General features: G+C 40.4%; 3 protein-coding genes, 1 long non-coding RNA gene and 1 pseudogene across 5 annotated transcripts in view; 4 read left to right on the forward strand and 1 right to left on the reverse strand.

Moving 5' to 3' along the window:
- Positions 1-7,891, forward strand: part of LOC119002035 (uncharacterized) — a 15,673-nt gene extending 7,782 nt beyond the window's left edge. The window contains exons 2-3 of one of the 2 annotated variants that reach the window (XR_005069666.1): positions 710-822; positions 6,838-7,891. This is a non-coding gene — a long non-coding RNA (uncharacterized LOC119002035). The remainder of the gene's footprint in view (positions 1-709; positions 823-6,837) is intronic. The other variant, XR_005069667.1, reaches the window with a different exon arrangement.
- Positions 7,892-24,048: 16,157 nt separating this feature from the next.
- Positions 24,049-128,637, forward strand: SMG1 (SMG1 nonsense mediated mRNA decay associated PI3K related kinase). Its single transcript, XM_037067723.1, has 63 exons — positions 24,049-24,447; positions 53,554-53,717; positions 54,591-54,746; positions 56,347-56,483; positions 57,437-57,495; positions 58,513-58,726; positions 60,718-60,843; positions 61,249-61,321; positions 62,243-62,340; positions 64,083-64,256; positions 66,110-66,334; positions 67,520-67,621; positions 68,282-68,551; positions 70,112-70,242; positions 70,623-70,784; positions 71,730-71,848; positions 72,273-72,360; positions 72,456-72,557; positions 72,965-73,105; positions 73,647-73,846; positions 74,240-74,436; positions 74,597-74,758; positions 75,543-75,697; positions 77,453-77,595; positions 77,744-77,945; positions 81,717-81,826; positions 82,585-82,732; positions 83,107-83,266; positions 83,884-84,004; positions 87,333-87,581; positions 87,910-88,194; positions 89,430-89,574; positions 89,719-89,857; positions 90,784-91,014; positions 91,137-91,314; positions 92,652-92,813; positions 93,372-93,589; positions 93,857-94,011; positions 99,336-99,558; positions 102,070-102,316; positions 102,747-102,976; positions 104,082-104,330; positions 105,389-105,527; positions 105,613-105,722; positions 105,827-106,045; positions 106,610-106,800; positions 107,513-107,685; positions 107,833-108,112; positions 108,575-108,847; positions 109,073-109,307; positions 109,568-109,794; positions 111,388-111,538; positions 111,649-111,838; positions 113,851-114,320; positions 115,949-116,086; positions 117,879-118,031; positions 119,154-119,333; positions 120,237-120,464; positions 121,113-121,324; positions 121,482-121,588; positions 122,372-122,551; positions 122,632-122,738; positions 127,481-128,637. Exons 1-63 carry the CDS (start codon positions 24,362-24,364, stop codon positions 127,556-127,558), a joined length of 10,977 nt encoding a protein of 3,658 aa, XP_036923618.1. The 5' UTR covers positions 24,049-24,361; the 3' UTR covers positions 127,559-128,637.
- Positions 128,638-135,182: 6,545 nt separating this feature from the next.
- On the forward strand, positions 135,183-143,357 carry ARL6IP1 (ARL6 interacting reticulophagy regulator 1). The gene is made up of 6 exons (XM_037067775.1): positions 135,183-135,329; positions 137,427-137,560; positions 138,045-138,164; positions 140,451-140,568; positions 141,156-141,240; positions 141,659-143,357. The coding sequence occupies exons 1-6, from the start codon at positions 135,291-135,293 to the stop codon at positions 141,775-141,777; spliced, it is 615 nt and encodes a 204-aa protein (XP_036923670.1). The 5' UTR covers positions 135,183-135,290; the 3' UTR covers positions 141,778-143,357.
- A 3,163-nt stretch (positions 143,358-146,520) lies between these two features.
- RPS15A (ribosomal protein S15a) lies at positions 146,521-152,882 on the forward strand. Its single transcript, XM_037067776.1, has 5 exons — positions 146,521-146,626; positions 147,626-147,763; positions 148,380-148,459; positions 151,522-151,607; positions 152,749-152,882. The coding sequence occupies exons 2-5, from the start codon at positions 147,631-147,633 to the stop codon at positions 152,840-152,842; spliced, it is 393 nt and encodes a 130-aa protein (XP_036923671.1). The 5' UTR covers positions 146,521-146,626; positions 147,626-147,630; the 3' UTR covers positions 152,843-152,882.
- A 99,028-nt stretch (positions 152,883-251,910) lies between these two features.
- LOC119002002 (40S ribosomal protein S8-like) lies at positions 251,911-252,584 on the reverse strand (annotated as a pseudogene).
- Positions 252,585-288,358: the final 35,774 nt, after the last annotated feature.

The following is a 288,358-nucleotide window of genomic DNA, read 5'->3' on the forward strand; positions in this document are numbered from 1 at the left end:
ATCCAATCCCTTTCCTAGGTTCTTCTCCTCTGCTTCATGGTCACCATTTTTGCTCCTACTGCACACACACTCATAGTAAATAGACCTCCTCCTGTGCCATCCTGGGTTCTACTGCACATGCCTCAGCAGGGGAATTTCTCCCTCACTGCTTATTTCTCTCCCTGTTAATGGGGGGAGCTGGCTGGTTGTTCCCTAGGGAAATTGGGAAACTGGTCTTTCATGCCCACTTGGACGTTAATCCATTTGGCAGGGCAATTTCAACTATTCCCTGGAGTTTCTGTGAAACTATAGTCTCCCAACATAATCAGGCTTAGCCAGCTTTCTGGCTTCTCTTTTGATAATACCTAACCAGCTATCTACCCATCATAACACAGGGGCCTGTGGATGTCCAGGTAGAGATGGTGAGTTGTTCACTGTGCGGGCAGGTCTGGAGTTAGAGAGAGGATGGGGCTGCAGTCAGGCCAAGGAGTGTGCTGTGGGCTTGAGTGTCCCAGCAGGGGAATGAAAAGATGGCACTGACCCCTCCTCGGCCATGCATGTTCACATCATGGACAGTGACGGTCCAGATACCCTCTGTGTGCAAGGCCTGTCCAGGTGATGGAGGTTGTGGACATCGATAAAGACTATCTATCCAAAGGAGAACAAACAGAGGTATTTATTCAGAAGTTGTTATAGCAAGGGCTCACCCACCATATTTGTGTTTTGGCAGACTCCAAAGTCAGCAGAAGGGTGGGGAAACTTCGTATTGGAAGTAAGGAGGGCTCCATATGTGCCCACATTGAAGGCTGTCAGCATGGGGAAGCTGGAGACACCCACCTATAGGTAGGTGTCCACCTATCCTAGGTGATCGGCTTGGAGTGCACATTTGGCTTCCTCTGGTTGGTCCAGAGAAAGGCAAAATTTAGGGAAGTTGTCAGTTATTAGTCAATTTCTGGCCATTTGAAGCCGATTGTTACAGGGGTAATTGTTTGGCTCCTCAGGCTGGTTGTTGGAGATAGTGGTCTGACTTCCTCCAAGTCTGACTTTGAGATAGCAGGCTGGCTCCCTGGGCTGGTTACTGTAGCTAGTGGGACAGTTTCCCGGACTGGTTGATGCAGATTGTGGGTCAGATGTTTATTTTTATATGTGGTCAGGCCATTGTCTATGTATTCAGGCTCTCAAGGTGCAGCAGTGAACATACCAGACACAATCCTGGCCCTCACAGTGCTTGCATTCAAGGAGGTGAGACAGGCACTAAGCAAGCAACCAAATGTGTTCCCAAGACCTTTCCTCTGGCCTCAGTTGATCAGAGCACCCTCCTGATACACCCAGGTTGTGGGTTTGATCCCCAGGCAGGCACACACAAAAGCCAACCAGTGAAGGCGTAAACAAGTAGGACAACAAATCGATGTTTCTCTCCCTTCTCTCTCTCTCAAATCAATTTAAAACAAGAAAAGACCCTTTCGTTGAGGTCTCAGTGTTTTTTTAATCCCCACACAAGGATATGTTTTTTGATTGTTGCTGTTGTTTCATTGATTTTAGACAGAGAGGATGGGGGGAGAGAGAGAGAGACATCAATCGGTTGCCTCCTGCATGAGCCCCAACTGGAGATCAGAGCCGCAACCTTTTGGTGTACTGGACTGCGTTCCAGCCAACTGAGCCCCGCAGCCACGGCGAGGCCTCAGTCTTTCACTGTCCTATCAACTAGCTCATATTTTCCAAAGACACTTAGCACTCACTTAAAGGGGCTTGAGACTGGAATTCTGACAGGTTTTCAGACAAGGACATGTACCTGAATGTCCATGTAGCATTAACCACAATAGCCCCAAATGTCTATCAATAGATAAGTGAAAAAAACAAAGCATGGGATATCCATAGAGTGAAATACTATCCAGCCACAAAAAGGAAGGAAGTACTGATACTGCAGCAACAGAAACGGAATCCTGGGAACCAGGTGCTTAGTGAAGGACACCAGGCGCACAAGGTCCCCAAATACATGATTCCACTGAAGTGAAACATCCAGAATAGGCAAATGCTCAGAGAGAGAAAGCATATTAGTGGTTCTCAGGGACTCAGGAGAAAGGAAATAGACAGCGACTGCTTAGTGGGCACCAGCTTTCCTCTGGGAGTGATGAAGGAAGTCTGGAACTCGGCTGCCCAGCACCGTGGACGCACTTAGTGCCGCACAATCGTGCACTTTAAAATGGCCCATTTTATGTTATGTGTGTTTCACGTGCGTGATCAGTTCTGATGATTTAATTGGATTAAAAATATTTATATCCAAGTCTTCCATTTGGCTAACTTTGATCAAACAGAGGAATATTCATTTTTTTATTGAGAATATCAGCTCCTGGGTAATTAATAAACTTCAGGTGTACAATATAATATATATCATAGAAAAGACAGCTTGCACTCAACATGGACTGTTCCTTTTTAAATTACTATTCATGCAAAAGACAATAATAACGATGAGTAAAAAGGTGATTTTCTATATGGTAAATATCACAGTTTTTACATTTAAAAGATATGTAGAATGATAACTCAATTTCAATTATTTCAGAGAGACTTTAATGATATAACACTGGGACCTCTTAAAGGGAATAGCAATGAACATTTTTTTCCTACAGTTAAAGAACCCTGGTTCTTTTACGCTATTCATTGAAAACCACCATCAGTTTCAAAAAGGATAATTTTTAGTCTCATTCTTCCGTTAGATGCAATTTATTCAGCACTTCCGAGGCACTAAAGCTGTGGGACATACGCAGCCACCTAATTCACACCATCACGGTCCCCTGTGTTTTGCAGAGAGGTGACATAATGTGCCTAAGTTCTCTCAGGTGCTTAGTAATGGATCTGGGGTTCAGAGCTTGCTTTCTCCAATTCCAAATCCTATTGCCTCAGCTGACAAACTTGCTCTGCGCAGGGCCAGATAGCAAATACTTGAGGCTTTGCTGGCCATGCAGTCTCTGTTGCAACGACTTAACTTTGCCCTTGTGGCATGAAAGCATCACAGACAGTTCACAAACAAGCAAGCATGCTCATGACCTCTGTTTCAATAAGGGCATGAATTTAAATTTACCTAATCTTTCATGTATCACAATCATTCTTTCCTCCCAGCAATTTCAAAATGTAAACGCGATTCTTAGCTTGCAGGCCACACAAAAACAGGCAGTGAGCCAGGTTTGGGCCAAGGGCTATAGTTCGCCGACCCCTCCTCTTGATCCCTGGGAGGGCCCCAAATCCCACGTCTACAGGGGACAGGAGCTTAATAAAATGAGTGAAACAGGCTGAGCAAACATTAGAGGTCAGGGGAGACTGTAGCTACTAGAAGAACCCACAGCTTCCTCAGGGAAGCTCTTCACTGTTGCTGTCACACGGGAACGTGGGCCCGATATCGCCAATCCTTGCAGGTTCTCCAAGGAGAGAAGCTGGAAGTTCAGGTTTGTCCTTTACAATCTTTCTGTTTCAATATCAGCAGTAAATTCAAATTTCTGGAAGAAAACACTGTCTAGGAAAACCCAACCTAGATCAGATATGGCCCATGGGTGCCGCTGTGTGCAACCTCTTCATTAAGGTCGCACCGGTTCTCAACCCTGGCTGTTTCAGGGGATCATTTTGGGCGCTGACAAAAAGTGGAGATGCCTGGGCCTCACCCCTAGAAATGGGATGGAAATGGTCTGCAATGGAGCGACGGTGCATGTTTAAAGCTCCCTGCTGACTCTGCAGTGTAGCCACCCAGCCTCTGTCTGCCAATTACACGGGCTTGCCTCTGGAGCTGAGCACATGGGAACCGAGGGAGGGCAGATTTCCAGCTGTTCTCGGTCCAAAAGTCAACTCATTTAACCTGTTCCTCTGCCTGCGCCACAGCTGTTGCCTATAAACACCACCACAAAGGATTGCAGTTTTTTACTCATTAATCCCACTTGTTGGAAATTAACAACAACTGAGGAGCAAACTCATGGTGATCACTTGCCAGTGAGGTCTGAACACACAGGGAACCAGCTGTGGGGCAGATCTGGATGGCATTTTTTTCCTGCCCAATGCCCTGCCTTATTCAAAATATTGAGGGGGGAGGCGGTGGTGGGAAGCGGGGGCTTGAACACTGGCTGTAGACAAAAGGAGCCCCACCCATAGACATAGGCCAAATGCCCGGTTCAGAGCCTTCAGTAGCTTCCCTTAGCCTTTACCTTGGCCTGTGTGGTGTGGCCCATTGTGGCAGTCAGGTTCAGTGAAGAAACACTATAGATTGTAGGATAAGAGATTCATTCTAGGAATTAGATCCTGCAGAGCTGTAGGAAGAGCCGAGGAGTGGACAGTCTGAGAGGGAAACTAGAAGATCAAAGAAGGCACTAACCAGTCCCTCTGACCAGCCAAGCACATTTGGCCACCAAAATCAAATTTGGCCAAGGAAAGCCTCTATGGCAAGCTGTGCCTCCATGTCATTACTGCCACAAAGCATCTGGTGGTAGACCAGGGGCCACTGCTGGTCAACAGGGTCAGCAGCCAGGAAAAGAGCTGGATGCAGAGCTGAGGAGAGCAAGGGCAGGTGAAACCCACAGGTGTCTCTGCATCTGTGCACCACCGTGTCTGACCACGGTGACCCTTGGTGCTGGCTGCTGCTGCACTTGCCTCGCCCGGCTAACCGAACAGGGAAGAGAATTCTAGGAAACATTTCCAATTCAACCAAGTGGACACAGTACACACCACACATCCTTGCCCACCTCTTTGGCCTCTTTTAACGGTCATCCTCTGTGATGGTTAATTTTATATGGCAGCTTGGCTGGGCCACAGGATGCCCAGGTATCTAAATGTGATCCTGGGAGTCTGAGTCAGCAGGCTGAGTAAGGTAGATGGCCCGCCCTGATATGCGTGGGCCTCGTCTGTTCAGTTGAAGGCATGGGTAAAACAAACAAAAAAGGGGGGAGGGGAGGGAGAATTCTCACTTTCTGCCTGACTGCTGAGCTGGGACAGCAATCTCCTCCTGCCTTTGGATGGAAATTGACACTGTTGCCTCTGCTGGCTCTCAGGCCTTCACACTTGAGGTGGAATTGCACCACCGGCGTTCCTGGGCTCCCAGCAGACTGCGAGACCCTGCCTCCAGCGTCCAACCAACGCCTCATAACACCTTTCTCTCTCTCCGTATATATCCTGTTGGTTCTCTTTGGAGAACTGTTACTAATCCACCCTCTTTCTTCCATGGTTCTTCTTTCAGTTCCTGGAGGCTGCCAAGTTCTTTCCCACCCCAAGGGCGCTCCACTTCTAGCTGAAATGTTCTTCCCCTCACCAACTGCTCACCTACCTCCTGTCCCTCACCTTCTGGGGTCCAGGTAACAGCATGTTCTCTGGACTTCCAATACCAATGATCTCCTCATTCTTTTTCTCTTATAGGTACAACTAGGGGCTGTTTCTCTACGATAGAATGACAAGTCTCAATACACAGCACTGGGTTGTATGTTTACTCATATCTCTTCTGCAGGCTCTGAAGCTCTTTGAGGGCAGGGATTGTATCTATTATGTTCACCGCTGTAAACGCAGTGCCTACCATGTAGTAGGTTCCAAGACACACCTGTTAGATGAATGAGCACAGTCATTTTGAAGGCCAATGTTTGATACAGTCCTTAGGAGGGAAAAAATTAGTCCCTTGCCTCATTCATGGCTTCATTTCACTATATAATTTATGGTTTACACGTAACAAAACAAAACAAAACAATACTGAAAGTCTCTGCCAGCAGGCGAAAATTGGCCTTACCACGCCCAACCCATCCTGGGTCCCCTGTAGGCGTGCAAAACCATTGAAAGCAATCACTAAAACTTTGTTGTGTCGTCACATAACCAGCTCTCAGCAAGAGTTTTCATGGCTACCATGTGAGGTCCAGAAAATTTCTACGGCTTCATGGCCCACGCACGTCCCCAGCCCTACATGTTTAATGAGTGCATCACTCGCTCTGTGAGAATGTTTCGTCTAAGTAGGCGACTTTGCATAAAACATTTTTTCGAAAAAGTTCCAGACAGTCATCTTTTCAGTGATAACAGAGCTTTCTACTGCAATTTGTGAGCTAATCAAGACATAGCAGTTTGTGGCATCCTTAAGACATAGTAGGTGCTTAATAAATGTCACTTTCCTTCCCACACCCTTGGGGTTATTTTCTTCTAAGGATTAAACAAACTTGCAACAAGCAGAAAGTAAGTCCTAGAGTTCTAATGCACACTATAGTGACTACAGACAACAATATTGTATTATAGTTATCAAACCTGCTAAGAGACTAGGTCTGAATTATTCTACTGGGGACCTGGCCCACAACCCAAGCATGTGCCCTGACTGGGAATTGAACTGGTGACCCGTTAGTTCACAGGCCTTGCTCAATCCACTGAGCCGCACCAGCCAGGGCTAGATCTGAATTATTTTAATCACTAAAAGGAAGTGATAATTATGTGACATAACAGAGGTGCTAATTATCACTACAATGGCCATCAGATCACAGAATATAAATATACTAAATTAGCCTGTTATACACCCCAAATTTATATGTTATATATTAAATATATTTAAATTTTTAAAAAGATTAGTTAAACTCAGACTACTGATTATGAAAATGTCCCTGAAAGAAAACAAATAGGTAAATAAAGAAATATTCTTTGGGGAAGATTTTTTAAAAAGATATTTTAAAAGATCTGCTGGCCCTCACCTCTGCCCCATCTCAGTTGTATATGTATGGGATGCTTTTTTTCTTGTTTTTGATGTAAAAAAATGAATTAAAAGTTGAAGGAACGTTTGCACTTAATCAGAAAAATAACCCTTTGGAGTAAAGAGCTCAGTGTTTTTTTAGGGCTAATCCTGATTCTTCCATCATATCTCAGTGTCCTTGTGGTTACAGTGAAGCTCTTCTGCCCTTCGCGGAAGAACCAGGGTCACAAACCATCTCTGTGGACGGCCTCACAGGCTCCTAATGAAACTGGGGTGGATAGATGTTCTATCGGCACCTGCACTTAGTGGAAAGTCTCCAGCTCGTCAGAGGCGGACAGTCACCCTCCCCGTGAGCACCACCTCTCCAAAGGCAAGGCCCCCACCCTGTGTTGTAGAGGAGCTATAACTGGCCTGAACTATGGCGAAGGGGGTTGTCCACATGGAGTGGACAGGTTGCAATGCCAGCAAGTCATGTGGCATAAAGCAGGGGCCATAGGCTGCCTGTCGTTGGTGGACAGTCCTCTCCAGGTAGCAGGACAGTCAACATAGCTTCTTTACGTGAAGATCAGTGCCTCCCTGTGGTGACACAGCTGTGGTTTGTGTGGTCTCTCTCCTCTTCCCCAGCCTACCTGCAGGGGGTCTCGAAACACGACCCCCAGACCAGCAGCAGCAGCAGCTGCAGCAGCACCTCCTTGGACTACAAATTCTCAGGCCCCAGCAGGACCAGTAGAGACCCTGCGAGGTGGGGCACAGCAATCTGTTTGAGCAGAGCCCCCAGGTGACTCCAGTGTGCACCACGGTGTGAGAGCTACGGCTCTAGTGCTTCTCTGACTGTGCTTCATACTGGCATTTCCTGGCAAACTTTGAAAAAGCCAAAAAGCCCAGGCTTCATCCACACTTACTAAATCAGAGTATGGCAGAGAGAGCCAGGTGTCAGTAGTTCTTAAAGGTCCTGCAGGTAATTCAGAGGGGCAGGCAAGTTTGAGAACCAGTGATTTGCTCTGGGGCCTGGGTACTCTGAAGTGTGGTCCCCGGACAAGACTGGGGGCTTGTTAGAAATGCAGAATCTCGGGTCCAAGCCCAAACCTGCTGAATCAGCCTGCACTTCAGCAAGATCCCAAGAGACTGGCAAACACAATAAAATGTGACGAGCCCTGGCCTAGGGTACAAAAAGTGCAATCTGAAGCATGTGCCTGAAACTTTCTGACTTACAGATCAATGATTCACAGAATCGGGTTCAGAGGTCGCTGCTTTTGTTTTTCTGGTTTTCTGGTGATTCCGCGCCCCAGCCCCTCCACCCCGTGAATGGATGCTCTGGCTGGGGGAAGGGAGGATGATGACCGGGAGAGGAATTAAATTCAGTAAGCAACTCTAGAGGGGCCTACAGAGTGAGTAAAGCAGGAGGAAACACTTTAATTCACATTTGGACATATTCTAGACAATCTGTTCACCATATTATTAATTACCACATCGTCTAATAGCTGCTCCCAGGAGGCCTCCTCCTAAACCAGCTGTTTCTTCTTCTCCGTCCACCCCATCCTCCACTTTCTTCTTTTGCTCGTTTCTCACTGGATCACTACCCAGTGATTCAGAAAGTGAAACCAAGGCTGTCTCAGAATTGGAATAAATATTAACTTGGACTTACTGGTTTTTTTTTTAAGGAAGTGAAAAGAGCCTCAGATTAGAATAAGCCAACCTGTGATAAAAGACAGTAGAAATTCTGTTGCCCTGCAATTGTTTTAACTGACAAGATCTTTTTTTATTAACCCTACCCCCATAGTTAGTCTTTTTCCTCATACTGAGAGAAAGATGTGGCTGTGTACCCGTCTCGGTATATGTGTAGTCAGGGCAAATCGTTTTTCAAGGTGCCCATGTACCTTGTGCAGGGGGCGCTGTGGGATGGGGCCACTGCGGGGAGTGAGAACACCTGGACCCCTGGTAGCAGGTCACAGTGCTGTGCTGGGCCTCAGCTTTCTCGCTTCTCTAATAAATAAGGGAGTTTGATGGTTCAGGTTGCAGATTCGAATGCCTACAGGAGCTGGGGTGGAAATCCAAATGGGACTAAGGGCAGCCCCTATTCTGCCTCTCTCTCTCCCTGGTTACCTTGGGGATGTGGGACCAGTGTTATCAGAGGTCAAGGGAAGCCAAAAAAATCTGAATTTTTGTTTGCAACTTTCCAACTTTTGAATGCTCAGAGCTAATAGGACCTTTCATTTTTCAGAATTTGAAAACCACCCAATACATTCCTGAGGCTACAGTCCACCTGGGGCCAGCCAGGTAATGACCTCTCGACTAAGTGATATTTCAGGAGGTTTTCTGAATTCTACATCCTGTTTTTTTTTTAATTATTGGTTTGAGAGAGTAAGGAAGGGAGAGAGGATGAGAGAGAGAGAGAGAAACATTGATGTGTTGTTCCATTGAAGTTGTGAATTCAGTGGTTGCTTCTTGTATGTGCCCTGACCGGGGATTGAACCTGAAACCTTGGCATATCAGGACAACTCTAACTAACTGAGTTATTCGGCCAGGGCCCCAGTTCTACCCCTTTAATAAATCTGGGTGTTTTTTTATGCATGTTGTCATATCTGTGTCTCTAGTTTATTGTTTAATAAATATTTGAGTACCCATTATGGGCTAGAAGCTGTACTTGATTTTAAAAAGAATGACATGAGGTTTCTACTTGGGTGAGCACAAAAGAGAGCTAAGTGAGATGCCCCAATAAATAATAATAAGGCTTCCTGAAAAAACTAGGCTTGCAGAAAAGTCTAAGGAAAGGCAGATCTGCTTCTTAAATAAGACACAGTCTTGAGTCTTGGTAGTTTCATCTGCGAAATGGGGAAAATAATACCTCCCCATCAAGTCTGTGTGAAGACTAGAATTGTGTCTGTAAAGTGCCAGGCACATAGTAAATGCTTAATAAATAATGCTGTCTAGTGCTACTACTTTTATTATTATATTATAAATTCCTTAGAGTTAGGGATGGGTCTGATTATAGTCATGCAATGGCAGTTGGTAACCTGTAAGTGGCAAGCAGGTTGTGTTCCCACATTGAAGGCCTCAGAGCTCATTTCCCATGGAGACAACATCCATTTGTTGTGTCCCCAAGGCAAATCTGGGAAAAAGTGTAATTTAACTATACTGTGGCCTAAATATTGCCCAATTGCAATTTTTTAAAAATCAAAAAGCAGTGCTGATGGGAGGCACATACAACCGAAAAAGCTCTTTCAGGTTCTTCTTCTTATTTCAAACAAATGATGTCACAGGGCTTTTTGCTTGTTGAGAGTGGTGCTTGCAGATCTAAGGCAGGTGTACTTAGAAGATAACGCAAGAGTTGCACACTTGATGATCCTGAGAGGCTTTGAGGGATGCTTGGAGCACTTTAAGATAGAGCATTCCAGGTTTTTAAAATTTGTGTAATTGCACTTAAAAACGCACAACTTTCCTTTTCTTTGAGCCAGTGATCTCTGACATTGTTTTTATGCGTACCCTTAAAGTATTATCTTTAGGTTAATGACTCTCAAATTTACACCTTCAGGCCACACTCTGACATAGTCAGCTCTTAGCTTGGAATTTTTACTCAGAGGTCTCATCCACATCTTGGATTTAGCATGGTCAAAACAGAACTCTTGACCCAAATTTGCCTCCTTTCAAGCCTTTCCTATATCAATAAATGGCATTGACATGTACTGGTTGCTCAGGTCAAACCCTGGAAAATATTCTTATTTTCTCTTATTCCCATCATGCCCCACATCCAATCCCTCAGGTAGTTGTGTACACTTAGGCACCAGTATCCCATGGCATTATATGCAAAATGTATGTAATTGGTTCTCACCATGTACACACTCTCTTTGACACAGACTTCTAGTTCTCCCTCAATTTCTACTCTTCTCCTTTTCCCTGAGAATGGAACCTCCTATTGTTAGCTAAGTTTGAAATAGGCCAGTTCCCCTTAAACTGTTCATGGCTACATGACTAAGTCTGGCCAATGCAATATAAATAAAAAAATAATGCAGTAGCTTTTAGGAACCATCCTTAAAAGATCGTTGACATATACACTTTGCCTGCCCCTGCCCCTTTTATTTATTCTGCTGGCTGGAATGTGATGTGATGCCTGGAGCTCGAGCAGCTATATAGACCATGAGGTAGCCTTGGAAATGCACAGCAGAGCAACAAAATAGAAGGAGCCTCAATTGCTGAGGACTTCATGGAGCAGAATGGTCATAGCCAATGTGGATTACTTGCTTCTGGACTTCTACTTGTGAGAGAAATAAACTTTTGTCTTGTTTAAACCACTGTTATTTTAGATCCTGTTACCAACTTAACGCTAACTAATAGACTATTCTAGCTAAAGCAGCCCTCTTTCATATTTATCTGTATTTTTTCTTCAAAGCACTTAGCAACTGAAATTACCCTACATATTTACTTATGCTTTTATTTATGTTTTTATTACATGTCTTCCCCTCTCTGAAATGTAAACTTCTCGAGGCCAGAGATTATCTGATGTTCAGTGCTGTATCCCTATTCCCTGGAGTTGTGCCTAGCACATATTAGATACTTAATAAATGTTTGTGAAATGAATTGGTGAATGAATACCTACTACCAGGGAGGGAAGATACAAAGATGATAAGCACATGTTTCCTGTGTCCCTTGCTTGAGGAGCTCACTGTCTAGTGGGAGCTGACCCTAGTGTGAATGGCAGTCATCATTGAATTCATCTATTGTAAAACAGTGATTCTCAGCCAGGGGCAGTTTTGCTCCCCGGGAGGCATTTGTCAATGTCTAGAAACATTTTGACTGTTGAAATTTGGGGGATGCTACTGGCATCCAGTGAGTAGAGGCCAGGGATGCTGCTGAACATTCTACAAGGCACAAGACAGGTCCCACAACAGAGAATTAATTATCCAGGCTGAAATGCCATAGTGCGGAGGTTGAGAAACTCTGACCCAGTAAAGGTCGGTGCCAATTAGCTTTGCCAGAGGGAAAGCTGCTTGGGCTGTAGGAAAGTAAGAGCCATGGAACGTGGGGACACTTGCCATTTGGTAAGTTCTCTATAATGGTATTAGCGAGAACGTGAGATGAAGCTCCAAGCAGAGGTCTGCTGAATTGTCAAATTCTGCAAAGCTGTCCATTAGGAGGCCAACTGCAACCGTTAACCTTTACCTGTCACAGGTCCCATGTTTTAAAGACAATGTGATCTAAGAACAGGTAAAATCACGTCTGGAACTCTAGAAACCAAGCCAGAGAAGCTCTTTGAATGGTCTATCATCATTAATATAAAGAGCTCCAACATGAATTTTCACTTCGCCTGGTTTCCATGGGAAGGCTGAGAGAACTCTGAGGCTTTGAGGCTGTAATAAATTTCTTCCCTAGATTCACAGCACTCCTGAAAAATGCAATTTTCTCTTTTGCAGGTAAACCAATGATTGATGAAGATAGTTTAAGGGCCAGGAGATTATGGAGGTGATAGTTCTGAGCCACTTCATGTACATGTTTTTAACTTTCCAGTATGTTAGACATTGATGCTCTTGGTGACCTAGGGCAGGAAGCTTAATCTCCCCAAGCCTCAGTTTCCCCATCAGCAAACTCAAGGGGTTGGATCAGGCCATGACCTGTTTGCCTTCCACTTTAAATGAAGGATTCATCTCTTACCTGTTACCATGAGGTAATTGACAGCAATAAATGCCTGGGCTTAAATAAATAAATTTGAAAATAAAGGGAAGACTACAGTGACTTCTACCATCAATGTAAAGCACCCCCCCATTTTTAAAAAATAAAAAAGCATTAATTTTTGGAAAGTATTTCCTAAAATATATTTCTTAGAATATAGCTCCTTAAGATATGAAAATGGGACTCTATGTAAAAACAAAACAATGGGGAGGATACCAGATCCCCTTCTTGGAGAAGTAATAATAAATCATTTTAACTTTGTATAAACCCAACATTTCTCACTTATTTGAGTAGATAATCCATTTTTAATTGAATATTTATTAATACCCTATAGCACCAGTATTCTTTGAAACTCATTTTTGGACACCCTGCCTTGGTATACAATGACATTACCCTTTGCTCTGCACCTGTTAGGAGAAGGAGTGATGGGACCCGCTAGAAAGAATCCCAAAGAAGACAGGCAGCATGCTTCCCAACATCCCTGGTCTTCTTTAGAAACATTGGAATTACCCGCATACCTGATATCAGGCAATAATAGCATACTTGGACACACTATTAATAAAATCTAATTATTGAACTCATTTTGTTGTTATATAAACCTGTGATGCAAAGAGAGAAAAGTTAGAACTTGTGCTTCTTTGCAGAATTTACTCTGTCGATCCTATTCACTAAGTGTCTCTATTACATGGATGGCAAATAGGTTTTTTTCTTTCATGACAAGTTTGATCAATGGGTAGTAGCTGCCTGGAGCTCTGAATTGAAACCAATATTAGACCTTCAGTGGGCTTGAAGGGAAAAATATGCTGTGATTGATTCCTAATGTCTGTCACAGGTATAGTGCTGTGATTGATTACTGATGTCTGTTGTGGGTGTAGACTAGATAGAATGAATAGGATGCTTATTGTGTGTTTCCTCACCAAAAATCAGAGGCTTCTTATAAACTACCCACACTGGTTTGGTTGGGGAATTAAGACAGTATACTGTAAGGCCTTAGATGAGTAGCTAAGATAATTCTATAGGGTCAGAAAAGGGGGAGTTCCTTTAGGTATTAAGCTGAAGATAAGTTTTATGGAAGAGTTGACTCGTGCCTTGAAGGATAGGAAGGTTAGGTCTTGTAAAGAGACCTCGGGACATAGTTCCCAGCAGGGACTGCTGATGAGCTGCTGATGCCCCAGGAATTTCTCGTATCTCTAGAGCTGCCCACACACAATGTAGGCATCACTTACACATACAGAAACAGGTGACATTAGTTTTAATAATATATTTTATTTAACACAGTATATCCCAAATATTATCATTTCATGTAGTCAGCATAATTTACTAATGAGATATTTTGCACTTTATTTTGGGTAGTAAGTCTTTGAAAGTTGGTGTATATTTTACTTACAGCATGTTTCAGTGGGAACCAGCCACACTTCAAGTGTTCAGTCACTGCAGGTGGCTAGCAGCTATCATATTGAATAATGTCACACTAAACTACAATCCTTATTCATGAAATTGGAATACAGTTAATGAGGTTTCCTGCGGTTTTCCCAAACTCTATTCTGAAGAACAAATTGGTACCAGAAATATTTTTTGATTTAAAAATGACTTCTATAAATAACATACAAAAATCTGTTAATTCATTATTTTATAAAGTAATTTAAATAATGATTTTTTGAATGAAAAAGACTTAGTTTTGTTTACGGTTAGCATTAGGAAGACAAAGTTATTAAGTAGAGAATAGTCATGGTTCCTGGGACTTGTTTTCTCTCTCTCTCCATTTTTTTCATTGTGGTAAAATATACATAACATAAAACATACCATTTGTGTGCACAGCTTACTGGCATTAAGTACATTCCCACTGTTGTGTTACCATCACCACCACCCATCTCCAGAATCTTGTCCTCTTCCCAAACTGAAAAATCTATACAGGTTAAATAATTACTCCCCATTTTCCTTCCCTCCAACCCCTGGCACCCACCATTCTACTTTGTCTCTGTGAATGTGACTACTCTGGGTTCCTCATACAGTAGAATCATACAGTATTTGTCCCTTTGTATATGGCGTATTTCACTTAGCATAATGTCCTCAAGGTTCATTTATGTTATATTATATCTCAGAGTTCCCGTCCTTTTTAAGGTGGAACAATATTCCATTGTATGGACAAGCCACATTTTGTTTATCCGTTCCCCCATCACTGGACACGCAGGTTGCTTCCATCTTTAGGCTATTGTGAATCATGCCATTATGGACATGGGTATAAATATCTTTTTGAGCCCCTGCTTTCAATTCTTTGGGGGTATACACTCAGAAATAAAATGCTAAATCATACGGTAATTCTATTTTTTTAACTTTTTGAGGAACTTCCATAGTGTCTACATTATTTTACATGCCCATCAACCATCTACAAAGGTTCTAATTTCTTTACAAGCTCATCAACGCTTATTTTCTGTTTGTTTGTTTATAATAGCCATTCTAATGGATATAAAGTGACATTGTGATTTGCATTTTCCTTATGATTGGTGATATTGAGCATCTTTTTGTGTGTGCTTCTTGTGCCCTTGTATATTTTCTTTGGAGAAATGCTTATTTGAGTCCATTGCCCATTTTTTAGCTGAGCTGTTTGTTTTGTTGTTGTGGAATTGTAAGGGTTTTTTGTATATTCTGGATATGAACCCCTTTTCAAATATATGATTTGCAAATATTTTCTCTCTTCCGTGGGTTGTTGCCTTTTCACTTGGTGATAGTTTCCTTTGATGTTCGTGTCAGTTTGGCACTTTATAGGATGGTCAGAAAAATGCTCCTCCTCATATGCCCCTCACGACATTTTCAGGCAGGGGGATATCTTTGATACAGGAAGCCCAGGGTTCAAAACCAGTCCTTGCCACTTTCTAGCTGGGTGGCCTGGGGCAAGTTACTCAGTAAACTTTCTGAGTCCAGTTTCTTCCTACGTGAAAGTGAGTATTTGATGATATTTACCTCCCAGAGTTTAAGGAAATAAATATAATGAAAATTCTCTGTAAGTAGTCATTACTTTAACAAAATGGGTGGTATCTGCTTTTCAGTTGGGAGCACAGGGCCAGGCTTTGTCATTTACTAGCTTTCTTCCATCCAGGCATTTGCTGGGAGTAAACACTTCCCAAACATTTACTGATGATTTGGAGATTAGGCTATTCTTTTTCCACAATTCTATTATTTTCATATTTCTGTTTCCCTTACCTCAGGTGATGTCATTCATACTCTGCCATCTGCTTCCCCTGCTTCCAAAAGGCACATCAAGTGTTTTTCTTAGGCGCTTCTTCCAGGGCCCAGCAGGTAGGGCCCCTGAGAGGTGGCATGCCTGGGGGGTAGTCCAAACGCCATGCCAAGCATTGTGACCTTCAAAGCGTTTCAGCACCAAAGACCTTCCAGAATAAACCTTTATTTGCCTCCTTAGCATGGTACAAAGGGATTGTTTTAGTCATGACCCATATAGCAGACCACCAAAGAAGTTGAATATTTCTAAAGTTTTAGCAGGAAGCTTTGGAGGAAAATATTTGTTCTTCCCTTACTTGGTAGGCTCTTTAACTTTTAATCACAATGAATTAAACTTGTGACACTTGGTTGCTTTTAAGACAATGGGCTACTCATACAATTTGATAGCTACAGTTGATTGTTAGCTGAAGTAAACTATAGGAGCAGCATGCAGACAGGAAAGGCAACTGCATGTGGTTTTAAACTCCAGCTGTGCTATTTACTGGCTGCGCCACCTTGGGCAAGTTGTACCCTCTGTAAGCCTCTGCTTCATCATCTGTAAAGTAGGAGTAAGAGGAGCAACCAACTTTATGTGGTCATCTTGAGGATTCAATTAACAACGAGCTAGTTATATAAAGACTGGCAGGTAATAAGAACCCAGTAAATGTTAGCTATTATTAATATAAATTGTATCATCATCATCATCAACAAATTTTGGTGACTCCCAAGCGGTGACAGCAAATATGGAATGCACCACTCTCCTTAACCCTGGCTTTAACTTCCATCTGCACACTTCCTCTTCCCGCCCACACCACACATTAATATCTTTTCCCTTTGGCTCAATCCTAACGGGCCCTGACCTTTGCCAAGGTGTTTAAGAAGGCTGGAGTTGGGCAAGAACCCAAGGAAAGACACTAGAAGCCATCACTTAAAGAATAAGTCATGGGAATATAAAGTACAGCACAGGGAATGTAGTTAATGCTATTGTAATAACTACATTTGGTGCCAGATGGTTACTGGAAATAATGGGGGGGCACTTTGTCAAGTGTGATTATCTAACCACTATGCTGTACACCTGAAACTAATACAAAATGCTACTGAGTGTAAACTGTAATTGAAAAATAAAATTGCCCTGGCTGGTGTGGCTCAGTGGATTAAATGCCAGCCTGCAAATCCAAAGGTTGCCCTTTCAATTCCCAGTCGGGGCACATGCCTGGGTTGTGGGCCAGGTCCCCAGTTGGGGGCATGTGAGAGACAACAGATCGATATTTCAATGTTTTCCTCCTCTCTCTATTCCTTCCCCCTCTCTACAAATAAATAAAGTCTTTTTAAAAATGAGTAAAAAACCAAAGGCTACATTGCTGCAAGCGCCTTCTGCTGAAAGCCAGAGAGAAAGGGAGATGCACCGTTTCTGGCCAAACAGTGCTTGTCAGTTAGCATTCAAAGGAAAAAGTCTGGCTTCCATAGAATCCAATTCTTCATAAACACATTTACTACAATATGCATATTAAATGATAACTGTATAAACAATAGATGCAATGACTCGCTGCTGGAGATTTTATTTACATAATCTGCGTTTTATTTACAGAAGTCTCTGATAATGCTTTAATCTTAAGAAGCAAAGGAGGTGGCTCTTTTAGAATCCCCACACAAACCCCTGGGCCTCACTGGGCCGAGCATGGAGTAATCTCACCCTCTCATTTTCTCCACATCATAAGTCTCAAATAGCTTTGGCTGGGCATCATTGCCCTCCTGTTTTATTGTTTGGAGAGTGCATGAGCCACTGGGCAGCACATCTTGTGTCCTGATTCATAGAAGCTTGGCCCTCGCCTCAAGCTGAGGCAGCCTGCGTGGAGGTTTCAAATGTGTCATGAGGTTTTCCAGCCAAATTTCTCCAGCACCAGCTTGAAAACTGGCTATAAAAATAGCCCCAGCTAAGGGAGCCTGACCTGTGACGATTTCCTATCTGGGAGCAGGAATAAGAGGACTGCTATTTTTCTTTTCCTTTCTTTTTTTAATCTTCTGTAATATCTCTCTGATAATGAATTTGCTTTTAAGATTGTGTTTTAAAATCCTCCTTGTACTCAAGTCTCCTGTTTGGGAATGAACTTCCTACATGCTTGGTGACTAATTGGGGGTTATAACACAGTGTCATATCTGGGGATTAAAAAGAACAAAAAAGAGAACCGTATTTTTTGTTCATCAGAATATAAATTTGAGTATTTACCTAGGACATTTGGAAGATCTGTTGAGGAAAATCCTGGTGGCCAGGGACTCTGGGGTGCAGCGTCGTTCAGAAGTTAAGAAAGGCTCAGGTCGACTTGCAGTGTTTGAGGCTCTAAGTAGGCTAAAAATTTAAGAAATAGCAAGCAGGACACACAAAATTTATGGCACATTTTAAAGTTTTCCTTTGTACAACTGAATGCTTTTAACACAAGAGGGGAACACTACAATACAATATAACGACCTATAGAGACCCTAGAAGTATGTGGGCCAGGAAAAGGACACAAGTTTTAAAATCCAGACTTCTTTCCTGTCACTATGCCTCTGGCACTTGGTATAACCCCAACAGGCCACAATGTCAAGGTACAAATCTGAGGCCTCTGACAAATATGAGGTTTGGATCAGATGTATCTTCCATCCCCTCCTGGGACAGTTCCTACCTACCACCAGCAGATGACCTTGGACAGGCCACTCAGTTCCTCTTGGCCTCACTCAGCAATGCCTACCTCATAGAGTGGTTTTGGAGAATTCCACAAAGTAGCCCACACAGAGGATTTGGCTCAGCGCTTGGCATTAGTAAATGCTCAATAAACACTAGCTAGAGTGGGCTATGTGGGTCAGCTCCACACCCTATGAGTATTCATTCTTTGTCCATTCATTCAACACATAGTCACTGAATGCTTAATTTCAGTTTTTAAAATTTTTGTTTTATAACTACCACTTCTGTATTAAGAAACTACCAATAATCAGGGGAAAAATCACCCATGATCTCACTTATCATAGGACATTAGTATTAGGTAAATTTAATATTTTAATACATTTTCTTCTAATCTTTTTTCTGTGAAACATCCCCTCCCTTTTTTTTTCTATCCTCACCATGGACAATTTTTTTCCTTTCTCTGTGAGAGAGAGAGAGCGAGTGAGTGAGAAAGAGAGAGAGAGAGAGAGAAACATCGATGTGAATGAAAACACATTGATTGGTTGCCTTCTCATATGTGCTTGAACCAGAAATCGAACCCGCAACCTGGGTGTGTGCCCTGACTGGGAATCAAACTCTTCCGTTAGTTGGATGAGGCTCCAACTAACAGAGCCACATTCAGGGCTCCCTCTCCCCTTTTTAACTGAGTTGAGGTCCTAGCATATGTTTACTTCTAAATCTCGCTTTTTTTGTCTCTATAAGGTATAGACTTTCTTTTTTTAAAAAAAAATTTTATTTACTTATCTTTAGAGAGGAAGGGAAGGAGAGAAGAAGAGAAATATCAATGTATGGTTGCTTCTCGTGAGTCCCCCACTGGGAACTGGCCCGCAACCCAGGCATGTTCCCTGACTGGGAATCGAACCGCGATCTTGTGGTTTGCACTCAATCCACTGAGCTCCACCAGCCAGGGCTAAATCTCACTTTAAAAAAAAACAAACAAATTCACATATTTTCCTGATTTTATTAAAAATTCTTCATAAATAGCCTGGCTGGTGTAGCTTAGTGGATTGAGTGCAGGCTGGGAACCACAGGGTCACCAGTTCGATTCCCAGTGAGGGCACATGCCTGGGTTGCAGGCCAGATCCCCAGTGGGGGGCACATGAGAGGCAACCACACATTGATGTTTCTCTCCCTCTCTTTCTCCTTCCCTTCCCTCTAAAAATAAATAATAAAATTTAAAAAATTCTTCACAAATATAATTTAAATGGCTGCAGAGAATTCTAACTATGAATATACTGTCTCCTAATCAGTTCCTTATTGTTGGACATTTTTTATTGCTATTAATGAGTAAAAGTGAGATGAACACTTTTGTTTTAATTTTAGTTCATCTTTTAGTTAATGTCTATTCCATCCCTCCCATTAACAGGTATTTCTGAGTGCTTATTCTGGGTCAGGTGCTGTGCTATGTACTGGGGATCAAAAGGGTAGAGGTGGGATAGGTGTAGACTTTGCTTCCATAGGCAGAGTTCACATCCTAAGGGTGTGACAGATGAAAAATCTTTCAATTTGCAGACGGTGGTGGATGCTACCAAGGAAAGAAGTAGGATGTGTATCAGATTACCTGGAAAGGGGACTGGCCAGCTTTTGGGGGCTGGGAGGTCAGGGAAAACCTCTTAGAAAAATTGGGATGTGCCATGGAAAGCTGCCAGGACTAGGGTGAGGCAGGGTTGGCACTTGCACAACCCTGAGAATGAGTGCTTCCTGGAAATTGGCACCATAAACAATTCACTGTCATCCTAACTAGAGGAGGAGCTGTCACACCCACGATGGTTTCAAAAGCCCTACAGGAAGAACTAACTCTATGGTTATAACAGCACCCCCACCTGCAACTTCCTCTTCCCCTCTATAAAAGAACTTCTCTCCTTTGATTTCCCCCAACTTGAACATGGCTTGCCATAGCTAAATGTGCTGGCTTGCAATCTTTCCCCACCCCCATACCTACCCCTGTGCCCACCCCCAACTCCCCACACCAAATAAATCCTTTTTGCTGAAGGATATCTTGGCTGCCTTTATGGTGGTCAACACAACTCTGATGGCAATCATGTAGGAGAAGCATTCCAGGGAGAGGGAACAGCAAGTGCAAAAGCCCAGAGGCTAGAGAGGCTTGCTGTGTTTCGGGAACAAAAATTGGTCCTTATGACTAGAGTGAAGTAGAGAAGTGCTAATGGAACCACTGACATAGAACTATCAAAAGACATGAAAAAAATGTTTGAAAGTTTTGAGACTGATCATTTTTGATATATATATTTTAAAGTATTCAAGTAGTTGTTGTGGGAAAAACTGGAATTTCAATTCTTCCCAGTGGTTTAGAATTGTCTTTATAACCCACATATGTTGGGAAGTGAGGTTAGGGGAGGCACTGATAACATTTTCAGTGCTGGTGTTTCTAAACTTTGGCTGCATATTAGAATTCCCTGTGGAAATCTTAAAAAATATTGATGCCTGGGCCTACCCTGAGAGATTTGGATTTAATCGGTCTGGGGTACAGCCTAGGTGTAGGAATTTCATCTTGAAGACAAAATTGAGACCTATCTTTAGTGTCCTGATCTGGGTATGAGCTGCTGTGGGATATTTGCAGTGTAGGAGAAACCAGCTTTTATAGGCTCTTGTGACAAGTCTGGATTTTATTCTAAGAAGAATGGGAAGCCCTTGATGTGTCTTAAGTAGGATGATGACATGATCGGATTTTAGGATATGTGCTGCTGAAGCAAGCACGATCTGATTTTTATTTTAAGGAAATCACTTTGGCTGCAGTGTGGCAAATTTTTCTAGGGTAGATTCCCAGAAGTGGAATTACTGGAGGAAATGGTATTAACAATTTTAAGTCTTTGGATACGCACTGTTAAATTGCTTTCCAGGAAGTTGCTGCCTAATTACACCTAACTTCTGTGTCCTTATACCACCCCTTTGCCAACACTGAGTGTATTTCATGATTTCTATGTGAGAAGTACAAAAAGCAATGATAAATAATGCTCTGGCTGGTGTGGCTCAGTGGATTGAGCCCTGGCCTGTGAACCAAAGGGTCACTGGTTCGATTCCCAGTCAGACCACATGCCTTGGGTTGCAGGCCAGGTCCCTAGTTGGAGGCATGTGATAGGCAACCACACATTGATGTTTCTCTCCCTCTGTTTCTCCCTCCCTTCCCCTCTGTCTAAAAGAAATAAATAAAATCTTTAAAAAATGATATTTTTAAAAAAGATTAATAAGAAGCGTTTGAGCAACTGGGTACAACCCCTGCCAATTATTATTTTTTCTCCTTCATTGAAAAAATATTGTCCAAATAACTATGGATTTCAGTAAAGTTGTAGATCTGATTTTTAGTGATCATTTATTGATTACTGTTTGGCAGACACTGTGTGAATTATCAATACTTTACATGCAATATTTCTATTAATCCTCTCAACATCCTTAGGGAGTTCACACTGCTGTTATCATCTCCATTTTAAAACATTTTTATTTTAGTAATTGAGTTTTAGAGAGAGAGAGGAAGAAATTGAGAAATATCTATTCATCATTCCACTTATTTATGTATTCATTGGTTGATTCTTACGTGTGCCCTGACCAGAGATTGAATCTGCAACTTTGTCATTTCTGGATGCTGTTCTAGCCATCTGAGCTACTCGGCCAGGATATTATCATTTCCATTTTACAGATGAAAAACTGGGGCACTGTGAAAGTCAGGAGGTTGCCAATACTCCCTCAGTTTTTGAGTGGAGAACTTAGAATGTGAACCTAGAGTCCTTCCTCAAATCACTCTGCTGTTGTTCTGTAATTTGGAAAGGTTAGAAGACTCCTGTAATTTTTCTCAGGGGTCTAAGGTTCTGGTAATATTCTGCTGCAAATTATTTTGGAATATGAATAATGGACATGATTTGGTCACTGAATCATTATTGCAATCAACTATTTAAAAAATAAAAATGATTTCTCAGCCACTTCAGCCATTTGCTCATGGGTCTGAAGGTCTCAAACAAGAGGGGAACATCAAAAGGAAAGGATCTGAGGAAAATATCAAGGACATTTGGAACTTAAAATTAAGAAAAGGCTTTGGGAGAAGGGAACCTTATAGTCAGATAGCAAGACAGGCTTGCATGGTGGTGGAGAGAGGGCAAACCTAAATATTTAAGTTATTTCTTATAATAAATCTATCTTTCTGAGCCCTGCTTCCAGAGTTACTTGAGAACAGGAATTGAGTCTTGACCAGTGTCCCTGTCCCCAGCTGCTTGATTAACAGATGCTCAAAATAATTCACTGAATGTTGAATGAAAGAATAAATCATGATTAGGCTGTACATTAAAACCATGTATGAGGATAATGTATTCATTATTGCTTATGTAATTAAACATTAACTACAACCATACAAAACCAAAATACCCTTGTGGCAAGAATAACAGTCTTCCAGAGAGGACCATATTAGTGAGGGGACCCTAATCTTGGGGATTTGATTGAAGAGGGACTTTTTCTCTTCCCAGAAGAAGAGGAAATGATAAACAGAAGAAAGGACACTTTTTTTAAAAATCGATGGGACCCTTCCTCATATCCTCCCATCAGCAAGAGAAAGGTGGGAAAGTATGGAAATATTAGGGCAAATTTCAGGATAGAGTATGTACTCGGTGTATCATTATTTTTTTACACATGTGGGTGACCTTGCTTTGGTCTGACCTAGTGGGAATTTCTTCATTGAGTTAGATACCAGCTCCATTTCAGAGCAGAAGTTCCTTTTCTCCTGAAATGGGGAGATGGGAAGGGCTCATTTGAAAATCTAACTTCCCATCCTTTACAATTGGCAGGATCCCAGACAGAGAGCTGTTGGTAGGGAGCCAAAGGGTGACAGGTATGTGTGTGGAGATACCAACTTTTGTCATAATCTTCAAATACTTTTGGTAATAATTTTAAATTACACAAAGACTCTTTCTTGCAACGAAAACAATAGGTTAAAACCCTCTGGACAGGTAAGGTTAAAATTCTATTCTCCCAGAGTTAACTCCGGTTACCCGTTTGATACGAATCTTACCCACCTTTTCTTTCCGTGTCTGCATCCACAGTATATATTAGGTGCTTTTGTAAAGAAAATCTTCTAAGGAGACTGTGTGTTTGTTGGGGTGTGAGTTTGGAGACTGCTCACGTTCGCCCCCCTCTAGCCAACCTCTTTCTGGTGGGGAAGATGGATAAGTACTAGGGTGAGATGATTTCAAAGTACAATTCATGTTGTGCAGATGGATTGGTGATCACTTTCTTCTCCCTCCACTTAGTGTAGTTTTTCACATTTGTGAAGAAATGGTCAAAGTATTAGGACTCCAGGGCACACTACGGGTGGTGGCCGGGTAGGTCGAGGTCGATATCCACTCCCTTTTTTAATTATTATTTTTATTTTTCCCCATACATGGTGGGGACGGTGGGCGCATGTGAACCCTGAGAGCGCGCACGCACACCCCAAGTCCTTGATTGGATGCCTGTTTACCCCTGACTGCCCGGCCCTCCAGGGTCAGGTGGTCTCCGAGGCGTACTGGGACGGCGTGCATGTTGGGATGGTAGTAGAGATCCCCCTCTCCCATGAGCCCCCGCGGCGGGCCCCGGACTTTCGCGCGTTCTGCGGGGAATGCTGGCGAGCCCTGGGCAGGGAAGGGCTGTTCGCTCGCCACGCCCTCGGGTCCCGCCCCCTAGCCCCGCCCCGCTCCGCCCCTGTGTCCTAGCCGGTCGGGCGCCGGCTTCGCTTCTCGCTCCCAGCATGCCGTGCGGCAGCGGCGGCGCGGCGGGCGGAGTCGAGAGGCGGGGAAGCTGTAGCTGTACGAGCGTAAGGAGGTTCTGCCACCGCTTCCTCCTCGCTGTCCTCCTTCTGGGCCCCGGCGTCGTGGGTCGCGCACGGGCCTGGAAGAGACATCGATTCTCCTTCTTCCACCTCCCTTTCGCCGCGCCGCTCCCGCATTCTCGTCCTGCGCTGCGGGCTCAGGCGGAACCCGGAACGGCCGTCTGCCTCCCCCGCCCTCCGCCGCCTCCTCTTCCTTCTCGGTTTCCTCTTCATCCCCGGGCCGGAGTGGAGTCTGGGCGGCGATCGGTTCGGGCGGTGACTCGCGCTTCTTCGGGCGGCGGCGCTTGGCCATGTCGTGTCGGGGAAGGTAATGAGCCGCAGAGCCCCGGGGTCTCGGCTGAACAGCGGCGGCGGCGGCACCAAGTACCCGCGGAGCTGGAATGACTGGCAACCCAGGTGGGTGAGCCGGAGCCCAGTCCGCTGCCCCGAATCCCTCGGCCCCGCCTCAGGCGGGCCCAGGCCTAAGGCCGCTTGGCTGGAAGGCGCGGCCTAGGCCCTTTACCCCCCCGGGAACCGGGCGCGGCTTCCTGGGTCTCCTCCCGCCCCGGCTCGGGGAGGGCGGCCACTGGGAGGCTAGGCCTAGACGTTTCCTCTACACCGGGGGCTGGAACCGAGACCCTGAGCGCCCGGCGGAGACACTGGCCTAGGAGTTGGATCTAGGGTGGTGAAGAAAAGGGCCTGATGATGGGGACACTTTCTAGTTATCATCTTCCCCCTTGTTTGGGATAAGAGTTGGGGGACCCTGATAGTCTAGGACCCTCTCTGTTACCCTTTCACTTCCTTGGTCTCTCGCCCTCTCAGCTCCCATGTGAAAGACTTTAACTGTGATCCTCTTCTCTGACCTCTTCCCCACGTGTTAATACTTAAAAAAAACACACAAAACACCCAACTCATTTGACTTTAGGCAGGATAGTTGTGGGGCACGAGATTGGATTGGGAGTGCGGTAATGGGCTGACCCACTGTGGTCCTAGGAAATGAAGTTTTCACAAGTGCAGGGGCAGTTACCCTGGTGGAGAGCAGTTCATACCTGGCCATTCACTTTAGAGTAGTACAGAATTTCCTCTAGTATGAAGGATTTGCTTTCAGATCGGTTTGGGGCCTAGTTGATATGGATATAATAAGTAGGAGCATCAACTTAAAAAAATGTGATGGTGTCTTTCTGATTAATCATGGGGCAGTTGTGCATAATTCAGTACTTATTTATTTTTACCTCTCTTATTAAGTGCTTGTAATATTCAGAGATTATTTAAAATTTAGCGTGGTGCCTAGAACTCCCTAAATGTATATATTTTAGGATTACTTGATTCATGGAGCATTCTTACTTTGAAGCATATTTGCATTATGATTGTCCAGGAACTGACCAAATAAATAACATGTAAGACACACAGGTAGTTGGGATAACTTTTTCTTCCTGATGTTATTTCCAGCAGTGTTTGGAAAGAAATAATTTGGTAAAATGTTAGTGCTTAACATTTTAAGACTTGATAAAAAAATCAAACTCTCTTAGCTAATTGGTGGTATGCATCGTGTTCAATTTAATGCCTTGCCAAATCCAGTGTCTGTTGAGAACTGATGTATGTAACTAGATGACTTTAAAGTTGATGTCTAAATCTAGAATGAAGATGTTATCTAGTTTTTAAAAAATTGTTTGAAAATGTATAGTCAGGTAGGGTTTGTGAGTGCTTTAAATAAAATTAGTTGACCAGCTCAAATTTTTACCTGTAATTCACATTCTTCATTGTTTTGTACTTTGGTTGAAATGTGTAATTTTTTGCACCTAAGGAATTAGGTGATAAATGGATGTGAATCTGAGATTTGAGAGCTCTTCTTTGACAATGGGTTTTTCATTATTTTTCAATATTGTGGTCAGCATATATAAAATAATTTAATATCCTTTTAGAGTACTATATAAAGTGCCCTTCTCAAAGATCCTAGAGCTTTTGGAAAAGAATAAATTGTAGCTTGTAATTCTAATGGAGTAGTTGGGGTCACCTGCTGGGATCGCCTGACTTTTATTTGGCAGCTATGAAGCAAAATAGTTATGGATATGTATGTGCATTATTAATATTATCCATGTTTCCCTTTTAAAAATATTTTTTATTGATTTCAGAGAGAGAGAGGAAAGGAGAATCATTGATTTGTTGTTCCACTTTATTCATTTATTGGTTGACGTATGCGCACGCGCGCGCATATGCTTACTGGGAATCGAACCAGCAACCATGGTGTATTATGATCTACTTCAACCAACTGAGCTCCTGGGGCCCCTTGTTAATTCTTATGTTTTTCTTTTTGTTGTTGTTTGTTTGTTTTAGGATCTTATTATTTTTAAAGATTGGGGAAGGGAGGGAGAAAAAGGGAGAGCAATATCAATGTCGAGTGAAAGAAACATCACTTGGTTGTTTGACCCACACTCCCCGTTGGGGCGAAACCCAGTCATGTGCCCTGACTGACTGGGAATTGAACCATTGACCTTTTGGTGTGCAGGATAGGGCCCAACCTTCTGAGTTACACTCGTCAGGGTCCCATAGTCTCTTTTTAAAAGTGCTTTATTTCTTGACTGTGGGGTGGGGTGGGGTGAGCCAGAGTTGGGGGGAATGTAGCTTTCTTTGAAGCTATGCTCTGTCTCAGAACTTAGGCCCAGGTAGACAGATACTCTGAGATATACTTGGTTGCATGGAGTAACACTTGGTTAGGATGTTGAAGTACTTGACTTTTTTTTTTTTGTAGAAGAGGTAGCAGAGAAGTATAGACAGTACCCCATAACTTTACTTGCATGATCACCTCAGTTGTTTTGTTTTGATTAAAAAACCTCAGTTGTTAGCCAGATCATAGACTTTTTAAGTTAAAATTTGAGGTTGTTCTGTTCCCACTTCACTTCAGGAAAGGTGACAGTCTCCAGTTGACTGACAGAGTGGAGCTTGATCTTCCCCCTTGTTTAAATGTGTTTTATTTTTTTAAACATCGTCAAATGCAGGCAGATTCCTGTGGTTCATCTGAACCATTTTGGTTTTTTAAAAAGATTTTTTGCCTTTCTGTACCATTCCTCTTTTTGCTTTCTTTGGTTCTATTTCCTAAATATAGGCATTTGAAAAAAGTAAAATTTAAAAAAGTGTTATTTGTTGGTTTCTTTTAGTCAGTCTGGAAACCTACTGTTGAATCAGTCATGGCCACACATGATGCTTCACACATATTGACCGGAAGTGTTCCAGGTGGCTAAATATACTAGTGTCTTGTGGGATCAGAGCAAGCCCACATTCCCTAGAAGCATACCTTAGCAGAAAGCATTTATCTAATACTGGACTTAGTCTAATAGTCTATAGTCTTCCTTTCTGTTACTGTACTCTCAAAATTTAAGAGTGATTATGCAGGTTGTTTTTTTAAAAATCATTGCTACTAGCCAAAGTATTTCCTTCTTTTCACTTTATTTTGGGAAGTAATCAGTTGTACCAATCAAGATAGAGATCAGAATGATTTGTTTTAAAATTAAATGTGTAATTAGTTATTGTGCACTTTAGTGTTCAAAATGACATGATGAATTTGACATTGAAATCAAATAAAGATTAGTTCAACAAGAGGAAGCATTCAGGTCAACAGAAAATAAATAGATTTTACTTATACACTTAGGAGTCTTAGGACTTTATTCGTTTAACAGATATATACTAGGTATCTTACAGTACCCAGTATAGGATCTTTCTACAATTCTGAAAGGATGAAAATGTGTGTTGAAACCAGCTTCTACTTTTATGGTAAAATCTACACAGATTAAAGGTCTCAAAAGTACAGATACCTTTATTCTCTACTGGCATAGACCAAAGGACAAGGGCGAGTGCTATGAGATCATGTAGAAAAGCCAGAAACTAATGTCTGACATTGTGAGAAACTGGATTTTTGAAGTCAGGGCCTTTTATGTCTGTTGAGCCTTTTATGAGTCTACTGTGTAATGTTCATAGATACATAATACAGTAAACTGCATAGGAATTACATATTTTATAACTGTAAGTAGAGCTTTAAATAGAATTTAATGATTGCCAGTTTTGTATCACAGATTTCCAAGCACACTAAGGTTCTTCAGATAGAATGTGTATGGGTGTTTAATTTGGGGGAGAAAGTTTATATTTTCTATTATAAAATAGATGTGTTATTTGTGGAACAATTGGCAATTGTATCTTTAAATTGAACCTTTTTCCCCCTTCTGTTTTGGTTCCTTTTTAGATTGGGAGTATAACTGAAGTTTGGTTGTGTGTGTGTGTGTGTGTGTGTGTTTTGGTAATAGATTATGAAATACTCTAATTCATTGAAAATATTCCAGTTCAGGAAATACTGATGCTTTAGGGATTTTTATGACTAATAGAGAAGGTTATAGTTAGTTTGGCAGATAAGAAAGGACTTTGTAAAAGTTAAAGCATTATATGGATATTAATTGTGATGTAATTCTCGGTAGTTTAAAACCTGGAAAGTCAGCCCTGGCTGGTGTGGCTCAGTGGATTGAGTGCTGACGAGGTAACCAAAGGGTTGCTGGTTTGATTCCTAGTTAGGGCACATGCCTGGGTTTCAGGCCATGTCCCCAGTAGGGGGTGTGCAAGAGGCAAGCCCACATTGATGTTTCTCTCCCTCTCTTTCTCCCTTCCTTCTCCTCTTTCTAAAAATAAATACAATCTTTTAAAAAATCCTTGGAAAGTCAGGAGGAATAACTGTGGTTGAGTTGGGGGGATCAGTAAGCCATGAAATTGAGTTCTATTTTGACAGTGAATGGTGTGTGTATGGGGAGTGGTGAATCTTTAAAACAACAAAACAAAACAAAAAACCCAGAAGAAGGTAGGGGGATGACAAAATTTAAGTTGTTCATATTTCTAGTTCGTTCAGAAGGAAGGGGTGCGTCTGAGGAGTGAACAAATAAGAGCTAAGGCTCCAGAGTTGGATTGGAGCTGGATGGTAGACCTTGAATCATAGTTTAAATGTATGTATTTGGAATGACTTTAGGGACCCATTGACATTTTACCAGCAGGAAAGTGGCATAATTTAGGAAGATTAAAATTAGTTGGTGTGTGTGTGTGTGAGAGAGAGAGAGCGAGGGAGAGCACGAGCGAGTGATACCACAGTAGGAGGCAATTGGCAAATAGTCTAAACAAGAGACTGCTAAGACCTGAATATTCTGTTCATAATTCATGATTTTAATTCAGACAAAAGTATTCAGCCCAATATATGGGAATTTTCATAAGCAGAAGTTGGTCATTAGTTCTCTGGTTTTGATTTTGAGTATGATCACTAAAGTACTTTTCTGCTCACACTTTAGTTCAGGTTAGGACACTTGGAATTATATGGACTACTCATACACATACAGTGGAGTGGGGTCCATGGTGTCTTTTGGGAACATTGAATTCTCAGAACTTTTTAATTTAGGATTTCCTTCCTTCGCTGCCTGGTGTATAGTAGCACTTGCTCCCATGCTTATCTTTCCCTATTCTAATCACCTAAAATAAATCCTTAGGGCTCATTTTAGAGGACTTCGTTCGATTCACACAAGCTGTTATTTGTTTGGTTTCTCCTCATATTGCTGTTATTTTGGTTACTTGTCTTTGGCTGTCTTAACGTTTTCTCTGAACCCATTTTATTTTGAGAACTACAAAATAAAACACCCCCACCCCTAGTATAAAGTGCTAATATTAAAATGTAGAGTGTTAACTGAAATTCCTATAGTTTTTTTATGTAGAGATGTTTGTGTTTGTAAAATAGATCTACTCCATCTTGCATTATCAGTTTTCTTCTTAGTTGAATTCTTTTTTGAATTCCATTGTGTTACTTTTTTGGCATAAAATTTACACATGTTTAGTTCTTAAATTCAGCATAACCATGACTCTAATTAAGGTACAGATACACAATGACTTTTTAGTTTGGTTACACTTCCATCCCCCGCACAGCTCCCAAAAAACCATCAGTGGAGCACACAGGTAGATTTTGCCTTAATTTGTTTTTTTGTAGAAAGAAAATCTTTGAATATTATCTATAATTTATTACCAACTTAATGGTTTCTGAGGATTGATAACCTCATCATCTTCAACATATTTCTTTTATTCCTCTTTTTCTATAAACATACTTAATTGGGTTATTTGAAGAGCCCTGTGAAATCAGTTTCAAATGATGGATCCTCTGTTAACCTTTGTAGGCATTCATGTCCTGGAACACAGAAGTGCTCCTCTGCTTGGCTAAGTTTGTTTCTATGAGCTACAAGTTCATGTATTAGTATCTTTCTCCACTCTCTTCTGCCCCCTTTTGCTTAGCTATTGTTTTTCATACACTCAGCAATATAACCCTTGTGCTTTTCTTAAGACTCCTACCATGCTACCTCTGCCCTCAGTTATCTCCATCCTTTCCGAATCTTGCAGCAGATCTACAATAAAAGCTAACTGTGCTTATCCCTTCAATGATTGATTGATCTCTTGTTCCCCAATTAGTGTAAGTCCCTAAAGCCTGAGACAGAGCCATATTCTCCCCTGCTTCTTTGTTTTTTTCTTGCCCCAAAGCACCACTCAAGCTCCTTTCTGTCTTAGGGAGTTTCCATGTCCTGTTCTTGCCGCATGCTATTGCACAGCTTGCTTATCTTGGAGTATTTGACCTGGGGTACTCGCATGCTGTCTCAACCTAAATGTTACTCCTTAGGGAGAAGAAGCAGCGTTCTCTTAACACTTCACTGTGGGTTTTTAAAAAAACATTTTTATTGTATTGATTTTAGAGAGAGTAAGGGAGGGGGAGGGGAGGAGGGAGACAGACATCGATTTGTTGTTCCACTTATTTATGTATTCATTGGTTGCTTCTTCTATGTGCCCTGACTGAAGACAGAGCCTGCAACCTTGGCATATTGGTACAATGCTCTAACCAACTGAGCTACCTGGCCAGGGCTGGGTTTTCTTCCATAGCACTTACCACCACCTGAAATTTTCATTTATCTTCCCCAGTAAAACATAACCTTCTTATGTGCCCCCACTCCCTACTCTAGTGCGTCAAATAATGTACATTCTATTGTGTGTATTTCTATTTTCCTTAAGTCGATACATGAAAATGGAATTCTGCAAGTTTGTTTCTGCATTTAGAGTTAACTTCAAAGTTTACCAGACTTTTACTGTAGGAGGCATTTTGAGAGGAACTGTTCATTGGACAGCAGCCTGGTTAGCCTGAGACAGCAACTTAAATAAGCTGATTGAATAGGTTCAAAGGGACAGTGTTCTGGTGGACTGAGGTGGCCAGATCTTTTATAGGAGAGAGAATATGGTCATTGAAGAGTCGGAAGTTTTGTCCGTTTGAAAAAGTGCCTTGCTGTCATATTTACAATTCTTTTATACATTATCTTATTCTATATCTATTGCATCTACTTGTACATTCTTTAAATAATCTAAAATCACTTAAAAGTTAAGTACAGGGTTGAACTTTCTGGCATTCCATCAGGTGACCGGAGGAAACAAACTTCTTGCCAGTTGTATGCGTGCTGATTAGGCAGTGACAGAAATCCAAAATTGTCAGATTCAACAGATTTCTAGACAGTGAATTACTTACCAAGTTAATCTTTATGTCCTTCCAAAAAAAGAAAATTGTATTCCTGTTACAAATGATTGCTTTGTAGGTTAATGTTACTTATATTGTTATTCACAGTATGTCTAGGACCTCATATTTATTACTTAAAAACCATTTACAGACGTTCTGTATTAATTATTTAAAAAAACTTTTCTTCAGAGGGGTTTCTGGTATCCGAATTGTAGGTGTGGTTTTTTGGCATGGAACTTACTAAATTATGCTATTTCTTTAATTATAAAAAAGAGGCACTACTTTTTTTCTTTTATCTTATTTTTTATCATAATAAAGAATTTCAGCAGCATTCTTATAGGCCCGGTAGGTCAGCAAGAAAATTATTAATGGCTCTGCAGTGGCCTGAGGTAATTGTATACTCATATATACCGAGGCCTGTCCAGAAAGTATCCAGCTGCATACAGTGAAAAATTAGAGACATTTATTAAAGAAGATGCAAGAAACATTGTACATAGGACAGTGATGCCTCAGTCCCCTTCAACGTGTAGTTACTTTGGGACCTCAGAGTTCTCTCGTCGTCTCTCTCACTGTTCAAAACACTGTGCCAAATCCTTTGTTGGAATCACCATTAGTTGCCCCATTGTATTTTCCTGCCTGTCATTGATGGTCTGAAATCTCTTCCATTTGAAAGGTGATTTTAGTTTTGGGAAAAGCCAGTCAATTCAGGGCACCGAATCTGGGCTGTAGGGGGGCTGAGCCACCAGGGTGATTTGATATTTTGTCAAAAACTCTGCATGAGATGTGATGCACAAGAGAGCATGTTGTGATGAAGCTGCCAATCACCAGTTGCCCATACCTGCTGTCATTTTCATCATATTGCATCTCTGAACTGATGAGGAACATTGCAGTAGTATTCCATTTTAGTTGGTTGGCCTGGACAACACCTTCCCAGTCAAAAAACACAGTTAACATGGTTTTGATCTGTGGCTTTGCTGCACCTTCTTTGAATGTGGAGAACCAGATGACTTCCATTGGGACAACGGGCCTTCGTTTCTGGGTCATAGCTGTAGTCTGGTTATGACCTTCTTGAGGAAATCTGGTTCATTGGTCGTGGTTTGAATCAAGTCATTAGCAACTGCAGCATGATGTTGCTTCTGCTCTGGTAGGAGAAGCCATGGAATGAATTTTGCCACTACACATTTCAGGCCAAAAGTTTATGTCAAAATCCTGGACTCAGTTCTTCTTGGAATCCCCAGATCAGCTTCTAGTTCTCACACTGTCAGTCGCTGGTCTTTGTTGATTGCCACGCATACACATTCAAACATTCTCAGGTGTTGTGCTTGTTGCAGCACTTGCGGAAAGTGGATCACTTACTCTCTACCATCTTTGAAGTGTTTGTGCCACACTTTTATTTGGGCTTCACTTACTGCATTGTCCCCAGAAGCCTTCCAATTCATCTAAATAGTTTCTGCGAAGGAATGTTTAGGTTTAACAAATTTTTCTTCTTTTTTCCTATTTTTTAAAAAGTATATTTTATTAATTATGCTATTACCATTGTTCCCATTTTTTCTTCCCTTTATATGCCTTTGCCCAGTACCCCCATTCCCTCTAGCATTCCCTCTTAGTTCATATCCATGGTTCATACATATAAGTTCTTTGGCTTCTCCTTTTCCTATCTTCTTCTTAACCTCTTCATTTCTGTTTTGTACCTACCAATTATGGCTTCTTATTTCCTGTACCTTTCCCTCAGTCTCTCCCTTCATTCTCCCCACTGATAACCCTCAAAGTGATCTCCATTTCTGTGATTCTGTTCCTGTTCTAGTTTGCTTAGTTTTTGTTTTTATTTTTTAGGTTCAGTTGTTGATAGTTGTGAGTTTTTTTGTCATTTTATTGTCTATAATTTTGACCTTTTTTCTTAGATGTGTCTCTTTAACACTTCAGATAATAAGGGCTTGGTGATGATGTGAACTCCTTACCTTATCTGGGAGGCACTTTATCTGCCCTTCTATTCTAAATGATAGCTTTGCTAGGTAGAGCAATCTAGGTTGTAGGTCCTTGCATTTCATGCATTTGAATACTTCTTTCCAGCCCCTTCTTGCCTGCAAGGATTCTTTTGAGATATCAGCCATTAGTCTTATGGAAACTCCTTTGTAGGTAACCGTCTCCTTTTCTCTTGCTGCTTTTAAGATTCTCCCTTATCTTTAATCTTGTGTAATTTAAATGTCATATGTCTTGGTATATGTCTTATTGGATCCAACTTCTTGGGACTCTTTGAGCATCCTGGACTTGCATATATCGTTTCTTTGCCAGATTGGGGAACTTTTCCCTCATTATTTTTTCAAATAAGTTTTCAGTTTCTTGTTCTTTCTCTACTCCTGGCATCCTTGTGATTCTGGTGTTGGAATGTTTAAAGTTGTCCCTGAGGTACCTAAGCTTCCCCTCATCTTTTTGAATTCTTGTTTCTTCATTCTGTTCCGGTTGAATGTTTTACTTCTTCCTTCTGTTCCAAACCATTGATTTGAGTCCTGGTTTGCTTCCCTTCGCTGTTGGTTCCCTGTATAGTTTCTTTATTTTTTTCATAGCCTTCACTTCCTCCTTTTTTTTTTTTTTTTGGCCTTACTCAATCATTTCTGTGAGCATCCTGATTACCAGTGCTTTGAACTCTGCATCCGGTAGGTTGTCTATCTTCTCGTTGTGTAGTCCTTTCTCTGGAGTTTTGATCTGTTCTTTCATTTGAGTCATACTTCTTTGTCTTTGTACGCCTGTTACATTGTAAGGGGCAGATCCTTGGGTATTTGCCAGGGCAGGGCAACCCACTTCCCTGTGTTGTGGCATTGTGTGGGGGATAGGTGTCAGAGAGGGTACAATGCCACTTGCTTGGCTCTTGCCCTGCTTTCAGTTTCTTCACCTGCTTCCCACAAGTGAATCGTGCCCTTTTTGGTGCTGCCCTTGTTCTGATTCCCAGGTGGGTGGGCTTGTGTGTGTTCTGGGACCCTGTGGGTTCCTCCAATAGACTTTCCTGTGAGACTGGCAGTTTTTCCTGTGATCACATCCCCCACAGATTTTTACAGCTAGAGGTTTCAATGCTTTATTCCCCCCGCACTGGAACCCTGGGTCACATGGTCTATCTCACTTCCCAGTTGTTCCCAGTTTATCCAAACATGAATGTGGACTTCTTGGTCTGCTAGCCACCGCCTTGCTCTGCATGCTCTCCTCCCTGGCTGCCAGTCTCTGCTCCTCCTCTGATCAGTCTGGATGAATGCTTCTTTAACTCCTTGGTTGTTGGACTTATATACAGTTCTGTTCTGTAGAAGTTCTGATTGTGTTTGTTTTTAAATTGGTTGTTATCCTTCTTTTGGTTGTGCAAGGAAGCGAAGCATACCAATCTATGCCTCCATTTGGCTGAACTTAATGCAGAAGTTGATGCAGATTCATTGCTCCATTTGCCCAGTTGTTTTGAATGCAACGGCCACACAGTACACATGATCTGTTAGCAGCATCTACCGTAGCCACTGACTGGTACAGTGGAGTCATCACTGTTCTCTCATGTGCATTCCAGCCCACTCTCTGGCTGCCAGGTTCCATCGATGTCGTGCAAATGGTTCTTGTTATATTAATGGTGGGCTTTTTCTAGACAGATCTAGTTTGTCCACAGATTTTTAAAAAATGTTAAACTAAATATTTATAAGATCTTTGTTTTTGGGTGGCATCCAGTATACAGTGGGGGACCCAAGGAAAACGAGAATTATCTTTTGGAGAGTGGGCCTCTTGTAGTACAGGCCTTCTCTGCTAGATGAGTGTTCTCGGAACCCAGCTGTATCAATGTGCCAGCTGGCATTTTTATATAAGAGGCTGCATTTGGCTTCAGGGAATTTTTTTTTTTCAAGATTCCTTCAACACCTTTGTCCAGTTCATGATGGGTGATTTATGAGTGCGTCTGCCCACACAGTGGTATGTGTTCAGTTTTTGACCAAAAGGCATGACCCCTATGCCCCACCATCCCCGTTCACCTGATCTTGTCCCGAACAACTTTTGTTTCCCTGATGAAAAAAGTCCTCAAAGGGAAACATTTTGCTGATGTGGAAGAGGTAGAAAACCAAAAAGAAAAAACGGCAGAAGTGCCAAAAGTCATCAAAATAGACAAGTTCAAAAACTTACGAGCAGTGGAAAAGTCTCAATAGGTGCATTGCATCAAATGGAGCATATTTTGAAGGTGACTGAAGTTTAAACATTAAGAATAAATACACATTTTTTTCTAAAATAAATTCAGGTTTTTTTTTTGGTCCCCTCTCATATTAATACCTTTTCTTGTTGATTAGGGGAAAGGCTACACTAATAACTATGCCTTGGGCTTTAAGTGACATAGATTGCTTTTTCCTCCATATTTGACAGCATTGGCAACATTTCTTTTTTTTTACTGAAGTTCTTTGAATATAAACATTATCTCATTTAAATTTATTAAAACTTGTCTTTATTCTCTTCTCTTTAACATTTTAATCTGATTTTAAAAGAGGCGTGTTGTGTGTTTGAAATTTTTAACTTTCATCTTGAAATATTTAGTTCTTTGAAACAATCCATTACTCCTATTCAGTTTCTTGAGGGTCTCCTTGGTTTATATTCCTGATATGAACCCTTTCTTGTCTGAAAGGTAGCACTTTATTTCCAGATTCTTTGTTTTGGGTCTAACCCTGGAAATCCAGATCCACTGCCTTAATGACAGATTCTGTGTTGGTGTGGGGGCTAAAATAAAAAAAACCTTTTTCTCCCACAGTCTAAATTCTTCTAGCTGGACTAATAGTCACTGTAACAGAGACAGATTAACAGGAGAAAAATCAAATTTTAATATGTGCACAAGGGGAATTCACTTAAGTATGAAAATTCTAAAGACAGGCAAAATTGGGTATATATGTCTTTTTGGACAAAGGAGAAAGAGTGAGTAGTGATGGGATTTTAAAGGAACTAGGCAATTTACAGGAAGTTGAGGAAGACTGAAAATGCTTCAGGTAAATTCTTGTTTCCGTGGACTACAAGGGGTGATCTAGCTAACCAGGCTCCTGCTTGAAACCTTCCTATCTACCATACTTGATTTAAATTAAGCCAAGGTGAGTAAGCTGAGATTTGTATCCTGTANATGTGCACAAGGGGAATTCACTTAAGTATGAAAATTCTAAAGACAGGCAAAATTGGGTATATATGTCTTTTTGGACAAAGGAGAAAGAGTGAGTAGTGATGGGATTTTAAAGGAACTAGGCAATTTACAGGAAGTTGAGGAAGACTGAAAATGCTTCAGGTAAATTCTTGTTTCCGTGGACCACAAGGGGTGATCTAGCTAACCAGGCTCCTGCTTGAAACCTTCCTATCTACCATACTTGATTTAAATTAAGTCAAGGTGAGTAAGCTGAGATTTGTATCCTGTAGCAGGTCTTACGCCTGAATCTTCTGGGCAGGAAAGTGGGAGAGTCTTTTGTTTCTTAATAACCACCTTAAAATCAGCATCTCAAAGGGCAGAACTTTGGTCCCCTTCAGTGACCTCTGAGACTTGCCCGAATTTAGACAGAAAATCCTATTAATTTGAGGAAAGACATCAAACTTTCCGTTGCCTTTGTAGAATTGGACTGTTTCCCAATTAGATTAAAAAGATCCAAAGAGGATCCCTATCACATAGTATGGCACCGTTGAATTAATATATATTTAATTAGAAAGAAAACACATCCTGGATTTTCTTTCCTAAAACTGTGGTTGTTTTTCTTGCTCGACTTACATTCTTTGGATAAACCTGAAGAAAAATAAAAGTGTAGTAGGCCCAGCAGCAGGACGGAAAAACTTGAGATTTAGTGTTTATTTTTTAGTTGGGTTTAAAGGAATATAAAGACAGTTTGTATTGTTTTTGAATGACTTGAGTTAGTATTCTGTTAAAAGTGATTAATTCTGTCATTATTTGAAATACTGATAGCATTTTAATAAGTGGAATCTTGTCCCCTTTTGGAAAATATTTTGAAATTAAAGATTAATTTAGGTTGTGTGTGAGGAATTACTGATTGACTATAAAACAAAGTTTTATAAAAACAAAAAAAAGCCTTTTATTTAAAGTTGCCTATCTTGTATAGTTACTATAATGCTAATATTGTCAGAGTTTTTATTGTAATGTTATTGAGGTTGTAAAAATTATACCAATAGTGCTCTTCTCCCCTTAGTTCATTTAAAAGTTTTCTTTATTTCTTAGTATAATTGCATTGGAGAAGATAGAAATAGAACCCCACAGTGTTTTAGATTCTTCTCTAAGGTGTATTTATTTTTAAGAATGTGTGCATTTTTAGTATTGGTCGTTTACAAATATTTATCTTAGGAAAGGCTGGTGTCATCAAAATAGCAGTGGACTAAGAATGGGAAGACAAAGGGCTTTTGTATTGGCATTACCAGCTGTCCCCTAAGCAGGTCATTCTTGCCTTCCTAAGATGTAGGGTTAGAGTTGGTTAAAGATAAAGTTGAGAAAGTTACTTTCAAAAGTGTTAAAGGGCAACGCAAATGCTAATGTTGCCATGCCTGACCAAATGTGGAATTTCATCTCTCTTTCTCAAAAAGTTTTAGAATTTATTATAATTTACATACACTTGAGTTCAAATTTCATTTGTCTCTTCTAGAGTGAGTGTGTGTGCGTAATAACTTCTAAAAATTTTATAATGTCTATTTATATCGAATCTTAGAGTGTACAAGAGTGATGTGAATGGAAGCTCATAATTTTTAAATTTCTGTTAAGTATGACATATGACATTTGTGTTATATGCATACTTGAAAAATATTTGGTGGAGATGCAGTTAATTGCCCTCTAGTATAGTAGTGGTTTTCTTTCTACATTTTCTGCTCCATTAGACATAAACCTGTTTCAAGTTGGCGTATGAAGAATTTGACTGTAGATCTGCATCATTTTTTATTTTTTCTTTATTTTTTTCTTCACATTTTTAAAACTTGATACCAGTTGAAATCCTGATCCAGCAAAAATATCTTTGTGACTGCATATATTGGAGGGCAGGAACAAATAAAATTAAATAGCGAAAAGGGGTAGGTTGAAAGATAGCTTGTAACTTTCTTAATTTTTATTATTTCTTTGAAATTTAAGAACTAATCCTTATAAAAACATTACTTACATGCTTCTTTGCTTTGTCCCAGCCCCAGGCTGGGGATGTGTATGTATGTTTGTGTTTTAAAGGCAGTAGGGAAATGGATCCATGGAATCATGGAAAAGATAATTCTCTGCCAGTCTCCTTTAAGCAAAGATAGGAATTAGTGAAATTTCATACCATTATACCAGTATATATACAGTATTAAGCTATCATGAGATTTTGGTACTATTTTAAATTATGGCATTATAAATTTACTCAAAATGAGTAAATGATGTTTCCTAAGGAACTTGACATCTAGTTTTCTTTTGTTGCAAAAGGGAATTATAAAAGGTTGTTATTTTTAAACCATTTAAATCAATCTTATTAAACCATTTCCTATACAATATCATAAAAGAAAAGAGGGTTTATATAGACCTTGTGGGTTTAAAATGGCTTAAGTGATGATTTTGAACTGTTCCATAGCTTTCTCAGACTTAAGGCTACTTTAAGAACCTCAAAATGTTATTTCTGCCTACTGATGAGCCCAGTGGGAACATTGTTTCCTGGTTCTTGGTGCCTCTTGTATGTTTCAGTAACTATAAAAACTATCTTCATTTAATAAATTTCTATAGGTAGAATAGTATGATTATTCTGCAAAGTTTCTTTCCCAACTATTTGATATAGGAGATCATATCTTTTGAGATTTTTCTGTGAGGCCCTTTTATTTCTTTATATTTTAGTGGTAGGAAGTGGCTATTTCAGGATGGCTCCTAAAAGATATTCTAGTGCTTAGGTAGGAGGGTCCACCATACATACTTTACCTCTGAGTACAGATAGTATGTTTTATTACCAGTTTGTTGTTTTAGAGCCCGTTTCCTACCTCAGGGTACCTGAGGAGATAGGTCCTGTAGGAATGATTGACGATGTCGAAAGGAATCAGTGTCCATTTGAAAATCCACTTGCTCTCTTAGTATAAATACATTAGTAAAGTTAGAAGTAGAGCCCCAGGGCATTTCAGATTTCTTCCTAAGGTACATTTGTTTTTTAAGAAGGTTGGAGTGGAAGTCATGTGTATAATTTGAGAATTCCCTAAAGATATTTCTAGTAATGTCCTCATCTTTGTTGAGAATTACTGGTGTGGAATATGAAATTCAGTTAAATGTCTTCTTTATATTTGTCATCATTTAACACATGTTAGATGTTCAAGGATGCATGGTAGAATATTGATTGTTCTTTTGATGCCCCAAAGCCTTGACTGTGCCCAAGATTCGTAGGGTGTGCTATATACCATTGTGCCAATGTAGTGCCTAACTTGCTATTCATTTTCTTTAAAAGTACCTATATCTGAATTGCATACTTGTTTTTTCATAATGTGTTTATGAGTGATTTTTGGAACCATATTTTTTTGACCAATCTCACCTGTTAAAAAAAAAGTGGTGGTAATGTTATCTGTTACACAGTACACTTATTTTTAAAGGCGACCATAGTACTTTTTATTTTTAGAGATAAGATTTAAACTATGTAATTGTTAGAGAATCGCACATGCATGTCAGCCCCTTGAGGATATGCTTGAGTCTGTTAGCTGGAGGAAGTTTATCAGATTAACTCTACAGTCGTTATTTGCCTGTTTTCAGGACTTTATAAAGGTGGTTGTACACATTTCTTATATTAATAAAATACTCCACCTTTTCCTTGATTATGGAGTCCTGGTCTGATTTTAAGATTCTTTCTTTTAGGATTCCTGTAGTATGTAGTTCTTAGTGATTCTTGATCTCTTCTGTCCTTATGGTGCTATATGCTTGGCTTTTAACTGAAGAGCCTGGGGATGGGACATGTTTCTTTGTAGACTGTCTTTTTGTTCTTCCGCTAGGGAGGTCCTGGAGTAAGAGATTTCCTTTCAACTTTGGCCGTTTCCCAGGCTGAAATGGATGTTTCTAAAGTACTTCCAGGACTTGCTGACAAAAGAGGAAGAAGCGATGCAAATTGGACCTGAAGCAAGAGTTTCTTTTTAAAGTCTGTCAGCTAGCTTGGGTTAAAAATAAAGGCCAAGAGAAAGTCAAATTAACAATGCCTTAGATTCAGGAACCTTTAGGTGAATGATTCTTTAGTATAAACAAAATTGTTTTTGTTAAATACTGAATGTTGAATTCACATTTGTATTGGAGATTAAAAGAAGACAAGATTTTGTAACTACCAATATTCTTGATCCTAGTAAGATACTAATTTATGCCAGTTGAGGTACAGGCCCTTAGAATACTTAAATTAGCAGTGGCTTTCATGTCTCTGCTTCAGCCAGTGATTTTTCTGATTTTATCAGTCGTAGTACTTTGACTCTAAATTTTTTGTATTGTCTCAGTGGTTGGTTAGTAAGAACTAAGCCACAATTTTGAAAGCTTACTAAAATGGGTAAGCAGTAAAATACTAAGAACTTATAGTGTATTTCTTTTTTAAAAATTAAGTTCTGAAGGACTGATAGGTATTTCTTGGCTATTAATAGAGTAAAATTTCTCTTTTGCTGTAGATTTAGAACTTACTATTATTAGTATAGGTAAGAGTTATCTTTTACTGGTGTAAATTACTGGTTTGTTTCTTTCTGTATCTTGGCTAAGTTAATCTTTTTTTAAGTTGTCAATTCCAGCTCTCCTCATACTTGACTGATTAATTCAGACAGTGACCATTCTTGGTTTCATTGGAAAGCAGTGATTTTAAGCCAGTTCTATGTTACCTTTTTGTGTTTCCATTTAGAATGGCTAAATATGGTAGGTAATACAAGACAGGAAATACTGAATTATTGAAAGTAAATCAAGTCTTTTATAACTTTACTGTAAAGAAATACATTGTCTTTAAAGTGAGGTTTATGGAAGTATAATTTGCATGCTGTGTAGTTTGAGTTTTGACAAATGCATATATAGTATTGTAACCATGACCACCACAATCATGCCTATAGCACTGATTTTCAACTGGTGCCGCAAGAATTTTTAAAAGATGCAATACCTGACTGTTTAGTCAGGGACACTGATCTCCTACCCCTTAGAGTGTCAAATAAAAAAATGACAACAGCCAACACAACAATAGCCATCTGTTGTGAATGAATCAAAATTGTACCTTTTTTTGTTAGATTGGCAAAAAATGCATTTTTGGTGTTGCAGATTTTTAGTCATTAGTTTATGTGTGCCATGAGATGCAAAAGGTTGAAAATCACTGAGTTGTAGAGTACTTCCATCATCCCCCTAAATTTCCTTGTGCCTCTTTGTAGTCAACTTATACTCCTGGCCCTTGGTAAACACTAGTCTTTTACTCCCTGTAGTTTTATCTTTTCAAGAATATTGTAAGTAGGGGTGGAGGTTGAGGTGGAGGGATTAAGCAAAAAAAGAAGAAGAAAAAAAGTGAAGTTCTTTAAATTGTGGTAAAATGAATATAAAATGTATTACTCAGAATTTAGTGTTATTAAGTACATTTACAAATGTCGTGCTTCCATCATCACTATCTAGTTCCAGAACTTTTAATTATTCTAAATGGGGAGCCTGTACCCAGGAGGCAGCCACTCTGCATTCTCCCCTTTTCCCAGCCTTTGGCAACCACAAGCCTTCTTTCTGTATGGATTTGCCCGTTGTGCATATTGCATATACATGGGATCATACAATATAGCATTTTGTTTGTGGCCTCCCATTTAGCATAATCTTTTCGAGGTTTATCCATATTGTAGCAGGTATCAGTACTTCATTCCTTTTTATGGTTGAATAATATTGCATTGCATAGGTATACCACTTTTGTTCATCCATGCCATCCTTTGATGGGCATTTGGATTTCTGCCTTTTGGCTATTGTGAATAGTGTTGTGGTATCCTTTGCATACAAGTTTTTGTTTGACTACCAGTTTTCAGTTCTTTTAGGCATGTACCTAAGGAGTGGATTTGCTGGGTCATATGGTAATTCTGTGTTCAGCTTTTTGAGGAACTGCCAAACTTTATTGTAGAGTGCTTGTATCAGTTTACATTCCTACCAGTAATGTATAAGGGTTTCATTTTCTCCATATCCTTACGGCACTAGTTATTTTTCATTTTTAAAGAAAATTATGGCTATTAATTATGGTAGTGGGCATGGCTTGTCATTGTGGTTTTGATTTGCATTTCTCTACTCACTGATAAATCTCAGCAACTTCTCGTGTGCTTATTGGCCTTTTGTATATCTTTGGAGAAGTATTTCTGTTCAAGTCTCTTGCCCATTTTTTAGTTTGGATTGCTAGTCTTTTTTGTTGAATTGTAGGGGTTCTTTATATATTTCAGATATTATATTCTTTTTTAAAAAACAAGTTTTTTGCCCTGGCTGGTGCAGCTCAGTGAGTTGCGTGCCAGCCTGAGAACCAAAGGATTGCTGGTTCAATTCCCAGTCAGGACATATGTCTGGGTTGCTGGCCAGGTCCCCAATAGGGGGCATGTGAGAAGCCACCTTCTGGTGGCTTTTCTCTCCCTCTCTCCCTCCCCTTGGACTACAAATAAATAAATCTTAAAAAAAAACTTTTTATTGATTGATTTGAGGGTGGGGGAGAGAAAGGGACTTTTTTTTATTGTTTCACTTATTTATGCATTTGTTGGTTGCTTGTTATATGTGTCCTGACTGGAGATCGAACCCACAACTTTGGTGTTTCGGGATGATGCTCTAACCAACTGAGCTATCTGTCCAGGGTTTATACTAGATTCTTATGAGATACATGATTTGTAAATATTTTCTCTGAAAGATTTTATTTATTTATTTTTACAGATTAGGAAGGGAGGGAAAAAGAGAAGGAGAGGAACATTGATGTATGAGAGAAATTTTGATTGGTTGCCTGTTGCGCACACCCCAACTGGTACCAAGACCAGGCCTGCAACCCAGGCATGTGCCCTGACTGGGAATAGAACCAGCAACTTTTTGCTTTGCAGGATGAGGCTCAACCAACTTTGCCATGTTGGTCAGGGCAGAAAAGTTACTCATAAAATCATATGCATAGACCAAATTTTAGTTATGGAAGTCTTAACTTAGAAGACAAAATTTTTGCTTAATTTAAACAATGATAATAGCCATTTTCTAATCCATTGCTGCCCCCTCTGCCCAGCAACCATTTATTTGTTCTGTTCTTCCTGTAAAAGATGTGTGATATAAGTTGGTTACCCCTGACTTTGATACTAACATCTTAAACAAATTAAAAAAATTAAAGCTAGTATATAACTAGTCAAGTATAGACTAGTGTTGTACATGTTTTTTGAGTGATATAAGAGTTTGAAGGATGAGATGAATGATGGGCTTTTTTTCCTTCAAAATCACAGCTTTTAAAAATATATATATATTTACTCAGTGGATTGAGTGCGGGCCTGCGACTCAGACGATCGCGGTTCGATTCCCAGTCAGGGCACATGCCTGGGTTGCAGGCCAGTTCCCTGCAGGCCAACTCCCAGCAGGGGATGCGTGAAAGGCAACCATACATTGATGTTTCTCTCCCTCTCTCCTTCCCTTCCCCTCTAAAGATAAATAAATAAAATCTTAAAAAATATATATTTAAACAATTTTTCATTTATTTTTTTGGCGGGGGGAAGAAAGGGAGAGAAACATCAATGTATGGTTGCCTCTCACACGGCCCCAATTGAGGCCTGGCCCACAACCTTGGCATGTGCCTTGACTGGGAATCATATCAGTGACTGTTCAGTTCACAGGCCAGCACTTAATCCACTGAGCCACACCAGCCAGGGCAAATCACAGCATTTTATACTCTTTTTAAAAGATTTTACTTATTTATTTTTAGAGAGAAAGTAAGGGAAGGAGAAAGAGAGGGAGAGAGAAAAACATAAATATGTGGTTGCCTCTCACATGGCACCTCCCACTGGGGACCTGGCCAGCAACCTAGGCATGTGCCTGATGTAGAATTGAACCGGTGACCCCTTTTTGTTCACAGGCTGGCGCTCAGTCCACTCAGCCACACCAGCTAGGGCAGCAATTTGTATTCCTCACTGCAATTTGTACTGACAGTTCTTTTCTTTTTAGGTTGTAAATTCATAGAGGGTAGGAACCATCTTAGTTAACCTTTTGGAGTTAACTCCTAATTAATACCTTTTTTTAGTAAATGATCAAGAAAATATTGCTGATTTTAATAAAACATTTTGGAGAAGAAATATGGGTTGCAGGTGAATCTTGAAGAAAAGTATTCTTCAAGAATACTTTTGGAATGCAGGGGACTGCATTCCAGGGTCAAGAGAAAGGCCTCAGTTGTGAAAATAGGCAATCATTTAGTCAACAAGGAATTCATATGCCATCTAGGCAACAGAGATACAGTGATAAGCAAAACTGACAGGCCCCTGCCCTTTTGGTATTTATAATCTCCTGGCTGAAGACAGTTTAAATAAACTTTTCAAATGGCCTAAGAGCTGAGGAATCTATTAGGTTCTCTAGTAGCACATGTATATGTGAAGGACTTCTAGCCATTTTCAGGGGCATCAGAAACTTTCCCAAAGATAGCTGAAGCTTGAAGGATAAAGAGAAATTGGCTAGGGTTGGCAAGGGTCAAGGACAGGCTGTTCCAGGCAGATGGGCTGAGCAAGGTGGTTCTTTCCATGGCATTGAAAGATTAGGATGGGGTATGGGGTGTAGGAGGGGTGGTTGGTTGACTTAGCTGAAAGGGAAGTGAGCTACATACGCAGGATAAGGGCAGTGGGAGGACATCATATTTGTGTTTTACAAGAATTATTTTTGTTGAAATGTGAAGAAGAGATGGGATAGAGATGAGGATTGGAGATGGGACACATGTCTGACTGATCAAATAGTGCCATTTATTAGAAAGTAGCTGATGATTGTACTGTTTATTAAAATGGGGATTCTGGGAGCAAAGGAGCCAGTTGTTTTTGAGGCATTAGAACGCTGAGATCTTTTTAAAAAACAGTTGGTATATAGCACAGGTCCGGACCTCAGAGTAGACCTCTATGATGGCGCCCTAGATTTAGGAGTCAGTGGAATAAAGGTAGGTGATAAATACTGCCATCAGCGCATGTTGAGGGAAGAGTACAAAGGAGGAGATGAGAGGGCCAACACTTTGAGAAGCTCCAAGATTAGTGGTTTGGTACAGGAGACTGAGCAAACCTTCAAAGGCTCCTGAGAAAATAGAACAAGAGGAGTGGGACGAAATGCGAAGTGTAACATCTCATAAGCTGAAGGAAGGGAAGAGTCCAGTTACTTTAAATTCTCAGGATCTGTGCACAGTGGGTTATTGTAAGAATTTTTAAAAGCGGTTTTCATTCAGCCCACCTCATCCCTTCCTCCACAAGGCTTCTCTGGTGCAGGCCATACTCCCATACTCAGCCACGCTGCGAAAGCTGCTGGGGATTGTAGTTGGTTTGGCCAGAAGTGATGCAGTAGGAGTTGGATCCGTGTGGATTGAAGAGCTGGTAGAGGTGAAGAAGTGGGAGTGGAGAGTAGAGATGACTCCGAGTTTGACTGCAGGGAGCAAAGGTAGATTGTTTGGTGGAAGGGCATGTGAGATTGATGGAGTTTTTATGGTTTAAAAAAAATACACATTTTTGTATTTTGAAAGGGAGAGACCTTAGAAATTTTTACATATTTAAGGAGAGGATTCAGTTTGGTGGGAAAGGTAGACTCCACAGGACAAAGAGTATTTGAAAAGAGATAAAAGTAGATGAAATTTCAATCAAGGCCTCTGGAATTGGGTGCAGATATGTTATGGTATCTTTTTTTTGTGTGACTACAGATAGTATGAGAAAGTTTAAGAGTGTGAGAGTGTTCAAGAGAGTGTAAGGTGGCAGTTAATTTCGGGATCCAAAGACACTGGGGAAGGTCTGCATAATATGCATGTATTGAATGGGAGGTGGAACATCGGAGGACCTGGGAAGTGGTGCTTACTGATGGATAATGTGTAATTGATAGCTGGGTTTATCCATGGTTGGATTTTGTCAGATTGGTGTGAGTAAAATATTGAGGGAGATTTCGAGGGTTGGCAAGAGTGTTACTGAAATAATAGAACATGAAATCTAATTAAGCTGGTTAAAGAAGGGGGAAAAAGTACTTGAACTGGGAAACAAGTAGAGTTGTTGGAATTTGAGTTACTAAAAAAGCTTTAGTGGTGGGGGGAGGGGAGTATAGGAGGTTAAATGGTAATGGAAAAAATACAATAAAAAAGAGGTGTACAGATATAAAGAAACTTTAGACTGGTGTTGAAAAAAATGTGACTAGATCATTGTCAAAAGCAAGTCACTGGGGCGTTGAGCAAGGTGAACTGAAAAGGGTGCATGGAATTTGAGAGACAGTAGGCCGTGAGTGGAAGTTTCTGCTTTGGCAGGAAAGTTTCAGGGGAATGCTGACGGTGGGACCCAGATTACAGTTAGTTGAAAAGTGAGTGAAGGCAGGGCAGATCAGGTTTCCTCAAGAAGTTCTCTATGACGTGTACACACACTTAGAATTAGGAGAAGGAGAATTAAGAGCTAAGACTTTTTTTTTAAGGAAAGACTTGAGAGTGCTTATATGTTGATGATGTGATGAGCAATAGGAAAGTGGGAGATTACCTCCGAAGTTGTGGGGGAGGGGGTCTGGGTCCACAGGGTTACCGTGGGTACAAGGTTTACTTGTTCCATTATGTGATGGAAAGGTTGTGTGTGCAGATGTGGGTGAATTTGTGGAAAGAAGTTGGTAGGCAGTGGTGGAGTGCTGAAGGACTCAAGTTTGAACTGAGTTTGAGTTTTTGCTCTGGTATGTTAAGATACCATAACATATCTGCACCCAATTCCAGAGGCCTTGATTGAAATTTCATCTACTTTTACCTCTTTTCAAATACTCTTTGTCCCTTTTACAAGCTATGCAACTTAAGGTCAGTTATGGAACCTTAGTTACCTCATCTTTAAGGTGGTCACCAGTAAGATTATGTGAGGGATCAGATGACATAATAAATGTATGTTAACTGCTTGGGTAAGTTGTGTACCATACTTGGTAGGAGCTCAAAATTATTAGCTCTAATTGAGGGTGCTATAGAAGGAATGAATGGCTTCTTCACCAGGGGTTTTCTCCTGAAGTGCAGGGATCTTAGTAAGGTCATCCACAGGTAGTGCTGGGGAAAGGAAGAAGGTACAGAAACTTTGAAAGCTGTTTGGGAAAGGTGACAGCCCTAACCAGGAAAACATGGGCAGCATCGAAGTCCTAGTTGTCAGAACTACGTGGGAGTGGTGTCTTCATCGTCCTTTTCAATGGCAATAATTGTGCACGTGAAGCAAAGGTTAGGATCTGACATTGTGTCCTCCTAGAGTTACTTGCTTTGTTATTCCTTTCTTGTTAATTAGAGTTTTGTCAGTAGAGGGTTTATGAGATTCCTTGGAAGAGAAATAAACTATAGCAGGTCTTAAAATAATACTGTTTTATTACAATGTTCATAAGATGTAATAGGATCTTATCTCCTATTTATATCAATTTGATAATACTGGTTTTGTCATATGTTGTTTCACTTAAAAGTTGCAGAACCTATTGATAATGTTAAGTGGTGACTTACTGTACTGAAAGTTAGTTCTTTATTATGTTTGCTAAAGATGTTATTAAAAAACACAATTTACAGTCTTTTAAATTGTGGGTTAGAGTTTGCTCGGTAATTTTTAAATGTAGATGCAGAATTAAAGGGGGTATGATTGATTCATAAGACCACCTTTACTTCTTACACCAGTTCCAACTTTGGAGGCCCCCAAGACTATTCTTAGGATAATTCACCAGAAGGACTTACAGAACTTGTTGAAAGCTGTTATACTCATGGTCACAGTTTATTACAGCTAAAGGATATTGATTAAAATCAGCCAAAGGTGAAGGTGCATAGGGCAGAGGCCAGGAAAGTTCCAGATGTGGAGCTTCCAGCTGTTCTTTCCCTGTGGAGTTGTGAACAGTATTAGTTTCCTAGTGTTGATGTGTGACGTGTGCATGGAGTGTTAACACCCAAGGAAAGCTCACCCCAGCTTCGGTATCCAGAATTTCTGTTGGGGCTCCACGATTGACTGCCACATGGCTGAACTGAGTTTCCAGTCCTTCTGGAGATCGAGGTGATTCATCTGACTAAAATCTCTCGCCATAAATCACATGGTGAATAAGAACACTGTTATTAGGCATGACATTCCAAAAGTTTAGAGATTACTTTCCAGAAGCTCAGGGCTTGGGAAAGGTAAAGTTCTTACAATTTTACAGTATTTAAATACCTTTTTTATATTTTGAGTCTACAGTGGCTCTTTAGTTGAGAGCTTAAGTAATGATTGAAAATTGGTAACAAAGAATCCATAAATAGGTTGGTATTATAGATTCTTCAGGAGCTAAGGAAGCGTCAGCAAGAAATTATATAAACTTAATATTTTAATATTGCAAAACTGATGTAAACTCATTTATAACTTTGACATGATGGTTCAATTCTTTCATTAAATTTGCATTTAACTATTTTCTCCTGAGAAGAGTTTCATGTAATGAAGTCTCTGAGTCTCCCAAATGAAATTTTTAGCTGTGGACTCATTTTAGAGCAGTGTTTGTGATGTCAAAGTGATGTATATACAAAAGGCCCAAGGTTACACAGTTTCACTTTTTTTTTTATCCCCCATGAAAGCATGTCTGAATCCAGGTGAGTAAAGAACACCACAGGGATAACCTTGAATTTATTTCTAAAAAAGATAAACCACTTTCAAGTGGTTTTAACTGGTAGTAGGAAAAACTTGGCATATCCTGCACCTGCTTTGTGACAGTGATACTGCAGTGTCTTTGAGTGCCACTGTTGGAGAGTGAATGTATCCCTGCCTCACTGGCTTTAGTGCAGATCTCATTTCCTGGGGGTACCCATAACAAATTAGATCCCACCAAGAGGGCAAAATCTCTGAGTAAACCTACTTAAAAATAACTTGAAGCAATATGATGCTTATTCCTGTGGCACCACCGGGTGTGGTGTTTGCATCAAGTCATTTCGGGGTGCTTTATTTCTGGGTGCTTTATGGAAATGTTCCTTATAGGGAATCCCCTGACTTCATAGTTCCAGAGTGGCTCTTTTTCTTCTTTTTTCTTTTTGTTATTCTTTATAATGCTTATAAGAACTGGACCACATTCAGCCAGGAGATACTGTCCTCTAACACATGGTAGATTGTTGATGTGAGATCTGAGGATTTGGGTCATGCAAAAATGAATGACCTCTCAGATTTGTTACATTTTCTGTATATTGAGAATAAGTCACTAAAATAGTGTAACTGTATTTGCATGTGATTTGAATGTTACAATGGACATTTAAATTCTTCTTTGTACTAAATTATTATTATTATTTTTTGGTTGCCACCTTACGCCTCTCCCCTAAGGCACAGAGTGGCTTTCCATTTAAATTTTTGCTTCAACATATGAAACCTAGAAGGCCATAGTTGGACTAAAAGCACCTAACCCATGGATGGTATTTGCTACATGTTTGAACAACAAATGTTTTAACCCACTGCCTGCACTAATATTGTAACTACTGTCTTACAGATTGACTTGATGCAAAACATCACAAAGGCTCCATATTATACAGTATGCGATTTTTGAGGTATGAGCTTTAGAAACTTACCTCGCGTGTGGCATGTACATCAGGCTTTAACTTCAGTTTAATCATTTTGGGGAAATTTATGCATTTTTTTCTCTCTCTCCATAACATTTTTAGAATATTAAAGGGGTTAAGGAGGTATTTTGGGATCCTTGCTCTAGGATTCTTAGTCTTAACAGATACACTTTCTTTTATCACTAAATTGAGACACCAATTCTGTCAGATAATGGCTTTTTCAGCCCCTGTAAAGTAGTTGAACATTTTTGCCTGCCTCTTTGAGTTCAAATCCGCATTTCTGTTTAGTGCCTTTGATTGCCTCATTTTAAGTGCTCATTTCTCTTCTTTAACAGTTTTCTCTTTATTGGACTATGTGATCTTGGGGATTACAGCCTCATACTGACAGTCTTTTGAGACCTAAGCAGTCTAGATATTAGAAAATAGAGATTTTTTGTACATGCTGAACCATATTGTGCTTTTGGGTTCAGAATACCAGTAGATTGAATTGGGAAGTTGCTCCTGTTTTTCTTTTTTCCAGTTTAATTTGAAATCAGTACTTGCTAGTTAGAAATGTATTTGTTGGTAGCAGTAGATCACTTAATTTCTTCAGTGAAGAACTAAAATTAACTGCAATATATAGAGCATAAGAATTTACTTTGATTGTCTTTGTATTTTCATGAACTACTTATACATTATTTGTTAAACTGGGAATCTTGAGTTTATTTAGTAATATGGCCATAGTCATTGAGTGTACACTGAAAGCACTTGATCTTAGCCAAGAGGCTGAGAAGTGATAGCATAGTAGTCCTAAAGAATTCATTATCTTATTTTAAGCCTCACAATGGCCTTCCATATTAGATAGGTATAATCTCTATTTTATATAAGAGATAACTAAGGCTTAGTAAGTACCTTTTGCAGAGTCACACATACCTTTTTGGTACTGGAGCTGGGATTTGAGCCCAGATCTTTTTTTAAACCTGTATTCTCTGCTGCCTTATGTTTACTACTATGCCACCAGAAAACAATACAAATATTTAACTCTTAATATTAAGGGAAATAAATATATGTGATACAGAAGTGTAATGAAAATAGGAAATTCAGACATTTCGAATATTGGTAGACTTCGGTTATCTAGGTGCTTCAGAACGATGTTATTCATTCATTTCCTAACAGGTCGCTTTCCCTGATTGTGTCAGATGCCATACATACAGGAAAGTTCAGAACCTGTCAGGGAAGGGCTCATGCTCTCTTTAACTTTCAGTTCCCTTTCAGAAAGTATGTTACAGTATATTACGGATTATTATAGGTGAACATTTAATGTGCTATTTTTAGATATGTGGGGAACGTTTTTACGTTAGTTTTTAAAAGTTCTCAAGTTCCATTTAGTGTTAAAGGTATTTAAACTTTTCAAGACTTAGTATACTTTGAAAATATCTTCATACATTTTTCTTGAAATTCCAGAGATTTTATTTTCCCATATATTGAAAGTACTGATCTTTGTTTATTAATCAGTGAACCCTGTTTGTCTGAAGAAGATACACTATTATGAAGTCTTAGTTGTTTAGTATGCTAAGGTACGGAATTTCCTCAAGGTTCAAATTGAGAGCCTTTAGGAATAATTTACACTTGTGCTACTTAAGTATCCAAGTTTAATTGGACCTATTGTTTGTATTCTATATTAACAGTGGTTGGTTACAGTAAGTACAGATCAGGGTGTCTGATTGAGCCTATGCAGAGTTTCACGTTTAGTGTTTTTGTGGGCCAGGGCAATGAAAAGCTAACAAACTAGATGAAATATATTTACAAATAATGCAGTGATTCTTATACATGGGGTAGAGGCACAGGGATTGAGGAATAGAGTAGTTTCCGCTCCTGCCAGTGTCCTTAAATTTTTCCAAGTAATTATCAGTTCAGAGGGTATTTTCAGTAAGTAACATAAAACTGATCTATATTTCAAAAGGTTGTTCCTCTCAGAAGAAATATCAGTAGAACTTTTTATGCTGCCTCGTAGTATGTAGTATTGTCTTATTCTTGATGCTGTATGATTGATGGTTGGAAGAATAAGGTTCATGAGAAATTATGAAGTTCAGCTCTGTATTTTAATGATGAGGACATTGAGGCATAGAGCTGGCCCTTGGAGAAGGGCACTGATTTTACCCTGGAATTGTACCTATTGTTTATTAATATCCAAGTATCCAGGGTTAATTTGGATAATACTTGATTTTTATATATATTATGAACTGCAGGCTTCAAATTTAGCTTTATTAGATTCCTGATATCTTTCATTTTCTTCACTTTTTAGAATTTTAATAGATATTCTTTATAGTTAAGAAGTCTTCAGTGAAGTCTTTAGTATTGCAGTTCATTAAAATAATCTTATTTTGTAACTAATGTGTTCTAATACCCCACCGAGCTTCCTTTCAAATATCATTCCACAATTTACTTTCCATCAAATAATCAAGTTACAAACTTACGTGAGAGAGAAGGAATGCTTTATTGCCATGAGGCAGTACTTTAAAAATAATTTGGTTACACATCGCCTCTGCCTGATATGTTGCCAGTGTTTTTAGGATTGGGAAGCTTAATCTGTCCAGTGATTAAAGCTGTTCTGGGAGGAAGAACTACTTCTTTTTTCGAGTCAGATGAAGAGAATCCCGGACCAGGTGACTGAGTGCCCCAGTCTGTGGAGGGCTGAGGGGTCACTAGGGCACAGGGTGTCCACTGCTAAACCCAGTGAAGTCTTGAGCAAAGCAGGATGAGTGGGAGCCTTAATCCTTATGGTTATTCATATTTCTAAGTGGGTCCTTGGAATAGTAGCAGAAAGGGCTCAAAAACAGGCATTTCATCCATTGACAGTCCCTTCCCAGTTGAGACTTATTAGACACAGGAGTACTTATTTATAATTGTAATGATTTAAATAATTAAAATGGTAGAGAGAGGAGAGAGGCTTGTACAAAAGAAAGGTTTCTAATTTGGGCCAGTGAGTTTCAACCTTTTTCATCTCATGGTGCACATAAACTAATTACTAAAATTCTGTGACACACCAAGAAATACGTTTTTTTGTTGTTGTTGATCTGACAGAAAAAGATCTGACAAAAAGAAAAAAAACTGGTATAATTTTGATTCATTAACACTGGACAGCTATTGTTGTGTTGGCTGTGTCTTTTTTTTCTTTTTTAACTTGACAATCTACAGGAAAAGAGGTCAGTGCCCCTAACTAAATAGTCAAGTATTGCATGTTTTTAAAAGTCTTGTGGCACATCTGTTGGCAATTGCTGATTTAGCTATTACAATATTTGTTTAAAATTCTAATCTTATACTCTTCTCTCTTTACAGAACTGATAGTGCATCAGCCGACCCAGATAATTTAAAATATTCTTCATCCAGAGATAGGGGTGGGTCGTCTTCTTATGGACTGCAACCTTCCAATTCAGCTGTGGTGTCTCGGCAAAGGCACGATGATACCAGAGTCCACGCCGACATACAGAATGATGAAAAGGGTATATATGTTTTCTTATTGGTAGAGGCATGTTTTCGCAGTTTTTTTTTTCCCCTCTACCCATCCCTCCACCCCTTTCTCCCCCTTCCTCACCCCTCTCTTCTAATAGCTTGAAATATAGCTATTTTATACTTATATAAAATGTTAAAGTAAAAAGCTCTTGATTCTAGGCAACACAATGTGGTGTGGAGGAAAGAAACCCTGGACTTAGAGCTATATGGCTGGCCAGGCACACACACACACCCCACTCCACCCCCACCCACCACATACACAGAGTGAGATTTTTGAAACTTCATTAAGTTTACTTCCTTAATTTTTTAAAATTACATGCATGTAAATTTTTTACATACATGTAACACGTAAGTGAAGTTTCCTCGCTAGAAAAGAAAAATACATATACTTACTTCTAAGTCTCTCCTCTAGACTTCCCAAAAGTTTTGAGAGAGCAAATCTGACTTTACTTTCATTTCTCTTACCTTCCATTGATGATACTAAAGTGAAATCAAACCCTGACTGGTACGGCTCAGTTGGTTGGGCATTGGCTTACAAAGTGACGGGCGGCCAGTTCAGTTCCTGGTCAAGGCACATGCGTAGGTTGCGGGCCCCATCCCTGGTCCCCTGTCGGGTTGCTTGGGAAAGGATCAGTGTTTCTCACATCAATGTTTCTCTCCCTCCTGCCCTCTAAAAGCAAATAAATAAATAGACGAAATCTTTAAAATGAAATGAAAATATGATTTCAAGGCAGGCAGCACAGGAACAGGTAGAAGCAAAGGCTGGTTGAGCTGTAGAGTTGGTAGTTAAGATTCAGAACTCTCAGGAATTCATTGAGTGAAACAGAGCCTTGTTAAAATAATGTGAATGTTGCTCTTTTCAGGTGGTTACAGTGTCAATGGAGGATCTGGGGAAAATACTTATGGTCGGAAGTCGTTGGGGCAAGAGCTGAGGGTTAACAATGTGACCAGCCCTGAGTTCACCAGTGTTCAGCATGGCAGTCGTGCATTAGCCATCAAAGACATGAGGAAATCACAGGGTAAGGCTGGGCAAATTGGGGACCAAGCACATGCGCCCCCACATAGAACTGCATCTTCTCTTCTACTGGACACTTTATTTCTTACTAATGTTTTTGCACATGTGTGTGTTGATTAGTTTACTCTGCATTGAAAAACACTTGCAATTTTTTGCATTTCTTTTCCTGTGAACTGTTTCTTAAGAGTAAGTTCCTATGAGAAAGGTTTTAATATTTTTTAGAAGAGAATTCTGTTAAAATAAGAAGACTGGATAAACTTTTAAAGAAAGGATTTTCCTGATTATTGTGGCTACCGAATGTATAGTGGGCTCTTACTGTAGCAGGTCCTCGAACCCTGATGCCTGTGGGGGGTATGGGAGTGTGTGGAGTGGATCCTTTCTGAAGTTACACGGATGCCACTTTCTGCCTTATAACGGCAGCCTCAGTGTAGAGGTAAAGTGCCCTGAAAATTCGGAGGATTAGAGGTAATGATTTTTTTTTTCTAGAAGAGGAATTAATTTAATTGGTGAAGCTGAGTATGAAATGAACACTTCCTGTTTATCCACTTTGTTGGATATAGTTACTGTGGACTTTTAGTTTATGAACTTTTTCCCTTTAAGTGTGTGTATGTCTGTGTTGTATAGATCTTGGTGAACATCTTTGTGCATATAGGTCTTTTTTTGGTATATAGCTTTTAAAAAATACTTCTTTTGAATAAATTTTCAGAGGTAGAAAGCTAGATCAGAGGCTGTACTGTTTCTAAATAGTGTTTGAAGTAGACTTATGTGTGATAAAGCTTGAAAGTGACTCTATGCTAATTTAGTCCAATTCTTCATCCTCATAGGCTCGGAATTATGTTGTTTGCTAGTGGCAGAGTTGTAAATAGAGCCTACGTTTCCAGTCTGGTATCCTAATGACATTTTCCATATTCATCCTTACTGAAATACTCAAAAATTCCTATTCCTTCTCTCTCATGTTGTACTTTCTTCTATTGTTAGTATTCCTTTCATGCCTTGGAAAGAAACAAAACTGTCAGACTCTTTGATGTGGTTTATCAAATTTCTGTTGGTTAATTATGATAAATAGCAGTCGAAAATTTACAAAGAGAACTTTTATACTTAAATGCATTTTTATGTATTGTCAAGCATTGTTTGAGCATTCCTGCTTAAAAAAACAAAGGTCTGATCTGCCACTTTCTTAGTGGCTGCGTACCTTGCACATGGTAGGTTGTAGTGAAACCTGATTTCAGTTGACCAAAGTTTTGTGCTTGGAAAATGATAATGTGATGATAATCTGGAAGGCTTTGAGCCTTCCAGTGGAATACCTAGATGAGAAATAGAGGCAAATAGCCTATTTCTCCTGATGATGCTTTACCCGCAACCTGAAGAAAATAATTTCTAAGCTTTTTTTTGTCTCAACTGACCCTGTGGAATGAGGTATTTACTTGGGCTTACTTTTTCTGAGGGTCTATAATATGCCCAGCAGTTTGCTCAGGCTTGTTTGTAGTGATGAACAAAAATGTGATGGGACCTGCATTCGTTGAGCTTTTATCATCTAGTAGACTCTGGTTTTTGATTTACTTTGAAATATTTGGGATGTAAGGCTCCTGTGTTTATATTCACAGAGAGATTGATGTCTTACTCTGATGAGTCTCGACTGTCAAATCTTCTTCGGAGGATCACCCGGGAAGACGACAGAGACCGAAGACTGGCTACTGTAAAGCAGTTGAAGGAATTTATTCAGCAACCAGAAAATAAACTGGTGAGTGTAGTATGTTGGGGATGTTGATAGTTTTTGTGTTTCCATAACAAACTAGGTGATACTGTCCAGAGTGGTTTAAGAAGGGAAAAGGTTTACTTCTAAGCAAAAATAATAGGATTCCTTGTTCCGGATTAATTTGGCCTGTGTTATGATGGTTTAGAATTTGATGCCCCTGATGTGTAATTTATCTACCATTGTTGGACCCACATTGGTTGCTTTCTGCAGTAAAGTGCCTTAACATATGTGTTGTGTTGTCCTCAGAATTTTTTTCTATATTCCAGGACAGAATATCTGTTGTTTTTCAAATGTGAAATTGGGGGGTACATACATAACTCATTAAAGGGTAAGTTTGGTCTAGTGTCCAGGGCCAAATAAGTGGAAGAACTTAAAGGACAAAGTGCAGGAGCAGTTACAGATTTGTCTCTACCCCCAAGTAATTCTCCTAATGTGAAATTAGGAACTTGATATAAAGTTGGAGAAAATTAATGAGAAATGGTATGGTGAGTCACATAATATTTGATTCAAAACAAGCTTCTTGCCCTTCCCCCCAATCTTATAAAAATTACAAATATACAGAAAATTGAAAGTATTTCACAGTGAACATAATATGCCCATTGTCTAAATTGTCATTAACATTTTACCATATTGCTTCATCACATAGTCATCTCTTCATCCATGAATCTGCTTTTTAAAAAATGCATTTCAGAGTAAATTAAACAAGTCTCTTGAGTTTATTCTTTTTTATTGATGATCATGGCTCCATGATTTATATGGATAAATTTTTTTCATGGTCTGAAAGAAAACTTATAACACTCCTGATATATGTTAATTGGGGGCTGAAATAAGGAAAGTAAAGTGTTGCCCAGTTATAATTTGGAAGGGGACATAAGAAAAGTACAGAATGTTATTCTTAAAAGTTAATGAATTTGAAACTTATATGTGTTTTTTTAAAGGTACTAGTTAAACAGTTGGATAATATCTTGACTGCTGTACATGATGTGCTTAATGAAAGGTAAGTTACTAATAATGGCTAAATTTTAAAAACTGATATATTTTTTAAAAATGTTAAAAATAAGGTAAACCCATTGGTTTCATTTATGAACATCTAATGTTTCACTGGGCTCTCTTGTCATCTTTATCTGTGTTAAAGTATTTATGTGGTAATAAACATTGAATACAAATAGAATCATTGAAAGGGAATACCTTTTTTGGGGGGAATACCATTTTAAAAAAATTTGTCAACATTACTGAATAATTGAGCATTGACATGTAAAGTAACAAACTCTTAATGCGGGCGTGAATGAATCAATGAACACAGTTAACATTTGTAAACTAGAGAGTTTTGAAATTGCTTAGAGAGTAGAGGTGAAAGGACAACAGTGCATTGAGACGATACAATCCTTTGTTGGGCAACAGTAGATTGAGACCACATAGTCTAGGGGACTGCTGGCATTTGCTAAAGGTATGCAGTCATTGTATGTTGATTCCTGAAAAATTGCAGTATTGGAAAGCACCCAAAAACTCATCTCAGCAGGTCATAACGTTACTGCTTTGTGATGGTTTTATTTTATGTAGTTACCTATTATACTTAAATGAGTGTTCTTCCTTTAAGTTTATTATATTTAACTATTACAATTTCCTATTTTTATAGCCCCTGTATATTGAAATTATACAGTATATATTTATAGTGTGCTTTATCTAATCATTTGTTGCTGCTCTTCTCTGTGAATCATGTAATGCAGCTTGAGATGGAGCATGGATTTTAGTATTTCTTAGGCTTCCCTTATTGTTTACAAGTAATTGATTCTGTAAAAGAAAGCCCAGTGTCTTACAAAGTTACTTTTGGGCACTGCAGGATAGAGAGAATAGGAAATACCTAACTTAAAATGACTAAAATCTCAACCTTTTAGGTAGGTTGAATAGAAAATTTTAAAATAAATTGTTTAAGACATTTTGTAAGATGTCATTCTTGTCATCTTTGAAAGCTTACGCTTTCGTGTTTTGTTTTATTTTCATTAAAAAAACACAGTAGCAAATTGCTTCAGGAGTTGAGACAGGAAGGAGCTTGCTGTCTTGGCCTTCTTTGTGCTTCTTTGAGCTACGAGGCCGAGAAGATCTTCAAATGGATTTTCAGCAAATTTAGCTCATCTGCAAAAGATGAAGTTAAACTCCTCTACTTATGTGCCACCTACAAAGCACTAGAGACTGTAGGAGAAAAGAAAGCCTTTTCATCTGTTATGCAGGTAAGAATGGAGGTGGGGGGCTGTTGATGACATGCTTGGAAAGAAAATTGTCCTTAACACATGTCCTTGGAGGGGGCTTGAAGAAAGGACATTTAGAATAGAGCTGTCTACTGGTAGTTAATATGATGTAAGTAAAATTCCTCTTTCTGACTTTGAGTAAAGGACACACATTAAAGGTAGACTTAAAATGTTAGGTGTCATCTCCCCTCTCCCCAAATTGCTTTCTAGAAGCTTTCCTTTCAATTTGCTTAGTATTAGAATCATTTGCTGGTTTGAAAATAGGAACTGTGTGAGGAGAGCTGGATTAGGAGAGGCTTCTCATTTTTTGAGGTAGGCAAAAACTGAACATCACAACTCATACTAGGCTTTTTTAGGTTTGATAATGCGTCAAAAATTCTGATTCCAAGTGATTTAAATAATTGTGTGTGAATAAATATTCACTGCTACTTAATTCTATTTTGCCTTTTTGAAAGATGCATTTTTCTTTGATTATAGAGGTTATGAAAAAAAATTTTGGAAAAGATTCAGAAAATTAGCTGTAACTGAATAGCATAACTACAAAGTGGGCTTATCCTCTATAGTTGTTGTATTAATATTCCAAACATTAATACAAAATATTTAGTTTTGTATGTTAATACTTCTCTCCAAATATTTACTTTGAAACATTTCAAATCCACAGGAAAACAGATTAGTACAATAAGCACCATATATCGTTTACCTAGATTTATCACTAACATTTTGCTACAGTTGTTTTATTTTTACACGTACACTTTTTTGTTGAATCATTAGAAAATAAATTATACACATTGTGACAGTTTATCCTGTAATGCGTTGACATGCATCGCCGAAGAATAAGGCTGTTCTCCTATATAACAACAATATTATAATCATACCTAAGAAAATTATTTTTATTACATAATACAGTCTATATTTAGATTTCTGCAGTTAGCTTGAAGATGTCTTTTATATATTTTGTCTTACCTGACCCAGGATTTTGTCAGGATTCATGCATTATGTTAGGTGGTGTGTCTCTTTATCTCTCTCAGAACAGTTCTCTGTCCCTTTTTGTTCCCCATATTTTGTGTAATGTTCCACTTTGTGGGCTTTTCGAATTGTTTCTTCCTGATTAGATTTTGTTTAGACTTCAGGTCTTACTCTGTGAGATGAAGAGTTTGATTGCCTGGTTGAGGTGATGACCACCAGATCTTTCCATTTTGAAGGCTGATTTTTCTCTCTTTATAATTTAGTGGGTAATCAGGCATGATGCCATGAGATTTTGTGAGCATTCCGTTTTTTTAATAATATTGCTGTCAGAGATCTTAGCATCCATTCATAGGCTGTGCCTGTGTGTATTATAATTTTGGCTGTTGTGAAATGTTGGTTTTCTAATTCTGGTATTTCTTCTATGTTTATAACATTCTTTTGTAAAGAGGAGCTTTCCTTTTTGGGGGGGAGGTGGTTTTTAACAGCTACAAAATATTCTATTAGTGTTACACCATTATTTATTTTAAAATTATATGTAGTGGTGATGTGGGCCTGTGGGTCGTTCATGAATTGGGGCCATGTTAATCTTCCTTAAGTCATTTGAGTTTGAAGCACGTAGTAATAGTTTAAAGCATAAACTGTACAAAATTTGCTCTATATTTTGAATTAGAAAGTAATTGTGGTATTTAAAAAATGTTTCTAAGCACATTAGATTTTTTACTTGAAATTTAATTACATCAATGGTATTAAAGAGTGTGCTTAGGGATAATGTAAGTAGACATTACATAAAAATAATTTTAACAGACATCAGATAAGAGAAAACAGTGTTTGGTTTTAGCTTAATATCTTAGTGGAATAAAAAGTTTTCAACTTCTTTTTTGTGCTAAAAGTAGATTTTTCTTTGGGATCATAAATTTGGATGTAGTTACTATCAAATAATGAGTCTAAATTTGCTTGTTTTTTTCCTTTTTTGTTGAATGTTCATGGTTTGTAATTTTATTTTATAGCTTGTAATGACCAGCCTGCAGTCCATTCTTGAAAATGTGGATACACCGGAATTACTTTGCAAATGTGTTAAGTGCATTCTTTTGGTAGCTCGGTGCTACCCTCATATTTTCAGCACTAACTTTAGGGTGAGTCCCCCAATCCCCTCTTTTCAAATGATAGATTAAGAGATTTGGTTGCATATATGAGGACCTTGGAACTCAGAAAACAAATCCTCTGCTACTTTGAGTATAATCAGTGATGTTTGCGGGTCCATGATTGAACAGTGCAACAATAATGCTTTTATAGAAAATACTATCTGCATTTTCTGACACTAATGCCTTAAGATATTTAAAGAAAAATATATCATTTTATCAGTATCATGAATTAAATTCATTATTCTCTTGGTTGCCTTTCTCCTTTTTCACTTTGTATGATGTCACATAGGTAGAACATAGATGACCTTTCTAGGGCCTCTTCCTCTGAAATCACCCATAGGTGGAATAGCAGTTAAGACCTTAAAATGCTTAGTGCCCTTCTCTGTTTCCATCCAGGATACGGTTGATATACTAGTTGGATGGCATATAGATCATACTCAGAAACCTTCGCTCACACAGCAGGTATCTGGTAAGTGGTTCAGTATATACCAGTTACATAAATATTGTGGGAAGGATCATTGGTGCCTCAAAGACCAGCTGTTAGTATTTGAAAGTGCAAGGAAAATATTGTTTAACAGAAATAGTTGGGTTATTATAAATGAGCATTACTTGTTAGCTAAATTTATCTTTTCAAAAGAAAATTGTGCACTTTCAAGTACAGATTATAATGCTCCAGTGAGAAATTGAAAGGACATAACTAAGTCATCTGTGACTTGTGCTGGTAGGAGGAGATACTATAGTGGTCATATCCTGAAGTTTAAAATGGAGGATCCTAGATATTTGTGGCTTGTGTTGTTGTTGTTATTTTTTAAACTAAACAACAAGCAAATGGTTTAATTTAGAAAATAGTCATAAATGATAAAGCAAAATATTTTTTGAGTTAAGCGAATAACTAGCATGACTCACTTGGATATTTTAGCCTGTTTCAAGTGCTATAGTTTCTCTTAGCATATTTGGGGCAATAAACTTCTGAAAGTATGTTGTGCAGTTGAGACTGGTACTGTGTCATTTCTACTGGGGTGATGAGTACACACCTTTGGTGGCTAACTGTGGCCGTAGAGTGGATAACCAGCCTGGTGGTTGATAGGTTGTGGCATTTTAATCTAAGCTATGTGTTTAGTGACAATATAGTTATTAAATCTGTTGGGAAAAAAAGGATGTGAGATACACATTTTAATTTCTGGAGATCATTTTTGCAGTATTTAAAAGACACTGGATAATCATGGTCAGCATGCTTAGCAGTTAATAGTCCTAGTTTTATGGTATAGGTTGTGTTTTAAGAGTTGGCAACTTGAAAACCAGATGTCTTTTAAAATAAGTCTCTTAAATATATTTTTATTTGGATATCTTATTTTTTATACTGTTTCAAAATTTCTTATATGGTTCCTAGGGTGGTTACAGAGCCTGGAACCGTTCTGGGTAGCTGATCTTGCCTTTTCCACTACGCTCCTGGGTCAGTTTCTCGAGGACATGGAGGCATATGCTGAGGTGAGTGTAGAGAAAGCCAAGCTGTTAAAAAAAAATAAATAAATCTTAAACCGTGCTAGATTTATTTATTTATTTATTTATTTATTTATTTATTAAAATATTTTATTTATTTATCTTTAGAGGAGAGAGGAAGGAAACATCAATGTATGGTTGCTTCTCGTGCATCCCCTGCAGGGAACTGGCCCCTGCCGGAAACTGGCCTGCAACCCAAACATGTGCCCTGACTGGGAATCGAACCGCGATCGTGTGGTTCACAGGCCCGCGCTCGATCCACTGAGCTACACCAGCCAGGGCTCTTATTTTTAAATAATTTAGATCACCTGACATTTGAGCAGAAATTGTAAGACTATTGCCAACATTTTATTTTATTTTTTAGATGTTATTTTTGAGTTAGCAGAATAATCAGAAAGACTCAAAGAAAATTTGTAGGTCTAATTTTGCAAAGCTTAGAATGGTTGGTAGCTGGTAGTTTTATGAAGACATTTCTGTAGTTTGTCCTTATTTTTTGTTACTGAATGAGTCTGGTGGCTCTGTTGGGTGCAGCAGCATCTGGTGCCCTGAAGTTTGATTCCCTGGTAGGGGCATGTATGGGAGGCAACTAATATTCTTTCTCTCTCATTAATAAATAAATATTCTTGGGTGAGGATTAAAAAAAGAATCTTAAAAAAGTGAGATGAATTGTTACTGTATAAAAGCACCTAAAGACTTTCTTCCTCTTCCGTGTATGGAGATCTTGGAACATACTTTGGAGGACAAGACTTGGTTTCTGCCAACTTTTACAGCTGTACAAGCACACATGGTAGCTTTAAGGATCCTGCTGAAGTTTCTGGTACTGGTTCTTGGTTTTCCTGGCCTATTGTCATGGCTTAAACATGCCATTTTTTGTCAGAATCTTTCTGGGTTTCTTCTTTACTCAGATCTATCATGATTCTTGTTTGGTGTTCAAGGCTCCCATTAAGATTTAGCTTCATCTTTTCTTTATAACCATGGCTACTTCTGGCCAGTAAGAATGCACTACTTTTAAGTGTACCAGTCTGCCTGCTACCTTTCGAAGAAAAGGGAGGGAATATTTTGCTTCCACATGTTTCTTCACTTCCACAATTAGAATGTTGTTCTTCCCAGCCAGCCCACCTTTGAAGTTGATCTGCCCTTCTGAAGCTAGCTGTTGTAGGTTGTGGAGACTCTTCGTCCCCTGGCTATCCATAAAATCTAACTCTCTTTTGTTATTTGGTTGTTTAAGTATAGGTAGTAACATAGTAATTCTAGTATCCTATTTTTTGCTAATCTTTTCTTTTTTTTCTGTAACTAGATTATAAAACCACGATTCAGATCTTATAATTCTCTCCTGTTGATCCTCCCTCCCCACATACACCCTCTGTGTGTACATGATGTTGGTGTGTAGTACTTATTAGTGAGTCAAGTAGCTCTGATATTTGGAATGAGAGTTCAGCAAACAATTCAGGAATGGCAAAGTTTCTGGCTCCATTTATACCTATATAAAACTATAGTGTATGTACCGGAATGAATTCTTCCCAGTACCTATCTGAGTTAGTACAAGACGTTACTTCCTTAATCTACTCAGATTGATACTGACTTATTTAATTGGAAAGTAAAACCTACTTTTACCTTAGATTCATGTTTCCTTTTCTCATAGGCCAAAGTACCTTTTTGTTTGTAAAAATCAATTATAAAGTTAATTGAAGTGTTTTACATAAATAAGAATGCTGTAAATTCACTTCTAGGACCTCAGCCATGTGGCCTCTGGAGAGTCAGTGGATGAAGATGTACCTCCTCCTTCAGTGTCTTTACCAAAGCTGGCAGCTCTTCTCAGGGTATTCAGTACTGTAGTGAGGAGCATCGGGGAGCGCTTCAGCCCAATTCGGGGTCCTCCGATTACTGAGGCGTATGTGACAGATGTAAGTGTATTTAGGAGTTCGGAGTATTATTCAAAAATAAAATTGTTTTGTGTTGTAAATGCTTCTGTTTATCTGGTATACTGCTATTAACCTTTCATTTGTCTAGCATGTATGTATCTGGCCACTTTCTTGAATAGGAAAATTTGGGAATTTCTATATCCCATCCTATTTCTACTTATTCCTTTTCCCCCCATAAAGAAAAGGCCACTGTGAATTTTTAAATGCCTGTGAACATTTGTATTAGATCCTTTATAGATCCCATTTATTCTTTTTTAAACATATAATAAAAATCTTTTGCTCTTTAATAATTATTTTGCTTTTAAATTTGAGTCTTCTTTTAGTTTTTCAGCGTATTAAGAATAACAGTGTAGAGAAAGCCTCAAAAAGTACTTTTATGTGAACATGACAGGACGAAATAACTGGATAGCCAGACATCAAAGGATATAAAGCTATAAGGACTTAAAATGTATAGTAACATGAGTCCAATGATAAGATAGCCAACCTGCTTCTGGCTGGGCAGCTCAGTTGGTTGAATCATTGTCCTCTGCACCAAAAGGTTGCCAGATCGATTCCAGTCAGGGCCGATACCTAGGTTGCGGATTCGATCCCTGGTCAGGGTATATTATAGGAGGCAGCCAGTCAATGGTTTTCTCTCTTCCTTCCTCTGACTCTAAAATAAATATGTCCTCAGGTGAGGATTTAAAAAAACACAGCCCCCCTTCTGTTGCCCCCAGCATCAGCTGCACTGTATTATAGTGTGGTGAGTGGTTCCCAATAGACACCAGAAATGAACCTCCATCATTACATTCTGCTTGAAGAAGAATGGAGAAATGTGTGATGCAGTCAACAAACTTAATCTAAATGCTTAAAATTTTACTGTGAGGACAAAACTTTAGCTTTTGTGAGTATTTGCTTTGGTTAAACACATTGCTAGATAAAATGGTATGCTAATTGTGTATTAGAGCTGAAATGTTTGATCTTGAAGATAATTAAAATTAGCATGTTGATAGTTTTAATCTTATCAAAATGGTTTAAAATCCTTCTTTTTTACCATCTCAGAGGTGGTTATTTGATGACTATGTCATTGTCGAAATAAAGGCCAGTTAACTCAGATATAAGATGAAAGGAACATAAGAGTTTTCCAGGATAGTTACATATGAAATGTATTCTTTCATGAAGTTCTTTTAGGCCTTTTAAACCTATATATAGGTTTAAAAAATCTGTGTGTAGTGGTTGTTGACTGTTACAGAAATATTTTAGAGATATCTTTTTGTCAATTTGGTTTTTTTACCCCCAAGTTTTTATTAGAAATTTAATACATTAATATTGATTATTATACTTTAGTGGAAGTTTTAGTTGGAAATTACATGATTTTTATAATCCTCATATAGATATCATATGTCAGGACTGAGAATACTGTTAGTTTTAAAAGATTGGTTGTCCAAAGCCCAAGTGCTAGATTATAGAAAGTTATCCTTTTGACAGGTAATTCCCATGCTGTTAATACTATTACAGTTCTAAGTTCTGGCATATTTCACAATTATAAAGATTAAGAGCTTCAGACCTTTAGTGACATTAAGAGCATAGGAAGTGGGTACAATGGAAATAGAGGACTGCAAATTCCATTTCCTGAAACAGTTGTACTTTAGAATTTTTCGACCAAGATCATTTTTGTGTAGTGTACTAAAGTTACCCTTATTATTACTCACCCTCTGAGAACTAGTATATTAAGAGACTACTGACAGAACAGGCAGTTAATTTTCAGTTGAAACTGCATTACATAGAAAAGAACATTTTGCTCTGTGAAAGCATGTGAATTTTTTTAAAAAGCTGCTTGTTTTCCCCATTTGCAGGTTCTGTACAGAGTAATGAGATGTGTGACGGCTGCAAATCAAGTGTTTTTTTCTGAGGCTGTGTTGACAGCTGCTAATGAGTGTGTTGGTGTTTTGCTCGGCAGCTTGGATCCTAGCATGACTATACATTGTGACATGGTCATTACATATGGATTAGATCAGCTGGAGAATTGCCAGACTTGTGGTACAGATTATATCATCTCAGTCTTGAATTTACTCACATTGGTATGTGAATTTTTTGTTGTTGTTGCTTTTTAATATGTTGGTTTATTCAGGCCCTTAAATTTGCTTATGGATGAAATTAAGGCCTTGGTTGTTTGGGGGCTTTTTTGGACTCGTTAGTCTTATTTATATAATCTAGTTTGCTTTTGCCCTGGTATCTATTTACTTTTAGTGTTTGAAGGCTTATCTCAGTGTAGATGTACTAGGTGTTTTTTTTGTTTGTTTGTTTTTTGATGAAACACTGTCTCGTACATGAGACTACCCAATACCGCTGACAAATACCGTATAAGAGAAGGTACTTGATAACGATTTTGAAAGATCCTGTTATGTTTTGTTTCCCATATGAAACTTCTGTTATAATTTTTATCTTAAACCATAAATATTCCCCCTCAGCCTTTTATTATAGACACTTTTATGCATATTTGAAGAATAGAATAGTATAAGGAATCTCTGCATACTTGATACATTTGACCCATCTAGTCCTCTGGCCCACCCACGCCCTCTTGCTGTTCCTCCATCTCCATTTGGATTGTTTTAAAACAAATTCTGGATGGTACTCTGCTGAACATTTCTACCAAAGTCGTACTTCCCTTTGCCAATGTAAAACAAATGCCTGTGTGTTTAAGTTTAAATTTAAAGTATATTATGTAAACATACAGCTTCTTTTTTTTTAATTAATGGACTTTTTTCAGAGGAGTTTTGGTTTACAGAAAAATTGAGCACAAAAAATTGAGCAGGGTTCTCATATATCCTCTTCTCCCAATAGTTTTCCCTGTTACTAACATCTTGTTTTAGTATAGTATTCATTACAATTGATGAGCCAAACTGACACATGATTGTTAATTAAAACTCATAGTTTACTTCAGGGTTCATTCTTTGTACAATATATGGGTTTTGACAAATGTACGGTGCCATGTATTTACCATTACAGTATCATACAGAATAGTTTCACTGCTTTAAAAATCTCATGTGCCCCACCTACTTGTCTCTTCCTCCTTCCCCTTGAGTCTCTGGCAACCACCAATATTTTTACTGTCTCCATAGTTTTGTATTTTCCAGAACATCATAGTTGCAATCATAATATGAAGCCTTTTCACATTGGCTCTTTCACTTAAGAATATGCATTTTAGATTATTTCATGTCATTTTGTGACTCGATAGCTCATTTCTTTTTATTTTATTCTCTTAGATTGTTGAACAGATAAATACAAAATTGCCATCATCATTTGTAGAAAAACTGTTTATACCATCATCTAAACTGCTGTTTTTGCGTTACCATAAAGAAAAAGAGGTAAGTGATAGATCCATTCATAAATACTCTTGATAACTTAGGTCATTGAAGTTTGACATTGTTTAGTAGACAACATAAATGCAATGATAAATACTTGATTTAGAATGTGGTAATTATAATGATTGTTTTAACTTGATATTCCTTTTGTATACCTTGATGAATGAATGCCAAATATTCTTTTCAGATTTTCCTTATTTGTCTTTATTAAATTTGTTCAGAACTAATATATATAAGTAAAACTTTATTATTAGTTTTTCAACTGACTCCATGTCTGAACTACTAGAGATTTTCTAAATAGATGTAGGGAAATCACTAAACTGTTGTTTATATGTGTGTTTTGACACTGGCTTTTTTTTTAATGTCCTTTTAAGAAATTTCATATGGTCAGGTTTTAATTTAGAGTTTCCTTTCTCTAGGAATGGTTTGTAGATTTTAAAAAGCTTACTGATATGTGTAGGTTCCCAAAAGGTTGGGTTTTTAGAAATGAAAATTTTTAGTGTTCTGTAGTGATTTTTATCCATCTTAAATGTTCTATACAGTGATTTTATCAATCTTAAATTGATTCGCATCATCACCATATGTAGATACTAATGTATTTTTCATGTAATTGTAAAGATTCGTTTTCCACTGACTTACTACTTTCCTGATTCTCTGTTTAAGGTTGTTGCTGCAGCCCATGCTGTTTATCAAGCAGTACTGAGCCTGAAGAATATTCCTGTTTTGGAGACTGCCTATAAATTAATTTTGGGGGAAATGACTTGTGCCCTAAACAGCCTGCTACATAGTCTACAACTTCCTGATGCCTGTTCTGAAATAAAACATGATGCTTTTAAGAATCATGTATTCAATGTAGATAATGCAAAATTTGTAGTTATATTTGACCTCAGTGCCCTGACTACAATTGGAAATGCCAAAAACTCACTAATTGGGGTGAGTCTTTACATGTAATCACTTTGTTTTATCCACATTGAAGCCTCTTCTCACTGCATGTGTATGAGTGTTTCATTTACCGCCATGCGAGTGCATCTGCAGAGTCCCTGTGGAACAAATGGCCGTGTTTAGGGAGGCGGCTGTGCTCACCACTGTGCCACCAATGCCAACCAAGTGGCCACATTTAGGACGTGCCTGAATAATTTGACAGTAATATTGTGTTACCATTATGTTTAGCTTTCTCCTTCCTTGACTTTTATCCTTTGATAAGATTTAAAAAATATTTGCCTTATTAAAAACATTTTAATGAATTTCTCCTATTTACTTTAATATGCTTATAGAAAATTTCTCAACATTTTCCACTGTTCAAATCTGTATAGTTCTTTTAATTGCAGCCCCTTCTTTCCCTGGTACTCCCTCTCCTCGCTTTACTAAAATTAGTGCTTATATATGGTCTAACTTTTTGACTGCTCACTTTTCTAGGAACATTCGTATGTGATAGCTTTAGAGAAAGAATAATGATTTCTTTCCTCTAAGAAATTTGAAGTGACCCTTTTTAAAATTTATAATTATTGCTAGGGTTTGTATATTTCTTTCTCCTAGTAGACCTTGCAGGATTGAGAAAACATTATTTCTAATATAGAATAATGACATATAACTAAGAGATTACGTTTTCTAAGAGAAAATGGAGGGGAAAATCAAGATTTGATTTGTACTTCGTATTGTTAGATCAGATTGCCTTATAACACTCAAAAGCTGTTCATTCCCTCACTGCTAGTTACAGCTTCAGTAGACTCTTTCTTTACGGTCTAAAATTTGATTGCTGAGGAGTTCACATTGTGTACAGATTTGAGGAGGTTTATGTCCTGTGCTCTGGAAATAGGAGGGGGGGATGTGTCAGGGAGGGCTGGGGCCCTCAGGTGGAATGGAGTATTTTAGCATGTAAAAGGAAAAGGGAAGGGTGGAAAAGGCTTAGAGTGGCAGGATTTTTCTTTCTCACTGGACAGGGCACTTTGTCATTTGCAGTATATGAAAAATTGAGGAAATAACTACACTAAAGGGTAGAAAGGGCTATGTTTAGGCCAGGGGTCTGTAATCTGCAGCCCAGGGGCCACATTCAGCCCACTGCCTATTGTGATTGCTAAAAAAAAAACTCCTTTATCAAGGTATAATTTACATACCATACAGTTTCCATTAATGTATACACGTAAGTGATTTATAGTATATTCACAAAATGTAACCATCACCAGTCACCTGTTTTTGTCAGGAAAGTTCTGTTGGAACATAGCTGCTCATCTGTGTTGTCTGTGGCTGTGCTCTTACTGTAGTAGCAAAGTTGAGGACATCACAACAGATATGTCATATGGCACACAGTCTAAGATACTGCCTCTTCTCAAAAAGTGCTTGCTAACTTCTTGTTCAGTGTACTAGATTGTTTCCAAATAAATGTCATTTTAATTTTATAAAATGTATAGATACTTATTTTGAAGGATAAACTTTTTGTGTGCTCATGTACATGTTAGGAGAGCCAAACATTTACTTTCTCTTGTTCATCATCAGATGTGGGCACTGTCTCCAACTGTCTTTGCACTCCTGAGTAAGAATCTGATGATTGTGCATGGTGACCTGGCTGCTCACTTCCCTGCCATTCAGTATGCAGTGCTTTACACTTTGTATTCTCATTGTACCAGGTACTGTATTCACAAATATTCCTTAAACAAATTAAAAAAATGTAAAGGTATTATAAAAATCTGTGTGATGAGCCCTGACCAGTGTGGCTCAGCTGGTTGGAGCATTGTCTCGTAAACGGAACTGCTGCAGGTTTGTTTCCCAGGCAGCCACATGCCTAGGTTGAGGGTTTGGTCCTGGTTGGGGAGCATGTGAGAGGCAACGGATCGATGTTTTCTCTCTCATGTTGATGTTTCTCTCTCTTCCTTTCCCTTCCCCTCTCTAAAATCAATAAGCGTGTCCTTGGGCGAGGACTTAAAAATATATACATGTTGATTTAACTTTGGAAATGCTTTTTTTGAAAAATTAGAGATGAAAAGATGATCTGAACTTTGTCTTCCAGGCATGATCACTTTATATCTAGTAGTCTTAGTTCATCGTCCCCGTCTTTGTTTGATGGAGCCGTGATTAGCACTGTCACTACAGCTACAAAAAAACATTTTTCAATTATATTAAATCTCCTGGGAATATTGCTTAAGAAAGATAATCTTAACCAGGACACAAGGTAATTGAGTAATATTGTATATTAACACTTAACTTTTTTTAATTTGACTTTATGATTTGAAATAAGCAATGAACATTATTGAGTTGAGGTAGAGCAATGTCTTCATTATGAAACACTTTAAAATTTGGTTTTATTGTTTAGTCTAAGATTTCTTACTCTTTTTCAGAAGAATTATATGAATCACCCTCCGCCCCCAATGTTTTATGGGAGAATGTATTGGGTTGGCCAAAAACTCCATTTAATTTTTTCTTTTATTTTTTAAAAAAAAACATGTTTTTCATTTTCACCAGTAACTATTGATTTGGACACTTTGAGTATGTTGACTGTCTCCTGCTTTTAGCTTCCAGTGGGCAGAGGCCAGGGGTGCTCCTAACCATCTTCCAATGCATCAGACAGCCCCATAGCAAAGAGTTGTTTGGCCAAAATGTCAGTAGTACCACGAAACTTCACAGACCACTTTTGACATGTTCAGTCAGCCACAGCACCTTCTCCACATACTGCACAAATCTTTTTTTTTTTTTTGCATTTCAGTTGAGTTTTTACCTTTCTTAAAATAAGCATAATACACCAAAAACATTATATATCTATATATCTTCTTCCATCTTCAGTACTAAAATGGCTGCACAAATATTCACCAGTTTCATGGATTTTTTAAATGCATGCTAATATTGATACCTGTCACAATACAATCTAACAAAATTGTCTCTAATGAAGTTAAAGACAACTAAGCACAACCAGAGCCATTATGGAGGGGGGAACTAAACAAACTTTTTAGCCAACCTAATACTTAGATTTTCAAAAGACATACAATTTTTGACAAGGGGATTTCTGTAATTTCAATTTTTGTTTCTTACTGCTTAAGATATTTAAAAAAAACAAAACTAAGAAGAGATTTTTAAAATTGATTTTGTTTTTTGGATGTAAAATCACTATTTTATGTTTCAGGAAACTGTTAATGACTTGGGCTTTGGAAGTGGCTGTTTTAATGAAGAAGTCTGAAACCTATGCACCTTTATTCTCTCTTCCATCTTTCCATAAATTTTGCAAAGGCCTTTTAGCCAACAGTAAGTTTGTGATTATTTCATTTTGTTAACTCTTAGAAAAGGGATCATTGGTAGTAGGAGAAAGTCACTTGAGTAAATAATTCCCATTTTGATGAGAGAGATGCATAATCTGTCTTAATTTTTATTCTTAATATATTAGAAATAAGTAGTTTTAAGTGACTGTCACATTTTAAAACTTACGTGAATGTGACATGTTTGACGCACCTTTAAAATTCCCTCAGAAAAAGTTTTGGGTGAAGACTAGCCACTTTAAGTGGATTTTGTTGACTGTGTCATTTTCCCAAATGTTAGTGTCGGAATCCCTGGCCAGGGGCAGAGCCTGCTCCGTAGTAGGTGCTCACTGTTTGTTGACTGTCAGAAAATTATTACATACTGATATGTAAATTACTTTGGCAAGCTGAAAATAACTCTTAATTTTTAATAGCTCTTGTCGAAGATGTAAATATCTGTCTGCAAGCATGCAGCAGTCTACACACGTTGTCCTCTTCCTTGCCAGATGATCTTTTACAGAGGTATGGACTGTGGACTAAAGATCCCGTCTTTTGAGTCTAGCTCTAAAAACTTGGAAATGCTACCACACCCATGTTACCCATTTCATTTTCTGTAGGTGTGTTGATGTTTGCCGTGTTCAACTCGTTCACAGTGGGACTCGTATTCGACAGGCATTTGGAAAGCTGTTGAAGTCAATTCCTTTAGATGTTGTCCTGAGGTATAACAGTTGTGTTGGGGCAAAAACATTCCACTATGTTTTCACTGCCTAGTTTAGGAAAAGACAGATCACCTAGTAATGGATTAATGTCACATCTTGTATGGCGCTTCTCAGTGATTGAAGAGAGAGAAGCTTATGGTAATTAGTATAATTCATGAAGTGCCAAAATGTGTTTCCTTAGTTCAATTATTTGAAAAACTAAACTCTGATCATTTATTTGATTTAAGTTAATTTGGGGGCTTTAAGAACCTGAAATTTCAAAGTTGAAATAACATTCTGTCTGTTTTAAAGCCTTAATTTTATTTTTTTTCTTCCAAATTTTGTTAGCAGGAAAGTAGTCTATTTATAGTATGTACTAACGTTTTAACCACAACATTTGCATGACAGTAACTATTTTCTCTCTACAGCAATAACAATCACACAGAAATTCAAGAAATTTCTTTAGCATTGAGGAGTCATATGAGTAAAGCACCAAGTAACACATTCCACCCGCAAGATTTCTCTGATGTTATTAGTTTTATTTTATATGGGAACTCTCATAGAACAGGGTAAGACATTTCTTTGACTCTTTAATTGGGAAAAGTAACATATACTCGAATATATTGGCCCTATACCTGCTTTTGAGGAGTGATGGGTAGAAAGTAATATTTTTCTTAAATAGGTAGTTTTCGGTAGGAACCATTGCTTTGAAGATAACATCTAAGAACAGAAAAATGGCCTTTGGAAGTGAGTGATGAAATGTGGTTGGCAGTTAACTGATCCGACCTTGTCATCAATACTTTGGGGAAGGGTCTGTGGCATAGATATCCTGGAGATGCTTAGTTGGAGTCAATGTTTTAGTCTGATCGCCCGATTATCCTGAGCCATTTACCTTAGTAATTTGTCCATACCATACCCCATCTGGTTTTAACTCTAATAGACCTCCTCAGAATAAGAGGTGGGGGGTTAATGCTTTTCTTAGATTTACAGCTTTTGCCTTTTTGGTGTAGGAACAATTATAGTTCCCTACTCCCATTCCCCTTGCAATTTTTATTATTTTACTAAAATGAGGTCATTATTGTCTGTTAAATATGAAACTGCTTTTCCCAGGAAAGACAATTGGTTAGAAAGATTGTTCTATAGCTGCCAGAGACTGGATAAGCGTGACCAAACAGCAATTCCCCGCAATCTTCTAAAGACAGACGCCATCCTTTGGCAGTGGGCTATTTGGGAAGCAGCTCAGTTCACTGTCCTTTCTAAGTTGAGAACTCCACTGGGCAGAGCTCAAGATACCTTCCAGACCATTGAAGGTAATCAATTCTGGTGCTTTTCCAAACATTGTGATGTAAATACTTTCAAGCCTTATATTAATAAATTTGTCTGTTAAACAAAAGTTCGAAAGCATAATTTTTCCCTGAATACTTTACCATTTAATCTTTTAGATACAGTTAGAGTAAGCTTTCATTGAATAATTGTGTTGGTAACAACGTAGCTGTTTCTTTTCGTTTAAAAATGTAAGGGATTTGTATGGAGAAAACATTTTTTGCCCCTGAAATAAAAAATCTTTATGTTGAGAGTTTTGTTTTTAAATGATGGCTGTACAGAAGAAGCTTGATAAATGTGAAATTTGTGAAATTATCTCTGAGTAATTCTGCATTTTTTAAAGATTTCTTTTAAATTTGGAATGTTCTCTTTGCTTTTAGGTATCATTAGAAGTCTCGCAGCTCACACATTAAACCCTGATCAAGATGTTAGTCAGTGGACAACTGCAGACAACGATGAAGGCCACAGTAGCAACCAGCTTAGACTTGTTCTTCTTCTGCAGTATCTGGAAAATCTGGAGAAGTTGATGTATAACGCATATGAGGGATGTGCCAATGCATTAACATCCCCTCCAAAGGTTGGTTTCAGTGGGCTCAGTGTTGCTCTGGGGCAGTGTTTTATGGTAAAGTTGGTGGTGTATGTAGAGTTGGCATCACAGTAGACGTGTGTGTTTGTTGTATGTGTATTTGAGTCATCAGCACCTATAATTTGAATCTGCCTTTTTCTTTATTCTAAAGGTCATTAGAACTTTTTTCTATACCAATCGCCAAACTTGTCAAGACTGGCTGACTCGGATTCGACTCTCCATCATGCGGGTTGGATTGTTGGCAGGCCAGCCTGCTGTGACAGTGAGACATGGCTTTGACTTGCTTACAGAAATGAAGACAAATCTATCTCAGGTACAGTGGTGTGTTTGCAGTTACTTTTAAATCTGTCGATTAGTAAAACTGGGATTTAATATCCTTGCTATTATTTAATCTCTGGGTAAAATAAGTGAAAATTTTAATTCATTTTCAAAGCTTTTGATCCATTATTTTATAAAAGCAAAAACTTTCAAAGCCACTTACTCATATTTTGTATTTAGAACATGTCAAAATATGTATTACTTATACTTAAGGTTGGAACATTAAAGGTAATTCTAGGAAATTTGTAGAAGAGATTTTTGTAATTTGTAATGACAGTTGTAAAATGCTTAGGGAAATAGATGTAAATTATAATGAGAGCAGAAGTATATATAATAATGTTGTAACAAATGAGAAAAGTGCTAGCTCATAAGTGGGCTCAATAAGTGGGATCAAAAAATAGCAGATGTTTGCTAATTATAGTAATACCAGGCAATATTTAGAGATAAGACATTAATCATCTTTTTATCCGTGTTTATTTATATTTAATTTTGCCTTGTATTTACTTTATGTGTTACTCCTATAGATGTCACAGTTGAAATGTTGGAGAACTTTTTATTTTGTAAAGAGTAACACCCATGAGCTGTTACTGTTAGGGTTCTGTCAGTCAGACTTTGTAGCTACATTATATATGACATTTTAAGAATTCTAAGGGAAATAATATTATTGTTGCAAAAATAATTGTTAAGTACATTTGACTTTAAATAGGCTTTTACATGATCAGTAGTTGAATTTTAATGGTATGATGTCTGAGGTTAATATTTCTGAGGTCCATTTTCAGGGGAATGAATTGGAAGTAACCATCATGATGGTGGTAGAAGCACTGTGTGAACTGCATTGTCCTGAAGCTATACAGGGAATTGCTGTCTGGTCATCTTCCATTGTTGGGAAAAATCTTCTCTGGATTAACTCAGTGGCCCAACAAGCTGAGGGGAGGTAAGTCGGAAGGAAGGAAATGGGTGATAGGATTTCTTTACGTTTACATCATTTTTACTATCGGCTAACATTGTATTTAAATGCTAGAACAGTTTTGTTCCATTTTAGTAATTGGAGCTTGCTATGTATTATTTTACTAGTACACATCTTCAGTCTCTTGTTTAGTAGCAAAACTTGGGTATCTTTCTTATTTATGAATTAGTAGGAAATCTTCCTTAACAGAAGATCTGCCAATTATTTGATTTAAAAATGCATTTAAACTTGATCCTTAATTGATAACCTTTCAAATCAGAGTCTGGTACAAATTACCCTCTTTGGCAAGAGTAATTGCTCATTAGCCCCATATACTCAACATTCAGACTCATTTGATTCCTCAGAAATGAGCATGTACCATAATAGTCTCTGCACATTGATGTAAGTTTTATCAAATCTGTAAAATGTAGAGAAAGATGGGAGAACTGGTCATAATTCCATCTCCTAGTTGTAACTGTTGTTGTGGTATATATGCTTTTCTAGTTCTATTGTCTTCTCATATAAGTGTTTGTATTAGCCAAGATTTGCTTTTTTCCACTGAGATATAGATAGATACACTTTTTTCTTTTCTTTCTTTTTTTCTTTCTTCTCACCTTAGGATATGTTTTAATTGATTTTAGAGAGAGAGGAAGTGGGAGAGAAACATTGATGTGTGAGAGAGAAACAGCAATCAGTTGCCTCTTGGACACGCTCTGAGTGGGGATCGAACCCACGATGTTCTTGGTGTATGGGATGACGCTCCAACCAACTGAGCCAAATGTTCAGGGCCCACTGAGCAATATTTAAACAAATACATTGCCATGTTAAATATTTTACAGTGTGATTTTTTTAGTGGCACAATTGTATTTATTTGTGATTGTACCCAAATTTAACATACCTATTTGTTGGGCAATAAAGTTGTTTCTAATTTTTTTTTTGACTAATCTTAATGCAGCATGGCACTTAGCTTTTTGCTCATAGTTGTGATTATTTTCTTTGGATTCATTCTACAAGCTGATTGACTAGAAGAAATGCTTCAGATCATAAGGCTTATGATACATACTGTTGCTAAGTTACCCTATAGATAAGATGGTGCCAATTTAAATCACTAACGATAGATAGAGTAACCCCTTCTGTTCACCTTTGTGAATACTGAAGGTCACCCAGAAACAGCCCTACCACCATCATCAGTGAAGTATCAGATTTGTTTTATTTTATTTTGCCTAATTAATGAAAAATAGTAGAAGTTTGTGGGTGTCTTATGTTGACCATTTGTGTTTTTCATAGAGATAAATCGTTATGGCCTTTTGTTGCTTTTCTTTATTGATCTGTGAAATTTTAATATACACCAAACTGTTGATGCTATTTAATTTTTTATTTGTGATTTATTTTAAATGTGTATGGTATTTTTGATGCCCAAAAGTTTCAAGTTATTGTGCCATTAAATCTGTTACTTTTTATGGGTTCTTGTATTTATTCTTTTATTTAACTTTTGCACATGTTTGAGATCAGATGCTTATTACCCCACTATTTTCCATTAGTTATTTTAGGCTGTCTTTATTTTCAACATTTAACAATGTTGCTTATTTTCATTTGTTATGAAGAAGAGATCTCATTTTGTGTATGCCCAACCCCATGCAAAATAATTGTCTAGCTTAGTTTATTAATTCATTTTTTTTCAAGTTTTTTATGGAAGTGAATATATGGATAATTAAAAACTAGGACTTTCAATTTGTGTTGAAGGTTTGAAAAGGCGTCTATGGAGTACCAGGAGCATCTGTGTGCCATGACAGGCGTTGATTGCTGCATCTCTGGTTTCGACAAATCTGTTCTTATGTTGGCCAATGTTGGGCGAAATAGTGCCAGTCCCAAACATTCTCTGAATGGTGAGCAATCAGCATTTAAATAAAAAGTAGTGATCAAATAGTTTGTACTAATGGACTTACTGTGTATTTTTAGAGTTCTGTGCTCTTTGAAATATTTATAACTGCTTTGCATATCTCCCTCTGTATTTTATAAAATACTTGCACTCAGGTGACTCCAGAAAGACGGCGTTGTCCAAACCAACTGACTCTTCCCCTGAGGTGATAAATTATTTGGGAAATAAAGCATGTGAGTGCTACATTTCAATTGCTGACTGGGCTGCTGTGCAGGAGTGGCAGAATGCTGTCCACGACTTGAAGAAGAGTACCGGCAGTACTTCTCTCAACCTGAAAGCTGATTTCAACTACATAAAGTAAGGGGTTTTTTGTAGTTATAAATCGTGATACTTAATTTCATTAAACAAATTTTTAGTAACTTTAAAGGCTTCTTTTGTGGCTGAAAAATACCAAAAGATGGTCCTAATACTGCATTCTAAAAATGACTATAGTGAGAAAGCAACCTTGGATATGATAAGTGTATTCATTCTGTGTGAAAACAGACTCCATAATTGTTGAAGTAGTTATTTGGTATGATTATCAGAACCTATTCTAAAACATACAGTAGTCCCCCGTTATCCACAGGGAATATGTCCAAGAATCCCAGTGGGGGCCTGAAACTGCAGATACTACCAAACCTTGTATATACTATGTGTTTCATGTACACACCCACAATAAAGATAAATTAGGCATAGTAAGAGATTAACAACAATAATAAAATTCAACAGTTATAATAACATACTACAATGAAAGTTATGTGAATGTAGTGTGACCCTGTCACTCATAACCAGTCTGATAACCTACCGGTAACCGAGATGGCTACTAAGTGCAAATCAGCAGGTGTTGTGTGCAGTATGAATATCTGGAAAAGGGGTGGCTCTCATCCTGAGTGGGATGGCATGAGATTTCATCATACTGCTGTGAACAGTGTACAATTTAAAACTTAAGAGTTTTTTATTTCTGGAATTTTTCATGTAGCATTTTTGGATTACTGTTGACCGTGGGTAAATGAAATCATATAAAGTGAAATGGCGAATAGTGGGGGGACTACTAGAATGGTAAATTTGTTGCACTTTAGAAAGGATCACATTTATGGTGTTTCTGAGTTAGATTTGAATACAGTAAGTTCTCATTTAACATCATTGATAGGTTCTTAGAAACTGCGACTTTTAAGTGAAACACCATATACCATTAATAAAATATTAATTTTATCATATGCTAATTGATATAAACAAGAGTTAAGTTTCTGTGGTGTATATTCTTGCTCACAAAACCATCAAACTACTAAATAAAGACCCCTAAATAAATGTTCAATATTCAACATTGAAATAGATGTGAGCTATAAATACATTCATGAAAGGTTAATGAAGACAAGTAAAAACAAGTAATAAAAAGAAGCGTGAAAAGGACTGTGACCCCTAATAAGATAGAAAATCTAAGGTAGAATTTGAACAGGAGGAGCATATTGCTCTGTCTTGGTTGTGAAGAGACTGGAGTTATGGAGGGCAAGGGTGGAAGCATATAGACTCTTAATTTGTGGGGACACAGGCAGAGGGGGGGAGGAAGCATACTATTGAAGTAGGAACACACAGAACAATGAAACATGTTTAAGGTGCTTGTGAAACATGCAGATGAGAGACTCTTTAGCATGTATTTGGGTTGGCCAGAAAGTCTGTATGTTTTTTTCTGTAAAATAAAAGACACATTTTTTTTCATTTTCACCAATAATTTTATTGATTTGGATATTTTGAGTATGTCAGCTGTTTCCCACATAATACATCATTGATTGTCCTCAATGTCTCAATTCAATCACCTTCAACTTTAGTGGGTCTACCCAACCGTGGAGCATTGTCCTGAGAGAAATCAGCGTGAAACTTTGCAAACTACTTTTGACACCTTCAATCGTTCACAGCACCTTCTCCATACACTGCACAAATATTTTTTTGTGTTTCAGCTGAGTTTTTACCTTTCTTGAAATAATAAAGCGTAATATGCTGAAAATTTTTTGTTTTATTCCACTTTCAATATTAAAATGGCTGCACAAAAACTCATCAGTTTTGATAAGTTTATTTTTTAATGCACACTGGTATGACAGCTTTCACAATAGAATCTAACAAAATTGTCTCAAGGGGTGGAGGGATTGAGCAAAAAGGAAAAAGGACTCAGACAATAGTGGTGGTGGTTGCGGGGGCGGGGGGGAGGGGTGTATAAGGGGACTAAATGGTACTGGAAAAATTTTTAAAAATTGTTTTGAATGAAGTTAAAGACAACTAAGCACTACTAGAGCCATCTTACGGAGAAAAAACAAACGAACCTTTTGGTCAACCCAATAATTAAGAATTGGATTTGAAGCTAGGGAAGGAAGTGTAAGTTAGAGATTTGGGGATCATTACTATATAGGCAATAATTAAATGCTTGATTCTATACCCTCAAGCCTTGTAAGCCATCAACCACAGATAAGGCTCTGGAGAAGAGTGAGTGAAAAGGAAAGAGGGGCAAGGTCAGAATCCTTTTGTGCATCTGTTAAGGAATAGGAGAAGGAGTCATTGAAGAAGACACAAGGACATTGAGAAGGGAAGCGTCGGAGATGTTGGAGAGCCAGACTGGAGTAGCCAGCCTTGTCTGGAGCCCCAGACCAAGCAAGGAGAGCTTTGTAGAGAGAGGAGCAGCCAGGTCAAATACTGTTGAGTGTTAGAAAAATTTGAAAATTAAAAGTTTTAGTTAGGTTAGTTGGGTTTCTTGAAGTCAAGGGGAAGAATCTGGGCTGAGAGTTATTGTGTGTTCAAAAATTGGTGAGATCAGGTGTTTTTTCAGACAAAGTGGGAGGAGCCACTAGAAAGCAGTTGAAGAAATAGGATAAGACCACTGATTGAAGGATGAACTAAATCCCACCTTTTCTCTGCCTCAAGGAAAGCAGTTAAAGTTAGATGTAGATGCTCTTGGGAGTGGATAGTGGGTTAGGGTAAGGGTGGAGGAAACTAAAGCCTGGTATTTTTGTCCTTTTCTGTCCTGTCATGTCCTGTCAGTTACTAGCAGGAAGCATGAGGGCATTGTAGAGTGTAGTGGGCACAGAGGGAACCTGCCACTGGAGAAAATTGACCCTCCAGTGCCAGAATTGGTAAGTGTTTTAGTCTATAAACCATGACAGTTCATCAGCCATACAGCTCACATAAGAGGTTGGTGGTTGCATTGAACAAGGCATGGGGCTTATAAATGCGGAAACGGGTACAGTCAAGTAATATCCATTTACATTGTTGGATTCAGTCAGGTATAGTCAAGTAATGTCCACTTACATTGCTAGATTCAGGCTGGCATGTTAGGGAGATGATGCAGTGGGGGGGACAGGAGAAGATGAGAGATTAATGGAAAAGAGAGATGGAGAAACTTTACTAAAGTCGTTACTCTGTCTGAGAATAGCTATAATGGGAATGGGAACAGGGTCAGGGATCTGAAAGTAGTGAGGAGCTAGGAGAATGAGGCCCCTCATCTTGGCATTGATGATCCAGGATTATAGGAGGGAGTTTCAGAAGTGTTACCATTTTCAGATGAGGTGAGGAAGTACAAAAGAATTTATTGAAAGAAAAGAAACAGGTTCCATGAAATGTAGTGGAAAAGGTAGAGAGGAAGAGGGTCAGCAGTGAATGAAGGCAGGACTATTAGAGTATAAGAATGAGATGACACCATAGACCTACAGGATCTTAGGCTTTTAGGGGTCTTGTAGGGGTTTGGGTGGTAACTTGGGGGGAACAAGATGTTGAAGTTGTCCTGCAGAAGTCTGTTTTCAGTTTGTTGGAGGGGTCCCAAGGAAAATAGGCTGCAAAAAGACAAAGGAGACATTGAGGGGTGAGTATGCTAAACTGATGTCTAAAGCTGTGACTGTTAGGTTTGCTACTCCAATTTTAGTGCCAATTAAGGTGGTGGTCACATCTTCAAAATAAAAATAAAATGGTGGGCTATGTTGAAAGAACTTCATTAAAAGAATCCTGTATAATTGTGCTGCCTTTTTCTAGAATTTGTTCTTTTTTTTTTTTAATGGTTCCACAGGCTGGATAGGGTGTAATACAAATTAACCAATATTTTAATTACAGATCACTAAGCAGTTTTGAGTCTGGAGAATTTGTTGAATGTACTGAGCAATTAGAATTGTTGCCAGGAGAAAATATCAATCTACTTGCTGGAGGATCAAAAGAAAAAATAGGTATTTGAGATCATTTTAAAATTAAATACTTTTGTGAACTAGTTGCTCAAAATGTTTGGCTTAGTATATTTTACTAGGAAATCTGGAAAGTTACTGTACATTTATTTTGGGGCAGAGTCCCATGTGAATCAACAAATTTAGGAGTGTTCTATTTATATTTAATTTGGCAAGTAACGGTTTAATTAAAATTAAGCCAACAAAAAAAAGACTACACTAATACTTTGAAATTTATCTAGCCTTTTGCTTGAAAAGGTATAAGTAGTATTTAAGCTGAATATTTTTTGTGCTTGATACCTTTTTTAAAAATTATTTTTTAATATTTGAATACAGTTGCCTCCATTTTCACACCACCACTTTCCCCCATTGCTTGACATCTTGATATGGGTCATTAATTCTTTATCACAACTGAAACATTTTGTATGCTATACTAAAGTGAGTGTTCCGTAATCTGTGTGCTAGTATTGATTTGCTAGATTCAGTGACATTTGCCAAAGTAGGTCTAGTTTAGGCCCTATAAATAGTAGGTTACTAACTGATTTTTGAGCCTTGAAATTAACTGACTTGGGAGAGGTCTGAAGTATAACTATGTAGAGTATAATTTTTATATAGGTATCAGAAATTTAATTATTGCGTTTAGCTGGCTGAACCTAATATGAAAGGAGGTATTCACTGGTGATTATTTTCAGCATTGTCAAAGTATATTATCACCTGTACATTAAAAGCAGATTAACTGAATGGAATCTGTTTAACTTTTGTAGATATGAAAAAATTACTTCCTAACATGTTAAGTCCAGATCCAAAGGAACTTCAGAAATCCATTGAAGTTCAGTTATTGAGAAGCTCTGTTTGTTTGGCAACTGCTTTAAGCCATCTAGAACAAGATCAGAAGTGGCAGTCTGTCACCGAGTAAGTTGAATTCTAAGCAGGTGAATGTATGCTATGTATACCTTACGACAAATGTTTGCACTCTGGTAGGGGTGAGGCAGTTTCCAGAGCACTACAGAGCTAGTCATGGTAGCTTCATTTTAATTGTAGAGGTCATGTGATACGTGGATGCCACTCACTTACATACTGAGGTTGAAAGTAAATAAAATATTAACATCTCCCCAAACAAATGCTCTGACTTGCTTATACAGTTTTACTAAGGAGGAGGCCTGCCCCTCTTCTTCCTCCAGTTTGGGTGCCGATATGGAAGCATCTTATCAAACTGCTTTATACCCTTTAGTGGTTACAAGTTGAGAAATCTCATTTATGAATTAATAATAAACATCTTGTTTCAGAAATGTGGTAAAGTACTTGAAGCAAACCTCCCGCATAGCTATCGGACCACTCAGACTTTCTACTTTGACGGTTTCCCAGTCTCTGCCAGTCCTGAGTACCTTACAGCTGTATTGCTCTTTTGCTTTGGAGAACACAGTTTCTAACAGACTTTCAACAGAGGTGTGTATAGGTATATTTTTACCAGGATAGTCTTCTGAATGTCAGTAGGCACTAGTGTAGAACAAAGACTATTTTTCAAGTTTTTAAAATAGCATCTGTAACTTTGTTGGACAAGCTAGCAAATCCAGAAATCTAAAATGCCATTTCAGGCAGATTGTCATGTGAGAAATGTGTAAGGCAGATGGAAGAACTTAAGGTACAGAATCTTGAGGATGCTAATTGCTTAATTTTGTTTTCTTTTTTTCTTTTTGGAAAAGGGGTTAGTATACATAAATATATTTCTGGACACCCCCTACTCTTCCCAGGTAGGGTAAAGTTTAACTAAAGATAAGCTCTTCCAAAGAGAATTATAATAAGATGTGCATACTTTTTGATAAGTACATTGGTAAGTTGGACTTACATTCTGAAAAACAGTTTTTTTGGGTGGGTGAAAGTGTTCTCTCTTAGAGTGTCTTTTCCTCTTATGATTAGAAGATGCAGTGAAGAAAGTGGAGAGTTTAATACAAATAAACCTGGACTAGAGCTGACAGTCAACTTATGGAGATGTAACTGAACTCAGTCTACAAGCATGTAGGGGATCCTGTTTCCACTAAGGCATTTTGGTTTTACCCTGGCAGGACTGTCTGATTCCACTGTTCAGTGAAGCTTTGCGTTCGTGTAAACAGCACGATGTGAGACCGTGGATGCAGGCATTAAGATATACCATGTACCAGAGTCAGTTGTTGGAGAGAATAAAAGGTAACTAAGTTTAAAAAAAATAGATCTGTTGAGAAATAATTTACATTTGATAGATGAATGCTTCTGTTTTAACACATCCTCACCTATGTAACTACTAATAAAATCAATATAGACTATCTCTCTACCCTGAAAAGTTTCCTTATGCCTTTTCAATGATCTCTTTCATCTGCCTATCCCAGGCATCCACTCATTGGCTTTTTATCACTATAGATTTGTCCTGTCTTTACTAAAATGTTATATAAATGTAATCATAAAGTATGCTCTTCTGTGTCTAACTTCTCTTGTTTAGCATTTTATTTTTAAGGGTTACCCATGGTACAAGTACCAGTGTGGTCTTTTATATTGTTGAGTACTATTCATTGAATGGATACACCACAATTTATTTTTATCTCTTGACCCTTTGATGGATATTTGAATTGTTTTTGAATTTGGGCTCTTGTATGTAAAGCTGCTGTGGAATACATGTGCAAGTTTTTTGGTGGACATGTACTTGTATTTCTCTTTTAAATGCCTAGGAGTGGAGCCCTGACTGGTGAGGCTCAGTTGGTCGGGTGTCCTGCAAAGTGAAAGGTCACTGGCTCAGTTTCCCATCAGGATACATGCCAGGGTTGTGGGTCCAATCTCTGGTTGGAGCGTGTGCGAGAGGCAGCTGATCAATGTTTCTCTCTGGCGTTGGTGTTTCTGTTCCTCTCTTTCTCTCTCCCTTCCCCATCTCTAAAAATACATAAACGAATGAATGAGTGAACGAACGAATAAATAAATAATTAAAATTTAAATGTCTAGGAGGGGAGATGTTGGGTCATGTGGTTTAACTTTCAAAATAATTTCGCAGTGTCTTATAAACTGATTATATATACAACATTCTTTCTGGCATGTACATTGTTGGTATTGATAGTCTTTAATTCTAGTCACTGGAGTGTGTATGTGGTACCATCTCATTGTTTTATGTACATCTTCCTGATGATTAATGTTGTTGAGCATCCTTTCATTTGCATAATGGCCATTGTATATCTTATATTCCTTCTTTATTTAAAAAAATACCTATTTATTTTTAGAGAGGGGAAGGGAGAGAGAAAGAGGGAGAGAAACCTCAGTGTGTGGTCATCTCTTGTGCACCCCATACTGGGGATCTGGCCCACAACTTGGGCGTGTGCTCTAGCCGGGAATTGAATCAATGACCCAATTCACAGGCTGTCCACTGAGCCACATCTTCCAGGGCTATATTTGATGTTCTTTAAAATGTCTGTTTCAATCTGGCTTATTTTTAATGAAGTCATAAGACTTGTTTACGTCTTTGTCAGCCACACCAAATGAACAGTTTGAAAATTAGCATTTGTAAAAATATTTGTTTCATTTTTAAGAAATGTCTTGTTAAAGGGATGCTAGCAATTTACTTTTACTGCTCTAAAGTGGAAAACTTGCCAGAATTCTGTAGAATTTTATTTGAAAATGTGGTAGCTGGGCTTACTGAGTAAATTTGAATGTTAAATTTTGACTGAGCTAATACTGGGAGATGGACTTGCATTGCAGGGTGTCTTTTGGCTCACACCCTTAATGTCACATGTCTGGGTTTGGGTCTTTAGCCCAACATTTGCAAATTGAGGCACCTTAGGGCAAGTCATTAAACTTCTGAGTCACTCTTTTTTGATCAGGGAGATTGCTCCACTGATATGATTCTTGTAAGGATTTATAGGACAAGGTATATAAAAGCCTTTGCACACAATGTAGCATGCAGTAGGACTAAAAATATCATCCCCTTTTCCATCCTCTTATTGAACATGTTTTAAAATTGAAAAGAAAAAGTCAGTAATCCATACGTTATATTTAGAGACAGAACTTCACTCCTCCTCACTTTTCTTTTATTCATCAAGTGTTTATCAATTGTGTGCTTTGTGCCAGGTACTGTGCTTCAATTTGGGATATAATGATGAAAAGACAAGCCTGTTTTCTGTATTCCTAGGACCAAAGGGATTCTAGAATCTAGCAGGGAAAAGTGACATTAAATAAGAAACAGCAGTATGGTGTAATGCACGGAAGTGCACATGCAAGTTGCTAAAAGAACATGCAACAAGGGCAACTGCTTAATCCTAGGACTTGAAAAGGGCTTCAGAGGAAGTACCATTTAAGATGAGACCTGAGGGAGGTAGAGGTGAGGAAGAAGGCAGACTGATTTAAATTAAACAAGCATCGTATGTGAAGGACAGTGGCAGTGGTGAAAGATGCTTAGATGACTCAGTTTGCTTAAGGGAGAGTGGGAAGAGATGAAGCTGAATGAGTTTGAGATTGTAATGGAATGTAAAGCATCAGTGCCTCACAAGCCACATTCAGGAGTTTGGGCTTTGTCAGAAGGGCAGTGGGAAGCCATCAAAAGGAAGTTAAGTGTTGAGACTTCTGTCTGTGTAAGATTGCCTCAGTTACAGGTTAGACAATGGGCTAGAAGAAGGGGAGACTGGGGACAAAGGTACCAGTCAGGCTGAAGTCCCTGCTAAAGGTAACCAAGGTAGTGGCATTCGGGACAGAAAAGAGCACGTGATACAAGGGTTGAAAATAAAGTCTAAGATGACTGCTGGGACTTGCTCAAGTCAAGCCAGATTGAGAAAGGAGTAATAGGAGAAGGAAGTAAAAGGTTTGAAGATGGAAAATGGATTTCAGTTGACACAGATTAAAGTGCCTTTAAAAATCCTGAGTATAGGCGATTAGTAAGTGGTAGAACTCACATGTATGGTCTGGGCTAGAGATAACGATTCAAGAATCACCAGCATTTGTATGGCAGTCGAAGCCACAGGAACAGGTAATATTATTGTCCAGAATAATATTATGGAAATTATGCAGAATGAGAAGAGTAGAAAGCCTTAGGACTGACCTGAAGAACACCAGTTTTAATGGATTAATGGATGGGTCGAGGAGGAGAAGGAAATGGAGAAGGATACTTCAGAAAGGTAGGGGTAAACCAGGAGGGCATAGCATGGTAGAATGGTAGGGGTACTTGTATGGGAAAGGGGGGTGGTCCAGCCTTACCCTCATTCCCTACCCTTTGGCCTAGGCTCTTTGCTTAAAAAGGTTCAGAAACTAGACTTTGAATTTCTTTTAGTGAGTGTTTTTTACTTTTGTCTGTTTTGTTGTATATGTTTATTTCAACAAACATTTATTGTTTATTGTATGGCAAGCAGTATGCTAACTGCAAGGGATTTAAAGATGGTGAAAAATGACCCTTTATTTAGGGAGGTGGTAGGGAAGGCAAGAATTGGGGAGGAATTTTTTGGTTGTGTTTCTGTGCAATCTGGGATTAGACCAATCAAGGACTAATAAAATGTTTTCTTTTCTCCAGAGCAAACAGTTCCAATTAAGAGCCATCTCATGGAGTTAGGTCTAACAGCAGCAAAATTTGCTAGAAAACGGGGGAATGTGTCACTTGCAACAAGACTTCTGGCACAGTGTAGTGAGGTTCAGCTGGGAAAGACCACCACTGCACAGGATTTAGTCCAGCATTTTAAAAAACTCTCAACTCAAGGTCAAGTGGATGAAAAATGGGGGCCTGAACTTGACATTGAAAAAACCAAATTGCTACATACAGCAGGTTAGTAAAATGAATTATGGTTAATACACAACTATGATGATAATCATGTGTATGAACGTTATGGTGTGAGGCAGCAGTAGAAATGTTGAGTTTTTTTTTTCAGCTGTTGCAGAACATTTGAGTCCTGAGTAAGAATTTTATGTGTTGACTTATCTCTGTAATTTAATACTTCTAAAAGAATTTTGTTACTGGTTATTAAATAAAGACATGCTTTAAGAGGTCATTGGTTATCACTGAATTTGCATGTTTTTAGAAGTTTATTTCACCCTGAAAGTACGTCCATTGTCTGCTTTGAAGGCTTCTAAGGGTTGTTTTTCGTTTTCTGTAGGCCAGTCAACACATGCAATGGAAATGCTGAGTTCCTGTGCCATCTCTTTTTGTCAGTCTGCCAAAGCTGAATATGCAGTTGCCAAGTCAATTCTGACACTGGCTAAATGGATCCAGGCAGAATGGAAAGAAATTTCAGGGCAGCTAAAACAGGTTTACAGAGCTCAGCAACAGCAGAACTTCACAGGTCTTTCTACTTTGTCTAAAAACATACTTACTTTAATAGAACTGCCATCAGTTAATACAACAGATGAAGAGTATCCTCGCATCGAGAGTGAATCTACGGGTAGGATTTCTTTCTCTTACCAGCTTTAAAATAATTAATTTTAGAAGTAATTTTGTTCCCTGATTTAAAGTTTACAGTGTCATGCTGGCTGTAGTGGCCACACAAAAGTGTCTCTATAGAAATTTATATTGCCTGGAAGTGCCGTAACTAAAACACGTTTCTTTAGTGTCTCTGCCTCATGGGCCATACTTCCCACCTTCCCAGTTCACTGAGCTTTTATGGACCTAAACATTTGTGCATGCAGTAAGGTCCTGCCCCAGATAGCTAAACTTTCACGGCACACTAGAAGGAGCAACAAAGATAACAGTTTGCAGTCCCCTTGACTGGTGGAGCACAGAAGTTCTAGAAATGGCCTGGCCGGCTAGCTGGCCAGGGGCCGGCTATGATGAGAACATTGTCCTGATATGTCAGAGTTGAGCATTCAGTCCCTGGTCAAGGCACATACAAGAATTCGATAAATTTATTTTAAAAAGAAAAATTACAGAAAGATTTGTTTCATATCTTGGCACTAGTGTCAGTAATAGAAAGGTACCCAACAAATAAGGCAGTTAATTCATTCAGTATTTGAGTGCCTGTTATGGTAGTTATCATTGTTCAGATGTTACAGATTGGGGGGTAATTAACCTCTGCTGAAACATGAGAATGTTGCCTCATTTTACTGTTGTGAAGCCTAGGGTCTTAATTACTTACATTGGTCTTATGTTTCTAATGTGCATTATTATAGGGCCTTAATGTTCATGAGGGGTAAACCTTCATACCGACAAATGACACTAGAGCAGGTGATTTTTTTTTTTACTTTTAAACTGGGAATAATGTTATTTGCTTCCTGAATCTTTGAATGAGATTGTGTACTCATCACCTTTATATTCATTTTGCCAAAATGTTTAAGCTAAATATAATCATAAGGAAATAGTCATTCAAATTTAAAATGCAAGACATTCTACAATGAATCTGACACCTGAACTCTTTCTAAAGTTCAGGATCATGGAAGACATGGACTTATTTACAGGGTTATAATTTAAGCTTTCTTGGGAAGCTGAGTGATTCATCTCAACATATTAGACTTTTAGAAAAGCATAACACAAATGAAAGTGTTATCAAATTATGAACTATAGTATTGTGGAACTTACTGTTTCCAGATAGCAAAATCCTAAAATGTTCATGGGAATTCCATTAGAAATTTATGAAGGTAACATTGCTGATTGCTTTCATTCTTCTTTTCTTCATCCTGGCAGTGCATATTGGAGTTGGAGAACCTGACTTCATTTTGGGACAGTTGTATCATCTATCTTCAGTACAGGCACCGGAAGTAGCCAAATCTTGGGCAGCCTTGGCTAGTTGGGCTTACAGGTGGGGCAGAAAGGTGGTCGACAATGCCAGGTATGTGTATGTTGAAATGTGTGATTTATTTAATGCATTGTATTAATTGCACATTAGTAATATTGCAAAATAGAGATTTAAAATGTCTGTTGACATGGTAAAGGTTTGGTAGCTGAAATACTGATGACTTGTTTATTTTTATAGTCAGGGAGAAGGCGTTCGTCTGCTTCCTAAAGAAAAATCTGAAGTTCAAAATCTGCTTCCAGACACTATAACTGAAGAAGAAAAAGAGAGAATATATGGTATCCTTGGTCAGGCTGTGTGTCGGCCAGCGGGGATTCAGGCAAGGAAAACATGATACAGTGTTTGGGGGGAATAGTGTCAAGGTCACTTGTTCTAATTCATTCATTTTGAGGAAATTGATCACTTATACTTGATTAAGTGTTCTGTTTCAAATAAAAACTTTGGTTCTTAAGAAGAAAGTGAGTTGATATTTTTCTGATTTCTTGAGATCAAGTCATTTCCTTAGGCTCCTGTTAAAAAAACGATGAAGTTCACTTTATGTAAAGTCGATTACTCTTTAAATGCCCTTCTGATCAGAAATTAGGTTTTTAACACTGGCTTGGGCCTGAGCCCCACCCCAGATATTCTGGGTCGAAGGTATGTGTGCATGCCACCATGTGTGCATGTGTTTAAACTTAGTAGGTGATTCTAATACATAGTTGGAGTTGAAAAACAGGGACTAGATGATTGGCAGGATGTATTCTCTCCACTCTCAAAGTTCCTACAATTCTACAGTGTTCTGACTATTAGGTATTTAGTTGCAGGCTTTAAAAGTTTGGATTTTATTGATTCAGCTTTTACTCTAGACTTTAACATATATCGCTGTCTGCCAAGCCTGTGTTATGTGCACACACAGCACTGTACAGAGAGTAAAGTCTGTTTTGACTGTATTCTGTGTACCTCCCATGTCAGACTTTTGAACAGATTATGTTTTCTGCAGGCAGAATATTTTATTGTAATGTAGATTATTGAAAGTCCAAAAATCAGCCTTTAATCTTTGTGAGCTGCTTATATCTTCTTAAATACATTAGTAATTATACCATAAGGAGAAGCATATTGGTAGTGATTTAGCATGTATAAAGCTAAATATGAGTAGTTTGGTTTTTCATAATGAGAAAAGTACTTTCATTTGGTAGGAAAACCAGGCACCTTTCTCCCTTTTCAATTTGTATTAAAAATGGTATTTTTTGCCCAATTTTCCGTTAGGATGAAGATATAACACTTCAGATAACAGAAAATGAAGATAATGAAGAAGATGACATGGTTGATGTTATCTGGCGTCAGTTAATATCCAGCTGCCCGTGGCTGTCAGAACTTGATGAAAGTGCAACAGAAGGAGTTATTAAAGTGTGGAGGAAGGTTGTGGATAGAATCTTCAGCCTGTACAAATTGTCTTGCAGCGCGTATTTTACTTTCCTTAAACTCAATGCTGGTCAGGTAGGTCATGCCGTGTTCTCTTTTAGCAAAGTTTATTTGAAATTTCTTTCCTGGTAGACAAAAACAGTATTTTAAATTCTTCTATCTCTTTTTTTATTTTTATTTTTGGTCTTTGACCCTAGATTCCTTTAGATGAAGATGACCCAAGGCTACATTTAAGTCATAGAGCAGAGCAGAGCACTGATGATGTAATCGTGATGGCCACCTTGCGATTGCTCAGGCTGCTTGTGAAGCATGCTGGCGAGCTGAGGCAGTATCTGGAACACGGTTTGGAAACAACACCTACTGCTCCATGGAGAGGTGAGGATCTGAAAAATGTCCAATGAAAAATTCTTTCCGGGTAGGATATCTAAGGCAATAAAAAATAGTAGTAGTTCCTTTATGTTTATTATTTAAACGTGTTACAGAATAGCTACATTAGTTAATATGACTCTTTGATCTGCTGTTACACCACTTCCGTCTCACCTTTCAGAAGAATGGAGAGCTGAGAGGCAGAAGCTTTTTAAATACAAAATAAATCTTGGGGAAAGTGATTAAAATAAATTTCAAAAATCTTCATGTACCTTGTGAATCCAAAGAACAAAATAAACAAACAAAATTGAAATAGACTCATAGAGACAGAGCGGACTGCTGGTTGCCATAGAGGAGAGGTGAAGGAGGACTGGGTGAAAAACATAAAAAGATTAAGAAGTACAAATTGGTAGTTACAAGATAATCCCAGGGATGTAAAGCACAGCACAGGGAATATAGTCAATAGTATTGTGATAACTGGGTGGTGCCAGGTGTGTACTGGAAATCCCAGGGGGCACTACATTTGTAGAGTACATCATTAAGTAAACCACTATGGGTTATATCTGAAATTAATACAAAATAATATTGAGCCCTGGCTGGTGTAGCTTAGTGGAATGAGCGCGGGCCTGCGAACCACACTATTGCAGTTCGATTCCCAGTCAGGGCACATACCTGGGTTGCAGGCCAGTTCTCAGCAGGGGACTCACAAGAGGCAACCGTACATTGATATTTCTCTCCTTCTCTCCTTCCCTTCCCCTCTAAAGATAAATAAATAAAATCTTAAAAAAAAACAACAAGATAATATTGGAAGGAAACTGTAATTGAAAAATTTTTTCATATACCCTTTGTAAACATTGTCTTTGTCTACTTTTACAGTCATTCACAGAAAGTACATTGCTCTAGAACATTTTTGAATTGCTCTAGTTTATTTTTATTTTTTTTTAATTTTTTAAAACAGATTTTATTTATTTATCTTTAGAGGGGAAGGGAAGGAGAGGGAGAGAAACAGCAATGTATGCTTGCCTCTTGTGCATCCCCTGCTGGGAACTGGCCTGCAACCCATGCATGTGCCCTGACTGGGAATCGAACCGCGATCGTGTGGTTCGCAGGCCCACGCTCAATCCACTGAGCTACGCCAGCGAGGGCGAATTGCTGTAGATTTTGATTATAGCTCTAGACTCTAACCAGACTTGTAAAGCAAGACTGTTGTGTATGGTTCTTGGTATCACAGGGAGAAATGTGAGGCCCTTAGAAGTGATGCTGGTAAACATCAAGTTGTGTTCTTTTGCATCCACTATGTTGATCCCTTTTAATAATTCTAACGTATGTTTCTTCTTATCCTGAAGGAATCATTCCACAACTTTTCTCACGCTTAAACCACCCTGAGGTGTATGTGCGCCAAAGTATTTGTAACCTTCTCTGCCGTGTGGCTCAAGATTCCCCACATCTCATACTGTATCCTGCAATAGTGGGTACCATATCGCTTAGTAGCGAATCACAGGCTTCAGGTATGGAATATTAAAATACTGCTACTTTGACTATAACTTATTTTGCAAATAATGTTTTAGGTAAATATTTTTGAGGTTTATATTGCAGAGTTGATAGAGTTAGTAAGTTTTTTAAAATACTGATTTAATAATTGCCGTTTATTGAGAGAGTAACTGCTCTGTGTCTGGTACCTAGCCCATGTACTTTATGTGTTATCTTCAATCTTCCAGTAATCCACCAAGCAGGGGAAGTTGAGTCACTCTCATGTTCACTGAGCTGCGTAACTGGTGGATAAGGATTGAAACCAAGTTCAGGACTCTGGCTGGGAGAACTCTTTATTGAGACTTACTTCTTTTCTTCCATTTACCTTCTATTAGCTTATAATATTAATAAATATAAAAGCTCAATTTGTAAAATGGCAGAATATTCATGATCTTTGTTCAGTTTAGTGCACAGAATTATTTAATTACTTAAACGAGTGCTCTGGAGTTGAAGAGCTCATCAGTGTTTTCCCTAATGTGATACATACCCACGGGAGAAACATACAAAGTCTACCTTATTCTCCCATTTTATTATAGGAAATAAGTTTTCCTCTGCAATTCCAACTCTGCTTGGCAATATTCAAGGAGAAGAATTGCTGGTTTCTGAATGTGAGGGAGGAAGTCCTCCTGCTTCTCAAGATAGCAGTAAGGAGGAACCTAAAAGTGGATTAAATGAAGACCAAGCCATGATGCAGGATTGCTACAGCAAAATTGTAGACAAGCTATCATCTGCAAATCCAACTATGGTGTTACAGGTACAGAGAACCAACTGAAAGGTTTTAAGCCAACTGTTAGAACCATTCTCCCCCCAAAAAACAACCTATAAGCAAAGCCCATTACAGACTGTGTGGAAATATTTGAGGAACAAAGCTTTTAGAGTAATTCAAAATTGGTTTTACAAATCTGTATTGACAGGCAGACTCACTAAGATGCACACGTTTAACCAGCAGCTTCCAGAGTTTGCAGAGTTGTGCTGTTTGTGTACTCCTGGATGACCCTGTCTGTTTGTGCTGTGTCTGCAGGTTCAGATGCTTGTGGCCGAGCTCCGCAGGGTCACTGTTCTTTGGGATGAACTCTGGTTGGGAGTACTGTTACAGCAACACATGTACGTTCTGAGACGAATTCAGCAGCTTGAAGATGAGGTGAAGAGAGTCCAGAACAACAACACCTTACGCAAGTATGTTTGTTTGTTTTAAAGATTTCATTTATTTTTAGAGAAAGAGAAACGGAGGGAGAAAGGGAAATAAACATTGATGTGAGAGAGAAACACCGATTGGCTGCCCTTTGCACATGCCCCATCTGGGGACTGAACCTGCAACCCAGGGATGTGCCCAGAGTAGGAATTAAATTAGCTACCTTTTGCCTTGCAGAATGACACCCAACTGAGCCCTGCCAGTCAGGACACGCAAGGATGTTTTATACTCTGAAAAATGAAGCTGCCTTTCTTTTATTTTTCTTTTTATTTATTTATTTTCTATCCACCCATATCTTTTTTTACTTATATTTTATTGATTATGCTATTATAGTTGTCCTGAGTTTTTCCCCCTTTGCCCCCCTCCACCAAGCACCCCTTAGTCAGTTAGGCAATCCTCCCACCATTGCTCATGTCCATGGGTCACGGTGTGTAAGTTCTTTGGCTACTCCATTCCCTTTACTGAACTTTATACCTCCATGGCTACTCTGTAACTACCTATTTGTACTTCTTAATCCCTCACCTCTTCACCCATTCCCCCCACGTACCCCTCCCATCCGACAGCCATCAGAAGGCTCTCTGTATCTGTGATTCTGTCTCTGTTATTGTTTGCTAGTTTGTTTTTTCAATTCAATTGTTGATAGATTTATATATTTTTGCCATTTTATTATTCATAGTTTTTATCTTTTTTGTCAAATAAGTCCCTTTAATAATTCATATAATAATGGTTTGGTGATGATGAACTAACTCCTTTAGTTTTTTCTTGTCTGAGAAGCTCTTTATCTGCCGTTTGATTCTATGATATTTTTACTGGATAGAGAAATCTTGGTTGTAGGTCCTTGCTTTTCATGACTTTGAATATTTCTTGCCAATCCCTTCTAGCCTGCAAAGTTTTTTTAGAGAAATCAGCTGACAGTCTTACAGGAGCTCCCCTGTAGGTAACTAACTTCTTTTCTCTTGTTGCCTTTAGGATTCTCAATTTATCTTTAACCTTTGGCACTTTAATTATGATGTATCTTGGAGTGGGTCTTCTTGAATCCACCCAAATCTTGTTTGGGATTCCCTGTGCTTTCTGGACTTGTGTGTCTATTTCCTTCATCAAATTAGGGACGGTTTCTTTTATTGTTTTTTCAAATAGATTTTCAATTTCTTGTCTTCTCCTCCTGGCATCCCTATAATGCAGATGTTGGACTGCTTGAAGTTGTCCAAGAGGCTGCTTATACTATCCTCATTTTTTTGGATTCTTTTTCTTCTGGTTGTTCTTATTGGTTGTTTTTTGCTTCTTTTGTTCTAAATCATTCATCTGATTCTCGTCCTCATCCGTTCCACTGTTGTTTCTCTGTAAATTGTTCTTTTTTTTAAATATAATTTTTTAATTTAATTCTTGTTCAAGTACAGGTTTCTGTCTTATGTTCCCAACCCTGCCCGCCCCCCACCCCATGTTCCCTGCCTCCCTCCCCTTTCTGCCCCACACCCTTAGTTATTGTCCATGTATCCTTTATACTTGTTCAGGTGAGTCCATTCCCTTTTCCCCTATGATTCTCTCCCCTCTCCCCTCTGGACCCTGTCAGCCTGTTCCATATTTGAGTGTCATTGGTCATATTTTGCTTGCTTGTTTGGTTTGTTTAGATTCCTGTTAACGGTGAGATCATATGATATTTGTCTTTCACCGCCTGGCTTATTTCGCTCAGCATAATGCTTTCCAGTTCCATCCATGATGTTGCAAAAGGTAGTAGTTCCTTCTTCCTTTCTGCAGCATAGAATTCCATTGTGTAAATGTACCATAGTTTTTTGATCCAGTCATTTACTGATGGGCATCTAGGTTGCTTCCAACTCTTGGCTATCGTGAATTGTGCTGCTATGAACATCGGGGTGCATAGGTTCTTTTGGATTGGTGTTTCAGGGTTCTTAGGATATACTCCCAAGAGTGGAATTGCTGGGTCAAAAGGCACGTTCATTTTTAGTTTTCTTAGAAAATTCCATACTATTTTCCATAGTGGCTGTACCAGTCTGCAATCCCACCAACAGTGAACTAGAGTCCCCTTTTCCCCACAACCTCTCCAGCACTTGTTGTTTGTTTCTTTGTTTATGATAGCCATTCTGACTGGTGTTAAGTGGTATCTCATTGTGGTTTTAATTTGTATCTCTCTGATAGCTAGCGATATTGAGCATCTTTTCATGTGTCTCTGGATCCTCAGTATGTCCTCCTTGGAGAAATGTCTGTTCAAGTCCTCTTCCCATTTTTTAATCGGGTTGCTTGTCTTCTTTGAGTGGAGTCGAGTGAGTTCTTTGTATATTTTGGAGATTAAAACCTTATCTGAGGTATCATTGGCAAATATGTTTTCCCAAGCTGTTGCTTCTCTTTGTATCTTGATACTGTTTTCCTTAGCCATGCAGAAGCTTTTAATTTTGATGAGATCCCATTTGTTTATTCTTTCCTTTATATCCCTTGCTCTAGGGGATTGTAAATTGTTCTTTATTTCAATTAGTGAATCCTTCATTTCTGACTGGACTTTTTTATGCTCCTGAGGTCCACGCTAAGTTTTTTGAGCATCCTAATAACTAGTGTTTTGAAATCTGCATTTGATAGATTGCTTATCTCCATTAACATTAGCTCTTTTCCAGGAGTTTTGATCTGTTCTTTTATTTGTGCAATGTTTCTTTGTCTCCTCTTTTCAGCAGCTTCCCTATGTTTGTTTCTCTGTGTTAGAGCTGCTGTGACTCCTTGTCTTGGTAGTGTGACCTAATGTAGTAGGTGTCCTGTAGGGTCCAGTGACACAGCCTTCCTGTCCCCCAAGCTGGGTACTCAAGGTGCGCCCTTTGGGTTGGCTAAGTACACCCTCTTCTTGTAGTTGAGCCTTGATTCTTGTTGGCAGATGAATGGAAGGGATTTGCCCTGGCCAGTCAGCTTCAAGGATTGGCTGTGACCACTGACCACCAACCTCCACTCTCCATGGAGGGTCAGCTGTGCAGGGGCAGGGTGGTGGTGCTCCAACCTGTCTGTAGCTGTCCACTGGGTACATTGGCCCTGGGGTTTCCCTGGTGGTTCAGGTCGAGGTCAGCCCCCACCTGTGTTTTGCCCAGGGCTACCCTTCCTGAGCTAGAAAGCAATCTGAGATGGCTGCTACTTATGCTGGGCTTATAGATTCCTAGGTGAAGCCAAGCTGTGAATCTAGGTTGGCTGCTGATAGTGCTATGCAGGGAGCTCACTGAGGCCAACTATTGCTTGTTTGAGGGGATTTAGGAGGTTGTATAGCATGAGTCAAGATCAGTCATTCATATGGAAAAGCAACTTGGGTGGGCCCATAAGTTGGGTGGGACAGAGTCTCTGGGGATCTCCAAGGTGTTAGGGTCAAACAGTGTTAGCCAGGTTGATGGATTGTCAGATATGGCACTAGCTTGCCGGTCCTTTGGGGGGAGGCTTTCAAAAAGGACCATGGCCTCTGCTTGCCTTGTTGCCAGACACATCTGTTCTTCCCTTTCTATCACTGGTACCTTTCAAGCTGCTTCCCTGGTGCTGGAGCTCAGAGGGAGTGATTCTGAGTAGGTAAGTTTGTGTGTGGGTTCTTTAAGAGGAACTGCTTGGGACTCCAGAAATTTCTTCCAGTGACTCAATCCCTGCTGGTTTTTGTAGCCAGAAGTTGTGGAGACTTATTTTCCTGGTGCTGGAGCCCTGGGCTGGGGGGCTTGATGTGGGGCTAGGATGTCTCACTCCCAGGGTGTCCCTCCCGAATTTTTATCCACCTCATGTGGGTGAGGGACCAACCCATTCTGGGTCTGCGCCCCCTCCTATCAATCTGGGTGGATATGGTTTCCTTAATTCTGTAGTTGTCAGACTGCCGTTCAGTTTGATTTCTGACAGTTCTCGGTGATGGTGGTTCTGTATTTTAGTTGTAATTTTGATGTGGTTGTGCCAAGGTAAGCCATGTCTGTCTTTGCTACCATCTTGACAGGAGGAAAGCTGTCTTTTAAAAAAATACAAAATATACATAACATAAAATTTGCCCTTTAACTAGTTTTAAGTATATAATTCAGTGACATTAATTAAGTACATTCACAGTGTTGTGCATCCATCACCACTACTCATTTCCAGAACTTACTCCTCATCCCTAACAGTATCTCTGTAGCCACTGAACAGTACCTCTCAATCCTCCTGTAACTCCATCCTCTGGATATTGCTGGTCTACGTCCTGTCTCTGAATTTGACTCCTCTAAGTCCTCTTGTGTCTCTTATTTCCTTGAGCATAATGTTTTGAAGTTTCATTTACATTGTAGTATTAGAATTTCCTTCTTTTTATGGCTGATTATTTCATTTAATGGACATGACACATTTCGTTTATGTGCTTATCTGTCAGTGGACACTTGGGTTGCTTCTCTTTTGGATTTGGATATTACAGTGTTTTTGTGAACATCAGTGTACAGACGATTTTGTGTATGAATCAGTGCATTTGCGGATTGTATGGTAAATCTGTGTTTAACTTTTTTAGGAACTGACAAACTTTTCCACTGTGGGTGCACCATTTTGTATTTCCACCAAAAGTGCATATAAATTCCAGTTTCTCCATTTTCTCAGCAGTACTTGTTATTCGCTTTTCTTTTTTGATGGTAGTTATCCTAATGGGTGTGAAATGTTATCTGGCTGTGCTTTGATTTGCTTTTCCCAGTGACTAATAATGTTGAGCATCTTTTTGTGTGCCTATTGACCATTTGTGTATCTTCTTTGGGGAAATGTCTTAGATCCTTTGCCTATTTTTGAATTGGGTTGTTTATTGTTGTTGAGTGTAAGGGGCTCATTATATATTCTGGATATTAATCCATCAGATACATGATTTGCAGAAAATAAGTTTTCCCACCTTGTGTGTTGTCTTTTCATTCTCTTGGTAGTTAGTGCCTATTGGTGTATATATATATGTTTTAAATTTTGATGTAGCTCAATTTACCTATCTTTTTTTTTGTTGTCTGCGCTTGTGCCATATCTAAGAAATCATTGTTAAATCCAGTGTCAAGAAGACTTTGCCCTGTGTTTTCTTCTCAGAGTCGAGTTTTAAAGATATTTGATCCAGTTTGAGGTTTTCTTTGCATGTAGTGTAAGGTAAGGGTCCAGCTTCATTCTTGGGCACGTGAATAGCCAGTTTCCTAGCACCGTTTGTTGCAAAGGGAGGCTGCCTCTTTTATGTGCTGGATTTATGACAATGCCATGTTGTAAGTTACTTTGCTAGTATTTATTTTTTCTTATTCTTTTACATTTTTATACTTGATACATTTAAATTGTTCCTTATTTGTATAAAACTTTGTGTCCTCCCGGTCAGAGAAGAGAAAATTGCCATCATGCGGGAGAAGCACACGGCTTTGATGAAGCCCATCGTGTTTGCTTTGGAGCACGTGAGGAGCATCACGGCAGCCCCCGCGGAGACGCCGCATGAAAAGTGGTTCCAGGACAACTACGGTGCAGCGATTGGAAACGCCCTAGAGAGGCTGAAGACCCCGTCCAACCCTGCAAAGCCTGGAAGCAGCTGGATTCCATTTAAAGAGGTACAGAAACACCTCAGGAGCGCTTCTAAAATGGGAACACTTCTGTGAGATAGGAAATTGGAATAAAGGGCACCTCCTTACTTGGAACATGAGAAGATTTTGAAAGCCCATGGAAATCAGCTTCAAAGAAATATAGAGAAAGGTGTTTTCTTCATTTTGAGAATTTGGGGCTGAGTGTGACCTTAGGGTCACAAACTTCCATCTACAGTGGGTTTGCACCAAGGAAGTGTGTACTCTTAAGAAGTTAGTCAGTGATGGGCCTCTGGCCTTGAGCTGAGTATTGATTGCCTGCTATATTCTCATGAAAGGTTAAGAAATTTAATCTTGTGCCTCTATAGCTTTTCTGATTTATTATTTTGAAGTGAATTCTGCATAGGCTTTTTGGAGATGATTATATTTAAATATTTGAGAATCTTTATTTTTTCAGTTTTGATCTTCTTAAGAAGTTCTATATTTTCTTTGGTTTTTATTTGTTATACCAGTAGCACTAGGAGTTGGTGGAGCCTGTTTATTACCTTGTAGCTTTTCCTTATCCCTTCTTTCTCTGGTTTACCTTTATGTTTCCTAACTGCTTTCCTTACTTCGGTAATGAGAAAAAGCACACTTTACTATAACTGATTAATACAGAGAAAATAGCTGGAAGCACAAAACAACACCAACGTGAATGATAAAGCTTATTTTGTGTCTCCTAGCCAAAACTTATTTCCTTGCATTCCAACAATAGTTTCTTACTTCTCTGTTGTCTTCTCAGTAAATTCACCAAGGAACCCAGAAGGGAGACACGAGGAATACTTTTTAAAACCAAGTAGGGGGAGGGGTGTGTGTGTGAGAAATAAGTCAGAAAAATGTGTGATGGGTGTGATCATTTAAAAAGTTTTAAAATTAAGAAGAATACCCGTCTCCCTTTTTTTCTGTAATGAAGCTAGAAAAACAGAATTAGTTAAAGAAATACATTTTCAAGTCTCACATGTCCCTCCCTATTTCTCTCTTCCTTTCTGTAACCTCTCTTCTGAGTTTTTACCTAATCATCACGTACTAAAAAATCGTTCTTGTTTATGGATGTCTTTCTGAATGGCATATTGTTTCATTTTTGCTTGTTTTTTAACTTCATAAAAATGAGATCATATTGTATATATGTGTCTGTGCTTATTACTACTTCCATTATTTATGAATTAGCCTTAGGGGTTTGTTTTGTTTTTTTATTTTTTGATTCATATTTTCCGTGCAGCTGAACATCAATCTATTATGGGAAAATACCACAGTTTACCTGTTCTGTCAGTGGATACTGGGGTTTTTTCCAGGTGTCTTTTTCCTTTTATGAACAAAGTGTGCTAAGGATTGATTTAAACTTCCTTTCACTTGAAAGCAAAGTCCACAGTTCATTAATTCAGGTGCAGATTTTTGAGTTAGCTGCAAATAGGAACACAGGTATACATGTGACCTATTCCTTGTTAGTTATTAGAAGGGATTATGGTGTTTTTCTGCATACTTCAAATGGTCAGAGCTCTGGGACCCACTTTTTAAGCTGCTTCCTAAGGATGTTTCTACCTGAAAACCAACACTGGCTATATCTTTTGCTATATTGCAAGGGATGAATTAATTTGATTTGGCATTGATTATGAATAGCTTAACAGTGGAGAATTTATATGCAGGCCCTGAATTTTGTGATCACAGAGTGATTTCTATTCATCTGCTGTGATTTTATTGCTAGTTTGGACAGAGGAGGAGGAAGGAACCTGAACGAAGTAAACAGCCACTTAGAGCACACCAGTGTTTCCCCTCCCAGGAATACCCAAATACGAGTGGGGGGGGCCCAGAAATGGAATTATTTTCTGGAGGGTGGGCCTCTTGTAGTTCAGGCTTCCCCCGCTAGATGTAATATTCTAGGACTCTATCAATGTACCAGCTGGCATTGTTGTGAGAGGCTGCATTCAGCTTTGGTGAATTTTTTTTTGAAGACTCAACACATTTGTCCATTTCATGATGGGTGATTTATAAGTGCATTTGACCAAAAAATGGCATGATCTGGGGATCCTCCCTACCCTCTTTTACTCACCTGATCTTGCCCCAAGCAACCGACTTTTTGTTTGTTTTCCTTGGATGTAAAAAGTCCTCAGAGAAATGTTTTGCCCATTTCTTTGAAGAGGTGAAACAAAAAATGTCAGAAACACTAAAAGGCATCAAAATGGACGAGTTCCACAACTGTTTTAAGCAGTGGAAAAGAAGTCTCAGTAGCTGTATTGCATCAAATGGAGATTATTTTGAAGGTGACTGCAGTTTAAACATTAAGAATAAATACACAATTTTGTATAAATAAATTCTGGGTTTTTTTGGGTCCCCCCCTCATACATGACCACAAATAATGACACATACATGTATGACCATGTATGTGGTTATGACCAACACATTATTAAATGTGTTGGTATTTCAAGGTTACTTTGATACCAGATTGAATATGGAAGAAAGTAAGTGTTGTAATGATAATATAAGCTTGTTTTACCCATCTAACAGATAATGCTGAGTTTGCAACAGAGAGCACAAAAACGTGCAAGTTACATCTTACGCCTTGAAGAAATCAGCCCCTGGCTGGCCGCCATGACTAACACTGAAATTGCTCTTCCTGGAGAAGTTTCAGCCAGAGACACTGTCACCATCCACAGTGTGGGTGGAACCATCACAATCTTACCTACCAAAACCAAGCCAAAGAAACTTCTTTTTCTGGGATCAGATGGGAAGAGCTATCCTTATCTTTTCAAAGGTTAGATTTAAAATAGCATTTAGTTTGATTATTAATGTATGTGTGTGTGTGTGTGTGTATGTGTGTGTGTGTTAAGAGAGAGTTGCTTCAGGTGAATTTTTATGTGCCATGAATAGCTGGGAGTATCCTGTATCTTATGTGATTTTGAATGGAAGTGTTTGGATGCTTTGGAGTAAAATTTCCCATTCCCACTCTCTCTGCTTATGAATTTGTGCCAGCAGAATAACTGAGATACAGCTAATAATGCCAAATATCTTGTGACTGAATTGAATATTCTCTAAAGCTCTAAGTGTACCAACTTGGCTGTCATTTCTTGACTTGCTGTTGCCAATTGAGAAGGACACAAAATGTGGTATGTTTCCAACCTTGTCCCCTTGTACTTCATCCCATTTGGTCACCTGCACTAGCTACTTTAATGTTGTTTCCATAGGATTGGAGGATTTACATCTGGATGAGAGAATAATGCAGTTCCTGTCTATCGTGAATACTATGTTTGCTACAATCAATCGCCAGGAAACACCTCGTTTCCATGCTCGACACTATTCTGTAACACCACTAGGAACACGGTCGGGGCTAATCCAGTGGGTGGATGGAGCCACACCCTTGTTTGGTCTCTACAAGCGATGGCAACAACGGGAAGCTGCCTTACAAGCACAAAAGGTTAGTAAAAATTCAAGTATACATATACTTCTATTTGTGTCTAACAATTATGTATATTAGTCTCCATTGTTATATGTGAAATATTTGTAAGTTTACTGCACTGGAGCATTTTTTTTAACTTTGTAAGTTAGAGAAGAAACAGACTTGAGGTACTTAAGAAAGTGTTTTTGAGGGACATTTTATAAAAATAAACTTTTAATAGGCAGAAATAATGACATTGGGTTAACTTTCTAAGCCAATACTGGGGGGCTAGGGTCGTGGTGTGGTTAATACTCAGATAATTCACATCTTAATGCTTTCTGTTTGCCTTAATGCTTTTAAATTTGTAAATACAAGATAGCTTTGACCCAGGTTCTTTTAAATTATGTAAGAAGAAACTTTAGCGTTAGTCACTGTTTTATACCTGTGAAATTTATACTTTGATGTAGACTAGGAGTTTTATTTAGGATTTATTTTAGTTAAGTATCTGAGTGCTTAATATCTGCCAGGAACAGTAATATTAAGTGCTGTCGATATAAAGATAAATTTTATATAGTCTCAACCTCCTGATGTTACATTATCCTGAGAAAATGATTCTAATCAGGCAAGGTATGGGAAGGGGCAAGATTTTGAAAGGAATCAAGTTATAAAAGTAGGTGTAGGAGACTGCAGAATCATTATTGAAGGGTAAATTAGAGATGGGCTATCTAAATTTTTATCTAAATATCTATTTAGTATTGATGAAGTCATTGATGAAGTCATATTGATGAAGAATGAAATATGTGTGTAAATGATAAGTTTAAACTGAATTATACATTACAAAAAAGAATGTACTTGGATGATGAGTTTGAATTGAACTTCAAGAAAATATAACACTAGACCAAGTTTTTAATAAAGTAGTAATAGTGCTTAATTACGAGAAAGACATAGATTGTAAGAAAGATGCATAGTCCAGAAGATTGGCTTTTTGGTGCATGAAGTGATGGAGAATCCCACTGGGGGGGAAAACAGTTTTAAAGGTACTATTTTGCATTCTAAGTACTATTTATAGTACTTTGCATTCAAAGTAATCTTTATACTTATTTAAATAAAGTTGATCTCTTTTTTAAAAAATAATTTTTTATAGGCCCAAGATTCCTACCAAACTCCTCAGAATCCTGGAATTGTGCCCCGTCCTAGTGAACTTTATTACAGTAAAATTGGCCCTGCTTTAAAAGCGGTTGGACTTAGTCTGGATGTGTCCCGACGGGATTGGCCCCTTCATGTAATGAAGGCAGTGTTAGAAGAGTTGATGGAAGCCACCCCGCCAAACCTCCTTGCTAAAGAGCTTTGGTCATCTTGCACCACACCCGACGAATGGTGGAGAGTCACACAGGTATGTTTTTTTACTGTAACCAGTATTGTTTCTCGTGCCTGCTTCCTGTCTTGTCTGTCTGGATCACCCTTCTTCCTCCCTGCATTCCTCCATACTTAGTGGTTTGAGACCTATATTTGAATCTTATATTACACTAATTTTTGTAAGACATGACTGTGTAAGGGCAGAACAGAGGGGATTATGGATGAAATGAAAAAAAGAATCAAAACTTTCGAAAGGGGAAAACTAGGGAGGCTGAAGAATACTTTTGCCTTTTAAACCCAGCATTCTGATAATATTGGGTTGGCTAAAAAGTTTGTTCTTTCTTTCCCCCATAAGATGGCTCTAGTAGCATTAGTTGTCTTTAACTTCATTTGAAACAATTTTGTTAGACTATATTGTGACAGCTGTCATATCAGTGTGCATTTTAAAAAAACAATCAAAATGGATGAATTTTTGTGTAGCCATTTTAATATTGAAGATAGAAGAAAATATTTTTTAGCATATTATACTTTATTATTTCAAGAAAGGTAAAAATGCAACTGAAATGCAAAAAAAGGTTTGTGCAGTGTATGAAGAAGATGCTGTGACTGACTGAATGTGTCAAAAGTGCTTTGCGAAGTTTTGTGCTGATTTCACTCTGGATGATGCTCCATAGTTGGGTAGACCCATTGAAGTTCATAGTGATCAAAGTGAGACATAGATTGAAAACAATCATTGTTGTACCCTGTGGAACATAGCTGTCTACTCAGAATTTCCAAATCATTAAAGTTAGTGGTGAAAACGAAAAATGTGTCTTTTATTTTGCAGAAAAAAACCATATAGACTTTTGGCCAACCTAGTAACTTAAGCAGACCAATGAGGACCATGGTGTTGTGTGCCGCTGCTCAGTGCAAAGCCTCTGCCACCCTGTGTTGCAGCCCTCAGCAGTGCCAGCTCTTTATTTAGAAACAAAAGAGAGGAGGGTTATGGGATTTTTTTAAGTTTTAGAGCATCAGTGCATGTTGGAAAGAAATTTGCTGATGAATTTGCTAAAGGAATTTGCCAATCTAACTTGTTCCCCACCCCTTCCTTTTCAGTCTTATGCCAGATCTACTGCCGTCATGTCTATGGTTGGGTACATAATTGGCCTTGGAGATAGACACTTGGATAATGTTCTCATAGATATGACAACTGGAGAGGTTGTTCACATAGATTACAATGTTTGCTTTGAAAAAGGTAAAAATAACTTAGATTTTATATTTAGTATAAGCGTCACTTTTTTTGTTGAAAAGACAAAAATACTGTGATTTGTCTTTTCAAGGTAAAAGCCTTCGTGTTCCCGAGAAAGTGCCTTTTCGAATGACACAGAACATTGAGACAGCACTGGGTGTAACTGGAGTAGAAGGTGTTTTTAGGCTTTCGTGTGAGCAGGTATGCTGTTTTATTTTACACCTCTTAAAGTAAATCCTGTGGCATGAAAAACTACATTTTCATGAGGAAACTTGTGGCCAAACTTAAAATTCTTTTAAAAACAGGTTCTACACATTATGCGGCGTGGCAGAGAGACTCTGCTGACATTGCTGGAGGCCTTTGTGTATGACCCCCTGGTGGACTGGACGGCGGGGGGCGAGGCTGGGTTTGCTGGTGCTGTCTATGGTGGAGGCGGCCAGCAGGCTGAGAGCAAGCAGAGCAAGAGAGAGATGGAACGGGAGATTACCCGCAGCCTCTTTTCTTCCAGAGTAGCTGAAATTAAGGTGAAGTCAATGATAAGTCATTGCTGTCTTTTTGTTAATAGAGTTAATGTGTCCATTAAAAAAGTTGAGTGAAACTTTTAATTTAATTTTATTTTATTTTATTTTCTGTTATTTTATTTTCAAGACTTTAATGTATAATGTTGAAATGGTAGTAAACAGGGTAATTGATGTCTTTTTATTAGGAAACACTTCCATACAAAGATGCCTTTTTTTAATAGATTGAAATGTGTTTGCCAATGACTATTTTAACTTCTTTAATTGGATGGCCTCCCTCAGTCTTGTTTTTAATAGCCCGGTAGCCGGTGATGCTAATCTTGTTTTGTGTGCTATGGTGGTAACTGTATAATATTGTGGAATTGAGTCTCACTTTGTGGTTTTGTGAACTTGAATGCTGGTGTTATCTTTGTAAAATGTGGGTTTTGGCATTACCTCCTCAGGGCTTTGTTAAGACTTAAATACAATAACATGTGCAGGGCAGACTCCTAGCATGATCCTTCTGAGAGATGTCTTAATTTCTTGTAGTTGATCCTGTAAGAATCTTCCTAACCATAGTATCTTTCACAGGTTAACTGGTTTAAAAATAGGGATGAGATGCTGGTTGTGCTTCCCAAGCTGGACAGCAGCTTAGACGAATACCTAAGCTTGCAAGAGCAATTGACAGATGTGGAAAAACTGCAGGGCAAACTTTTGGAAGAAATAGAGTTTCTGGAAGGAGCTGAAGGAGTGGATCATCCTTCTCACACTCTGCAACACAGGTTTGAAACAGTGTTGGAATAATTTCTAAATATATGCAGTTAAGGAGAATTTGCATATTTGTGTAATAAATATTGTCAACTTGAATTAGAATTATTGCAGCAACTCACACAAATGACAAAAGCTCTCCCAGGAACTGCAGTTTCAAAGTGTTAATAAGAATTCACTTAAATATTCTGCTTTGTTACATTGAATTTAAATGTTTGAGTAATTATTAAGGGTATGTGAGTGTAATGGTTATGACACTGAATGGGGCTTCAGGAAAATCTGGATTTTGGTTTTCTCTGTACACTTTCTGTCTGAATTCTTATTCATTTGTACATTGGCAGTTATTTTGTTTACTTCTCTTGAGTTCTTAGGCATTAAATTAGAATGACCTAAGTGAATGAACCTGGCACACAGAGCGGATGCTCAGTAAAGGTAGTTGAATTATGCAAGTTCCAAACACCACATGAAGCTCTAAGACTATAAAGATCTATCGGCATCAGTCTTTTTTTACCTTTAACTCAGAACATGGCTGGTGTGGTAGACTTTCACTTAAAATGTTGTGAGTATAGTTGAAGGAACTGTTGAGTCAGGATAAACCAGAGAAGTAGGGGACATTTGTCTAGTGTCCTCAAGATTGAAAAGGATCTTACCAGGCATTCTAAGTATGAGCAAGTCAGGGTCATGAAAGGACAGAAAACAATTTAAATTTTTCTTCTCCTCTATTAGGTATTCTGAACACACCCAATTACAGACTCAGCAAAGGGCTGTTCAGGAAGCAATCCAGGTGAAGCTGAATGAATTTGAACAGTGGATAACACATTATCAGGCTGCATTCAGTAATTTAGAGGCCACACAGCTTGCAAGTTTGCTTCAGGAGATAAGCACACAAATGGACCTTGGTATGGGTTGACTTATTTTAGATAACACACATGAGCATGTGTTTTGTAATTGTGTCTTTATGTGTGGGGTTCTGGTTTGTGCCGTCTTGCAGTGACTGCTGATTTGAAATGGTTTTGTCATGATTAATAATTATCTTTTACTCCAAGGTCCTCCAAGCTATGTGCCAGCAACAGCCTTTCTGCAGAATGCTGGGCAGGCCCATCTGATCAGCCAGTGTGAGCAGCTAGAGGGAGAGGTTGGGGCTCTGCTGCAGCAGAGGCGTTCCGTGCTCCGGGGCTGTCTGGAACAGCTGCATCACTATGCAACCGTGGCTCTGCAGTATCCTAAGGCCATATTTCAGAAACATCGAATTGAACAGTGGAAGGCCTGGATGGAAGAGCTCATCTGCAACACCACAGTAGAGCGCTGTCAAGAAGTCTACAGGAAGTAAGTTTATAGTACTTTATTTACTTTACTTCCCGTTGGGGTTAGATGCAAAATTGTGTTCGGTTGTTGAATTGTCTAGTATTTAATTTTTCTTGAACAAAATAGTTGGTAGGTGGAATTTGTCTGGAGTCACTTTTGTCTTGGTTTTAAGAGGATGTTTTCCTCGTATAAGTAATGGATTTTTTCTGATTTATTAAAATGTATCCCTGTGTAAGAGGAGTGGGACCAGGGTAAAGAGCTAACTCAAACATTGATTCTGTCACTAACCAACAAGTCATCTTCAGATGTTACTTTGGCTTTTAAGACTTTTCCATCTGTAAAGTGGAAATGATAATTCCCACTCTTCAAGGTTTGAGCATCAAATGCAGTATTCAACATGTAGTACTTTGTAAACCATGAACTTTATTTATGAGCAGGGAGTGGTTATATTATAAACAAGTACCTCTTTCTATTTTTATGTAGATATGAAATGCAGTATGCTCCCCAGCCACCCCCAACAGTGTGTCAGTTCATCACTGCCACTGAAATGACCCTGCAGCGGTATGCAGCAGACATAAACAGCAGACTTATTAGACAGGTGGAACGCTTGAAACAGGAAGCTGTCACTGTGCCTGTTTGTGAAGATCAGTTGAAAGAAATTGAACGTTGCATTAAAGTTTTCCTTCATGAAAATGGGGAAGAAGGATCTTTAAGTCTAGCAAGTGTTATTATTTCTGCCCTTTGCACCCTTACAAGGTGAGTTAGCTAACCTCATGTTGAGACTGTTTATTGTCTTGGAAACATTGATGCCTATTGAGATTTCATGAGTCTTTTGTTTAATCCCAAACTTGAGGTATTTTACTATCATTAGTCTTGCCCAGTGTTACAGCTGCATTACTTCTTTTCATATTTTGAGGTATCCTCATTTGTATGCAAGTTTAGCTAAGTCAGTTTAACTGCACAAATATTTATCACATGTAGGCGTAACCTGATGATGGAAGGTGCTGCTTCTAGTGCTGGAGAGCAGCTGGTTGATCTGACTTCTCGGGATGGAGCCTGGTTCTTAGAGGAGCTCTGCAGTATGAGCGGAAACGTCACTTGTCTGGTTCAGTTACTGAAGCAGTGCCACTTGGTGCCACAGGACTTAGACATTCCGAACCCCATGGAAGCATCTGAGGCGGTTCACTTAGCTAATGGAGTATACACCTCACTTCAGGTGAACACTTTTAAATTGGCTTAAGTTTTCTAAGTTTGTTTTAGATATTGAACATCGTACTTCTCACCTCTTTAATTCAGAAAAGCAGTTTGACTTCCTCCCTTTTAATGTTGCTCAGGCAGTCACTTAAAATAAAGATCATGTCCACAACTGGTTACAATCGCATCAATTTTGTTCTTAAATTTTGGCATTAAGTCTCTAAAATGTGTAACTTATCTAAACTCAGAAAATGTTTAATTATATTTCTTACATATTTATAGGAATTAAATTCAAATTTCCGGCAAATCATATTTCCAGAAGCACTGAGATGTTTAATGAAAGGAGAATACACACTAGAAAGTATGCTTCATGAGTTGGACAGTCTTATTGAGCAGACAACGGATGGCGTTCCCCTGCAGACTCTAGTCGAATCTCTTCAAGCCTATTTAAGAAATGCAGCTATGGGACTCGAGGAGGAAACACATGCTCATTACATTGATGTTGCCAGGCAGGTGCTCTCTTCTTTCATGAAACAGATGGGGAAGCCACATATGGGTTCTGAGCTTTTATTTTATTAAGTTTACTTTTAATTTAGGGGGCAGATATAATTACTTATAAATGGTTATACATATATGTGTGTGTGTGTGTGTGTGTGTCTTTTTAAAAACCTTGTATTTAAAAATAATTACAGATTCATAAGAAGTTGTAAAAAAGCGGGCAGAAAGGTTTTGTGCACGTTCATCCCTTCTCCAGTGTTAGTGTCTTGCACACCTATAGTACAATAGCAACACTGTGCAAATGACATTGGTACAGAGCTTACTAAGATTTCACCAATAACACAAACATTCATTTTTGTGTGTGTGTAGTTCTATGTGGTTTTATCACATACATTCATATATTATTTCAGTGCTGTAATTTCACCATATGTGCACACAGTATGGAGTGGAGTGCGCTGTTTTTTAAGTTAGCCCTTAGAACTCTGTGGAAGTATCTGAGCCAGTTTAGTTAGCTAATGGACTATATACCTCAATTCATGATAACATTTTAAAATTAGCTTAAATGTTATAAGGTTTATTTTTATGGATATTGAACACTATACGCCTCAGCTTTTGAATCCAGAAAAATAGATCTTGGAACCTGTAGAGATTGGGCATTTCCTCTAGCCATGCACTATACCTATAGCTAAGCCCTAAGTCCTTTTGCCCCTGGTGACTCAAGACCTCATTCTTTGACATTCTTATGTCCAGTTCACTCCAGAAAGTATAATTGAGGGACTGGAAATAAATTGTCCCATCAAACTTCTTCCCATGGGGAAATTCAAATATAAACTCAGTAGAGAGAATAGTACAATGAACTCCCATATTACTGCTGTCAGTAATTACCTGTATATGGTCATTCTTATTTAAATTGTATTTGCCCCAGTTCTTTGAAGCAAATATTATTCTTAAATACTGTAGGAAATATGTATATATGTAGAATATAAATTTATTTTTCTTAGTCATGGTAACATTATTTCATCAAAAGAGGTAATAATAATTCCTTAATGTTTTCTGTTATCCTACAGTCATAATTTTCTTATTTTCACATGTTTATTTGTAGTTGTTGTATTATACAATAAAAAAGTGAGTTTAATTACTACAGCACAGCATGCCAGCTAAATGGTGATAAATGGCAGGTATTTCAGTTTACTATCAATTTAGTTGGCTCTACCACTTGACAGTGATGTGAATATACTTGACAATTAAATCTACCAGCTTTAGAATTGTGGGATTCTTGACTTCTTTTTTTTGATATTGAGGTTTGTTCTATTCAAATTCTGTGTATGAAATAAGACTAATATTTTACATAGTTTTAAAAATTGTCATAATTCAAGTTTACATAAAATTTATGTGAATAATTGCTAATACTGAATTGAAACCATTGACGTCCCATTTTGATTGACAGTAGATGCCATTTTATCATAACATTCCTTCCTTAATGCCAAAAGACTTTTTGCTAGACTTTGTGTACTGTGAGACTTTCTGGTCACTTGTGTTTTCCCCAAATTTGTTGCCTTCTAGTGAGGGTTTTAATTCCCTGTTTTATTTATTTTTTCTTCTAGAATACTTCATGCTCAGTATGGTGAATTAATCCAACCAAGAAATGGTTCAGTTGATGAGACACCAAAGATGTCAGCTGGCCAGATGCTTTTGGTGGCATTTGATGGCATGTTTGCCCAAGTTGAGACTGCTTTTGGCTTATTAGTTGAAAAGGTAAATACTGATTGACTTGGTTTTATGAGCAGTTTTATGAATGTACAAAAGTAGTTGTTCATTGTGTGAAGAGTAAAAATGAACTCTTTTTTTTTTTTTCATTTACATAGTTAAACAAGATGGAAATCCCTATAGCTTGGCGGAAGATTGACATCATAAGGGAAGCACGGAGTACCCAAGTGAACTTTTTTGATGATGATAACCACCGTCAGGTGCTAGAAGAGATTTTCTTTCTCAAAAGACTACAGACAATTAAGGAGTTTTTCAGGCTCTGTGGTACCTTTTCTAAAACTTTGTCAGGTAATATTTCATATTTATTTATTTATTTTAATGTATACTTTATTGATTATGGTATTACAGTTTTCCCAGTTTTTTCCTTTATACCCCCTCTGCCCTGTACCCCCCAGTCCTGCAACATTCCTCCCCTTAGTTCATGTCCATGGGTTGACATGAGTCCATAAGTTCTGTGAATTCTGTTTCCTACACTAGTCTTAATCTCTCTGTGTCTATTTTATGCCTATCAATTATGCTTCTTATTCCCTGTACCTTAACCCCCCATCCTTGGGGGGGTGCCGCCCACCCCTTTCCCCCTCATGAAAACCCTCCATGTGATCTCTATTTCTCTGATTCTGTTCCTGTTCCAGTTGTTTGCTTAGTTTTTGTTTTTGTTGTTTTTCTTCTTTTTAGGTTTAGTTGTTGATAGTTGTGAGTTTGTTCTTTTTTTGCTGTTCATAGTTTTTGATCTTCTTCAATTTCTTAGATAAGTCCTTTTAACATTTCATATAATAAGAGCTTGGTGATGATGAACTCCTTTAACATTACCTTGACTGGGAAGCACTGTATTTGCCCTTCCATTCTAAATGATAGCTTTGCTGGATAGAGTCATCTTGGATGTAAGTTTTCTCCTTTCATGACTTCAAATACTTCTTTCCAGCCCCTTCTTGCCTGTAAGGTTTCTTTTGTAAAATAAGGTTTCTTTTGTAAAATAAGCTGATAGTCTTATGGGCACTCCTTTATAGGTAACTCTCCTTTCCTCTTACTGCTTTTAAGATTCTTTCTTTATCTTTAATCTTGGCTAACTTAATGTGCTTTGGTGTGTTCCTCTTTGGGTCCAACTTCTTTGGGACTCTGTGGGGTTCCTGGACTTCCTGGAAGTCTGTTTCTTTCGCCAGACTGGGGAAGTTTTCCTTCTGTATTTGTTAAAGTAAGTTTTCAATTTCTTGCTCTTGTTCTCCTTCTGGAACCCCCCTATAATTAGGATATTGGAATGTTTAAAGTTGTCCCAGAGGTTCCTAAGCCTCTCTTCATGTTTTTGAATTCTTGTTTCTTCATTCTGTTCTGGTCGGATGTTTATTTCTTCCTTTTGTTCCAAATGTTGATCTCAATCCGGTTTCCTTCCCATCACTGTTGGTTCCCTGAATATTTTGCTTTATTTCACTTTGAGTATCCTTCATTTGTTCTTTCGTTTTGCAACCAAGCTCAATCAGTTCTGTGAGTATTTTGATTACCAGGGTTTTGGACTATCAGATAGGTTGGCTGTGTCATCCCTTAACTCTCTGGAGTTTTGCTCTGTTCTTTCATTTGGGGCATATTTTCTTGTCTTAGCACACCTCTGTTACATTGTAAGAAGGTGGGGCTTTAGGTATTCACCAGGGCAGGGCAACCCTCTTTGCTGCGTTGTGGTGCTGTCTGTGGCGAAGGGATCAAGGGGGAACAATGTGGCTCACTAGCTAGCCTCTAGTCCTACTTTCCAACGAACTCTCCTGTGTGACTGGGAGTTTCTCCCACTGTGGCCACACATGCTGTAATCCACAGTCAGCTCTGAGTCTCAGTTTTCCATTCAGTCAGCCCCGCCCCCTCAGTCTGTCATCTCAGGTCCTTTCAGTGGGCCTGGCCCACGTGGTCCACTGCATTGCAGGGGGTCTTCTCTGCCTACCAGGCTGCCTGGCTCCTTCCTACCTGTCTGGTTGAGTGTTTAATTCCTTTGATGTCGGAGTTCCATGCAGTTTGATTTCTCTGGCACTTCTGGTTTTTTATTGTTTTTAGATTGGTTGTTATCCTCCTTTTGGTTGTGTGAGCAAGCAAAGGGTTTCTACCTAAACCTCCATCTTGGCTCTCAGGACTCTCCAGAATAATCACTGTTTTATACTTAGACATGCTAAATTTAGTTGCACAGTGCTTTGGAAGGGGGCAGGATTGAGTAAGCTTAATTTAATTTGTATGTTCATAAAATCTTCAGTTTTTAAATAAGCAGCATTATTAGCTTATTTTAGTTTTGCATGAAATACTTTAAAACACTTTTTTTTTTTTAGGGTCAAGTTCACTGGAAGATCAGAATACTGTAAATGGGCCTGTACAAATTGTTAATGTAAAAACCCTTTTTAGAAACTCTTGTTTCAGTGAAGACCAGATGGCCAAACCTATAAAGGCATTCACAGCCGACTTTGTGAGGCAGCTCTTGATTGGACTGCCGAACCAAGCTCTGGGACTCACGCTTTGCAGTTTCATCAGCGCGCTCGGTGTAGACATCATTGCTCAAGTAGAGGCAAAGGATTTTGGTGCTGAAAGCAAAGTTTCCATTGATGATCTGTGTAAGAAAGCTGTGGAGCACAACATCCAGATTGGGAAGTTCTCTCAGTTGGTCATGAACAGGGCAACCGTGTTAGCAAGTTCCTACGACACTGCCTGGAAGAAGCATGACTTGGTGCGCAGGTTGGAAACCAGTATTTCCTCTTGTAAGACAAGCCTGCAGCGAGTTCAGCTACATATTGCCATGTTTCAGGTAAGTAGTTTTTTAATATGTTTTTCCCTGATGTGGGAATTGAAAAACTGGAGGAATTTAATATAAACAGAGAACTTTTTAAATTTCCTGAACCTGTGCCAGCCAAGAGCAAACCCAGCTTTGATATTTGGTGCTTTCCCATTATTCCTGTTTATCTTTCGTGCAGTTGATAATTTTGCATTTGTAGTTTGTGTCTTTTGAATTGGTTTTTCATCAGTGTTGTAATGGTTAGTATTTGTGTCATTATTGCTTGTAAATATAGTTTCTGATGATTGCATGTATTTATTACGTGCATTTGTCTCCTGTATTGTTTGACATATAATTAAGATTCTTTCTAAAGTGACTTTGGTTTCCTTGATGCTCTAATGATGTGACAACAGCTCTGCGTAAATTTGTCTTGTCTGGGGATTGTATTTAGGAGCCTGTTATTGTCTGCATGTTTAGGGGGCAGTATGACAATACAGGCTTTGTAGGTGAGGTGGATTTGGATTCAGGTGTATGAACTTGAATTCCCTTGAGTCTGATTTCCTCACCTGTAGAATGGTTAATAACAGAGGGTAAAAATGATGATCTGTGTAAGACAGGAAACATAGTGAAAATTGTAGCTACTTTTTAAATTTTTTCAAATACTGGATAGTCTTCAGTATTGTCAATAGCTTCAAATAAGTTGTAGCATGGAGTAATATTTTGGGACTGCATTTTCCTAGCATCCGTTTTGCACAAATCAAGGTTCCTTTGTGCCATTTGTATTGAAGGTGCCTCCCAGTAGTGGAATTGGTGGTTTCAGCTCCATGCATGGAACCCAGCCTGTTTCCTTCCCTTTGCACTTTTATTGTTGGCTATTTTCTTAGTTCACAAGTTAGTAAAAGTAATTTATTCAAATCACGAAATTGCATTTATTGTATAGTAACAGTCTCTCTAGCACATTGGAATGTTTTTTACTTCTAAAAAATATAATCCTGAAAAGTTTTATTATTTTATACGTTTGGAATTTATTCTCTCAAAAAATTGACAACTGTAGGGGAAATCTTGTGAAAATCCTTTCAGTTTTACCTGAACACCTTTTAAACTCTAAGCACAATGTGCAACTTTTAAATTGTTGTCCAGATATCCCCTTTGGCCCTCTGGAACCTTCCTTACAACACAAAATAGCTTGATACTCTCTTAATAGTTGCCTACCCCTTTCTGTCACTTCTAGGTTCCCTGTTTTGAGAATTCTATCTTTTGTGATTGCTGCCATTAATTCTTTCGGTCACTTGGCTAGCTTCCATGCTGGACAATCTTCCCCACTACCACACCTGTTTCAGCCTCTTAACTGGAGATTATCTTTGGGTAGGAGGAGTGTGTACTACTAGGCTTTTACATGGACTAGGAAATGTCTTCAGAGTTACTGTTTTAGTCTTGCGTGTCACTGAGCTAGGAAAATTATCACCCATTCTCTGCCTCAGAATTTTCACCTGGTTGTGATTCTTTTGTAACAGTTCCTGCTGTTATTGTTCCTGCCCACCCCACTTTGCTGCACCTGGGTTTCTTTGTCTTCACACTCGTCTGAGCTCACAGCTCCCCTTACTTGTTTATCTAAAGGTTTTTTCCTCCTGATTTTATTACATTTATTTTTGTTTGAACAGTGGCAGCATGAAGATATCCTTATCAACAGACCACAAGCCATGTCAGTCACACCTCCCCCTCGGTCTGCCATCTTAACCAGCATGAAAAAGAAACTCCATACTCTGAGCCAAATTGAAACTTCAATTGCAACAGTTCAGGTCTGTTTTGTCAGGTCTTCCTTCCAGCACGTCTTAATAGGAATAACTTTTTTTAGGAAAAACTTACTCTGGTGAAATGAAGTGCCCATCCTTGGCATTTATAGGAACATAACCCCCTTCTCACTTTTATTTTTAACTTATATCTTTTTTTCTTACCTTTCAAGGTAATTGAATCTTATAGAAGCAGTATATTTTGAACCAAAAGTATAGACATAATAAATATTTTAGGTTTTTAATGAATTTGATAATTACCATGCATTTATACATTAAGAGAACCTTAGTAATTGGAAAACTTGGATACTGTATTATGCTGTGTATAATGCACACTTTTTGTCCAAATTTTTGAGGGAGAAGTAAGGATGTGTATTATACATGGTAGTACTAATTCTGTGTCTACCTAAATGTTTTTAATTCTTTATTTATATTTATGTGTTAAAAGCATAACTCTAGAAAGCAATAATGATATCTGTATGGAAAATAATACCCTGGAATACAGTGATTGGTTTTAATTTCTAAATATAAATAAATAAATAATTGAATTACAAATTAAAACGAGAGGTTTTTTAATTTTTCCGGAAAGTTTGGGCCAAAAACATGGGTGTGCCTATACATGAGAGCACATTATGTATGACAAAGTGCGGTGGTTTTTCCCTGAAATGTACATAAGCAATTACATCCAGCTTATTATATCTAGCAGAACATTTTTACAAACTACTATTATTGATTGTATCTCTTTGTCCTTTTAGCTAATAATCTCTCCTCTCTTTTAAATAAAGAAACTGGTCTTGATGATAGTTACATAGTTATATATATCTTATGTATCCTTGTATCTGTGTACTTAGTAATAACTGATATTTTTCTTTTTTTGTAAGTTAATATTAGTGTAAAACAAGTATAATCACTTATGTAATATTTTTAAAATTTTTAATGAACATTTTCTGGAGCTCACTTCTTTGAAGATTGAAATATCTCTTCTATACAGCTATTAGTCCTAGCTTTTACTTACGAAAATGAACTCTTGCTCTCCTTTTTTTCTGATTTGAGGGCATGTGAAAGGGAGAGAAGCAGGGGAAAGAAAGAATGAATTCTTCTACCTGAAAAGTTGGATAAATAATGAAATATCTTCACTATATAAAACCATCCATGCTAAGAGCCCTGGCTGGTGTAGCTCAGTGGATTGAGCACAGGCCTGCGAACCAGATGATCACAGTTTGATTCCCAGTCAGGGCACATGCCTGGGTTGCAGGCCAGTTCCCTGCAGGGGCCAGTTCCCAGCAAGGGATGCACGAGAAGCAACCATACGTTGATGTTTCTCTTCCTCTCTCCTTCCCTTCCCCTCTAAAGATAAATAATAAAATTTAAAAAAAAAATCATCCATGCTAAGATAATCTGGATGAGTTTTTACCATTAAAATATTTTGAATTTCTGGGAGTCTGATTTTTATCTTTCACAATCAAAAGTATAACGGATTTTCTTATAAATAGCACATATGGTACAGGAGGTAGCAAGTGTTTTGTTTTAGACTCTTTAAAAATGAAGATGAAACTTCCTTCTGCAGATTTTAAGATAGGAAACTAAAAGCCAGTTCTTAACCGCCCCCCCAGACTTGTTTAGCTTTAAACATTCAAAGTGAAATCAAGATGAATTCCAAAAGGTGACTGTTAAAGATGTTTTCCAAATTACATATGCCCCATCCTGCTTGTTTTGAATCTGTCATATTTATACAAAATGCTCCATAGACAGAAAGTGAAGAGTGTCAAATATTCACTGGCATTTGCCTGGCTTTTTATAGGAGAAATTAGCAGCACTTGAAGCAAGTATTGAACAGCGACTCAAGTGGGCGGGTGGTGCCAACCCTGCATTGGCACCCGTACTACAAGATTTTGAAGCAACAATAGCTGAAAGAAGAAATCTTGTCCTTAAAGAGAGCCAAAGAGCGAGTCAGGTATTGTGGCCCTTATACACCATCTTTGTTTTGAGTTGCAAGATGATATAACTGAGTGGAAGCTATGTTTTGGATGACTAGGGCAGCTTGAGAGCCTGCCTGCTATCTAGATCACATGGCTCTGGGAAGAGGGGCCAGTGAAGGCTATGAGTGGGGGCAACATCCCTTAGGCTGAACTACAACCAGTTATTTCCCCGGGTCCTTGCTCCCTCCCAGTTAAAGATAAAGTGGACTCAGTCTCTTTTGGAAGATAAAGGGTTTAATTCCATAGTTATATCAGGTTTTCTTTATATGTAATTTCAGGTGATCTAAAGATTTGAGTTTTTTTTTTCCACATGGCAATAAGATATTGTATGACCTAGTGCTCTGCCAGGGGTGGTGGGTTAACTTTGTTATGACGGAGGGGGTCAGGGAGGACGGAAGCAAAAAATTTAATGTAACTTTCAACTGGGTGTAACATTAAACTAATATGATTTTCATATTCCATATACCCATGACCAAAATTTTAAACTTACCAACTTAGGTCCTAGTTGATTTTCTCTGTATTTCCTACTCCTCCTTTCCATCCCATTGTAAGTGGAAATACCCCATATTAAATAAGTTTATCTGTAAATATGTCAGTATGTGATTGTAAAGATAAGAACTATTTAAGAACATAATCACAATTCTGTTATCTACCTTTAAAGATCTGCTTAATATTTTCAAATATCTAGTTAGCATTCTGTGATCTTTATTGTAAAGATAGGCAGGAGTGGAACCAGAAAGGGAACCTTCCAGATTGAAATGTGGACATAGCACAAGTTGCAGCTGAAGATGATAACACTTTTCTCTTGGAATAAAAATTTTTTTGTGTTGTATAAAAAGAGTCATGTAGGAGATACATATACCTAATTATACCTAGGTGCTTTTGGCCATCTCATACTTAACTGCATTAACAGCCAAAAATGTGCATTTGTTTACAGGCCATAATTTATAAGGATTAGGTTTCAGAAGAGTCATGAGCATTCTCAGGACCTGTTGTGGTCCTGAATTCTGGAAATGAATGGGTAGTATTATTTTGTGTCATTAATTGCATTTTTCCCTCTTCTGGGATGGTCCCATTCCTCTTTTGCCTTTTCACAGGTCACCTTCCTCTGCAGCAATATCATTCATTTTGAGAGTTTACGAACTAGAACTGCAGAAGCCTTAAACCTGGACGCTGCATTATTTGAGCTAATCAAGCGGTGTCAGCAAATGTGCTCATTTGCATCACAGTTCAACAGTTCGGTTTCTGAGTTAGAGCTCCGTTTATTACAGAGAGTGGTGAGTTTTGATTCTTGGTGGGAGTAGAGAGAGACTTGGTGATAAAATGATAAGACCAGCGTATCCCCTCAAAATCAATATATTTGGTCAACTTACATTTATTGAATGTGTACTGTATGTAAAATATTCTGAGGGATACAATGATGATTAAATCTTTTCTTAGCCCAAACAAATAGTACAATGAATGAAAAAATGGAAGGTGTTCTTGGAGTACTGTGAATTTCAGGCGGGAGGAGCGGTGTCTGTACAGGAAAAGACTCGGATGCACTGAAAGTAGGGTAGCAAGTGCAGAGAGGGCTGGTGAAAGGTGAATGCTGACCGAACAAGTGAATTGGGTCCAAAAACACCAAGTGATGTATTTAGTGTTTATATTTTGTGGGCAGGCTGTAGGATGCATATCAGGAAATTCCAGTTTCATTTTAAAGAGTGATTTAGGGCCCTGGCTGGTGTGGCTCAGTGGGCTGAGCACCCGCCTGTGAACCTAAAGGTTACCAGTTTGATTCCTGGTCAGGACACGTACCCGGATTGCATGTTGGGGGCATGCGAGAGGCAACTGATTAATGTTTCTCTCCCTCTTTGTCTTCTTCCTGTCCCCTCTCTCTAAAAATAAATAATTTTTAAAGAGTGATTTAGGGTCCTGGATGTAGGTCATCTTTGTTATTTCATATACTTCTTAGATCTTAAACTTTAAGTGTTTATTTTGTGTATGATTAATTATGCAGAAAAGTTAAAAATCTTAGCTTGTACTTCATATATTGTTTAAATTAGTGTTTTGTGGGTAATTCATGACTTGGCAGTGGAGGTTCTTTGTGTCAACCTAAGTACTGATGCCTTTTAAAGATGATAAAGAATCATATTATTCCAACTGACACTTAAAATCAAACAAATGCTTGTTCTGTTTAGGACACTAGTCTCGAACATCCTATTGGCAGCTCTGAGTGGCTTTTGTCAGCACATAAACAACTGACCCAGGATATGTCTGCTCAGAGAGCAATTCAGACAGAGAAAGAGCAACAGATAGAAACAGTCTGTGAAACAATTCAGAACCTGGTTGATAATATAAAGACTGTGCTCACTGGTCATAACCGTCCACTTGGAGATGTCAAACACCTCCTGAAAGCAATGGCTAAGGTAAGGCTAAAAAAATAGATACAGAGTTACTTCCCCCTTTTATAAAATTACAAATAGTTGTATTTATATGACCTAAAAAACCCCAATTTTCTCAGGTCACATCTTCCAATTTGTAACTGAGTTAATGTGTGTTTTCATCAACTATTTTTTTAAGCAGGTAGTAGTATTTGAATTTTGTACACAGAGAAAGCGAGGCTTAAGAAAATTGATTCACCAGAGTCACACATCATTTATAATGGAGCTGAAACTTGAACTTAGTCTCAGAGTGTTTAGATCTCCAAACTCTCTTCCTTCTCCTCACCATTGCCCCCCATACTCGTAGATTTTGTCTCCAGAATGACTGAAATGTTGTCTCTCTTTTCTAGTATCCTACATAATCTAGATAATAAGGAAACAGTTCCCCAAACAGGCTAAATTATTTATTATTACAAAACAGTAAATCATTTAATTTTAGGATTTATTTTACTTGGAATTTTTATTTTGTGTTGGAAACAAGATCCTAACAGAAAAGGATTTTAATGGTAATAAATAGATTAAATGCATTGGTATTTGAAAAGCACTTATTACTTGTTATTTAGAAAGTGACCATTTTAAGAGTAATTACTAACACAAATACTCTTTTCTTAATCATTAATATGTGGGTTCTAGGATGAAGAAGCTGCTCTGGCAGATGGTGAAGATGTTCCCTATGAGAACAGTGTTCGGCAGTTCTTGGGTGAATATAAATCATGGCAGGACAACATTCAGACAGTGTTGTTTACGTTAGTCCAAGCTATGGGTCAGGTTCGAAGTCAAGAACATGTTGAAATGCTCCAGGAAATAACTCCCACCTTGAAAGAACTGAAAACACAAAGTCAGAGGTAAGAACACCTTTTGGCCTAAGTTTAAAATGTAAATTAAAAACTTCTGGTGTAATTAAGTTTTGTTTATTTCTCTAATTTTTCTTTAATCTTCATATTTGTAAGTAGTAATTTGATAAAGCATTTTATAAGTAAACCGTTTTATTTTGTATTTCAGTATCTATAATAATTTAGTGAGTTTTGCATCACCCTTAATCACCGATGCAACAAATGAATGTTCAAGTCCAACGTCATCTGCTACATATCAGCCTTCCTTTGCTGCAGGTAGGACTTCCCTGCTTGAAAAGACCTGAATCTCGATCTGTTCATCTGTACATAGAAGCTGAGATGTTTATCTATACTATTAGCATCTAATGTATTTATAGTCATCACCTGTTGAAAGAATTTCCCTGAATTTTGTCATATCCAAAACTGAGCAAATTTTGGCTTAATTTTAAAAGTACCTAATGAGATAATAAAAATATCTTGTGTTCAAATACTCTTTAAATTGTATATGAAATATATAAGGAAATTTTAAAAAATAATTGATAGAAAATTTTGTGTTTCTGTACTAATGAGAGGCAAAACTACTTTATGTTTGTTGACTGACTTCTTTATGTATGCACGCACATACTCACAAATTGGTATTCTGTGAATGTGATTTTTGTTGCCTTTTGCCACTTAATGTTGATAATTCCTCTGTCATTAAAAAATCTTTAAAATGACTTAGTGGCCAGATTTGTTTATTTTTATTGGCCAAATATAATATGCCATTCTGTGTTAATCTTGTATTTTTGGATAGTTGAGATATTTATAGTTTTTTGATGCCACAGCAAGCTAGGAAGCCCCATTGTACAAATGTGTACCTCAGTGTCTAGCTCTTTAGGTTGTATTTTTAGGAAGACAATTTCTATTTCAAGGAATAAGAACTTTAAGTTAGTAAAATCATCTGTCTTCAAGGCTGTACATTGTAGTTGGTGATTGAGAGCGTCGCTCTGCTGTCTCTTCTGTATGTCCCTCCATTTTTCTGTTTACCTGTAAATTGAGCCACCCCCCCTTTCTCTACAGCAGTCCGAAGCAACACTGGCCAGAAGACTCAGCCTGATGTCATGTCACAAAACGCTAGGAAGCTAATTCAGAAAAATCTTGCTACTTCGGCAGATACTCCACCAAGCACAGTTCCTGGAACTGGCAAGAGTGTTGCTTGTAGTCCTAAAAAGGCTGTCAGAGACCCTAAAACTGGGAAAGGTAATTTGTTTGAATAAGGATGCCTTAAATATTTATACAGAGTGGTGGTTTGACTTGGATGTGTTTCCATTGCTTCATAGCTGTGCAAGAGAGAAACTCGTATGCAGTGAGTGTGTGGAAGAGAGTGAAAGCCAAGTTAGAGGGCCGAGATGTTGATCCAAATAGGAGGATGTCAGTTGCTGAGCAGGTAGGTAATCATTTTTTTAAACCTGAAGCACACATTATAATGCTGAAACTATAGGTTTAAAGATCCCCTCATCCATATCCTTGGTGTTTCATCAAAAAATGAGAAACTTGCCCTGGCTGATGTGACTCAGTTGATTGAGCACTGGTCTGCAAACCAAAGGGTCGTGGGTTCAATTCCCAGTCAGGGCACATGCCTGGGTTGTGGGCCAGGCCCCCAATAGGGGGTGCATGAGAAGCAACCACACATTGATGTTTCTCTCCCTCCCTCCCTTCTCCTTTCTAAAAATAAATATTAAAAAAAAAAAGAAATGAGAGACTTTAGGGTTCAGAAGATTTTGAGTAACAGCTCTATAATCATCAAATATTCATCATTTTACTCTGACCCTGTTAACACTTTATTTTCTCCCTAGCCCTCTTTTAATAGAAATTTAAAGTGTGACTTGATCTTCTAATTTGTATTTTTTAATGAGGATTATCTGAAGGTTTCAAGTACACTGAGGCTGACATTTTAGGTGAAGGAGTAGTATCTGTAAGTGTTCTTGGCCGTGAATTTGTCCGAAGTCATTACTGTGGAATTTTCTCATTACTTTTATTAAAATTGTACATATAAAATATGAAAATGAAATATTTCCCCCCTCATCTTTTCTTTTGAAAATTTTCCAATCTACGGAAGTAAAGGAACTCGAGTGTACTCTACTTAGAATTGGGAAACAGGTTGTTAATGTTTCGTTCGTCTGTTTCACTTTGTGTGTATGCTGCAGTTTTTCAGAACCATTTGATAGTTGTAGACATTATAACACTTCATGTCTAATATTTCAGCACATGTCTCCTAAACAAAACATTGTGAAATATAGCCACAATATAATTATATAACTATCAACTCAGGAAACATCAGCTTTCTGTTGTTATGACAACAACAAAGTGATGTTATAATATTTTGTTATTTCATCTTGGTATCATTGGCTTTTATGCAACCTTCAGGCAATATTCTGATTTTTCCAGTTATCCTAAAATGTCCTCCAATTAAACTATCCCTGCCCTCCCATACAAAAACTAATCAAGTTCATCCTGCATTTTATGCACTTGCTCTATTTTTAGTCTCCTTTAATGTCTAGAACAGTTCTCCAGCCTTTTTTTTCCTTTTGACATTGAGTTTTTTGATGTGTCCAGACGTTGATTTGCAGAATATGCCGGTTTGTATTTGTCTGATACTTTCTTTTTTTAAGATTTTACTTATTTATTTTTAGAAGGAAGAGAGGGAGAGAAACATGGATGTGTGAGAGAAAGATCGATCTGTTGCCTCTCGCATGTCCGCACCTGGGGAACTGGCCCTCAGCCCAGCCCTGTACCCTGACTAGGAATTGAACTGGTCACCCTTCGGTTCACAGGCCAGCACTCAGTCCACTGAGCCACACCAACCAGGGCTGATAGTATTTTTCTTATAATTAGATTCAGAATCAGCATTTTTGGAAGGAATTTGTGTCCTCAGAATTTTATATAAGTGACACATGTTCATGCTATCTTTGACACAAGTTAGATCACTTGGTCAAAGGTGGTGTCTTCCTGAATTCTCCATTACAAATGTAATTTTTTTCTGTAAAAATTTGAGACGTGAATATCTTACTTTCAAATACTTTGGTATTCACAATTCAATTTAAACATCAGCAAGAGAGGTGTATTTTTTAAAAAATTTAAACGCTGTTAAATTACTGCATAGGACCCGAGCTTACACTTTTCTTGGTCAAGAGTCACTCTTAAGAAACAGTTTGTCGTGTTTGTCAAAATCTTGCACAATGCTTTCAGTCAGTATCTTTAGTTCAGAAACTTTCTCATAGGTTATTGGGTTGTATGCTTTCATGACTGTCCATTATTATTTTTTTAAATCCTTACCCATGGGTATTTTTATTATTGATTTTAAAAATGAGGAAGAGGAAGAGAGGGAGGGGCAGTGGGGGGTGGCTAGAGAGAAAAGAAACATCTATCGCTGTCTCCCATATGCGTCCTGACCAGGGATTGCACCCACAACCTTTTGATGTATGTAACAGTGTGCCAACCAGTTGAAGCCACCCAGTCCGGTCTTTGTTCATCTTTTTAAAGGAGGCTTGGCTGTTGTACTTTTTATTCTGATAATTATTTTATTTTATGTGAAACTAAAGGGGCATAGGAGTAGGGTTAAGGATAGAGTTCTTTGCACACAATTTTTAGTATAGGTTATAATTAAGCCATATCATGCACATTTGTTATATAATTGGACCCTGATGAATGCTCTGGATTTAGAGAGATGATCATATCTCTTACAATAAAAGACAATTTAGCTGAGTCAGAATCAGTGGACATTTGTTGAGCACCCACCTCTGTTCCAGAATCTGTTAGGCACTTTTCTTTCTTTTTTTAAAAATATATTTTATTGATTATGCCATTACAGTTGTCCTATTTTCCCACTTCATTCCCCTCCACCCTGCACAACCCCTCCTCTACCATCCCCCCCTTTAGTTTATGTCCATGTGTCTCAAGTTCTTTAGATTCTATATCTCCCCTATTATTCTTGCCACCCCCCCTGTCTATTTTCTACCTACCCTCTATGCTACTTATTCTCTGTACCTTCTACCCCCTTCTCCTCCTCCCACTCCCCTGTTTCTGTCCCTCCATGTGATCTTCATTTCTCTGGTTCCGCTCCTCATGTAGCTGTCCTCTTAGTTTGCTTTTGTTTTAGGTGTGGTTGTTTTTTGGTGTTTTTTTTTTTAAGATTTTATTTATTTATCTTTAGAGGGGAAGGGAAGGAGAGAGGGAGAGAAATATCAGTGTATGGTTGCCTCTCGTTCGCCCCCTGCCGGGAACTGCATCCCCTGCTGGGAACTGGCCTGCAACCCAGGCATGTGCCCTGACTGGGAATTGATCCGAGATCGTCTGGTTTGCAGGCCCGCGCTCAATCCACTGGGCTACACCAGCCAGGGCTTTTAGGTGTGGTTGTTAATAACTGTGAGTTTGCTGTCCTTTCACTATTCATATTTTTTATCTTCTTTTTTTAAATAAGTCCCTTTAATATTTCATATAATAAGGGCTTGGTGATGATGAACTCCTTGAATTTGATCTTATCTGAGAAGCACTTTATCTGCCCTTCCATTCTAAATGAAAGCTTTGCTGGATAGAGCAATCTTGGATGTAGGTCTTTGGATTTCATGACTTGGAATACTTCTTTCCAGCCCCTTCTTGCCTGCAAGGTCTCTTTTGAGAAATCAGCTGACAGTCTGATGAGCACTCCTTTGTAGGTGACTGTCCCCTTATCTCTTGCTGTTTCTAGGATTCTCTCCTTCATTTTAATTTTGGCTAATGTAATTATGATGTGCCTTGGTGTGTTTCTTCTTGGGTCCACCTTCTTTGGCACTCTCTGAGTGTCCTGGATTTCCTGGAAGTCTATTTCCTTTGCCAGACTGGGGAAGTTGTTCTCCTTTATTATTTGTTCAAATAAGTTTCCCCCTTGTTGCTCTTCCTCTTCCCCTTCCCTTTCTGGTACCCCTATAATTCAGATGTTGGAGCATTTCAAGATGTCCTGAAGGTTCCTAAGCCTCTCCGCATTTTTTTTAATTCTTCTTTCTTCATTCTTTTCTGGTTGGATGTTTCTTCCTTCCTTCTGGTTCACTCCACTGATTTGAGTCCCAGTTTTCTTCCCATCACTATTGTTTTCCTGTGCATTTCCCTTCATTTCAATTAGTTTAGCTTTCATTTGTTCCTCTAATTTGTGTCTAAAATCAACCAGTTCTGTGAGCATCCTGATCACCAGTATTTTGAACTGTGTATCTGATAACTGTGTATCTGATAGGTTGGCTATTTCTTGGTTGCTTAGAGTTATTGGCTCTGGGGCTTTGAGTTCTTGAGCCATGATGCTTTGGTCTGTTTGGGCCTGTTACGTATGAGGGCTAGAGCCCCAGGTGTTCCCCAGGGAGGGGCAATCCACATTGTTGGGTTGTGATGCTATATGTGGAGGCGGGGTCAGAGAGGGGCAATGGTGGTCCCCTCTGCTGCTTTCCACCGCTGGGGCCTGCGTGGTGTGTCTCACTGCTCGCTCCTTCACCTGGTTTATCTGTGTGGGAATGTGTGACCGAGATCAGCCTGCCACCTTGCACCCTCACTGGGTCTGCCCGTTGCAACCCCAGGCCTGGGATCTGCCAACCGCCGCCGGGGCCTGGTTTGGTCTGGCTGAGTTTTCCTGCATGACCTCGTTCCAACCCAGCTCTGCCAGTCATCACTGGCTCTGCCTCTCTTACCGGTCTGACTGAATGGTTCGTGTTGTCGGACTTATGTATAGTTCAATTTTCTGTGTTTTGGTTGCATTACTAAAACTTTGTTGTCTTTAAACTTGGTTGTGTGAGGAGGCACAGTGTTTCCACCTACGCCTCCATCTTGGCCGGAAGTCCGTAGGCACTTTTCTTTATACACTACCTAAGCATTTACCCAGTGACTGTAAATGCTAACCTCAGGAGCAGCTGTGGGGTCAGTGGGGTTCTTGCTTCATCTAAGGATCTCTGAGGCTCAGAGGGTTTGTGGCTTTCTAGAAGTCCATCTTCTAAGCTGTGCAATTAGGAGGGAAGCTCAGCTTACTTAACCTTTCCACCACAGCAACTATACTTTTGAGTAATTAATTTGGGTGATTATAAACTTATTCTAAAATTATTTGTATTCCTCATATATGAACTGTGTCAAGTTTTAAATGTTTTTGAATAACTGTACTGCCTGTTTTCACAGGTTGACTATGTCATTAAGGAAGCAACTAATCTAGATAACTTGGCTCAGCTATATGAAGGTTGGACAGCCTGGGTGTGAATGGCAAGACAGTAGATGAGTCTGGTTAAGCGAGGTCAGACATCCACCAGAATCAACTCAGCCTCAGGCATCCAAAGCCACACCACAGTCGGTGGTGATGCAACTGGGGGCTTACTCTGAGGAAACCTAGGAAATCTCGGTGCGCTAGGAAGTGAATCCTGCAGGGCAGCTGCACTCAGGGATACGCCCAATACCATGGCCTGCAACCCCAGGGTCAAAGGTAAAAGAAAGAAAGCTCACCGCCTGAACACGGAGATTGTCTTTCTGCCTCAGAACAGCTGCAAACATGTCAGGAGGTTAGCTGCAGAAAGGAATCGGGATGCCGCGGAGCACAGAGTGATTTGGAACTCCATTCCACCTGACCCTGTGTGTACAATCCAGGAAAAAACAAACCCCGCTCAGAAGCAGAGAAAACTGGGGCCGCGAAGAAATCACAGCCAAGGAAGATTTGATGCATTCAGATTCTCGTGTAACACTTGTTGCCTGGCAACAGTGCTGGTTGGGTTGACCAGTAAGTACAAAAAGGCTATGTGATATGAATTTCAGAAATGGACTGAAAATGGAGAGCTATGTAACAGATACACTACATGGGAAGAACTTACTTCTGAAATAAAGGGAAAAAAACCCACTCATGATCCTTCTTCCCAGATCCTGCCACTTACCCTTCCCCTTTTACCTGATGTAGATTAGCCATCTTTCAGATTCACTTTTAGTTCAATCCTTATATTTCATATACTTCTGTCTCAGTGCTGTTGCATAACATATTTGGAGTGATAAACAGAAATTTCTCCAAAACTACTGATAACATGGAAAATTCAAGGATTGTTTGAAGGCCGGATGATCACATACAAAATGTAACTCTGGTTAAGTCATTTCTGTGATTCTATCATGTACAGTTTGCAGAATTGTCACTGTGCATTCAAAAGTAATGAATCTAACACATTTGATTTCATGTACACTCCCCTTTGCTTATAGTGTGCATTTTTGGGAGGTCATTCAAATTTCCCCTCTTCTGTGATTGCTGTCATTTCTTTCATAAAGTAGCTAATCCAATGTAATCTTTTTACCTTTTTAAAAAACAGAATAGAGTACCTATTACGAGTTTTACATTGTTGATGACAGATTAAAAATAAAGTGATGTGTTCTTGGAGGTAGAGTGAAATGTTTTTTTAATTCAGTTTTCTCATTTGATACTTTTAATTTACAAGGTGTAAATTAGAAGGGCTTTAGTTTACATTTTAGGATATGTACATGAAACATCAGCAAAAGTAAGAGCCACCAATATTTTTTATTAAGTTCAATTAGTCTGTGAAAGTGCTTTTCTTTTTACATGATTTTAATAGTTTGCTATTTAGTAATACATTATAGTGAATTCATGATCAAGTTTTTCTTAAATTTTAGCATTGCATTTCTATGCTGACTGTGTAAACTCAATTGCTGATCCAAAATAAAATCCAGATTAGGATTCTACAAATCACTCACTAACACAAAGTAGACTACAGTGAAAATCTTGATTGAGATCATTTTTCCTGCATCTTAGAGATTAGGACTGTGATCAATTTCTAGTTGCCAATCTTCACAAACTTGAAAGGTATTAAGGAAAATTTCCACATAGCTCTCGCCTTTTCTGTATTCTTATTGCCACATTAATCTGCAATCTTTAAATCCCCATCGAAGAATGCATTTCAGTATCAGTGCTTTTTTGGTACTTTGACAGATGTTGCAAGAAAGGTGGTATATTTTTTAATACCCATGTGTGTCTAATATCAAGATAAAGAACCTAGTGCATCAAATTTTACTCATTCATTTTGAACCTTATTTTCACAATCAAAACAACCTATCTGGAAAAATAATGCCATATTGTGTTTTGCAAGCTGCTTTATTTCCTAGAGGCTGTGGGAGCTATTGCATTCATCACTTGATTACCTCTGCTCCTCAAGATTAAAGTGTTTTCAGCAACATTGCCACAAGGAAAAACTTCCATCAAAATAAAAACCAGTTCATACTAGTTTGTCCCTGTAAGTAGTACTCAGAAATTGCTTCCTCTTTGGTAAAGAGAATAAATGAAATAGGTGGATTTTACTGCCTGTGAATTTCAGGCATCAGAGGGACCTGAAGCAAAACCAAAATAGCTTTATATCAAAAACTTGTGCATCTGGTAAATTATCCATCACTTTTATTTTAAAATGGTCCCTCAGAGAATAGTGTGGCACATACACGTTTGGTTGTGGGGCAGATATGAATAACTGATGGCGTCAAAACTGCTCTTTACAAAGTTGCACTCTACTGCATCCTGGTCATCTGCGAGTAGCCTTGCCATTTTAAACTGTTGTAAGAGAACTCAACAGAGAGTTAATCAAGGGTAAAAAGTCCTGGTGATAAAGCAGACTGAGAAGTCAGGGCTGTATTTGGGGGATTATCTTTTAAAATAATGTAAAGCTTAGAGTGTTGTGGTTATGAAGTCATACATTTAAATTTTTTTATTTAATTAGAGTAATAAACATAGATCTGCTTCACCCATTTATGCACTCACTGGTTGGTTCTCAAATGTGCCCTGACCACGGGATCAAACCCTCAACCTTGATGTATTGGGACAATGCTCCAACCAACAGAGTCGCAGAGCCAGGGTCTCTGAAGTCATACATTTTTAATGATACAAAATACCTGTGGAAAACCAGGGGTTGGCTCTCCTCCCTCTTTCTCTAAGATTCAGAGGGTACAGGATAATGCAATTTCTAATTCAATATACCCTTGGAAATTGAAGTTTATCTTAAGCGTTTTATTGCCTTTAATTTTCTAGAAATGCCTGAATATTAGTTGATTTCTCTGCAGAGCTGTGGAGTTTAATGGTTTATGGCGCTGTCTGTATTTCTTTGGTATGTCTTAACATTATTTCTGGTCATGAGTTCTTACATAGTTTGCTAGATGATTATTCAGATTCTTTTGTGTCTGACACTTGTGGTGAGTTGTTTTTGAGATATGTAAGATTTCTTACATATGAGAACTGGTAATCAAGCTCTTGATCTGCTTCCCTAAATTGTTTTTTAAGAGCCCAAACCCCAGGTTCAGGGTGAGGGTTAAAGAAGAACTTCCATCATTTCTGCCCTTAACACTTGCCTCTATTAACTAAGCTTAGTGTGTAGTTTTAAAATATTGTCCCATTTTTTTTTTTGCATTGTTTGTGGTTGTTCTGATGTGTGAAATTTAAGGAAAGAGCCATTTAAAGAAAATACCACGCAGGGCAATGCAGGTACAGCCAAATATTAGAGTTGATGTGCAATCTTAGGTTCTTTTAAGTCTGGGGTATTATAGGCAGTACTTTAAACTGAAAAGTCTTCCTGGCCTATTTTCCTCCACGTGTTTGTAATTATTCTGGGCTTGTTTTGGCAGTAAGGAGCTGGTTCTTCTTTTCTTCCAATTCCTTTCGTATTAAAGAAAACACCTACCGTTAGCCTGTTGGTTCTTAGTCATCAACATCAAAAATCAGTGAATGCTTTACTATTAGCACATTAAATACCTTTGTTTTACGTAAAATTAGATAAATATGAAAACAGTCACCTTCAGTTCTCTTCTTGAGCTTGTAAAATGCCAGTAATTTAAAGCTAGAACTCCCCTCCCGCCCCAAATCAAGGAGGTAGAAGATACTAATGTACAGGTCACTTGAAGAATGTAGATGTTTCCAGTATTTGGGTTGTATCAGAAAGATTTCTCCTATGGGGAAAAAGTAGCATTACAAAATTTTCCAAACATTGGTCAAGGGGACATTCACTGTATTATAACCCCTAAGGGTTTGTGCACTTTTCCTCCTTTTGAGGCCTGGGTAACAATATCGCTATCCCTTCTTTACAAATGGGCAAGTGGGCTCTTAGAGCAGCTTTACAGGTCCAAGGGTTAAGTTGTATAGCGTGAACTGCTTAGAGTCTTTTGCTTTTTATGGGACTTGACTGGGCTTATTAGGGCAAAGGTGTTGGTTGTGCTAATGTAAAAATGTCATACAATTAGCTTAAGTTTTGAAGATGGTAAACTTAAGGAATTGCATGTTCTGAAATGCAGACTTGTAGAATGTTTTTTTTCTTTCAAAACAGGCTGATAATTTTTCTTGACAGTCCCACTTTCAGCTCCTATTTAAGTTCTTGTGTCAGTTACTTTTCTGTTTTAAATTCCCCTTATTTCCACCTGTAATGTCAGTGGCCACATCATACTTCATTTGTTAATTTACTTTACCCTTATTATAAAAGAGCAAATTGAGTTGAATTGAATCTTCCTTGTTCTAGTAAACATTGTATAAATTAAAGTGGCTTCTCTGTACAAAAGGTTGTCATGCCTTCTGATGGATATAATTTTGTGATTGTATTTAAGATTAAAAGTTGAATAAATCACACCAGCTTCCTGAAAATGTTCATAAATGCATTGTTTGGAAAACAAAAATACATGCCTACTTTGTGCATATTTGCATTAACATGGCAAAGATTGTATGAAATACCTGTTTTTCAGAAAAATAAAGTCTTAAAAGACATATAGCATTTAAGCTCTGAATTTATTGGTCAAAGTAGTTGCCAGAAAATGTAATTTTGCAATATAGATAGCTTTTTTAAAGCATCAATACCTCCAGAAATGTTTAAAATAATTTTTTCTACCTTCAAAGTTCTAAAGTATTTTTGAACAGCAGTAGAAATTTTACTTCAGTGAGAGTTAACATAAAATTATGCTTAATTTTGTCAGTATTTAAAACTATAGAACATTATTCACATGTACATTTCCTGGGGTATAAAAGCCGGAAGAAAATTAAAATATCCAGTTTGCTTTACTGTGTAAAAGTCAGATTGCATTTGTTGCTGTCTTAGGAAACATCACATCCTGTTTTTGTAGCGTAAAAACAAAGCTCAAAGCTACACTAAGGGTAGGTTTTCTTTCTTTTTTTTAATTAGGCCAATTGTAAAGTATCTCAGAAACCTTGTAGCAGTGCCCGTGGGCTGTGAAGTTGAAGAAGCTCTGGGAACACCTTTCTTAAACAAAAGTACTCTTTGGAGAACCTGCTGCTTGAGCTGCTTCCATTTTTTTTTTTTTTTTAACCTACCTCAATTTCACAAGTTGGTGTTCAAAAGTCTTCCTTCTTAAATTGTACATAGGGGAACTTGGGTGATAACTAGAAGTACTTCCCAAAATAGAAATGTAAGGGTTTTTTTTTGTTTGTTTTTAGAAAGGCCATTTTTTTGAAGCCTAACAACTATAGCCTCTTATTTGAAAGTAAGAGGATGGTATTACTGTGCCAATAGCAAAATTTTGCGCTCAGTGCTCAGTATATTCACTAATTATGTAGCTATTGATTATTTGGGACCTTTTTGTTTTTAAAACAGGAAAGGACCTGGCCCTCAAACTTCATAGCCTTAATATCTCCCAAAGTGGGGTCTGTAGATCAGCTTGCTGCATCTTACCTGCATAACCTATTTTCCACCCAATAATCCCCAAAGGGAGGACTTCATTGAAGGGTCCCTTCCCCTTGCAAAGGCTTCCCCCCCATCAAGTGTTTATATGTCATCCAGGTGTTTTATTTTTCAAAGATCCTTCTGAGGCAAGGAGATAACATAGGAAGAACTCATACTGTGCTGCCGTTACTTGCCAGCATCTATCATCCTGGGTGCCAGGGATGCCTTTTGGCATTTAGGTAAGATGAATAGCAAACCAAGGCAGGGAGGAGGGAGTCCTGTCTCACCTACTAACAGTCCTGAGCCTTGTCTGGTAATATTGCCAGATGTTCCACCATCACAACAAACACAGTGTTAGCACACAAGGAGGGAAGTCCTTGAAATTCTATGTATTGTTTCCACTATCTGGGAAGGAAAGCCTTTGAAATTGTATTCATCCCAAGGCCTGAAAGCCGGGAAGAAGGTCCATAGTGCCCAAAGAAGCCCATAAAACAACTTTGGTAAATTGCCTGCCTTTGGTCACTATATGTTTTACAAGGGAGTCCTTCGTGCTTAGAGAAAGAGCCCATAAAAACCTTTGGGTAACTACCCCAACTTTAACTGCCTATGTCACTTGTATATGTTTTACAAGATGAACAAATGGAGTCTGAAGTAGGAAGGATTGGGCTAAGGGAGCCCCACACATATACCTAAGTTTGGGTAGTCAGGTCCCTTCCCTCCCCCTGAAAGATGACACCACATTTACCCTCCCCTCCCTGGGGAAGCTGACACCACATTAACCTGTCAATTAATATGTAACTTTTTTAATGTTCATCGTGCCAACTAGGTAAGTCCTCAGAACAAACGACTCTTGGCTCTCTGGCTGCCTGGCCTCAGGCCTCTCTGGAGGCTTGCCACCCTGGCCAGCTGCCCTTAACTTTCGCTGCCCTGTTGTGCCCTGAACCTACTGCCTTTCACCCTGTCTCCCACCTTACCTAGATCCGTTCTCTTCCATGGGAACCGATCACCAATAAACCCTAATTGCAGCCTAATAGATGTACTGATCTGTAACTCTTTACATGAATGGGCAAGAAGAACCAGGTCTCTCCTTTCAGCACTACCCTTTGACATAATGCTCCTACACCCCTGGCTTTCTGTGTTCTGTAGCTCACACTTCTTTATGGCCTTCTTTGAACTCTTAAGAAGCCGGTAGTTCTCTAAGGAATGATTTCAAAACAAATTTACATCCTATGGTGTAATATAGATGAGTATAAAAGGATAAAAAGCTGTAGGTTAAAAGCTTGGTAAGTTTTCGTAAAACAGACATCTGACCAGGTGAACATTTGGCATGATTTTGTTTTGAATAATGAAAAGCAAAGCACTCGTTAATAACGAAGAGAAAGACCTAGAAGTGCCTCGACACAGTTCACCTAGATCCTAAATTGCTCATACTTCCACAGCTCATAAAAGGGTTTACATCTTTCCTTAGCATGATCCCTAATGTCAAAACCAGCACTTCTGGAGAGGGAGCTCCTAGCTTCCTAACTCAAGTGCCCCAGAAAGAAAGACCCTCGTATAAGCCAGCTTTATAAATCGGTGCATTTTTCACGAGCTCTCAAACTAAGCCCAGACCCCCCGCCCCGCCCTTATCCCCACCCCCCGCAATCGAGCAAAGGCCTTTTTCTAATGGGAAGAGAAAAACATGCAGAAAACCCACATAAATAGCTCAAAATGTAAGGAGGTGGGCACCAGTCGCAGTCACAAATCTGGGCTGACCCGGGCGCCAGAGCAGGCTTTAGAAGGTAGGGCCACCTAGGGGAACAGCAAGGTTAGGGAAACAAGCCCATCTCTGCCTGATACTGCATGGCTTAGTTCTTCGAGAACTAAAGTTCAAAGTCTCCTTAGCTGCTTTGAGATTCAGCAGAAGATCCCAGAGATAACCTGGCGCCCAGTGCTAGGGATACTAAAGTCCGACCAAACGAGGAGCTGCGGCTGTTCAACCGCTGTCCAAAGGCCGGAGCAGGGCCGCGCACATCTCCTGGCCGCTGATTGGCCATTTCCTGTCCCCGCCCCCTCAGCCCAGTGCGGCCTCTCTCTCCTTTGACCTCGATTTCAAGCCCTGCGCCGGGCAGCGGTTGGTCCCACTCCCCTAATGCTTGGGTTCGAGGTGCCCAATGACGAACGGACTTCGCGGGGGCTGTCGGGAAAGGCGGCCGGCTTATATAAGCGGTTTGCTGGGTGTGTCGTCGCATTGGAGATACTGTGCCGATCTCCGAGGAGGGCTGTGGAGGAGGCTGGCTTACGCTCAGTGAGGCGGCACCTTGGGGATGATGGCAGAGGGAGATAATCGTAGCACCAACTTGCTGGTGAGTGCCGGCGCCGCGTCACGAGAGAACCCGGCGGGGCCTCTGTGCTTCTGGGGGCTCCCCCGAGCGGAGCTGCGGCCTCGTGTCTGGAGCCCGCGGCGGCCCCGGCCCTCCTCTCCGGGTTTCCAGGCGCCGGCGACAATCCCTGCCCCTCGGGCTGCTCGGGTAGCTTCTGCTTGGAGGTCTCTAGCCGAGCCTACCCCTAACATTCCCTGGGAAAAGGGCGAGGGGGGCGCGTGATCAGTTGTGAATACCGGTTGAGGAGGAAGTGAGAAAAGGGGGACTGTGACAAGTCTTGGGTGTAGCCTGGGGCAGAGGACCGCGAGGTGACTGCCGAGCGCATTTGGGGCCTAGGCCCCATCGTATCCGGATTTCCCCGTTTTGGTCTTAACCGGGGTGCCCTTCGTTCTTGGTCCCCGTACTTGGGCAGGTGTGGAGGATTAAAGGGGATTGCCGAGGATTTCTGTAAGAGCTGGCACAGCTTAAAACGGCACAGAGGCAGCGAGTTCGCCGTAGAGAACTGGGAGTGGGGTCTAGTTGGAAGGACAATGGGAGGTCCAGGCGTTCGTCTGGAATTTGTAAGTCTAGGAGTCCAGGACGACTTAGGATAAGCAGGAGTCCAAAGGAACTGAAATGCGGTTGTATCACAGGTGTACAAATTTAACCTCATTACGAATTTCACAGCACGCTCTAGGCAAAACCAATAAAAATCCGTTCATTTTCTCCATTGCCTCTCCGCAGGAAAAGGCAGGTCACACACCACAACCATCGTGGATAGAAGGAGCAAAGAATTTAACTTTTGATTTTTGATTTCCAATACCCAGGTGCAAGGAATTCGGGAACTTTGCAGGGCAGTTTTGTTGTGTGTGCATTCGTTTTTGGAAATGCATGACCTGCCACACACACACACACACACACACACACACCCACCCCCNCACACCCCCCCCCCCCCCCCCCCCCCCCCCCCCCCCCCCGTACAGCCAGGATCTTTTAAGAGCACAAAGAAGTTGCCAGAGTTCCCACAGGTATTGAAATGACAGGTCCTGGACTGGAGCTCAAATACTCTTTCCAGCATAGCGGTGTAACTTTAAGGAGAACAAGGCCCTTGGTTTGGATTTCCTTTATTCAGATCTTTCACCTCCGTGTATCTCAGTTTCCTCATCTGTAAGATGAGGATAGTAACAACACCTTTTATCTTGTTGAGAGGATTAAAGTATAAGCATATAAAATCCTTAGATAGTCTTTCACATAGGAATCTTTTATTTAACTTTTTAAGTATGGTATATAAAGTCAGGAATATTGAGGTCACCTGGGTGATCAGCGTGGCACAGATAGCACTGTCCCCTGTCATTTGCATGTTTTCCTGCAACATTTATAAGGACATGTGGACTTTTTGTTCCAATTTTTTTCCCTCTACCAAAATTGGCTGAGGGGCTTTATGCTACATTAGCTCATCCTGGAATTCAAATTGCCAGCTTTTTAGAAGAATTTGAAGTCTAATCATAATGGCCTGATAAGTGTAAGAAGCACTGTAGAGGAGATATATATTGAGCTTAAAATGCCTCATATAATTTGATGAAAGTAGTTTTCCTTAATTGTGCAAGTGATGTCAACATCTAAATGATTCCATTACACAAAGAGCTATTTTAGAAATTGAGTGCCTTTCAGGGAGAGGCTTACCTAATGGACTTAGGAGTGGGGATTTAAATCAATGACAAGACAAAACAACAGATCAATTCCAACCACCTGAAGTGAGTGAATATAAAGTGATCTGGGTACTGTGCTTAGTAGTACATAACTTTAGGAAAGTTGGTTTTAACCACTCTAGTTGTAAAATGAGTTTTAATTATCCCTATCTTACATAAAGAGTGTCCGGTTCTTAGTCGTGGAAGGTGACCGTTAAATAATAGGGTTTTTTTTCTTTCATTGATTATGTCATTGGTACCAAAAATGTAGTTTTTAGAAACTAATGTTTAAAATAGTGATTTGGTTAACAGCTATTTTATATACTTGGTGGCGTAGGAGAATTTTAACTCTGGGAACCACAGAAATGTTGAGAGTAGTAAAATGATGGTTTTAAATGTTGGCCATATGTAGGCTGCAGAGACTGCAAGTCTGGAAGAGCAGCTGCAAGGATGGGGAGAGGTGATGCTGATGGCTGATAAAATCCTCCGATGGGAAAGACCCTGGTTTCCACCTGCCATCATCGGTGTGGTTTCTTTGGTGTTTCTGTAAGTGAGCTATTCAGTTACTTAAGATTGTGCTTATTAATAAGGGCTCAAGTAACACACAGCCTCCATTTATGGAAGTGTCTTAAGTCTTTTGCAAAGTATAATCTGTAAAGAATGCCTTTTCTTAGAGCAGTTTGCCTAGTTTTCAGAATTTGTAGTACTTGTGTGAACTTGGTAACATAATGCAGTTGAATAATCAGTGACTCTTAAACCTTTTGGCCTTAGAGGCCTTATGAACTAGCCTTAGAACACTTCACAATCCTAAAAAGTATTGAAGACCCCAAAGAGCTTTTTTTCTCTTGTTATTTACATTACAGCTATGATGTTGTCATGTCATGAAGCTTCCAGAAAACCACTTGTAAGAAAATTAGATTGAAAAGGGCAAGTAACATCTATGAGAACCAGAGAACTAAGTGAATAAACATCGTCACTTAGGAAAAATGGCTATGTTTTTTTAACCTTTATCAATTTTTTTTTTTAACAGGACCATCTACGGTCTAGATCCATCTGTTCTTTCCGGTGTTTCCTGTTTTGTTATGTTTTTATGCTTGGCTGACTACTTTGTTCCCATTCTAGCGCCTAGAATTTTTGGCTCTAATAAATGGTAGGTGGCATAATGATTTGACATTCTAATTTCTGAAAAATTACCCTGTTGGCTGTGATTAGTATTCAGTAATTATCAGAGAGATCTGTCTAACCATCAGCGACCTTCGGGTTAGAGTTACTGTTTTTATATGAAGAGTATTTTAGCCATTTCTCATATAAATCATGAATTTTCAATACTTATGTATCTCCATAGGTCTTTTATAGTGTTTTATTTGGACTTTCTTTTTTTTTCCTTTTTAGATCTTTTTATTGAAGTGAAGTTTCCTTTTAGGTAATGTTTTATCAAAGATTGTAGAACTCATGAGCTTTCTATAAGAGTACCTTTACATTTTGTATTTTATTAATATTTAAGATAGTATATTACTTTTACAAGTTATTCTTTTTTAAAAGATTTTATTTATTTATTTATCTTTAGAGGGGAAGGAGAGAGGGAGCGAAACTACTTTTACAAGTTATTCTTGAATGGATATGAAAACAGTAACTGGTCGATTTTTGTCCATTTATTTAGCAGCTATTTATTGAATGCCTACTTTTATGTTCAGCACTGTTCTGGGTGCTGTGAATTATTTTGATTTTTAGGATTGGTCTTGGTTTAAGGTTGAGAACATTGAGGCAGTACAGTGGTAGTGGAATGCATAGCAAGTGCTTCAGAATAGGTTCATGTTGTGTATATACAAGTGGGTTGATTTCATTTATACCATTCTTTGAATTAGTTACTTACTGAGTTCCCAAGGTATAGTTAAGTGGCTATGGATCATATTAAAGTATTTTAACTTCTCCATAATGTTGCCTTTCTCACTTTTCATCCAAATGAGCAGAACTGGGGATCAGAATAGATTTTTTTCCTCCCATCTTCTATTCTCCCTTAGTTGTTTCTTTTAATTTGATTAGTCTACTTGTGCCTTTAGCTTTTTATTCCCCTGATAATAGCAAATTATAAAATAATTCATAAAGGGAAGAATTTCAAGTTTAAGTCCTTGGATCTTTGAGAAAAATTCAGATGTTTTGGTGGAGTTTGCTTAAGTTATGCGATAATTAGTTGTACTTATTTAAAGATGTTTCCCCCATAGCAGAATGGGTAAGTATTAGAAAATGTCCTTTGAACTGATTGTTTTTCCCATGCAGTAATGAATTATGCTGCTTTTGGGAGGACAAGTTTGTCATCACATAGTATAAAAATATAACAAAGGGAATCAACTTCTGGCCTTGACTTTATTAGCCAGCTGGCATTCTAATCTGCTAATTTATAATTTCTGGAGAAAAGTTTTCAGAAGCAAACACTGTTTCTGAGTGTTTGTTTCAAAAACAAACACTTTCTGAAATCAGAGTTTCGTGGTAATCAGTACGTGGCTTGGTCTTATCGACAGAGCAGTTTTACTCTGTGATCTTCATGGGGAAGGAAGAACACTGCTGTTGATAGCTATAATCAGCCTTGACTACAGGCAACATAGAAGGTTGAATCTTTTGCAAGAAGTTCCAGGGCTCAGTAGAAACCCTCCTGTTGTGTCTTACTGCAGTTTCACAGGGATGAGAACTGGAAAAGAGAAGACAATATATCCCCCAGTGCAAGGCCTGATTTATAATAGCAGCCATTACAGCCACACAGCAAAGACAGTACAATGGCAATTTCTATCAGACAACCCCCCCCCCCCAAATTATAAGCAGAAAAGGGCTTTCTTGGAGGATCTTGTTGTAGTTTTACTGCTGTTTGGTTTGTGATTATAGTATTTCTCAGTGGGACTAAACTTAGATTGGGGTTGTGTTGCTGCTGCCTTGGCATCAAATGTATGAAGCCCAGTTGAGGGTATTAATGCTATGAATGCTGATAGTTTCTGTCTTACTGAGAAGTGCTCAAATAGAGCTGTTTGAAGAAACTTCATGTCTTCCTCAAAATAGTGGGACTCTGGTGGGCTACAACCCAGGATTCACTAGAATCTGAAAAATAATATAGCAGTAGAGAAATTAATTTATACTGATTTCTGCGCAGCCCATAGTTGTATGAGTCTTTTGTTTCTGTCATTAACAAAATGTGGCTTGAGCACCATAGAGTACCATTACTTTGTACACGTGCACACTCACACATATGTTTATGTAAAAACTTATTTCTCTGCCATCTGGGGTGTCTTAATGGTACAAGAACTTTTTCACCTCTGTAAGATAATGATGAATCGTTATTTTTTATTTAGGTTTTCTTTAGAAGATAGCTTTTTAAATATGAGAGGATGGTGTATTTCTGTTTACTATAGAGATTTGCTTATAGTTAAGGGGGAAATTACTTTTCTAGGACCACTGAGCAGCAGCAAAGGTTCCATGAAATTTGCAGCAGTCTGGTAAAAACTCGACGCAGAGCTGTGGGCTGGTGGAAACGCCTCTTCACACTAAAGGAAGAAAAGCCAAAAATGGTACTTTTTTGTTTTGACTTATTCAAGTACAGCAACATTTTAAGATTGATTCAGTCAGTTTTTCTTCATTGTAATATAATGATAGCCTTTTTGTGTGAAGTTATATTTTGATACCATTCATTCAGTTCCTCTTGAGCACATTCATAATGCATAACTGCGTTAGACAGAGTCACTAGAAGTTAAAATTACATTTTACATTTAATTTATATTCTAGTGGAGTGAGATATTTCTTTTTTCTTACAGAAATATAGTAAAAGACATATACTTAGAAAGTGTTTTCTTAATTCAGCTTCACATGAAGTTACTATATGGCATTATTAATTATAAAAGTAGTATGATTTCTGTTATAAACTATTTAACCTAAATGTAGAATTACAGTAGTTCTAGGAGGGTGTGTATCCAAATTCTATAAAGCAGGTCTAATAGAGATTTCTATGGGTTTTATATAGTATATAGATACTAAGTATTTTTAAAGAAAAGTGGTAATAAAAACTGAATCATTTGCCAATCTTTGAAACAGCCTTCTAAAGTTATGCTTCTTAGCTTGTTTCTAGGAGTTGATGCATTCTTATTATTTTTATTACTAGTACTTCATGACCATGATCATTTCTCTTGCTGCGGTTGCTTGGGTGGGACAGCAGGTCCACAACCTTCTTCTGACCTACCTGATAGGTAAGTCTTTGAGGACACAGGCACATCCTGGGCAGTGAAGTCTAACTGGAACTTAGTTAAATAAATACGTGCAGGCTTACCAAGTTTAGGGCACTGAACAAGGAACTGGGAGTCTAAAAGGATTAATAAAACTCAGGTCCTTGTTTGCCAGGAAGCTTATGGTCTTGCAGGAAGCTAAGCCAGAGAACATAATAACCAGGGTAGAAATGTGCAGGAGGTAAAAATGAGCAGTGTGTGTCAGCTGAGGTTGGGCGCTACAGCTGAAGTTTCTAGAGGTAAATATCAACAGAAGTAATGGATTTCATAGTTCTTCCTTCCATTAGAATGCCTAATAGTCTGGGGAACCACCTTCTCCAGCAGGTAATAACATTTAAGAAGTGAATGGCTGCCTCCTTAATTTTGTTTGTTTATTTTTAAGTGACTTTCTTACTGATGCTTCCTGGACTAAACCAACATGGAGTCATTTCGAAGTACACTGGGATGGCCAAAAGGGAGATGAACAAGCTTCTTAAGCAAAAAGAAAAGAAAAATGAGTAACACCTTCTTCATTCAGTGTGATTCATGGTGTGTATATTGATTGTCCTTGGGAACAGTTTCTATTATCTGGATACTGAAGTGTTACAGAAGTAGCTCCTTGCTCTCAGTCCTTCCGCCCTTAGTTACTAGAAAATCAGACTTGCCGCAAAAGGCTTTTTTATACATAGTATCTTTGTGTCAGGTGTATCTGGGTACATTGTCATCAGTTGGCCTTATATGGACAACTCACTCATGAATACAACTTGTTTTGATTTTTCTTACCCAGGGTTAATTGAATTCTTGTAGGCAGCTTCCTTTAAAATAAAATAGTGGTGAATTTCACCTTTTAGTACAGTTAACAGTAACTTTGGATAATTGTTCGAGTTGATCTTTGCTTGCTAGATACGAGGTGTAGCGGTCTGTGGTTACAAAAAACTGGTTCTACTGCTTCCTTCCACAGTCTGCTTAAAAAACTGTCTGGCTTCATGAACATGGAGACCAAGTTTACCACTTCAATGAAGAAACCAGTGAAGATTCATTCCTCATTCTGTTTGTATGCCATGGGAGAAGAATCCCATAGAATAAAATGAAACTAATACATGCCCTAGTATATGTTGGTTTCTCCCTTGTGCAAAACTTAGCAATTTGTAGAAAATACTGATTCTTTCTCTGAAATGGGGAATATGACAGGCTTAGAACTCTTGTCCCCTCGCACTTAGCATTCAAGTTAGTAGGTCCTTAAAAGCTTTTTAATAGCAAGCTTATAAAAGCTTGCATTTGGGATTTTTAGCATACTTTTAATTTCAGATTTCAGCTGTCTAAAATTAAAGTACATAAGAGATGAAGACTCGTGCCTACGACTTTTACTCCAAGACCAGCTAATCAAGGACAAAAGTCTTACTGTGTTCTATCAGGATTCAGGAGAAAATAATCTTATCCTACAAATTTTCAGTTCTCATTTTATGGTCATGTTGGCTGCTTTGGTCACCATAGATCTGGCCTAGGAGGTGGTGACTACGCTGGCATCTGACTTTTTCCCTGAATATTTCTCTGAAGAATAGGAGGGCTGTTGGTGAGAGCAGACTTTGGGAGGTGATGGATGGCCTTGAGTCTGTAGAGATTCTGGAACTCTTGGAAAGCATCTTAGAGTCATTCTTCCTCTCAGCTACAAGTTTAGAGTAGTTGAAGTCTGTGGAATGAACCTCTAAGGGCCAAAAATGTGACATATTTGGGAACAGATCTTAAACTCTAATTAATTAGCTGTAATATAGTTTTGTGAATTTATTGCACTGATGCTATAAAACCTGGACTTTGTGATATGGTATATCTGTCTCTAAATAAGTGTTTTCTCCCCTTCAATATTGATGTAAACAGTGGCACTCATGTAGCGTATGTTTGATTTTTTTTTAATGTTTCATATGAAAACTACAAGCTACCTTAATTTACATGTTTCCTCATTGTAAATAAGCCTGTTGTCTTATCTGGATCTTTTTTTCTTATATACATGGTCTACCAATTTAACTACTATTGTGGTTTTAATCCTGTATTGTTATTTTTTCTTTGTTTTGTGAAAAGGGGAAAAATAAAAGCTGGAATCCCTTTTTGTGTCCTTTCTACCTTAGCCAATATAATATTTACATGGGTGGATTTATGGATCCGATGGAAATTTGTTTTGTTTTACATTAGAACTCAAATTGTATGTTTTATCATTGGGCCTCACCTTCTATACTTAGTGGGTCTTGGGAACAGATTCAGTCAAATTACATTCTGAGACCACTGATGCCTGCAAAAACAAACAAACAAAAAAAACCATGGATTCTTCTTTGGAGCCTCCTGGGGATTTGTTCTGGTAAAAAAGCACAGAAAGGGGAAGTCTCAACCCAAAGTCACCGTGGGTGGTCTCCTGGTGCTTTGTAATGCTGGATTTCTACCACACACCTGCGATTACATCTTGGGCCAGGCTCATTGGTTAGCTTTCCTCTGAAGCCATCCTGGCTACCCTTGTGCCAGCTCTGGCCACAGCAAAAGTCTCTGTTAACACTTGCCCTGGCATCACCTCCAGGGGAGGTCCTGCCATCCCAGAGTTCACAAAATGTGGAGAGGAGGTCATTTGGAGTTGCGCTGAAACGTTTTTAGGAGAGGTGATTCAATGCCAGTTCACTGTTTACATGGTTGCCATTTATTTTAATAATCAGACCATGCTCAATCCTATTTGAAGCCCTCTCAAGCAGGCTCCAGTTTGCCTATAGCATAAATCTCAAACTTGTAAACAAGGCACTTTGTTTATACGTGGTCCTCTGTCCAATTCTACTCTACCCTATTTCCCAATTCCAACCCTGCCATTATGAGATTTATGTTCATTTTTATTCCATGCCCTCCTAATTCTTGAAGCTGTTGCAAGCCTACAGTATCTATTGCCTGTACACAAACGTTTTGGGATAAGGTAGACCTAGATCCAAACCCCACCCACTTATCTAGTAGTTTAGACAAGTAGCCACTTTTTTCCTTCTGACTTAAAAACAATTTTAAGGTTGAATCAATTTAAGATTGAACTTCATTTTCTCATTTGTGAAATCGAGATAAAAGTATAGATCTTACAGGGGCAGTATATAATCACATTTGTTTTGAGGATTCAATAAATTAATCTACAAGAAATTAAATCTAAAAATTCTGGTTGGTAGTTTTCACAGCACAGATCAAATTGCACTTCCTCTGAGAGCTTTGGCAACATCCGGGCCACCTTTGAACTTCTATGTGGCACACTGCCTCGTGTTTTGTGTTACGTAGAGTTCTGTCTCCCTACTGTGATCTGCACCTCTGAAGGGCAGGGACTTGTTTTTGTCCCCTCAAACCTGGCACATGATATTTTGATGTTTGTTCAATGAGTGGCTGAATGAATGAATTATATAAATAGTGGATGGTGCTCTTTTTCTATTTATGGTAAGTCTCTTGAAGTAAAGTGGGTGTATTCACTTAACTCCCCATGGTTGTTGCCAAGGACCTCAAGGTGAACTCCACATTTTTAGTAAACAAAGCACTTTTTAAAAAATTTACATAAGTGCAGGGGAATCAGTTCTTCAAGGAAATTTTCATTTAAAAAGCAAATGGTCCTTCTGTAATGTATATTTAATCAGAATTCTATATTCCTGAGATATCCAAATTGGGCAGTTGGCTTTCCTGGGGTTCACGGAGGATGTGAGAAGTGGGCAGTGGTCAGCAGAGGCTTTTATACTAATGAATGGTAATGTTCATGAGCACTTACTCTGCCAGGTTTTCTATTAACCTCTTATGAATTATTTATCCTCACAGCAACTTCAAGTGATTGGTAGTATCATTCCCATTTTATAGATGGGGAAATTGATTTGCCATTTACTTACTCATTATCTACCTATCATCTATGTATCTATCTCCAAGGCCTACTATGTGCCAGATATCTTCTCTGGTAGCTATGAGTGCAGTGGTGGACAAATCTAAGTCCCTGCTTGCTTGGAACTTAATGTGGACAGAAAATAAATATGCTTCCAATTTTTCAGGTGGTAAATGCTATAGAGAAAAATTAAGCAAGGCCATGGGGACAGGGGACAGGTAGGAAGCTGTATGTTTGTGTGACTGAGTAGAGCTGAGGAAAGCCAGGGAGCAAACCACCTGGCTAACTGGGGGATAAGTGTTCAAATTAGAGGGAAAGCGAATGCAAAGGCCCTGAGGTGGAGTATGCATGGAGTGTCTGAGGAAAGGCAAGCCATGAAGAATGTTGGAGTATGAGGTCTGGTGTATGGTGCAAGGAGGTAGGTGTGCACTTCAGGGAGGACCTTGTAAACTTGGTAAGAAATTCGTATTTGATAGGACCCCTTGGAAAGTGCATGATCTGACTATTTCAGTTTTGAAAGGGTCTTTCTGGCTGCCCTAAGACAAGGATGGTGAAGGATGGGGTAAGGGTGGAAGCAGTGAAATAAGGAGGCTATGGGTAACCGGCTTCAAGGTCACACAGCTCCAGAAGAAGGTAGAATTCACTCCCTTGCAGCTGATTAGACACCTGGGCTTCAAGCAGTAGTTACAACTCCCTGCTCTTTCGGTTGCCAAATATACTGCACACCTACTATGTGACAGATGTTGTGCGAGCCCATTGTCACCATGGTCTCATCTGACTCAAAATAACTTTTAAGAGGCAGGGATTGATTTATTTACATGTGGGGAAAGTTCAGAGAGGATAAGACATACAAACTGGTACTTGTCCGGGTGCAGAAGAGCAGAGAAAAGCCACTGGATCAGAATCCTGAGTATTTATTTCGAAACATTTGTGGCTTTCTTCCAGACCGTTTCCCAGAACTCGAAAGAAACACCTGGAGCCCTAGTAAATAATTTATAAGATTTAGGGAGAGTCAAAAAATATTTTTGACTGCTTTGAAGATGTAATGTATATACCTTTCAAACAACAAAAGAAAATTGTATAGGGAGAAAAGCAAGTCTTCTATCCCAGTTCCTAATGCCCTCCCCAGAAGCAATTACCGATTTCTGTAGGTCGTTTCAGAGACACTATACATACGCAATATCAAAATCTGCTCTAAATGGTGAATAGTGCAATAAAAATTAGCAACTATCTTGTTGTCAGGTTTTTCATTTTTACAGATTAAAGCGCTAAAGCCGAATAACGCCTTACTTCTATCCTCTACCCAGGCCTTCACCTGGGAAGGTCGATTCTATCAACTCTCTATTGCCCACCCCTGAAGAGGCTCCGCCCTACATCCGCCTTCTTCCACCAGTCTTTCCCTCCCTCCCAGAGGCACTTTGAAAGTCTCGCGATACCTTTCCCTTTTCCCATAACTCCGTGGGCTCGCCCCTCCCGTCCTCTTTCCGCCATCTTTCCGTGCCGGTGAGTACCTCTCTGCGAGCCATCCAGCATCATCCGTCAGTTATCGGCGCCATCCTGCTGTCTCAGACTCGACTTCTGTGCTCTGCGAGGATGCCGGGGCTTGTCTGGGCTGGGGATACTGGCCTTGAGGGGGCCTGGGCAGGCGTAGGGGAGAGTCATGCTCGGTCGCCCCACGCTCAGTACCGAGGGGAGCTGGCTTACAGGGCACAGGCCACAGCGCTGGCGGGAACCGGAGCTTTCAACCGCCCGGAAAGGTGGTAGTCCCCGGCTCGGTCGGCGGCGCCAGGATCTTCTCGTAGTGGGTGAGGCAGCACCTTGGCTCCGGACGGCGGGAAGCGTTGGGGACGGTGGCCATCGTGGGCCGTGCAGTACTACGGGCGCGCTGGGAGCTTGGGCGGCTGGGGACACGGAGCAGGGACTACTGCCTGGGGTGGCAGTTGGGTGGGAACTAACCTGGATTTTCACTGCTTTAGGGTTTCCCCTAAGGCACTTTGCTGAGCGAGGAAGCAGTTTGGGTCCTTGCTGGTGATGCTTGAAGCATGATTTGGCCTCCGTCCTTATCTTCGACAACTTTCCAGAACTCTTGCAGTTCGTGCCCATTGGGCTAGGGTCCCTTCTTGTGCATGTGAAGTGTTTCTATTTGCCATTGTGATATGCTTGCCGCTGGACACAATTTTAGATGTCACAAAGACGTTCTATTTTTAACATTTATGGGACGAGATTGACATTGAGTTAGCTGACTTAAGGGACAGCACTAATGTGCTGCTGCATTTCAGAGTTAGGAAAACATTGTCGGTTACTCTTAGCTCCGTGTCTGAAGAACTGATCGACCATATGCTATTTACGTTTTGTTAGCTGACATATTATGCTGGGGATACTGGGAAGCCAGCCTGCTTAAAAATAGGAAAACTTAGTCATGATAGAAGAAAGAGGATGTGGAATGATTGGGTTCCCGTTGATGCTTGCCGTGATGGTAAAACTCTTGTCTTCCCTGAACAGCCATAATGGTGCGCATGAATGTCCTGGCCGATGCTCTCAAGAGTATCAACAATGCTGAAAAGAGAGGCAAACGCCAGGTTCTTATCAGGCCGTGCTCCAAAGTCATCGTCCGGTTTTTAACTGTGATGATGAAGCATGGTAAGTGGTGCTGTGTTATATGTTTTGATGTACAGAGATATGTAAGGAACCGATCCTCTAGAAATTGTGGGCTGGGATGGAGGGGGAGCCCACTGTTCGCAGTACCTGGGGATTGTGTGCAGTTGACCTGTGCTGTGGACAGGATGGTGTGGAAAGATGAAGCTGTTGAAGAAGCGTTGAGTAGGTTAGGACCGTTGAAAGGAGGAATGAAGTTTGTGGCTTTCCCTTCTGTTTGGGATTTACAGTGGTCTTTCAGCTGAATGTCACTGAAAGTGCTCCTGACATCTAAGAGCTTTAGGGTGGAGAGGATTGTTGCATGTCTGAGACACAAGGTATGCTTTGGGAGTGGGGAGCTATGAAGGAGCAAGGGGAAAACAATCCACTTTGAAGAATAGCGGGGTGGCTTTCGAGTGCTGCCAACTGAATTTTAAATATTTTTTATTTGGCTGTAAAAATTAGTTGTGATACAGAGCAACTGTCTTTTCCTAAACTGCTTAGAGAAATAGAGGAGGGAAAAGAATCCAGTAGGCAAACAGCAGGAATACTAGAAGAGTGTAAATATTCAGGTCTGCCAAATTGATATCTGCCATTTAATATAATCAGTTATGTTCTATAGGCTACATTGGCGAATTTGAAATTATTGATGACCACAGAGCTGGGAAAATTGTTGTAAACCTTACCGGCAGGTTGAACAAGGTAAGAGTTGATTATTTTCCACATTTAAGAATGATCTTACATGGTGTTGACATTGCTCTTGTAAAACTGTATAGTGGTGTGGTGTGCTTATTTTACCTAGTTAGGGAAGGCTATTACATTAGGAAGTGATTACAGTCATTAAATTTTATATCACATTTTACTTCATTTGTTCTCCAGGGTTCCACTTGTTCTGGAATTTTTAGTTGACCTAGTGTTTGTGGAATATGAATTATCTGAAGGGCTATATGGGAGGGTTGAGGTGAAGCTGGTGGTCCTGGTATTTGAATCTTGGGTGGTTCACTGTTTGCCTCACTGGCTTGAACTTGGGTGGCCCAAGTCACTAATCCTCTCAGTATAAACAATTTTTGTCCTTCCTCTCTTGGTGATTCTGTTGGTTTTTGAACAGAACAGGATTCTCTAACAATGTTAATATTTTTCTTTTTCCTGGCATAAGCTGTATATATGTCTTGGAGGTCTGTGTTCCCTCTCAGTTTGAGTTGTCAGTGTAACCTAGGGCTTTGTTTGAGCCATTTGACTTTGTGGTTTAACTGATGGCAGGTGTTTTGGAAGCAGGTATATGTAAGCTAAGTCAGGGTCCCTGAGCTGCCACCCTATCTGTGTTCATGTTTGTAGCTTTCAGATTTGCAGGGAGTCTGAGATCCTGTAGTCCAGCACAGATGGGGAGGAGGGGGAGCAGGCCCAGAAATTGAGTCAGATTGCTTGGTAAGGTTATTTCCTCGTCCAGCAATTTTTTCTATAAAGTTGCTCCCTGTGAACTTGGTTCTTATGTGGCTAGATACTGAGTGGTGCTGGATGAAAGCTACTGTGGTGAACCTCTCATAAAAGATTTGAAGGGTTTTCTAGGGTAACTTGGAGTATGTCTTGTTTTCAGTTATAACCATTAGACCACCGCCCCAAAGAAAGATGTAGAGCTCTTGAAGTAGAAGGCTTGTCATTGCCTTTTCCTTTGGAGGGAGTTAGGAAGCTGAAATCTGAGTTCTGCCCAAGGTTTGTCAGCTACTTGGTAAACAGTGGAGACAGACAGTTTTATAGCACATCTTAAAACTGCCCTGCAGAAAATACATAAAACTTCAAACAAACAAACAAACCCTCTTTTAAGTTGGGGAAGGGCTGCACACCAAATTCTTGAACATTCACTGTACATAATGGCTTGAGAAGTGTTTGAATAGAGCATTTCCCTAATGGACCTCATTTGTGGCATTCTTGTTCTGTGGTATACTAGTTTGAAAAGTTCTGGCTAAGAGATAGTTGAAATCCAGGCCCTGACACTTAACAGTGTGACTTTGGGCAAAACAGGCTTCAGTCTTCAGCTTCTCTGAGTTTCAGTCTTCCTCATTTTTGCCTGTTTCTTTTGTTCAAGAGGTAGATGTACCCTTACTGTGGAAATGTGGGGCTGGGGGGAAAGGTATTTAAAAACTGTAGATGAATTAATAAAATTCTGGCCTCGATCCTATCCTTTTAAGATTTATCTGGTTTGAGAAAGGTGTGCTGGTTTAATTCTGTTTGAATGAGCCCTGGCTGGTGTAGTTCAGTGGATTGAGCTCGGGCCTACAAGCCACACGATCGCAGTTCGATTCCCAGTCAGAGCACATGCCTGGGTTGCAGGCCAGTTCCCAGCAGGGGACTCATGAGACGCAACCATACATTGATATTTCTTTCCTTCTCTCCTTCCCTTCCCCCTCTAAAGATAAATAAATAGAATCTTTAAAAAAATTCTGTTTGAATGAGACCCATTTTTCAGCTGGAATAAAAAACCTGGACGCTGTGGAATGGAGGCCTCAGAAAGGTCTTTTCGTTGTAGGTTGCTTGGAGAACTGGTTTTCCCTATTCCTATATTTATTTCCATCCAGTGTGGGATGGAATCAAGTGCATAGCTAATAGGAAGTAGTGCCTGAGTAGGTAGGCTTTCTAGCAAAGGGCAGTTGGGCCTATGAGGCCCATTTTCAGTTTCTGTGGATTCAAACCTCTACCTAGGGAATTGTAACTACAAAACTTGAATAAGTTCTAACCTCATAATCTCCTTTATTTTACTGTTAAGCATCTTGGAATTTTTTAATGATTGTCTTGGATGGGTGTGCATACAACTGTCTACCTGCTTTCTTAGTCTGGAGTTTACACTTTGGTGGTACTAATCCTGAGTGTTCTCATGTGATCATTTCTTGTGTATAACTAGTGAGAGCCTATCTGCCATGATATGTTTAGGTGTGCTAGTGATTTATAAGCACTGATGTGAGTGGGGTGGTCATATTGAGCTTTAATTAAAGAGACTTTTGATCTCCCCAGCTTTCATTTTCCAAAACCAGCTGATTAAGTCAGATACCTTGTATGAACCTACAGGTAAATCGTGTAGCTTGTTAGTAGATGTTTGAACATGTGTTGTGTTCTAAGATTTGTATATGATTGAGTGATTGAAATACTGTGCTTTGGCTCTTGGAGAGCTCTCACTGGGAGAGGACAGTTGCTGTGTCTTTGTAGCAAACAGGTGGGATAATGTTAAGAACTCTGCTCTTTCTCCTTCCCATCCATTTTGTCAGATGAGTTTGAAAAACTTTGCCTGGGGTTATAGCGGGTGGTAAGCCTCGGAAATATTTAGTGGTAATTTATTGGTGTGGACAGTGTTCCTAAATTTTAACTTAGTGCCTGTGGAGCTTATTTCTTAGAAATTCTAATATTTTGCATATTCAGTTTATAGGTGAAGGATTTGAGACTCTACCTAACCATATTAGCCTTACTTTGTAAAAGTTTTCACTGCAATTTTGTCTAAGACTGTTATGGGACAGCTGTCTAGCCTGTGGTGAGGGTGGGATGCACACTGGTGACCTGATGCTGACATTTTACCTGCCTCGTTTGACTCTCTATGCTTTGCTTTTTCTCCCTGGGTTGCATTGTCATAATTTAGTGTATTTCAAATGGCAGTTATATCAAGTACTGTACATTAAATGTTGGTTGGTTTGTATGACTTTAGCAAATAAATGCTGCTTTGTGTTACTCTTTCTGTTATTGATGAAGAGTGAACATTGTTTTATGTTATGCTTTTACAGTGTGGAGTAATCAGCCCCAGATTTGATGTGCAACTCAAAGATCTAGAAAAATGGCAGAACAACCTACTTCCATCCCGTCAGTTTGGGTAAGTTGATTTTCCTAATTTAGAATAAGTTAATGCTAAAGATGGCTGTGATGAAATTCAACAAGCCGAGTTTTGTTTTTTGTCACAGCAGTAGGAATTGTGTCCATTCTCAGCCTGCTTGACTCAAGGATTTAGCTGTAGTCACAGTTCACATGCTAGTGTTAGTATTCAGATTCTGAGAGGCTGAGGTTGAAAGAGCAGATATGTGTCCCCTTTAATGTCTGCTCTTTTGGTTCAGTGCATATAGTTCATGTTTATGTGTGATGTGATTCCTATGGCCGAATCAGTTCTGAACTCTAGGCCTCTGGGGAAACTCAATTTGAAAATCTTCATCTTTGCTAAGAGGCAGAGTTCAAATCTTGTTTTCCTACTTTAAAGCTTTGAATCCTTGGGCAAATGATAGCCTTGATATCTTCATGTATAATGGTGGTAATAGTTTTCTTGTGCGTTCTGTTATCAACTGATTTAATTCTGGTAAAGCACTTTATGGTCTGACAGCACTTTCTTTGCGGTTAGAAACTTAAGGCCCGCAGTCCTGTTTGGTGCAATGGTTGGATTTACTCCCACTTTATGGATACTGGGTAGCACATATGGTGTTAGGAGTGAGTCCTTTCTAACTGTAATTATAATCCTAGTTTTAATGCCTCACAGTTGGCATATACTATGTACCTTACTTGATTCCCATAGTAACCCAGGAGATAGGCCAGGTGGGACTCCCATTGTCCAAGTGACTGTACAGTAGTTTGCCTGCGGTCATACATATGGTAAGTGGCAGAAAAATTCCATCCAGTTTGTAGCAATACTTTGATGTTTGAAACTCCATGTCTCTTTACCTGAGAGCAGAAAGTGACATTTTGAAGATGAGTGCAGTCTTTGTTTTCAATTAAGCTTAATAGCATTGTTTCTCTTTGTTAGCCCAGGGAAGAGCTGTGTGTGAGTGTGTGTGGCTGAGGTCTCTGGTTTTGAGTCTTTTGGTTCCAGGAGTCATGCCACCTTGTATAGGCACTGTTAGTCTCTTGTTTGTTATGGGAAAGTATCTTAAGCACTGATGAATGCCGCTGCTTTTCTGTACCAGAAACTGTTTTTATGTTGAACTATTTAGGAAACACTCACCAGCATTTTTTTTTTTAACTCTCCATAGTTTCATTGTACTGACAACCTCAGCGGGCATCATGGACCATGAAGAAGCAAGACGAAAACACACAGGAGGGAAAATCCTGGGATTCTTTTTCTAGGGATGTAATACATATGTGCAAATAAAATGCCTCAATGGACTCTGGTGCTTCACTCGGTTGTTTTGAACGTGACAGCAGAGTAGCAAGAGCTCCCGGCAGTGTGCAGCCTTTGTATTAATTGGTGAATACTGTTTGTGAACAAGAAAGTCTTGGCTTGTGATAACTCCACCGTCACTCTCGTGGCTCAGCACAGGAGGATGTCTGGCCCTGGATGGCTGAGTCTGGGTTGGGGTCCAAGTGGTGAAGCTGTCCCCTTCCGGGGTCTTAGGTCAACCCTGGAAGGAGTAGTGCCTTTTTTCTTGTTTTTAAGTTGATACAATACTCCATGCACTGTTAACTGCCCTGAAAATATATGGTCAGTTAACTACATAGGTGTTTGTAAGGAAGCGGGCAGAAGGAAGACGGCTAGAGCCCACAGCTCACTAAGACCTCAAAGTAAATTTGGATGGCATGTCAATAAGGTTTTAGCAGTGTGTGTTTGTAAAGGGGCATTTAAAAAAAATGAAACATCTTTTTTGAAATTGTAGTTTTACTGTAAACCTGTCACACATGTCTTCCTGGGGTTGGGGTGAATGAGTTTGACTTCACCTGGGAAATGCTTATGAACAGCTTAGCCACCAAATAGGACAGGATGGCTCCTGTGAAATAGACCCGGGCGCCACTTTCCTTTTTTGAGAGCAGTACTGTCCAGGGTAGATTATAATAAAAGCTGCACATGTAATTAAACTTTCTAGTAGCGACATTGAGACAACTAAAGAGATATTGGGATTGACTGTTTATTTTTCTTAACATTTTGTGTTTAGAATGTTAAAATTTGAACATGTAATTGATCTAGAATGAATGGAATTTTACTTTGTAATAAGTCTAAAATCATGTTATACGTTAATTTACACTTAAAGCACAGATTAATTTGGACTAGCCACTTTTAGTAACCACATGTGGCTAGTACTCCATATTGGACAGTATGGCTTATCCTCTTTATTTTTTATTTTATTTTTTTTAAGATTTTATTTATTTATTTATCTTTAGAGGGGAAGGAGAGAAACATCAATGTATGGTTGCCTTTTGTGCGTCCCCTGCTGGGAGTTGGCCTGCAGGGAACTGGCCTGCAGGGAACTGGCCTGCAACCCAGGCATGTGCCCTGACTGGGAATTGAACCGCGATCCTCTGGTTCGCAGGCCTGCGCTCAATCCACTGAGCTACGCCAGCCAGGGCCTTATCCTCTTTATTTTTGGTAGGACTGACTGAGTCTGGCCAAGGAGAAAAGAGGCTTGGAAGAGAATTTAGCTACTGTACAGCTAGCCTCCATGTTTGCCTGGCAGAAATGGAGTGGAGGGGCAGTTCAGAACCTTACATAAAAGAATAGCAACTGCCTTGTCTTTAGTCATGTGGGCCAAAGTAGAAAAATGCTGCCAGCTTGCAGGCCTGATTCCAAAACATCCAGTAGACCTACTAGGAAGTGGTGTGAGGTGCTAGCAGTTGTTTGATGCTTTGTAGGTTTGATTTGATTGTTCAGAAAAGTATGTTTCACCATTACCTGTTGGGGTTACTTTGATAACTACCCTGTAGGATAGCTACTTTCTGACTATCTGATGGGTCAAGCAGTTCCCAGCACTCTATTTCAGCCTGTGTGAGGATGTTGAATAATCACTGACCTGGCATAAGGTGATCTCCAGCAGGTGACAACTGGAACCTCTTGTTTTGTTAAAAGGGAGAACCTACCTCATCTGGTTGCTAAGTGAGAGCATGTAAAACAACCCAGGGCCAGCATTCAAGAACTTAGTAACTTCCTGAAAGGAGGGCCTGTTATAAGGAGGCACGTAACAGCATTTGGTAAGCTCCACCTGCTTTTAAATGTTAGGAGCTGAGAGAGGTCAGGGTCTGAGGCCTCTGATGTTCCAAAAGCTGAGTGATTAATGTGTATTTCAGGGTTCAGCAGACCAAGCACTTGCGCGTCATACTGTTTTATTTGTAAGGCACAGAGGTAAGTTCAGAATAGTCTTCAAAGAGTTGATTTTTTCTCAATGCCTAGATTGTAGACTCCAGGAGGACAGGATGTGTTTTAATTTGTATCTGGTCACTAGTGTGATGACTGACCCAGAAAGAATCCTTAATAAGTATATGTTGAGTTGAATGAATCTTACTGGGCACTGACTACAAACATTAAAATAAGCAAGAAAATGGCCCCATTTGCCATCAAGATACAGTGGAGGTCCTGTGTCCTTTGAAATGGTTAGGGATGTAAAAACTAGGTTGAAAATGGGTGGCCAGATGGTTCAACAGCACATGTTTGGGTTAATGAAGGAGCAGATGAGAGGGCCTTGACCCAGGTTTTGAGGATCTGGAGACAGTTCAGGTTCCCTCTGGCAGGATGATTTGGCTCAGGCCAGTTGTACTTAAGTTATGTGAGTCCAGCCTTTCCTCATAGCATGCTGTCACTGCACACCTAGCTGTTGGGGTTGCCTGTGAGTGTGACTGCATCTGGATCACCTGGGCCCACCAGGTGCACCAGAGTCATAGTGTTGAAGAAACCTTAGCACATACCCAGGCCCTCAAGTCATAGCCTAGAATCTAGATGAATGTCAGGGACACTAAAGTTGGCGTGCAAAGTTGATCCCCATGCATTTTTCTGGGGAGAGCTTTTGATCAGAGGCTGAAAAAAAAATCTAATGCAAAGTTTAAAAAAAAAAACCACTGCCAAGGACATCCTCCACAAGTACCGGAGTGCATGTTGTGTTCTCGTTTGGAGACTGGCTTACCTATGAGAACTGGTACCTCAGGAAACTTGGATAGAACACTCAGTTCTCCAGGCAAGGTGGAGTTGCAGCCTTGGTTAACCTATATCTCAGACATGACTTTCTTCTCTAGGATAGAAGGTTACTTGGCACTCCTGACCCCAAAGACAAAATCTGATTCTCACTTGGCTTTCCAGTCTAATCCACTGCCTAGACACCGTCTGCCCCACCTCTGGGACTTGGCTTGTGGCTCACCCCACCTGGAGTGCCTTTTCCCCATAGATGTTCCTAAGAGCCAGGTTAAAGGTCTCCTCACCAAAAATCTTCAAAAGGAATGTGTTATATGTTAACCTTTTCTCTTAAACATGCAAATACCTAAATAGGATAATAGTGCTTGTTAGATGTTTACTATGTGTCAGACATGGGTCTAAGCTTTATGGCATCTCCTTTAATCTTAACAAGGCTATATCATGGTTACTCTTACTCCATTTTTTTAGGTGAAAAATGAAGCACAGAGCTGTGAAGATGTTTGTTCAAGATGCTAACAAGTGGCAGAGTCAGGATTTAAATGCTTTAAAATTATAACCTACCTGTGACCTGGCTCTTACTGTGTTCTGTCACACATTCTTGTCTTCACTGTTACTAATGTGTGTTAGATGTTCAGGGAACAGGAGTGGGTACAGGGCAAAAACACTTGAGTCCACGTACTGGGCGCATCCTGTTAATCAGATTGAGTTCTCCACAGCAGGAGCGCTGTTACTCTATCCACAGCATTTGGCCTATCGGGGTATCTGCAGGTTTAAAATCATCTCTGACCCTCATGGTGGGAGAGCTGTCTTAAAGTGNGTGGCAGAGTCAGGATTTAAATGCTTTAAAATTATAACCTACCTGTGACCTGGCTCTTACTGTGTTCTGTCACACATTCTTGTCTTCACTGTTACTAATGTGTGTTAGATGTTCAGGGAACAGGAGTGGGTACAGGGCAAAAACACTTGAGTCCACGTACTGGGCGCATCCTGTTAATCAGATTGAGTTCTTCACAGCAGGAGCGCTGTTACTCTATCCACAGCATTTGGCCTATCGAGGTATCTGCAGGTTTAAAATCATCTCTGACCCTCATGGTGGGAGAGCTGTCTTAAAGTGGAATCATATACAGTGCTGTATAGTGTTCAGTCTATAGAATTATATGGACCCAAAACTTAGTCTTATGGCAGCATGGAATGGAATTGGATGTGGGCAGGATTCAGTTCAAGGTCACTGTCTTGGCACCCAGTTACCCACCTCTTTACAAGTTAAGTAATCTAATAGGCAGTGGAGGTACTGAAGACCACAGGAGGCAGTAAAAATACGATTAAGAGAGAGGACTTTGGAGTCAAATGACGGCCTCATTAGTCAACCTGGGTGATCTTGGGCCAGTTGCCTGTGTGTCAATTTCCTCATCTTTAGTGTAGGGATGATAGTACTTCCTGTAGTTGTGAAGATTAAATATGATTGTGAGGTGCTGCAGTGGTAATTTGAACAGTTTGCAAAATACTCAGGCTCCCCCCCACCGCCCCCCACCCCCCACCCCGGCCAGGCACATACACTTTCCATGTGGCTAATTCTGGCCAGTGAAGGAGCTGTGAGCAGAAGTGGTGTGTTACTTTCATGCTGGAGCATTTAGTGGCTGGTGTGAGATCTACCTCTTGTCTTGGCTGTGGTGATGGGCTCTGTGCCAGAGAATGGCCACTCCATTAGCCCAGGCCTGGGCGTGAGGGCAACAATGCAGAGCTCCAGCGCCAAGCAATGAATGTGTAGGAAGAGCAAGAAGTCACCTGTGGATTGAAGTTTGTTACTAACCTCATACATATGCTTAGAGCAGTCTCTGAAATTAGTAAGGGCTGAAGTTAATGAAAAGGAAAAGGATGGGATATCAAGTAAAAAAAGGAATGGGCCTTCTTTGAGCCATGTTAGGAGACTATCCATCACCCTCTCTGGTCTCAGGGTGGCCTTTTCCATTACCTGCTCTTTCCCTTCTCTTCCACACCTGCCCATGGTTCTCAAAGGCGCCCGACTCTGGGCCCTCTGACAGATACTGAGTCCTTGTGTCAGACCATGTTGAAGAGACCTTAGGATATTTTGAACTGGGGAGCTGTGAGGTTTATCTCTAAAATGATGGAGATGGTAAGATAAGATCTTGAGTTCTTCCAAGTATTGGAGTCCAGGCTGCCAGTTGTTCCTGAGATGCAGCTGCACCCGTGCCCTTCCCATGTTTATATCCTGTGAGCAGGGATTAACAACCTCCTTTAAAAAAGTACCAGTTTGAGCTAAATTTAAATTTAGTTACAATAAATTAATAAGGCTAAATTTAAATTCGCTGGTTTGAGCTAAATTCTAGTTACTTGCAAACTGACAACTCTCCTGACTCACTGATCTGCATTGGGACTTATTGGGGGTCAATCTCAACCGTCAGATGGGGGCCAGGATATTGGTGCTACCCTGCCTTATCAGTCAGTGCTCTTAGTTGGGGGAGAAAACCCATGTTAGCTAGTGTAATTTATTGAAGGATAAAATGTAACACAGAATCTCTGAAAGGGTCAGAGAATTAGTTTGGAGGCTTTGCAGCTGGAATGGTATCTCATTTTCCTGCTGGCCCATTCTGCTGGAGAACCCTGCTGCAGCTGAGTTCAGACACCATGACTCCCTGTTATCCTGTGTCTCTTACATGCTCCTGAGTTCTGTGCCTCGGCTATTTCTAGAGGCCTGAGGTTTCTCTGTTGCCCTTACTAGAATAACTGATACTGTTGGCATTTTGGGTTGGGGTGGAGGCTGTCCTGTGCATTGTAGGATGTTTAGTAACAATCTTGGCCTCCCCACATTACATGCAAGTAGAGACAAAGTGTCTCCAGACATTGCCAAACTTCCCTGCTGGGCAGTCACCCTGGCTGGAGAAGGATTGCTCTCTTGATGGAAGGTTCACACCCTCACTGGCTGTGAGCAGACAGTGCCAGTGCCAGGGCAAGAGATTAGAAAGAGGCCTGTTCTGTCTCTGTACACTTAAAAGTAATAAATCAGGCTAACAAGCTGATTAACAAAATGTTTTATTTTCCTATCTGAGAACTTCACAACAATAAGCCCCCCAAAATCTGGTTATATATGAAGGAGTTGGCAAACTGTCAAAACTGAGTTTAATTGTATCTGAGCAAGTTGATGGGCTAGCTCTATTTGGATGAGAAATAATGATGTTTATAACTTTACAAACATATATATTTAATATCCACAAATTTATTTCTCTCATTTCTATAAAATCACTAAATATGTTGTTATGATAAAAGTTTCTACATAATTTATGTTCCACTGGTAGTAATGATTCGAAGGACAAAAAAGAAAATGTAATTATATAGTTTCAAAATATAAAAGTTTGAATATGTTTTATAGAAAATATAAATGAAAGTAAAATAAAAATTTTTAAGTCCAAAAGGCTTTTCAAAGTTGCTTTCTAAATTATTTAGAAGTGTTCGGTGATATTACAGGGCAGAATACAAATAAGAGTAATAAATATCAAAGTTTTAAATAAAAATTCTTTAAAGCTGAAAATTTTAATATTTTAAAAATAATCCTACCAAATATTTTTATTATATAATGTTTTGAAATTCCAGCTTTCAGTGTCAGTGTAGTTGCTAATATAAAGAATTGGTATCACTTTACACATTTGTTGTCTAGATCTCGTATATACAAATTAGAGACTGACATGAATTAAGTTGCAAAATGTTCCTCAGCTACAATAATCAACATGAAAAGAAGCAGAAGAATGAATGCTCAACACTGCTGGAAAATGATACTTTTTAGGCCAGAATCTAATGCATGCATGCTACTTGAGAAGAGGAAGTTAATTAAGAAGTTAATTTATTCTTTCTCTCAAGTGTTTTCAGCACTCAAGTTCTCAGCATGCTCTGAAGCACAGTGTCTGTGACATTGGCAGAGGCCACAGCCCACACACCTTTGTGCCGTTTAGATGTAATTGCATTTTGTTTGGAGATTTTAGGGCATGACATGAGGAGAACATTCTTTGGCCTGAGCACTGTTAGTTATGAAATGGGTTGTTTAGGATTACAGAGTATGCTGAGCCAGTGCTAAGCATATGAACCTGAGTGAGAAGAGCACACTTGTGTTCCTTAATGAATTTACTTTTTATCCTCACCCGAGGACATGCTTATTGATTTTATTTTATGTATTTTTTATTTTTATGAATTTATTTTTTGGTGTATTTCTAAGGTGCCTGGCCACCTTTGCAGTGCAGCTGCAAAGGAGACCAGGAAAACAAGTACCCTCCTCTACTGTGGGCATCTTTAAACTCATAAAACAAGAATTTTGTCACACACAGAGTGCTCAAAATGGTGGTATAGGGAACTAGTGAGTGGGCAAAAATCTGTCAGCTTTTGAAGAACTCTAGACTCCAGTCAAAAACTTACAACAGCCAAGGGAAAACGTGTTGAAGAGAGAAACTGCTGCTTCATGGTAGGAGTGCTGCTGCATTTTAAATTTGAACCCCCATTCTTCCGTTCCATGGTGGTGGCCCAGACTTCCGGTGCTGGTGGCTAGTGCCCGAGGAGCAGTAGGGAACTTATTCCCAAAGAACTGTGGTGGTGGATGTCAGCCTGTCGGGGGCTCCCTCCAGGACGGGTGGAAAGGCTTCCTATTTCTTTCTTTTTAAAGATTTTATTCATTTATCCTTAGAGGGGAAGGGAAGGAGAGAAGGAGAGAAACATCAATGTATCGTTGCCTCTTGTGGGTCCCCTGCTGGGAACTGGTCTGCAACCCAGGCATGTGCCCTGACTGGGAATTGAACCATGATCCTTTGGTTCGCAGGCCTGCAACCCAATCCACTGAGCCACACCAGTCAGGGCGGCTTCCTATTTCTTCACTCAGGACATTCCCAGGGCTGAGGTGGCTTTCTACGTGGCTTTGGCCTCAGCATTGTTGGGCGAGAGACAACACTTGGGACAAGTAATGGCCCAAGAAGTCTGGGAAAGAAGAGTTTGGGAAAGAGATAGGTGTGGGAATTGAGTTTTTCAAAACTTCCATGTATGCCAGGGAATCAAGACAGCCAAGAGGGTTGTCTTGGCAGATACCCAGATCTGTTGCTGAGCAGAGGGTTGAGTGAAAACATTGGGAGTCTGTTTCTGTAAAAGTAAGATACTTCTGAGGGCCCAGCAGCCCCAAGCTGGAGCCCTCTCAGAGTACTTGAGACAAAAGAGAAGAGTCATTCTTCCCTGCACTCCTAGGCCAGGACCGAAGAACTCTGATGCAGGAAGGCCCCAGGGATTGGGAGGCAACCCGACCCCTTGACCCCTCGACCCCTCGACCCCTCAACCCCTTGTGGAGCAGATGCTTCCTGATGGGCTGGGCTCGTCAGTGATATATGCAAGGCACCAGGTAGGGAGGGACTCCTAGAAACGCTGAGAACACTTTATGGAAAGTGTTGACTCTTGGAGACCAGCAGGGCACTGGGCCAATGAAGTGGTGAATTATTAAGGTAAATTCATATTACATGGATAGCAGGCCCTCAGATAAAAGGAAATCTTTGTTGTATCACAAGGGTGCTTTAAACCATGCAGAAACCACTCCTGTCAGCAGAGGTGGGGGTCCTGCCTGGGCAGGTGTCTGGCACATAGAAGGTTCTCAAGAAATATATTTTTTAAAGATTTTATTTATTTATTTTAGAGAGATGGGAAAAGGAGGGAGAAAGAGGAAGTGAAACATCAATGTATGGTTGCCTCCAGCACGCCCCCTACTGGGGATCTGGGCCACAACCCAGGCATGTGCCCTGACTGGGGATCAAACTGGTGATGCTTTGGTTCACAAGCCTGCGCTCAATCCATTGAGCTACACCAGCCAAGTTCAAGAAATATTTTTTGAATAAATGAATGCTATTAAGTTGTGTACCATCTTTCTAACAGCCAAAATTTCTAGTTTTCCTCCTTTGTGCCTTGAAATAGGAAGAATGGCATAGAGAAGAATTAAACCAAAGTACTCGTGAATTACCAGGTACCTTCTCCTATCTCTCTTCTTCATTAGAAATAAAGGCCTGTTTTGGGGCCATGAAGACAGGAATGTGTTTAGAATAGATTTATGCATGTGTGGTGACACCAGGAACTGCTCCTTAATGTGTTTTCTCTTGCTGTGACAACAGAGGCTGGTGTGAGGCGGGGTTGCATGTCTAGAAAAGTGAACAGTATGGTGAGGGAGAACTGGGGAGACCACCCATGGGTGCATGGTTGCAGCCCAGGAGGTGTGTTGTGGGCGGTGGGTAGGTGCCCAGGGAGAGGACCCCCACACCCACCTGTGCTTCCAGCACAATTGCTCCCAAAGCAGAGTCGATGTTGTGTCCCTGCTTCCTGAGGTGTCCAGAGGACAGTGGATCTGTGAAAAGGGTCGAGGATGATGGTGGTAGCCACGCTTGTACTGTGCATTCTATGTTCCAGAAAATGTTCATATAATAACACATCTAATTTTCAGGTCAATAATATTGACCTGAAATTTCAGGCAGGTACTATTATTATGTACATTTTACAGATGAGGAAGCCGAGCATGGAGAAGTCAAATCACTTGGTCATACAGTTAGTATTTGGAGGAGTCAGATCCAAACCCTGGCCTCTGTATTCACTGGCTTCGTGGGCTCATCATGAGGGTTAAATGAGTGAATGTGTTAAGAGCTTAGTCCAGTCCTGGCAGCTGTGGCTCAGTGGACTGAGTGCCGGCCTGCAAACTGAAGGGTCACCGGTTGGATTCCCAGTCAGGGCTCATGCCTGGGCCGCAGGGCAGGTCCCCAGTAGGGGGCATGTGAGAGGCAACCACACATTGATGTTTCTCTTTCTCCCTTCCTTTCCCTTTCTCTAAAAATAAATAAATAGTATCTTTTTAAAAAAAAGAGCTTAGTCCAGTGTTTAGCACAGGACAAGTGTTCAGAAAATTATAGTAGCTGTTACTAGTATGAGAATCCAAACACACAAGTGGGGCTTTCTCCAGCTCTCTAATGACATGTGTTGGTATAAAGAGCCACCTTTCCCCTGCTGGTGTGGCTCAGTAGATTGAGCGTGGGCCTGCAAAGCAAAGGGTCGTGGGTTTGATTCCCAGTCGGGGCACATGCCTGTGTTGCAGGCCAGGTTTCCCAGTGAGGGGCATGCAGGAGACAACCACACATTGATGTTTCTTTCCTTCTCTTCCTGTCTGTCTAAAAATAAACAAATAAAATCTTTTTAAAAAGTTGAAAGAGCCACCTTTCATAGGGGTGTGGGGACATAATAGGAGTGCAATGGACTAGTAAATCTCAGAACAAACACAAACAGCTTTGTGCTGTGTGGAAGATAAATTTGCTCAAGTCTTCCTTTATTTGGCCCCAGTCCCCTGCCCCACTTGGCTAGGTGAGTTGGTCCCCTCTCTGTCCCTCAGCTCCCGTGCTTCTCCTGCACCGGGGCACTGACCACACATTTGTGTAACTGCCCGGTCATGAGCCAGCCTCTCAAAGGATCTGAGAGGTGCGCAGGTTGTGACTGGTTGTCTGCGGTGACACCAAGGGACCCTGGGTAAAGACTGGGAATGTATGGGCAGCCCCCTCCCTAGCCTATTTGGCAGTCCTCTTGTTAGAGCAAAATGCAGATGTCAGAGAATTTGATTTTCCTCGTTTTGTTCTCATGAAATAGAATGTAGGTGTGGTGTGTGGGGAAGAATATGAGGATTCGTATTTTCTGCTTGTTTGGCTCCTGGCTGAATGGGAGTTTGCACGGCTTAATGTCTGGCTTCTTCCTTGGTAATTGAAATTAGTTTCCTATTCAATTACTTAGCATATTTCACAGCCCAATAACCCTTTTATTTTCACAAGTGGGCTTTTCCTTGGTGATGTCTGATTCTCTGAGTAGTTGATCTCTCAGGTCCTCTGTTTCCACTGACCTTGCCTGTCTGTGCAGGAAGTTAAACTCCCTCATTCATGGGTTGGGAGCTTTGAAATGGCAGTTAGGGAGACTTCGACCTTGCAAGCCAGGGGCGAATTCTTCATGTTCATCATTGGTGGGGTAAGATTTTGTGCTCACTTCCTGCCCTTCAATCCGTCAGCTTCGGACATGGCCACACAAACCATATCTTTAGCGAGACTTGGGCCTGGGGTTGGTGGAGACAGAGTGTGTCAGGAGCAGAACAGCACACAGGCTCTGGTGGGCCCTGTCTGGGCTGATCGGGGGGAAAAAACCAAAATCTCCAAAAGCTGAAAGACTGTTGCCCTTGAGGTGGAGCTGACACCAGCCTTGCTGAGGCGCTGTGTCTGGGAAGCCCTCAGTTTAGGTTCAATTAATTGTGTTTCTAATTGGTCCCGTTTGTCCCCTCAGACCGTAGGCTTCCTGAGGATGGCTCAGCCAGCTCTCTCTCTTTCCCTTCCTTTTCCCCTCTCATGCCGTGATGTGCACAACATGGTTTTATATGGGTGTACATTGTGAAATGATTACAACAATCCAGTTAATTAACACATCACCTTCCATAATGACTTTTTTGTGTGAGAATGCTTACAATCTACTCTCAGCAAATTTCAAGAATATAGTATTATTAACTGTAATCACCAAGCTGTACATTAAATCCTCAGAATTTATTCATCTTATAATGAAAGTTTATGTGCTTTGACTAATATCTCCCTATTTCTCCCACCCTTGAGGCCCTGGCAATCACCACTGTACTCTGTTTCTGTTTGACTCTTATTTTTTAAGGTTCCACATATAAGTGAGACCATACAGTGTTTGTCTTTCTCTGTCTGGCTTATTCACCTAACATAATTCTGTCCAGGTTCATTCAGGTTGTGGCAAATGGCAGGATTTCCTTCTTCTTAAAAACAATAATATTCTTATACATATATGATATATAGTCATATTTACTTTATTCATCCGTTGATGGACACTTAGATTATTTGCACATCTTGGTTATTGTGAACATTTTCATGTCTTGGCTGCAGTGAACATGGAAGTGCAGATGTCTCTCTTAGTTACTGGTCTCCTTCCTCTTGGATATAACCTCAGAAGTGGGGTTGTTGGGTCATATGGTAGTGCTATTTCTAGTATTTTGAGGAACCTCCCTGACGTTTTCCACAATGCCTGTATCAATTTACATTCTCTTTGGTAGTACACGAGGCTTCCCTTTCCTCCACATCCTCGCCAACATTTGTGATTTATTCTCTTTTTGCTAATAGCCATCTCTTAACAGGTATGGGGGTAATATCTTCTTGTGATTTTGATTTGCGCTGCCCTGATACCAGTGATACTGAGCACCTTTACATGTACCTGTTGGCCTTTTGTATGTCTTCACTGGAAACATTTGTTTGTAAAGATCTTGTGACCGTTTTTGATCAGATTATTATTTTTTGAGGTTGAATTGTATGAGTTCCTTATGTATTTTAGGTATTAACTTCTTATCAGATAGATGGATTGCAAATATTTTCTCCATTCAGGAGATTGCCATTTCCTTTTATTGATTGTTTCCTTCTCTGTGCAGAAGTGTTTTGGTTTGATATGGTCCCACTTGTTTCTTTTGTTTTTGTTTTTTTGTTTTGTTTTGCCTGGCTTTTTGCTACCTACCATACCTAAAAAAATTCTTGCCAAGGCCAGTGTGAAAGAGCTTTTTCCATATGTGTCCTTTTAGGAGTTTTATAGCTTCAGGTCTTACATTTAAGTCTTCAATCCATTTCAAGTTAATTTTTGTGAGTGGTATAAGTGTGGGGCCCAATTTCATTTGTCTGCATGTGGATGTCCACTTTATTGAAGAGACTATCCTTAACCCATCATGTGTTCTTGTGATTTTTTTCAAAGTTTAGTTGACTATTTATGTGGACTCTATTCTGTTCCATTTCTCTATATGTCTGTTTTTAAGCCAGTACCCTATTGTTTTGATTACTATAAATTTGTACTAGAGTTTGAAATAGGGAAGTGTGATGCCTCCAGCTTTGTTCTTTTTCTCAAGATTGCTTTGACTCCATGGGATCTTCTGTGATTCCATACAGATTTTAGGATTCTTTTTCCTATCTATTTTGGTGAATAGTATTGGAATTTTGGTAGGGATTGTAGTGAATCTCAATATTGCTTGGGGTGGTATGGATATTTTAACAATATTAATTCTTCCAATCCATGAACATGGTATATCTTTCCATTTATTTGTGTCTCTTTCAAATTTTTGGTCATCAGTGTCTTATAGTTTTCAGTGTATAGGTCTTTCATCTCATTGGTTGAATTTATCTCCAAGTATTTTATTGTTTTTGATGCTATTGCAAGTGAGATTGCTTTCTTAATTTATCTTTCAGATAGTTTGTGGTTAGTATATGGAATGCACCTGATTTCTGTATGTTACTTTGCATCCTGCTACTTTACTGAATTCATTTATTAGTTTTAATAGTTTGGTGGTGTCATTAAGGTTTCTTTTTTTTTTTCTTCTTTAAGGAAGAAATAATTCCTATATAATACAAACTCTTTCACATAGTGAAGAAGAACAGACCACTTCCAATCTTGGTTTTTGGCCCAAACCCTGATACTAACACAAGGGAAGAGACAATGCAGAAAAAGAAAATTACATAGAGATAAATTCTTAACTAAGACTTAGTAAATAAAACCTAGCAATATATAAATAGGATAATAAGACTACAGAAAACATCCAAAAGGCTTAGAGATCTTCAAGGTAGTATGAATTTCATACATTGTCATATCATGGTTACACTGTGGAAAAACAAAGATAAAAAGATTAACTTACAAAGTAGCCAGAAATTAAACAAAAAAAAAATTCATGGGCAGGGAAACGATGGTAAGAATGTTTGACATCTCATCAGAAACAATGGAAACCAGAATATAAGAACAGAAGGAGAGTTTTAAAGTCCTGAAAAAAATTAACAATCAACTGTCATATCAACCAAAAATTCTTTAAAAATGAATAAAGACATAAAGGTATTTTCAGACGGAGTTGAAAGAATCTCTAGCAAAAAACTCTTTTACAGAAAAAAAAAAACAGTAAAAGACTTTCTACAGGCTTAAGGGTGATTAGGCCAGAAATCCAGTTATGTAAGAAAGAATAAATATTACAAAGAAAAAATTAAAGAGATTATTTTTAAATTATTCTTTGCTACACATAAATTATTAAGCCTTCTTAAAAACAATTGGCTATTTAAAGTAAAAATAATAACAAAACAACATAGGCTATGTCAACTATGTGATAACAAGACCAAAAAGAGATAAAGGCAGTAATTGAAAAGGAACTCCTACCTTTTGCAACAACATGGATGGAACTGGAAAGCATTATGCTGAGTGAAATAAGCCAGGTGTTGAAGGACAAATACCATATGATCTCACCTTTAACAGGAAGCTAAACAACAAAACAAACAAGCAAGCAAAATATAACCTCTTTAACTGAAATAGAGAACAGGCTGACAGTGATCAGAGGGAAGAGGGGAGGGAATTTCAGGGGAAATAGGGGAGGGATTTAGAGGAGCATATATAAAGAATACATGGACAACGACTGAGAAGGGTGGAGATGGGAGGGAGGGGGGAGCATGGGGGGTGGGATGGGATGGGAGTAACAGACAGAAAACTGTACTTGAAAAATAATTAAATAAATTTTAAAAAATTAAAAAAAAAAGGTTTCTTTTCTTTAAAAATTTTATTTATTTACCTTTAGAGGGGAAGGGAAGGAGAGAGGGAGAGAAATATCAATGTATGGTTGCCTCTCATGCGTCCCCTGCAGGGAACTGGCCTGCAACCCAGGCATGTGCCCTGACTGGGAATCGAACCACAATTGTGTGGTTCACAGGCCCATGCTCAACTACTCTTCTCCTGAGTTCACTGAGCATCTTTATAAGCAGTGTTTCACACACTATATCTGGTAGATTGCTTGTCTCCATTTTGTTTAGCTCTTTCTCTAGAGTTTTTTTCCTGTCTTTTCACTTGGCGCATATTTCTTTGCTTTCTCATTTTGGTGCTTCCCTGTGTATGTTTCTATGTGTTAGGTAGAGCTGCTATATCTCCTGGTCTTGATAGTGTGTTTTTATGTAGCAGGTGTTCCGTAAAGCCCAGTGGCACAGCTTCCCAGTCACCCAAGCTGGACACTCCAGGCATGCCACCCCCCCATTGTGAGTGTGTGCACCCTCCTATTGTAGCTGAGCCTTGACTGCTGTTGGCATGCCAAGGAGAGGATTTACCCCCATGCCAATTGGATAGTTATCTTTTTTTTTTTTTTTTGGTCAGGGAATGAAGGCTGGTATCTCCTACTCTGGCATCTTACTAATGCCGTGCCAAACTATCTTTTCTATGGCAATTGTCTCTCATTCTGTTGACCTTACCATACTTGAAAAAATAAACTGTCCTTTTAAAAGCGTGTGTAGAGTGGTGCAATGATAGGAAAGTTTCCTTCATTCTGACAGCAGTGGGACTGTCTAGAGCAGGGATCGGCCTTCCTTTTCTATAAAAAGCAGTCAGTAAATATTGTAGACTTTACAGGCCATATATAATTTCTGTTTTCTCCTCTTCCAGTCCTTCTCCTTCTCTTTCTTTGACAACCCTTTAAAATCCATTATTATGTTGGATACTGTATGGAAACAATGTGTGGGCTGGCTTTGGCACACAGGCCGAGAGACCCCTGCTGCTGCAGCCTGCTGATTGCTCCAGGCCTGCTTCTCGGGCCTTTGCACTCTTGGAGCAGCCCCATGTTCTTCCATCAAACTCTGTGTTTCCTTAAGTTAGCCAGCATCAGGCTTGCAACTAATGTACCCAACTGATTCGAGGAAATGGGTGCCTTGTCCGGAAGCTTAAGAAGTGGTCCAGTGAGGAACAGCGTTGAGTTTGGGTGGAGTCTTATCCCTTAGTAACAGTAATGGCAGCATTTCTCATGTGTTGTGTACCAGGTGCTGGGCCTGTGCTACATACCTTGTTTTCATGATCTTGTTTTTAATCCCCATAATCACTCAAGTAGGTAGGTGAACAGCATTATCACCAGTTTCCAGCTGAGAAGACAGGCTCAGGTGAGGTGGCTGACCTGTGGTTACGAGATAAGAAGAGTCCGATTTAGCTTTTGAACCCAGGTTTGTCCAACTCTGGTACCAAAGTTCTGCTACAAATGACAGCCCTAGTCCCATGGCTTAAGAGGAATGCCTGCCTTTCAGAATTTCAAGAATTAACCTGCATTCTGTGATGGAAGGCTGCCTATTATGAACCACCTCAAGTGCCTCTGTTGGTCATTAAGCTTATAGAATTGACTGAGTCACACTGTTGGGCCCCTGGAAGAAATTATAGAGATTCCTTGGCAGCCCCTGGACTGAAGGAAATGGCCCGAGCACTATGCTAGCCCATGGCGACCTGGGAGCCGCCAGCTTTGCTGGGGAGGAGCCTGGAGTCCGAGTTAGCATGTGGCAGGGCCCTGGGGTGCAGCATTTATGGTGTGGGGTGTCTGCACCTTCACCAGAACCAGAGTGAAAGATCCAGACCTGTGCTCTCTCCAACAGAAATACAATGTCAGCCATGTATGTAGTTAAAATTCTTTTGGTAACCCTATTTAGAAAAGTCAAAAGACCAAGAGAAACAAAAACATGTGTCTCCACCAAATCTTGCACACGAATATTTGTAGCAGTGTTAACCATAACAGCCGAATGTGGAAACATCCCAGATGTTCAACTAAGAAATGGATAAATAAATGTGCATCCCTACAGTGGACTATTACTTGGCAATAAAGAGAGATGAAGTACTGACATGTTACAAAAAATGGATGAGCCCTGAAAACATTATGCTAAGTGAAAGAAGCCAGTCACATGAGATGACATATTGTATGATTTCACATCTGTAGAATATCCACAAGTGGCAAACCCACTTTGTGGTTGCCTAGGGCTGAGGGGAAGAAAGTGAAGAGTGACTGCTAATGGGTGCAGGTTTCTTTGGAGGGTGCTAAAAATATTCTAAACTTAATTGTTGTGATGGTTGCACAACTTTGCGACCATCACTTTTATACTAAAAGCCAGTGAGTTTTACACTTTAAATGAGTGAGTTAGTTGTATGGTATGTGAATCATATGCCAACAAAACTATTTTAAAAAGTAAAAAGAAAGAAGTAAACTAATTTTCATAATTTAACTCAAGATTCATAAGTGAATGATGCAGTATGCAGATGATGTCTTATTGAATTGTACACTTGAAGCCTATATGTTTTTTTGTTTTTTGTTTTTGGCTTTGTTTATTGACTTAGAGAGAGGGGAAGGGAGGGAGAAAAAGAGGGAGAGAAACATTGATGTGAGAGAGAAACATTGATTGGTTGCTTCTCATATGAACCCCAACCAGGAACTGAACCTATAACCCAAGCATGTGCCCTGACTGGGAATTGAACCTGTAACCCTTTGGTTTATGGGATGATGTTCCAATCAACTGAGCCACACTGGCCAGGGCAAAACCTATATGATTTTACTAACCAATGTCACCCCAATAAGTTCAATAAAAATATATCCAAAATGGTATCATTTTAAGATATAGCCAATGTAAAAACATTATTAATGAGGTGTTTCACATTCTCTTTTAGGGGTAACACGTCCTTGGGAGTTGGTGTGTATTTTACAGTTACAGCACACCCCTTTGGGTCAGCCACACATCACTTGCTCAACAGCCACATGTGGTTACTGCCTTCCACATCAGAAGGTGAAAATCTAGGCAATTCATGGCTTTCTACCAGTAAAAAGTCTCTGTGCCTTCCTTTTTTCTCCTTTACAAGCTCACACAAGCCTGGGTTCAGATCACTTTCTGCCACTGACTAGGAGTATAACTTTGGGCTTGTACTTGTTCTTTCTAAATGAGTTTTCTGTGAAATGGCACAATTAAAGAGGCCTTGTGGTGAGGGTGAATTGAGATACCCACTGTGAAGCTAGCATGGTGCCTGGCATAGAGTGTTCAATCAGTGTTAGTTAGTATTGTTTCTTGGTCCCGCAGGGCAGGGCATCCTGTGTACTCAGGTAGGAAGGGCATGGACCCAGAGAACCCAGGTTCAAACCCTGATTCCCTCACGTTCCTATTAGCTTGTAGAAGAGCCCACTATGTCTATATATCTGCCACACCACAGCCCCTTTGTGGTGTTGGGGGGGGTGTCTTTACTCCGAGTTTTCCCACTTTGCACGTTAAGACTCAGAGTACAGCTCATTGGAAAGGAGTGGACACCCACACTAAGGTCAGGGACGTCTAGGTTGGTCAGAGGACTAAGGTGGCCTCATGTGAGAAATCCAACCCACAAGAATACTGGGAACCAACTGAACAATTCAGATCCTTCCATCTGGTGTATCTGAATATGAGACTTGGAGAAAAGATTAGTGTCAGCATGATGAGGGGTAGAAGTCGAGAGATAACAGAAAAGTTCTAAGGAGAAGCCTCGAGTCAATACAAGCTAAGGCAAGAAGGAGCCAGGAATGAACAGGAACTGTGAGTCAGCAGAAACTGAGCTCAAGAGCAGAGTGGAGACAGCAGAGCAATAGGCCAATACCCAGAGGTGCTGAGTCACCTGGACTGTGGAGCCCCAGAATACCCAGCTAGGATGCCCCCTGGGGAGGACAATCTGAGAGTGTTCCCACTGATTTCGGAGCTGCTGACAGGCCACTAGAGCTATGCCTAACTTGAAGCTGTTCCAGCCTCTGGGAGGGGCCCTGGTGGGGTGGCCAAAACTTTGGTCTCACCCATCTTATAATGAAACTGACACTGTTTCTCTTCCTTGCACCCTACAAGAGCCTGACCCACACATGAGCCATATCAAAACTCCTTTGAGACTTAGTTGCCTCACCTGTGAAATGGGGACAGTTCTTGCTTTGGGTTGTCCAGCATGCCTTCCTTGGGGTGATGACTTTTATTTGACACTTTTGCAGTTCTGGGACCACCTGTCATCACCTTGGAGGTGGCCCTGTAATCCAGGCTGCCCCAGTCAGACTCTCCATTGCAGCGGATTCCCTCTTATGTGGAAACACCTCTGCCAAGGGCTTGGCACCATTAACAGCTCCTGGGTTCTTCTGGTCGGGATTTTCTGAACTAGCCTGGTTCCTGCTTTTCAAAGCCTGTTTATTCTGTTCTTTTGTTTGAAGAGTTTCCTAATTGCCTCGACAGATCCCCTTTTCTTGTTTAAGTAATGATGCCAACTGGACACACACCTTGCAGGGCTTTGTAGTGAAATAGTGAGACCTAGACAGATGCGCCTTCCGCCTCCGATTGTGCCATCTGCCCTCTCCAGCTCCTCCTGATGCATGTCTGCAATCGCTACCTAGTAATTCTGGGCTCAGTGTACCTCAAATAGCTCAGTGATTTCTCCCTTTGAGAGAAGACTCTAAACTTAAAACTAACTCCTGGTTTACCGTGGGCTTTGCCAAGAGTGTGGCAAAGACTTCAGGCTTCAATTTCTCTTTCTGAATAATATGAAAACCTGCGATGGCTCCTTGAGATCTAAGTCTAACACGGAGGGGCGGGGGTGGGGAAACTCCTCTTCCTGCAGTACCACAGGACTGCCTGTAGGTGGAAGCAGGTGACCACAAATGTCCTGGAATATTAGTCCTGGAGCTCTAAAGACCTGGCTGGAGAGCGGGTTTTCGAGACGCTGGGAGCGGGGTTGGGGTGGGTGTTGGTGGGGAGAAGAGAATGCAGGAGGGAGGAGGAAGGAAAGTGGGCGTGTCACTGGGCTTGAGACAAAAGAGACTTGACCTGAGGCTCGGAGGACAGTGGTGGTATACTCAATCCATCCACTCATCCAACAAACATTTTTGAGCGCTAGGCTGTAGAGATGCTGCAGTGAACAAGACAGACACAGGCACTAGCTGTCCTCACTATGGACGCACCTGAACTTAGAACCCTTCCTTTCCCCCAACATCCATTATGGAGCACACCCCTTTGCCTATTGGGCTCGCTTCCCATCTGCAACGTGGGGCGTGGGGCGATAAACCACGCACCTCACGGGACTGTGGTGAGTCGGAGGTGCTGACGCCCAGTCTGTGCATCTTTGCGCGCCCTCATCCCCACCCCTTCACGGGAACCAGAACACTGCGGACTCCGACTCCCGTGGTCACGGGAGTGAGGGCGCGCGGTCCTCTCTGTGTCAGAGGGAAGCGCCAGCCAGGCCACCCTTCCGCGAAATCTAGTTAGGCCTTAAACTCAAAGGAAAGTACCTCAGGGCTGTGAGAAATCTCTTAAACCTCAAGTTTGAATTTGATCATTTGTATTTATTCTAAGTTTCAGTGGGAAAATATTTCTAAGGAAACAAGTTGGAGACGTTATTCTGCTGATACATATACAGGATTGGGCAAAAGTAGGTTTATAGCTGTGAATATGTGACATGCAGAGTTTATTCTTGTGTTATTTATTAATTCTTTATTTTCCATATGAACAGCTGTAAGCCTACTTTTGCCCCACTGCATTATATATGTGCACTGATATATATCATGCATGTTGATTTACATATAATGTATATATGCACACATTCACACGTGGATACACACATATACACGTACACACTGAGATGCCACACACACCAATATGTATCATGTATGCTGGTATTCATACATGTGTGCACACACATGTCCACACACTGACATGCACACATATACATACTGATATATGTCATATATGCCAAGATCTGTGCACATCTGTACGTATACGCATGAGAATAACTGGTGCTACCTTTCAATGAGTATCAAGATTGATTTTGTCTAGCTGCCTTTGGACTTCTGTAGTGCCCCTATTACTAGCATTTTTAATATTAATACCCTATTTCCAATAATCTTATTCCCTGCCCCATTAATTCTTAATGTAAGCCAGATGTTGTCTGGGAGCCTTTTTGGGCCTCTGATCTCAATAAGATTTCTGCGAATGCCCCTTCTTCCTCCCCTGCCTTCATCCCATTTCCGAGCAGGTCCTCAGCCTTGTACAGGGCTTCTGCCAACTCCTGGTTTTTTCCGCCCCCCTGAGGCTCTGTCTTCTAGTGGGATGCCTCCAGACCTGCATCATAGCGCATTCTTTTTTTTTCTTTAACAGCAATAACAATCACAGAAAGCCGTTCGCGGAGCTCCCACTAGGCTCCTGTGAGTTTAGCACACTCTTCGGAGGCTTCCTGGGGCAGGGGGTGGGGCGGCAGGGATCACGTGTCTGACTCCTGGCTCCTTCTCTCCTGTTGCTCGCGCTTTGCCCCCAACTCCCTTCTCCACCCCGGTTGGCTGATTTGTCCGTGTGCACCACATCCGTCTCTGTCCATTATGCCCGCCCTGTCCCTGGAGGGCTGGAGAGATTCTGAAGCAGAGGTGCCAGCTGGCAGCTAACTGCCTGGAAATTCACCAGTGGTGATTAAATGCACAGACTCTGAAGTCAGATGTTTGACCTGAGAAAGTGGGAAAATGGGGCAGAAGGAATACCTTGAGGGGAGAAAAGCCTCAAGTCTTGGCTTTGACAAGTTTAAGTTTGTGATGCCAAGTTAGACACTCTCTGTGTGGTATTCAGGGGAGAGGCTGGGGAGGCCGGACAGAGCTGGAGCATGCCATCAAGATTAGTGGGTGCCCGCAGCCTTGACAATGGATCCTTCTCTTAGGAAGTGTGTGCCATCTGGCCCTCAGGCCCTGGCATGTACTTACATGCCCCTGCCTCCCTTCTTGACTAGCTTCTCGCCTCCTGTGGAAGGCTTGCTGCAATTGATTGGGCTGGATTGGGTGGCTCTGTTGACACACAAGAGATCTAAGACCTAGGGCAAATGTACTTCTTTTCTCAGGTGCCTTTGAGGCCAGTAGGCTCGAGGACCAAGCATCCCAATGGCAGTATGGCCTTGCTTCTCTCCTCAGTTAATGGGGTTAGATCTTGTGTTAATGGGCCCTACCTGCAGATGCTGGAGCCTGTTAGGAACCCTCGTTCAACATGGCAGCACAGGGCAGATAAAAACTACAAGGGAGGACTCCCCAAAAAACTGGAATGATCTTCTGGAGGGCAGGCCCCTTGTAGTACAGGCTTCCCCCGCTAGGTGAGGGGTCTAGGAACCCATCTGTATCAGTGTAGCAGCTGGTGTTGTTGTGAGAGGCTGCGTGGCTTCAGTGAATTTTTTTGAAGACTCTTTCAGCGCATTTGCCCATTTCATGATGGTGATTTACAAGCACACCTGCCCACACTGCACCGCATATTAAGCAGTTTTTGACCAAAAATGACACGACCCCTGTCACTCACACTTCCTGTTCACCTGATCTCAACCTGAGTGACTTCATTTTTGTTTCTCTGAGTGAAAAAGTCCCCAAAGGGAAACACTCTGCTGAGGTGGAATAGGTGAAACAAAAAACAGTAGAAGCATTGAAAGGCATAAATACTGACACATTCAATAACTGCTGTTGTTGGTTTTGTTCTCTATTCAGTGTAATTTTGTTTTTTTAAAAATATTTAACAATAATTTTATTGTTGTTCAAGTACAGTTGTCTGCATTTACCTCCTACCACTCACCTTTCTGCCCCAGCCATCCCCACCTTCCTCACCTCCTTTCATCCCCCCTTGGTTTTGACTATGAGTCCTTTATACATACTCCTGAAAACCCTTTCCCAATATCTGCCCTTTTTCTCCTCCCACCTCCCCTCTGGTTACTGTCAGTTTGTTCTTAATTTCAGTGTCTCTGTTTATATTTTGCTTGCTTGTTTATTTTGTTGATTAGGTTCACTTAAAGGTGAGATCATATGGTATTTGTATTTCGCCGTCTGGCTTATTTCACTTAACATAATACTCTCCAGTTCCATCCATGCTGTCACAAAGGGTAGGAGCTCCTTGGCTCTTTTTGCTGTATAGAATTCTATTGTGTAAATGTATCATAGTTTTTTGATCCATTCATTTACTGATGGGAACCTAGGTTGCTTCCAGCACTTGGCTTTGTAAATTATGCTGCTACGAACATTGGGGTGCATAGGTTCTTTTGAATGGGTGTTTTGGGGTTCTTAGGATATAATCCTAGCAGTGGAATTGTTGAGTCAAAGGCAGTTTCATTTTTAGTTTTCTGGGGAAATTCCACACTGTTTTCCACAGTGGCTGCACCAGTTTGCATCCCCACCAACAGTGCACTAGGGTTCCCTTTTCTCCACATCCTCTCCAGCTCTTGTTGTTTGTTGATTTGTTAAAGATGACCTTTCTGACTGGTGTGAAGTGGTATCTCATTGTGGTATTAGTTTGCATCTCTCTGATAGCTAGTCATGCTGAGCATCTTTTCATACATCTCTGCGCCCTCTGTATGTCCTCCTTGGAGAAGTGTTTGTTCAGGTCATTTGTCCATTTTTTAATTGGGTTGTTTGTCTTCCTGGAGTGAAGTCATGTGAGTTCTTGATATATTTTGGAGATCAAGCCCTTGTCTGAAGTATCACTGGCAAATATGTTTTCCCATATGGTTGGTTCTCTTTTTATTTTAATGCTGTTTTCTTTAATCAAAAACTGTTTGAGCAGTGGAAAAAATGTCTTGATAGGTGTATTGCATCAAATGGAGAGCACTTTGAAGATGACTGAAGTTTAAACATGTAAGAAAAAATACACAAGTTTTTACAAATAAATCCAGGTTTTTGGGGTCCCCCTTGTATTTATTTGCCTTCACCTGGTATGTAAAATCTAGGAAATCTAAAATTTTGTAGTTCAAACTGGGACACCAAGGTGTCTTTTATGGCCTATTGGAATATCAAATATGAAATCCAGTTGTGAATGTGGAGAAGGGGTTTGAAAGGCAGGCTCAGAGGGGTGGAGTGACTTGCTGGAAGTCACACAGCTCATTGGGTCGGATCTGAAATTCAAACCTGGCTGTTTAACCTGGTGTTGGGTTCTTTTCAGTACGAGAGTCATCCAGCCCCATGCACCTAGTCTGGAAGGGAGGTATGGAGGTGGTGGAGCCACAGGGAGCAGACTGCTTGCTGGGTGGTACTGCAAGCTGGTGCTGGATCCCATGGGACTTTGGGGGGGAAGTGGAAGGGGACATCCCCAAACTGAGATGCAGTCCCAAGGCTGAAGGAGGGAGGAGCTAATGAGAGGGCCCAGGTCAGGGGTGTCCATCTGCGTCCTGTATGCAGGGATGCTGGGTAGGTGGGAGAAGGGGATTGGCCTTCACACAGGACCACAGGACATTTCAGATTTTGGTTTAAAGTTGAAAAGTAGCAGCAATTCCTATTTTAACTGAAAAAAAAAAACCCAGAAAGAGATGAGGTTTTCTTTTTAAAATAGAGACACATGCAGAATTTGTCAAGGAAGCTGTGGTTCGGCAAAGTGGGGGTAGAAGTCACTGAATAAATGGGATATTCCCCATGAAAAAAGGTCTTAAATTCATTTGGAGTAGATCAGAGCTCAAAGGTATCCACAATGGGGAGTAGGGCTCCCAGAGAAGCTTCCAGGGTACTAGAAGAAGAAATTGGATGCTGGGTAAAACAAACAAACAAATGAAAAGAAAAGAGAACCAAAACTCCAACGCAACAAGAAAGCCCATCACCACCATCATCGTCGTCATCCTCATCAGCAGCAGCAGCAGCAGTGAGGGTGATCTTTTAAGCCTCTAATGACTTCCCAGCTCTTTCAGAGTCAAAGCCTTATTTTCTCACTGGCCTAAGAGGCCCCCCGTGCCCTCCGTGCCCTCCAGCTCTTCTCAGCTCTCTGACCTCATCTCTTGCCCCTCTTCCCTCCCTCTCTCTTTCCCAGCTGCACTGAGTCCTGGTGTTGCTCAATCACACCAGGCCCCTCTTGTCCCAGGACACTGGCACTTGCTCTCTCCCCCACCGGCAATGCTCTTTCCAGACATTCTCATGGCTTCTTCCCTCAAGTCCTTCTGGATTTTCTCAAGGGTCACCTTCTCAACAAGACTGTCCCTGATGACACCATTTAAATTTGCAATATTCTTTCCTCCCCTGCTCCTGGGAATCCTTACCATCTTCACCTAAAATTTCCTCCCCAGGACTCCTCACCATTTCCATACTATATATTGTTGTTTCTTGTGTATTTCTCTCCACATGAATGTAAACTCCATGAGGGTGGGGAATTCTAGAACTGTTCCTGGCTTGGAGCAGGCAGTCAGTATTTGCTTTTTTTAAATCCTTACCCAAGGACATATCTTTTTTCATTGCTTTTAGAGAGAAAAGAAGGGAAAAAGTGAGAAAAATATCAATATGAGAGAGTAGCATTGATTGGCTGTCTCCCATATGGGTCTGGACCAGGGATCAAACCTACAACCTAGGTGTGTGGCCTGACTGGGAGTATGAACCCACAATCTTTCAGTTACAGCTGATGCTCCAACTAACTGAGCCACATGGACCAGGGCTTGTTCTTCAGTGACAGAAGCGTGGATGAATGTTTATACCACAGAGCTCTGGGCTGAAGCAATGTGTCTCATATGGCTGATGCTTGGGAGCTTTGTTCTGAGAGGGTCTAGCTTTGTGGGTCCCTAGGACTCAGGGTGGGACATACCCCTGCTTGAGCAGTGTCTTGGACCAACCTGGGGGTAGGGGGTTGGACCCTTAATCTCAACTCAATCCTGTCCCTGTGGAAATCACGTGTGACTCACTACGAATGAGGTGAGCAGAACTGCTTCTTTAATTGCTAATGAAAATAGCCTGGTTCCTATAAACAAACAACTCATAATTAATTCAGTGACAAGAAAGAAGTATATATGAAAAGAAGGAGGAAAATTTATAGGGGGGGTGAAGTGTCCAGGTGTCAGAGCTGAGTTGCTCAGAGTGATTGATTCATGATGCTTCACGTCAAAGATATTTGATCCAATCAGGAGCTACTTGCACAATTTCCCACTAATGGTCACTGGGTGTCATGTAGGACAGTGAGTGTGGGGGCCATGTATTTATCCTTATTTAGTTAGTTTGATTGATCCAGAGGGTGCTGGACCAGGGGAAATGTGGAGCATACAGACCTGGGATGGGGCCACTAGGCCTGGACCGTGGAGGGCTAGAAGCTACTTAGTTGAAGGAACATCTTCTTGGATTCCTTGCTCCTCAGATAGAATATTTCACCAGGCCCATCAATTTGTCCTCCAAAGCATCTCTTGGCTTTTCCCACTTTTCTCCACCTCCACCAGCACTTTCAGCTCTCATCTGGTGGCTGCAGTGGCTGCTGCCCAGCCTCTCTGCTTCCTCTGTTACTCCTCTTCTTCACCCTCCGACCCAAGAAGATACAATGTGATGGTGACAGTTCCCTGCTCAACATACTTCAATGGCTCCAATTGCCCTGCGGGTCAAGACCAAAAACCCTTAACATGGCCTACTGTTCATCCAACAGGGGAATTTCCAAGGCCCAGGGAAATGAAGGTTCTAAGGCTAGTTAGCAACACAATGAGGAATGAGAGTCAAGTCTCCTGATGCCCAGCCTATTGAGTTTTCCTACAGGGGCGTACAGCCTGAGGCCTGTGGGCTGCATGCCTGCCAGGACGGCGTGAATACAGCCCAACACAAAGTTGTAAATTTACTTAAAACATTGTAAGATTGTTTTGTGATTACATGTCACAGTGTATTTAATGTGTGGCCCAAGACAACTCTTCTTCCAGGGTGGCCCAGAGATACCAAAAGGTTGGACACCCCTGGCAGAGATCCCTCACCACCCGGCCCCTGCTGGCTTTTCAGCCCTATCTTTCATTACTTCCTCCAGCCCAAGTCAAAGACCAGTTTCCGAAGTCTGCCATGCAGCCATTTTTTTTTTTTTTTTTTTTTTTTTTTACCCCAGGACTTTGACCCTGATACTTGGGAGCTCTGTTCTGAGAGGGTCTGGCTTTGTGGGTCCTCAGGACCTCGGGTGGGACTCTCCACTTCCTGGGCAGTATCTGGGACCACTACTGAGGGGTAGGGAATTGCATGGAATGATCTTTCTTGTCCTTTCCTAGACCAATTCCTGGTCGTTCTTTAAGACTCAGGTTAGGCTTCCCTTTTCTTCCCAGAGGCCCTGTCTCATGCCACCTTCCCTTTTGCCCTGAGAAACAGGTTTGTGCAACAGGTTGTATTTTTCAAAGACGAGAGCAACAATGTCTCTCATCCCACATGTTCTTTTTACAAGGTGACCTTGACTTTCTTCCCATTGAGGGGTGGGATTTATGTCCTGCCCTCTTGAATTTGGGTGTAGCTGTGAGACTGCTGCCATCCAAAGAGTACAGTGACAGTGATGCTGTGTGACCCCCGAGGCTGGAGCATAAGGTCTCCGCACATCTTCCACCTTCTCTTGGGACCCAACCCCATGCTGCGGGGAAGCTCAAATTAGCCCCTGGGGAGAGGCTTCATGGAGACGGCCCTGTGGTGTTCTGGACAATGGCCCCGTGCAAGTCCTGGCCAAGAGCCAGCACCAACTGCCAGAGGTGAGTGAGGATGCTTCCAGATCATTCCAGATGGCTGTCTAGTCGCTCCCAGCCCTTTCAACTGCTCAGCTGAGCTCCGGACATCATGGAACATGCCTGCTTACCCAAGGAGTCCATGAGCATGATCAATGGCCATTTGATGCCACTGAGCGTTCGCAGCGGTCACTAACCAGGACCGCTAGGAGGCCCTCCTTGCATCTCGTGCAGTCTTGCACTATCTCGGGATGGAAACGTTGCATTCTCGTTGCCTTGTCTTTCTCCTCCTCCAGGCTGAATCTTTCGTGAAGTCTCCTGTTTGGGTTTACTTTCCCTAGATCTAATATAATACATAGAAGGCACTGGAATATTTTAAATTTTTAATATTTATTTATTTATTTTGAGAGAGGGGGGAAGGGAGGGAGAAAGAGAGGGAGAGAAATGTCAATGTGTGTTTTCCTCTTACGTGACCCCACTGGATACCTGGCCTGCAACCCAGGCGTGGGACTGGGAGTCAAACTGGCGACCCTTTGGTTCTCAAGCTGGCACTCAATCTACTGAGCCACACCAGCCAGGGATGGAATATTTTAAAGTGTACTAATTTTTTTACAATGGGATTTGATTGCTTGTGTAAAATATATTCTTCTCCTTAGAAAAGAATATAAAACAAAGTCCCTTTAGCTGCCACTCCCAATGCCCGACCCATCCCCATTTTGAACATGTTATGGGTCCTTGAGGACCTTGAAATATTTTCACAAACATCTGTTTGCATCTTCAGTGTAGTTCCAAAAACCCCAAGCATACCACGCTGTACTGCATATTTTGCAACTTGATTTTTCTCACCCAACAATGTGTTTTGGAGACTGACCCCTGCTGATAAACTTAGAGCTAGTTTACTCCCCTTAGCTTTGGTGTAGCATTCCATCATCTTTTTTCTCTTTTCAAGTGATTTCTGTGTTGATGAACATTTAGTCGTGTCCACTATGCTATTGCAAATAGCACTTTGGTGAATGTACCATATAGGACTTCCTCATGCCTACATGGAGAGATTCTTGAGGCCAGTGGTTGTCAACCAGGCTGCAGATAGAATCATCTGGAAGCTTTATAATCATGCTAATGCCTCACAACCAAAGATTCTTAATTCATTGGTCTGGAAGTAAGCACCAGCAGCTTTAGGAAACTTCAAGGCAGGCCCTGGCCAGGTGGCTCAGTTGGTTGGAGTACGTCACATGAACCAAAATTTGCAGGCTCTATTCTGGGCCAGGGCACATACCTAGGTTTTGGGTTCATCCTGCCAGGGCGCTTAGGGAAGGCAACCAGTGATGTCTCTCTCTGACATCAGTGTTTCTCTCTCTCTCTCCCCTCTCTGTATAATCAGTAAGCACGTCCTTGGGTAAGGATTGAAAAAATGAAATAAATAAAATAGGAAGTTTCCAGGCAGTTAGAATGTGCATCCAGGGTTGAGATTCACTCTTCTGGGGTGTACACAGGTGTGCGTGTACGTGTGCACAAGTGGCCCATGGAGTCTGTCAAATGGGATACACACCCCCGCTGTTACTAGGCACAGACCAATTGCCTTTCAAGGTAGCCGGACTCATTTGCACCCCCACCATCAGTGTGTTAGTGAAAAATGACTGTTCCCATGAGCAAGTGGACACAAGTCACTGCAGCTTGGTGAGCCAGTGCCCTTGTGCACTGCACAAACACCTCCCAGCCGGGGGTGTTTGTGCTCTGGGCACAAACACCTGCTCCAGGCGGAAGGCAGGTTGGAAATGTTTTGTGCCCCTAGGTGGCAGTGTGGTTCAGCTGCAAAGGCACCAGGAAGAGGAAAACCGGGATTCCACTTGACCCCCAGACCCTGCCTCCCTGGGTGTCTACTAGGTCAGTCTCCCAGGCTGGGTATTGGCATCCCTGCCTTGAAGAGAGAAGAGCTGCCACACAGCGCAGGTTCCTCCTAACCTTCACCTTCTGGCTAAGGCACGTGTTATTTCCAGCTGGGCAGTCACAAAGCAAGCAGGCTGCGGAGCCTGGTTCTTAATCTTTTCCGTGCCTCTTCTCAGAGTTGTTTTTAGCTATAAGACCCATAAGGTTACAAAGGCAAACAAATATAGATATTTTTCTGTATACTCATCTTTATTGAGGTATACTTGTTAAAATTGTAATACATTTAAAATATATGATGTGATGATTTGATCCACGTTTATATTGGGAAAGGTTTTCCCCCCGGCAGAGAGGAAAACTGATTTTCCCCCATCAAGTTAATTACCATATCCATCACCTCACATTTTTACCTTTTTTTTTTTTTTTTTTGGTGAGGACATTTAAGTTCTACTCTCAGCAAATTTCAGTTCTACAGTACGGTGTTATCACTGCATTTTACATTCGACCCTCAGACCTTATTCATTTTATAGCTGAAAGTTTGTACCGTTCTACTGACGTCTCCCTATCTCCCCCACCCCCAGGCCCTGGCGACCACGTTTCTACTCTGTTTCTGTGAGTTCAGTTTAGTTATTCATTTAGATGCTACATATAAGTGACACAATGCAGTACTGGATCTTTTCTGTCTGGCTTATTTCAGGCAGCCGATTCCATTGAAATACAGTTATGTAGATACTACAAAGCCAAATTGGGGTACAGAAACACATGTGTGTCTTCGATCACATACCACATGCCAAGAGCTGGCAGTGGGTAGGCCACATTATTATGACTGTAATTTCAAGGCAGTGGTGAGTGTAAATGATATTTCAGGATATCTGCAACAAAGGTAATGGGACATGAAAATGTCTCTGATTCCAATTGGTGACAACATCCTGGGGCTGCTGGCACGACTGCAGTTTGATATCCACGTTCATAATGGAAAGAAATGCTACATTTCGGTTAGATGTTAGGATAATTAGGAGAGCATCTGTTTTCCCCTCCAAGTTCACCGCCCCTAGGTTACAAGTTCATGAACCCCAGGCTGAGCCCTTGCTAGAGTTAGATAGACTTGGGTTTCAGTCCCTTCTCTACAGCTTCCTGTGCAGGCACATTTGGGTGAATTGTTTCTCCTCCCCTCGTCTCAGTTCCTCACCTTTAAAATGGGTGTGAGACTAACAAGCTCAAAGAGCTGCTGGGAGCAATAAATGCAATAAGCCAAATACAGCACCGGTTCACTTATTTAAAATTGTATTTTTTTCCTGTGGTAGAACATTAAAATGAGACTCACTCTCTAAACAAACAAGAAGCTGACACATTTTGGCCAGGATGTGGAGTCATTGGAATGCTTACACACCTTTGTTGATAATGTAAAATGGTGTAGTCACTAGGAAAAACAGGACAGAAATTCTTTAAAAAATTAAAAGCAGAACGGCCATATGATCCAGCGATTCCATATGTGGGTGTTCATCTGACTCAAAATCAGGATTCGACGCGCTCTCTGCACTCCCTCGTTTACGGCAGCGCTGTTCACAACAGCCACGGCGTGGGGACAGTCTGTTTGCTGACAGATGATAGACGACGAAGATGTGACGTGTACATATCATGGAGCATTAGAGAAGAAGGCAGTTGTGTAGTATGTGAAAACGTGGATGGACCTTCTCGGCACTTATTGGGAACTTTTAACCTAAGTGTTTTAGATGCTGGGGACTGTGTACTGAATGAGAGAGGTGAAACCCTGCCCTCATGGGGTTCGCAGTCCAGGGCAGAGGCAGTGAACCAGTAGGCAAAGAAATATATGTGCTTTCAGACAATATTAGGGCTTTGAAGAAAATAGGACAGGTGATAGAACAGAGAACGAATGTTTGGTGCAGGAAACGTGAGATCAGGTAATGAGGGAATCATAACACACTGAAAAAATGAGTTATATTAGAATGTATTTGAAGTGCTTGGCACAGTGCCTGGCACTTGGCATTGGCCATGTGATAGTGATGATGCCACCTTGCCTGTGAGGCCAGAGGTTCCCTGTGGGCACAGACCCTGGGCTTGCTGTGGCTGGTCCTGGCACTGCCTGCTGTACCAGGGCTGGATGAGTGTTGAGTGATGGAAGCAGGTGAGGAGTGGCCTGTCAGAACTGGATCTGAGGGAGGCAAGTCTGATTAAAGGAAGATAAAGTCTTCTCTCTGCTGTGTCTTGTGGAGAGAGCCAAGCAATCAATAGGTCTCGCAGATCAGTGGAGGGTGCTTGGAATCTGGCAGCATGGGGCTTTTTAATTAAACCTATAACTGCAGGAAAAGGTAACTGCCTTATTTCGGCAGCTTGTGTTTCTGTCTGCCTGCCAGGAATTGAACAAATCAATGCACTTCCAGAGGTTCTGAGAGTCTTGATGAGGTGGCCTCTGGTTTCTGGAGGGCCAGACCCTGCTTGGATGGACACCTGGATGGCTGGGTGTCCAGTACCAATTCTGGAGGCTTGGATGTTATCTTTGGCATTTAAACACTCACAGCCAGTGTGATTGTTGATTGCGCTTCCTGGGAAGGTGACAGCCCTTATCAGCCAGCACTGATTTCTTTCCCAAATCATTGGTTCCGCCCACAGATTCCAACATTACTTAATTTTTTCCTTTGATTATAAAATGGAGATTTGATACTTAAAGTGTGGTCCATGGACCAATGGGCTCAGCATCACCAGCTGGGACAGAGTCAGAAAGGGAGATTTCTGGGCCCTGCCCCAAACCTTCTCAGTTAGAACATGCATTTTAACAAGATCCCCAGGAAATTCATGTGCATGTTAAAGTGTGAGAAGCACTGAAATATGAGACCTGGAAGATAAACCAGCCCATTGTCAAGGTGCAGATCTTAATATAAATCCTGAAAAAAAAGTTAAAGGAAGTATGACATTCACGAGACATTTCAAACACATTGGCTATTTGAGGACAGTAAGCAATTATTAACTTGTTAGTTGTTATATCAGTAGTGTTGGCATATTTAAAAAGAGCTCTTACCTTTCAGAGTTACACTTGGAAATATTTACAGATGAAATAACTTCTTGTCCGGCATTTGTTTCGGAATATTAGTGCACTTGGAGCCTGGGCTGCGCACAGGGCAGGGCTGACCGTGCGTCTGTCTGTGGTTTGGAGGTCTGGGTGGCGGCACATGAGACTGCGTTATACTGGTTTGTTTACTTGGTACACATTTAAAACTCTCCATAATAAAAAGTTGAAACTATGAAACATAACATTCATACAGAAAGCGCATTAAACATGAAAGTCTTGTGAATGAGTAGGTGGTATTCACGTGAGCATCCATGGGTCTATTACTAGATGAGTGACAGCCACACCTCCTCCCACCTGAACCCCTTCCCTGGAGTAACCCCTTCCCTCCCACTCTCCCAGGTTCTCACCCCAGCTGCCCACAGGACCACCTGCAAAGACTTCACAAAATAATGATGCTGAGCCCCTCCAGACCAACAAAACAGTCCCTGGGGCTGGAACACAGGTGACTCCAATGAGCATTACAGCTGCAAATCCAGCTTGAGTCTTCCAGTGAACTTCCTGCTCCGTTGGTTGCATCACGTAGGCCATCCCACTGACTATTGCTCATGGAGGATGGAGATGCTGGGTTGTTTTGTGAACACAGATTGCATTTGGTTGTGCACATTGCAACCCACTGTTTTTAGAAATGGCAGTGCCATGTGATCTCACCTATACGTGGAACAGAATCAACAAACAGACCAGTGAGCAAAACAGAGCCAGAGATATGGGTAAAGAACAAACTGACGGTGACCAGAGGGGAGGGGAGAGGGAGATAAAGGAGGAAAGGGAAAGGGTCTATCTAGTCAAGGAACATGTATAAAGGACCCAAGGACAAAGACAATGGGTGGGGGTACTGAATGTGGGGCATGGGAGGTGGGTAGGGCAGGGGAGAGTAATGGGGAGAAATGGGGACAGCTGTAATTGAACAACAATAAAAAAATTTTTAAATGACAGTAATTACTACTTACTGGGTGCTCTCTCCATGCCTGACACTGGGCTAGGTACTTTATATACATTTATTATATTTAATCCTGCAACTTTGGGGTTGACCTCACTTTCCACATTTTATGGACAAAGAAACAGGCTCGTGGAGACTGTGGCTTGCCCCGTGTCACCCAGATTAGAAAGTGCAGAGTGGAGGACTTCTGCCAAGATGGAGGCATAGGTGGAAACACTGTGCTTTCTCCCACAACCAAGTTTGAATACAACACAGGTTTGGAGAACAAAGTCGCAGCCAAAGAATAGAAAATTGAACTATACGGAAGTCTGACAACAACCAACCATTCAACTGGACCGGTAAGAGGGGCAGAGCCAGCAGTAAAGTGGGGTCAGGCAAGAAAGATCCCCCGACCCCAGGCACTCAGGCAGTCCTGCATTGGTTGGGCGGACCCAGTGAGGGCGAGGGGTGGCGGGCTGGCCACGGTCACACATTTGTGTGCAGATAAACCAACAGAGGAGTGAGCAGTGGGACGGACTGCATGGACCCCGGCGGCTGCTGTTGCTTTCCTCTGACCCCGCCCCCACATACAGTACCACAACCCAGCCACTGAGTGGCCCGGCCCTGGTGAACACCTAGGGCTCTGCTCCTCACATGTAACAGGCACAAACAGTCCAAAATATGGCTCAAGAAGAACTCAAAGCCCCAGAACCGATAACTCTAAGCGACTAGGAAATAGCGAACCTCTCAGATGCACAATTCAAAACACTGGTGATCAGGATGCTCACAGAACTGGTTGATTTTAGCCACAAATTAGAGGAACATATGAAGGCTAAACTAATTGAAATGAAGGAAAATGCACAGGAAACCAATAGTGATGGAAAGGAAACTGGGACTCAAATCAAGGGAGTGGACCAGAAGGAAGAAAGAAACATCCAACCAGAAAAGAATGAAGAAACAAGAATTCAGAAAAAATGAGGAGAGGCTTAGAAACCTCCAGGACATCTTTAAACGTTCCAACATCTGAATTATAGGGGTTCCAGAAGGGGAAAAGAAACAGCCACGAGTGGAAAACTTATTTGAACAAATAATAAAGGAGAACTTCCCCAGTCTGGCAAAGGAAATAGACTTCCAGGAAATCCAGGAAGCTCAGAGAGTCCCAAAGAAGTTGGACCCGAGAAGGAACACACCAAGGCACATCCTAATTACATTACCCAAGATGAAAATGAAGGAGAGAATCCTAGAAGCAGCAAGAGATAAGGGGACAGTCACCTACAAAGGAGTTAACATCAGACTGTCAGCGATTTCTCAAAAGAGACCTTACAGGCAAGAAGGGGCTGGAAAGAAATATTCCAAGTCATGAAATCCAAAGACCTACAGCCAAGATTGCACTATCCAGCAAAACTTTCATTTAAATGGAAGGACAGATAAAGTGCTTCTCAGGTAAGGTCAAGTTAAAGGAGTTCATCATCACTGAGCCCTTGTTATATGAAATGTTAAAGGGACTTATCTAAGAAAAAGAAGTTAAAAAATATGATCAGTGAAAGGACAGCAAACTCACAGTTACTAACAACCATACCTAAAACAAAAGCAAACTAAGAGGACAGCTAGATCAGGAGCAGAACCATAGAAATGAAGAACACATGGAGGGTTAGCAACAGGGGAGTGTGAGGAAGAGAAGGGGGGAGAAGATACAGAAAATAAGTAGCATAGATGGTAGGTAAAAAATAGATGAGGGGGCAAGAATAGTAGGGGAAATATAGAATCTAAAGAAGTTGAGACACGTGGTCATAAACTAAAGGGGGGAATGGTGGGGGAGGGGGTGTGCAGGGTGGAGGGGAATGAAGGGGGGAATAGGACAACTGTAATGGTATAATCAATAAAATATATTTTTAAAAAAAGAAAGTACAGAGTATCCGACTCGATGTTCTTCGTCATCATACCATGCTGCTCATGGAGGACCTTGAGGAAAGAGTTTAGGGCCATTTGATAACCCATGCCTTTGGTAAAAATCAGTCGGAGCTGTTTATGTGTATGTCAAACGGGGACACTGCTGCTGTGTGTTCTTAGCTCGCCCTCTTACTCATCTCTCAAAAGTGCGTCAGTTGTCACAGGATGGGGAGGCAGAAGCTGCCTTTGTGTTTTGAGTGACCTCATGGCTGAAGCTGAGTTAGCTGCACCCTCCTCAAGCCTCCCTGAGTGCAGGCTCAGGCCTCGAATGGCATTTGCATCAGCCCTCACTCACGGTGCAAGGCCCCGCCCCTGGAAGGACAGGCTCTGCTTTGTAGTTTTTCTGCTTCTGCAGAAGCCATCCCAGGGGGTGGCCTGTGTTTGTGATTTGAATGAGCTAGGGTCCAGCTCAGCTACTAAAACTTCTGCCAGCACACATGATCTAGTGATGCAACATCTGCTGGGCGGAGCTGTGTCAGAGACAGGCACAGGATAGTGGTCAGGAGCTGGTCTCTCAATCCAAACTGTGAGGGTTCAAGTCTCAGCTCTGGGGCCAGTTATCCCATCTCCCTGGGCCTCCCTTCCCTCATCTGAAAATTGTGGGTCACAACAGCAGTTATCTCAAGGGGTTTTGTTGGTGGATGGGATGCATTACTAGTTGAAGTGCTCACCCCACTGGGCCATCGTAAGGAAGGAATGGTTAATTCTTGGACAGCACTCAGATGGTGCCTGGAAGCACTGGTGGACCTGGAGGCAGAAGGAGACACTGGTAACAGCGGCCCTGTCTTTATTTAAAAGTTAGATTTTTTTTGTTCATCTTGGATATTTTTGTATTTGTTTTGATTGTTTTCAAATATTGCAGTGAAATATTATTTACCTTGATGACTGAGTTTTTGGTGCCCCCCTACATTTTGCATCCATGGAGAGTGCCTCACCTGCCTCCACTCCCCCTGTCCCCAGCACTTAGGAAGCTTCACCCGAGTTTTCACTGGTTGGGAGGGGGCTCAGTATGTGTGTATTAAAAGTGTATATTCATATACATGCAGTTCTTGTGCAGCAGCTACTGTGCTGCTCTGGTTTGGGGGATGGAGCTGTGAGTGAGATACTGAGAGCTGAGTGATGGTCGTCACCACATTAGTGAGCACTTACTGCAGGCCAGGCTGGTGCTGGTGATGCTTTCACCAGTCCTCACAGTGGCCTTTTAGGAAGGGATCGTTATACCCACTTCACAGGTGGAGAAACTCCACTCTGAGTGACTGCACAACTTGCCCGAGACCCTAAAGCTAAGAGGGAGGACCAGTCTTTCAGGCAACAAAGCCCAGGCTCCTTCCACCTTGACCTCTGGGTGAGACAAGAGTTCTGCACCCACCTTCTGCAAGATAATCTTAGAGACTGAGAAGATCAGCTGGGTTTTTCAGGGAGCTTTGTTGCTCAGTTCCTCTCATTACTCATGCCTCTGGAAGCTCCAGTCTAGACAGGGAGGGGCCCGTGGGAGGCAGGCCTCCCTGTTTAAGAGTGGGTTTGGGACACCATCTGCCGCCACCTGTTCCCTGTGGGGAGAAAAATACGGTGGAAAAATCTCTGAGACAAGGCTCTGATGCGCTCTGAACACACTGGAAAAGTAGTTCAGGATCTTCTAGCAAGGGAGAGAGGGTCTGACGGGTGGAAGGGAGAAGGAGGAAATGGGACGAGGGAGGGAAGAGGGGCAGAGGGAGTGTGGGGGCCAGCAGACAGTTTCCCAGCCCACTGCTTTGAAGGTAACCAAACTTTATGTCCCCAGAGGGTTTCTGTTAGACAGCCACTCTCCTGCTCCTAGCAGGAGACTGGCTTCTGCCATCAGCCTGGGAGATGCAGTTGGGGGTGAGGTTGGGTGGGTTAGGGGGAGGTGACAACTCCCATGGTGGGGCCTTGCTGGGAATTTGATATGGAAGGAGCACAAGTAGGTGTTCCATATGTGTCGGTTCAGCCCCTTTCTTTCTAACCAGCGGCTTTTCCCTTGGAAAGGTAACAAGTTGCCCCAGAGTAACAATAGCTACAATTATAAAGTGTTTACTGTGTACTAGTTACTTTTCCTTTAACCCACGAAAATAGCTAGTATCATCATCTCCCATTCTGTAGATGAAGAGTGAGGATCAGAGTGCGTAAATGACGTGCACAAGGTCACACAGCCTACGAGTGTCCGCAAGGTGGGGCCATGCTGTCCAGAGTGGTGACCCCTAGCTCCGGTGGCCACTGAGCACTGCACATGTGCCTAGCACGAAGCAGGGAGTGAATCTTAAATTTTATTTAACTTTAAGTAATTTACATTTAATTTAGAAACTAAAGCAATACAAATATTTTTCTGTGAAAACATCTTGATTGTTTCAGTGGGATTCCATTTCACTTTATCTGTTGAAAATTTAATGTCCAAATTGAAACTGTTATAAAATACACAGGGATGTTTAAAGACTATGCATAAAGAGAAAAAGAAAATAAAATGCCTCATTAATACTTTTATAAAAATTGTATTTTACCAACTATGCTGTTACAGTTGTCCTGATTTTTCCCCCTTTACCTCCTTCCACTCAGCACCCACAACTCTCAGGCAATCCCCCCATCTTTGTTCATGTCCAGGGGTCACATGTGTATGTACTTTGTCTACTCCATTTCCTACACTGTACTTTACATCCCCATGGCTATTCTGTAACTACCTATTTGTACTTAATCCCCTCACCTCTCTCAGTTTCTCACACTCCCCGAATCTCTTTATCTTTAACCTTTGGCATTTGAATTATGATATGTCCTGGCGTGGGCCTCTTTGCATCCATCTTGTTTGGGACTCTGTGCTTCCTGGATTTGCATGTCTCTTTCCTTCACCAAATTAGGAAAGTTTTCTTTCATTATTTTTCAAATAGATCTTCAATTTCTTACTCTTTCTCTTTTCATTCTGGCATCCCTGCGAAATGAATGTTGAATTGCTAAAAGTTGTCCCACAGGCTGCTTACACCCCCCCCCCCCTTTTTTTGTATTCTCTTTTCTTCTTGTTGTTCTCCTTGGTTGTTCTTTTGCTTTCTTTTTTTCCATCTCATTGATTTGATTCTCAGCTTCATCCACTCTACTGTTGTTTCCCTGTAAGTTGTTCTTTATTTCAATTGGTGTATCCTTCATTTCTGACTGGATGTTTTTTATGCTGCTCAGGTACTCGCTCAGTTACTCGCTCAGTTACTTGAGCATCCTCATAACCAGTATTTTGAACTCTGCATCTGACAGATTGCTTATCTCAATTTTGCTTAGTTCTTTTTCTGGAGTTTTGATTTGTCCATTCATTGAGGCCACATTTCTTTGTCTCCTCATTTTGGCAGTTTCCCTTTGTTTGTTTTTATGTGTTAGGTAGAACCGCTATGACTCCCTGTCTTGGTATGTGGTCTAATGTAGTGGGTGTCCTGTAAGGTCCAGTGGCACAGGCTCCCGCATCACCCAAGCTGGGTACTCGAGGTGCACCCTTCATGTGGGCTGAGTACACCCTCTTCTTGTAGTTGAGCCTTGGTTGCTTGTAGTTGCTTGGTTGGCAGATCAATGGGAGGGATTTACCAAGGTCAGTCAGCTGCAAGGATTGGCCGTGAGTACTGACCACTGACCTCCACACTCTATGGAGGATTATCTTTGTGGGGGCAGGATGGTGGTTTTCCAACGTGGTGTGTAGCTGTCCACTGGATGGACAGGCTCCTGGGGTTTCCTTGGTGGTTCAGGCTAAGTTCAGCCCCCATCTGTGTTTTGCCTGGGGCCACTGTGCCTGAGCTATATAGCAATCTGAGATGGCTGCTACTTGTGTTGGGCTTGACGATTTCCAGGTGAAGCCAAACTATAAATCTAGGCTGCTAGTTCTGGGCCTGGGACTCACTGAGGTCAGCTGTTGCTTGTTTGAGAGGATTTAGGAAGTTGTGAAGTGGGAGCTAATACCATTCATATGGAAAAGCAGTTTGGGTGGGCCCATAAATTGGGTTGGGTGGAGTCTCTGGGGATCTCCAAAGTGGGTCAAAGAATGTTGGCCAGGTTGATAGAATCTTCGCTACAGCACCAGTCTGCCAGCTCTGTCAGGGGAGGGATTAGAAAAGAGACAATGGCCTCTGTTTGCCTTGATGCCAGACACATCAGCCTTTCTCCAGCATGTCACTGGTGCCCCTCAAGCTGCCACCCCATCACTGGAGCCCAGATGGAGTGATTCTGAGTAGGTAAGTCCATGTGTGGGTTCTGGAAGAGGAACTACTTGGGGCTCCTCAAGTTTCTTCCACTGACTCAGTCCCTGCTGGCTTTTGCATCCAAAAGTTATGGGGACTTATCTTCCTGGCACTAGAACCCTGGGCTGGGTGGCCTGGTGTGGGACTGGGACTCTTTGCTCTTGAAATATCCCTCCCCCATTTTTATCCACCACATGTGGATATGGGACCAGCCTGCTTGACATCTGCGCCCCTCCTACCAATCTGGATGGATGTGGTTTCTCTAAGTCTGTAGTTGTCAGACTTCCATTCAACTCAATTTCTATCAGTTTGGAGTGAAGTTTGCTGTACGTTTTAGTTGTGATTTTGGTGTGGTCGTGTGAAGAGGTGAGCTGTGTCTGCCTGTGCTGCCATCTTGACAGGAGGTCTCAATAAATTTTTTATATCAATTACATGTTTAAATTAAAATGTCTTGGCAATGTTAAGCCAAATAAAACATTAATTTCACCTTTTCACAATACTTTTATTTATTTATTTTTTATTTTTTTAATATTTTATTTATTTATATTTAGAGGGGAAGGGAAGGAGAGAGGGAGAGAAACATCAATGTATGGTTGCCTTTCGTGCGTCCCCTGCTGGGAGTTGGCCTGCAGGGAACTGGCCTGCAACCCAGGCATGTGCCCTGACTGGGAATCGAACCGCGATCAGCTGGTTCGCAGGTCCGCGCTCAATCCACTGAGCTTCACCAGCCAGGGCTACAATACTTTTATTTTTTTAAGTTTAAAATTAAATGCATTGGGATAACATTGGTTAATATTACATACACTTCAGGTGTATAACTTCATAATATGATATCTACATACTTGATTGTGTGCTCACTACCCCAAGTCTAGTCCCCTTCCATAACCGTATATGCAAATGCAAACCACTTTCCCACAGTGGCTGTCCCAATCTACATTCCCATCAACACTGCACGTGCAGGTTGGGGGTTCCATTTTCTCCACATTCTTTCCAATATTTGTTATTTTTGTCTTATTGATAGTATCCATTTTATTGGGCATATGGTGATACTTAATTGTGGTTTTGATTCTTATTTTCCTTATAGCTAGTGATGTTGAGCATTTTTCATATATCTCTTGAGCATTTGTATGTATTTCTTGGGAAAATGTCCATTCAGGTCCTCTGTCCACTTTTTAATCAATTTTTGTTAATGTTGATTTGTATGAGTTTCTCATACATTTTGATATTAGCTCCTTATTGAAGATATCATTTGCAAATGTCTCCTCCCATTCAGTTGGTTGTCTTTTCACTTTGTTGGTGTTTTTTTTTGCTGTGCAGAAGCTTTTTAGTTTGATGCAGTAACATTCATTTATTTTGCTTTTCCTTCCCTTTGGGGCCAGGTTCACAAAGACCCCTTATGACCAAGGCGCATAAGTTTAGTGCCTATGTTTTTTTTCTATGCATTTTATTTTAACAACACTTTAAAAACACTTTTTAAACTAGAAAATTTAAAACAACATAAATGGTTTGTGATACAATTCTATTGGACAGCAATGAGCTAGAATATGAACTCAGGAAATACAAGTTTGGAGTACAGGCTTTCAATCACTGCTTTATATATTGTCGGCCCCTTGAGAACAAAGGTGTGTTGTTCACCCCTTTGGAGGGTGAAGGATGGAGCAAACTGAGGAGTTTCCTAGAGTATCAGACTTGTCTTTCCCAAATGCCTGGTATCTTCTATAAGACCTTCTTCTTCCCAGAGTGGCCCTTTGGATACAATGGACCTTCCAACAACTTCAGCTGACAAAGAGTTTCTATGTCGCCAGGAGAACAAAGATTGCTTCATTCCCATTATTGCATCCATTCATTCAATGAAGGCTTACTGAATTTCTGATGTGTGCCAGGCACTGTTCTACTGAGGGTTCAGTAGTGCACAAGACATACAAATCTACTGCCCTCATGGAGTTTATATTCTGTTGGGGGAAGCAAAAATAAAAAATATGAATATATAAAATTATAGGAACTTAGACAGTAGTGAATGCCAAGAAGAAACAAAAAAGAAAGTGAACGGGAGGTACTGGGAACTGCATTAGTTTCTCATGGCTGCCATAACAGATCACTACAAATGTGGTAGCTTGAAACACTCCACACTTATTGTCATGCAGTTTTGGAGGTCAGAAGCCTAAGATGAGTTTACAGGGCTGTGTTCTTTCTAGTGGCTCCAGGGGAGAACCCATTGCCTTGTCCAGTTCCTAAAGGCAGCCCACAGTCCTTTGTGCCTGACCCTGAATCACTTCAGCCTGTGCTTGTTGTCACATCTTCTCTGACTCTGACCTTCCTGCCTCCCTCCTCTGAGGATCCTTGTCATTGGATTGGGCCCATCCAGACAATGCCCTCATCTCAACATCTGTAATTTAATCACATCCACAACATCTGCCACCCCCCTTTTGTGATGTGAGACACATTCACAGGTTCTGGGGATTAGGATGTGGATGTCTTTGTGGAGAGGAGAGCATTATTCTGTCTACCACAGAGATTTAAATTCTGTTATTATATTTTATTGGTTATGCTATTAGAGTTGTCCCAATCTCCCCCCTTCCCCCCTCTACCCAGCATCCCCAATTTCCTGCCTAGGGCGATCCCCTTTCCTCTGTTCATGTACATGGGTCATGCTTATAAGTTTTTGGCAACTCCATTTCCTATACTTGCTCTTAACATCCCCCTGCCTGTTCTGTAACTACCAATTTGTAGTTTTTAATCCCTTCACCTTTCCCTCATTCCCCCAGAACCCTCTCCCCTCTGGCCACCATCCCAATGTTCTCCATATCTATGATTCTATTTCTGTTTTATTTTTTTAAAGATATTGTTTACTGATTTTTAGAGAGAGGGGAAGGGAGGGAGAAGAGAGGGAGAGAAACATCAGTTTGCAGTTGCCTCTTACGTGCCCCCAACTGGGGACCTACCCTGTAACCCAGGCATGTGCTCTGACTTGGAATTGAACCGGCGACCCTTTGGTTTGCAGGCTGGCACTCAGTCCACTGAGCCACATCAGCCAGGGCTATTTTTATTTTTTAAAAACAGTTTATTTATTTATTTATTTATTTATTTATTTATTTATTTAGTGGGGAGGGGAGGGAGACAGAGAGGGAAATATCAGTGTGTGAGATACATTGATTAGTTTTCTCTCGCATGCCCCTAGCTAGGGACCTGGCCCACAACCAAAGCATGTGTCCTAATTGGGAATCAAACCAGTGACCTTTAGGTTTGCAGAATGGTGCTCAATCCACTGAGATGCACCAGCCAGGGTGCTTAGTTTATTTTTTAGGTTCAATTATTGATAGTTATGTATTTATTGATGTTTTAATATTCATAGTTTTGATCTTCTTTTTCTTTATAAGTCCCTTTAACATTTCATGTAACAATGGTTTGGTAATGATGAACTCCTTTAGCTTTATCTTGTCTGGGAAGCACTTTATCTGCCCTTCCATTCTAAATGAGAGCTTTGCTGGATAGAGTAATCTTGGTTACATCACTTTGAATACTTGCCAAACCTTTCTAGCCTGCAAAGTTTCTTTTGAGAAATCAGCAGACAGTCTTATGGGAACTCCTTTTTAGGTAATTATCTGCTTTTCTCTTGCTACTTTTAAGATTCTATCTTTATCTTTAACCTTTGGCATTTTAATTAACGATGTGCTTGGTGTGTTCCTCTTTGGGTCCAACTTGTTTGGGACTTTCTGTGCCTCCTGGACTTGTATGTCTATTTCCTTCACTAAATCAGAGAAGTTTTCTTTTATCATTTCTTTAAATAGGTTTGCAATTTTTTGCTCTTCCTCTTCTCCTTCTGGCACCCCTATGATTCAAATGTTGGAACATTTGAAGTTGTCCCAGAGGCTCCTTACGCTATCCTCAATTTTTTGTATTCTTTTTTCTTCTTGCTATACTGATTGTATGTCTTTTTCTTTCTTATGTTCCAAATAAGATTTGATTTGATTCTCAGCTGTATCCACTCCACTGTTGATTCCCTGTAAATTGTTCTTTATTTCAATTATTCTCTCCTTCATTTCTGATTAGATCATTTGTACACTGTTGAAATACTCACTGAGTTATTTGAGCATCCTGATCATCAGTATTTTGAACTCTGCATCTGATAGGTTTTGTATCTCCATTTTGTTTAGCTCTTTTTCAGGAGTTTTGATTTGTTTTTTAATTTCTAGCATGTTTCTTAGTCTTCTCACTTTGGTAGCCCCCCTGTATTTGTTTCTATGTATTACGTAGAGCTTCTTTGACTCCATGTCTTGATGTGTGGCCTAATATAGTAGGTGCCCTGTAGCATCCAGTGGCACAGCCTCCCCTATTCCCCAAGCTGGGAACTCAAGGTGAGCCCTCCATGTGTGCTGAGTACCCCCTCCTCTTTTTTTTTTTAGTCTTTTTTTTTATTTAACTTTTGTTCAAGTACAGTTTTCTTTCTTGCCCCCTCCTCTTATAGATAAGCCTTGGTTGCTATCAGCAGGTCAACGGGAGAGATTTATCCAGGCCAAAAAGCTGGTAGGACTGGCTGTGCCCACTGGCCAGCAACCACCTCCCTGCATGTCTTGTGGAGGTGGTCAGGTGGTGGTGCTCTTATGTGGTCGGTAACTGTCTATTGGGTGCACAGGCTCTGGGGTTTCCCATGTGGTATAGGCCAAGGTCAGCCTCAACCTATGTTCTGTCTGGGACCTCTTGCCATAAACTATAAAGCAAACTGCAGTGGCTGCTGCTAGTGCTGGCCCTGGGGACACTCAGTGAGAGATATGGGGCTGGGCTCAGCTGTTGCTTCTTTGTTCAGATTTCAGAAAGTCTGAATGAAGCCTGTGCCTTGCCCAGTCCTTCATATGGAAAAGCCACTGTTACCAGGTTGTGTGGATTTGTAAATTGGTTGGGGTGGAGCCTGTGAGCCAGGTTGATGGAGATTCAAATATGGTGCCTCTGCATTGTGGCTCTGTGTGAGATGGGCTCAGAAAAGGAACAATGGCCACTGTTCAGGAGGTGGCTGTCCCCTAGCTCTCATCCTGATGCAAGACACTTCAGTTCCTCCCCACATGCCACTAGTGCTCTTCCAGGTGCTGCCCCAGTACTGGAGCCCTGAGGGAGAGAGTCTGAGTAAATTTGTGCATCACAGCCTCCAAGAGGAGACACTTGACAATCCCTCAGTTTCTTCCACTGACCCAACCCCTGCTGGTTTTTACAGCTAGAAGTTATGGGGACTTATCTTCCTGGAGCTGAAACCCTGGGTTGGGTGGCCTGGTGTGGGGTTGGGTTCCTTAACTTGTGAGATATCCCTCCGTTTTATATCCAGCACATGTAGATCTTAGAGCAGCTAATTCCATGTCTCTGTGTCTCTGCCCCTCCAATCCATCTGGATGCATATGTTTTTTTAAATTCCTTAGTTGTTGGGCTTCAATATGGCTTGATTTGCTGAGTTTCTGAGAGATAGCTGTTCTGTAGTTTAGCTGTAATTTTGCTGAGGTCGAGTGGGGAGGTGAGCTGTGTTTACCTACACCTCCATCTTTGCCAGAAGTCCTCTGATTGTCCTTCAAGACTGAAAGTTTAGATAAGGGAGCCAGGGAAGGACTCATTGAAATGACATTTCAGTAAAGTCCTAAAAGAAGTGAGGGAGGGAGTCATGCATATATCTGGGGCAAGAGCCTTCCAGGCAGAGGAAAAAGCACGTGCAAAGGTCCTGAGGTGAAGTTGTGGTTGGTGTGTTTGAAGATCATCAGAGAAGCCAGAATGTGTGCAGCAGAGAGATCTGAGGGCAGAAAGGTAGGATCTGAGGACAGAAAGGCAATATGGGGGATGGGTGGGAGAGGGAGATCATGGAGAGCCTTGGAGATAATTTTAAGAAATGCGTCTATATTCTGAACGATGGGAAGCTTTTAGAGATTTTCTCTAAGTATTTATTCAATAATTCACTGTGAAGAGAAATCTAAAGCCAAGTAAAAAGAGAAATGCACAATGGGGTATAAACATGCAAAAAGGGAATAAAGAAATCTAAAAGGGAAACAATTGAATGCAGAAATCAGAAAATGCAAAAAATTAAGCCTTTAGTGTATTAGAGGAAAGGGCTAATATCTTTGTTTTTCAAAGACCTCAGAGAGTCAATAAGACAAGTCCTGAAACTGTAGAAAAACAAGCAAAGGGGCGTGGACAGGCAACTAGAAACGATGAAATGCAACTAGCTAAGGACATGGGAAATGATCTACCTAACTGTAATCAAAGCAATGCAAATTAAAACAACAAACAACTATCTTTCCACCCAGTAAGGATTTAAAAAATGACAATGCTGGCTTGGCCAGGGTAGAATAAGGCAGACAAGGGAACCCTGGACATAGTGGGAATTGAAGGTTTCATCCTTTTGGAAAACACTTTGGTGTCAGTTATCAAAACCTTAAGCATGGGCATACTCATTGGCCCAATAAATCCATTTCTGGTAACTCAGCCCAAGGACATAATTTTAAAAATCTGGAGAAATTTTTATTCATTGTAGTCAAACAATAGAGACAATTAAATTGTAAGCAACAGATTAAAGAAGCCACGAGGATCATTCCTTTGATACTTTTGTCAAATAATACCAATCTAAATGCCAGTTGTGTGCCAGGCAGTGTTCTAGGTGCCAGGAATACAGCCATGAATAAAATATCCCAAAATCCCTGTCCTTGTGGGGCTCATATTCTAGCGGAGGAGAAAGAAAACAAAAAAGCGGAGCTATGCACATGTAATATGGTGAAGAAGAATGAAGCAGGATTAGGTGGTAGAGGGGGGCCACAGGTGGAACAGCTATCCCAGTTTGCTGGGTGTCTGAGGAGGTTCTCAGTGCAGGAGATTTTTAGTTTTAAAACTGGGACAGTCCTGGGCATACTGGGTTGTGTTGGTCACCCTTAGAAGGGAGCCTTTTGATGGGGTGGTCAAGGCCTCTTTAAACAGGTGGCCTTTGACTAGGGACTGAATGAAGTGACGAAGAAGGTTGGGGCATCCAAGGTCAGCTGTCAGATGAGTCCTGTGTCTTCTAGGAGCAGTTCTGCCTCGGTTTCTGCACTGCACTCTGCCATGGATGGGGTGCATTGGGTTTCAAATCCAGCAGGTGCATTCTTGCACTCACCATACACTTAGCCCCTTGCTGATGGTTGCTATGATCAAATGAGACAAGGCATGTAAAGCACTTTGTACAGGATCTAGTGTAGTATAAGCACTTAACACATTTTAACTATTCTTATTACCCAAATGCTCTTTTGAAGCCAACGAAATAGAATTTCCCTTTTCTTTTGTTACCAAGCATTCCTTATAGCAGAGATGGTAAATTCAGATTCTTGTAAAGGAGTGAAGAGAGCCTGGTGTAAGACATTTAGGGAGTGGTGGGGACTTTGAAGAGCACATGCCCCATCTAAGAGGTTTTGAAAAATAACCTGTTCTAGACAAAGCAACTGCATCTATGGCCTGAATTTGTTCTATGTCCCTCCAGTTTGAAACCTCTGCCTTATATGAACAACATTGTCTATAATTATTCCTGATATTCTGGCTTTGCAAAAGTCAGAAAGTGAATGTAATTAAAATAAAAGGAAATGAAAATAGCAGGTTTGATTATTTTCCCCTCATTGAGTAATTTTTTTAAATATAATTTTTATTTAATTCTTGTTCACATACAGGTTTCTGTCTTATATTCCCAACCCTGCCCACCCCCACCCCATGCTCCCCACCTCCCTCCCCTTTCCACCCCCCACCCCTAGTTATTGTCCATGTGTCCTTTATACTTGTTCATGTGAGTCCATTCCCTTTTCCCCTATGATTCTCTCCCCTCTCCCCTCTGGGCCCTGACAGCCTGTTCCATATTTGAGTGTCATTGGTTGTATTTTGCTTGCTTGTTTGGTTTGTTTAGATTCCTGTTAATGGTGAGATCATATGATATTTGTCTTTCACCGCCTGGCTTATTTCGCTCAGCATAATGCTTTCCAGTTCCATCCATGATGTTGCAAAGGGTAGTAGTTCCTTCTTCCTTTCTGCGGCATAGAATTCCATTGTGTAAATGTACCATAGTTTTTTGATCCAGTCATTTACCGATGGGCATCTAGGTTGCTTCCAACTCTTGGCTATTGTGAATTGTGCTGCTACCCTCATTGAGTAATTTATAGTGTATTTGACAAAACTGAGAGATCTGACTGGTTGTTTTTTGATTTTGTATATGGCTTTGGTGTTGGCTTATCTGACAGGTTTAGAATGCAGACGTGGAGAGCTGAAAAGCATGGGTTGGCATCTTAGCTCCCTGATTTCCCAGCTCTGGGACCTGGGCAAGTTATACAACCGAGCCCTGGCTGGTGTGGCTCCGTGGATTGAGCACTGGTGTGTGAACCAAAGGGTCACCAGTTTGACTCCCATTCAGGGCACATGCCTGCATTGTGGGCCAGGTCCCCAGCAGGCGGTGCATGAGAGGCAACCACACACTGATGTTTCTCTCCCTCTCTTTTTCCTTCTCTTCCCCTCTGTCTAAAATAAATAAATAAAATCTTTTAAAAGAAAGTTATGCAATCTTTCTGTAATTCAGTTTCCCCATCTGTAAAATGGGATAATAATGATATTCTCCTTATGGGGTTGCTACGAGGATTTAATATATGGAAAGAGTTTAGGACAGTGAGGAGAACACGGTTAGGCTGAATAAGTGTTGATATTATCTGGGGTTGGTGAGGGAGAGAGAACATGGTTTTTCTTCATAATTTATTTCATGTAAGTCAAAAATGTAATGATTGTTTTAACACCCAAATAGGAATGAGTTTGGGTGAATGAGTTATATCTTACCCTGGTGATATAATCATATATAATAATGCCATTTATATCAATCTCCTTACCTCCTTGTTAAATCCACCCACTCTGTTCCACTTCTTCCTGTTAAAGAATTTTTTCCCCAGATGGAAAAAGATACCAAACTCTTTATTAATAATCACTTTAAAGCAGCGACCAATTTGGGGTAGGGGGTGGTGGAAAATATGTATTTGGCAGTGCTCTTGATTTGGGGAGTAAGGTCTTTAGTCAGAAGTAGTAGGTCAGGCCTGGAGACCTCAGAGGGATGAGCAGAATCATGGAGTCAGAGGAAAACCATGGTCTCCCCAAGATCAGGCAGGCTCAGTCCATACCTCAGAGAAAGTGTCCACAAGCCAGCCCTCTGCAGACAAATGCCGAGCTGCTATTGCCTTTCTTTTTTTAAAATCTGAAATGTGTTCTACATGTGGTATAGGTTCATTGTGGAAAACATAGACAACAGAGGGGAACAAAAAAGAAGTGTAAAAGTCAGAACTTGTTTAGTGATAAGAGTCAGAAATCAATCCCAGGGGGACTTCTGGCCAAGATGGAGGTGTAGGTAGACACACTGTGCCTCCTCCCACAACCAAAATAAAGACAACAACAATTTAGAAACAAATAACAATCAGAACTGACAGAAAATTGAACTGCATGCCAGTCAGGCAACCAAGGAAATAAAATAGACACATTCATCCAGACTGGTAAGCATGGCAGAGTCGGGCAGTTGGATGAAGAGAGGTTATGGCACAAAAAATGGTGGCACCAGGCGCCAAAGGCACCTCGGGCATGCAAGAGGGCAGCAGGCAGACCCTGAGTTCTCAGGCGGTGGCTGGCAGAACCCAGGCACAGGGTGGCAATGGGCAGATCCAGCATGGCGGTGATTGTGAAGTGAGGCACTGCGCCCAAGGCGGCTGACCAGGCTGTCCCACATTCACACACAGATAAACCAGGCAAAATTGGGGAGCAAGACAGACTGCAACCCAGGGTCCCAGCACATGGAAATAAAGCCTCAAAACACTGATTGAAAACACCTGTGGGGTTGAGGCCCTGGGAGAGACTCGCAGCCTCACAAGAGAGTTTGTTGGAGAGACCCACAGGGTCCTAGAATGCACACAAGCCCACCAACATGGGAATCAGCACCAGAAAGGCCCAGTTTGCTTGGGGGGAGTGGCAGAGTGGACTGAGATCTGACAGAGAGGAGGGCAAGTGCCATTGTTCCTCCTTGGACCCCATGTCCATATACAGTGTCACAACCCAGCAACTGGGTTGCCCCACCCTGGTGAACACCTAAGGCTCCACCCCTCACTACATAACAGGTGGGTCAAGACAGAAAAAATTGGCCCAAACAGAAGAACAAATCAAAGCTCCACAGCAAATACAACTAAGCGATGAACAGATAGCCAACCTATCAGATACACAGTTCAAAGCACTGGTAATCAAGATACTCACAGAATTGGTTGAATTTGATCACAAATTAGATGGAAAAATGAAGGCTACACAAAATGAAATGAAGGAAAATGCACAGGGAACTAATAGTGATGGGAAGGAAACTGGGACTCAAATCAATGGAGTAGACCAGAAGGAAGAAACAACCAACAGAAAGCAATGAAGAAACAAGAATTCAAAAAAATGAGGGGAGGCTTAGGAACCTCCAGAACATCTTTAAATGTCCCAACATCTGAATTATATGGATACCAGAAGGGGAAGAGGAACAGCCATTAGTGGAAAACTTATTTGAACAAATAATAAAGGAGAACTTCCCCAGTCTGGCAAAGGAAATAGATTTCTAGGAAGTCCAGGAAGCTCAGGGGGTCCCCAAGAAGTTGGACCCAAGAAGGAACACACCAAGGCACATCCTAATTACATTACCCAAGATTAAAATAAAGGAGAGAATTCTAGAAGCAGCAAGAGATAAAGAGACAGTAACCTATAAAGGAGTTCCTATTAGACTGTCAGCTGATTTCTCAAAAGAGACCCCGAAGGCAAGAAGGAGCTGGAAAAAGTAATCCAAGTTATGAAAGGCAGGGACCCACATCCAAGATTGCTCTATCCAGCAAGACTTTCATTTAGAATGGAAGGGCAGATAAAGTGCTTCTCAGATAAGGTCAAGTTAAAGGAGTTTATCATCACCAAGCCCTTAGTATATGAAATGTTAAAGGGACTTATCTAAGAAAAAAGATAAAAAAACATGTATAGTAAAATGACATCAAACTTGCAATTATTAACCACAACTAAAACAAAAACAGGAACAATCTAAGCAAACAACTAGAACAGGAACAGAACCACAGAAATGGAGATCACATGGAGGGTTAGCACCAGGGGAGTGGGAGGAGGAGAGAGGGGGGAAAAGGTACAGAGAATAAGTAGCATAGATGGTAGGTAGAAAATAGGGGCAGTGCAAGAATAGTATGGGGAATGTGGGTATGAGAGGGTGTGCAGGGTGGAGGGGAATGAAGGAGGAAATGGGACAACTTATAATAGCATAATCAATTAAAAAACATATATATATATATATATATATATATATATATATATTTTTATAAATACCCACAGATAGTTCAGGGATGGGTCAGGCATGGCTGTACCCAGGCCTGGAACACCACTTGATAGGATACCATCTTGTACTCAGTCTATGCATTTCTCCAATGGGCCACCTTGGGGAGGGGGCAGTGATTTGGACACTATTGAGCACAGACTAATCCCTATCAATTGACTGATTCTACTAGAAAGGGTAAGTTTTTTCTCAGTGGTCAGGTAGAAAAGTCTCAGGGAGGGACTTAATTGTTTGGGTATGTATCACGTGTGGTTTCTTGAGACAGTCCCTTAAGTTATGAATGAAGTGCTATGATTGATCAGGTTAGTGAGCAATAGGCTTCCCATAGGAAGGAGGGATTCTGTCCTGGAAGAAAGGGGAGAAGGAACTTAATCGATGTAAACAATGTGTGTCACTATAAGAAGCAAATACACATTTGTAATGCTCCCAATACCCACATATAAGGACTGCTGACTTCTTTATGTAGATCACAAAGATCAATCCAGAATTCCCCATTTCTCCCTTATCTTATCTAATTCTCCCCAGGACTCCAGGGGATAGGTCTCACCAGATCCATTTTGTAGATGAAACATAGAGATTACACAGACAGCAAGTTGCAGAACTGGGCTTACACTACAGTCCAGTCTCTCCAGCTCCAGTGTTTTGTTCTTTACTACTCGTACACGTCATACTTCTGTGAGTCTGTTTCCTTAGTCATTCACTCACCAAATACGAGCACTTACTAGGTGCTAGGCATTCTGCGGCTGATGTCAGCAAACAAGACAGACGAAGTCACTGCTCTTATGGTGATTATAATCTCCTATTAGTCTAATCTGTAAAAGAGAGGATACCATCCCTCTCTCAGGGTTGCTGTGGGGATTAAGGAAATGCATGCCAGGAACGTCGTAGTAGGTGCTCAGTAAATGTCAGCTCCTGATCTCCTTTACCCCCAAGAGCTGGTATCTTTCTATTCACATATGTTGGGGAGAACTGTTAGAGTCAATTCCAAGAAGTGGACTATGTTCTTCTAGAAAGAGGCATTGCTGCTTGGTCCTCAATAATCATGCAACCCATGCCCTATTAACCTAGCTGAGCAAATGCTCATTTTCCTGGCCTTGGTGGGCAAGACTCAGGCTCTTGCTCTGGTCTGTCCATTCTGCCTTCTTACCTTCTCATCTTCTTTCCCATTCTAGCCAGTATCTCAGACTATACATGAGTCTTGACAGACCAAAGGCAGTGGGCAATGCTTAGGGAAAATCTATGTGCAATTTCAAGAGATGAAAAATGGAGGAATATGAGCTCCAGGCAACTGATGTGATGGAGAATAGAGAAAGCAGATAAGAGAAACGTGTTACTTAGGAGGATGAGTTTGCCTGGGCAATGGGAGAAAGATAAGTAACAAATGTTTAGGGTTATTTCCTTCAAGCACCTGGAGATTTTAAAGAATGTGGATAGAGAAAATCTACATCTCAGGAATCTAGGTGGTTATTTAGGTAATTTCCATCTTTAAAGGCTAACTTGTGTTTCCTCCTATATAATCCAGCATGTGACAGAAACCAGGGGGGGAGGTGGAGAGACATTTAAGTCCCAAAGAGATAGTAAATAATATATCTACATATAACATACAATAGGCACATCTCATATAATTTACACATACATAATATCTACATCTAAAAATTATATAGACATAAATATATTACAATCTATGTCCTACATCCTCAAATGAAGGAAGGCACCATAGCTTGTAGAACTTGTAAGGCACAAAGTTGGTTAATAGCTGTGATTAACAATGGTAATGATAATTGTGTGATTTATTATAATGACAATGATAATAATAATAAAAAACAAATATGCACATTTAAAAATAGATATTTTATTGATTATGCCATTACAGTTGTCCTATTCCCCACTTCATTCCCCTCCACCCTGCACACCCCCTCCCATCCATTCCCCTCCTTTAGTTTATGTCCACGTGTCTCAAGTTCTTTAGATTCTATATTTCCCATACTATTCTTGCCCTCCCCTCTGTCTATTTTCTACCTACTGTCTATGCTATTTATTCTCTGCACATTCTCCCCTCTTCTCCCCCTCCCACTCCCCTGTTGCTAACCCTCCATGTGTTCTTCATTTCTATGGTTCCACTCCTGATCTAGCTGTCCTCTTGGTTTGCTTTTGTTTTAGGTGTGGTTGTTGATAACTGTGAGTTTGCTTGTCCTTTCACTGTTCATATTTTTATCTTCTTTTTCTTATATAAGCCCCTTTAACATTTCATATAATGAGGGCTTGGTGGTGATGAACTCCTTGAATTTGATCTTGTCTGAGAAGCACTTTATCTGTCCTTCCATTCTAAATGAAAGCTTTGCTGGGTAAAGCAATCTTGGCTGTAGGTCTTTGGATTTCATGACTTGGAATACTTCCTTCCAGTTCCTTCTTGCCTGTAAGGTCTCTTTTGAGAAATCTGCTGACAGTCTTATGGAAACTCCTTTGTAGGTGACTGTCCCCTTATCTCTTGCTGCTTCTAGGATTCTCTCCTTCATTTTCATCTTGGGTAATGTAATTAGGATGTGCCTTGGTGTGTTCCTTCTTGGGTCCAACTTCTTTGGGACTCTCTGAGCTTCCTGGATTTCCTGGAAGTCTATTTCCTTTGCCAGACTGGGGAAGTTCTCCTTTATTATTTGTTCAAATAAGTTTTCCACTCATGGCTGTTTCTTTCCCCCTTCTGGTACCCCTATAATCCAGATGCTGGAACGTTTAAAGATGTCCTGGAGGTTCCTAAGCCTCTCCTCATTTTTTTTAATTCTCATTTCTTTATTCTTTTCTGATGGAATGTTTCGTTCTTCCTTCTGGTCCATTCCATTGATTTGAGTCCCAGTTTTCTTTCCATCACTATTGGTTTCCTGTGCATTTCCCTTCATTTCAATTAGTTTAGCCTTCATATGTTCCTCTAATTTGTGACTATAATCAACCAGTTCTGTGAGCATCTTGATGAACAGTGTTTTGAACTGTGCATTTGATAGATTGGCTATTTCTTGGTCATTTAGAGTTATTGGCTCTGGGGCTTTGAGTTGTTCTTGAGCCATAATGTTCTGGTCTGTTTGCATCTGTTAGGTGTGAGGGGCAGAACCCTAGGTGTGCACCAGGGCAGGGCAACTCAGTTGCTGGGTTGTGATGATGTATGTGGGGGCGGGGTCAGAGAGGGGCAATGGCTTTCCCCTCTGCTGCTTCCCGCTGCTGAGGCCTGAGTGGTCTGTCTCACTGCTCACTCCTTTGCCTGGTTTATCTGAGCATGAATGTGTGACCGTGGTCTACCTGCTGCCTTGCGCCCTCACTGGGTCTGCCTGTTGCCACTCCATGCCTGGGATCTGCCAACTGCTGTTTGCACACCTGGGTCAGTCTGGCTGAGTTTTCCTGTGCAACCCCCCCTCTGCCAGTCTCTGGTTCCACCCCTCTTACCAGTCTGGCTGAATGGTTCGTTGCTGTTGGACTTCTGCATAGTTCAATTTTCTGTGTTTTGGTTGCATTTTTGTTACTAAAACTTTGTTGTTTTTAAATTTGGTTGTGCGAGGAGACACAATGTTTCCACCTACGCTTCCCTCTTGGCCAGAAGAAATGTGCTCATTTTAAATCCTTTATGAGGAAGGGTTTAGATAGTGAGAAATCAAATAGTACAGTTTGGAGGATTACCATGTGCCACGTATGTTCTGAAGTTTGTTTGTTTATTTTTAACTCTTCCTTCTTTAATACTCACCATCATGGCAGTGCCTTGAAGTTGATATTATTTCAGGAGGGGACATGAACTCAGAATCAATTTTGTTAATATTTCATATTGGATTAGGAAACAAAGCATCCAGTTTCAGGAGTGGGTTGAGTGATGGAAAATCAGGTAGTCTGAAAGGTGAGACATCCACTTGCTCACTCCCAGAAGAGACCTTACCCCTGGTCAGTCTTGGAGACACCTCTGTTTATTTCATTAGGGAAGGCAGCGTTTCCTCACCCCCACTGCCCTGAGACCCATGGCCCAGGAGTCTGAGAGGTCGCGGCCCCAGTCCTCAGGTGCACTCTGTTTCAGTGCACAGCGAGCATGCTTGGCACACAGGGTTGTACCTTTCACTGCTTCGGTGACCTTGAGGCACATCTCAATTATCCTTCTTGTGTTCCATCCTCTGGGACCCCCCGACTCTGTGAGCAGTGCCCTCACACTCATGTGTCCTTTTACTTATGATTTTTATTGAGTCTTCTGTGAAATTGTAAATTGAACAGCCCGCCAGCTTGTTGGAACCCTCCTCAGGAAGCTGTCAAAGGGTGAATCACTTCTCCTGGAAGGCACCGTTCATAAAGGTTCACTGCAAAGGCTGGGATGTGTTCAGCAATTTGCTAATGAGAATCCATCAGTTCTAGGCAGCCCACACCAAGGTGGGTTTTTTTCCCCAATTGAAAAAAAGTAAAAAAAAAGTGAAGTAAATACTTTTATTTGCTCAGGGGCTTTTTCATTTCTATACACAATTTGGGAAAAGCCTCAGTTTTTGGATCTATGAAGTGGATGAAGTTAATATACTTTTATTTCTGGCCTCAAAATATTCTGAGTGATCCTTGTATCAAGAGTATAGGGACAAAGGCAGGGACTGACATATTTCCAAGAGTATCTGGGAACTGGCAACTTAAATAAAAATGGAGATTAGACCTTGGACTTGGGATGGACTTGTATGGAAGTGATTTTTCTAAAAACATGCAGTGCCAGAGAAACATGCAGTGCCAGAGAGTTCCTAACAGCTTCGCAGACACCTGCCAGGCCCTGTGCTGAGGGCACAATGTGTATGATCTCATGGATCCCTCAATAGTTCTCTGTGTTGTCCCATTTTACAGGCGGCAACACTGAGGCTCACAGAGGTCAGGGCACTCACTATAAGACTTACTCATGGTGACATGGACAGTAAGTGGCAGAGTCAGGATTTGAACCCAGACTCTCTTTAGTTTTATCAAAATGAACTCATTTAATTGTATATTTCAATGGTTTTGAGTGAATTTTAGAAGATGTGCAACCACCATTACAGTCCAGTTTTAGAAATTTCTATCACCCCAGAAGGTACCTTGTGCACATTTGAATTCAATCCCCATTTCCATCTTTAGCTCCAGCAACCCACTAATCTACTGTGTGTTTCTCTCTATAAATTTGCTTTTCCCTGAGCATTTCATGTAAATGGAATTATACAGTATTTCGTCTTTCTATCTGGTCTCTTTTTATCTAGCCAGAGGCACATCTGCATTATTGTATGTTAGTCTTTCACTCATTTTTGTTGCTGTGTAGTATTCCATCGTATGGTTATACTGCATTTTGTTTATCCATTTACCAATTTATAGACATCTGGATTATTTCCATCTCCTGGATATTTTGAACAATTCTGCTATGAACATTTATGTGCAAGTCTCTGTGTGGATGTATATTTTTTATTTCTTTTGGGTAGATTCCCAGGAGTGGAATTGCTGGGTTTAATGACAAGTTTATGCTTATAAGAAATTACCAGCCTTTTCAAAGTGGCTCTGCTATTGCACATTGAACTCCAGTCCCTGTGACTCTCAAGTCCATGTTCTTAACCACTGCGTTGTGTATATGTCTCGCATTACTCCAGGGCATTAATGATCAATGAACTACAAAAGTCGCTGGATGATGTATATTCTGTTCTGGTCCTGATATTAGGTAGTAGAAACAGAGTGATAAAAAAGACAGTTTGTGTTCTGCCTTTTGTCATATGTTGAAATTGTTCATTGCAATTCTTCTGTCATATGACCTCACCATATATGAGATAAGAGAAGTGTGTTTCCCCAAGATTTTGGGGGTTGGGAAAGGCAGCCTCCTGAATGCAGCCTTGTGCAGCCTGTGCTGGGCTTTTCAGCTTCTGAAGGAGTATCTTTCTCTGTTCTGACCTTGAAGTGACACATGCCCCTAACTTTCTGTATGTCAGGCGCCAGGAGGAAGGGCTGGGGTGGTCCAGCTGCAGCCTGAAGTGGGCATGTGCTGTGACACCGGTGGAGTGGATCTTCTGGCCATAGGGGTTGACACATTGCACTGGGCTGGCTCTGTGCTCACCCTCTCTCCCCGCTTTCTCTGCAAGTAAATGCTGGACCCCTCGAGTGCTGTGTGTGTGTGGTCAGTTTTCAGCAACATTGAATCATGCACTAGTCTCTTCCTTGGGTGACCCATAGCTGCCTTTTAATTTTGGCCACACTCATGTTATAGCCTATCCTGCAACACAACTTGACTACCCAGTGAATGGTTGAACATTGGGCGTGGTCCTGTGAGTGATGCCTCAAATGGCTTTGGCTCACCTTCCTGTACTCTTATAATCTGCTATAGAAAAGCATGTGGATAGCTGCTGCTCTTTCAGCCTGAGGCTGAAAACAAACATGTGTGGATCAGATCTGAATCCAACCTAGAGCTAAGTGCACATTATCTATCTCTCCTTTTACTTGAAGAGAAAGAAAAAAGGCGGTGGGTCATGTTGTTTCCAGTGCTGACCATCAGGTGGCACTGTCAACCTAGGACAGCTTGGCTGCTGCGCGGGATGTCAGCACCTGCCCTTCTATGATCTGCTCTGTACTACTGGGGCTGGGAACTTGCACAAGCTATTTCCAATGCTCTTCTGCCATCTGGCTTCTTTCCATGTTGCACTGGCTGGAAATAAAAAGGTGAGAAAGAAGGGATATTTCCATAGTTGTAGCAGCAGCAGAAGTGGAATGATTCCAGGCTCCAGTACCCCAGGCAGAGGCAGCCCCTTGTGCACAGTGCCAGCCCTGGAGGAGGTGGCTCCTCTCTGATAAATCCAGAAGCGGCTGCAGTAGCATCTCTGACATCAGGAGCAACATCAGGTGTGGGCTCTTGGATCCAACCTGGGGCATCAGCAACTCTGCTCTCTGTTATCACCCCTTCTGCCTTTTGCTCTCAAACCCCCATTTTCATGTACTCTCCTTTTCATTCCCAAAATCTTTATATACAATTCCTTTGTTTGAAATACATAGAGTGGTGTCTACTTTGCTGATATTAGAGATTTCGGAAACATGAACATAGGAAACCATTGGTCTTGGGGTGAGGTGGGGAGGAGAACAATGAAAAATTGTCCACTTTTATGTACGAGAAAAACATTGGCCAACCTGAATTCTACAGGCCCAGGGGGGCTTCCAAATTACATTTGTTAATTCTTTTTTTATCATGATTCAGTGAACATAGCTAGTCAATGATTGGATGCCAGGTAATTGATGCTAAGCTTTTCTTGGGACTTGAGTTTTCTTGTTTATCATGAAGATAGATTGAAACGAACCAGTGATAAGCTGAGTTAGTTTAATAGGACATCGCTTCAGGATTCTCCTTCTTTTTCTCCTACCCTGCCCTCCCAGCTGGAGTCAGTGTCTCCAGGAGCTAGGTGCTAAGGTACACTGCCCACAAAATGGTGATCTTTCTATACAGTGACCTAGCTCTTCAGCCTTTTCTCAGCTGACCTGTTTCTTAGAACCCACATGGTCCCTTGTACGGAAGCCCATCAGGATCCAGAGTTTTATAGTTGATGTCAGGAGGAGTGATTAGGACTGGAAAAAATGGAACCCAGGCACAGTTGCTAAACCATGTCCTGAGGTGTGCAGCAGCCCCCAGGGTCTCTGTTGATTATTTTAAGAAAAGCTCTTCAGTTTCTCTGTGGGGAACTTCTCTCTAAGTGACTACAATCAGGTTAGGCAGGTGGATGAGGAAACAAGGCTGAACAATGGGTTTTCCATTCAAGGTAGTTCATATCAGCAAGAAGCCCTAAATCTGTGTTTTTTTCAGCCTCATTTGAAGGTGAAAGAAAGAGTTTGATCATCCTGCTGAGGAAGAAAATAGGACATTATCACCAAAAGAAGGCACTGCCCTAGTTTCGAAGGCTGCTGGTTGTCTGGGTGGTTTCTGGCTTTCAGAGGGATGGCCCATTGACACCATCTCACGCCGTGGACCTCGGAAGGATACAAATGTGAAGGTGTATTTTTTGTGGAGTCAGGCACCTAGGACTTGATATTGAAGCTTCAGGCATCCAGTCAGCTTATCTGCTTTTCCCAGCTCCCCACTAGAGAAACCCTGTTTTCTTACAAGTGTAGGTCACATAGATTTCATCCCTGTCATACCACCAGCCTGGTCCTTAACATATAGTTCAGAAGCAGCTGTGGAAGACACCCCTTCCTGGAACCAGGCAGTCAGTGTTCAAGTCCCAGCTGGATCTCACCAGAGTCATGTGCCTTTGGGTGAGTCCCTTCACCCGTGAGAACCTCTGTTTCTCCACCTGTAAAATGGGGCTGGCACTAGAGCCTATACTCCTTACTTGGCAGTCCTGCGGGAACTACCAAAAAGGATGATATCATGCAAGTGGCAGGCAAACGAGTTCCTAGCTGTCCAAGGTGGCGTCTGTTCTGTCACACATTGGGAATGGTCTCAGCCCACAGGAGCAGGTTATATTCGCTTTGCTGTTATTCAACCTCATCTACTGCTTCTGGTTAAAATAGAGGCACAGGTAAACCCTCTTTACCTCCCTGCACAAACACAGAAAGAATTATAATTAGACCTCAAATCAAATAACAGCCAGCACTGTTAGAAAATTGAGCTGCATGGGAGTCCGACAACAAAGGATTTAAAGAAGCCACGTTCATCCAGACGAGTGGGAGGGGCGGAGGTGCAGGCATGGGTGTAGAGGTGTGGGATGCAGTGTGCTGTGTAGCGGCGGCAGTAGCAGAGCAGGCAGTCCCACATTCATGTGTGGTGGGCAAAAATCGGGAGGCACACCTTGGGACTGAGTGGACCCAGCCCCTGCCAGAATGCACAGCCCAGGGTTCCAGTGTCCCGAAGATAAATCCCCATGATTTCTGGCTGTAAAAACCAGTGGGAGTTGAGGCAGTGGAAGAAATTGCCAGATTTTCAGGAAACTCCCCTTATGGTCTTCATGACTTAAAATGTTTGCTGACCCACCCACTCTGTTTTGGCTCCAGGGCAACAGCTGGAAGGGCACCAGCTTCACAGGGTGAGTGCCAGGCAAACCTCCAGAAGCCAGGCAGCAGCATCGTCCCCCACAGTTGCCTTCCCCCACACAGAGCCACAAAGCAGTGAAGCAGGTTGCCCTGCCCTGGTGATTACCTAAGGCTCCATCCCACACAGTTTACATGTGCCTTTTTTACGATATGCCATGCTACTAAGACAGGGAGTCAAAGCATCTCTACATAATACGCAGCAACAAATACAGGGAAGCTGACAAATTGAGAAGACAAAGAAATATGGCCCAAATGAAAAGATAGCACAAAATCCCAGAAAAAGAATAAAACAAAATAGAGATAAGTAACCTATCAGATGCAGAGTTCACAACACTGATGATCAGGATGCTCAGATAGCTCACTGAGTATGGCAACAACATAAAGGTTGCCATATGAAGAAATGAAGCAAAGAAATGAACCAAAGAATTGAAGGTTACAGTAAGTGAAATAAAGAAAAATCTACAGGGAACCACCAGTGGAGGAGAGGAAGCCAGGATTCAAATCAACAATTTCGAACATAAGGAAATAAGCATTCAATCAGAACAGCAAGAAGAAAAAATAATTAAAAAAAAATGAGGATAGTATAAGGTACCTCTGGGACATTTCCAAATATACCAACATCCAAATCATAGTAATGCCAGAAAGAGAAGAGGAAGAGCAAGATAGTGAAAACTTATTTTTAAAAATAGTGAAAGAAAGCTTCCCTAATTTGGTGAAGGAAATAGTCATACAAGTCCAGGAAGCCCAGAGAGTCGCAAACAAGTTGGACCCAAAGAAGACCACACCAAGACACATCATAATTAAAATGCCAAAGGTTAAAGATAAAGAGAGAATCTTAAAAGCCGCAAGAGAAAAGCAGATAATTACTTACAAAGGAGGTCCCCTAAGATTGTCCGCTGATTTTTCAAAAGAAACTTTGCAGTCAAGAGGAGACTAACAAAAAGTATTCAAAGGGATGAAGAGCAAGGACCCACAACCAAGATGACTGTGTCCAGCAGAGCTATCTTTCAGAATGGAAGGATGAATAAAGTGCTTCCCAGACATGGTAAAGCTAAAGGAGTTCATCATCACCAAGCCATTATTACATGAAATGTTATAAAGGGACTTATTCAAGAAAAAGTAAAAGATCAAAACTATGAACATTAAAATGACAACAAATTCACAGATATCAGCAACTGAATCCAAAAAAAAAATAAGCAAACAACCAAAATAGGAACAGAATTATAGTTACAGAGATCTTTAGAGGACTATCAGCTGAGATCTACAGAGGATTATCAGCTGACAGTGGGAAGGGGGAGAATGGGGGAAGAGGTGTATGGATTAAAAAGCATAATTGGTGGGTACAAAATAGACAGGGGATGTTAAGAATAGTATAGAAAATGGAGTAGCCAGAGAACTTATATGCACGACCCATGAACATGAACTAAGTGGGGTGGGGCAGGGGATTGCTGGAGGGAAGGGGGACCAGGAGGAGGGGGGAAAGGGAAAAAATTGGGACCACTGTAATAGCATAATCAATAAAAAATACTTAAAGTCTCCAAATCAATAAAGTTATGATGAAAGTGAAAACAAAGAATCATAATTGGTAGATGCAAAATAGACTGAGGGATGTGAAAAATAGTATAGGAAATAGAGAAGCCAAAGGACTTATATGCACAACCCATGGACATGAACTAAAAGGGGGACTGCTTGAGGGAATGGGGGTACCAGGTGGAGGGGGACAAAGGTGGAAAAATTGGTACAACTGTAATAGCATAATCAATAAAATATATTTTTTAAAAAGCCTTATCCACTACTCATTTGGCAAACCCTTGGATGTCAATTCGCTTACTTAATGCCATGACTGAATTTTCTCATACACTCATGTAACAAAGGTCTTTCATGTTCTAAGTCACCATGTTTCAAAATTTTACATGTGCATGAATCACCAGGAATGTTGTTAAAGTGCAGATTCTGATGCAGTAGGTTTGAGGTGGGGCTGGAACATCTGCATTTTCCAAAGTCCCAGTTCATACCCACGCTGCTGCTGTGACGATTACATTTAGAATAGCAAGGATCTGGGGAATATGATAGCTTTTCTTGGTGCTCTTTGCATTATGCTACACTTGTGTTTACTATTTCAAGTTCGACTCTACCTTCTACAGTCTTGCATGACCCATTCAGCTCAGTGCAAGTCATACAGAAATCACTGTAGAAATAAGTACCTCAGTTGTAGGGGAAAAAACAATACTGTTTGTACAAGAACCAAAACTTGGCAGTTCATCAGGAAGAGTGTATAGCACACTGTTGGGCGTAAACATCGTGGGACACAAATGGAAGTTTTCACATTGTTGAGGGCAGAGATGTCTTTTTCTCTTGCTTGTTTACATGCAAAAATTTGATGGCTTGCTTATTTTTGCCTTCCCAGATGGCACTGACCCTCAGTAAATGTTTGATGAGCTGAAAATGTCTTCAGTGAATAGGAAATTAAGCAATACTTTTTCCCTGTTGGAAGCCTGTCTGTCACTCCAAACTTCAGAAAAATGGATAGTGACTTCCATAGAACATCTCCTCCTTCACACTGTTTTATGTCTTTCCACAGAGAGCTGAACTCATCACCCATCACTGAGCCTCTATCCATTTTGTTCTGTAAGCTCAGATTTATAAGGCCAGGGCAGAGAGAGAAGCCTCAGGCTCTGGCCGTTTGTATTTCCTGTAACCCTGAAATAACCACATTGATCACTTTTACTCCCAAAGCTTATATTGAAATCCAAATCTCCTGTTATTCATTTAGAGGAGGCAGTGGCACCCATCAGCTCAGTACCTTTGTGTCTCTGCTTTCCCCTGTCTCCCAGGGGAGTGGTATTACATGCTGATCAAATCCTTTTGACACAAACAAGTTCATTGTCAAAGCATTGGGTGACTCAAAAATATCTATGCAGCTAAAGATAGAAAATATATATGTGTATGTGTGTATCTATATATTGTATACACATACACACACATATATATATATATTCTGTCTAGAAGGTATCCATCCATATAATATAAAAAATGGAGACCTTTACTGAAAAAGATACAAGGTACAAAAAACATTGTACATAGGACAATGATGCCTCAGTCTCCTTCAAAGTAGGCACCTTGGGACCTCACACAGTTCTCCCAATTTCTATCAGCTGTCCTGTTGTATTTTCCTGAAATATCTCACTGACAGTGAAATTTCTTCCCTTTCAAAGGGGATTTTAGTTTTGGGAAAAGCCAGAAGTTGCGGGGTGCCAAATCTGGGCTGTAGGGGGGCTGACTCACCTGAGTGATTTGATGTTTTGTCAAAAAACTCTGCACGAGAGATGATGTGTGAGCCAGCATGTTGTTGCGATGAACCTGCAATCACCCATAGTTTTGGACCCCTGAATCATTGGAATAGTTTCCATGGAGGTATGTTCAAGCTTAACACAGAATTTAATGCAGATTCATTGCTCTACTTGCTCAGTCATTTTGAATGCGATGGCCACACAGTACACATGCTCATTCAACAGCATCTACTGCCCCCATGGACTGGTACAGTGAAGTTTTAATTATTCACTCATGCACATTCCAGGTCACTCTCCTTGGGTTACAGGTTACATCGATACTGCACAAATCATTCTTGTTATATTAACAATGGCTGGACTCTTTCCAGACAGACCTTATACACGTGTGCACATGTATATATTTTTTACATTGTAAAGCATTGGAAAGTGTAAGAATCTTCCTTTAATCCTTTCCTCACATCCCTCATTCCCTCACTTTTCCCTTTCTTTGTCCTTCCCTTCTTCTCTTTCTTTCTTCTTTTCACCTATATCTATCATTTTTTGTAACACCCATATGTTGGAAATTAGGAGAATGACAAGGAAGAGAAGGGGGAAAGGGCTCAAAAAAAGGAAAAGGGAAGATAACTAGATTTTGTAATATCTGAAGGTGTATATTTCAGGATTTCAGGCTCTTCTTTTGCTCCCCACAAGACAAGCAAACAGATAAATATAGAAACCCTGGAGGGATTGATTAACACAAGATGAGCAAAGTTTGAGAAGCCTTTTTTCCTCAGAAAAACAAAACAAAACAAAACACGCTGACTGATAAGCAGGGTATCTGTTGTGAGAATTTGGAAGGAGATGGAAATGTATCACTAGCCAACTAGGCATTGATCAAAACAACTAAATTCTATGAAGTGGAAAGGATGAAGGAAAGAACCAATATTAAGAAAGACATTTAAAATGGGTTCTATTGTGTCAGAATTTTTTACAAAGATGGAAACTTTCAGCTGTGTGGGATAAAGGCTCTTGCTAAATGAGAAACCAACAGACCTTGGAAGCAGATGTTCAATTTCACCTTCTAGGTCACATGGCTTTGTCAACTCTGGATGTGTGGTCAAGGCCTCTTAAGCTTATATCTTTCCTAGTATTCTTCAACATCCTCCCTGGGCCCAGGGCACTTGTCTGATTTAGGGTTTTAATGCCCACTTCTTGGATGTGGGGAACGGTTCATGACACTATGATTGGCATTCCCATTGGACTGTTCACAGAAGGGAGGAGGGATTCAGAAAGGTGAGGAGTGGGTACTAGCCAAGTGAAAACAATAAATGCCTCCCGTACTCTGAGAATAATTCTGATTCCAATATTGAACTCAGCCTTTGTTGATGTCATAGCTGCTCAGATGACTCTGGACTTGACTTTCCATGGCATGTTTATTAAAAGTGCATTTGTTTTACTGAAGTGTGAGCAGTGAGCCCTCCTAGTGCTCAGGCCTCAGTTCCTAAATATCACTGTCCCCTTAAAGTGACCAGGGCTCATTGGAGAAATGGCTGATTCCAGGGCTGGGGCAGGAAAGGTGTAAGGTATACTTGAAGCATCTTTTTTCATCAGGAAGTATGGATCACTTAAAAAAAATGATAGAGGCTTGCACAGTGATACAAGAGCCAGCTTGAAGGGGTTCCCACTGGCCAAATCTGGAATAATCTGAGCATCAAAATTAATAATGATAGTAATGTATTATAAAACATAGAATTAAAGAAGAATCCACAAGTCCATACTGATATTAAGAAAGAACAAAGACATGAGAGGGAGGAGAGAAAGTGCTTATCTACCAAAGAACATCATCTAATAAATGTAGAAGGGACAGTAGACTTAGAAACTCACATTTTGCAGCCAATGTGGAAATACTTAATTCATGCAAGACTCATCAGCCTGGGTTAAAACCTGTTAGATGAAATATTGTGGTAAAGAGTACAGTACCAGTCTCAAAATATCTCCTCACAGATAATTTATTAGTTCACAGCAAAGCACCTTTAGGGTGAAGAAATGTGCAGACACCACTGCAAGCAAATAATCCGACTTGTTGTCATGGCCTCCTGGGCTCAGCACTGTGACTGTCACAGCAACACCTCTGCGGTGTTCTCACCAAAATAAAGGGAGGGAGACCACGAGGAGGCAATCTGATAAATTCAAATTGAGGGACACTGTATAACAATTGGTTTGGACTTTTAAAAGTATCAATACCGCCCTGGCTGGTGTAACTCAGTGGATTGAGCACGGGCCTGTGAACCACACGATCGCGGTTCAATTCCCAGTCAGGGCACATGCCTGGGTTGCAGGCCAGTCCCCAGCAGGGGACTCACGAGAGGCAACCATATATTGATATTTCTCTCCCCCTCTCCTTCCCTTCTCCTCTAAAGATAAATAAATAAAATCTTTGAAAAAACTATCAATACCATAAAAATAAAGGGCACATGGACAAAGCCAAAGGGGATAGGTTTGAGGGTGGGAGGCGGGGCTGGGTGGGACAGGAGGACATGGTGAGGTGAAAATGGAGACAACTGTATTTGAGTAACAGTAAAAAAACAAACGAATGAATGGAAACTATTCTAGATAAAAGGAAAATAAAAGGAAAGACATTTAAATGGGATCTGTGATGATCTTTGATGGGGTCCTAGACCAAAAAAAAAAAAAACAAAGGAAAAGAAAAGAAAAATCCAGCTTTAATGGACATTATAGGGACAACTGGGAAAACTGGAATATGAATTGATCATTAGATAATAGTATTGTACTAATAGTAAATTTCTAGAGTGTGGTAATTGTAACTATAATTTATTGTTCTAGAAGAATATTTATTTGTTTATTATTAATTTTAAATCCTCACCTGAGGATATTTTATTATTCATTTTAGAGAGGAAGAGAGAGAGAGAATGAGGCATCAATTTGTTGTTCTGCTTACTTATGCATTCATTAGTTGATTCTTTTTTCTATTTTCTTTTATTTTTAAATATATTTCATTGATTATGCCATTACAGTTGTCCCATTTCCCCCCTCCATTCTCCTCCACCCTGCACACCCCTTCCCCACCATTCCCCCCTTTCGTTCATATCCATGTGTCATAAGTTCTTTAACTTCTACATTTCCCATACTATTCTTGCCCTCCCCCCTGTCTATTTTCTTCCTACCATCTATGCTACCTATTCTCTGTACCTTCTCCCCCCTTCTCCTCCTCCCACTCCCCTGTTGCTAACCCTCCTTGTGCTCTCCATTTCTATGTTTCCGCTCCTGTTCTAGCTGTCTGCTTAGTTTGCTTTTGTTTTAGGTGTGGTTGTTAATAACTGTGAGTTTGCTGTCCTTTCACTGTTCATATTTTTTAAAACTTATTTATTTATCTTTAGAGGAGAAGGGAAGGAGAGGGGGACAGAAAATCAATGTATGGTTGCCTCTCGTGTGTCTCCTGCTGGGAACTGGCCTGCAATCCAGGCATGTGCCCTGACTGGGAATCGAACCTTGATCCTTTGCTTTGCAGGCCTGCACTCAATCCACTGAGCTACACCAACCAGGGCCACTGTTTGTATTTTTAATATTTTTCTTAGATAATCCCCTTTAACATTTCATACAATAAGAGCTTGGTGATGATGAACTCCTTGAACTTGACCTTATCTGAGAAGCACTTTATCTGCCCTCCATTCTAAATGAAAGTCTTGCTGGATAGAGCAATCTTGGATGTAGGTCCTTGCCTTTCATGACTTGGAATACTTCTTTCCAACCCCTTCTTGCCTGTAAGGTCTCTTTTGAGAAATCAGCTGACAGTCTTATCGGAACTCCTTTGTAGGTGACTGTCCCCTTATCCCTTGCTGCTTCTAGGGTTCTCTCTTTCATTTTAATCTTGGGTAATGTAATTATGATGTGCCTTGGTGTGTTCCTTCTTGGGTCCAACTTCTTTGGAACTCTCTGAGCTTCCTGGACTTCCTGGAAGTCTATTTCCTTTGCCAGATGGGGGAAGTTCTCCTCTATTATTTGGTCAAATAAGTTTTCCACTTGTTGCTCTTCCTCTTCCCCTTCTGGTACCCCTATAATTCAGATTTTGGGATGTTTAAAGATGTCCTGGAGGTTCCTAAGCCTCTCCTCATCTTTTTTGAATTCTTGTTTCTTTATTCTTTTCTGTTTGGTCATTTATTTCTTCCTTCTGGTTCACTTGATTGATTTGAGTCCCAGTTTTGTTTCCATCACTATTGGTTCCTTGTGCATTTTGCTTCATTTCACTTAGTGTGGCCTTTATTTTTCATCTAATTTGCAACTAAAATCAACCAGTTCTGTGGGCGTCCTGGTCACCAGTGTTTTGAACTGTGCATCTGAAAGCTTGGCTATTTCTTGGTCACTTAGAATTATAGGCTCTGGGGCTTTGAGCTGTTCTTCTGCTTGAACCATAATATTTTGGTATGGTCATGCCTGTTACGTATGAGGGGCGGAGCATTAGGTGTTCACCAGGGTGGGGCAACCCACATCCCTGGGTTGTGATGTTGTATGTGGGGGTGGGGTAAGAGAGGGAGCAATGGCATTTGTTCTGCTCTCTCTCAGATTTCAGTCCCCTCAAGCCACTTCCCACAAGCAAATTGGGCCCTTCTGGTGCTGCTTCCTGGGTAGGTGGGCTTGTGTATGTTCTAGGGCCCTGTGGGTCTCTCCAACGGACTCTCCCATGTGAGGCTGGGAGCCTCTCCCGGCACCTCAACCCCCAAAAGTTTTTCCAGTTGGTGCTTTTAGGCTTTAATTCTCATCGCTGGGCCCCTAGGTTGCGTGGTCTGTCTCACTGCTCACTCCTTTGCCTGGTTTATCTGTGTGTGAATGTGTGACCATAATCAGCCAGCTGCCTTGTGTCCTCTCTGGGTCTGCCCATTGCCACCCCACGCCTGGAATCTGTGAACCTCCGCCTGCGCACCTGGGTTTGTCCAGATGCTTTTTCCTGCCATGATTCCTCTCCACCAACCACTGACTCCACCCCTCTTACTGGCCTGGATGAATGGTTCATTGTTGTTGGACTTTGGTGCAGTTCAATTTTCTGTCTGTTTTGGTTGTGTTTTTGTTTCTAATTCTTTGTTGTCCTTAAATTTGGTTGTGTGAAGAGGTACAATGTTTCCACCTATGCCTCCATCTTGGCTGCCATTGGTTGATTCTTGTATGTGCCCTGAGAGGGGATCAAACCCTCAACCTTGGTGTATTGGGACAATGCTCTAACCAACTGAGCTACCTGGCCAGAGCCTAGAGGGATATTTATTGATATAGGAAAATATTCACAATAATTTGTTCAATAAAAAAGCAGAATATTGGTTAAAATTATATAGATAATTTTGGAGAAAAGTTGCATCTTTGCTGTGTTCGGTCTTCCAATACATGAACACAGTGTGTCTGTCTATACTTAATAGCACAGCATCTCTGTTCTTAGAAAATACATGGCAAGCTCTCCAGGAATGAAGTGTCTGCCTTGACTCTCAAATGGCTCAGCACGATACAGATGTGTGCATATATATTTACTTATATGTGCATGAGAGAGTAATTAAAAAGTGACAAAATGTGCACAATCAGTCACATCTAAGTGATGATAGTATGGTCTCCTGTTGTAGTATTCTTGCAATTTTTCCATAAAGTTGAAGGTTTTTTAAAAAGATTTTATTTATTTATTTTTAGAGAGGGGGGAAAGGAGGGAGAAAGAGAGGGAGAGAAACATCAGTGTGTGGTTGCCTCTCACATGCCCTGCACTGGGACCTGGCCTGCAACCCAGGCATGTGTCCTGACTAGGAATCAAACTGATGACTCTTTGGTTCATAGGCCGGCACTCAATCCACTGAGCCACACCAGCCAGAGCCATAAAGTTGAAGTTTTAAAATAGTGAAAGTTGGGAGGAAAATGCAAATGCATGTGTGGTCTCAGTGTTGGCAAGAAAGTTTTAGTTCACTCTTGGACTTTCTTAGCACCCATTTCCTTTCTTGCACACAGCCATATTGCTGACAGTTATCTTTTCAGATTTTGGCATAGCATGCCATTGACAGAACCATCCAAAGGATGTATCTCCAAGCAAATTGGCAGACACATTGGGGAGATGGATTTTGAAATGGCTGGGGGCTCTTGCCCTAGGGCTATCTTTGGGACTGGCTGAGTGAGCTCTCTGAGTTGTGAAGGTCAGTCTTAGAATTGAAAGTCAATGTATGTCAGTAAGATGGGAACCCAAGAAAACTCAAAAGAAAAAAACAGACAGATTTGACCATGTGCTGATAAAAATTCTGAGGCATTAGAGTGAACTATAAATATCGAGAACATATTTGGAATGCATGGCAAAGAGTTACTTTTTTATGCTTCGGGTTATAATCCAATAGGGTATTATTTATTTTGTTGCTCAAACTGTTCCAGCTTTGCTCTTGGGAGGCTCTTTCAGATTAGCTCCTGTGTCCCTTTGACAGGCCCACCCCACTCCTGTTTCGGAGTACTGTCTTACTTTTTATGAAGCACCACAAGATGCTTCATTCAGCTTTTCTTGTATTGTCCCTGTCCCGGCCAGAGAACCAGCCAGTTCTCTGAGGAGCCCTGGTTCCTTCTATTGGAGCATGCTATTGAGAAACCACAACTGGCAGGTAGGTGACAGATTTTACTTTTATAGCTCATTAAGTGTTTTCATGTTCTCCATTAGGCTAAAAGCCCCCTGTTGGGTGGTAGCTTTGATGCCTTTCTTATCATTCATTATCGTTGTACATCATTCTGTACCTAAAATGTCTATTATTTGTTGAATGAAGTTTATTGGAATGTGTTTTAGCTTTTTCCTTTTATCTTTCAATATTGCCACTAAATTTACTTTATGTAATGCTATCACAGCTAGATCAAGAAAATGCATAATACCTTAACTTTCTGTCATCAGGAGTTAACTGAGATTTCATATCATAAAGACATGTATAATACATTCATTAAGTGTGGACTACCATGCACACATTTCACCAGCAGTCACTCATAGTCAATGCATATTTGCAGTTCAAGGTTACTTATTTGTATTCCTGGCCAGGAGTTGGAAAAGGACAGATACACTGTTGCTCCCTTCTCCTTCAGTTCTTTTCCTGCCTCCCATTTCCATATGTCAAAATTGGACCCAGGCCTCAAGGCCTAACTCCAATGTCACTTCAAGTTGCCTTTCTGTCTTGTCTCTAAACCAAAATCACCTCATCTCTGGATCCCATGAGTGCTGTGGCATTGACATTTTATTAATTGGACTTATTTTCATGTATCATAATGCTCCTATCAGACTGTTAGTTAATCACAGTCAGGGTCCATATCGGATTGAACTTCTTACCTACAGATAACAAAAAATCAATTGTTCAAAGGGAACTGAACATTTTAGAAATTAAATTCTGGCTCTATAATGATAGCTAAATTCCAGGAGAAAATAAAAAATAATAAATAAATCAGGCAATCAAAAAGAATGGGGAACTATATAAGCTGAATTCTAGCTATAAAATTACAAGTGATCTCTATGTGGAAAGCAGCTAAAGAATCTAATACTACAACAAAATTCTCTTTTTATTAGATTTTATAAAAAGGAAAACAAAACAGAAAAACCCCAATAGTCAATAATATCTGGTGCTGAAGAGGGTATGGTGAACAGGTTACATATATATACATAATCTGGCTGAAAATTATAACAGATAAACATACAGGAAAATTTCTTCCAGTGTTGTTTGTCACAATGAGAAGTAAAACAAATTGGAAACAACCTGAATGTCCATCCATGGCAAATGACAGGATAAAAGTTGGCACAACTATATGATGGAATGTTATGTGGCTATGAAAACAAATTAGGTCTCCAGCAGTTTTCCTAGAGAGCTGCTCCTGGGGTGCTGTGAGTGTGCAGAAGCCCAGCCAGCTGAAAGGGAGGGGAGGTTTCAATGCTCCCACGCTAGGAGAGGTAGCCTCTCATTCAGGAAAGGACACCTCCATTTTATTGATAAAGATTTTACTTGCTTAGTTTTAGAGAGAGGGGAAGGGAAGGAGAAAGAGAAGAAAGGAAACATCAATGCCTCCCTCATTGATGTTAGGGGACAAACATTGGGGACCTAGCTTGCAATGGGGCCGTGTGCCTGACTGGAGTCCATCTGGTGACGTTTTGGTTCTCAGGCCGGGGTTGAACCCACGGAGCCACACCAGCCGAGGCAGGCCTCCTTCATTTTGTGTTCCAGTTTGTTTGGGCTGCTGCAACAGAACACCACAGACCAGGGGCTTGTACACATGGAATTTTATTTCTCACAGTTCTGGAGGCTGGAAGTCCAAGATCAAGTAGTTGGCAGGTTTCTTGTCAGCTGAGGACTTCCTGGTTCACAAGCAACCATGTTCAGTCTGTGTCCTCACATTGTGGGGGGAACAAGGGAACTCTCTGGAGTCTTTCATCAGAACACTAATCCCATTCATGAGGGCTCTGCTCTCATGACATAGTCGCCTCCTAAAGTCCCCATCTTCTAGTAGCATGACCTTGGGAGTTGCGATTTCAATGAATGAAATCGGGGGAACACAGTCAGCCCATTGCACTTTGGCAGTGGCTCTAATCTGTTAGTCTCACCATATGAAGGGAACAATCGTGTCTAGTGTTTTGGGGGCCTTGGGTGTCATTTGGGGATTTCCCTGTAGGCTGCTCCTGTTATCATGGCATCTGGAAATTTGGATGAGGGAGAACCTATTCATGTGCATTAATTTTTTTATTTGAGGTATTGGAAAATTCTGAGCTTGATCTGTTTAGAGGGGTGAGGTTAAAAGGCCTGAGTAATGAGAAAGGGTTTGTAGATACTTTAAAATGACACTTATAACCATTCATTTCAATGGTTTGAAATGAGTTTGAAATGGTTGTAGATGTCCACTCAAATGATGATAAACTTCTGAGGAGATGATCAAACTCACCAGAGCCAGAGAAATGTAAATTGAGGCAATGAAAAGCTATACTCCTCAGGCTGGAAAAAACCTGTCATGTCTGTTACTAGGGAGGAAGCAGGGGAGAGATTACTCTCTCAACTGGTCAAGATAAAAATTCCTCCAGCTTTTCTGGCCATATCTATTCAAATGAAAATGTCCAGATTACCTAAAATTGTTATAGAATATTTGATATACACCAACAAATAAAATACATAATAACATACATGCAGGTTAGAAGAATAATGATAAGCATTGTGGGCCCACTTCTAGCTTAAGAATTAGATCACCACCAATACCATTGAAGTCCCCTGAAAAATACCTTTCCAGGTGACCACACTTCTATTCTCTTGCTCGGTTCTATTGAAAATAGTTAAAAAGAAAAACACACATACCTTTCAATCCAGTTGTCTCACTCCTGGGAGTCCATCTCCTAGAAATAAAAGCCACAGTACACAAGGACATTTGTAGAGGGGATATTTATTGCCACAGTGTTTGTGGTTGGAAAAGAGGGGACATGAGCAAATGCTCGTTAGTGACTGACTAAATTACAGGACATCCACACCATGGAATTATATGCAACCATTAAAATACAATGAATTAGAGTAAAACCAGATGCCTTGGAGGGATTTCCATGGCTTGTTATAGACTGAGAAAATGGGAGGCAGGAAAGTGTGTACAAAATGATACAAGCCTATGTACTGTGTAGGGTATGTAAATACTTATATTTGTGTGTGACTTTATGAATATGGAGACAAATTAGGAAGACTCTATTCAAGGGGTCAAAAGGGATTTCTAGAGAAAGGGAAGGTAGTGTGATGTGAGGGAAAGAGGACTGCGGAGGTGAACAAAAGAGGAAGAAAAAAAAAATTTTCCTGGGCCTCAGTGGCTTCATCAGAGAAACAGGGATAAAAATTCCTATAGTATTTTTGTCCCAGATTCCTGTGAGGATTTCCTGAGATGATGCAAAAGCTTTTGAAAATGTTCAAGGTTCTATCCAAATATGTGATGGTAGGATTTACTATAATGTGCAAGTGATACTTATAATAGTGATGTGATTTTGAGGAAATACTTTTAAAAAAGATTTTATTTATTTATATTAGAAGGGAAGGGAAGGACAGAGAGAGAGAAATATCAATGTATGGTTGCCTCTCGTGCGTCCCCTGCTGGGAACCCGGAACTGGCCTGCAACCCAGGCATGTGCCCTGACTGGGAATTGAACCACGATTGTGTGGTTTGCAGGCCCGTGCTCAATTTACTGAGCTACACCAGCCAGGGCGAGGAAATACATTTATTTTTCTAGGCCTAATATTGTTTCAGCTATTAGGCAGGGATAATAATAACCCTAATTAATGGCTGGTGTCCTTCCAGGTGAACTATTAAAATCATGCTGCCTGGATGGCTTTAGATCTGCATATTACTGAATTCACACTCCTCAACCATGATAGAGTTCAAAGTTTGACCCATTGGCCCAGCCATCCCCTTCTTGCATTTCTCCCACATGAGAAATGCTGTTGTGGGCACATGCTAAAATTGGAGATATGTATTCTCTCAGGGCCACACGATCTCTGGGTTCCTTTGAATTGAGCTCAGGCCACGCACGCAGAGTATACACCCTGCGTTTGTTTGCTGTGACTGTTGCAACAAACTACCACAAACCAATGGCCTAAAACAATAGAAACTTATTCTCTCCCTATTCTGGAGGGGAGAAGTTGGAAGTAAAGGCCTGGGCGGGGCCATTCTGCCTCTGAAGATTTTTGAGGATGGTTCTTCCTCGCCTCTTCTCCACTCCTGGTAGTTGCCAGCCATCCTTTGATTTCTTTGAATTGTAAATTCATCACTTTAATCTCTGCCTCCATCATCTGTGACATGTTTTCCACCTATGTCTCTGTGTCTAAATCTCTCTCTTATGAGGGTACCAGCCTGTGGATTTAGGGCCCACCTTCTTCCAGTATGACATCCTGACTTAACTAATTACATTGCAAAGATTCTACTTCCAATTAGGGTTATATGTTGAGATTCTGGGTGGACCTGAATTTTGGGCAAGACTATTTAATCCAGCATAGACACAAGTAGAGGTTTCACTGTCTCTTTGTTCCCTGATTCCTGTCTTCTGCCTGAAGTAGGGTTCTCCTGGAGCCCTGGAGCTGTCCTTGTCCAGCTCGAGATAAACCTCAGTGGGTTTTAGAAGAGATTTATAGCTGAGCCCCTTCAAGCATGACCAAGTTGCCACTGTGAGGAGTGATGTGGTGATGTGGGCTGGGGTAGGATATTCTGGGACATATGCAGAAATTACAGGCTTATGACAACATCCAATCACCATTTTTCTTTTTTTTTTAAATTGTTTTTTTATTTTTCAATTATAGTTGACATATAATATTATGTTAGTTTCAGTTTCAGGTGTACAACCTAATGATTAGATATTATATAATTTACTAAGTGATTGTTTTGATAAGTTTTGTACCCTCTGATATTATACATAATTATTAGAATATTACTGACTATATTCCATATGCTATACTTTATATCTCCATGACTATCCTGTAACAACCAGTTTGTAAACTTCTTAATCCCTTCACCCTTTTTATCCATCCCTTGAACCCCCCATTCCCATCTGGCAACCATCAAACTGTCTTTGTATCTATAAGTCTGTTTCTGTTCTGCTTGTTTGTTTATTTTGCTCTTTAGATTCAATTGTTGATAGATATGTATTTATTGCCATTTTATTGCTCATATTTTTTATTCTTCCTCTCCTCCTCCTCCTTCTCTTCTTTTTCCAGAATAACCTTTAACATGTTATGTAATAATGTTTCGGTGGTGATGAATTTCATTACCTTTTTCTTGTCTGGGAAGTTGTTTATGTGTCCTTTGATTCTAAATGATAGCTTTGCTTGGTAGAGTGATATTGGTTGTAGGTTCTTGCTTTTCTTTACTTTGAATATTTCTTACCAGTCCTTTCTAGCCTGCAAAGTTTCTTTTGAGAAATCAGCTGACAGCTTTATGGGAATACTGTTGTAGGTAACTAATTGCTTTTCTCTTGCTGCTTTTAAGATTCTCCCTTTGTACTTAAATTTGGCATTTTAATTATCATGTATCTTGGTGTGGGTCCCTTTGGGCTTATCTTGTTTGGGATTTTCTGTGCTTCCCAGACTTGTACGTCTGTTTTCTTCACCAGGTTAGGGAAATTTCCCATCATTATGTTTTCAAATAGAATTTAAATTCCTTGTTCTCTCTCTTCTTCTTCTGGCACCCCCATGATGCAAATGTTGGTATGCTTGAAGTTGTTCCAGAGGTTCCTTACACTATCCTCATTTTGGGGGGTTCTTTTTTTCTTTTTTGATTGGGTATTTTTTGCTTCCTTATAGTCTAAATAACTGGCTTGATTCTTGGCTTCATCTACTCTACTCTTGATTCTCTGTAAATTACCCTTCATTTCAGTTGGTGTACATCATTATACATCATTTCTGATGAGTTCTTTTTTATACGTCATTTCTGATGGGTTCTTTTTAGTGCTTTCTATGTCCTTTTTTATGTTGTTGAAGTTCTCACTAAGTCCATCTACTTTTCCCTTAAGTTTCTTGAACATCCTTATAACCAGTGTTTTGAATCTGCATCTAGTGGATTGCTTGTTCCATTTTGTTTAGTTCTTTTTCTGAAGTTTTGTTCTGTTCTTCATTTGGGACATGTTTCTTTGTCTCCTCATTTTGGCAGCCTGTGTTTGTTTGTTTCTTTTTTTTAATAAAGATTTTATTTATTTATTTATCTTTAGAGGGGAAGGAGAGAGGGAGAGAAACATCAATGTTTGGTTGCCTTTTGTGCGTTCCCTGCTGGGAGATGGCCTGCAGGGAACTGGCCTGCAACCCAGGCATGTACCCTGACTGGGAATCGAACCGTGACCCTCTGGTTCGCAGGCCTGTGCTCAATCCACTGAGCTACACCAGCCAAGGCTGTGTTTGTTTCTGTGTATCAGGTAGATCTGCAACCTCTCCCAGGCTTGGTATGGTGGCCTAATATAATAGGTTTCCTGTAGGATCCAGTGGCACAGGTGCCCCATTCACCTGAGCTGGTCACTTCAGGTGTACCTTCTCCCACTCCCCATGTTGGCAATGTACACCTTCTTGTTGTAGTCGGGCCTTGATTGTTCTTGGCATGTTTATGGGAGGGATTTACCTCCAGGCCAATTGGCCACAAGTACTGGTTGTGACCACTGTAGGGGATCAGCTATGGAGCAGAACTTACTTCAGTACACCTCTGGTGCCTGCTGAGTCTAACTCCTGAGTGTGTTGTGGAGGTGGTTGGGTGGTGCTTTGCCATGATCTGAAGCTGTCTGTTGAATGCGGTGGTTCTGGGGCCTCCCAGGAGATGCAGGCTAAGGTCAACCACCACTTGTATTTTTCCTGGGGCCACCTGGCATGAGCTACAAAGCAATCTGCAGATGGCTGTGACTTGTGCTGGGTTTGGAGGTTCCCAGAAGAGACCAAGTTGTGAACCAAGGCTGGTTGCTGCTAGTGCTGGGCTTCAGGCCATTTAGCAAGAGGTATAGGACACATTGAGGCCAGATGCTGCTAGTTTGAGAGATTTTAGGAAAGTCTGAAGCATGAGACAAGACAGGCCATTTGTATGGAAAAGCCACTGGAAACAGCTTGATTAGGCCTGCAAATTAAGTGAGGTGGAGTCTCAGGGAATCACCAGCATGGGACAAATAGTGTGAGCCCAGTTGATGGAGAGTCAGACGTGGTTCCACCTGGTAGCTCTGTGGGGGGAGGGTCCAGCTAAGGAACAACAGCCTCTGCCAGCACTTCTGCTGTGAGAAAGCTGCCCCTCTAGCTCTTGCCCTGATGCCAGACACTTCAGTTCTTCAGTTCTTCCCCGTATGTCCCTGGTGCCTTTTGAGCTGCTGCCTCAGCTCTGGAGCTCAGAGTGAGTGAATCTGAGTTAGTCCATGCACAGGTCCTTGAAGAAGAATCCCTGGAACACCAGAAGCACTCCACCTGTCTCAGCTACAGTCCCCACTGATGTTTATAGCCAGAAGTTTACAGGGACTTCTCTTCCTGGTACAGAACCCTGGGCTAGGGACCTGGTGGGAGGCTGGGATCCCTTGCTCTTCAGGGGGACCTCCACAGCCAAGATATCCCTCCCAATTTTTATCCACCACATGTGGGTGTAGGACCATCCAGGTCTGAGTCTCTGCCCCACCTTACCAGTCTTGATGTCTTTTTCTTTATATCCTTGTAGGATATAGGACTTTTGTTCAGCTAGACTTGAGGCAGTTCTGAAAGATGTTTTTTCTGTAGTTATAATTTTGATGTGATTACGGGAGGAGGCAAATGCTGCATTTACCTACAACACCATCTTGACCAGAACCAATCACGATTTTTTCTTGACCTTACTTGGTACTCTGATGAGCAAGGTTTTCCTTAACTTTTACAGAAATGTGAAGAACAAACAGGCATAAATTCTAAAACTAATAGAGACCTTGGGGACAAAGAACATTTCCAGGGGTGTCCAACCTTTTGGTGTCTCTGGGCCACACTGGAAGAAGAGTTGTCTTGGGCCACACATTAAATACATCATGACACGTAATCACACACAAAAAAAACACCTCATAGTATTTAAAGCAAACTTATGATTTTGTGTCAGGTCACATTCATAGACGTCTTGAACCTCATGAGGCCCACAGGCTGAAGGTTGGACATTCCTGCTTAGACATAGCATAGTTATTAAACAAATTCAAATTTTCAGCCAGGGACCTACAGATAGTGCACGTTCCTTGCTCACTAAGAAACAGCCAGCTGTTCAATGGAAGAGGATTGAATTCCAGGATGTGGCCTGCCCAGAGCCAGTGTCGGTTAGTCTTATTTCTTTCCCACCAGACCGTAGTACGGTTACCCACTAGGACATGTTGAGATGTTCTGAAGACTCTCCAGTAACAAAAATTAGGTTTCACAATGAAAAACTCAAGGAAAGGTCTTTAAAATTGTGCCAATTATGCCATCAATTGGAACAAACTTAATTTTTATTTTAAACTTTTGAGGTGGTAAATACTCATGAAGTAACATTTTAACCATTTTAAAGGGTGCAAGTTGATGACATTTAGTACGTAATGGCCTGCGACCATCTTCTCACTCTAGTTCCAGAATAATGCTACTGCCCTGAAGAAAAGTGAGGCCCCTTAAGCACTTCCACCTCATTTCACTCTCTCCTCCCACCCCCAGCCACTAGACGTTTCCTATAAATGGAATTGTATAATATGTGGCCTTTTATGTACAGCTTCTTTCACGTCATATAATGTTATTAAGGTTCATCCAGGTTGAAGTAGGTGTCAGCACTTCATTCTTTTTTTATGGCTGAATAATGTTCTGTTGTATGGATATATTACATTTTACTTATCAGTAAAACAACAAAACAACTGATGGATTTTGAAGCTCCTGTTATCTAACAGGCAAGCAGTATTTTAAAAAAATTTAAGAATAATTTTAGACTTACAGAAATTTATACAGATAGTACAGTGTTCCTTTATATTATCCTGCCCCCTCCCCTGCCCTAGTTTCCCTCTTTGATAACATATGATATTACCATAGTTCATCCATCAAAAGTCAGAAACGGACAATGGCACTTTGCTATGAACTAAACTCCAGACAATTTGGACTTCACCATTTTTTTCTATTAATGTTCTCTTTCTGTTCTAGGATCTAATCCAGGATATCACATTGCATTTAATTACCCTGAATTCTCAGTCACCTCTGGCCTGTGACAGTTTTTTACTATTTTTATGACCTTGACATATCCTGTAGAAAGTCCCACAGGACTTTGGTTTGCCTGATGCTTTTCTCACGATGATGCTTTTTGTGCTTGTTATCCAGACAAATCCCACTGGGAGTAATTTTGCCTGTGAAGATGTGACCCTATAGGAGTTTAAAGAGGGTATTAACTTGTCTTTTTCTTCTTTACGTGATTGCAAATGCTGTCCATGCTACCTGCTGCAGGCTCTGAGGGAGTTAGGTCCCCATTTTGCAGGGGAGACAGCAGGCGCCTTGTTGAGTGGCAGAAGAGATCCTGCCCTGATGCCATGATCTGTCCAAGACATCACACTGGTAATTGCGGATGGGCTGCTAAGAACAAATTGGTCTGTGCAAGGGCACGTTCAACTGTGGCCTCTGTTCCCCTTTGGGGGAATTTCAATATCACCTAATTAGGTAACATGGTAACTGGGCAACCATTACTTATAATAGACGTGGAGTTGTAAATTATTCTATTTAATTAAGAACTGCACATTTCCTATTAAAGAAAAGCTTATCATAGGTTAGTAAATTTATTTGGAACACTTAACTTTAGCTAATTAAGCTGTTTGAACTCAGTGCAAGGGCATTCATTAATAATCAAGCCCAAGCAGTTAAGGGCAATTAGTGAAACAGCTGGTCTTTATCTCACTGATAAAAGATGGTTAATAGAGATCTTTACAGCTGTTATTAGCTTCCCCAAAGCAATGTCTCCTTCAAAAATTTGCATTAGTGAAGAATATGGAAGAGGAAATTAAACTTAAAAGAACTGAGTTGGTAGCCATCCTAAGTTGAGAGCCAGAAGAAAAGTGGAATCCACCAGCCCTGGCCTCATTCCAGCCTGTCTCCACATTCTGGGCGGAGTTTGATTTCAAAGTCAGCACCTTTATCCTGGTTCCACTGGCATCCTGGCTGTGGCATCAAAGGGCAGGGATTGGTCATCTGTATCTGCAAATGGCATCTGTATTGGCATCTGTATTATGCTTTTTGAAAGAAAAATGGAGGAATGTGGTCTGTCAGAATTTTTTTTCCTCATCTGTGGATGTCTTCATGTAGAAATTCTCACAGAGTCCCTGTTTTAAAATAATATTGGTCTGAAATTCTTCTTTTTATCTTATTTATTTATTTTTGTTCTTCTTTAGTTTGTTATCATTGTCCCAATTTTTCCTCCTAAAATTCTTCTTTTTAAATTGAAAAGTCTTGGCCAGGTATCTTGCAGAATGCCACATGTCAGGATTTGCCTAATGTTTCTTCTCCAGGGCGTTTAACTTGTTTCTTCATCTTCTGTATTTCCTTTAAACTCAACATTCACTTCAGAGCAGCGGTCAGTTAAGGTAAAACATTTTGGCAAGAATCCTTCAAAGTGATGCCCTGCTTGAGCCCTGGGTAAGAGGTAGCCCAGATCCCTTCCTGGCAAAGGCACATTTCTACCTCTGGAATTGATACAAAGTAGGTGGGCTGCTCCCTTTATTTGCAGTGTTTCTTTCATGGCCTTCCTATCATTCTGTCCATCATTCTGGCCCCTAGTCAAGTGTTACCTTCTCTCATTGGACTTTAGGCACCTGCTCTAAAGTGGCCTGTGAGGCCCTGTGTGCTGGGGTCACTTTCTGAGGGACGCCTTCCTGGATTGCACACCCCGATCCAGTCTGGGTGCAGTCCTACTGTCGAATGTCCTCAGCATCCTGGGAGTTTCCTGCATAGTGCTCATCACACTTGGAAATTTTCATTTTATTGACATGATTATTGTACTAATTTCCGTCTCTCTCTTCCTAGAAGCTAAGCTCCACAGGGGCGGGTTCCCTGCCTAATTTTGTTCATCTTGGTAAACCTGAAACACCTGGTTCAATGCCTGGCACATAGTAGGTACTTAATAAATACTTGTTGAGTGAATGAATGAATGGTCACTAGTTGAATAGCTCCAATGGGATCCCACGTTAATCATGTTAATGACGTCCTAAAGGTGCTGGGAAGTTTCTAGACTAGGGTTTGGAACTTTCTGGAAAGGGCCAGGTAGTAAATATTTTCAGCTCTGTGGCCAGACAACGGACTGGGTTGGATGCTGAGCGCTTAATTTCCCCATCTCTAAAGAGAGATAATAGTTTCTAGCTCATATGATTATTATGGAGGTTCCATAAACTAATATGTGTGAAGTGCTTAAAGTGGCTGATATATAACCCTCGCTTGGGTTTTAGCAGTTATTGTGGGGCTTGTATATGACAGGGCACGGGCAACAAATGCATATACCAGTAAAGAGATGCAAATGAATATCAGCTAGAACAAAACATGGTAAATAGAAGCCCTACTGGATTTCCACGTGCGTGTCAGTGACAGGCAGCCTGGATTATAGATCTGAGATATCACTGCGAGAAGCGCTGTCTTGTTCCCAGAGGAAAACGACAACCTGTGGAAAGAAGTAGCACGAAGTGTAGGGTGGGGAGACAGTGACCAGAGGAAAGACAGCAGCGACAGAGGATCTGCGAATCACTGTAATGTTTTCTTTAGGAAAGTCCCAGGGGTTCTCGTGGAGGCTGTAATCGACTATTGTAGGCGCGGGGAGCCCAGCTCCTCTCTCTTTGCAAGCTGTGCTCCCTTTGGCCTCTGTCTGTCTCCGTTAGAGACTAATCATATTTGAAAGTAGTTTTTATCTGTGATTATTCAGCCGTATGTGAGAAGCTTAGGCGTTTAAGCCGCCACTTCCATCAAATCCAGGCACGTGGCCCTGTTAATACACAGAGTCCTCGCTCGAGTAGGCAAAGAAAGCTGTCCCCACCCGCCTCCATGCGGGGAGGTTTAAGGGAATTAGCGAGGACAGGCTTTGGGGGTGACGGTGGGGGCAGATTATGCAGGCATCAACTCCTGGGGAGAAACAAATACGAGAGGACTAATAGCAGGAACTCCATCCAGGGCCCTAAATGGACAGTGGACTGGGGCTAAAGGCGTGGCTTCTGGGGCTTTAATAAGCCCATGTCTAGAAAGATTACGTATTAGTTGAGAGAACAATATTCCATTTTTGCGGGCTCTTTCTAATCTGCCAGAGATGATGTGCTGGGCGAGGTTTAATACTCACACACGAATTTCAGGTTAATTCTCTGTTAAATTGCAGTGAAGTTTAGAGTGAAGTCATCCCTTTTTCGGGGGGTGGGGGGGCGTTAAGTGATGCTGTGGGGGCAGGGAGTCAGCCACCTGGCCAGCCAAGGAGAATTCAGAGGGCGCGAGGCCACAGCAAAGACAAAGTCATTTGATTGCCCTTGCTTCTCTTACCGATGTTTGCATTTTGTCTTTTCAGTGGTGTGATGTAATTCACACAGCATGCAATTTACCCATTTAAAGTGTGCGATCCAGTAGTTTTCACATACCTACAGTTACACAACTGTCACCACAATCAATTTTAGAATAGTGTTGGCCCTGAAACATTATGAGCAGTTATACCTATACGAGCAGTTATTCCCCATTTCTCATCAGTCGCCCAGCCCCAGGCAACCACTAATCTATTTTCTGTCTCTGTAGATTTGCATGTTCTGCACATTACATGTAACTGAAATCATACACTATATGGCCTTTCATGACTGGCTTCTTTCACTTAGCATAATATTTTCAAAGGTCATTCATACTGGAGCATGCATCAGTACTTCATTTCTTTTCATTGCCAAAGAACACTTCACTCTATGGACAGAACACATTTTATTCATATATTCATATGTTGATGGACTTTTGGATTGCTTTGACTTTTTGGCTATTATAAACATTTGTGTACAAGGTTTTGTATAGACATATGTTTTCATTTTTCTTGGGATATACTTGTATCTAGGAGAGGAATTGCTGAGCCATATGGTATCTCTATGTTTAACCTTTGGAAGAACTACCTGACTTTTTCAAAGTAGCGGCACCATTTTACATTCCTACCAGCACTGTGTTTCTCTACTTTCTCACCAACAATTCCTCTCTATCACTATAGCCACCCTAGTGGCTGTGAAGTGCTATCTTATTGTGGTTTTGACGTGCATTTTCCTAATGGCTATTGATGTCGAACACTTTTTCATGTGCATATTGGCCACTGTATATCTTCATTGAAGAAATGTCTATTTCTATTCTTAGCTCATTTTTGTAATTGGATTATTTGTCTTTATTATTGCATTGTAAGTGTTCTTTATATATTCTGGATGCAAGTCTCTTGTAAGATGTATGGTTTGCAAATCTTTTCCCATTCTGTAGGTTGTCTTTTTACTTTATTGATGGTATCATTAGTAGCACAAAAGTTTTCAATTTTGATACAATCTAATCTATCTTTTCTTTTGTCACGTGTGCATTTGGGGTCATATCTAGTAAGACTTTGGGAATGAACATTTACTCTTACATTTTCTTCTGAGAGTTTTAATAGTTTAGCTCGTTTAGGTCAATGACTCTTTTTCAGTTAATTTTTGTATGTAGTCAAAAGTTTATTATTCTGCATGTAGAGTCTCACTTGTTACAGTGGTGTTTCTGTCTTTTGTGGCCAATTCCGTTGATGGCAACTCCATCATCCAATTGTTCGGGCCAAAATCCATTCTTGACACTTTTATCTCTCATTCTGAGAGCTTGTCGAATCAACCTTCAAAATAGATGTAGAATCTGACTGCTTCCTATCACCTTCACTGCTACCACCCTGGTTCTAGTAACTATCAGCTTTGTCTGGATAATTGCAGAGGTCTCCTAATTGGTCTTCCTGCTTCTGCTCTTGATGTTCCTACAGCCTATTCATCCCGCCCGTCACCTAGAGAGAGAGATGCTTACAACTTTAAAGCAGGTTTTGTCCTTGCTTGTTCAAACCCTTCAGTGGTTTCCCCCTCACTCAGAGTAAGTCTAAAGTTCTTTTTTTTAAAAAAATTATTTATCTTTAGAGGGGAAGGAGAGAGAGAGAGAAACATCAATGTATGGTTGCCTTTAGTGCATCCCCTGCTGGGAGTTGGCCTGCAGGGAACCGGCCTGCAACCCAGGCATGTGCCCTGACTGAGAATCAAACCGTGATCCTCTGGTTTGTAAGCCCGCGCTCAATCCACTGAGCTACATAAAGTTCTTTCTGTGACCTATAGACCCTATACAAAATGCCCTCTGCCTCCACCAATTTCCCTCTTTGATCTCGTCTTCTGCTCTGCCCCCCTCAAACACACTGCGTTAGCCACACTGGAACATCCTCCTTGCTGTTCCTCAAACATATCGAGCATGCTCCCACCTTGGGTCCTTTGTACTATTTCCTCTGCCTTGGAATCTATCTTTCCCCAGATATCTTCACTTCCTTCTGGTCTTTACTCCAGAGCCATCTTATCCATGTGGGAATCTTGGTACATCTTACCTAAAATTTCACCTCACCAACTCCTCCTCCACTCTTTCCTTGCTCTGTCTTATCTCCTAAACACTTTCCGTTTTCCAACACAATATGTATTTTCCTTACTTATCTTGGTTTTTGCCTTCCAAACTCAAATACCTTCTATGGGGGCAGAAGTTCTGTTTACTTCACTATTGTATCTCCAGAATCTAAAACAGTGCCTGGCACAGAGCAGATACTCAATAAACAAATGTTAAACAAAATAAGCATACTGATTCTGGTCTTCCCAGAATATCTTTTTATCATACTCTTAATGACCATTCCATCAACATAGTATGTAAAGGGACCACGTTTGGAAAATGTGCTCAGGGATGCAACTGTTACTCAGTCTCTCCCAGCTACATTACATGTCCACATTTGAAGGCCTTCACCTACTATTTTCAAGGTCTAGGTTAAGAGCACAAGTGGAGGCTCACATACTGTATATTTACATATTTAGATGTAAACAAATACACATGTTCTCTCCTCCTATCTTCAAAATAATAAAATGAAAAAATTCAAATAAAGGCAAGGTTTTTAAAAAAATATATTTTATTGATTATGCCATTGCAGTTGTCCCTCCCCCCCATTCCCCTCCACCCTGCACACTCATCTGCCACCATCCCCCCTTTAGTTTATGTCCATGTGTAACAAGTTTAGATTCTATATTTTCCATACTATTCTTGCCCTCCCCCGTGTCTATTTTCTACCTACCATCTATGCTACTTATTTTCTATACCTTCTCCCCCCTTCTCCTCCTCCCACTCCCCTGTTGCTAATCCACCATGTGATCTCCATTTCTATGGTTCTGCTCCTGATCTAGCTGTTCTCTTAGTTTGCTTTTGTTTTAGGTGTGAGTTTTTGCTTTTGCTTTTGTTCATAACTGTGAGTTTGCTGTCCTTTCACTGTTCATATTTTTTATCTTCTTTTCCTTAGATAAGTCCCTTTAACATTTCATATAATAAGGGCTTGGTGATGATGAACTACTTGAATTTGACCTTTTCTGAGAAAGAGTTTATCGGACCTTCCATTCTAAATGAAAGCTTTGCTGGATAGAGCAGTCTTGGGTGTAGGTCCTTGTCTTTCATGACTTGGAATACTTCTTTTCAGCCCCTTCTTGCCTGTAAGGTCTCTTTTGAGAAATCCACTGACAGCCTGATGGGAACTCCTTTGTAGGTGACTGTCCCCTTATCTCTTGCTGCTTCTAGGATCCTCTCCTTCATTTTAATCTTGGCTAATGTAATTATGATGTGCCTTGGTGTGTTCCTTCTTGGGTCCAACTTCTTTGGGACTCTCTGAGCTTCCTGGATTTCCTGGAAGTCTATTTCCTTTGCCAGATTGGGGATGTTCTTCTTTATTATTTGTTCAAATAAGTTTTCCACTTGTTGCTGTTCCTCTTCCCCTTCTGGAACCCCTATAATTCAGATGTTGGAACATTTAAAGATGTCCTGGAACTTCCTAAGCCTCTCTTCATTTTTTTGAATTCTTGTTTCTTCATTGTTTTCATTTTTTTCTTCCTCTGGTCCACTTGATTGATTTTAGTCTCAGTTTTATTTCCATCACTATTGGTTTCCTGTGCATTTCCCTTTGTTTCACTTAGTTTAGCCTTCATATGTTCCTCTAATTTGTGACTAAAATGAACCAGTTCTGTGAGCATCCTGATCACCAGTGTTTTGAACTGTGCATCTGATAGGATGGCTATCTCTTGGTCACTTAGAAATATTGGCTCCGGGGCTTTGAGCTGTTCTTCTTGAGCCACAATGTTTTGGTCTGTTTGCACCTGTTACATATGAGTGGAGGAGCTTTAGGTATTCACCAGGGCAGGGCAACCCAGTCACTGGGTTGTGATGCTGTATGTGGGGACGGGGTCAGAGAGGGGCAATGGTGTTTGTTCTGCTCTCTCTCAGATTTCAATCTTCTCTGCTGCTTCCTGCAAGCAAACCAGGCCCCCCTGGTGCTGGCTCCCAGGTGTGTGGGCCTGTGCACCTTCCAGGACCCTGTGGATCTCTCTAACAATCTCTCTGTGAGCCTAGGAGCCTATCTTGGCACATCGACCCTGAAACTTTTTCCAATTGGTGCTTTTAGGCTTTAATTCCCAGCACTGGGGCCCTGGTTTACATGGTCTGTCTCACTGCTCGCTCCTTGGCCTGGTTTATCTGTGTGCGAATGTGTGACTGCGGTCAGCCAGCCATGTGCCCTCACAGGGTCTGCCCATTGTCAACCCACATCTGGGATCTGCCAACCACCGCCTGCATGCCTGGGTCCCTCCCACTGCTTTTTTCTGTGTGACCCTGCCCCACTAGTCGCTGATTCCACCCTTCTTACCAGTCTGGCTGAATGGGTCATTGTTGTCAGACTTTTGTACAGTTCAATTTTCTGTTTTGGTTGCGCTTTTGTTACTAAAACTTTGTTTTTAAACTTGGTTGTGCAAGGAGGTACAGTGTTTCCAGCTATGCCTCCATCTTGGCCGGAAGTCTAAGGCAAGGTTTTTATATGACTGAAAGTTGGCACAATATCAAAACTACTCCATTAAGTTATTGGTTACTCTCTATATTCTGTTGGTGGACTGGCTGGCAATGTTTGGATGAATAAAAAGAAGATACATATAGTTCATAAATTATATATTTCATAAAATTTGTTTTTCTGGCCTAACTTGAGAGAAATCACTGTTTTTTTATAATTAAAATTTCTACTAGCTTGCATTTATTTATATTAATCATTTACTGATTAAAAATAAAGTATAATTGCATTAAAATAGTTAACATTTGGATATGGTTTCACCAAGAAAAAATATTATAGTAAAGTAAAAATTGAAAGATTAAAAACACTTTTTTGATATGTTTTAAGAAAAGTAATTTCTTTTTAAGGTATTTAAAATTATTTATTACAATTAATAAGTAAAATACAAGTTATGAGTATATGTGAATAATTTAAATATTTAAAAATGTTAATAATGTTGAATTTAATTTCTGAAATTTAAACTAAATCTTTAAAATTTTTTTTAAAATGATAGCTCATTGATTATGCTACTACAGTTGTCCTCATTTTACCCACATTGTCCCACTCTGACATGGACACCAGCCTACAGTGTCCACAGCATTATGGATGAGACATGAGATAAATTCACATGGACTACCAAGTCCTGTGGAGAAAAAGGGATGGCACAGCTACTCTCTCAAGGAGGGAGCGCCTTGGAGTGGCCTGGCCACTCTCTCAAGGGGAGAGTGTGCCAACTGTTGCCTGGACAGGCTTTTATTGGGTTTCAATTTGCATAGGAATACAGGTAAAGTTCATTAATTATTATCAGGCAGTAAGGATTAAACAATAGATAGTATACAGAGAACTACAATGGCCTTTTCTGAGTCAGGGCCTATCAGCTAAAGGGCTACAAAACTTTGGGAAACAAACTCTTTTCCTGCTTGGACCCTTATCATTTAATGGAGAGCATTCTTAGCAAAGCAGGTTTCACAGGAGTTCTTGCATTCTTTCTCAGGCCCGGGGAGCCCGGCCTTTCCAGCACAGGGCTACATCACCCTCTGTCATGTTTCAGGCTTAAGTCAGGCAGAGGAGGCAAGATAGCCAAGGAATTAGGAGTAATGAGGACTCAGGCTTTGTCAAAGCCAATGGGTGAGGGTCCATCACCCCCTTTCCCCATAGCCCCCAAGTCCTTCCCTGGGGCCTCCACATGATCGATCATGCCTGTCTTAGGTCATTCCCCCCTTGGGGAATCTTACCTGTCATTGGCTAACTAATCAAGCATTGGGGGCCAGTTATGAAAAAAGGAACAGAAGCAGAGCTGCTGCCAGGGAGATAAGCTTTGTCTCCTTAGTGGCTTATGGTCTAAAGGTCACTCACTCAGCCTTAGCCATGGAGGGGGGGTGTTACAACTCCTGAAACCAGGCAGGGTGGTTCCCAACACCCCTCCACCCAGCACCTCCCACTCCCTCAGGCAATCCTCCCACCATTGTTCATGTCCATGGGTCATGCATATATGTTCTTTGGCTACTACATTTCCTCTACTGTGCTTTACATCCTCATAGCTATTCTGTGACTACCTATTCATATTTCTTAATCCCCTCACCTCTTCACCCATTCCCCCACATGTCCCTCCCATCTGACAACCATCTAAACACTCTCCACATCCATGATTTTGTCTCTGTTCTTCTTGTTAGCTTCATTTGTTTTTTAGATTCAGTTGTTGATAGATATGTATTTATTGCCATTTTATTGCTCATATTTTGATCTTCATTTCCTTAAATAAGTCTCTTTAACATTTCATGTAATAATGGTTTGGTGATGATAAATTTCTTTAATTTTTTCTTATCTGAGAAGCTCTTTATCTGCCCTTTGATTTTATAATATTTTTACTGGATAGAGAAATCTTGGTTGTAGGTCCTTGCTTTTCATGATTTTGGATATTTCTTGCCAATCCCTTCTTGTCTGCAAAGTTTCTTTTGAGAAATCAGCTGACAGCCATATGGGAACTCCCCTGTAGGTAACTAACTTCCATTCTCTTGTTGCTTTTAAGATTCTCCCTTTACCTGTAAACTTTGGCATTTTAATTATGATATGTCTTGGAGTGGACCTCTTTGCATCCATCTTGTTTGGGACTCTGTGCTTCCTGGACTTGCATGTCTGTTTCCTTCACCAAATTAGGGAAGTTTTCTTTCATTATTTTTTCAATGAAATAAATAAATTTCCAATTCCTTGTTCTTTCTCTTTTTCTTTTGGCATCTTTATGATGCAAATGTTGGACCTCTTGAAGTTGTCACAGAGACAGCTTATACTATCCTCATTTTTTTAAATATTCTTTTTCTTCTGGTTGTTGTGATTGGTTGTTTTTTGCTTCTTTTGTTCCAACTCATTGATCTGATTCTTGTCTTCATCTGCTCTACTGTTGTTTCCCTGTAAATTGTTCTTTATTTCAATTAGTTTATCTTTCATTTCTGACTGGATATTTTTTACGCTGCTGAGGTTTCTGAGCATCCTTATAACCAGATACTTAAGTTCCTTCAGCATCTTTATAACTAGTGTTTTGAAATCTGCATCTGATAAATTGCTTATCTTAGTTTTGTTTAGTTATTTTTTCTGGAGTTTTGATCCGTCCTTTCATTCAGGCCATGTTTCTTTGTCTCCTCATTTTGGCAGTCTCCTTGTGTTTGTTTCTATGTATTAGGTAGAGCTGCTTTGACTCCCTGTCTTGGTAGTATGCCCTAATGAACTAGGAGTCCTGTAGGCACCAGTGGTACAGCCTCCCCTATCATCCAAGCTGGATACACAAGGTGCACCCTTTGTGTGGGCTGAGTACTCCCTCCTCTTGTAGTTGAGCCTTGATTGTTGTTGTCAGATAATTGGGAGGGATTTACCCAGGCCAGTCAGCTGCAAGGATTGGCATTGACTGCTTACCACCACCCTCTCTCCCCGGGGAGGATCAGCTATGTAGGGGCAGGGTGGTTGTGTTTTGATGCCATCTATAGCTGTCCACTGGGCATGCTGGCCTTGGAGTTTCCTAGGTGATGCAGGCCAAGGTCAGCTCCTACCTGTGATTTTCTCAGGGCCACCGTTCCTGAGCTACAAAGCAATTTAAGGTGGCTTCTAGTTGTACTGGGCTGGAAGATTCCCAGGTGAAGCCAAGCTGTAAATCTAGATTGGCTGCTGCTAGTGCCAGCCCTGGGGCTCACTGAGGCCAGCTGTTGCTTGTTTGAGAGGATTTAGAAAGTTGTGTAGCATGAGACAAGACCAGCCATACATATGGAAAAGCAGCTTGAGTGGGCCTGTAAGTTGGGTAGGTCAGAGTCTCTGGGGATCTCCAAGGTGGTTTAAACAGTGTTATCCAGGTTGATGGAATTTCAGATATGGCACCCACTTGCCAGCTCTGTGGCTCTGTGTGGTGGGAGGATTTAGAAAAGGGACAGTGGCCTCTGCTTGCATTGATGCCAGACACTTCACTTTCTCCCAGTGTGCTGGTGTCTTTCAAACTGCTACCCCAGTGCTGGAGCTCCAAGGGAGTGAGTCTGAATAGATGAATTCATGTTTGGGTTCTTTAATAGGAATTGCTTGGGTCTCCAGAAGTTTCTTCTACTGATTCAATCCCCACTGGTTTTTGCAGCCAGAAGTTGTGGGGATTTACTTTCCTGGCACTGGAACCCTGGGCTGGGGAGCCTGGTATGTGGCTGGGACTCTCTGATCCCAAGGTATCCCTTCCCAAATTTATTCACCACACGTGGGTGTGGGACCAGACCATTCCACATCTACCCTCATCCTACCAGTCTGGATGGATGTGGTTTCTTTAATTCCATAGTTGTCAGACTTCCATTCAACCAATTTCTGATGATTCTGAGTGATGGTTGTTCTTTATTTCAGTTGAAATGTTGATGTGGTTGTGCAAAGAGGCAAGCCATGTCTACCTATGCCACTACATTGACTGGAAATCCTTTTAATTAGATCTTATTGCATATTTCTATTTAAAAACTACCCATAATTCTAATTTTCTATGTCCATTCAGTTGAAAAGATAAAAAATTAGTATTATGGATCCTATGTTATGCCCAAACTTCTGCATATACACAATTAAGAGTCATATAAATTAGTTAATACTACAGCATTTTCTTCAGTCAAAACATGCACCTATTGCCAGTGCCATCCTGGTTTCTGCAAAAATCCAGAGCCACAAAATGGAGCACAAAGAGAAGCAGGAAACAGGCCATCAGCACTGTGGGGAAATGATTCCATACTATGCAAGTATCTATTGCATTCGCTCTATCCAAGAGGGAGTATTTGACAAGCTAATTAATTTGTCTTTTACCTAAGTGCTCCTGCTACTAAGATCATCCTGACACTTGACAACAGTGAGAATTCTGCCTTTGGCCCTGGCGCCCCACACAAACCTTCAAGCTGTTTGGACACAGTTCACTTCTGTTCTGAGGACAGAGATCAAGATCTGGGGGAAGTATTTCTGTGGGGCATGAATGGTAGGAGGTATTACTGAGAATGGATGTTTTGGGTAATGGGTTGTGCTTTGACAGTGCTACGTGCCAGATCCTAAGTGACAGAAGTGCACAGGAAAGAGTCCTTGCTGCTCAGGTCTGAGTGTGGTTCTACCAATGTGTATGGATGAGGAGGGGTTTGAGGAAGAATTTCGGGGCCTAAACACCTGTGCAGCATCTTGGGCTGCATAAAACATTTTCTTTCGACACTTGTGGGAACTTCATTTCATATTTCTTATCTGGATGATATATTTCACTTCTGATTTTAGACCATTCTGTGAATAATCCTAAGAGTTGAGATGCTTTTGGATCAAAGAGTGGTAGACTTTTCCATTTATTTTAAAGATGCAAATATTACTTTCTTAATAATAACTGGTTTTGGTTTTGTGGACCAAAAGCTTTGCCACAGATATATATTCTCAAATATTCTTATTCCCAGATGAAGAACTAGGCAAATGCTGTGGTTTGAATAAAAAAAGTCAACAACAAACAATTCAACCTCACATGATCAATTTTATTTGAGCAGAGAATATTTTTCACTAGAGGCTTCTTACATCAAGTAATAGCCAAATGTTAAGCAAACAAATAGTTAATTATTAAAATGCAGCTGCTATTAATGTAATCCTTTACATTTCTGTAATGCCAGTATTTGAAGGGGGATGTAAAGCTAGTTAAAGGCATCTGATGTGCAAAACAAGAATACAACCATGTTCCCTTTGTTAAAAATTTTTAGAGGATCTATTTCTAAAATTTACAACTTGAAGTGGGTGTTATAATTCTAAAAGGTGTAAAATTCAATGTGATGTAGAAATAGCTGATTAAGATGTGAGCAAAGTAGTGTCTTCAGGGTTTAGTGCCCTTGTAAAACCAAAATTTACCTTTAATATAGGATCTAGATACTTTTCTTATTTATTTGTGTATATTTTTATATGTGTATGTATGTCTGTATTTATATTTCTAGTTGTTCCATTACATTTGTCCCAATTTCCCCCTGTTGCTCTCCCCTGCCCAGTCCACCACCCACTTTTCTTTTTGGCCGAACTCAGGACAACTTTTTTTTGGTGAACACATTTTCTTTTACTTATATTTTGGAGTATAGATAATATCTTCACAGGGTTAGAAAACTAAAAAGTAAAAAAAAAATTGAAGTGAAAACGTATTCTCCCATGTCTGTCTCTACCTACACTGTCCCCCGTCTCCAATGCTATCACTAACATCATTTTTATGTATGTCAGAGTATCTTTGCATATATCTGCAAATACTAATTTCAGCTCTTATTTTACACATTTGTGAACCTTAGGGTTTTTTTATTTGTTTGTTTCTTATTTACTAATATACCCTGGAGATATTACTATATCATCACATAGAGAGTTTCCTCATTCTCTACTTTCAACTGCAGAGGACCATGTTATGGATTGTGCCATGCTTAATTTAATCCATTTACTTTACGTGAACTTTGGGTCATCTCCAACTATGTTAGGCTAAACATGCTGCAATGAATAACCTTATGTACACATGATTTTACATATGTTTAGGGTAAATATCAAGAAGTAGAATTGCTGGGTCAGATTGTGCATGCATTTGTGATTCTGATTGATAGATATTGCCAAATTGTCCTTTGTGGGGGGTGGGTAGTCATGTGGGCTCCCACTAGCAATGATTGAGAGTGTCTTTTTCTCTAAAGCTGGCTCATGTTTTGAAGAATGCTTGAGTGCAGACTATATCATTCAGCATCAACTTTGTAGGAGAGAATAGCACTATTTTAGCCCTTATTTCCCTAGCAATCTTTCATTCCTTGCCTCTTGCTTGCTGCAGAACTGTAGCCAAGCTATCTAAGAACTTGTGCCTTTGTTTCCTCAGCTGTCAAATGGGACTGTAAAGGTAACTACAGCCTGTGGTAGTTGGGAGAGCCCCATGAGCTAATGCACACATAGCACTAAGCACAGTTCAGCATAGTAAGTGTTTAAAAAACTATCTGTGCTCTGATTGGGTGGTTCAGTTACTTGAAGTGTTGTCTTGTACACCAAACGTTTGCAGTACACCAGTTGGGGTGCACACAGGAAGTACCAATCTGGACTTCTGGCTAATATGGAGGCATAGGTAGACACACTGTGCCTCTTCACACAACCAAAATAAGGACAACAATTTCGAAACAAAAAAACACCCAGTACTTACAGAAAACTGAATGTATGGAAGTCTGACAACAAAGGAGTTAAAGAAAAAACATTCATCCACACTGGTAGGAGGGGGAAAAACCAGTTGGAGGGACAGAGACAAGTAGGAGGGGCAGTGAGGTAGAGAGGTGACACAGCAAAGTGGTGGCTGGAGGACCCAGTGAGGCAGCAGATTGAGGAGTGGGATGCGCAGGCTGCAGCAAGCTGGAAAGGTAGCAGCTCACAGACTAGGCCAGGTGGCAGACTGTGGACTGGGTTGTCTCACATTCACATAAAGATAAACTGGGAAGAACACCTGGGGAGCAGGACTGACTACACAACCTAGGGCCACCAATTCAGGAAAACCACTGATTGAAAACACCTGTGGGGTTGTGGTGGGAGCATAAGAAACACCCGGCCTCATAAGATAGTTCTTTGGAGAGACCCACAGTGTCCTAGAATGTACACAAACCCACCCACATGGGAATCAGTACCAGAAGGGCCCAATCGTTTTTGTGGAAAGTGAGGGAAGTGACTGAAATCTGGCAGAGAGCAGAGCAAGCACCTTTGTTTCCTCTCAGACCCCTGCCCCACATACAGCATCACAGCACAGGGATGTGGGTTGCCCTGCCCTGGTGAACACCTGACGCTCCACCCCTCACTACATAGCAGGTGGGTCAAGACAAAAAAAAAATGGCCAAATGAAAGAACAGATCAAAGCTCCAGAAAAAATACAACTAAGTGACAAAGAGATATCCAACCTATCAGATGCACAGTTCAAAACACTGGTAATCAGGATGCTCACAGAATTGGTTGAATTTGGTCACAAATTAGATGAAAAAATGAAGGCTATGCTAAGTGAAATAGAGGAAAAGGCACAGAGAACCAATAGTGATGGGAAGGAAACTGGGACTCAAATCAATGATTTGGAGCAGAAGGAAGAAAGAAATGTTCAACCAGAAAAGAATGAAGAAATGAGAATTCAAAACAGTAAAGAGGCTTAGGAACCTCCAGGACATCTTTAAATGTTCCAACATCTGAATTATAGATACCAGAGGGGAAGAGGAACAGCAACAAGTTGGAAAAGTTATTTGAACAAATAATAAAAAAGAACATCCCCAATCTGGCAAAGGAAATAGACTTCCAGAAAGTCCAGGAAGCTCAGAGAGTCCCCAAGAAGTTGGACCCAAGGAAGAACACACCAAGGCACATCATAATTACATTAGCCAAGATTAAAATGAAGGAGAGAATCCTAGAAGCAGCAAGAGATAAGGGGACAGTGACCTACAAAGGAGTTCCCATCAGACTATCAGCTGATTTCTCAAAACATACCTTGCAGGCAAGAAGGGGCTGGAAAGAAGTATTCCAAGTCATGAAAGGCAAGGTCCTACATCCAAGACTGCTCTATCCAGCAAAGCTTTCATTTAGAATCAAAGGACAGATAAAGTGCTTCTCAGATAAGGTCAACTTAAAGGAGTTCATCATCAGCAAGCCCTTATTCTATGAAATAGAATAAGGACTTATCTAAGAAAAAGAAGATAAAAAACATGTACAGTAAAATGACATCAGACTCACAACTATTAATAACCACACCTAAAAAAAACCCTAAGCAAACAACTAGAACAGGAACAGAACCACAAAAGTGGAGATCACATGGAGGTTTATCAACAGGGGAGTGGGGTGGGGAGAGAGGGGTGAAAGGTACAGAGAATAAGTAGCATAGATGGTAGGTAGAAAATAGTATGAATAGTATGACAATAGTACGGCAAGAATAGTATGGAAATGTAGAAGCTAAAGAACTTATAAGTATGAACCATGGACATGAGCTAAAGGGGGGAATGTGGGTGGGACGGGGTGTTCAGGGTGGAAGGGAGTGAAGGGGGGAAATGGGACAACTGTAGTGGCATAATCAATAAAATGTATATTTTAAAAAATCTCCAGGCCAGTGTTCCAGGGCCCTTGGCATCTGGTACAGAGTTCAGAATTTCCCCTGGAGCAAAGGGTTTTGGTGCCAAAGCACCAGGTTTCTCTTCCCTTTGTAAGGCTCATTGCAGATTCTATTCTTGTTCTACCATCTTCATCACCTCCCTTTTCGCTCACCACCTACTGTTTCCTCTTCCCCAGCTACACTCAACAGAAGGGGCTCACTTTCATATACCTACAACCAAGATTCCTCTCCTTCCAAGAACATGTTCAGTAATGTCATACCTTTCTGACATAGATATTAATGTACTGTGGCCTAATAGAGGCAGAAATGGAACATTCTCTAAGTAGCATTATTGATGTGACTCATGTAATAACAGATAGCTTTTTAATTCTTTTTAACTTTTCTTTTTAATTCTTACCTGAGGGTATGTTTACTGATTTTAGAGAGAGAAGAAAGGTAGGGAGAGAGAGGAGCATCACTTTGAGAAACATGGACTGGTGGTTTTTTAAAAATATATTTTATTGATTATGCCATTACAGTTGTCCCATTTCCCCCCTTCACTCCCTTCCACCCTGAACACCCCGTCCCACCCACATTCCCCCCTTTAGCTCATGTCCATGGTTCATACTTATAAGTTCTTTAGCTTCTACATTTCCATACTATTCTTGCCGTACTATTGTCATACTATTCATACTATTTTCTACCTACCATCTATGCTACTTATTCTCTGTACCTTTCACCCCTCTCTCCCCATCCCACTCCCCTGTTGATAAACCTCCATGTGATCTCCACTTTTGTGGTTCTGTTCCTGTTCTAGTTGTTTGCTTAGTTTTTTTTTTTTAGGTGTGGTTATTAATAGTTGTGAGTCTGATGTCATTTTACTGTACATGTTTTTTATCTTCTTTTTCTTAGATAAGTCCTTATTCTATTTCATAGAATAAGGGCTTGCTGATGATGAACTCCTTTAAGTTGACCTTATCTGAGAAGCACTTTATCTGTCCTTCCATTCTAAATGAAAGCTTTGCTGGATAGAGCAATCTTGGATGTAGGTCCTTGCCTTTCATGACTTGGAATACTTCTTTCCAGCCCCTTCTTGCCTGCAAGGTATGTTTTGAGAAATCAGCTGATAGTCTGACGGGAACTCCTTTGTAGGTCACTGTCCCCTTATCTCTTGCTGCTTCTAGGATTCTCTCCTTCGTTTTAATCTTGGCTAATGTAATTATGATGTGCCTTGGTGTGTTCCTCCTTGGGTCCAACTTCTTGGGGACTCTCTGAGCTTCCTGGACTTTCTGAAAGTCTATTTCCTTTGCCAGATTGGGGATGTTCTTTTTTATTATTTGTTCAAATAACTTTTCCAACTTGTTGCTGTTCCTCTTCCCCTCTGGTATCTATAATTCAGATGTTGGAACATTTAAAGATGTCCTGGAGGTTCCTAAGCCTCTTTACTGTTTTGAATTCTTCTTTCTTCATTCTTTTCTGGTTGAATGTTTCTTTCTTCCTTCTGCTCCAAATCATTGATTTGAGTCCCAGTTTCCTTCCCATCACTATTGGTTCTCTGTGCCTTTTCCTCTATTTCACTTAGCATAGCCTTCATTTTTTCATCTAATTTGTGACCAAATTCAACCAATTCTGTGAGCATCCTGATTACCAGTGTTTTGAACTGTGCATCTGATAGGTTGGATATCTCTTTGTCACTTAGTTGTATTTTTTCTGGAGCTTTGATCTGTTCTTTCATTTGGCCATTTTTTTTGTCTTGACCCACCTGCTATGTAGTGAGGGGTGGAGCGTCAGGTGTTCACCAGGGCAGGGCAACCCACATCCCTGTGCTGTGATGCTGTATGTGGGGCAGGGGTCTGAGAGGAAACAACGGTGCTTGCTCTGCTCTCTGCCAGATTTCAGTCACTTCCCTCACTTTCCACAAAAACGATTGGGCCCTTCTGGTACTGATTCCCATGTGGGAGGGTTTGTGTACATTCTAGGACACTGTGGGTCTCTCCAAAGAACTCTCTTATGAGGCCGGGTGTTTCTTATGCTCCCACCACAACCCTCACAGGTGTTTTCAATCAGTGGTTGGAGGCTTTGTTTTCCTGAGCTGGGGGCCCTGGGTTGTGTGGTCTGTCTTGCTCCCTAGTTCACCTGGTTTATCTGTGTATGAATGTGGGATTGCCCTGTCTGCTGGCTGCCTTGTACGCCACACCCCTCCACAGTCCACCACCTCACTTGGTTTGCTTGTTGACACCCTGTGCCCAGGGTCCACCAGCCACAGCTTTTTTTCCACAGCCCCTCTCTGCTCCGCCGCCCAACTCTACCTCTTCTACCATCTGGATGAATGTGTCTAGTTTAACTCCTTTTAACTCCTTCAAACTTCCATACATTCAGTTTTCTGTAAGTACTGGGTCTTTTTTGTTTCTAAATTGTTGTCCTTATTTTGGTTGTGTGAAGAGGCACAGTGTGTCTACCTATGCCTCCATCTTGGCCAGAAGTCCTGGCCTGGAGTTTTTACCAGAACAGCCAAGTTTTCAGAATCCTGAGTATACCACAGGGGCTTGGGCTACTCCCCTGGGCTAAGCAGAATCGGCAGCATAGCTGTATGGTTGAAGGCTCTTTCTCTTTCTCTGGAGTCAGACAGCCCTGGGTTCAAACCCTGGCTCTGCCACTTGATAGCAGGATGTCTTCGGGTGCATTCATATTTCTGACCCTCACTTTTCTCATCTCTCATCTGAGGGTAAATGCCACAGTAGAGACATTCCTTTCCTGTATGTTCACAGGGAGGGTGTGAGGATTATATGATTTGATAGTTCTAAGGCACTTAGCACCATGCCTGGCACATACTGAGCACTTGGTGTCACAAGAGGATCAAAAAGGACATCTGTTGAATAGGGCTTTACAAACTCTGCATCTCTGGGACACAGCAGGGACCCCCAGAAGGTATACATTAACAAATTTAAGTCATAACATCAGAAAAGATCAATTTGGATGAATGTACAGTTACAGAGAGAAAAAAATGCCTCTTAGCAGGAATATTATTTGCAACAAAGAAAAATGAGTTCATAAGCATCTTTTTGCATAAGCAGGGGAGGGAAGTCCTGAAAATATTTCCTGCAGTCTCAAGGCAGCAAATGGAAAATGAATTGTATAGTACTGATTGCTGCTAATTTAAGATGTAAAAAGCCCTGATAATTTCTTTGGTATTCTCTGCTTTTTTATGTTATTCCCCAAAGGTAAAATAGACATACTTTTCAATATATTATCTTTATCCCCTTATCTCATTTTCATGTTATGGATATATATTCTTTAAACACTTCTACTGCTTCTACTTATTTTTTCATCCCACCACTCTGTGTTAGAACTTAATCCTTGTGCCTGGGAATCAGCAACTGGGCTACTCTCCTTGCTTGGCATGTCCTAATCTGTCTGTCTTGCTAGGTGAGTTTCTTCTTAGCCAGGCTTCATGTTTCTGAAGTATTTCACAGGATCACCAGCCATCGATGGCTTTTTTTTATTCCATAACATTTCATTTATAGTATTTTTCATATTGGGCTCTAGTTCTTTGCATATACATATGCCTCTCCCTTTACACTGGGAAATCTTTGAGCCAAGGGCTGTATCTCTCCTTCACTTTCTTCATCAAACTTTGTCAAACATGTGTTAAGTGTCAGGTCCTATGACAGGGTCTGTGGATTCAGAAATGAATTAGACACAGTTCCTGGTCTGGCGGGGAAATCTCAACACAGTGTGAGATTAAACAAATAACCGGGCATTGAGCTAAACTCCTTACACACATACTCTCATTTCATCCTCTAATTGACCCTAGGTGCCCTCATCATTATCCCCATTTTACATTGGAAAAGCCTGAGCCAGGCAGAAAATACAATTTGCCAAAGAACCTAGGGCTGTCAAGGTGAAGGTGAGGAGATACCTTCCTCCCCAACCAGGAGGAGGCAATGTCCAGCCATGTCAAGACTGTGAGAAGGATCTGGCCAGATAAAGGAGTGTGGGAAAGGAATTCCAGGTAGAGAGATTGGGTTGAGCAAAGACTTGGGGGTTAGAAAGCATTACTCTTTAGGGAACTACAAGAGTCTTAGTCATCTCTGCCTCCCCAATATTTGTACAGAGCATGGCACTTAGTAGGTTTTAATAAATATTTGTTATAAGAATACAGTTTTTTTTTAACCACAGATCACCTTTATTAGAGGAATCTGGTTTTTTGAAATGTGAATGGAACAGGATTTATTTTCCTTTTCGGGCCTTAATTTTCCTAAGAGAGAACTCTAGCTCCTTGCCTTCTAGCACGTAGCTTGGCCACACTGGCTGGGTCTTGAAGTGATGCATGCAAGAAGCTTGCCCTGCTGGAACTGCTCCGCCAGATGACTGCTGATTTTGGCATTCTTTTTCCTTTCATCATATTTATTCTGAATTTTCTTTGATCATTTTTTGTTTAAAATCTCTTCCTCTTCAGGAGTCGGCTTGGCCCCCTTCTTGCAGCCCAGGGGCAGTGCATAGTGGGACTCCTACCACTGTCAGTATGGTATGCTGTCAATGAGCAAGATGCAGTTCTTTACTAGGGTCTTGGTTCGGACCAGTTTGTTGTTGGATGCATTGTAGACGACATCAATAATCCTTGTGTTGCACGTACAACACTCTAAGCCCCAGGAGAAGTTGCCCATGTCCAGCCTCAAGGCTCGGTACTTCTTGTTGCCTCCTCGCACCCGAACTGTGTGTATGCGTCGGGGGCCAATCTTAGTGTTGGCTGCAGGGCGTCCCAGCTCGTATTTTCGCTTCTTGCGGTAGGGCTTCCTCTTGACCCCAGTCTTGCGGCGCCTGTGCCAGTTGTCCCAAGAGATGCCCATGGCTTGGTGCCGGCTGGAAAGAGAGAACACAAGGAGTCATGGTCCGGTTTGTAAAACGCAGTCCCTAAGGATGCAGTTCTACTGTTGAAGTCCCTAGGACTGGTAGTTCTGTTCTGGGTTTGGGTTCATGACATTCCTCAGGGTCCCATCACCAAGGTCTCACTTTTGCTGAGGTCCTGAGGCTCCGTGGGCCACTGCCCCAACTTTGGAGAGTGTGTCCCCGAATTGTTTCCATTCGACCCCCCAGAAATACAGTGCAGAGGCTTATTCCCGTACTTCCACCCTATAGATGTGCAGGGAGTGTGTCCACATTTGGGTCAATCAGACTGAGCAAAGCTTTAAGCATAGCAGTTGCTGGGTGGACAGTTGGCGGGGTCCCCTGATGAGTCCATCAGCAGGTCACATAGCCTTGGGGCACTTGAAAACTACCCTTTACAGATGGGAGGCATACTCAGGGAGCATGAATCTGAGGGAGGCCGCTTATGATCTGCCCACACTTCCTACCTTCTCCATATCTTTCTCATGATCTCTCCTCCTCATGGCTGTGAGGAGTATCTGTCTAGTCTAAATAGAGGTAATATAGACAGAGAATCTCTTTTCTTCCTCTTGTTTTGCTCAGAACACTCTTTCAAGGGCAGGAATTTTTTTTTATATAACATGACAATAGTAAGGATTCTAGAGCCAGACTACTTGGGGTTTGGGTTCTGGCTCTGCTACTTACCAGCTTTGTGACTTTGAGCAAGACATTAGTCTGTGTACCTCAATTTCCCCAGCTGCAAAATGAGGTTAATAACAATATCCCATAGGATTTTTGCAAGAATTTATAGAAATTAAAACATTTAAAGCATTTATTATTTATTTATTTTTTTAAAATATAGTTTATTGGTTATACCATTACAGTTGTTCTATTCCCCCCTTTATTCCCCTCCACCCGCACACTCCCTCCCCAACCCTTCTCCCCCCTTAGTTTATAACCACGTGTCTCAACTTCTTTAGATTCTATATTTCCCCCACTATTCGTGCCCTCCCCCCATCCATTTTCTACCTACCATCTATGCTATTTTCTGTGCCTTCTCCCCCCTTCTCCTCCTCCCACCCCCCTGTTTCTAACCCTCCTTGTGTTCTTCATTTCTATGGTTCCACTCCTGATCTAGCTGTCCTCTTGGTTTGCTTTTGTTTTAGGTGTGGTTGTTAATACCTGTGTGTTTGCTGTCCTTTCACTGTTCATATTTTTCATCATCTCTTTCTTATATAAGTCCCTTTAGCATTTCATATAATAAGGGCTTGGTGATGATGAACTCCTTGAACTTGACCTTATCTGAGAAGTACTTTATCTGTCCTTCCATTCTAAATGAAAGTTTTGCTGGATAAAGCAATCTTGGCTGTAGGTCTTTGGATTTCATGACTTGGAATACTTCTTTCCAGCCCCTTCTTGCCTATAAGGTCCCTTTTGAGAAATCCACTGACAGTCTGATGGGTACTCCTTTGTAGGTGACTGTCCCCTTATCCCTTGCTGCTTCTAGGATTCTCTCCTTCATTTTGGTCTTGGCTAACGTAATGATGATGTGCCTTGGTGTGTTCCTTCTTGGGTCCAACTTCTTTGGGACTCTCTGAGCTTCCTGGATTTCCTGGAAGTCTATTTCCTTTGCCAGACTGGGGAAGTTCTCCTTTATTATTTGTTCAAATAAGTGTTCCACTCGTGGCTGTTTCTTTCCCCCTTCTGGTACCCCTATAATCTGGATGTTGGAGCATTTATAGATGTCCTGGAGGTTCCTAAGCCTCTCCTCATTGTTTTGAATTCTCATTTCTTCATTCCTTTCTGGTCGGATGTTTCATTCTTCCTTCTGGTCCATTCCATTGATTTGAGTCCCAGTTTCCTTTCCATCGCTATTGGTTTCCTGGACATCTCCCTTCATTTCAATTAGTTTAGCCTTCATATGTTCCTCTAACTTGTGACTGTAGTCTTCCAATTCTGTGAGCATCCTGATAAATAGTGTCTTAAATTGGGCTTCTGAGAGGCTGGCAATTTCCCGGTCGCTTAGGGTTATTGGCTCTGGGACTTTGAGTTCTTGCACCATCTTTTGGGCTGTTTGTGCCTGTTACGTAGCAGGATCCGAGCCCTAGGTGTTCACCAGAGCAGGGTGATGCTGGGTTGTGACGTTGTTATGTGGGGGCGGGGTCAAAGAGGAATAATGGCTTCCCTCCGGCGGCTCCCTCCGTGACCCCCACCAGCACCTCAGCCACCACTGTCACTGGGCCCACGTGTTTAGTTCCACTGCACTCGAGTGTGCCACCGCTGTCAGCCCTCCACCACTGGGTTTGTCCCCTGGGGCCTGCGTGGTCCGTCTCACTGTGCACGAATGTGCGACCTTGGTCAGTCTGCCCCGCACCCCGACTGGCTTTGGACTGCCCGCGCACCTAGCGCCTAGGTCGGGGGATCTGTCCTGCCCGACCCAGCTCCGCTGCTGCCTCTGCCTCTCTTACCATCCCTGTTGAATGGTTTGTAGCTGTTGGACTTCCGTATAATTCCGTTTTCTGGCCTCTGGGTGTGTCTTAGTTCTCCAAAACTTTTGTTGTATCCAAACTTGGTTGTGGGAGAAGGCACAGTGTTTCCACCTATGCCTCCATCTTGGCGGAAGTCCTCACATTTAAAGCATATAAGTGAAATAAGCTAGAGAAAGACAAATACCATATGATTTCAGTTATATGCAGAATCTTAGAACAAAGTAAATGAACAAATAAAACAGAAATAGACTTACAGATACAGAGAACAAACTAGGAGTAGAGGGCTGGGTGAAAAATGTGAAGGGATTAAGTAGTACAAATTTGTAGTTACAAAATAGTCACAGGGATGCAAAATACAGGATAGGGAACGTAGTTAATAATATATATAGTAATAACTATGTGTGATGCCAGGTGGGTACTTGAAATATGGGAGGGATCACTTTGTAAATTAAATTATTATCTAACCACTATGCTGTATATCTGAAACTAATATAAAATAATATTGAATGTCAACTTCAATGGACAAGTGAAATAGTCCTGACTGGTGTGGCTCAGTGGGTGGGGCATCCTCCTGCAGACTGAAAGGTTGCTGGCTTGATTCCCAATCAGGGCTTTTGTCTGGGCTGCGGGTGCAGATCCTTAGTTAGGAATGTGCAAGAGGCACATCGATTGATATTTCTCTCATACAATAATGTTTCTCTTCCTTTCTTTCTCCCTCCCTTTCCCTCTCTCTAAAAACAAACAAACAAATAAATAAAATCTTTAATAAAAGAAAAATAAAATTAAAAATGTGGCTTTTGTCTAAAAAATATTTTTAAGCTCTCAGGACAGTGCCAGGCACATTGTAGGTACAATGTATATGATGGTGAAGATGAGGATGATGATAATTAAAATAACACAAAACTCCCTCCTCTCTTCTGTTTTTTTTTGTAGTAGATGTTAATGGCCCAAAGCCCTACCCAATGGAAATTACTTCTTTTCTTCACAAAGACGGTGAGCTTAGATTTTAAGTTTATAATTCATGTTTAAGCTGTCTAGCGTGAAAATCAAAGCCGCTTTTCATATTAAAATAGTGAGATTGTTCTCATAAACATTATTTCCATTTTTTCAGTTGATATGTTACCCAAAACCAGAAAAAAACTAATCTAGTCCATTTACTGAAATTATCATGGGTAAACTGAATCTTAGAGAAGAAATGCCTAATGCATGGTCACACAGCTATGGGGTTGGAACGAGAATACATGTCTCTTCATCCCTGTTCATGTTCCTTGTAGTGTCCTAGCACCAAGTAAAGAGATACAGCCCTGGGTTGCATAGCTCAGTGGATTGAGCATGGGCCTGTGAACCACACAATCGCGATTCAATTCCCAGTCAGGGCACATGCCTGGGTTGCAGGCCAGTTCCCTGCAGGGGACTCATGAGAGGCAACCATACATCGATATTTCTCTTCCTCTCTCCTTCCCTTCCCCTCTAAAGATAAATAAATAAAATTTTTGAAAAGTTAAAAAAAGAAATACAGCTATTCTTTGAAGCTTCTCTACTTTTTTTCTATAACAGTGGTCGATACACTTCATGTGTGTGTGTGTGTGTGAAGAGCCAGATAGTAAATATTTTAGGCTTTGTGGGTCAGATGCCTGTCACAACCACCCAATTGTGTCATTATAGTGAGAAAGCAGCTTTAGACAATATGCCAACGCATATAGGTAACTATGTTTTAACAAAACTTTATTTAAGCCCTGGCTGGTGTGGCTCAGTGGATTGAGTGCTGGCCTGTGAACCAAAAGGCCACTGGTTTGATTCCCAGTCAGGACACATGCCTGGGTTGCAGGCCAGGTTCCCCATTTGGGGGCATGTGAAAAGCAACCACATGTTGATGTTTCTATCCATCTCTTTCTCCCTCCCTTCCATTCTCTAAAAATAAATAAATGAAATCTTTAAAAAAAACTCTATTTAAAATATTTGGGGGGTGAAATTTTACCTGTGGGCCATGGTTTTTCCTTCCTTGTTTTGTGGCAATCCCAGCTGGAGTGTTAGAGCAGTGAGAAGGGGACTATGAAGGGGGCAAAAAACCCACTTCTGTATATGCAGCAAGGTATTAGTGAAATGCTAAATGTGAAAAAATAGGAAGAGGAGAGAGTTATGGTGTATGAAGTAATAAGGATAATTAGACAAAATCAGTTCTACTTTTCCAACCCAGCTATGGCTGTTTCTTTTTATTTCTTTTTTTTTAAGAGGGAAAATAGAGGAATCCAAGATGGTGGCAGTCTAGGTGGATGTTACACTCAAGACCAAACTGGAAATATAACTAAAATATGGAACAATAAACCTGAATAACCAACTGAAGACTAGCTGGATAGATGTCTTATAACCAAGGATTTCCAGAAGAAGCCACACTGAGACTGGTAGAGCGGTAGAGATGTAAGAAGAGCTTGCTAAATCTCACAGTCAGTGGCTAAGATTCCAGAGAAATATATCAGTTGAAAAGGTTCTCCCTAAGAAGTGTGAGGTCCCCACCCCACACCAAACTCCCTAGCCCAGAGCACCAGAGGTGGGAAAGGTACCCACAGAGTATCTGGTTGTGAAAATCAGTAGAGATTCTGCCTGCCAGGGAGAAATGGTAGTCTGCTAGAGACATGGGTGCCCTCTTAAAGGGCCAACACACAAAATCTTGTTGGCAGCCACTCACCCTGGGCCCCAGCAGAGGGAGGGCAGAGTGAATTGGAGTTGTGTGAGAAGAGGCTGGGCTTTGTGGCTCTGGAGAGAGAGCTGACAGGACACCCACTGGGACCCTCCCAAGGGGCTCAGAACCAACATACCCAGCGACCAGACTCAGACAATATCAGAGCAAGAGCCAATAATCTTCTTTTTTTTTTTTCAATTTTTTTATTTAATTATTTTTCAAGTATAGTTTTCTGTCTATTACTCCCATCCCATCCCACCCCCCACCCTCCCCCCTCCCTCCCATTTCCACCCTTCTCAGTTGTTGTCCATGTATCCTTTATATAGGTTCCTCTAAATCCCTCCCTTATTTCCCCTGAAATTCCCTCCCCTCTCCCCTCTGGTCACTGTCAGCCTGTTCTCTGTTTCAGTGTCTTTGGTTATATTTTGCTTGCTTGTTTGCTTTGTTGTTTAGCTTCCTGTTAGAGGTGAGATCATATGGTATTTGTCCTTCAACACCTGGCTTATTTCACTCAGCATAATGCTTTCCAGTTCCATCCATGTTGTTGCAAAAGGTAGGAGCTCCTTCTTTCTTTCTGCAGCATAAAATTCCATTGTGTATATGTACCATAGTTTTTTGATCCATTCATTTACTGACGGGCACCTAGGTTGCTTCCAACTCTTGGCTATTGTAAATTGTGCTGCTATGAACATTGGGGTGCATAGGTTCTTTGGGATTGGTGTTTTAGGGTTCTTAGGATACAATCCCAGCAGTGGAATTGCTGGGTCAAAAGGCAAGTCCAATTTTAGTTTTCTGAGAAAATTCCATACTGTTTTCCATAATGGTTGTACCAGTCTGCAATCCCACCAACAGTGGACCAGAGTCCCCTTTTCCCCACACCCTCTCCAACATTTGTTGTTTATTGCTTTGTTTATGATAGCCATTCTCACCGGTGTAAAGTGGTATCTCATTGTAGTTTTAATTTGCATCTCTCTGATAGCTAGTGATATTGAGCATCTTTTCATGTGTCTCTGGATCCTCTGTATGTCCTCCTTGCAGAAGTGTCTGTTCAAGTCCTTTCCCCATTTTTTAATTGGGTTAGTTGTCTTCTTAGAGTGAAGTCGTGTGAGTTCTTTGTATATTTTGGAGATTAAACCTTTGTCTGAGGTATCATTGGCAAATATGTTTTCCCATACAGTTGGTTGTCTTTTTATTTTAATGCTGTTTTCTTTAGCTGCGCAGAAGCTTTTTATTTTGATGAGATCCCATTTGTTTATTCTTTCCTTTATAGTCCTTGCTCTAGGGGACATATCAGTAAAAATGTTGCTGCGTGAAATATCTGAGATTTTCCTGCCAATGTTCTCCTCTAGGACTTTAATGGTGTCATGGCTTATATTTAAGTCTTTTATCCACCTTGAATTTATTTTGGTGTATGATGTAAGTTGGTGCTCGAGTTTCATTTTTTTGCATGTAGCTGTCCAGTTCTCCCAACACCATTTGTTGAAGAGGCTATCTTTACCCCATTTTATGATACTGCCCCCTTTGTCGAATATTAATTGACTGTAGAGATTTGGGTTTATTTCTGGGTTCTCTATTCTGTTCCATTGGTCTATGTGCCTGTTTTTATGCCAGTACCAGGCTGTTTTGATTACAGTGGCCTTGTAATACAGTTTGATATCAGGTATTGTGATCCCTCCTACTTTGTTCTTCTTTCTTAACATTGCAGCTGCTATTCGGGGTCTTTTATGGTTCCATATAAATTTTTGAAGTGTTTGTTCTATGTCTGTGAAATATGCCATTGGTACTTTAATAGGTATTGCATTGAATCTGTAAATTGCTTTGGGTAGTATGGACATTTTGATGATGTTAATTCTTCCAATCCATGAACACGGTATACGTCTCCATTTGTTTGTGTCTTCCTTGATTTCTGTCTTCAGTGTTGTGTAATTTTCTGCATACAGGTCTTTAACCTCCTTGGTTAGATTTATTCCCAGATATTTTATTTTTCTTTTTGCTATATCGAATGGGATTTTTTTCTTGATTTCTGCTTCTGCTGATTCATTGTTAGTATACAGAAATGCCTTTGATTTCTGGATATTGACTTTGTATCCCGCTGTTTTGCCAAATTCATTTATTAGTTCCAGCAGTTTTTTGGTAGAGTCTATAGGATTTTCCATGTACACTATCATGTCATCTGCAAACAGTGACAGTTTTGTTTCCTCCTTTCCGATTTGGATGCCTTTTATTTCCTTTTCTTGTCTGATTGCTGTGGCTAGAACTTCCAATACTATATTAAATAGAAGTGGTGAAAGTGGACAACCTTGTCTTGTTCCTGATCTTAGTGGAAAAGCTTTCAGTTTTTGCCCATTCAGTATGATGTTGGCTGTAGGTCTTTCATATATGGCCTTTATTATATTGAGGAATGCTCCCTCTATTCCCACTTTGCTGAGTACCTTTATCATAAATGGGTGTTGTACCTTATCAAAAGCTTTTTCCGCGTCTATTGATATGACCATGTGGTTTTTGTCCTTGCTTTTGTTTATGTGGTGTATTACATTTACTGATTTGCGGATATTGAACCATCCTTGCATCCCTGGGATGAATCCCACTTGGTCATGGTGTATGATCTTTTTGATGTATTGTTGGATGCGATTTGCCAATATTTTGTTGAGGATTTTAGCATCTATGTTCATCAGTGATATTGGCCTGTAATTTTCTTTCTTTGTTGTGTCTCTCTCTGGTTTTGGAATTAGGATAATGCTCGCTTCATAAAAAGAGTTTGGGAGTTTCCCATCATTTTGGATTTTTTGGAATAGTCTGTGAAGAATAGGGGTTAGCTCTTCCTTAAACGCTTTGTAGAATTCTCCTGTGAAACCATCTGGTCCGGGGCTTTTGTGTGATGGGAGTTTTTTGATTACTGCTTCAATTTCATTTGCTGTTATTGGTCTGTTCAGGCTTTCTACTTCTTCTTCATTGAGTTTTGGAAGATTATATTTTTCTAGAAATTTGTCCATTTCACCTAGGTTTTCAAATTTCTTGGCATACAGTTCTTCATAGTAATTCCTTACAATCCCTTCTATTTCTGTGGTATCAGTTGTAATCTCTCCTCTTTCATTTCTGATTGTGTTTATTTGTGTCCTCTCTCTTCTTTTCTTAATGAGCCTACTTAAAGGCTTGTCTATTTTGTTTATCTTTTCAAAAAACCAACTCTTGGATTCATTGATCCTTATAATTGTGCTTTTGGTCTCTATGTCATTTAATTCTGCTCTGATCTTGGTTATTTCCTTCCTTGTACTTGCTCTGGGCTGTCTTTGTTGTTGTTCTTCGAGTTCTTGCAGGCGTCGGGTTAGGTTGTTTGTTTGAAATGTTTCTATTTTCTTTAGGTAAGCCTGTATTGCTATGAACTTCCCTCTCAGGACTGCCTTGGCCGTGTCCCATAAGTTTTGGGTTGTTGTGAGTTCATTTTCATTTGTTTCCAGAAACTTTTTGATTTCTTCCCTAATTTCAATCTTGACCCATTCGTTGTTTAATAGCATACCATTCAGTCTCCATGATTTTGGGTGTTTTGGGTTTTTTCCTTTGGGGTTGGTTTCTAATTTCAGTCCCTTGTGGTCAGAGAAAATGCTTGGTATGATTTCAATTTTCTTGAATTTGTTGAGGCTCATTTTGTGTCCTATCATGTGGTCTATCTTTGAAAATGTTCCATGTGCATTTGAAAAGAATGTGTATTTAGCTTCTTTGGGATGAAGCGCTCTATATATATCAGTCAAGTCCATTTCTTCTAGAGTTTCATTTAATGCTGCTATATCTTTGTTGATATTTTGTTTGGAAGATCTGTCCATTTTTGACAGTGGGGTGTTAAAATCCCCTACTATAATTGTGTTGCTGTCAATATCTTTCTTGAAGTCTTCTAGGATTTTTCTTATATATTTGGGTGCTCCTATGTTGGGTGCATATATATTTATGATGTTAATGTCTTCGTGCTGGATTCTTCCCTTGAGCAATATGAAGTGACCTTCTGGGTCTCTCTTTATGGCCCTTTTTTTGAAGTCTATTTTGTCTGATATTAGAATTGCTACCCCGGCTTTTTTTTCTTGTCCATTTGCTTGGAAAATTTGTTTCCAGCCTTTCACTTTTAGTCTGTGATGGTCTTTTGTCCTGAGGTGGGTCTCCTGTAGGCAGCATATGTGTGGGTCATGCTTTCTTATCCATTCAGCTATTCTATGTCTTTTGATTGGAGCATTTAATCCATTTACATTCAAGGTTATTATTGATAGGGACTTATTCATTGCCATTTTTGTACCACAGTTCCTCTCTGTCTCTCTCTTTTCCTTCCTTTCCTTAAAGCAGCCCTTTTAGTATTTCTTGTAGAGCTGGTTTGGTGGAGGCATATTCTTTTAGACTTCTTTTGTCTTGGAAGCTCTTTATTTGGCCTTCTATCTTGATTGAGAGCCTTGCTGGGTAAAGTAGCCTTGGTTGTAGGCCTCTGGTTCTCATTACTTGAAATATTTCTTGCCATTCTCTTCTTGCTTGGAGTGTTTCCATTGAGAAGTCAGTAGCTAACCTTATTGGGGCTCCCTTGTATGTTACTTCCTTTTTCTCCCTTGCTGCCTTTAGGATTCTCTCTTTGTCTTGAAATTTTGCCATTTTAATGATGATGTGTCTTGAAGTGGGCCTCTTTGGGTTCCTCTTGAATGGGACTCTCTGTGATTCCTGGATTCGTGTAACTTTTTCTCTCATCAAATTAGGAAAATTTTCCATCATTACTCTTTCAAATAGGTTTTCTATCCCTTGTTCTTCTTCTTCTCCTTCTGGTATTCCTATTATTCGGATATTATTACGTTTCATATTATCTTGCATTTCTCTTAGTCCATCTTCATTCTTTTTGAGCCTCTTTTCCCTTTCTTGCTCTTTCTGGGAGATTCTTTCTACTGTGTCCTCCAACTCACTGATCCGATCTTCTGCCTCATCGATCCTGCTTTTCATTCCTTCTACTGTGTTCTTCAGTTCCGAAATTGTATTCTTCATTTCCTCTTGTCCTTTGGTGATAGTTTCTATTTCCTTTTTCATGTTGATATAGTTTGCGGAGAGCTCATGGTAGCTCCCCTCTAGTTTCTGGTAGCTCATTGTGAGCTCTTTGAATTTCCTGATAACTAGTGCTTTGAATTCAATATCTGATAGCTGACTTGCCTCTCTTTCATCTAACATTATTTCTGAGACTTCCACCTTTTCTTTCATTTGGGCATTGTTTCTTTGTCTTCCCATTGCTTATGAGACTCTTCTTGTTAGCTTCAGCTTCTTAAATTGATCTGTTCTGACTCCCTAGGTTTATGGTGTGAACTTCTGTGGTAGAATTCCTGTGAAATTCAGTGGTACAGTCTCCTGCAGGTATCTTGATGTTCTCTGCTTCCACCTACTCCTTTCTTTGTGTGTGTGTGATCAGCTGGAGGGGGAGGCAAAATGGTTTATGACAGCAGGAGAGTACTTTATGATATTTACAGTCACAGCTGGCAGAGAAGAGATAGAAGATCTTTAGGCTCTATATAGTGTTAACTGTAATCTTCAACCCAATTTGCCACCTCTAGGAAAGGATAGACCAAAGATAAGCCTCTTGTTGGGGAGGGAAGGCTTGTGAGTTGTATCTAGAAAGCAGTGAGGTTGCGGGTGGTCAGATTTTGAGGTAAGGTGAGAGTAAAGAATAGTAAATAGACGTAGCGTGTGAGCAAGTAGAGTTAATCACTACAGTAATAGAATTCAGGAACCTGTAAAGTGGGCTAAGACTGGAGAGATGTGTTGTGAAGTATTTACAGTGCTATAGAAAGCAACAAACAAACAAACAAACACACAAAAAAAGGGCAAGAGAAGTGAGGAAAAAGCAATAAGTTTGGGGTGAAATGAAGAGGGACTAAAACAGGAAAAAAGAAAGGAGAGGAACAGAGTACTGAAAGATACAGCAACAATAAAATTAAAAAATATATACGATTACTGAAAAAAGTTTAAAAATAAAAGTAAAAAACAAAAACAAAAAAACAAAAAAAACCCAACAACAAAAACTCCTTCCTTGTTGGTTTCAAACTGTCCAATCCGGTTTTTCTGGTTTCGGTGGGACCCCTCTGTGGACTGGGTTGTAGGCCCAGGCGCACACCCGCCCACCAGCCAGGCTACCAGACTGGGGTGCAGGCGCCCGCCCACCTGACAGGCTGCCTTGGTCCCACGGGATCTGGTACTGTCCTGTGGCTGGGTGAGAAGCAAGTCAAGCTGCCTTCACAGAACACCTCAGTCCACTTTCCAGTAAAAACTTCTCCAGAAAGCGTGCCTCTCAGCCCAGCCCAATCCCCAACCTGACTGGTTAGGACAATGCTCCTCTCAAATTTCCTGGGCTGGCAGGCTGGTGGGCTGGCGACCACAGAGATCGCAACTGAACACGGCCCCCTGTCCTTGCCACCCTCCCTGCACACCTAGGCAGACAGGTCTCTGCCACCCAGCCCCTCCTAGATGGTGAGGGAGGGAGCCAGCTCTTCCAGGGACCCCGCAGCCGGCCCAATCCTCCACTGGGTGCTGGGCTCCCTATGAGTCCTCCGTGGCACTGGCCACAGACGGAAGCCTCTACACCCCTAACACAGCGGCAGCAGCGGCTCTGAGGCGTTTGGGCTGGCCCAGGGCAGCCGGTCCTGCCACTGCCGCTTTTGTCTTTACTCACAGTTGCCGGGCTCCCGCTGAGTCCTCTGTGACAGACACCCCGACGCTGGCCGTAGACAGAAGCCTCTGGGTCCTGGAAGCTGCGGCAGCAGCAGCTCCGAGGTCTTTGCGCGCCTACCAATGGCTGCTGGTCCCGCCACTGCTGCTTTTGACTTTACTCTGGGGTGCCTGGCTCCCGAGGGCAGCCGGCCCTGTTGCTGCCGCTTTTGTCTTTACTCACAGGTGCTGGGGTCCCGATGAGTCCTCTGTGTCAGACGCCCCTGTCGCTGGGCGCAGGGGGAAGCCTCTGGGCCCCCTGAGGCAGCCAAGGCTCCAAGGTCTTTATGCGCCGGCCAATAGCTGCCGTCCTGCCGCCGCCGCCACCGCTGCTGCTGCCCTTGACTTTTCTCAGGGTTGCCGGGCTCCCGATGAGTTCTCCGTGTCAGTCCGGCCTTGTCGCTGGGCACAGACGGAAGGAAGCCTCTGGGCTCCAACTGCTGCGGCAGCCGTGGCTCCGAGGTGTTTACTCGCTGGCTAATGGCTGCTGCAGGTCTGGCTGCCTCCGTCCTTACTCGAGTCCCTGAGACCCCAACAACCCCCAGTGGTCTGGTTCGTCACTATCTCTGGTCTCTTATTTTCATAAATGCTGGGGAATTGTTGGTTGGGGAATTGATTGCGCTGTTCTTCTGTAAATCTGCCAGGATTTTCCCCCAAGTGTAGGAGAACTGCAGTCGCTCCGTCCTACTCCGCCGCCATTTTCTCTTCCCCCCGCCCTAGCTCTTCCGCCAATAATCTTCATAAGCAGCATTTTCAGAGTGACCTTGTCCTGAATCAAACCCTGCTGGGGCAAATTCTGCTTTGTGTTGTGAACACTTGCACTGCAGATTGCATACCATGCTGGGAGTTGAGCCCCATAGTCAGCCAGCCTGAAGGTTAATCCCATTTACAAACAGGCCAATAACAATCAAGACTCATTTATAACGGGAAGGCCCATATTATACACATAAGGGACATTGCTGGAGAACCCAGTTCAGGTGATCAAGGAGACTCTGCCATTGGTTCCCACAGGACACTTACTATATAAGGCCACCCCACAAAGATTGGGAGTCATAGAAACACAGAGAGGCAGCCAAAATGGGGAGACAATAAAATAAGCCCAAAATGAAAAAACAAAAAATCTCATGAAATGGATGCAAGCAATTTACCAGGTATAGAGTTCAAAAACAATTGCTGTGAGGATGCTCAAGGAACTTAATGAGAACTTCAACAAGGAGATAACAAGTATGAAAAGGCCATGAAGAACCAGTTAGAAACTAAGAATACAGTATCTGAAATGAAGAATACACTAGAAGAAATAAACAGTAGGTTGGATGAAGCAGAAAATTAAATCAATGATTTGGAAGACAAGATAGCAGAAAACACCCAATCAGAGCAACAAAATGAAATAAGAACTTTAAAAAATCAGGATAGTTTAAGGGACCTTCGGGGCAGCATGGCATGTAACAGCATCTGCATCATAGGGGGAACAGAAGGAAAAGAGAGAAAACAAGAGATCAAGAACCTATTTGAAGTAATAATGACTGAGTCCTGGCTGGTGTAGTTCAGTTGATTGGAACATTGTCCCTTACACCAAAAGGCTGCAGGTTTGATTCCCAGTCAAGGTGCATGCCTGGGTTATGGGTTTGATCCCTGCTTGGGGAGCATATGGGAGGCAACTGATCAATTTTTCTCTCTGAAATCATGTTGCTCTCTCTATTTCTCTCAAATCAATAAATATATTTAAAAGTTAAAAATAAAGAAATAGAGACCAATAACTTTCATAACTTGGTAAAAGAAAAAGACAAACAAATTTAGGAAGCAGAGTCTCAGACAGAAAGACCCCAGAGAGGCTCACGCCAAGACATGCCACATTAAAATGGCAAAAGTTAAGGACAAAGAAAGAGTCTTAAAAGTAGCAAGAGGAAGATAGTCAATAGTTATCTATGAGATAGCTTCTGTAAGACTATCAGCTTATTTTTCAACAGAAAAATTTCAGGACAGAAAGAATTGGCATAAAATATTAAAAGTGATGACAAGCAAGGACCTACAACCAAGACTATTTCACCCAGCAAGGCTATCATTTAAAATTGAAGGAGAAATAAAGAACTTCTCAGATAAGAAAAAGCTCAAGGAATTTATTACCATCAAACCAGTATTATAAGAAATGTTAAAGGGTCTTTTTAAAATCATTTTTTATTGTTGTTCTAATACAATTATCTCTATTTTCCCATGACCACTTTTCTGTCCCACACTCACCCCCACCTCCCACCCTCGACCCTACCCTCTGTCTTGGCTTTGTCTGTGAGTCCTTTATACATATTCTTTGATGATCTGAAGGGTCTTCTCTATGAAAAGTAAAAATAAAAAGAGAGAAACATAGTTATAAAGAATAAAATGGCAATAGATATGTACCTATTGATAATCACTTTTAATGTAAATGGCTTAAATGCTCCAATAAAAGACATAGGGGAGCTGAATGAGTAAGAAAACAAGACCCATATATAAACTGTCTGCAAGAGGCCCAGCTTCAAATTAAAGATGCACACAGACTAAAAGGAAACATGGAAATGGGGGTCTTAAACGACACATTAGATCAGATGGATTTAATTGATATATTCAGAGTATTTCATCCCAAACCAGCAGAATGTACATTCTTTTCAAATGCATGAGGAATAGTTTGTAGGATAGACCACATGTTAGGACACAAAACAAGTCTCGATACATCTGAGAAGACTGAAATCATATTAAGCATTTTCTTTGACCACAATAATATGAAACTAGAAACTAATTACAAAAAAGTATAAACACACAAAGATATGGAGGCCAAATAACGTGTTACTAAACAATGGATGGGTGAACAATAAGATACAGGAAGATATCAAAAGGTACCTTGAAACAAATGAAAATGAGAATACAACAACCCAAAATTGATGGGACACAGCAAAAGCAGACCTAAGAGGGAAATTCAGTGCATTATAATCCTACCTCAAAAAAAAAAACCCAATAAAAATCTCAAATAAACAATCTAACTTTACACTTTAAAGGAACTTGAAAAAGAACAACAAGGGCAAAAGTGAGTAGAAAAAAGGAAATAAAGATCAGAGTGGAAATAAACAAAATAGAGTCTAAAAAACAATACACAAGATCAGTAAAACCAAGAGCTAATTCTTTGAAAAGATAAACAAAATTGAAAAACTTTTAATCAAAATCATTAAGAAAAAAATAGAGGAGACCCAAATAAATACCATCAGAAATGAAATGGAGATAACAACGGACTCTACAGAAACACAAGAGATTGTAAGAAAATATTATAAACAACTACGTGGCAACAAACTGGACAATTTGGACAAAAAGGATAAAGTCCTACAAACACAGTCTTCCAAAACTGAGTCAGGAAGAATCAGAAAATCTGAATAGACAGATTACAACTAATGAAATTGAATGTGTAATAAGAATAAATAAATAAGTAAATAAATAAATAAACAACTCCCAGCAAACAAAAGTCCTGGACTAGGTGGTTTCACAGGTAAATTTTACCAAACATTCAAAGTAGAACTAACACCTAGCTTTCTCAAACTATTCCAAAAACTTCAAGAGGAGGAAAGACTCCCAAACTCATTCTATGAGGCCATTATTGCCCTAATTTCAAAACCAGATAATGACACTACAAAGAAGAAAAATTATTGACCAATATCCCTGGTGAACATAGATACTAAAATCCTCAACAAAATATTGGCAAACTGGATCCAGCAATACATTAAAAAGATCTTACACCATTATTAAGAGGGCTTTATTACAGGGATGCAAAGTTGGTACAATATCTGTAAATCAATAAGCATATATTTCATAAGCAAAATGAAGGATAAAAATCACATGATCATATCAATACATGCAGAAAGAACATTTGATAAAATACATCACCCATTTATAATAAAAACTCTCAGCAAAGTGGGAATAAAGGAAACATACCCAACCAATATAATAAAGGCCGTATATGACAAACCCACAGCCAACATCATCCTCAATAGGCAAAAAAATACAATCATTTCCTTTAAGATCAGTAATGGAACAAGGGTGTCTGCTTTCACCTCTCTTATTCAACATAGTACTGGAAGCCCAAGCCATAGCAATCAGACAAGAAGAAATAAAAGGCATTCAGAATGGGAAAGAAGAAGTACAGCTGTCATTATTTGCAGATGACATGACAGGGAACCCCAAAGATTGCACCAAGCCCCCCAATGAAACTCCCCCAAAATGAGTAAACTGATAAAATAATTCATTAAAATAGCAGAATACAAAATAAATATTCAGAAATCAGTTGCATCGATATATACTAATAATGACATATCAGAAAGGGGAACTTTCTGATAAGAAAACAATCTAGTGCTGGCTGGTGTGGCTCAGTGGATTGAGTATGGGCCTATAGACCAAAGTGTTGCCAGTTTGATTCCTGGTCAGGGCACATGGTTGGGTTGCAGGCCAGGTCCCCAGTGAGGGGCATGTGAGAGGCACCCACACACTGATGTTTCTCTCCCTCTCTTCCTCCCTTCCCCTCTGTCTAAAAATAAAATAAATAAAATCTTAAAAAAAAGAAAATAATCCCATTTACAATTGCATAAAAAAGTACTTTGGAATGAATTTAACCTGTATTTGAAAAGTGACAAGACACTGAAGAAAGAGATTGAAGAAGATACAAATAAGTGGAAGTGTATACTTTGTTCATGGATTGAAAGAATTAATATCATTAAAATGTCCATACTATCCTATAAAGTTAATGCAATTCCTATCAAGATAGCAATGGTATATTTCACAAAACTAGAACAAGTATTCCAAAAATTTATATGGAACTACAGAAGACCCCGAATAGCCCCAGCAATCTTGAGAAAGAAGAACAAAGTTGGAGGAATCATGCTACCTGATATTAAACTATACTACATGGCCACAGTAATCAAAATGACATGGTACAGGCACAAAAACAGACATATAGGTCAGTGGAACATAATAGAGAGCCAAGAAATAAACCATACTTTTATGTTCAATTGATATTTGACAAAGGCAGTAAAACATACAATGGAGTAAAGATAGTCTATTCAATAAATGGTATTGGGAAAATAGGACAGACACATGCAAAAAATGAAACTACACCACCCTCTTACACCATACTCAAAAATAAACTCAACATGGATTAAAGACTTAAATGTAAGACTCAAAACCATAAAAATCCTAGAAGAAAACAGAGGCAGTAAAATTTTGGACAATTCTCATAGTAATATTTTTTCTATGTCCCTTCAGGCAAAGGGAACAAAAGAAAAAAATAAACAAATGGAACTACATGAAAGTAAAAAAATCTGCACAACAAAGAAAACCAATAATAAAATGAAAATACAACCCAGTGAATGGGAAAACATATTCAACAATGATACATTTGATAAGAGGTTAATATCCAAAATTTATAAAGAACTTACAAAACTCAACACCAAAAAAATCTTGAACATCCAATTAAAAATTTGGGCAAAGGACCTGAATAGACACTTATCCAAAAAGGACATACAGATGGCTAATAGAGACATGAAAAGATGCTCAGTGTCACTAAACACAGAGAAATGCAAATTAAAACCACACTGAGATGTCACCTCACCCCTATCAGAAGGGCTACCATCATTAAATCAATGAACAACAAGTGTTGGTGAGGATTTGAAGTAAAGGGAAACCTCAGGCATTGTCTGTGAGAATGAAGATTGGTGCAGCCGATTTCATACTGGAAAACAGTATAAATTAAAAATGGAACTGCCTTATGGTCCAGAGATTCCACTTCTAGGAATGTGTCTGCAGAAACCCAAAACACTGATTTAAAAGAATATATGCACCCCTATGTTCACTGCAGTGTTATTTACAATAGCTAAGATTTGGAAGCAGCTTAACTGTCCATCATTAGATGAGTGGATAAAAATGCTGTGGTACATTTACATAATGGAATACTGCTTGGTCATAAAAAGGAATAAAATCTTACCTTCTAGAACAGCTAAGGTAAGTGAAATAAGCCAGTCAGAGAAAGACAAATACTGTATGATCTCATTTATATGTAGAATCTAATGAAGAAAATAATTTATCAAACAAAACAGCAACAGAAGCACAGACGCATAGAACAGACTGACAGCTGTTAGAAGGGAGTGGGGTTGGGAGAATGGGTGAAAAAGGTGATGGGATTAAACAAAAAGAATAGAGAGGCAATTTTTCCATGTTAACAAGTGAGTTTAAGGGAGAGATTGAGTAGAGTGGTGTTTGTTACCATGGCATTCCCAGTAAACCTTACTAGAAACTCCAAATAAAAGGCCATATTTTATCTATCCATATGACTCCAGTAATTTTAGTCTAAAGCATGAGATTTATTCCCTTAGCTCCCAGACATTAGCCTGCTTTATTAGGATATCAAGAAATAAGCAGAAAGAAGAGAAAATATATTTAGAGAGGCTTTGCTTTAGTTTGAGGAAATGAATTCACAGTTAATTAGGGGAAAAACAGAGGCCACAGGCAGGTTAGTAGAGTGAGGTTTAATCATTATTAGATAAGTGTATGGTTAAGAAAATGCCCTGAAGAATATTTTCCAGAGGTTGCATAGTTGCCTTTATCTTTTGAGATTGTTTGTGATGGAGAGTATATTAATTATTCATCGTTGCTTAACAACTACAGCCACAGTTAGCAGTTTAAAACAACACACACCATTTTACAGTTTTCATGATGAGGAATTCAGGTACAGCTTAGATGTCTCCTCACTTCTGGGTCTCTCACAAGCTGTGACTGAAGTGTGGGCCAGGGCTGGGCTTTCCTCTGAAGGTTCACCTGGGGAGGATCCTCTTCTAAGTCCACGTGGTTCTTGGCAGTTCCCTGAGAGTTGTGGGACTGAGGACTTCATTTCTTAGTTGGCTGTTGCCATGTGGGTGTCTCCAGTGTGATGGTTTGCTTCATCAAAGCATGCAAACCAAAAAGGCAGTAGAGTCTGTCAGCAAGGTGGAAATCACACTCTCGTGTAACCAAATTATGGAAATGACATCCTATCACCTTTGCCATACTCTGTGGATTAGAAGAAAGACATCGATTTTGCCCATACCGAAAGCAGTGGATTATACAAGAACACAGAAACCAAGAGGTGGGGAGGATTGGGGGACCTTTTAGAGTCTACCTGTTACAGGGAAGGTGTAGCCGCAATGTCAGCCTGTAATGAGAGCAAGACCTGCCATGCTGGGAAGGCCTCTGGAGCCATATTTTCTGTAATGGGTGAGTGGTGGTTAATGAGTATCTTGGGCAGAGAGGGGGACTTGTGCACATACAGCACACTTTCTAACTACAAACTCCGGTTTCTGGGAAATGTGAACTATGGGCAGACCATTTAGCCTCATTAAATCTAAGTGCTGGATAAGACAGGGCCCATATAACAACACTCTGGACTCTTTCAGTGGCAATCATCAGAACTAACCCAGATGGTTTAAGATAAGAGGCAATTATTTGGCTTACATAATTTACAAGTCCAAGAGAAAACCTCAGTTCAGGCTTAAAGCAATATATTTTATTTGTTTATTACTATTTTTCTATTAGCATTATTGAGGTATAATTATATGTGGCAAAGCCACCCCTTTTTAGTGTACAATTCAGTGTACTATTTAGTGTTCCATTTACTATACAAACATGTCCAGTCAAGTAACTGCCACCACAGTCAGGATATAGAACATTACCAGCCCCCCATTTATAAGAGGAATAAATTCCCTCTTATCCCTTTGCAGTCAACTTCTGTTTACCTTCAGACCCTGACAGCCACTAATTGTTTTTCAGTGCCTATTATTTTGTTTTCAGAACATCTCTTCAGTGAAATGATACAGTATGTTGCCTTTTGAGTCTGGCTTCTTTCACTCAGCATAATGCTTTTGAGATGTACTCAGGTTCTTGCATATATCACAGGTTATCTCTCTTTATTACTGAGTAGTAGTCCGCTGGATAGATGTACAACAATTTGTTTATCCATTAAGCAAATGAAGGAAATTTGACTTGTAGCCATTTTTTTGGTAATTATGAATAAAACTACTATAAACATTTGTGCATAGGCTTTTAAAAAATGAATATAACTTCATTTTTCCCCAGTAAATACCTAGTAGTGAAATTGCTAGATCATATAATAAATCTATGTTTAACTTTATGAGACACTACCAAGTTATTTTCCATAATGGCTACACCATTATGCACTCTCATCAGTAGTGAATGAGAGTCCCAGTTGCTCCATATACTCACCAATACCTGAAATCATCAGTTTTTAATTTTAGCCTTTCTAATAGGTGTGCACTGGTATCTCAAGGTGGCTTTAATTTGCATTTTTCAAATAACTAATAATGCTGGTCATCTTTTCATGTGTTTATTTGCTCTCTGTATCACCTCTTTGGTGAAGTGCCTGTACATATCCTCTGCTATTTAAAAAAATGTATTCTTGCTTGTTTTGAGGATAAACAACATTTTTGGATGAAATTCTAATAGGTCAAGTATGAGTGAATAGAACCAACAAAAATAACTATATAATAAAGCCTGTTTTTCAAAAATCTAAAATATGAAAAAGAACATAGAACTCCAGGTACAATAAAATAACATAATATCATATAAAATTTTATTGTGGTTTTATTATTTTTAAGTTTTCCGAGTTCTTTATATATTCTGGATACCAACCTTTTACAAGAAACGTGCTCTTGATATACTTTATCTCAGTCTGTGGCTTGCATTTTCATTATTTTGACAGTCCTTTGGAGTTTAAAATGTTAATGAAGTTCAAGTTATCATTTTTTTCTTTTATGAATCATATATTTGGTGTCATGTCTAAGAAATCTTTGCTTAATTCATGATTTCCAAAAACGTCCTTTCATGTCTTTTTCCAGAAGCTTTATAGTTTTCCATCTTACTTTCAGGTCCATGATCCATTTCAAGTTAGTTTTTGTATAAGGTACATGAGGCTTATTTAATTGTTTTTGGCAAATTGCTACCCAACTATTTCAGAACCATGTTTTGAAATATTTCTCCTAAATTGGCTTCAAGCATTTGTAAAATGCAGTTGACCATGTAAGTATGGGTTTCTCTCTTGTCCCTTTGAACAAGGTTATGCTTCCCCAGAGTTGGGTCCATTTTTAGGTAGTCTCTTTTTCATGGTTACAGGATGGCTGATAGTAGCTCCCAGAACCCCATTCTTCAGTTTCATGTTCAGTGAAAGACAAACATCTTTGATCTGGTAGTCTTCGCAAAAAAACTGACATGGATGAACTTTGATTAGATCAGTTTATGTCATGTGACATGCACTGATTGTTTTGGACCGAGTCACCTCCTCCACCTGGGAGACTGGGAATGAAGCCCTACTCAGACCACCCAGAGTTAGAGTTGGGAACAGTGGGTCCTCAAAAGAACAAACGAGCACTGTTAGGATGGGGATAATGTAGGTTGGGTGACCAAACAACACCCAAACGATAGTGATCAAACATCCCAACAAGTATCTGGTTTTGCTCCTGACTCAAGGATTTGATAGTGTAACTGGGACACAAACGTGGAAGAAAACAAATGGTAATAGATTGTGAGAATACAGCAATTGAAATGAGTCAGAGGTACAGATGAGGGAGTGATGAAATCTATCTGGGTGTTTGGGGAAAGGCTTTGCAGGTAAGATCTCAGAAATGGGTTCTAAAAACAGTTTTAAAATGCTTAAATGAAATATAACATCTTTAAAGAAAAGTGCACAAGCTGTAAGTGAATGGCTCAATATATTATTACAATGTGAAGACACACTTGAATAACAAGCACCCCAAAAACATTATGTGTTTTAAATTCATTTAAATGGCTACACAAAAATTCACTAATTTTGACTGTGTTTTTTTAAGTGCATGTTGATATGACAGCTGTCATAATACAATCTAACAGTTGTTTTGAGTGAAGTTAAAGACAACTAAGTGCTACTAGAACCATCTTATGGGAAAAACCAAATGAACTTTTTAGCCAACCCAATACTTTGGACAGTTGGGTATTAATTTTCTGTTATCTGTGTTGCAAAGTTTTCTTCCACTGGGAGGCTTGCTTTTTCACTTTCTCAATAGTGTCTTTTTATTCATAGATGTTCTTATTTTAATGAAGTTCAATTAATCCACCTACTGGTTAGTGCTTTCTGTGTTCTTTCTAAGAAATCTTTTTCCACCTGGAAATAATGAAGATATGCCCCTATGTTATCTTCTAGAAGCATATTTTACTTTTTACATTTGGAGCTACAAACTGTTTGGGATTTATTTTTGTGTATGGTGTGAGGCAAGTCAAGATTTATTGTCTTTCATGTGGATAGTGAATTGACTCGACACCATTTGTTGAAAAGACCTTTCTTCATTGTCTTGCTGTTTTATAATAAACTAAGTGTCACTGTCCTGCCATTTTATCATAAACCAGGTGCTTTTAGATGCATGAGTCTCTTTCTGGACTCAATTTTCTTCCATTTGTTTGTGTGTTTTTATGCCAGCACAACTTTCTTAATTTTGGTTATTATAATATCTTAATATGTGGTAGAAAATGCCCTTCTACTTTGTGATTATCTTGGCTTCTTGACTCTTTGTATTTTCTTGTAAATTTTAGAATTGGTTTCTTAATTTCCATAAAAACAACAAATGGGAATTCAACTGGAATTGGTTAAATCTATCTATTAATTTGCAGAGAACTAACATTACTGTAGTTTGGAGTCCTCCAGTCCATGTCCGTGATTTATCCCTAAATTTGTGTAGGTGTTCCAAAATTTTTATCAATGACACTTTAGACAGAGGTCCCCAACTCCTGGGACTGTGGACCAGGTGGTCCCTGGTGCCAGAAAAGTTGGGGACTGCTTACTTGAGCGTTGTTTATCTTTTTCTAGGTTACATCTGACATCTTTTTCTAGATTTATTCCCAGGTATTTGATTTTTAAAAATACTGTAAGCAGACCTTTTTGCTGTCTAAACATTTGCTGGTTTATAAAAACACATCTAATGATTTTATATTTATCTTGATGGACTGGGTTTTGAAAGTTCATTTTTTTTCAGAAGGTAGGTTGAAATATATACCCAGCATGCTCCGTGAGCCTCCCAGAGGCACTGCACATACTGTACAGCCCCACATGGCTGCATTCACACTGCAGTGAAGGAAGGCACCATTTACACAGAGTATCATGCGTTTGCTGCTCTATGCATTGTACCGTCTTGACTGCTGTGTTAGAAGTACATGAAAGGTGGTAGACACTGATACCATCACCCTTCTCTGTATTGGAAAAATATCTCTCTTTAATGACTAAGGCTATTTCTCACTAAAAGGAAAGAATTTTTCCTCCTCCAGCTTACCGAGGGCTTTTTGAGAAACAGCATCACCATTCGAGGGCGCTCCTTCCCCTTCTCCAAACCCTAACTCCACATAATTAAGTGAGAGCCAATTCCACTTCTCTTCCCTTGGGATCCAAGGTTAACAAAGTGTTTCCTGACTTAGAAGGGAAGAATGGAAAACCAATGTTATGAAAGATGAGGAAGTGGGAAGTGATCTGGGTGGGGTTGCTGAATCTAGCTGTACAATTTATGCACTACACCAAAACTTTTAGCTGTAGGGACGAATTTGGAGAAGAGGGCTGAAATCCTGTTCTCTGACCCAGTTGTGTGCCCAAGTGTGGTGCTATATCGACCACAGGGGGCGCTGTCTCCCAACTCTCCTCTCCAGCAAGGCAACTTTTCCCATTTTAGCAAAGGCACCTTATAGGCTAGTCCATGTCTTGGTTTAGGCCATCTCTAAGTTGATCAAGAGAAGCTGTATCAGCTTCTCTCGGCACAGAGTAGCGGAGTTGCCAGGATGCTGACAGAATGTTTCTGGAGAACTCCATGCCCTCTTCTATCCCTTCTGTTCGCCTTTTATTGATTCTTCTTTCCTGAGTTTCTACGCCTGAGCCAGGAACCCTCCTGTTATGAAAAGCAGTCCCAGTTGCCCATACCTTTCATTTCCTTTGAATTACATTAATTGCCTGACAGCTAAAAAGTGAGCTGGTATTTTCAGATTTCAGCTGCTGGTTGGCAAGAAATATTTACCAGCTCCTGCAGATTTATAAAGATGCCATGGAGATGCCTGGAGACTAACAATCAGAAAATACGGCAGCAAAACAACACTATTTTTCAAGGTTAAATGATCAGAATGCTAAAAAGAAATTGTCCATAAAGCAAAATCGGGTTTTGGAAGGAGGCAGCCTGTACCCTGGACAAAAGAAAGGAGCCGGAGGTTTAAAATAAGATTTCACAGCTTCACAGTAATTATGAATATAATAAGGGGAGCTTTATTTTTAATTTAGTTCCAGTCTGGCAGCCTGTCTTCTCCCTCCTACCTCCTCTCCACGCCACGGTATTGCTCTCTAATGTGGTCCTAGGGCTGAGGTCACCGTGAGAGCCGGGAAAAGTCCCAGGCACAAGGCTGTCTGATGAAGAAGTATTTAGACAGATAATATTCCTCCCTCTTTGCAGGCAGATGGAACTGACTCCCACTGGCTTTATTCCCTCCTGGAAGTCAGAAATATCATTTGCTCTGTAGGAAGACAGTAGATTCTGAAAATACCAGGACAGGAAGATTTTCTCCCTCAGACAGGGCCCAAGTCTCTGTCTCCTGTTCTGGGTGAGCTGAGTAATAAAAGGCAACTGAGGCCACCAGGCATAGACCCCCACCCCCCAACCAAGCCAATGCCTGATCCAATGCGTACTTACCTTCCAAATAGGGTGGTGCGAATTTGGTTTGTGAAGGGCTAACGATTTTCCAAAAATGCTTTTCCATAGATGATGTTTTGGTGTTTGGGGGGCCATGCACATTCATTCATTTGTTGTTCATTCACTTCACAAATATTTATTGAGGCCCTATTTTTTGAGGTGCTCTTTTCAGTAGAGGTTCACTTCACACAAAATGAATCATTTTAAAGTGAACAAATGAGTGGCATTTAGTTCATTCACAATATTGTGCAGCCACCATCTCTACTTCCAAACCATTTCATCACCCAAAAGAAAAACCCATACCCCTTAAGCTGTTACTTCCTCAGTCCCCCTTCCCCCAACTCCTGGCAACCACCAACCTGCTTTCTGTCTTTGTGGATATAGCTATTTGGGATATTTCATACAAATGGAATGATTTTGTGTCTGGCCCCTCACACATAGCATGATGTTTTCGAGGTTCATCCACATTGTAACCTATATCAACACTTGATTATTTTTTGTGGCTGAATAATATTTCATTTTATATCTATACCACAGTTTGTTTATCTACTCATTCATTGGTGGACATTTGAATTGTTTCCATCTTTCGGGCTACTATGGACAGTGCTACTGTAAACATTCATGCACCATTTGTTTGAGTACCTGTTTTTAATTTGGGGAGAGGTGGAATTTCTGGGTCATTCTATGCTTAGCTCATTGAGAAATGGCCACAGTGCTTAGCATGGGGCTGTGGTATTTGGCAGTCCCATTTCCAGTGTTCTTTTACAGGCTTGGATGTATCAATGCACAAAACTGGCTCTTATAGTCTAGCAGGGGGTGGGAGACAATAAGGCATAATATACAAATATATATGTATACACACACAGGGTAGAAGGTGATCTGTTCTAGGCAGGGAAAAAAAGTAAAGCAGGGTATATCGTCTGGGAATGTCTCAGGGCAGTTGATAGTGGGTTATAATTTTGAGTAGGATGGTCATTACAGGCTTCATTTAGAAAGGGAATTTGGAACAAAGACTTGAAGAAGGTGAGGGAGTGAGTCAAGTAGATATCTGGGGAAAGAGTGTCACAGGCAGAAGGAACAGTAAGTGCAAAGGTCCTGGGGTACCTGGTTTATTTGGGGGAACAGCAAGGGAGCCAATGTGGCTGGAACAGAGTGAGAAGGGCCTAGGGAGAGCCGTGAGAGAAGAAGTCAGGTAATGGGTGGCAAGATCATGTGGATATGGATATTTTAAGGCCATTTTAAGGACTTTGATTTTGAACTGAAGAAAATAAGAAGACATGGGAAGGTTTCAACTGTAGGACTAATGTTTAAAAGGGAAGTAATGATAATAATACAGGTGAGATAGGATGCTGGATTCTCCCACAGTGAGAGCAGTGAGGGTGGAGTTCAGAAGTGTCAGATTCTGGATATAGTGTGAAGACAGAGCCAATGGAATTTCTTTGTGAACTGGATAAAGGTTGTATGTAAGAGAGACAGGAATCATGAATAACTATACAGTATGGGACAGGCTGTGGATGGAATGGAGTTTTGGGGGACAAGACCAGTTTTACACATGCCATGTTTGGAATTTTCTATCGACACTAGGTGTCTATTAAATTCCAGTCTTTGCAGTGTGTGCCAGAACTGAGAGAGGGAGCGGGGTTGACATGGCTGAAATCCAGCATGGAAGCTTGCTCCACTCCGACTTCAGGGAAATCTCCCCATCAGGGGTCACAAAGAGATTTTTACAAGAGCCAGGAATGCCTGGTGAAAATGACCAGTAATGGAGATGGTGGCCAGATGAAGATCATAGGTCCTGTCTAAAGGGGACTCAGTTCTTGCTGATCTGTTTAATGCGAGAGCCCAGGCTTAGTGTGGTCAGATCTTAAGATTTTTCAAAGTCTTGACTCTTCTGTGAAGTCTCTAAATTAAACAAATAAACCAGCCAGTGGTTTTAGAGTTCATTTTTTTTGCCAGTTGGAGAAATTTGTATATAGAGTGTATGTCACATGATATCATGGAATTACTGTTTTTTTTTTTTTAGGTTTGACAATGGTATTATTGTTATATTGGAGAATGTCTTTATTATTAAGAAATTCACACTGAAGTATTCCAGAATGAAGTATTCTGTTGTTTGCAAGTTATTTTCATATCATTCATAAAAAAGTGTGTGTGCATGTGTACAAGGGATATCTGAATATTAATTATAGTATTATTTGAACTTGTCGTTAGATTGAGAATGTAAAAAATGAGAAAATTTGAGTGGCGTGTAGAGAGGGGAAACATAGACCCAACAAAAATGTGTACAGGCAGGAGCTGAGCTATGGGAGTTGCCAGTTTTCAACCTCTGCTCTAATAAAATATTTTTCATCTTATTACATGTGCTATGGAAATAAACTTAAATTTTTAAAAATTTATGGATGAGAGAGAGAGACAGACATAGAGACATTGATTTTTTTTCTTTACTTATTTATGCATCATTGGTTGATTCTTGTATGTTCCCTGACCTGAGATTGAAATTACAACCTCAGCGTAGCCAGACGATGCTCTAACCAACTGAGGTACCTGGCCAGGGTGGGGTTTACACTGGGAGTGTTTACACACTGGCAGTTTGATCAGGACTGTTAGTATCCCCAAGGTAGGGGAAATTGCTTCTTCCTTGAACAGCTTTGGGCTCAACTAGGTAGGAGGAGCTCACACGCAAAGTGGTGGCCCCTAGAGGTATACAGACAAACTGTGCTGAACCAAAGGGAGAGAAATTCAGTCACTGGGGATCCCCACAAGAGGGTAGGAATGAGAGTCACAAACTGGCTCAGAGGAGTGACACCACCTGAAAGGCCATAGTGGGCAATTCATTTGATGATACATATCAGAAATACAAGACACACACCATTCTTCACCTCCTTTGCCATTCTTCTGTTTGCATAAGTGACTCCAGAAATCCCCTGTAGATCTACGACTTGATTACTCAGAGTCTGGGATCCACCCCGTTTGTAAATCCTCCTTAAGGAGTTGATTATCAGAACCCAGGACCACACCTAGCATATAGCAGGCCCTCAGAAGTAACTATTTAAAGAATGAACAAATGTCCATCTACTTACGTCCATTGCTGGACAAAGGAATTTACACTTTACATCATACCTATTAATCATTGGGAAGGGGCTTGTGTGAGGTTTCCAGTGTGAGTTTGGGAAATGCTGAGAGATTTTACTTTTGGTATTCAGTCTTAGGCTCTTATTCCCACATGGGTCACAGGACTGGTTCATCTTAAGGAATATAAAAAGACAATGTTCAGATTTCAGGTTGTTCATAAATCTGCTTCCAGCATTATCATTTTTTATCTGCCCATTTCTGTTTCCCCTGGGTTTGAAGGAAGGGCTTTACCTTCAAAATGATTCACTGCTCCTGGACCACTGAGGGCTTTGAAAGCCACAGAGCAGAAGTTCCACTGCACCCCCCTCCACTTTATAATCAGGGGGAAAGCTGGGTGTTGTCTGGAGGGTTATCAGTGATTTCACAAAATTCAACCTTTGTTCCCCAGGTGTCCATTTTTCAAAATCTTGCCACTAAAGTCCCTGAAAGTCGTTGCCCCTGAGGAAACATTTATCTTTGGTTTGACATCTGTTGCACTGTATCCCTTTTCAATTCTCCTTTCTAATGTAGGGTAAATGGCTCTGTGGGGTTTGGAATGAAGAGCTACATTCTGCAGTATGCCTGTGAGTGTGTGGAAACCCTGTTCCCCTTCTTCACACCCCTGGGTCAAAAGATGGGGGAATAACCAGTTCAGGCACATAGGTTTGGGGGCATGGGTTGAATTTTGTTCCCACATAAGTTCACGTGTAGAAATCCTAATCCCCAGTACTTGAGAATGTGATCTTATTTGGTGATGGGGCTGCTGCAGAAGTAACTAGTTGAGATGAGGTCATGAACCGAAACATAGGTTCAGCTGCCTGCCACCACAAAAGCCCAATTTGTGAGACAGGTGCTGGAGCAAAAGGGAAGAGGTTTATTGAGGCACCATGACCTGGGAGGATGGTGGACTCTTGTCTCAAAGACCATCCCCACTTTCTGCTCAAGCCCGAGGTTCTTACAGGGCCAATGAGGAAAACTCCATGGTGCTCCCTGTCTACAGTAACAGTTATACTAGAGTAGGGTGGGCTCCTAATCCAACATGGCTGGTGTCCCTATAAAAACAGAACATTTGGATCTAGACATGCACAAAGGGATAGCACCAGGCGAAGATGACGGTAGAGGTCTACAAGTCAAGAAATGCCAATGGTTGCCATCAACCCATGAGAGGCTGGGAGAGAGGCCTGGAGCAGGTTTTCCCTCACAGTCCTCAGAAGGAACCAACCCTGCCAACACCTTGATCTCAGACTTCCAGACTTCTAGAACTGTGAGACAATACATTTCTGTTGTTTAAGCTACTCAACTTGTGGTCCTTTGTTGCAGCAGCCTTAGGGAACTAATGCAGGCCATATAGCTATGAGATATGTCTGAGGGTCTGTATTTGCTTGGGAGGTGATGTAGTATAGTGATTAAGTACTTGGGCTTTTAGAACTGGATACCCTGAATTTGAATTTCCAATCAGGTAATCTGGGAAAATTACTTATCATCTCCAGTTTCCTCAAAATAAAATGAGGAATAATAGGGATTTAGACATGATACCGTATTTTGCCATGTATAATGAGCACTTTTTGCCTAAATTTTGGAGGGAAAAATAAGGATGCATATTATAGTACTAATAATATCCATTAGTACATGGATAGTACTAATTATGTATCTATATAAATGTTTTTAATTCTTTTATTTATGCTTATACTTATGCATTAAAAGCATAACTCTAGAAAGCAATAATGATATCTGTATGCAAAATAATACCCTGGAATACAATAATCAGTTTTGTTTCTAATTATAAATAAATAAAAAATCAAATTAAAAATAAAATGAATGATTTCTTTTCCTAAACATTTGGGCCAAAAAACATGGGTGTGCATTATACATGGGAACACATTATACATGACAAAATATGGTAGTACCATTGTGAAGATTAAATGAGGCAATGTATTTAAAACACTAAGGCAAATATCTGACACACAGTTAGCACTTGCAGAGTGGTAATTATAACTATGTTATTAGTAAAAAATGGCAACATTTACTGAGTCCAAAAGAGATTTCTGCTACCTAGAGTTTTTAAATTTCTCCTCAGATCACACTTAGTTGATGGTAGAAACTTCCTTTCTCTCTGATCCCTGCTTTTAAAGTTAATAGTCTAGGGCTAAATGTTGTGTCTGTTTCCTTTTGAGGACTTCATATTTCTGTCAAACAGCACTTGTTATAGTGGACACACAGAAGATCCACTTGTCATTTATTATTATTTTTTATTGATTGATTTTTTTTTCTGAGAGAGAGAAAGAAAGAGAGATAGAGAGAAGTATTGATTTTGTTGTTCCACTTATTTATGCATCTATTGGTTGATTCTTGTATGTGCCCTAACTAGGGTTCGAACCTGCAATCTTGGCGTATTGGGATGATTTTCTAACCAACTGAGTTACTTGGACAGGTCTCCACTTGTCATTCAAATGAGTGAAAGATGGTACTAGAAACTAGGTGAGAATCTGGAGTGACCAGGACCATGTATTCATTCACATTCAGACAACACAGATTTATTGAAAGCCAGTGGGCTTGGTGCAGGATCTGAGTCAGAATAGGTTGTTTCTTCTCTGTCCTGTGAGTAGGGTAAGGAATAAAGCATAGTAATCATTTCACAACAGCTGCCACTTGTTGAAATGTAGGCCAAGTGCTAGGCATTGCCTTAGAACTATTACTCCTTAAAATTCTATAAGGTTAGATAGTTTATCCCCTCCAATGTACAGATAAGGAAACTGAGGCACAGAGTGATTAAGTAACTTGCTCAAGGCCATGTGTAGTGAATGGCAGAATAAGGATTTGAACTTGTATCTCTCACACTCAAAAGATTCAAGTTCATACAAGCCACTACCATCAGCAGTACCAGGAATTTAGGGCCCTCAGGATATATTTGAAATAGATTGTGAGGAGACCCAGTGTAGAATCAAATGCTGGCATTTAACAAAACAAGACAAAAACCAAAACCTGCCATGAATTTATGTCTGGAGCAAAATAAGCATTCTCTCAAAGTTTAAATTCAGTGACTGAACCCAAGATTTGTTTTATTTTTCTAATAGTCCTGAAGCCATTAATCTGCCAGACATTACGGTGCAGGTGCATTTTGCTAAGACGTTCTTCAGAAGCATTTTGTTATGACAAGAGTGACCCCAGTGCTTTTATTCTGTTTATTGTCCTTTGTTTCCTGTGATAAGCAGTTATTTCTGCCATTCTCTAACCTGCTTAATGCTTACTTGTTTAGAGAGAGAATGTTAGGTAGTGATGCTAAGGAGGCTATGAGGTACAAACAAATTTTTTAAAAAATATATTTTATTGATTATACCATTACAGTTGTTCTGTTCCCCCCCTTCAATCCCTTCCACCCGCACACTCCCTCCCCCACCATTCTCCCCCCCTTAGTTTATAACCACGTGTCTCAAGTTCTTTAGATTCTATATTTCCCCCACTATTCTCGCCCTCCCCCCTATCTATTTTCTACCTACCATCTATGCTATTTTCTGTGCCTTCTCCCCCCTTCTCCTCCTCCCACCCCCCTGTTTCTAACCCTCCATGTGTTCTTCATTTCTATGGTTCCACTCCTGATCTAGCTGTCCTCTTGGTTTGCTTTTGTTTTAGGTGTGGTTGTTAATAACTGTGTGTTTGCTGTCCTTTCACTGTTCATATTTTTCATCTTCTTTTTCTTATATAAGTCCCTTTAGCATTTCATATAATAAGGGCTTGGTGATGATGAACTCCTTGAACTTGACCTTATCTGAGAAGCACTTTATCTGTCCTTCCATTCTAAATGAAAGTTTTGCTGGATAAAGCAATCTTGGCTGTAGGTCTTTGGATTTCATGACTTGGAATACTTCTTTCCAGCCCCTTCTTGCCTGTAAGGTCTCTTTTGAGAAATCCGCTGACAGTCTGATGGGTACTCCTTTGTAGGTGACTGTCCCCTTATCCCTTGCTGCTTCTAGGATTCTCTCCTTCATTTTAGTCTTGGCTAATGTAATTATGATGTGCCTTGGTGTGTTCCTTCTTGGGTCCAACTTCTTTGGGACTCTCTGAGCTTCCTGGATTTCCTGGAAGTCTATTTCCTTTGCCAGACTGGGGAAGTTCTCCTTTATTATTTGTTCAAATAAGTTTTCCACTCGTGGCTGTTTCTTTCCCCCTTCTGGTACCCCTATAATCCGGATGTTGGAACGTTTAAAGATGTCCTGGAGGTTCCTAAGCCTCTCCTCATTGTTTTGAATTCTCATTTCTTCATTCCTTTCTGGTGGGATGTTTTGTTCTTCCTTCTGGTCCATTTCATTGATTTGAGTCCCAGTTTCCTTTCCATCGCTATTGGTTTCCTGGACATCTCTCTTCATTTCAATTAGTTTAGCCTTCATATGTTTCTCTAATTTGTGACTGTAGTCTACCAATTCTGTGAGCATCCTGATAAATAGTGTCTTAAATTGGGCTTCTGAGAGGCTGGCAATTTCCCGGTCACTTAGGGTTATTGGCTCTGGGACTTTGAGTTCCTCTTGCGCCATCTTTTGGGCTGGTCGTGCCTGTTCCATAGCAGGATCGGAGCCCTAGGTTTTCACTAGAACAGGGCAACTCAGTCGCTGGGTTGTGACGTTGTTATGTGGGGGCGGGGTCAAAGAGGGATAATGGCTTCCCTCCTCTGCCTGCTGCCGCGACCCCCACCGGCACTGCAGCCACCACTGTCACCAGGCCCACGTGTTTTGTTCCACTGCACTCGAGTGTGCCACCGTTGTCGGCCCTCCACCACTGGGTTCGTCCCCTGGGGCCTGTGTGGTCCGTCTCACTGTGCGCGAATGCATGACCTTGGTCAGTCTGCCCCGCACCCCGACTGGCTTTGGACTGCCCGCGCGCCTAGCGCCTAGGTCGGGGGATCTGTCCTGCCGACCCAGCTCCGTTGCTGGTTCCGCCTCTCTTACCGTCCCCGTTGAACGGTTCGTAGCTGTCGGACTTCCGTATAATTCCGTGTTCTGGTCTTTGGGTGTGTTCTAGTTCTCCAAAACTTTTGTTATAGTCAAACTTGGTTGTGGGAGAAGGCACAGTGTTTCCACCTATGCCTCCATCTTGGCAGAAGTCTACAAATAAATTTTTAAAATTTTTTTACTATATTTATTGAGATGACATTGGTTTATAAAATGATACAGGTTTCGAATGTACAATTCCATACTACATCATCTGTTAACCTCCCAAAGTCTAGTGCCCTTCCATCACCATGGACTTGACCAGCTTTACCCTTTTACAGCTCTCCCCACCCCCTTTTCCTCAGGGGACCACATACTGTTGTCTGTGTCTATGAATTTTTGTTTGTCTATTCGTTTCTTACTTTCAGTTTTAGGTCTCACATATGAGTGAAATCATATGGTTCTTGACTTTTTCCTTCTGACTTAGTCATTTATTCTGATCTTAAGATCTATTCATGTTGCTGCAAATGGCAGTATTTCATCTTTTCTTATGGCTGAATAGTATCCCATTGTATATATGTGCCACATCTTCTTTATCCAATCATCTATTGAGGACAGTTTAGTTGTTTTCATGTCCTGAACACCATGGATAAGGCTGTGGTGAACATAGGGACATGTATATATCTTTGCAAATATTTTGAAAAATTCTGGGTAGATACCCAGAAGAGGGATGACTGGGTCATGTGGTAACTCTCTTCTTAATTTTTTGAGGAACTGGTTTTCATAGTGCTGCACCAATTTATATTTCCACCAGCAGTGTATGAGGGTTCTTTTTTCTCTGCAACCTCTCCAACACACTTGTTATTACTTGTTTTGTTGATAGTGGTCATTCTAACAGATGTGAGGAGTATCTCATTGTGGTTTTGATTTGCATTTTCCTGATAGCTAGTGAGCTTCAGCATCTTTTTATATATCTGTTTTGGCCATTTATATGGGATAAGTGTCTGTCTGTTCAGGACCTCTGACCATTTTTTAAAAGATTTTATTTATTTATTTTTAGAGAGAGTGGAAGGGAGGGAGAAAGAAAGGGAGAGAAACATTGTTATGTAGGAAAACATCCATTGGCTTCCTCTTGCATGCCCCCAGCACGGAGACTTGGCCTGCAGCCCAGGCACATGTGAACGGGCGGCTGTTTGGTTCACAGGCTGCCGCTCAATCCACTGAGCCACAGCAGCCAGGATCTCTGTCCATTCTTCAGTTGGAATTTGTTGTTTTTGTTGAGTTGTATGAGTTCTTTATATACTTTGGATATTAATCCCTTATTGGAGCTGATGTTTGCAAATATCTTCTCCCATTTGGATGATTGCCTTTTGTTTTGTTGGTTTCTTTTGCTGTGTGGAAACTTTTTAGTTTGCTATAGTCCTATTCATTTATTTTTGCTTTCCCTTCCCTTGCCTTTGAGGTCAAATTCATACAAAATCCTCTTTAAGACTATGGTTCATAAGGTTAGTACTTATGTTTTCTTCTACGTATTTTATTGTATCAGGTCTTATATTTAGGTCTTTGATCCTGTAAATAAAATTTTAATAATTGAATGCCTGAGACTGTCTTTGTGCCCCCAGGCATCTTCTATTTAAATAGTCCAATTGAAAGTGATTATTAACATTAATAAAAATAATAATATTAATAATGCATGTTGTCTCCTGCTTCAGTTGTTATTTGTGGCAAACTTCAAGCTTCTTTCCATCTATTGGCTTTAGTTAAAAGTAGAAAATAGATTCCCATTTTGCTTTTCTCAGCTCATGCTAAACTTGGCAGCTGAACCCTGATGATAGTCCTTGTTGAACTTTTGGAAAAATAAGAATTCCTGTTTCTGTTTGAAAGAAGAGTCTGTCTTATGAGGAAAACCCCCAGTTGGCCAACTTTTCCATGAGAAGTTGTCTTGAAGTTCTATTTGTGTGCTGTAAACCATTCAAGTTTTTTGTGTAACCTCTCCTGGTGGTGTTTAGTGTCCTTCTTTCCCATGCCATTATCTGAACACGTTGAGAGTCACATTTCCAAAAAAAATAAACCTGCTTTTCTAACATCTTTGCTGGAAAACCTTGATAGGCTTCCCACTATCTTCAGGGTCAAATCCAATTTTTTTTATCATACCCTGATGTTGTGACCCTTGTTTCCCTGTCTAGCCTTATCCCTCTTCACTCTAACTCCCTCTTTAGTTCAATCATATTGGACGTCTTTTGGTTTTGCAGACAAACTAAGCCATATCATTTCTGGACTTAGTGTGTCTGCAAACAGAACACCCTTTCCTCCCTGATTCAAGACTTGATTTAGGCACCAAGTCCTCCTAGAAGCTTTTCTGCCTTCACAGGTCAGTGTGGGGCCTGATGTTAATGTTAGGGAAATGTAAGACCACACACTCGCCTCATCCCTGCAGGATGGCTGTGGGTGTTTTCCATATGGGCAATGGTATGCTTCTGGCCCTTCCCTTCTTGGCTGATTGGCTTAGAACAAGGATTGACAAACTATGGCTCTTTTTTTCTTTTTAATTTTTTTAATTGAGGGAAAATTCAGCATACATAAAGTTAACCATTTAATTTCCTTTTTCTTTTTTAAATTGAATTTATTGGGGTAACACTGGTTAATACTATTACACAGATTTCAGGTGTACAAGTCCATAATATGTTATCTGTAAATTGTATTGTGTTCACCATCTCAAGTCAAGTCTTCCATCATCATTTATCTCTCCTTTACCCTCTTCTACCACCCCTACTCCCTTTCCCTCTGGTAATCACTGTACTGTTGTCTATGAGTTATTTTTCTTAATCCCTTCACCTTCTTCACCCAGCCCCCAATGCCCTCCCTTCTGAGAGCTGTCAGTCTGTTCTCTGTATCCATGAGATTGTTCCTGTTTTGTTTTTTAGTTTATTTTGTTCATTAGATTCCACATGTAAGTGTACAATTCAGTGGCATTTAGTACATTTGCAGTGTTGTGCAACTACCAGTTCTATCTAGTTCCAAAACATTTCCATCAGCCCCAGAGGAACCCTCATAATGGCCAAGCTGTCACCCTACTCTCCTCCTCAGTCCTTGTCAGCCACCGTTCTACTTTGTGTCTGGATTTGCCTATTCTGGATCTT

The sequence above is a fragment of the Sturnira hondurensis genome, unplaced genomic scaffold (genome assembly GCF_014824575.4).
Source record: "Sturnira hondurensis isolate 20B ecotype Veracruz unplaced genomic scaffold, ASM1482457v3 Scaffold0017394, whole genome shotgun sequence".
Classification (NCBI taxonomy): domain Eukaryota; kingdom Metazoa; phylum Chordata; class Mammalia; order Chiroptera; family Phyllostomidae; genus Sturnira; species Sturnira hondurensis.

Bases quoted from the DNA above. Each gene is read 5' to 3' on its own strand.
- ARL6IP1 (XM_037067775.1), top strand. From the start codon at position 135,291: ATGATGGCAGAGGGAGATAATCGTAGCACCAACTTGCTG. The intron at 135,330-137,426 runs GTGAGTGCCGGC...GGCCATATGTAG, and splicing joins ATCGTAGCACCAACTTGCTG to GCTGCAGAGACTGCAAGTCT. The intron at 137,561-138,044 runs GTAAGTGAGCTA...TTTTTTTAACAG, and splicing joins GTGGTTTCTTTGGTGTTTCT to GACCATCTACGGTCTAGATC.
- SMG1 (XM_037067723.1), top strand. From the start codon at position 24,362: ATGAGCCGCAGAGCCCCGGGGTCTCGGCTGAACAGCGGCGGCGGCGGC. The intron at 70,785-71,729 runs GTAATTGAGTAA...TTTATGTTTCAG, and splicing joins AATCTTAACCAGGACACAAG to GAAACTGTTAATGACTTGGG. The intron at 99,559-102,069 runs GTACAGAAACAC...CCCATCTAACAG, and splicing joins GCTGGATTCCATTTAAAGAG to ATAATGCTGAGTTTGCAACA.
- RPS15A (XM_037067776.1), top strand. From the start codon at position 147,631: ATGGTGCGCATGAATGTCCTGGCCGATGCTCTCAAGAGTATCAACAAT. The intron at 147,764-148,379 runs GTAAGTGGTGCT...TATGTTCTATAG, and splicing joins AACTGTGATGATGAAGCATG to GCTACATTGGCGAATTTGAA. The intron at 151,608-152,748 runs GTAAGTTGATTT...AACTCTCCATAG, and splicing joins CTTCCATCCCGTCAGTTTGG to TTTCATTGTACTGACAACCT.